General features: G+C 38.1%; 7 protein-coding genes across 15 annotated transcripts in view; 5 read left to right on the top strand and 2 right to left on the bottom strand.

The window, feature by feature from the left end:
• Window positions 1-7666, top strand: part of LOC108508879 (prostatic acid phosphatase-like) — a 20287-nt gene extending 12621 nt beyond the window's left edge. For both annotated transcript variants that reach the window (XM_017838022.1, XM_017838021.1), the window contains 6 exons: window positions 623-727; window positions 1746-1878; window positions 3279-3361; window positions 5103-5209; window positions 5794-5963; window positions 6847-7666. In XM_017838022.1, the coding sequence (XP_017693511.1) occupies window positions 623-727; window positions 1746-1878; window positions 3279-3361; window positions 5103-5209; window positions 5794-5963; window positions 6847-6965 (717 nt within the window). In that variant the 3' untranslated portion in view covers window positions 6966-7666. The remainder of the gene's footprint in view (window positions 1-622; window positions 728-1745; window positions 1879-3278; window positions 3362-5102; window positions 5210-5793; window positions 5964-6846) is intronic.
• Window positions 7667-26401: 18735 nt separating this feature from the next.
• DNAJC13 (DnaJ heat shock protein family (Hsp40) member C13) lies at window positions 26402-82564 on the top strand. Of its 4 annotated transcripts, XM_017838024.1 has the most exons (58): window positions 26402-26574; window positions 32430-32616; window positions 33800-33880; window positions 38132-38207; window positions 38697-38846; window positions 39187-39228; window positions 40322-40522; window positions 41587-41793; window positions 41878-41973; window positions 42119-42210; window positions 43016-43182; window positions 43282-43361; window positions 43442-43611; window positions 44445-44544; window positions 44774-44881; window positions 45410-45565; window positions 46321-46377; window positions 47653-47774; window positions 48938-49013; window positions 50078-50173; window positions 50320-50463; window positions 51618-51632; window positions 52139-52221; window positions 53439-53592; window positions 55394-55497; window positions 55574-55733; window positions 56668-56730; window positions 57069-57170; window positions 57317-57421; window positions 57825-58027; window positions 58482-58566; window positions 59041-59195; window positions 60152-60197; window positions 60375-60529; window positions 61146-61347; window positions 62006-62121; window positions 62975-63053; window positions 63613-63748; window positions 64902-65086; window positions 66554-66628; window positions 66832-66951; window positions 67868-68047; window positions 68803-68970; window positions 69587-69700; window positions 70041-70157; window positions 70695-70872; window positions 71917-72008; window positions 72394-72493; window positions 72958-73032; window positions 73152-73264; window positions 73698-73867; window positions 74237-74279; window positions 75175-75348; window positions 76378-76557; window positions 76798-76938; window positions 77449-77592; window positions 78380-78479; window positions 81721-82564. In XM_017838024.1, exons 2-58 carry the CDS (start codon window positions 32612-32614, stop codon window positions 81816-81818), a joined length of 6756 nt encoding a protein of 2251 aa, XP_017693513.1. In that variant the 5' UTR covers window positions 26402-26574; window positions 32430-32611; the 3' UTR covers window positions 81819-82564. The 4 variants fall into 4 exon arrangements, with proteins under 4 accessions (XP_017693513.1, XP_017693515.1, XP_017693514.1 ...); XM_017838026.1 differs by lacking the exon at window positions 32430-32616; XM_017838025.1 differs by lacking the exon at window positions 51618-51632 and having other exon boundaries at window positions 81721-82552.
• A 1391-nt stretch (window positions 82565-83955) lies between these two features.
• Window positions 83956-114358, bottom strand: ACAD11 (acyl-CoA dehydrogenase family member 11). The gene is made up of 20 exons (XM_017838029.1): window positions 114210-114358; window positions 111891-111990; window positions 111556-111681; window positions 109877-110038; window positions 109252-109416; window positions 107484-107631; window positions 106803-106924; window positions 106254-106360; window positions 105988-106108; window positions 104190-104267; window positions 103656-103794; window positions 103436-103543; window positions 102156-102254; window positions 90178-90244; window positions 88594-88679; window positions 88329-88400; window positions 87335-87489; window positions 85331-85447; window positions 84796-84905; window positions 83956-84317 (listed from the first exon to the last, which is right to left on the bottom strand). Exons 1-20 carry the CDS (start codon window positions 114344-114346, stop codon window positions 84203-84205), a joined length of 2334 nt encoding a protein of 777 aa, XP_017693518.1. The 5' UTR covers window positions 114347-114358; the 3' UTR covers window positions 83956-84202.
• Window positions 94975-101230, top strand: ACKR4 (atypical chemokine receptor 4). Its single transcript, XM_017838030.1, is given in 2 exon segments — window positions 94975-95359; window positions 98201-101230. Coding segments are annotated over 2 exon segments (1161 nt in total). The 5' UTR covers window positions 94975-95279; the 3' UTR covers window positions 99282-101230.
• Window positions 114359-114643: 285 nt separating the features above from the next.
• On the top strand, window positions 114644-123339 carry UBA5 (ubiquitin like modifier activating enzyme 5). Of its 2 annotated transcripts, XM_017838039.1 has the most exons (12): window positions 114644-114805; window positions 115838-115883; window positions 115977-116066; window positions 117214-117323; window positions 117732-117818; window positions 118363-118447; window positions 119280-119384; window positions 119562-119689; window positions 120857-120992; window positions 121458-121533; window positions 122315-122421; window positions 122987-123339. In XM_017838039.1, exons 1-12 carry the CDS (start codon window positions 114660-114662, stop codon window positions 123068-123070), a joined length of 1200 nt encoding a protein of 399 aa, XP_017693528.1. In that variant the 5' UTR covers window positions 114644-114659; the 3' UTR covers window positions 123071-123339. The 2 variants fall into 2 exon arrangements, with proteins under 2 accessions (XP_017693528.1, XP_017693529.1); XM_017838040.1 differs by lacking the exons at window positions 114644-114805; window positions 115838-115883 and having other exon boundaries at window positions 115995-116061.
• Window positions 123340-125357: 2018 nt separating this feature from the next.
• On the bottom strand, window positions 125358-152295 carry NPHP3 (nephronophthisis 3 (adolescent)). The gene is made up of 27 exons (XM_017838031.1): window positions 151945-152295; window positions 151176-151301; window positions 149804-149954; window positions 147623-147775; window positions 146201-146334; window positions 145792-145952; window positions 143771-143918; window positions 143158-143232; window positions 142429-142608; window positions 141051-141154; window positions 140272-140386; window positions 139105-139248; window positions 138503-138600; window positions 137922-138024; window positions 137242-137324; window positions 136077-136215; window positions 135102-135266; window positions 134530-134627; window positions 133651-133773; window positions 133113-133302; window positions 132729-132970; window positions 132256-132331; window positions 130991-131118; window positions 129933-130173; window positions 128477-128602; window positions 127772-127887; window positions 125358-127600 (listed from the first exon to the last, which is right to left on the bottom strand). Exons 1-27 carry the CDS (start codon window positions 152293-152295, stop codon window positions 127420-127422), a joined length of 3951 nt encoding a protein of 1316 aa, XP_017693520.1. The 3' UTR covers window positions 125358-127419.
• An 82809-nt stretch (window positions 152296-235104) lies between these two features.
• TMEM108 (transmembrane protein 108) overlaps window positions 235105-269335 on the top strand; it is a 163730-nt gene continuing 129499 nt past the window's right edge. For 2 of the 4 annotated variants that reach the window (XM_017838035.1, XM_017838032.1), the window contains exons 1-2: window positions 235105-235148; window positions 243778-243907. The gene's annotated coding sequence lies outside the window, so the exon portion shown is untranslated. Of the gene's footprint in view, window positions 235149-239206; window positions 239225-240042; window positions 240062-243777; window positions 243908-269335 lie in introns of those variants that run through there. The other 2 variants (XM_017838033.1, XM_017838034.1) reach the window with 2 other exon arrangements.

Below are 269335 nucleotides of genomic sequence, written 5' to 3'. Positions count from 1 at the left end.
ACTCTGGTCAGCCTCGCTCATCTACTCTGGTCAGCCTCACTCACCTGCAATGGGTGGTGAACTATGACTTCATAACTATCCTCTATCTCAGCTAACAGTATGAACAGATAACATGGGAATAAGGGATATTAAGGTATCCCTTTATTCTTCTGTGGTAGCACATAAAAAGAATCCCTATGGGAATTGTTGTCGAACTATTAGATATTCAACTCCCCTTCAATGGCAGAAGTAAAACCTACTTTCCTTTCCAGTTTCTTTTCTCCACATCTTTTTTCTCATGTTCCTTTTCCCTTAGTACCTTCCTCTTCCTTATATCTGAAGGCTTGAGGTGACTGAGGTAGCTTCTTGGAGCAGTCAGAAGAGGGAGAGAAGTGTGACAGAGTGGAGGGAAGAGTGTGACACCAAACTTATCCATAGCAGGGACAAGAAAAACAGCGTCTGAAACAGAGACCAGTACCTTGAGAAGTTACAAAATGAAAACTATAACCAGAATCTTCTGCTACAGGGGTTTCACTTGTGAAAAATTAAACATTATTGTGATGCCAGGTGTTAATGGATCTATATGCATATATGTTCCATATGTATTGAATATTTGTTGTATACTCTTCATTCTTCCCCCCAGGATTTTATACAAAAAATGGCTGTTAACACAGGACTTGAACTAAACAATCTTAAAATACTGGATAATTTCCAACTCTGGAATACATATGATACTCTACATTGTGAGGTAATAATAAGTCAATAAATGCTGGGGAAGAATATAACTTTAATGTTGGGTTTCAATTACACTATGACAAAGTGTTTTCACAGGAATGAGTTGCCTTCTCTTCTGGATCTGCTCTTTTGTTTTTGTTTTTATATATATATTTGAATATAAGTTATAATTTAGTACTTTGGTATCAGATAACCCAAAAACATGGTTTACAGCTTGGGAAACTGTTCTTTCCATTTCATGTTTTATCCTGAAGAACAGATATCAAAATTCATTCCCATTATTCCCTTTTTTCCTTCCCAATATCATGCAAGAGAATTATTTGAGCATGCTGCCTATGATATATTTGTGATTTTTAACAGAGAAATGAAATTATCAGCCTTAACCTAGCAACAGGAAAACATAAAAAACTTAGATTTTGAACATGAGAGATAAGATCAAGATCTATCAGTTGAAAATTTTTGAGGTGATGATTGCTACCAGTGAAAAAAATCAGACTGATCATAAGAATGGATTCCATTCAGCCCCAGTCATTGCCAGCAGCACATGAAGCCTTTTGAACACATCCTCCACACATTGAGGCTATTAAACGAAATAAGACACTGTCACTCTTACCTGACTGGAGAGTGACACTTGTCTGTAATTAGTCAGTGACAGAACTGGTATCTGGACAACTGTATGGAAAGGCAGAAAAAATTGGAGATGTATAACCTGAAGACCCAGAGGAAAGGAAGAGGACAAGATATACGCCTGCGCTATTTCCCACCAAAAACATATATCTCTATAGCAAGAAGACATTATACCTACAAAGAATCCCCTTCACACAGGTTCTTCTACTTTTCCTATACACCCGCTTCAGGTTGATCTCCATCCCCACAAAGTGCGTTTCAGTGCATGCTGGGGAGTAAAACCACACTGGGCAAAGAATTGCAGGACAGCCTCAGAGAGTCTAAACTTAGCAGTGTGAACCTAGGTAACAGGATGATGGAAACCAGTGAATTATAAACATTATTTTGTTTTCCTTTATCACTAGGGTATTCACAATTACACTCTCCCTGTATGGGCCACCAAAGATGTAATTGACAAGATGGAAAAACTGGCAGAATTGTCCTTATTATCACTATTTGGGCTTTATAAAACAGAAGAGAAATCACGACTACAAGGAGGTAAATAAAAAAATGCATAGTTCTCAGAAAGGAGGAGACAATGCTTATAATAAAAGGCAACATCCTGTCACTCATGCAAAATTATTCACACAGAACCTTCATTTGAAACTATGGAGATTGGATGCCATATTAAGCATTAAAATATGTGCTGAACACTGGCACTTACGTGGATGAGATATTGCAACAAGTTGTAAAAACTTCTCTCTTTTGTTATTCCAGATTTTTTAAGGGATTAGAATTTTAAGAAATACTATAGAAATATAAAGGAAAAAAATCAGGCCCTCATGGGTAAAACCATTACTCATCTTATAGTAGGTTAGATTAAGTTCTCCTTCTCCAACATTTATTCTAATTGTTTCCAGTTCTTTGTTTTTTCCTTTGATGTGCTGGTTATATATTGTGCCAAAACCTTGGCAACACATTGGTAGCCCTCGGAGTGACTGATATAAAGCTGCTCCAAAACAATCTGATCAGCAGAGAAGATGAGAGACTCCAGTTATGTCTATACTGCAAGAACTGCGACAACTGCTTAGCTCCAAAATAGGGGTGCATAGGCTATGCATATTCTGACACTGCTTCAGGAAACAATTCAGGAATTTGTCACATGATCCCCAGGTGTCCATGAGCAGGAAATGCAAACAACAGAGCTTGAATATCTGCAGGCTGGAACATTTGGGGCTAGGCTTTCTAATACATGTACTGTGCAGTCTAGCTCTAGGTAAAGAATTATTAGCAGACTCATTGTCCAGGCATATATAGATCTCTGGGTCCAGCCATACAATAATTACAGGCTCGAACTGGCATTAAAGCCCACTAGCTGGCAGATGACCATATAATCTGCTCAGGACTATTTATCTAGTATTCACATGTATGCCAGTTATGTCCACTTTCCTATAATGATATAAATTGTGTTACAGGGAATTTCTGCTGCCCTTATCCCTTTGGCTTTATGATGTCTCTGGTCCGGAGAGGGACTACAAAAGAGCTTTGGAAAAAAATGAGAATCGATACTGTGTAACTTGTTGGAAACAAATAGTTAAAATATTTCTTCAGAATGTAGAGAGGAAGAGACTAGCACAGTTCTCATTATTGCAACACTAGAAACAGATAGAAAAGGATGGAGAGGAGATCTCAGCATAACAGAACTGGAAGTGTCATTAGCCCCAGTTCTTAGGATAGTTCTAGATGATTTTCTGTGAATCCTGTGTCTTTCCTTGACCTCGATGAAGAATCATCTATTTTACCTCTGTAATACCTTCTCTCTAGTTATGAAATTGTAGTAAGCTAAAAAAATAAGTATGGGGCCTGAGTAGATGTCATATTTGAACCTCATAACCTTTCACTTTTTTTGTTTCTAAGCAAATGTTATACCTTCATTTTCCTCTTCCTATCTTTTTAAGGTGTCCTTGTGAATATTATTTTAAATAGTATTAAACAAGCTGCCAATTCTTCAAAACCGAGAAAAATGGAGGTCTACTCTGCAGTGAGTATTTTCATCTTTAATAAATCTTGCTTTGATTTTACCAGTAAAAGACCCTTAAAGAGAATAATCAGTGTTTCCCTGTAAGTTAAGTGAAAGAATAATATAATACAGTTTAATTCAGCTAATAAGCTGAACACCACTCAGTACAAGAACACAGCATAAGCACGGCTCTCATCTCAGTTTAAGTCAAACTATACTTGGCAAAGAAAACTATGCATTTTATCATTCAGTTTTCCTACGACTTAATGGTTCATTTTTCCTTAAGTGCTCTAGAGGTAGTGGCATATTGCAGAACTTCAGCTGTACCTCCAAACCTCTCCTCTGTGTTTTGTTGTTCTTTTTTTTTTTTAAAATTGTTATTATTTTACTTATTTTAGAGGGTTAAAAGAGCCACTTGGGTCAGAGCAAGATCCACTTAGCTCATTCATTAATCTGTCTTTAACAAGGGCCAAAGGCACGGATGAATGTGAAAATAATGCCAGCACAGAGTGATAAAGGGCTCCAGGCAATCTGTGGCTTAGGGACTGCCTGAGGTAGAATCTGTGTCTCTGTGTTTAATAGCTCTTGACAGACTTTCTTCTATCAACTTATATAATCACTTTTTAAATGCATTTATACTCTTGGCCTCTGCAACATCCTGTGACAATGACTTGTGTGTTAAAGTAAAAAAGTACTGATTTAGGTCCTTCCTAGCATTTATATGTTGAGAAACAAGAAAAACTCAATCTTTATTCACTTTTTCTGGGTCACTCATGAATTTAATATTTTCTGTCACACCTCTTCCATCTTTCCTTTTCTGAGACGGAGTCTTACTCTATTCAATCTTTCCTCATATAGAAACCATTTGATACCTTAAATCTTTCTTCTTGTCCTTTCTACATGATTTCCAGCAATACTACACTCTTTTTGAAAAGGAAAAAGAAATGTATCCAGAGTTTGCACTTCTGCTTTAATATCTTGAGTACAAGTAGACTTTTATTTTTAAAATTGATCATTCTAAAAAGTTCCAGAACCTGAAAAATAATTAAAACATAGATGCTAGACCATAATATAAATAGGCCTAGCAGATATGTATATAAAGATGCTTACAACATTTATGCATCAAAGTGTTGGGACTTCCTTCCTTCAGCTCCTGCTCCTGCTAGCCCTTCAAGAGGAGAGATAATGGGGAGAGGAAGAGACTACAGGTGGATGGGTAATTGGCTCATAAAAGTAGAAGCCAACTGAGATTTTATTGTATGAATCCAAACAGAAGGAACAACAACTAAAAAAATTCTGAAGTGGAAGCGAGAACAATTTGCATGCAACTATTTGTCTGGTGTACTATCTAAAGAAAAGAACTTGTATCTTTACTTGAAATGCTGTAGGATATATTACTTTACACTGATTTCATCTGACCTGGGAGCAAAAAACTCTACTGGAGGAAGGAGTAGCAAAATGCACTGAAAAATTAGATTTATTACTGAGACCACATCTTGCTTTCCCTCAGTATCCCTGTCTCCAAAATACTGCCTGATGGTGTAAGACACATACTGCAGTAACTCTTTGGAAATGTCTCCTGCTGTCTGTAGAACCCACGTTTTTCCCAATGGTGAATATACTGAATACAGTTTTATGGTCGAATTATACAGTGTTTCCTTTATCTTGATTTCCACTCTCTTTCTATTCTTGTCTAATTACTCTGCATAAATGCTAGTTGACTTTACTGGCTTTCAAGGATGGATTTTTTCCCCCCCGATAGCATGACACCACAGTTGGGGCTCTCCAGATTGCTCTCAATATTTTCAACGGAAAACTGCCACCATATGCTGCTTGCCAGTTTTTTGAACTCTACCAAGAAAGCAACGGGCAAGTATCTTCTTATCTATGCAAGAAAAAGAAGTGTTTAGAATTTGTTTCCCCCTTCCCCAAAATCGTTTTCCTCTCAAATATTGTGAGGAGATACAATTTTGATTTAAACGGATACTTCAGTGAGCAGTCCATAGGCACAAAGTTATACTAAAACTAAGAAAAAACACATTTGCTGGATGTGCATGTATGTTTGTGCTTTGAAAAACAGGAAGAAGAGGAAAACAAGCCTTATCAGATAGAAGTAAATGATAAAATAAATTTTCCTGATTCTTCAAATGATAGCAAGAACATTTCCAAGACTTTTCATAAATCCCAAGGCAAACCAATTGGCTTAGAAGAACCTGGTGCTGTTGCCATTCAAGAAGCCTTCTGAAGGACATTTTCAGCTGACTGGTGATCTGTGCAGCAATATAACCAGCTACAGCAAAGTGGGCTTTGCAGATGTCTTTCACAAAGCCTCCATTCTTGAAGAACAGGTTCTAGAGTAGGATGTTAGAGCCTATTTTCAGCATGCTGTCTCCAAATAGGAAATCTTCTATTTAAGAATATTTTTTAAAAAACTTTTCAATGTTGTTAATCAGGCGATATAGCATCGAAATGCATTATAGGAATGACACTTCAAAGGATCCTTACCTGCTCACTTTGCCAGGATGCACCTCTTCTTGTCCACTTGAGAAGTTTGCTGAACTAGTTTCTCCTGTGATAACAGAAAATTGGTCAAAAGAATGTGGGAAGAAAGACAATGTGAAAGGTAGTGTAACAGTTCTGTATTTTCCACATAAAAGATGGAGGCAGAAATTGTATCAACGGTTTCAAACTTTGTACCTTTCACACAATAGACAGATTTCCCTTTAACAAATGAGGGCCAGATTTACTATGGACAAGGAAGGTCAACAGAAATTAAATTTCTCTAAAAATGTGAAGAGTAGACTTGCCTACCAGTGTGAAGGCAGTGCTGTTTTGAACATACTCATGTAAGGAGCTGCCTAAAGGCCACGGTCTAAACTAGAGCTCTGCTTGTTGAAAATGTCCAAGAGAATTATGGGTGTGGGTGCTATGTAAGGGTCTCATGTATCTTGGATGCATCAGACCTTCTGTAGATGCAAAGCAAAACTGGCTTGCAAATGCACAGAGTGGTGCATCTGTATTTCTGGCACACATACTATGTATTGACAATAACTTAACCTCAGCTGTATGGAGTGCAGCTAATCCATGCAAATACAGTGGCTATTTGCCTCAGCCAACAGCTGAGAGCTGATAATCTCTTCCCACCCAAATACTATTGTCTGGAAAAATGAGAAGACTTTTCCATAGTCACAGTATTTCCTCCTTCCTCTGTATATTCATTATTTTGCTGATCCCTGATGAAATTCTTTTTTTTTCCCCTCTTACCCTGTGGAAACCTAGAATTAAGATTTGCCCATGTGCAGGAAGCTATCTATGTATTTCTAGGATTGAAGTACATGTTCTTATGTTGCATGTGTCAGAAAATGTGATGTTGCCAGAAATACGAACAAAACATACTATATTTCCATTGCACATATTTGTAATTAGACTGTTATGTCCGCATCTAAAATGATATACATATATGTCTTTCATTAACTCCCTTTTCCTTTGTTGTTTGTCCTTCACAGATATTTTTATCGGATTTGATGTTGCTGTTGGCTTGTTGTTCATTTTTAACCTTGTACTGCTCTACCTCCTATATCATTATGGACGCTGCAGGCGCAGAAGCAATTATCAAGACATTTAAAGGGGAGGTAAAGAAACAAAAGAGAGAGCAGCTAGACACTGAACAATACTTGAAGTTGCTGATATCCATCAGTTTGCTCCGGTCCAATTAATCTCCAAAGCATATTCAATAAATTTGAAGAGCTGAGGTATCTGTGGCCTAGCTCCTAAAATTCTAAACAACTTCAGTGAGAAATACTGTACTAATATGTAATTGTTAAGAATTACTGGATGGATGGAATCACTTTAATTTATATCTTTAGGTTTTCTACTACTATTAATCAATCTTATATCAATGGGTAGGGTGAAGGGATGCTATTGCCTATACTTTTTTTAATATTGTCTATTACCACTTAGCCCTTTGCTGCTTAACAAGTCTTTCTTCAAAATGGCAGTCTGTAATATTTTCTTTACTTCTTATAAATGAATATTTTGTTGATACACACGAAAATGTTTTTAGTCAGCAGAAGCTGCAATCACTGTATGAAAAAAATTCATACCAGCACATGGACATACTATTTCTGCATTTATTCACGCAAGTCTATTAATGAGATTTGACCTTGGCCTTCAGCTAATAAAAGTCTTCAGCCTGCTTTTTAGAGGAGTTACTCTACTATAGCTCTCACTGAAATTAGTAGAAACTGGAATAATCTCTGACACACATCCAGGCATCAAGTAAAAAGCTTAGTGCAACAGCATCTTGGTCAGCGTCCACAACTTCAGTAATACGGATAAGTAAATACATTAAAATCTATTTTCTGCCACTACACTGATTTCCTGCTTTTCTGAGCTCTAAGTAATTAATGATTCTTTGCCCTGCAACTTTTCTACAATGTCTCTGTTCTCTGTCCTGCTTCACGTCCTGTCCATAATTTTATTCTTTTGAGCCACTCTTACAATAACTCCTCAAGCTATCACACTTGTTATCATCTTTAATTTTAATCTACAATAATTCGTTTAACTCTCTGCTCTGTTTAAAATCCTGTATATTAGCAAGACATGCACTGAAGTAAGAAAACAATGATTCTGCTTTTTGTATTCTGTGCAATATATTTTGTTTATATTATAAGCTCCTAATGGCAGGGAATGTTTCCATAACTGCTCTCTAGTATCATAAGTATAATAAGCACTAATATTGCTGTATAAAATCCTGCTTATCATCATATGTTTCAAGGGCTGAATCAAGACTTTTATATCCTGTAGTCCTGAAGATGATGCTGTGAATTCCATTACCACAGAGAAGTCTTTTCAAAAGTCAAGACAACTATACAAACAGGTGCCAACAGCAGGTTCAGCCCAACAGATACGAGTTCAAGCTAATGTGCCCAAGCTAATGTGTCCTGTTGAGATGCACAGGTCTAGAGAAAGCTGAGAGATGGAGCTGTTTGGCTCAGGCAAAGCATCACAGCAATGTGAATACATTGCATCTGGACTGATGTTCACTCACATTCTGTGGGTTGTAACTTGGAGCCCCGAAGCCTGGGTTAGCTACCACTGATCAGACCTCAATATTACAGCTGTAGACATGTCTAAAATGTGAAGTAGTTATATGTAGTGATATTAAATAGCATAAATCAGACAGAATAACAAAGGCTTGTGGGAACATAGCACTTCCCAAACATTGCATTTTCCTGTGGTAACTTTGGCTACTGAAACACTATTTCCCACTCAGTAAAAAGCTTTCAGTAGTATCCATGACATTTCTATTTTATTTATTTTTGGAAATACCATAATCAACTGATGGATTTGATTCTTACATGGTCAGGATGTATAACAATCTGGGGCAAAGCTGTGAAAAAGATGAAAGGCTGTCCCTAAATCAGATGGTTTAGATGTACAAGCTTCAACTTATAACTAGTAGTTCTGATTCTCATGCAAAAACTTAAAGGACTGTCCATATTGCAGTCAAAAGTATTACAGGTGCTCTAGGAAACATGCCCAAGCCAGCTTCATTACTATTAGCACTGTACTCACAGTAGGGAAAAGTTTGGAACAAACTGCAAAACCCATCCTGGCTCCAGAATATGTGTGTGTGTGCGTGTGTGTGTGTGTGTGTGTGGTTACCTGGTGCTGAGCTCTGTATTACCGTGGCCACAATGCTGCTGGTACCCAGTTGAGGATAGATTATGTCTTTTATTAGAGGCAGTCAAATGCTTGAAGAGTGAAGATGTACCATTGACTGATAACAGGCAGTCAGAACTGGTTTTGAGATATCAGAAACTCAGTCAGTTGCACTCCACAAGAATCAGAATGAGGCATGTTTTTTCCAAGATTACTTCTTACAAAAAGAAGTACATTCAGACAGAAAGTAAAATGTGAAGTGTCTGAAACACATTTTGTGGTTTATATTACTCAAGCCTGAGCTGTAACACAGAGTTTCAGAAGATGAGGCAATTCTAGTTGCTCAGGAGCTGTCATGAAGGAATTTTGTTGTAGGGACACAACAAATTTTGTTAACAGATAGTCGTACTTGAAAATGTCCCTGCACTTTTAGAAAGGATTCAGTGAACACAAGTTACACCAAATGTAATGGACAGGTTTAGATGATGTGACTTCAGAATAAATGAAGGTACATTAAAGAAGTAATACATTAGTAAAGTAGGTCCTAAATCTCACTTGTAGTAAAGGCATTTTGTCTTGCTGTGATTAAATAAAGTAAAATTTCTCCAGTGGAGTAAAAGGTTGTATATGCCAAACAAGCTTCTTGCTTTTCTAATTTTTCAGCCATATTTACAATTTGCTTAGTATAATCTGCAGACTGGTTGGGATTAGAAAATATCTTGTGTCCAAGCAACTTGTAGCACTGCAATAAAGTACATTAAAGAAATTATTTGCAATTGTATTTGGCTAAAAAACAATGGAGCTTTCAGCATATCTAGAGTTTCCAAACAAAAGTGAATGTTCAGGTTTGTTGCTTCTGTAAGAACAGATTTTTAGAGCACTGTTGTTTTGACATGAATAATGCTAACTTTGATGACATCAAGCTCTTCAGTTTGCCCTCTAGCAGTGACATCATCCGTCTCTACAATAACTACAGTAACAACTAGAAGCTCTGCAGCAGGGTTTTCTGGTGCATATGGTAGACAGTAGTGCACACGGAGCACTTTTCAGCTCAGTCAGCAACTACCTCCTCTTACTGAGTTGATTTTGTTCTGGAACTTATTTATTCACAGGCCTGAATATTGCACACATTGGGTTAGCACAGTATAGCCATCTGACTTCCAGAATAACATTGGCTCACCCTGGAGCACTTATAGTCATTTGTACCTGTAATGTAATTTGATCCAAATGATAATATTTCTTCTCACTTAAATACATTTTCTTAGATGTGGTAAGATACAGAAAGCAGAATAACATATGCACTGTATTTGGGGGAAAAAAAAAGAAAATCTATTTAGTTCAAAAATTCTTAAGTTTGTATTAAACTCCAAAAGACAACAGTTACATTTCTAAATTTTTCTCCACAAATAAAAAATGCTAAAACTTCTACTCTACGAAGAATAATAATGATTTACCATGCTGGAATTTGAAATGGATGAGTAGAGGCTGGCCCATACAAATCCATGTTGAGGTGCTGTCAGCAATATTGCTTAGGATTGTATAGCATTTCTTACAAAGATGGGGATGAAAGATGGAAATTTACCTATTAACAGCTAACTTTATTAATTTAGACAATAATGCTTGTTCATCAGAAGTTTCCAAGTATTAAACCTCAAATAAATAAACATGAGTTGCTATTGAAATAACAGCACATCACTTGAACTATTACATTACATGGTCTCTTCTATGACTAGGCAACTTCACCTCCAAAAGCATTATAGCACTGGCAAGACCTGCAAGACCATGTCTAGGAGATCAGGTGCAATTGGAAAGACAGTTAAAAAGACCAAGTACTGTTGTGCTAATTTCTGTAATTTCTCTTAGTAGAATGACACTACTTCCTCTCCTGAGACTAATAGTACATTGTCAAATTTTTCCATTGGCAGACTGACTTTCCAGTACCTTTTAAAGTATCTGTAGAGAGATGAAAGATACAATTTATCAGTTCAAAGTAGATACAGGCAAACCAAAATTGTCCTGGCTCCATCTCTCTATATATTTAGCTGGAATCATATCCATGTCAAAAAAGGTAATTTCTCTGTGCTTTGTTTACAGCAGCTAAATCTCTTGCTCTGTTCCTATAGGCAGCCCTTGATTTCAGAGGAGATAGAAATTCTGCTAGCTCATCTACCCTATAAACTATGGAAAGAAAAGTTGTAAAATGTAGAATGATCATAAAGTTTTATCCTTAGGAAGATGAGAATAAAAATGATATATGAACTGAAAAACCTGTAACTCAAGGCCAAAATAAGTAAGCATATGTCCTCCATTCTCTAAAATACGAGTTGTGACAGCATTTGGATAAATAATTACAGGAAGACTAGCAAAATCCTGTAATCCCCACAACTATTGAGCTGTCTGAGGTAATTTCCAGTAATTCTTGGAAGTGGAGCTCCTTCAATTCTTTCCACTCCAAAGTATTCTCAAAGCATCTCCTGTCTGCTCTTCAGAAAGCAGCAAGAGCTGAAGCAGATCTGAAGGCAGATTCTTGTTCAGAATCTTTGAACCACAGGCACTCAAGATTAAAATGGATGTGATTAGTAAATTACTGCTTGTTGTACAACACTTTCTTCACTTGTTTAATTAGAATACATATAGAGAAGTACTTTTACAGAATGGGCCACCTCCTCCAGGGCAGTCAAATGAACAATTCAGACATAGCATGTTACACTTGTATATAGATGAGACCATTTGCCACTGGTATAAGCAGCCCTTCATGAGAATCTTGTGTATCCTCTGTAATGTTCTGATGGAAGAGAGCCTTATCAATCCAGTTATGCACAACAGACTCTTCTTTTCTTAGAAAAGGAAGATGTGGATCGAAAAACACTGTAGTCTCAAAGACTCTTCAAATAAGCATACGGAAATCTCCTTTTAAAAAATGTAGGCCTAACTTTCAATTCACTCAGTTCACTTGACTCTTTGGAAAGAAGAAGTTGGCAAAGAAGGGTACTATTAAGCCATACCATGTGTAGTTAGCCTACCCCCAGCATAATTATTGAGTTGTCTTCTCTTGTATTTGCTCTCACCTCTAAACTACTGGTAGGATGGAGGTGAAGGACAATAAAGATACTAAACTACAGTGAGTGGTATAAGCTTACTTTTACATATTTTAACCACCGAAGATATTTGGCCACAGATGTGAACAAAATGAGTCTTTAATCCCCTCAACTCTTCATTTTAATCACCATACTCAACTTCAGTGTTCAAAGTAAATTCTAAGAAAACTGGAAATGCTATAGGAACGGTCATAGAATAGTACGGTTTGGGGAGGTTTCTAATAATAAAATCTAACAATTTTGAAAATGAGCTCTTCTGTCAAGAAATGGTTGAGATGGTCCTGAAGCTGTTCTTTCTCTTCTTCTTGGAGATGCTTTTGTCTCCCATCATGTGCTTACATGTTCATTAAGCCCTAGTAAATGTTACTGTGACAGGACTGCTCATGATTTTCCCTAAGTCTGAATGAGTGTATATGAGGGAGGAAGAAGGGGAACTGTGCATAGCTGGGCAATATCCCATTCTCAAAGCAATTCTCAAAGCAGTCTTTCATTTATATGCTAAGCAGTTGATGTAAAACTGACAGCAAGTTAACACGGCAAACAGAAAAGACACACTGAGATCCATTCTTTTGACAAAGCCTTTTTTTTTCCTTTTTTTTTCTTGAGAAAGGACAATCTATATGTTTCATTATGTGTAATTTGTAAAGTAATTCCATCATGTTTTAAGGAAGATAGAAGCAAGAGAAAGCATCTTAAAGACTGATGGCATAATGTTAGTCTAACCAAAGCATGCAGTAGAAATGTTAAATAGCCTGAGCAGGAAAGAAAAACCAAAAGAACTATGCTTCTGCATACTCATGTGATGTCCCACTAACCACTAGCAGAGCCTAAAGGATCAGCCTCAAAAGTTATCTTAAATACAGAAGCAGTTAAAATAAGCATAATCTTAATAAAAATGTAAATTCCATAATGTTTGGTTATTTGGTACTTTTACGACGCTTTTTCTATCATGAAAATCTATGTATATAGATTCTTTTGCTTTTAAATCTTCTCTGGTGACAAAACCAGGTTTAGATGATCTGGTGAATGCTAAGCATATCATTCCATAAATCAAATCCAATATTTTTGCATAGTGGATGGGCAGCTCCACCAAGTGTTTACAAACCATTGTATTGTGTGGCTTTTTGATACAAGAACCTAGTCCTAGGTGAGAAGGAAATGTCTTGGTACACACTAGATAGAGTATTTGGCAGCAAAATAGTGGCATGAGAAACAAGTGCAATGTGAAAAACAGTTTATGTGAGCACCACAAGCTTCTCTTGCAAGGAAACATAAGAGACAAAAGCTAAGGGACAAAGTATTTCCTTACGTGCATTAATTATTAGCAGCAGGGCATTGGGGAAACTCCTCAAGATGAATTTAAATTTGAAATACAATCTGCTATAAAGACAGGAGTAGATTTCTTCCAGGTTAGCATCATCTAGGGAAAGCAAGCACCAAAACAAAGAAAGAAAAAAGAAAAGAAAAAAACAAAAAGGCCTTGTCAAAAGACTGGAGAGCTTTTTGGGTACTGTAGAGAAGCTATTTTGTGTATGCAGAGATCATTGGAAGCCTTGGTGTATCTATAGACATCCTCAAACATATAATTCCATGTGCTAAACTCTATTTTGGTTAAAAAACTTCTTGAGGTATCTGGAGTTAAGAGGGATTTCTGAGTAGCGACAAACCTACAGGCATAATGATTTGTGGAGATGTCAAAGCCATAAGAGTGCTAACTCAGTATCAACAGTGGCAAATCTTTCAAAACAAGACCAAGGTCACCCAGCTGCTGCAGGGCAGGGTAAACTGCCACAGTTACTTTAGGAACTGATAATACAGGGCGTGTAGAAGCAACATCGCCTCTCCTGGCAACTGCTGACCGGAGAATCCCCGGCATGTTCTATGAAAGCAGGTAGATTTCTTGAACCCTAGGAATCTCTCCATCTTTACATCTCTCTTCACATCACCTTAAGCTACAGCCCGGTCGGCACTAAGAAAGGCTGAGTCACAACTTCCTGCAGATTACTGGGAGCAGTCTGCCACCTACTGCCTAGACAAGCTCTCCGTGTTTGCAGCTTCCCACCTAAATCACACGAAAACTTGTTTTAAATGAGATCCACCCCGCTTTGATGCTTCCGAATCTGGAGCCAAATTCATCTTGGATGTTAAGAGGCCAGTTCTGCCCTTCCAGAACTAACTTCTTTTTTAAAGGAGTAGAAAAGATATAATTAACAATTTTCTTCTAGATAACATGCAGGAAGTTGATAGGTAAGTTAGTGTCAAAAGAAGAGATCTTGCTGCCTCAGAAAATAGCAGACTTCACTACACTTGGCTCAGGGATTAACCAGTGATTTTTTTTTTCACAGACAAGAACTTCAGTCATGTTCAATGGCAAAACATCAGAGGATGATTATGTTTTTCTGACCTCCTCTTAACCTGTGTTCATTTTAATCTGTGCTTAACTCCTGTAGTCAGCTAGTACAACAGAACCCACAAATGGAAAAACAGAGAAAAAACATCTTTGATCAGTGTAGCTGTTGATTCCAAGTTTATCTGTGCTATATTAAATTTCCATGCTGACTAGACTTTCCACCAGCATTTTCTCACTTCTTGGTGATTACAATGACTGATCTAACCCATCATATCTGACCACTCAGTCTGGCTGCACGAATTTCAGCTGGGGATTTTTCAACGCTTTGTCATCTGAAGTCAGATGCTGTTGCCACACACAGTCAGAAATCAATGAAGAACATACTTATTCTAGAAACAGCTGTTTCAGGCCCAGCAAGCTTGAAACTTTGTAGTTTTCTAATTTTGGGAAAATCTAGAACATAAAAATTCTAAACCCTCAAGCTGTTAATGGATATGACTGTAGCAACTTGAGAAATGACTCATGGCAAGGAAATTCCCACCTCCAAATTCTCCTTTGAGATCTTGTACTAGTGTAACTGCTGAAAATTATGATACAATAAAAGCCAGTTTATTGTTGCAATAAATTTATACTGCTTTTAATAGTAGTAATCACACTAAAAAAGGCACTTCTTGAGGTAGCTGAAGTTAATGATCAGAAACTGGTTACTGACTTTGTGTTGCCTTCTGTAGTACAGAGCAATGCGGCTTGAAGTACACTCAACACATGAAGAACAGACAAAAAAAGTACATACAAGATCAAAAATAGTGAAAAGAATGTGAAGACATGCAATATACTTGCAGCCACCTCCTGGAAATCCTCACCTGTGTGCTTCCTCATCACACATGCAGAGTTCCACTGACTGATCACTCACACCAAGAGCACTTGAATAAGCAAAGGCTTGCAGAGGTAGGTCTGCCTAGATAGTAAGGACATGAGCAGTGAAACATGGTAAGCTGCAAATATCTCAAATTTTGGGCAGGGCTATTAAGTCTCTCTAGGACCTTGAGAGGAAGAAATAAATCCTCCTAGGGGAAAAAAACCTAAAACCAATCCACAATGAAACAGTAATATATATTTATATTTATATATATATGTATAAGGATGCCCGAAGCCAGTAGCTATCTCAGGACCTGAAAATAAATGGAAACAGAATCCTATGTGATGAGCTTGTTACAATTTGCAACATTGTCAAACACAGCTTCAGGGTTTTTTTAGTTTTTCTTTTAATCAGCAAAGTCCATGCTGTGCCTCTGTTTACTGGTTGAACTAAAATAAATTTAGGGCCAAACTGAACAGTTTGTCTTTTATCTGCCATGTGCTGAGTCATCACTTTGTGCTTCTGTCAAAAGCTATATTAGTGTTCCTAAGAAACTGAGTGCACCAGATCTCTAAGCACTGGTCAGAGAGAAAAACAAGTTTTATTCAAAGACATTATTGCTAGCCACTTTTAAATAAGAAAAGAACAGAAGATAAATAAATAAAATACTACATTTTCTCTCAAGGACTACCAAAATGCTTAGTTTATTCAAATACAATAGTTTTAGGCTATTTCTATATAAAATATGCTGTATGCCTTATTGACTTCAATCTTATTTCTGCATAGAAACATTTTCTTGTAAGGGTCAGGTCACTTCAGATCATAAGATGCACATTGAAGTAATTAAGCAGCATATCTGGTGTTATGCTAATAATTACTTCTTCATAAAAGATTCAGTTTGAACATGTTCAGTTCAAAAAAGGCTTAGTGCCTTTTTTGCTAACAAATCACTTTTTTTTGCAGATTGTGAGGGGAAAGTATTGGTGAAAAGCTTGAACAATTATGAAATTGGTTTATATATGCATGAATTTTATTCTTGACACTCTAATGGTGGGAGATATTACTCTTTTCAAAATGGAATTTGGACTAAAAGCAGAAACAAAAGAATTCTGAGCTTGTAGGATAGAGAATATAGTCCTTTTCATTGCCACTATAACATCAACTCAATTGAGGGACAGTTCAAGCATTTTTAAACTTAGTGTACCCTCCTCTCAAGAGGATAGCACTTACTTGCTAACCCACTAATTAAATAAGCACACTAGCTAATTTCAGTTCACTGTTAAGTAATTTCTCAAACAACTGATTAATTCATATAATCCAAACAGTTTTATTAGTATAATACAATAATAACTTCTTATTTTCCATAAATTAAGAGGTGTAAATAAGGATATATTCAAGTTTCTTTTCTTACATGCCTCTCTGCCATCCACTAAAAATGGGACAGCAGAAGTTCAGGGAAATTTGGCTAAAAAACAAACTAGCACTAAATATGGTTACATAAGTATCCATATGCTTATGCTTAAAAACTACAGCATATGCCTCATATACCATTTGATGGTCACGATCTATGTCAAAGCAAAGCAAAAAGTGTGGGAAGATAATATGGATAATATACTGCCTGAAATGGATGTTAGAGGGAGTGTTAACTTGCTGCATGTATTTCTGCCTTGCTTCTTGTGCTTGCTCAGATTCATCTACTTCTGTTTTCCATTAATTCAGCCAAATGACCCAGTGATCTGGATATTAAAGATGAAATACCCTTTCATCATAGGAAGCTGAAATACCAGTATCTCTGCGATACTGAGAAATAGGTAAGGGAATCCTCGATTCCGTCATATTGAGAAAAACGAAACCAGTAACAGCATGAGGAAAATGAAGGTGAAACTGTAAAGACCAAAGAAAAAATATCTACCAACTCAAAAGAAAACAGAAATTTCCAAATCACTGCTTCTGCTTATTACAGGAAACAGGAAAGAGCCTGAAAACCATGCTGACCAATGCTCTTTTTATGACTCACTGTGTCCAGAATTCTTACACTGTAGATGTCATTCAATAACAAGGGAAAGGCAAACTATTAGCTTCTCTATGTCCCATGTTTGCAATGCTGTTTAGCATTATTGCAGTATAATGCTACATTCTCCTTCTGTTGTTAACATGGATGTAATCTGATTACCACTGTAAATAACTCATCACCCCAGCTTCATAAGCATCTGTGCCCATCTCTTCAAAGCCTTCTTCCAAGGAGAGGGTGTGTTGCCTAGTAATATGCCCCACCCTCATTCAGACCAGCACTAGTGATCACTAGTATTGCACAGAGAATTTAATACATTTCTCACATAAATGACCAAACTTCTTGCCTGTGAACAATGAGGGTGAGAATATGCCTATAGGGAATACCAGTGAGCCCACTTACGTGGGTTCAGTCATTTTATTTTTCTCCATGGGCTCCGCCATGTCATTATTTGCAGGTGCACCAACAATGATTCACATGCCAAAGACAGTGTCTTAATCTGCTGCCTTTTCCTACCAAGATGAATGATCAGGTCCAAGGTTCAGCAAAAAGCCTCCTCAGTGCACTCCCCAAATGTCAGCAGCCACTCACCTCTGTTTGTCTGGATGCTGCTTGCTCCGGGTCTCCTTGGTGCTACAGGGACAAGGAGGTCAGTGACTTGTGTGCCAGCTGAAGCTTGTTGGCCCTGAAGTACCAAGGAGACTTGGTGGCTGCCTGCCCTGACCTACAGGTTCTGATCCGTCCAACAGTCTGAGATGGCAGGAGGCTTTAATGTTTAAATACCAGAATTACTTATTTGTAGATATTTGACATTACACTGGATACTTATTTAGAAGAGTGATGCAGCATTATGCTGAAATCACAACACAAACATGACACAATGATTGTCAAGGACTCTAGTATTTCACTGAAATCAAGTCCTGAAAGTTGTCAGAGGGAAAAGGAGAGCCTGCATTATGTTGGTTGCTATTTGGAGATTCAGAGTCAAGGACTGGGTAGGGTAATTTTGCGTGACCTTTCAGATCTGAGATCTGTCTGCATCGAGGGGAGGTACAGCTTCCAGGATCAAGGCTTTTTCTGTCTCTATCAGGAGTTTCAGGTTTAAATACCAATTAAATCAGATGCACCTTTTGCCATCAGTGTGTGACATGCCAGCTCTGCCATGCAGGGACAACCAGGGCTTTGTGTGCCATTCTTTGCAGTAGGAAGTTACACCAAGATGTAAAGCTACACATAGAAATATAGTCTAAAATACCATTGCTGATGATTTTTAGGCGTTCTGACTGAAGTGAGGTGAAAGCAAAATCACTACAGTTAATTTTCAGTTTTCCATGGCAAAAAGGGACAGGGGTAGGGAGAGAGCAGCTTAAGTTAAGTTGTGTATAGTAAGATGTGTATACTGCAAATCACATATACACAAGGCTATACTAACCTTTGAAATAGTTGTAAACACTTTCTGCGAAGAGCAGGGGTAGATATTGAGCAGCAGCATCCAAAATGTGCAAAGCAGCAGGTGTTGGGCAGCCCATTTTCTGTGCCATGGTGCTGGAGCCAGGGGTATCTGGTGAAATCTCATAACGAAACAACTGAAAGTTTTGAGAAGTTGAACACAGCTCAGCGAAATAGCTTTTGAACTGATGTGGACTTCCTGACTGCCAGTAAATAGATAATTACATTCTTTGTTTTATTATTAAATGATGTTGTTTAATTGAACTTTTATAAAACCAAGATACATTTTTTTAAAATCCATCATGAAAATGTGTTCTGCTTGTGGATCCTGCATATAGGGAATTAAGCTATTGTTGGTAGTGGGGGTCTCTCACCAGTACACAGATAATGCTTGAGATTAAATTGTTATAAAAACAATACAACTTCCACATATTATAAAAAATTGATCTTTCAGCCAGAAGCCTTTTCATTGCTGCTGCTGTTATTAGTAGTGATCTATTCACAGAAGAATTAGAGTTGGGGAATATTATTAGGCCACAAAATGTTCTTTTCGCTTTTGCAAAACCACCTTGCAGATGTATCATTCATAAATGGTTAGTCTGCATTTCTCAGCTACCAGAGTCATTCTAAATGGTAAAAAGCATACCACTGGACTATGGGAAGGTTTTTAAAATAAAAAAAAAAAGAAAAATGAAAGAAAGAATCCTTCTGATTCACATTTTTTCTCACATGGCTATGATTTCAAAGGCTTGGCCTTCAAGTTATGTCATTATAATCTCCTCTGTTCTTCTCTGTGTTTCACGGACAATTTTTGATGGTAGAAAGACTGGATATTCTCAAGAACATTCTTACTCTCTGAAAATAGTAAGACTTTTCTGACTCTGAGGCACTGTGGGCAAGATAAAGAATTCCTTTGTTGCTTTGTCCACAATTATTTCTGTTGGGCATTGTAATCTCACTCATTTCTAATTCTGGGATTTGTCCCCAGGCTAGGGAATCAGAGAATTAATACTTACTTTTCCTGTACATGCTGTACAGGTTGCAGTGGGGAGTCAAGAATATATAAGTGACTTCATAACTCTTGCTGATGAAAACTGTATTGCATAAGGAGAGAACCTGTTGTTTGGTTTTCAGAGGTCCTTTTGATTTAGATGACCAAACTTAAATACCTGGAAGGCACTGCAGCTATAGATACATTCAAGGAATAACACTGTGATTCTGAGTAGTTCTACCAAAACATTCCTATGACTGAATTTTCCTACTGTCCCACTAATTCACTCTGCTCCTGAAATATTTCAGTGTTCAGAATTACTTTTTTTGGATTTTTTTTTCTTTTTTGTTACACTAATTGCTGAACATAAATCTTGGCCACTCTGTCAGTGTCCAGTTTCTCAAATTAGTAGCATTCCTAGTCCTGAGCTAGCATTTGAATTTAACTTAGCCCTTTCAATAAGCATCAAACTGTAACAAATAAATTGACAAAGAAGTTGACAATTCCATGTCTTAAATATGGGAATTTCATAAGATTGGAGCAGTTTTTAAATATGTAAGACATGTAAAACATGGCATGACACACTGTCACATAGATCAAGAAGTTAAAGAAGCCTGCAAGGTACCCTGTCATCTGTTTTGGTTCTCCTGTCCATAAAAAGAGACAGGGAGAGATCAATTTTGCTGCCTTTTTTTTTAGAGGAGAAGCGTGCTTTTGTTAAAAAAATGCATATTTTTTAAAGGTTGTGCTGGGATATTTGGACATTATACACAAGACTATACAGAAAAAGAAACATTAATGTACTTTCAACTAGTCAAATATTAGAAGCAGAAGAATGTTGTGAAAATAAATTAATTCATGCTCCTAGAGCACTCAGTGTACTGAAGAATGCCACAGAAATGTCAATATGGAAATGAGTAAATCTGAGGCTTGAATAATAGAGTTGGCATAGTATACACTAAATAAATCTTGGGCCAGCAAACTGAGCAATGTGAATAGAAAACAGTATAGCATGAATGTGTATTCAATGAGTCCTTTCATATTCTGGAGAAGATAAGGCAAAGTTCCCATGGAAAAATATAGTACATAAGCAAGCAACTGTTTGCAAAGGTAATCCTAATCTTTCGGAATTTTTTAACTCTTAAATACTTTTGGTTTTACAATGACAATATTGCATAGTTGTTTATGTGTGTAAATGCATAATTCTCCGGGTTTATTTGAAGATTCTACATAATTATGATGTGGGATTATATCATATATCACATCTAGATCTGCAACACAGATCTCTGACAAGAATATTAACAGTAACTAAAACCAGAATTAAGTTGGCATCCACTAAAGGGATATTAAATACCTATGGGCAATAGTTTTCTCAGCCTGAGTTATCCTGCAGAAATTGTGGGTCCTAGTTTAGCTGACTATTGTGTGCTGCCTCTTTTGTCCTGTCTTTTTCAGCCTGTTGCTCTGCTAAACCCTTTCTCCTGCACCTTTCTTCTACATTTGATTCTTCCTAGCACCCTATGTTGATTCAGCTTCTATTCCTCAGTTCAGTCCCTGTCTCCTTCACATTCCCAGTCCTTCTTCTCAGCTACTTGTATATAATATAATAATGGCCAGTCTTCGCAGCGAAGATTTGGGAAAGGTCATTAACCCTTCGAGCCTGCACAGTGGATTTTTTTTTTTAGGTGAGACCCAGCGTGCGCTGAACTGAGCCCACCCTTTAATCCTGAGGTTCATCTGCCGGGGCCGAGCAAGCTTGGACAGTGGCAGTGAGGTCCCCAGGACCTGGCAAGCTTGGACAGTGGCAGTAGTGAGGTCCCCAGGACGTCGGTTTGTTTAGAGTGACCTTCTCTTAGATGGATTGCCTTACAGGGCTAATGAGCTCCATCTGCCCGGGGGGCTGGGAATCGAACCCGGGTCGCAGCGGTGAAAGTGCTGCACCCTAACCACTAGACCACCAGGGGCGCCACAGCTACTTGTATCATTAACAGTGTTTCCCTATCCCAGGTCTAGGTATTTCGAGGTATTTCCTTACTCTTCTTTTGTTTTCCCTCTTCTGTCAGTTGTCTGTATCAGTCTTCTGGAGAAGAAGTCCTCTTCTCCCTACATAGGCACTTGTTCTGTTAATAGTAGAATTTTCCAAAATCGTAGCCTCACAGTGCTTCCTATCTTCCCAGTTCTCAGGTCTAACCTGTCAGCTGACTGATCACCACTTTTCTCTCTCAGCTGTTCAAGATCTTTGTCCATCCCATGATTCCCAAATGCAAAACCCACTCCTACCACATCAGCCTCAGCTAGCACCTGCTCTCCAGTTCTGGCCCTCTTTTCCTACGTTCCAACTTTTATTTTGCCTTGGCCCCTTGTCTTTCTCACAGTCTACTCCTTCTTGAATGCCTCTGCGTGTTTCAGACCATGCCACTGCATGGGCTAGGGGTCAACAGTGGAAAGAAATATTGACTGGGACATCTGCAGTACCTTCTGTCACAAACTGGTCCCCAAGAGCCAGATATTTCAAAGAGCAGTTTACCTTAAGCAGGTTTAGGTAAGCTTACCTAAGCTGAAGTGTCCCCATGATGAACCAAGTATATGGAAATTTTCACTGTCATATTTTATCAAGGTTTCCACTGAAAATATGTGTACAGAGTTTTTTCAGATGCATACAACCTGGCTAAATGCAATGAAAAAGAAGGTAGTTAAAGACTTGCTCTATGAAATAGTTGCTGTTTTCTTTCACATGCAACAAACAATACATTTCTCCTTTACTTTTTCCTTTGAAAAAATATAACCACACTTTTTAAATATATTGTCATTCTCTTAGTAGCTGTTACATCATTGTGAATTGTTATTTAGTTCCATGAAAAGACTCATTTTACCATGAATGACATCTGAGATATTAAGTAAATCTGTTATATTCACTTTTCTTACACTGGATGCACCCACATAAACTACTAACACTGCATTGCAACTAATATTGGAACCTACCTATTGGAAGGCAAAAGAGTTAAAAGATAATCTGTAGGTTATCTTTCAAAGACACACCAAAAAGACCAGGTTACACAGGCCTATAGGTGGATGAAGAGATCAAAAGTTGTTATGGGAGTATTTACTGCTCATATGTTCATGCCAAAATTAAAGCATTATCCAAACAAGAGTTATTGTAGTCAAAAGGAAAGCTATGAATATGAATACAGATTGGCATGAATCACTTTATTGAGGGTTATTATTAGTAATTCAACAAAATTTATCATGAAGCTAATTAGCTTAGGCTACAGGTATTATCAAGCTATTAGCGGAGATAACGAGTTATCATTAGATGAGTCTACCAGGAAATTTAGGATTATTAAAAGCAAGCATCCAGAAGTTAGCTTTTAATTAATAGCACAGAGAAGATAAATTATCAATACTATCTGCATGTATTTTTAGACAAAATATGTCAAGATACATAAAAATTTGATGTGAGCTTTGAACTGCTGGCAAATTGTCAGCATAGTCTTAATGCATCTTTGGGATAACAAAGAGTAGAAGACTGATGCAGTAATGTGGGTCTGATTTTCCTGAAGGCCCTCTGTGTAACCTGCATTTTGCCATCTGCAACAAATCAGGAGTAAAAGTGACGAGATTCAGGACAGAGGTTTTCAAAAGCATGCTATTCAATTAGTTTCAGGTGGGACTTGTACATTTCCCTCCCCCTTGTCCCCTTCAAAATCTTTCTGTTACCCTCTCTCAGTCAAGTCCTATGATTTAGTCATCAAAGGATATTGTTATTGTTATTTGGTCATCTAAAAACTACAATTAGTAAGTATATTTCCTCTTAATTATCCTAAATTTATACTAAGCTGTGGTGTACCACTTAGATCCACTCTTTAAGAAGGCTGGACAGATCCTCACTATTTCATGGTAGAAAAACAGTAGTCGATCTCAAAGTGGATGGTCCTGCACTCTCCAAATATATTGTAAATAAAGAGGTGATGTAACTATTTCCAGTTCTAATAGGAACTTATTTTCTTGTAAGACAAGGAAGGGTGGAAGAATCTCTCCTTTCTCCAAGCAGATGACACAAAATTCTGCCCCATCATTCGAGACAGTATTAGGAAAGGAAGTTAATTCGTCCTTTGCTTGATGCTTGCAGGCTATGTAGAAACTTGTTCTTTGTTATTGCTATAAACCACAATATATCTGCTCTAAAAATATTAGGATCTCTGCTATTATAGGTTGTATTTACAATCATTGTATTTACTGTTGCTGCAGAGAATCCTAGCACTGGCTCTCTCCTGTATCCATACTGTAGTGTGCTTGAAGAATTCAGCCATCCTAAACCAGTCTGTCAGAACAGGTGCTGATCACCAAAATAGCTGGTGGAGTATTAATTATTTAGTAGTGGACCAGAACTCTTCCTTCCTTCCAGATTTCAATAATAGGATGGTAAGAGAGACCTTGCTCTCCAGATTGGAGATAGCCCGAACTCTTTTGGAAATTAAAGTATTTGAACAGACAAGGTCAGATTGACATTTGCAGTACTTCAGATGAAAGATTTAGAAGAAAGAAATATGGATTTGCTTCTCTAAAGCAATTTAACATTTTATATTTCAAGAAGGCATCAAAACTGTGTTTTGTTATTCTTATTTTAATAATGATAATTGCTCTAATATGATTCCTGACTCTGTAAGTGACTGGGAAAACCAAGGGCAAAACACTACCTGTGTCAGACACAGCTAATAATAAATCTACCATTGGCATTAATGGAGTGAGGATTTTGTTCACTTTCTTTTTTATAGCTTTTTAAAATAAAATCATAAACTTTTATATTGGAAGAAGGTGTTAAACCCACAACTTTTGTATTCCAGATTTCCACAAACCTTAAGGTAAACAGAAAAATGAGACCCTATCTCTAAAAATATAGAGTAGTATCATATCCTAAGAAAAAAACAAGCAAACTAGAATGCTGTTGTCTGCATATAGTGTAATTTCACACCTGCTTTACAATTAAACAGTTATGAAATCCTGGTCTACTTTAATCTCTGAAAGATATTATACCATGTTGTACAATATAATTTCCATTACTGCCTGTCTGACCTGCTAAACACACATTTCTTGTTTTATTTTTCTCTGAATAATAGTTTCAAAATTATTATTTCACTTTCTCTCATATTTTCTCAATCTTAATCTGTGTCCTCCTTTCCTTTTATCAATCATTCACATTACAAAGTTAACATCACTACTTACACAAAAGCATGTTCAAAAATAGAGGAAAACACATAGTTACTGAAATACTAGCTTGAGCTGAATAAATATACTGAAATATAATCTGTGCTGTCTGATTAAAATCTATTAAAATATTGATTACTACTTTGTTACACGGTTATGCAAATGTTATTCTTTGTTCTCAAGTAATAAAAATCTAACAAGCCACTGCTTTACTTGATGTGTTTTACCTACCTATATTAAAAACGCACAAAAAAGTACTAAGGCAAAATATAATCCCCCTGAACAAAAAAATACTCTGAGCCAACTAATCAACAAAACCATAAATTGCTCCAAGCCTGTCCAAAAACTTTTCCATGTACTCAGCCAAAGAAACTCTTCTGAGTCATACGACCTCCCTCTGAAGTTAGATTTCTGCAATTCCTAGTACATTAATAAAACATTAAATCTTTTTTTCCCTTTTAGGTCCGTAAGCAAAAGCAATTTATCAGCTTCCGAAAAGTAATGTTATTTTCCCATTAGCGTTATTTTACCATGGTGTCCCAGATTCAGAGAACTAGAGTTATCAAAAGAATGACTTACTAGTATTTAAATGTCTTACATAAAATATAAGACACAAAGAATAGTTTATATGATGATGAAAAGGATATTAAAAAGTAGCAATTAACCATGATTTTGATCTTTTTTTCTCCAAAATAATTAGTTCCAGCTACAATTTGTTCCTCATTTCTCCCTTCATCTGTAGACTTTAATAACACTATCTTAAAGGAAAGGCTTTTTTTAAAGGTAAGATCCTATCTTCCAATGACAGTCATATTTCAAAATGTTCAAATATTGAAAATATTCACGCCAATCATTAGGAATTTTAAGGAGATGTTACAATGCTGCCACAGATTTGCAAAATTTTGGGGAAATCTTACATATGGTACGGACCGTGGGGAAGTTGACGGGGAGCCCAAGAGTCCCGAAAGAACTCTCCAGGATGGTTAGCTAACTACGTAAATCAGTGATTCAGCTTCAGCAACGTTAACGTGGCATTTAACACTACTTTTAAAACAGCACAAATAATAAGGATAATAATTAAAAAGCATGTTTTTGATTGTTCGACGTGCCTTTCACAGCTTGACGCCGCACACGCTCGGCCGCCAGACCGAGGGTCAGCGACACTCCTCAGGCGATGAGCGAGGGCGGAATTTGCACCCGGCGCCTCGGCGCGTGCGCAGGGAACCGCCCCGCTTCCCGGCAGAACAGAACAGGGCAGGGCAGGGCAAGGGTGGGAAGGAAGGCAGGCAGGAGGGCGGGCGAGCGAGCGAGCGAGGCGGTGGCGGCGGGAAGGGGAAGGCAGAGGCAGAGCCCGTCAGGTGACCGCGTCCCGTGACGGCCCCGGGCGGGACGGCGGCTGCGCCGAGGGGGCGGTGTCGCTGCCCGAGCTAAGATGGCGGCCTCCAGCGCCAGGCTCTGAGACAGCGGGAGCGGTGTAGCGGCTGCTGCCCGCCCGGCCGGCTGGGGGCTGAGGGGCGACGGCTCCGCTCAGCGCCCCTTCGCCCTGATCGCTGGGAAAGCGCAGTGCTGGTGGGGGCAGGTCCGGGCAGCGCGGGCTCCCCGGCCAGGTAAATCCCATCGGCGGGGGAGGTGAGGGGGCGGCGGCGGCCCCCGCCTCCTTGCACAGCTCCGGGCGCTGCTCGGGGCCGGGTGGCCGGGCGGGGCGGTGTGGGGAATGTGGGCAGGGCTGGAGGCAGCGCTCGCTCTGGCCATGGGGGCTGATGCTGCCCCGGCGCAGCCCTGGTCGCTGCCCCAGCCGTGAGGGGCCGGGGCGGTGAGCGGGTGTCCCTCGTCCCCAGCACAGTGGTACCTGTGTTATCACAAGCCGCTCTCAAGCCCTTCGCTTCCTGTATCCGAGCACAGGAGCGCGCTGGGGTTTTTTCCAGTCTCAGCCTGCCCGGTCCTTCCCTCGGAGTGCCCTGCACCTGATGCGGCTTCTGTAGCCGCCGGGCAGAATTTGTCCTCTTTCTTGGATGAATACTGGCGTGTCCATTTAGAAAATATACGTTATTTACCTCCTCCTAGCCTCAGATAAAAATATACCCATCATGACATGCTTTGGGAAATAATTTATGAAGGGCGAGTGAGATGTGGAGGAGATTTGTGCTCACAGAGATGAGATTTTATTTCTTTTTTGAGTGCTAACAGTATTCATCATGAGCATGAGCAGAACTAAATGCATCTTTCAGAAATCTGCCCTTAATGCGCTTATCTTTCCCAGAGTGTTTGAATTTCTCCCGTGGATGCTTTTCACTTGCTTTTTGTTTTCTGGAAGTCTAAACAAGTAGGCATACTGAATGGTTTTCTCTGTGCAGTGAGCTGCCAGCAGTGTTTCGGACAGGTCGGGTGGAATGGAGCTTGCACCTTGATAGATGTGTCTCTGCTGAGGGCCAAGCTCTGGACCGTAAAAAATGTTGTCTTAGCGCTTCAGTTTGGATGGGAGGGTTTTTTTCCTCTTTTCAGCTTGGTGCTCTGAAGCTGAGGGAATGTTTGAGCATTCTGCTTGAAGGGAAAAATAGGCATATAAGCTTACTTTGGGACTTCCTGTTAATGCACCTAATCTCTGCTGTGTGGCTGCTTTTGAAGTTAATGTAATCTGAAATGTATTTTCCCTCTGCTCTTTCACAAATACATCCATGATGGTCTGAGAAGATGAAGTTGAGTAGATAACTGCTTTGTTTCCTGTTACTTGGCGCTGATTAAATAATACTAGATTTCAGAAAATATTCTGTGTTTGAGAACTTAAGTTCTTTGAAGTCTTTTCTTGATTATTATACAATTGTCTATATAGGCAACTTGCATGTTGTGAGAAAAGGAGGGAAGCTGTTGAAGGGACTGCTACTGACTCAAGTTTCATTTTAAGATTGCATTAGGAAGATGGTTTTCAAACAGTCTGCCATGAATAAGCTCTAAATAACAGGGCCATTATTATAGGTGTAAAAACTATGCTTGGCTCCAGCCTGCTTCAGTTCATAGATATGCAGCTTTGTCTAATTCCTGCCTGCTGTGGGCAGCCAAGTGACAGAACAGTGAACTAGAAACTACTGTCTCCTTTCCATTATAACTGATGGTTTTTTCCACTTGCAACAAATATCTGAGTGTTTGGAGACTCGGAGCTGCGTTTCTGTCCCTGTGTGGTATAGACTTTCCAGGAACTTTACCCTTGAATTTTAACTTTGTTGGAATACATTTCTAAAAAAGATTTATTTCATATGTATTGCTCGATCCTCTGTGTGTCATGTGGCATTTTTCATAGTTTCCAAATACATATTTGTCCTGAGGGACTGAATCACTGTGTGTTTCCAGATTTTAAGTGTTATGCTGGGGATTGGTCTTGAGGCCCAGATCTGTGTTTCAGACTGAGGAGGTGACTTTGCTTTTAACTTCGTTTTGAAGCTCAGCAAGTTAAACTTACTGACTTAATAATTCTTCAGCTGACATTCAACCGTATCTTGAGGTGTTAACTTTCAACTGTTCAGCTTCTTGATTTGCTTCTGTCAAAAAAATTAACAACTGTCTTGCCTCACTAATAAAACAGAACAATATTCTGAAGAAATATGACAAGATGGCTAAACTATGACTGAAAGGAGCACTTGTCTTACTTGCCCCCATTAGTGACTAGACCCTTTTATTCTGATACTCACCTGTCTAGCTGGTGAATCAGATGGGTTCACGGATCCAGCAGAATGCTAATGTAAATAGAAAAGAAAAGCAGAATCTTTCACACTTGTTTTTGTCCTTAACGTGGGTTCTCAGTGAGGAAATGGGAGCAGTCAGCTGGAGGAGGGACACTAATATTGTCCCTGTCATTTTGGGTAGTATTAAGATTAAAATTCTCAGCCTGTTTATGTCTTGGATCGCGGGAGGTGGGATTGCTGCTATCACTGAGGCAGGCTGCACTTAGCCTCTTCTAAGGATCTTGTGGGCCTTATCTCTTTCTCCTCTTACAAAAAGGACTGAGAGTTCCTGCACAACAGATTAAGAAATGTGAGTTTCCACAGCTAATTAGACTGTAGTACTTTAAGAGAAGAGTACTGTCTGGGAAGTAAAAAAAGTTTACTGCTTGTAAAAAGCATCTGTGTGAAGATAAAACTCTGCAAGTTAGTGCACACAGCAGTGAAAGAGGCAGATGAAACCTAGACAACTAAAACATTTTAGTGCAGAAAAACTCATTTATTTCAATAATGCCTTTAAAGCTACAGAGGTGTAGATGACTGGAAATCAGACTCCAGACCTCTAAGCTAGGAGGTAGATATGTAGATCCACAGATTAACAGAACCTTGGGGATTTTTTTTCGGTGTTTTGTTCTCATTTTTTTCCTAGTTGATCCCTTATTTTATGTTCATAGTACATCTCTCTCTCAGAAAAGTCACACTTGAACTTGCTATGAGTATCTGTCCCTGTGTAGTCAAGACTTTCCAGGAATTCTAACTTGTATTTAGCAATGCTGGAATAAATTTTTGAAAAGAAATCTCAGTTTCCTATCAGCATTTCTCTTCCTCTTTCCCCCAAGAAATCTCAGTTTCTTATCAGCATTTCTCTTCCTCTTTCCCCCAAGAAATCTCAGTTTCTTATCAGCATTTCTCTTTCTCCTCCCCCCAGTGGAACAGAATAATAATCATGTCTGAGGCTCTGAATCCTACCTTAGCATTGGTTAAACCTTAATTTAAGAAAGATCTGCAAGTTTTGTAATAGTAGAGGAATAATTTGATCAGGAAAAAAGTCAATCTCAGTTCTGCACTAAACTTTGGACCCGTGTTCAAACTTCTGGCTTTATTTAAACTGAAGGACACTTATGTATAATTACAGCCGTGCCTGTCGCTTTGATGGTTGCAAGGTCACAGCTTTGTTTCTAGCTCTACAAGTGCTACTTGGAGACTAACTTTTCTCCATTTCCTGAAATAGATTGTTTTCCCAGATGGTAGTTTTGTCTGAAGAATGGGAAATCCTGGAAAAGTGGAAAGTGCATGCAAGTTTAACACAGCTTGTGTAATATACCTACTTGTGTAAAAGGTCCCTTTGAACTAAAACTACTCTATGATTCTGTATAGCTTGAACTCTGAGGCAGGGGGAGTCCTGGAAGCAGTTCAGGCCCCTTAGTTCAAGGGGTTGCTATTTCTGGTACATGAGGCATGCAAAAATGTGGTTTCAGCTCTTCCCCCAAAGCTGTTTCACTGCTATTTACAGTACTAAAAGGACCAAATAGGAAAGTATTGCTGAACTTTTGTTCTGCGAAAAAGCTGATTAAAATGTCCAGGGCATGTTAGGGGAAGTGCTTTAGTGAGGCTTCTAAAAGAAGTTCTAAGTCATAGAGAATATTTTGCACGCAGGAACCTCAGATTATCTGACCAGACTGCACTCAGCATGGCTGAACTCTCTCAACCAAACAAAACGTGTTTATAAAACGTTATATACTTTCAAAGTACTCGTTGCCTCTGCTCCAGTGGAAATGGAACAACTGAACTAGGTGTTTCTCTGGTTTCAAACCTTTGAGAATCATGAGTATGGGATATGGAATGGCTGTGCTGCAAAGTGTTCAAAATAACCCTTGAAGTTTTGATTTTTTCGACTACTGGATACCAAAGGACACTTAAGATAATTATTAAAATTGGGGCTTTATTGTCATGGATGCTTTTATGAGTTAAATAACAAATTTAACTCAATTTTTGTGTTGTCAGTCAGCTTTTTGAAGGTCTCTTGAATACAGGAAGAAGAGGTAAAGGTAACAAGAATGTTCTCTTAGTTTAGGAAATTAATGTGATAAATCTAAGCAGGCCACTGTAGCTTACACTGGCAATATGGCTAAATTTGATTAATGATAAATCCTGATGTGTTCTGCAAAGTGAATGGTTATATCGTCTTAGGTGCTCAAATTACATTGTATCACATTGTTGATAGCAAGAATGATGCCACACTGGTTCTGTCAGAATGAGTGAAGGAAGAAAACTTGGTTTCTTCTAAAATGTCTGTCTTTGGCATGAACTGTTTTTTTATCTTTTTGCTTATCTATTTTTGCTCTTCCTGTGGAACTAAAGACAACTGAAAAATGATTGCCGGACTTCAACGTACAGCTCAGAACAGTAGGCTATTGTTAGCCTTTCTCTCTGTTAAACTGCTGGAAAATGTGTGCAAGAAATAATTGTTACTAGATTTTGGCATATATTGCCTCTGTAGTAGTCTTCTCAGTGGGAGGGATAGTGACAATCACTGTCCAGAAGCACAGTGAGTAAAGCATCAAAACTTAATGATTTTAGTAGCTTTGATCTAAAAAAAAAGTCTAGTGAATTTGTCACTTCCACTTCATGTACAATACTTCATGTATCAGTATCCTGAATCCAGTTAGATGTTAAAATTACTGGAAGCTGCTGGTAGTTCATAAAGGAGTGTTTCTCAGTTCTGTATTATTAAGAGTAGATGTTTGCAACAGGAGAACATCTTGCTTTAAATACCCTAAAGCAAGTGGTGTTCAGGTTTGGGAGACTTAATAGAGCTGGTCAGAGGAGTCTGGTATTGGTGAAACTGGAATTACAGATAAATAGATCTTTTAATCCTGTACTTAGTGGAACTAGTCTTGTTATAAGCCTCTTATTTTATTTTTACTAATACATTAGTCAATGTCAAGAAAATGGCTTTGAAAGAAGGGTATGAAGATCGAGTGACTGGCACTTTGTTCTGAAAGATAACTTTAAAACACAAAATGATCAGACCCAAAGTGTGCTGCTGTACAGTAAGCAGTTTGGATAGAGTGTACTGTGTTTATTCCAATCCATGGCAATAATAATACAATATAGTTCTTAAACCGGGTGAAAAAAAGAATTTGAGGAATAATCATAGAATGCTTTGGGATGGAAGGGACCTCAAAGAACATCTCATTCCAACCCCCCTGCCGTGGTTGAGGACACCTTCCAGTAGACTAAGTTGTTCAAAGCTGAATCCAGCCCGGCCTTGAGCAATTTCAGGGATGGGCCAGTGGGGCATCCAGAGCTTCTGTGGGTAACCAGCTGAGCGTCCACTGTCCACGTCACTGACAAAGATGTTAAAACAGTGCCAGTCTGAATACTGACGTCTGAGGAATGCCACTTGTCACTGTTATCCACTTGGACATTGGGCTGTTGACTGCAACTCCTTGAGTGCAACCGTCCAGCGAATTCCCTATCCACTGAGTGGTCCATCTGGCAAATCCATGTCTCTTCAGTTTAGAGGCAAGAATGTCATGTGGGACAGTGTCAAATGCTTTACCCAAGTCCAGGTAGGTGTAAGCAATCAGTAGTAATAATGCTGTTGAATATCTTGCCCCTCATAAAACTTTTTTTCCAAAAACTAAATTTAGAGAATTTAACTTGCCACTGGTCATTGGAGTATTAACTCTGAAAATTCGACTCAAAGATTGAAATATGTAAATACTGCTTTTCTCTCTTTCCAGAGGCAGTACCTCAAGTTCTCTTCAGTAGGTAGTGATGATTGTGCTGCTTCTTCACCTGAGGGAAGGAATTCTCAAGTTCATTTCAATCAGGCTATCCATTCTTCATGTTTATGACTCCATAACTGCTGCAGTCTTTGCTCAGAAAGAAAATAGCCTGGAGTTGTAGAGGGTAGAAATTAGCGATGAGGTAATGTTACAGGTCATCCATCTCAAAGTAAGAAATCTTCCTTTGCCAAATCAAGTAGAGTTAGCTGAATGTAAAAAGATAACTGGGGTTGTAATGTAACTTTGAGTCAGTGGGGTAGTGACTGGGACTGGGTTGCCTTAGAGTTGCTTTGGGCAACCTCTCTGAGTTCTTGCAGACTAGCATAAGTGCCTGGTGTTTTTGGGGATACCACCACATTAATGGTGTGAACCTCAGAGTAGTACCAGTCATTAATCAGTAACAGGGAAGCTTGTTTTGACACATTTGAAAATAAAACTAATGCTGTAGATGAAACTGAGAGTGACAGCTTCACTTCTGTACTTAAGCAGACATTCCCTGATTAAGTGCCTTACCTATGGCATTGTGAAGTAAAAAGGAAGTTAATTTCCTAAGTACTGAACATGCATCTGTTTCAGTCATGGAAGATAGCGTTCAGAAGCATTCCTTAGAACTTAGCAGCTCCTAAAGCAATGATCCACTCAAGCTGTTGTGGACAAGTTTAACTAAATCCTGAGTGTGTGTTTGGGGAACAGATATTCTTATGTGAAATAAGTGTGTGGGGATGTTAGTGGTGAGATTGCTTAAACTTTTACAGCACAGGAGGGGTACTTAGCTCTTTAAACACAATGCTTAGCTAATAAGTTTCTCAACTTCAGATTCTGTTCCAGACTGGAAAACAAGCTGATATCCAGATATCTCCTTACTGTTTATTTCAGAATTGCAATAGGAGTTTGGCTTAGCTGGAGTTACGGTTATAGGGTTCTCAAATAATTTTGATACTAAACACTTTTCAGAAGTAAAGCATTCTGGAGGTGATATAAAATACACTTGAATGTGAATCTGCAAAGGTGCAGTGAAAGTAGAGTGATTGTAATAGGGCAAACAAGACATAAATTGCTGGAACCTGATACTGTTAAAGAGTAGCTAGTGTAACAAATTCAGTGGAGAAACTAATAATTCATGTGCAGCTCCATGTGCAACTTAGTCCATGCACTGTTTGATAAACTTAAGTATTCCTATTTTTTTTTTGTGTGTGGAATTGACAAAACAGTGACTTGAATGTTTAAAACCCCAGTCTTTTTGTTTTGAAGCATATTGATGATTAGTGAACTTTGGTTTTAAATAAAAATCCTTAGTACTAACAGGATGTCTCCTTTGTTTTCAGGTCTTGGCACAGAATGAATATAATTAGAGAAAACAGAGATCTTGCTTGTTTCTACACAACAAAACATTCATGGAGGGGAAAGTAAGTAGTTTGAAGTTTGTTAATTTTGGGGGGGTTTTTTAATGTTTTGTGTGACACTTCTCCCTGTTACTGGATTTAAGTGCATCCAACTGATGGGTGAAATCTGAACTACAGGTTCCTGCTGCTCAGTCTCTGAACTGACTGTATTTTCACTAGAATCAGTTTGAATTTTAAATATTGCATTATAGCCTTCCTCTGCACATGTTCCCATGCTTCAGTGTAGCTATGAAATGGACCACCTGACTTACTCACCTTCTGAGTCTCTTGAACTTACTATGTAAAGTACTAATTCGAAAGTGGAAATGCTTCTTAGAACAGGTTTGGAGAGGAGTAATGTCTTATGTACTTCAATAGATGAGGGTCACTAGTCCACACATGTACTTAACATGTTGTGTAATAGATTATCTATTAAACTACTAAATGACATCATTTGAAGAATTCTGTTAATAGAAATAAACTTCATCCCTTTGATCTAAAAATGAATTTCAGTGATGCTGCAAAAGCTGGGGAACCTCTAATAAAAGTATCTATTAAATTATCATAACTGGTATCTGTTATGCTGTGTCTGAAGTCAGCTGTTATGTATACTTTTTGAAGTGTCATAGGACTTTCTTTGGTATCCTTACCCTTTGTTGCTTTTCACATACATTGTGGAACTGGGGGTTTTCCTTGCTATCAACAACATAACAAAGAGGGTGGGTTATCTGCACCCTGGAAGCATGAGTACTGCTTGATTCCAATGGTCATACAAAGAGGTCATTTCTAAATCTGTTGATTGACCAGTAAGTTGAAACTGGATATTTTTGGCTGTCTGCCAAATTCATCCTATCAAAGATTGGGAATACTGGGAAGGAAAGGAGGATGGGATATAAGGAGCAGCAGCCACAGGTCTTTCAATTGTGGTTTGAAGAACCATGGGTTGGGCTTCAGTGTCTAATGTAAAAAGCTCCCTACCTTTTTGTCGGCAAAAATTAAAGCCCTGGGTAGTTCAGAGTCCAGACTAGACTGAGCAGTGTTCTCAGGGCAGAATCTTTCCCCTGCTAGGACAGATTCTTGATTGACTTGAAATAAATAGTTTAATATTTCAATTTACTTTGACAGAATTCTATCCAATACTTGTGTAAATTGGGTCTTACCTAAGTTATGATCCATGCATTTGGAATTGTGTGGGCATGGAGGAATAAACTGTTTCCTCTAGTAATAATAAGATACTGTGTTGGGGTCGAACATCAGAACAGTTTGTCCCTCCTAATCTTTCTGTTGCCCAGCAGAAAATGTCTGATTTCTCCCTCAGAATTTTCTGTGGCATATGTGCAAATTTATTGTGTGAGATTTGAGCCACTTGTTTAAAAGTAAATACATTAAACCCAGATTTCTTCTTTTGTCAAATACATTTCATTAAAGAGCCTGATGCAAGCTGTTGAACTTAAGAGTAGAATGATCTTGAACTTTGATGGTAGCATTCTGATAAACTATGAAGTCTTATAGAACTTCAGGCTAAGTCTAAAGTCTAAAACAGGTTTAGTTTAAAAGTTCAATGGTGTGTTACTTCTCTCGTAATGAAGGGGAAAGGAGTATTTAGTGAGTAATTACCTCTTGTTACATTGCAGCAGAAGCTGATATGGCTTTTAGTAGTTTTATATTTGAATTCTTCAGTCTACTCATAGTGGACTTTATACTTCTGCATTCTCAGTATAATCTATGGATAATATTAAAGGAAGCAATGTGTGGTGCTAAATGAGCCTGAACCATTTTGACTATTCATAGGATTTGTCACTTTGAGTATGGGCTATGTGTGTGTCAGTTGAAGTATTTTCTAGTAGTACAGATGATGATGCTCCAGTGTTAATCTGTAGTTCTCTAAAACTAGGGAACACTTTCTATTGAGTGTGGTGCTATACAATTTGTCTACCAGGTTCATCCTGGTTGAAAAAAGGCTTCTACGGTGCTTTGAGGAAACTAGTGAATAGGCAATAGCCTTTTTACTGAGAAGAGGATACTTGCTTCAGCTTTTCTCAAAACATCCTGGCATTAGATACACTGCAGAGTAGTTTGAGAGATAATTAATAGTAAACTCTTAAAGGCATACAAGTATAAATACCTTCCTTGCATATTTAAAGGTGAAGTTCTGGACAAGAGTATGTTTAGGCTACATGTAAGAACTGACTTCTAAATCTCCTCTGTTCATACAACAAGACTTGGGTCTCCTGAATTTACGTAGGGAGAGGAGACAAAGGAAATGGTAACTCAGCAAATCTGCTGTTTTGTCTTATGTTCCTTGTCACATCACATATTTAGAATGCTGGATAATAAATATGCTTTCTAGATATTGAAATGCAGGCTTGAGTGTGAGGGCAGAAAAGGAAGGGACTGTAATGTTTGAAAGCTGGTCTTCAGTTATGTGTGATCATTGCAGATCCTTATTCTGCCACAAAGCACTGTGAAGCTCTTAGTACATTAAGTGAGTAACAAAACCTTGAGCAAATAATAAACAGCTTTATTGCTTGTGATGTGCTGTTCTAAAGAACTTAAACAAACCTTGTTTATAAGACACATAAAAGACCTACCTAAATCGTGAAACAAGAGGAGAGGGAACAGTTGGTATATTCAAGGGATTTTCTTATAAACTAAGCACTGGAGCATTCTTTGACAGACTGAATATAGTGGAATTATCAGCAGCTAGAGTAGCTTTAAATGTTCTGCTTCATTAGAACAACTTCTCTTGACCTGCATCTAAAATAAGGAAAAGTCAACTATGTGGAGAAACAAATAGGCTTTTCAAGTAGATTAAACATCTTTAAGGTGGCAGATTGCTTCAATATAGATTTTTCTAAGCTTTGAAGAAAATAAGCACTTGCTTTAATTCCTAGAGATAAACTCCTCTGGGTCAGTAATGGCTTCAACTTGCAGCAGTTTGTTTGAATAGTAGGGGAAAATGGAAGGGTATGAATTTTGTGAGATTGACTGTCAGATACTCTTGACCTTCCTATTATGAGAGAAGGGATATGAGGGAGCTCCTCTGAATATATCTGAAGCCCATGCAAAGTTTGACCTTATACAGAAATGATGGCTTGTGCTGCAGACCTGTCAAATGAGAGAGAAGAAAGGACTGCAGCTCAAGAATGCAGAAAGGGATGGAAGAAACGACTTGCTGCTTCTTCATGCAGTGTCTAATATGGCACAGATTCAGATGAGTTAGTCAGTCATCTTGTTGATTGTATCTTTCTGAAGCAAACCTACAGTTTACTCAGAGCTGGAACTTAAATTCCTACATGGATTCAGTTTTAATATGGACAACTAGCCAAAGTATTTTTATTTGGTTCAAGAAAGGCATCTGTGTTCAGATCCTGTTACTTTAGTCAGAGAATACTTCCTAATACTGGCTCTGGTTCAGGCTCCCAGATAGACGACTTCCAGATAGAAGTACCCTATAATTTGTGCAAGTAATAAAGTACTATTAAGAATCTACTATTTCAAACTCTGATTAGTTTTGTTGCAAAACTTTCAGATTGAGAAATATGTAAGAGTGTCTATTGGTTCAGGGTATATTTGGAAGATTGTCTGGGAAATGAAACCACAGTAAGGCTGCCACTTTCCACTTAATGCAACTAAATTTCTTAGCTTTAGCTCATTGCTGCTTGTTTCTGATACTTCTGAAACACAGGCAACCAACTGTGCTGCAGGTGTTCTTTAAGCACTGGGGCAGTTAACATACTTGTGATACAGTGACTAGCTGCATAGAGAACTATAGCTCCAGTGGTCTGAGACTTATGAGTTCACTAGCCTTGGTTTTCCTCAAGGTGAAGAAAATTAGGCTTGGCCATAGTGACACTTGGACTTGTTACAATACTGTGACCAGGTGTGTAAACTGGATTATTTCATGTTACAACTCTTGTCTGAGACAGCTTCAGACAGGTGCTTTAGACTATTGCAGGAATGTTTTCTTTTTTTTCCCCCCTATATATATGGTCTTTTTCAAATTTACTCTGTTCTGGTACTGCCTTTCAGTGCAAGTTCTGAGAGTCTTTGATCCTGACTTAGCCATTAACGTAGGAAAACATATGTATAAGTAAATATATTTAATAGTATTTAACTTGTATTTATTAGGGTAAACTGCAAACCATCAACAAAGAAAATACTATATGCATTTCCTAACAATGACTTGCATATAGCTTCTTAACATAATTTTTGCAGTTCAGGAGGGGTTTTTCTGTGACTTCTGGAGAAAGTTAATATTCTTTTGTATTCTAGGTATAAGCGAGTCTTTTCAGTTGGAACCCATGCCATCACCACATACAACCCCAACACACTAGAAATTACTAATCAGGTAAATACGATTTTTTAAGTTGATTTCTGACTCATGTTCATTACCCAGAGGAAATAGTGGCATTCAGGCTTTAGAAGCTGTCCAGTCTCACAAGATCTCAGAAAAAACAGGAGATATCGTAGATGCTACAAAAGCACACCTAACAGAAATCCAGTGTCACCTTCACTAACTCCACAAGTACCCAGTAGGTTTTGTACTTTTAGGCAGTTTGTCTTAATTGGCCAACAGTAGTAGTTTGCCTTTGGCTGTGCTGTTCCAAAGGAACTGGGATAAGTTTGATTACTGTAAAGCTATGTCCCTGAAGGGAGTCAGGACACTTACTCACTTTGCACACTATCAGAGGAAGCTCAGGCTCATGCTGTCACGTAGCATGCTAGCTGTCATCTTATTACAGCCAGTCCCTTGTTATAGGTGCTAAGGGGTTTTGAATGGAGGAGATGTAGCTTTAAAAGTACTAACAGTATAATTTAATTACTTTCAATTGTCTAGTGGCCTTATGGAGATATCTGCAGTATTTCTCCTGTTGGAAAAGGACAAGGAACAGAATTTAGTCTCACTTTTCGCAAAGGGAGTGGAAGGAAGTCTGAGACACTTAAGTTTTCCACAGAGCACAGAACAGAACTCCTTACAGAGGCACTGGTAAGATTTTAATTTTTTTTTTTAAGTAAGCAGTAAGTACTTGGTTACCATTACCATTTGAGATAGCTTACTATGCTTTCTTTCCTTGCATAAAACATAGGAAAGCAAGTTTTTGAGGTGTTATGTTAATGAATTTGATCTAGTGTCAGTTGCAGCAACTACTGCATGATTTGTAAACCGTCAGTAAAGCGACAAATACTGAATATGTTAAACTGCAATGGAATGGTGAGCCTTTTGAGGAGGCTTAGTATGAGTCCCATAAAATAGCTTAAATGTAGACTTTCTGGATAGATTGGCTCTCATATTTGCATTCATTCATGGTTAACTTTTTTAAAAACAGAGATTCAGGACAGACTTCTCGGAAGGAAAAATCACAGGACGGGTAAGTATCTGGCTTGTCTGGATCATGTGCAGTAAAGACTTAAACTTCTACTTTGTTAATGTATATTATGCTTGTGCTATGGGCAGTACCTAAAATAGCTTATGTAAGTTTGGATCTGAAGTCTTTGAGAAGATTGAGAGTTTGTTCAAAAGCAGAAGGAACCTTTTTAACAGTAAAATATTTGAGCTCTCTTCACTTGGCGTGAGCCTTATGGTGGTGCATGGGCTCTGACTGTTACTGCCAGAATACAGAGGTGTGCCATATGGAGCTCTTACTTGGAGAGAAAGGAGAAGAAAAAATAAGCTTTTATTCATTAGTCAATGTTTAGTACTTAGAGCACTTCACTTCCTAACTCTAAATATTTTTCTGCATAACATCCTGAACACTCGATGTAAGAATATTGTTTCCTTGGTGGATTTCTATAAGTCAGATTACAGGCAGGATTGGTGTTTACTGAATCTTGGTAGTACAGTAATAAACCAGACAGTATACAGAGCTGGACTTTATATTTTTCTTCTGGTCATAGAAGTGCTTAAAGTTGCTTTAAATAACTTAAAATATTGCATAGAAAAATCCTCAGTCATGAACATAGTAACACTGCTGGATTATGGGGGTCTCCTTTGTCTTGTTACAATACTGTGTAACAGTAGACCTGTTAGAGCAGACCTCTAACTTTTGCTGTTTTAAGTCTGTATTTGTAAGGGAGTGTGACTGCAGGAGATGAAAAATTTGCACTACAGTGATAAGCTTACCTTAATTTGACTAGCTGAATAACAGCATGTGGTGCAAAAGCTATTTCCTTGTCAAATCATAGTGATCATGGTCTGTGAATAGACCACCTTCTGTAATAAGAGAAGCTTATGCCCTTTTGGAGTGGCTGTTTTGGGGTTGCTGTTCTTTCTTCACAAAGCATTGTTTAAGCTTGACATCCTTGTCAGTTGACAGCTATCTTCCTTTGATTCATAGTGTTCTTGATATAGATAAGAGCATTAAGGGAAATTATATAATTTTTTGAACTTACTAGATAGGAAAAGAACTGTTACTGTATAGTAAAGAAGTGTGTGTAGAGGTCTAAAAGTAGCTCTCTCTGCAGAGGTATAACTGCTATAAACATCACTGGAGTGATACGAGGAAACCTGTGATTCTGGAAGTGACTCCTGGAGGTATTGACCAAATTGATCCTGCAACAAATAAAGTCCTGTGCTCCTATGACTACAGAAACATTGAAGGCTTTGTTGATATTACTGGCTATCAGGGAGGCTTCTGTATCCTCTATGGAGGATTTAGTAGATTGGTGAGTATTAAAACAAAATACTTTGGTATGGTTCTTAGGATGTTTATAGCTGCATGTTTAATAATGAAGGTTCAACATAGTTTGAGCGTACAAGTGCATCTTTGGGACCCTGCTGGGGAGCCTCAAGGCTTATGGACAGATTTCAAAAGGCAATTAGTTAAAATATTTGAAAACTATGTGTGAGTTGGGTTTTGTTGTTTTTTTTTGTTTTGTTTTGTTTGTTTAAGAACTGCAGAGCATAAAATAAATAGTTTTTTAGGGTAATGAATTTGTATGTAATGTGGACATTGGAGTTTCCTGTCATTTCTCAAAGTTACAGAAGTGACAGGCAGTGTGTCACTAATCTACCTAACCGATGGAGGGATTCTATTCAGAAATAGATTAATCAGTGGTGCTGTTGCCTCTTTGGACTTGTGATCTCATAATCAGAGCTTTATTTGGGAAATACTGCAGTGTAACGTTGGTTTTAAAATCTTTAAAGGGTTTCTGTGTACTGTACTGCAAGCAGCTGAAAAGGATCTTTACATTAGTAACCATGAATTATTTCCTAAATATAGCTACCTCAGTCACTACTAACAAAATAGGACTACTGTCTAGATCAGAGTTTCCATGTCTTTTGTACTGCAGCATGCTTTTCTCATGCATAAAACTAGCAATATATACTTGATCCTCTAGAGCTGCTCTAACCTTTCCTAGCAAGGGTGGATAGCAGTCCTTGCAGATAGCAGCTGGGGCTACCACTGTGGTTCTCCTGCTCCTCGCTCTTGCCAGACTGTCAGGGTCTATTGCCAAGGGTGGACAGGTGGGTCATACCAACTTTCACTGTAATGGCTTGCTAATGTGTAGCAGGGTATCCTTTAGGAATAGCTGCTATAGATTTTTTTCCTTAAAGGCAAATGTAAACCTAATAATGGATCTTCTGTGTAATAAATACCTCTATACAATGCACTTAGCAAAGGCAAGCCAAGCTGCTGTGAACATTCTCCACTGTTAGATATATAGTGGAGAATTATTTACAGAACTCTGATTTCTTGTCACTTTTTTTTTCTTGTCGAAATTTGCAGCACCTGTTTGCATCTGAGCAGAGGGAGGAAATTATCAAGAGTGCAATAGAGCATGCTGGCAACTTCATAGGTATCTCTCTGCGAATAAGGAAAGATTCCCTAGAATTTGAGCAGTACTTGAATCTTCGCTTTGGAAAATACAGCAATGATGAATCTATAACATCTTTAGCAGAGTTTGTTGTTCAAAAAATAACACCTAGACACTTGGTAAGGGCATCAGACTTGAACGTATTTGGTTCCTCTAAGATGCTAAGTATTCTCTTTCCTAACATGCCTCTTTTGTTTTATAAGGAACCTGTGAAAAGGGTGCTAGCTCTTACGGAAGCTTGCTTAGTTGAGCGGGATCCAGCTACCTATAACATTGCGACTTTGAAACCTTTAGGCGAGGTAAGAGGCATCCTTTTGCAATGCCACTTCTTCAAATAGAAGCACTAAAAGATAAGCATTTGTTAGTATATGTAAGACAGACTTAATTTGTAGACTCGCTAAATAACAGTGCTTCATGAATGTGATTCTTGTCCCGTATTTTCAGGTATTTGCAATAGTATGTGACTGTGAAAACCCACAGCTTTTCACCATTGAATTTATCAAAGGACAAATTCGGAAGTACTCTTCAACAGAAAGGTAACTGGAGCTCCTGTGGGTTATAAATTCAAATGGAAGTTGCCACTGTAGTGCTTCTAGTTTCTCAGCTTCCATGAACTCTGACCCTTGGAGGTGTTAACTCAAAGCCTTCCTATTCTAGCAGTCTGCCACTTACAAATGAAGATTTGTTACAGGAACTAAATCTCTCCCATTTACCTTCCTTCCAACTTTGAGCAAATCTGTCCAGAAGTTTTCTGATAAACATGGAAGGGTGTTGGATGGTTAGATACAGCCTGTTTCTCCTAAGCAGTATTGTTCTGTGTATGCTGTACTTGGATAAGGAGTATATCTGAGACAAGGAAAGAAAGCACAGTTCAAGTGATACAGAAATGTGAAGGCTGTGAACCCTTTGAGCTCTCTGTTTGAGACAGTCTTAGTTGATTCTATTTAAAACAACCAACAGCATAGTCCCTGAATGCACTTGCAGTTGTAATACAGTCTAATCCTGCTAAGTGAGGTTTTGCAGAAAGCACAGGGATGAATTGGCTCACAACATGTGTAACTCATTAACAGATAATCTAGAATTGATCCCATTAGTGAAAGGCTGCAGCTGGCTATACTGGATGCAAGTCAGCTCTCTTCTTACAGTGAATAAAGGAACACTTGAAAGTTAGTGGCTTCTTCCACAGGTGTAGCTGTTGGCACTAGTGTTAGTAAGAGATTCCAAGTATTGCTGCCTTTCATTCTATGTTTGAATATTTTTTTCCCATTTTTCCTATAACTTGGTTCTTTGGCATCATTTCTCTGATATAAATTGTATTTGTGTGTCTTTGTCCCAACCCAGAGATTCTCTCCTGGCTAGCTTGTTGGATGGAGTGAGAGCTTCTGGTAATAGAGATGTCTGTGTGAAAATGACCTCCACACACAAAGGCCAGCGTTGGGGATTACTCAGTATGCCTGTAGACGAAGAAGTAGAAAGCCTTCATCTGAGGTTTTTGGCTGCTCCTCCAAGTAAGCTAATGCTTCTTATATGGGTTTATAGTGCTCTTTAAAGCATCCAGATATTTAGTCAGGTACTGTGCACTTAACTGTTGTTATGTCTTCTTACAGATGGTAACTTTGCAGATGCTGTATTCAGGTTCAATGCTAACATTTCCTACAGTGGGGTGCTACATGCAGTTACACAAGATGTAAGAATAAATCCTCTACTCATCATTTTAAGATGTTGTTAATGCATAAAGAAATAAATGATTGTTATTTTTTTAACCAGGGTCTGTTCTCAGAAAACAAGGAGAAACTCATTAATAATGCCATAACAGCATTGCTCTCCCAAGAAGGAGATATTGCAGCATCTAATGCAGAGCTTGAAAGCCAATTCCAAGCAGTAAGACGACTAGTGGCTTCAAAAGCAGGCTTCCTTGCCTTTACTCAGCTTCCAAAGTAAGTGATAAGTCTCTTCAAGCTTGGAAGTAGTAGGTGAAAAGTTCTTGAGCTTTTGTTAATAACTTATCTCTAAAACTGAGAAATGGAGTTAGGACTCACTTCTGAAAAAGACTGTAAGACTCTGTACACAATTGCATTCAGTAGTGCGAGTCTGTCACCAGGCTTTAATGCAAATTGAGAATCCCAAGTAATCATTAGCAAGTAAAACTGATTCTTCCTTTGATGAATACTCTGTCTTGAGTCAAATATGGTTTAATGTTTTTCCGAGTGGTAAAACTTCTAAAATGTACCTTCATCTGTCCTTGAAATAGGCAGTTCTTAGTTCTTGAAGTATGTTGATGTTATTGCTATCCTCAGTTCAACACAAGCTAAGATGGTGTTAGGAAGCTGTTTGCTTCTGCAGTAAGTACAGGCTGCTTGGAGCTTGTGTCTTAATTAAATAGCATAAGAAAGCAGAAAAACTGTCTGTTCTGAAAATGAAAAATTCTTGGAAATATTTTTGACTAGGGACTATGGAACAACTGAATGATGTGAAGAGTACAAAAGCACTTAGTGTGAGACCTTTATTAAGTTCTGTTTCTCTGTAAATAGTATCCTGTAACTACAGAAATATGTCTCTATTTTGGTGAAAGTGCTTGGCATATTGTTAATACTGTAGTAACTACTAAAGTTTTCCTATCAAGGAATCTCAAATTTATGAAAATACAAAGGTACTGACTTGCTGAATGCAATGGGAATAGGCCCCTTTTGGTCACCGACTACACTTTTTATCTAAAATTAAGATTGCTATTTCCTTTCTAATCTTGGTGGTTTTTCTTTTCTCTCAAAAGATTTCGAGAACGATTAGGAGTGAAGGTTGTGAAAGCCCTCAAAAGGAACAATGATGGTGTAACCCACGCTGCTATTGACATGCTTTGTGCTCTTATGTGTGTAAGTATTAAATTTCAGATTCTTTCACTTCAGGCTACTGAAAGATGTAGAAATAGGGACTGCCCTTCAACCTCCAGCGTGTTCAGACACGAAGTAACTTGTTGTACAGTGGTTTCCTGCTGAACTTGAAGTAGGATGTGCTTTTTATGTTCAGAGGTGGCTTTTGGATTACAGCTGTTAAAAACTGAGGGTTGAAATGTGACTGCATATAAATAATTTTTTTTTATAGCCCATGCATGATGACTATGACTTGAGGCAGGAGCAGTTGAACAAAGCTTCCCTTCTTTCTTCAAAGAAGTTCCTAGAAAATCTACTAGAGAAATTCAATTCCCATGTGGTAAGTCAAATATTGAATACAGGTAGCTTCTTAAAGTGCTTTTTCTAATTACTATGAAAATGTTTTTGTCGTACTTGGATGTATCTTTGAATGCATTTGCACCTGCAGTTGAAGTGCAGAAAATACAGATGTGTCTGGCTCTGAAGTTTGTATCTAATTATGTTTGGATCTTGACAGGTTAGAATGTAGCTGTCTGTGCTGCAGAACTTTAATGTCCTGCAACAAATGTTTGCATGTTTAGTATGGAAGCTGGTTGTTTCTTTTAATTAAAAGGATAGTGTAAACTCAGATTTGTGGGATTCAACTAGAAAAAGTAGTTTGTAGCACACCATTATACGAGTCATGAGTGTCTGACATGCTATACCAGGGTATTGCCATACTCAGAGTAATGGAATATTCTAAACTTGTAGTTTTTGTTTGCAGCCTATTTCATAGTACAACAGGGAAGAGCATCTTCAGCATCATGAATACTCTTGGACAGGGGAGAAATGCTGTATCTGTATTACATACCTGTCTTCCTAATTTCAGGATCATGGGACAGGTGCCCTAGTAATTAGTTCACTTCTGGACTTCCTGACATTTGCCCTATGTGCTCCATATAGTGAGACTACTGAGGGGCAGCAGTTTGACATGTTGTTGGAAATGGTGGCATCTAATGGAAGAACACTATTTAAGCTCTTTCAGGTAAGACTTTTTTACTATTATTATAAACTTTAGGTAGTCAGTGAACGCAAAGTTTTTCTTGTTCTTCCGAAAGACGGATTTGTTTACTGTTCAGCGGGTTAATGTCCCTAAACCTTTTCTACCTTGGCAAATTTTTTAATGACGTATTGCTGCCTTCAGATATCAGATTGGGGTGGTTATTTTATAGTAAATGATATGCCAAATCATTGTAGAATAGACTGTCTAAGACTGGTTTCTAAAAACACTTTAAAATACCAGTTAAACATTAAGCTAATTCAGCAGACGCACAGATCTTCCTCTCTTTGGAGTATCTTCTGCCATTTTGTTTTTCTCTCAGTAAATGAGTTAAGAGTTAAAAAACAAGACTAACATCCTCTTCAGTAGTAAACCTGTAAGAATTCTAGGATTATTAGCTAAAATGTCATGCCTTTTTGCTGTAAAAGCAGTATGCTCTTCTGCTTTTTGGTTAGTGTCAGCTTGTGTCAGACAGTTTCCTCAGTGTTATTGCAGCTTCTGTGATATATACTACTGTTCAGTTCTGCAAAATCTGTCTGGGAGTTGCATGAGAGATTCTTGTTTAAAGGTTTAGGGTAGGAGCTCTTCTTGAGGCAAGCTTTTACAAAACTGAAAAACTAACTTTTATCCAGAATTGGAGGTAGACCAGCCATGTAGATGAGTGAAGGAAACTGAATCACGGATGATCTAATCTTCCGTTTTTGCGCTTGAATAATTATTTTGTCAACATTCTGTTTTAGCACCCTTCCATGGCAATTGTGAAAGGAGCAGGTTTGGTAATGAAGGCAATAATAGAGGTGAGATTTTATCAATGTTAGCTGGGATAGCATGCTAAATATGTATTGTCTATTTTGGAAGTGCAATTGCTTACCAGTAAAAGTTGGTTATATTAGCTTGTCAAGATAGGGAGTGGGGAGGGGGAAGTGGGAAATCAAGAAACAGAACACCTGTTTAATTGTGAGTGGTTTAATATAGCAACTTGCTTTATGTTACGTTTGGGGTTTGGAAAGCATGTGAGTTGGGTCATAAGGTGTAGTGCCTTGCATGTTTTCATACTGCAGTCGAGATTTGGCTGTTAATGTTGTATTAGCTCACATACCTCAGAGCCACCAGACTTGTCCTGCATGTTAGAGGGTGTCTCCAGGAGGAGAGGCCATATTTTCTGGGATGCATTGCCAGATGGAATGGGACTGGGATTAGCAGGCAGTAGTGTCCCAGAGCAGACTAGTGGTGTCAGCCTCTGTTCTTGCTTCGGCTTTGTTAATTTCCATACCACATAATGTATGGACCCAGTCCATACTTCTGAAGGGCTGCTCGTGATTGTTGCAGGGTGACCTTGCTAACTGACTCTTGACACTTCCTGTGTTGAAATTCAGGGCTTAAGTTAGTGCCTCATTGTATCACAATGGCTTATGCATCTGAAATCCATCTAATACTTTCTTGGAATGGAAGTGAATGAACACTTGACATAGAGGTATTATAAATCTGCAAGTTTCCATTGATATGCCTGACAACGATAGCTAAAAGTTGCTCTGCTGTTTATTGAAAGTCCTATCACTTGAATTATAGTGGGACTTAGACAAATAAAAATGCTGCAAAAGGTTTTTCTTATTCATTGCAACTAATGTGTCTTGACTGAGTGACAGTCTTATCCAGGTGGCTGTCTAAACTGAACAGCACCCATTAATCTTAAATGGTTACTGTTGACAAGAGTCAAGCAACAAGCAATTATATGTGGCTCTTACTTTCTGTTTAACCCTAATTTACTATTGCAGTGTGGAAATGTTACTTGTACTACCAACCTCCTGATCTATGACGGGAAACATGCATCTTACCCTTTTCAGTGACTGTCCTCATAGATGTATCTATCAATTATCTGGTCCATGGCTTTACTACAGCTTTGAGCAGTTGCTATGGAGAACTTCCACTTAAAAAAATCATACTCTAGCTTCTGTTTTTTTGATATTAGTTGGTATAATTGATGGTCAAGAAGGCCTTGGAACTGTAGACTAGGATAAAAGCAGCTTAACAAAGGTTCTTTCTTTAGTAATCATCTTGCCCTGTTTCCAAAGGAAGGAGACAAAGAGATTGCTACCAAAATGCAAGATCTTGCCCTCAGTGAAGGTGCCTTACCTCGTCACTTGCACACTGCTATGTTTACAATAAGCACAGATCAGAGGATGCTTACAAATAGGTATGTCTGTCTCACTTGATATATTATGTTTTAAAAAAACTAAGTAATGGCCTAGCTAACATTAGAAGCACTGGGAGGCGAGGGAAGAAAACTTTCAGGTTTTTAGGAGAGTATTTTCCTCAGAATCTGGTTATGTTTAGAGCAAGCTTCAGCTGAGACTGCAGCTACTTAATAAACCCTTGATTATTTTTTGGCCAAAGTGGACTTGGGTTGGTTACTCGTTAAAGGTTCAAGTTTTGATTTATTTTTTACTTTTTTTAAATGAAGAGATTCAGGGAAAGAAAAGACAAGTAGAATGTTTGGAACTTCTAAAAAGTTTCAGCTTTATAAAAGCTGGTGTGCACATCTCAGACATCTTGCATGCAGGTAGGGTTACCCATCCTATCTGGGAGAGAAGTCTCCTCAGGGAAATCATTCCCTGAATCAAACAGTCAGTAGAACTTCTGAGCATGAGCTCTGAGAGTATGCTAGGGAGGATGAGTGATGATTTAATTGTTTCCACCCAAATACAAGATTACTGAAGCTTTAGCAGTGCATTCCTGACATGCTTAGAGTTGCTAGGGAATGTAGGGACAAGTGGAACTTAATGCCACTGTATGTCAGGCAGGAAAGAGTGAAACCATCTGTCTTACTAGTCCTGTTTGGTGCAACTGCTTACGGTTTGCTCATAAGCAATGCTTTGGTTCAGTGCAATAGAACCCTAGTGACAAATGTTGGCAGAAAGTGCCATTTGGCATAGAAGGCAGGCTCCCAGAAAGGCTCTTCTAGCCAATAACTGGTATTAAGAACTTTAGGTAGAGCAAGTAGTGGTTCTTGATGGTTTCTAGACTCTTAACTTTAGCTGTAACTTAAGGTTGGCTGGATAAATTTACACTTGATTATTAGATGTTTCTGCTCTATTGCTCAAGTGTTCTTTGAGGTCTAGATCAGAAAGCATGTGCTGCTACTGTTCCACTAACTTCACTGAAACTTCTAAAGGCCACACTTTAAAAGCATGCCAAGCATATACTTGAACAATATAATGCTTTGTACTCTTACTCACTCAAGAGCACGAAGCTCTTCCTCATCTTCATTTCATCAGCATGGTAAGGGTGACAGTTTAGTGGTTTAAAAATCTGTTAAAATACTAACTTGCAGCTTCTTAATTTCAATGGCTTTTTCAGGCAGTTAAGTAGACATTTGGTTGGCCTCTGGACAGCTGAGAACAAAACTGCTATGAACTTGTTGAAACGTATTTTGGTGAGTAAAAATGGGATATGGAGTAATGAAAGAATAAAATCTGAGAGCCAGTGGTATCAAAAAACTTAGGGCAGTCTATATAGTAAGCAGATCCCCTTTCCCCTTCAAGGGGGTAGTCTTACGGGGGAGACCAGCAGTCTGGCATCTGATATGTAAAGGATATTGATGTCTAGTTCAAAGCATATCGGACTCTAAAAGTCTTCTGTTACTTTCTTGCTGCTTTTTAAAATAGTGTATGACACAAAACTTAAAAATAAGGTGTCTGACTTCTTTTTCTTTATTAAAAGTACAAAAATGTGGGAGACATTGTAAACATATCTCTAATGCATATAGTGTTAATAATAAATTAAGGCAAGAGTTCTGTTTATGCTTTCGTGCCTGTCCAACTTTGTTTACTTGTAACATGGATAAATTTGTTTTTTGGTAGTTATGTTCTTAAACCTTTACAGCCTCCTAAAAGGTTCTTGCTAAAATTACTTCAGTAAGTACTTAAGTTACTTCTGCCTCTTACTACTCTTCATCTTAGGCTAGAAATGGGTTCCAGGGAGAACATAAAGTATGCAAAGTGAAGTTAGTTCAAAGAATAGTGTTGTAATCTGGGAAATTACTAACTTTTAGTTTCAAAATAGCAGTTCCTTCATTTTTGGCAGTGCAAACTGTCCTGATCTTGGTTACTCTCTTAGGGAAAGGTTAGTCAAATAGGACTGTCTCATCTCTAATGTTACATATAACATTTAGTCCATATTAGAGGATATGGATGGATTCTACTGTTATTCATTCCCCTCAGTATTGCTGTGGGATCAATTCTTCTTCCTGCATTCTTTAGCTGCATTTAGTGCTGCTTTAAGAAACAGGATGTAGGCCTCTGTTGAATGATTCTGTTGAGGATGGTGACATATTACTAATAAGAGCAAAAAAATGCTGTAGATTTACATACTTGCTTCAGAGTAGTATATAAATTCTGTTTTGAAATCTTTAATTTAAAGAAATAATCTTGTTGCCTAATGCGATGATTGCTGTTCATTAGCCACATGTGTGTTTACACTGTTTTTAAATGTTTTTAGCCACCAGGTTTGCTGGCGTACCTTGACAGCGCTGATCCTGTTCCTGAAAAAGATGCTGATAGGATGCATGTTAGAGATAACTTAAAAATTGCAACTGTAAGTAAATGTAGTTGTCTTACCTATGCCATATGTAGATTACAGTCTTAGTGACTCTAATACAGACACTTTGACTGTTGCATTGACCTGCATCAAAGATGTTGATAAACCCACAGCTGTAAGTAATTAATTGTTTTATTCTGCAGGATCAGTACGGCAAGTTTAATAAAGTGCCAGAGTGGCAGAGACTGGCTGGAAAAGCTGCAAAGGAAGTTGAAAAATTTGCCAAAGAGAAAGTGGATCTAGTCTTGATGCACTGGAGGGATCGAATGGGCATAGCTCAGAAAGAGGTAAAAGTATTTGAAACTATTTGTTACAGTAACTTGATTGAGTGTGGAGAGGAACACACACTCAGCTGGTGAACAAAACTCTCTGCCTCATTACTCTTCATCTTAGGTTAGAAATGGGTTCCAGGGAGAACATAAAGCATGCAAATTGATTCCTTCAGGATATGTATTAAGCTTTAGCTAACCTTATCAAACTAAAATGCAGCCTATGTGCATTTCTTCTAAGATAACTATACAGAAGAGGAAATTCCTTGAAACGTGGCAAAATTGTACATTTAAAAGAAACTCTGAATATTCTTTGCATTCAGAATTATGTACTTTGTTACTGATATTTTAATTACGGAACCTGCTTAAAGAATCATAAACTCGTAGAATGGCCTGGCTTGGAAAAGACCTTAAGAATCGTCTAGTTCCAACCCTCCTCCTGTGGAAAGGGACACCAGGTTAGGATTCCCTTGGCTATAGGTATCACAGTGCTTAAATGGCAACACAAGACTGTACGTAAAGTCACAGTTAAGACAGAAGTGATAAGTAACTGTTTTGATCTGATATTATAAGAGGAGAGCTTATAACTGCTTGACTTCTTACTGTTGGTCTTCTTTTTCCTTGAGTTTTATTGCTGTGTTCTATATGACAAACTGTGAATTATGAGATATTTCCCTTAACTTTCTTTATTATCTTGATTAAGCTTGTTTTTATGCATTCTGGAAATGAAATAATCTATTGTATATGCAAGGAAGGCTGAAAAGCACAATGCCTGTCTTTTGTATATAATCTGATGTAACAATAAGCTTTAAGTTAGGGAAACCTTAACTTGGTAAAATCTAGCTGAAGTTTGATGCAGACTGTGGTGCACAATTTTGACAGGTAATATTTATGGAATAATGCTGAACTAGGTTCAAAACAGGAGAAATGGAGAAATGTGAAAAACAGTGGTGAAAGATCAAATTACGCTTTGAACATCTTGTCTAGATACTGAGTTTAAACAATCGTTTTTCTATGTGTAGTTCTGAGTTGTATCATTTCAAGTTAAACATGGGCAAGTGTAGCTTGGAAAAGGTAGCAGCAAGTTTGATGTTACCACTTTAAATTACTTTAGTGGCTGTGGCTTGTTAAATGTACTTTTTCTTTTTCTTCCAACTTTTCATCACAATCAGGACAGAAACAATATGGTGAGTCTGTATGTCTCTGCCACTTGTGTGGATTCTGTTGCTTGGACCTTCTACTTGCATGTGGTACCTCATGTAGAGTATAACATTGATTTCATGCTTCATCAAAATAGGGAACCTGACCAAGTCAGGTTTGCATTTTATTTCTGTGACTTGCTCTAGTTACTTCCTTTCAAGAGCAAAACATTCTTCTTGTGAGTTTTCCTTTCAATCAGCTTTGGAGCTGATGAATGCTTACGGTGATGAGAACTAAGCTTTTCTCAGGGATAACTTGCTTCTAAACAAATGATTTGTTAAACAGCTGAAAGTTTCTCTGGCATGACTTAACCTGGTGTAAATAACACTTGTGAAAGTCTGTTGCTACTACTTATTAGAAAAGGAGACATTATTAATGAGGATTAACTTAGTGTGGCTTTTGAAGGAGTGTAAAAAACCCAGCTTTCTATTTTAAAAGAGGAAAATGTGGAGTATGTGCTTCTACTAACTTGTTAAATTTGGTTCTTTTGCAGAACATGATTCAAAAGCCAGTGATATTAAGGAAACGACGCCAGAGAATAAAAATAGAGGCAAACTGGGATCTCTTCTATTACAGGTGAAAATACTCAAGTTAATATGATGGTCTCAGGTACAAGTTATTAGCTGGCTGGATATTTTTGTTAGTATCTTCTAAGTTGCTGTGACTTTCCCAATATCTGCCTTCCTTGAAGCAGTGCAAGTGTTTTGTAACAGCTACTTATTAAAAAAAAAAAAAATCCTAAGCTATACTTAAGGATTTAGCTTCTGTTTAGGAAAGAGAGGAATTTAGAAAGCTTTTCAAATGTTATCAAACTACATCATTTTTTCCCTTGAGCCAAAAGGTAGAGTAAATAACAAAGTGCAGGTGTGGATCTAAATGATGTTGAAAGCCAAGCAAAATAGCACTGGAAAGCATTGTAGTTTGTTGGTGCTTCAACCTGTAAGCTACTCAAGATGTTTTAACTTTAATTGGAACAAAGATGAGTTTAAGGCAGGGAAAGAGAAAGCAGCACATGGATACTGAATTTCAAATAGTGCCACAGGTCCTAAATGCAGCTTGCTTACCTGTGAGCTCGTACAGGTGTCAGAGTTTACAAGGGAGGGGCTTCCATCTGAAAAGATATATCACTTTGGCTAGGGATGTTGTGTTTTTTAAGTGTGCTAATAAATCTTGACTGTTCAACAAACTATGAAAGCAAGCTTGGGGAAATTCCATAAACTTAACTATTCCATTCAGTGAATGATGTTTCTAAATGTCAAATATAGTGTTGCATGAAAGAACTTGGGTATTAAGTTCTCCTAAACCTTGGGTATTAAAGTGCTATTCTCAGTCTCTGGTTCCAAAAGCTGTTCTGTAACTGCTACTGAAGAATGTCTACTGATTATCTTGTGACACTTGAGGCATCGACTTCTATTTGCTTATATGAACTACTTGGTTTTTGTTGGTTTAAAATGCAATTGGTATGTGCATCTCTGCTGCCCTGTTCACTTGTAGCCCTTACTGACAGATATGGTCGATAGCTGACATGTCTCCTGGTCAGCAACTATATGCAGATAACAAACTGAGCCCAAAGAGATGACACAGGTGTGCTTCAGTCTAGACTGGCCTATGTGACCATGAAAACACTCTAGAAGTGAGTGACCATAATTACTGTAACAAACCTGAGACCACTGCTCTGTGCCTTGTAATTAAGGTCCATAGATGCTAGTGATCTTCCCTGCCCTGCTGACTGAGTCTTTTCTACCTTTCAGATGATGTTTTTAGGGGTTTAAACTATGTAACTTCTTTTTTAGATTTCTTCAGGATCATGCTAGATCAAACTTGATCTGGAACTTCAAAACACGGGAAGAACTGAGAGATACTCTTGAGTCTGAGATGAGAGCATTTAATATTGACAGAGAACTTGGTAGTGCTAATGTTATCTCATGGAACCATCAGGAGTTTGAGGTATATGATCTACTGTAGGACAAACTGCGTATGTAAAATATGTCTACTTAAAATGTCACTTCTCTATCTAATTACATGAGTGAATCTTGTATTGATGATCCCTGACTGCAAGCTAGGATTCTTTTGGGGTTATGGAATAAACTGCTAAGTCTTGAGTCTGTGAACAGGTACTGTTGTCCAGTACACTCTGCAAAACTGAAACCTCTTCAGACTGACAAGTGATACTGTAGAGATGAAACATTGATCAGAACCCTCAATGTAGTCCTGCATTAAGAGAAGAGTTGGTGTTACATTGTTGTCCAGATAAGTCATACTTGGTTTTGAATGTGCTCCATCAGACTTGTTTTGGGTAGTTTCAGAAATCACTTCTTCCTGATGGCAAGTTTCTTGTCTATATTTCCTTCATGTCTCAGTGAACTGAAGTCTGTTAAATACTGTGTTGCCAAATCATGAATAGGTTATGGGACTAAAACCATGCTGCACTGTAAATTATAGATTAAGGGTACTCTGCTCACATTCTGGGAACAGCAGTATCTGAAGTCAAAATAAAAAATAGTTCTATCATACAACTACAGGTTCCTTCTTACCTTGATGCAGTAAATAGCAAAGTACAGGTTTGGATTGGTATTTCATGCACTGGCTTTTATCTTTTAAAGTTTCCATCAGGTATAGGTCAGGCACAGGACTTCTGGGTGTCACAGTGTTTGCTATCCCAAATCTTTAGCAGTGTTAACTGGGGCAGAATTGAAAGTATAGATTTAAAACTTAGTAATACAGACTTCCCACCTGCACTCTGCACTCCTGTGTGGCTTATGCTACTGGAATGTATCACTAGCATTCTTGCAGCTACAGCCCAGGACACTTTGGTGTTGGATTTAAGGGGCTTCTGTAACATGATCTTTGAACAGCTGCTGTCTCAGAGATTTGCTTTTAAATGTTTTAAATGAATACTTTATTGGGCTATGCTGTAAGTATTTGAACTGCATAGTGGTGAAAAGGGGTTCCCTATCAGCTGTGGAACCTGTCACTTTGCCAAGGGGGGATGGTGGCTTGAGACTGCTCTGAAAGTGTACTAGTTAGCAGGATATCTTTATATCACATGCTGTGGTCAAATCTGTAGATAACTTTGTGGCCTCATGACAGTAGCCTGCAAACTATAGATAAGAAAAACTGCTGTAGAGAGTGGCTTTTGTGGCATGTTAGAGGTACCTCTAATTGAAGTGCTTACCTAATGCTTTAAACCACTGAGCATTGAGGCATATGATTAAATTTAATGTAGTTGCTCTGAAGTTAGTGATGGCTCTGATTGTGCAATTTTTCTTCAGCTTCTTGATGTGTGTTCTGATGCCTCTAGGCTTTTATTAGCCAGCACAATAGCAAGTATAACTAATAATTAGGTCATGCTTGTGTTTCATACTTGTAGTAACATGGAGTGAAATACCTTGCAATGGAATAACTACTTATTAAAACTTGAGTCACTGAAATGTATCATGTATTATCCAAGTTTAGTTAATAAAGCCAACTGATACTAGAAGCAAGTTACTTAGAGGCTGGAAACTGGGACTTCAGTAAGATGAGAAACTTCATTTATTCTGGGGAGTAGCATATTTGATAGGTGGCTTATATTTCATAGGTGTGTGTTTAACAGCAAACTAGCAGATTTCAGTTTTCCTCAGACTTAGGAGGGGTTGCTAACCTTGTTGAGTTTTTGGATGCAATCAAGTACAGTGTTGTTATGCAAGAAAAGCTTAATGAAGGAGAAATAATATGTATTGTTAAGTAATGTGTTCTGTGTTTACAGGTAAAATATGAGTGCCTTTCTGAGGAAATAAAAATAGGGGATTATTATTTAAGATTGCTACTGGAAGAAGATGAAACTGAAGAGAGTGGAGCAATCAAAAAATCGTGAGACATTATTAAAATCTTATTTAATTTCCAAGGTCTGTTTGTTTTCTTTACTAAAATCTCATCTCTTCTTTAGATACGAATTCTTCAATGAACTCTACCATCGCTTCTTGCTTACCCCGAAAGTGAATATGAAGTGCTTATGCCTGCAAGCATTGGCCATTGTCTATGGAAGATGTCATGAAGAAATAGGACCATTTTCTGATACTAAGTACATTGTTGGGATGTTAGAAAGGGTAAGAGTTATTTTAAATTACTGGATACAGTAGTTAACACACAGCTAGTCCAACATATGTTCAGATCCTTCAAGTTACTGTGAAACCTGAGTTTTGGGTTTACAGAATGTGAAACTGAGGCATGAATACTGTTTTCCATCCTGTCACCAGCTGTTCCTAGTATCTCCCCTTGTTTCAGTTGAAGTTTCACTTAAAAAACCTGCTGATCATAGAGCTATTTCTAACTAGTCTCTTCAGGGCCAACAAAATGCAGATATAACTTTGGCTTGCTTTTGAAAAATGCAGAAGCTTTTTAAGAGGAGAACATTGTTCCATGTCACATTGTTTCAAAGTACTGACTTTGAGTAGTAGCAACAGCCCCAGACCTAATGAAACTGTAGCCTTAGATGGGCACACATGATGGATTAGATTTTTAGTCTACTTTGCCTCTTAAATGTTTGTTATGTCTGACCACTGATTTGGCTTGCAAAAATACATTTCCATGCAGTCTACAGGAGTTCTTTGCTAGCATCAGTATGGGTTTTGGATATGGCTGTTGCAAGTGAAACTGAACTCTTGCTATTTTGCCTTGAGCCTTGATAACCTCACCAGGGATGTAATATCAAAGACCCTTTCTGTCTGCTGGCTGAAAGCATTCTCTTTTTCTTATTTTTGTTTTAACTGGCTCACTGGGAATCCAAACACTACCCGTTAGAACGCTTAGGTTTAACAGAATAGTGGGTTTGATCCAGAGCAACAACAGGGTTGGAGGGCAAGAAGGCCTTTGCTCCTCAGTGGCAGAAAGCTACATTTATTAGCTGTGCATGAAACTGGGCACTTTAAAGTCAGCAGTTTCATTCCAGGCATAAAAAAGAAATGTGGCTGTGCAGGTGCAACTGTGTTTGCTTTTCTAGTTTGTTCTGTGATACTGAATTGTTTTCTTCTGCTGCAACAGTGCACTGACAAGCTTGAGCGGGACAGACTGATACTGTTTCTCAACAAGCTGATCCTCAATAAGGTAAGGTGGACATGTACACTTAACAGTAGTTTATTGGTCTGTCAGCTGTATCAAGTGGTCTGAACTAGTCTTTCGGGGTTAACTTGAACAAAAATTCAAGTATTGAGGAAGCTTTAAAACAATTTTTATACAGCTTTCTGGGATGTGATAGTTGTTATTTACTGGTGAGAAAGCCAAAGGAAATGTGTAGATATTGTGGTAATTGTACCATTCTGGTCACTTTAGAGAATGATTTGAACTTTTCTCATGTTCACTTCTTACTTGAATAAAACTGTTCAGTACTTATAACAACTCTTATGTAGAAAATGCTTGTGGTAACTCAGTTCATTCATTAACAGAAAAATGTGAAGGACCTTATGGATTCAAATGGAATCAGAATCCTTGTGGATCTGCTTACTCTGGCACATCTTCATACAAGCAGAGCTACAGTCCCTTTGCAGGTATGTGGCCTTTGTTTCTTACTACTCATACGCTACTCTACTAAAAGGACAATTCTAAAAAAATAATGGTACTTCTCGCATTTACTGTAGAAATGTGATATTTACACTGTGAAGCTAATGCTATTCTTTTAAACATCATCTTTTAGAGCAATGTGATTGAGGCAGCACCTGATGCGAAGAGGGAGAGCGAGAAAGAATGGTACTTCGGCAATGCTGACAAGGAAAGGAGCGGGCCTTACAGCTTTCAAGAGGTACCTGTCAGCTTCAAACTCTCGACCTGACAAATTATTTCCATCCTGATGACTGGGTGTGTGTTTCAAACAGTGAGAGGGAGAACCATAAACAATCCTAAAGAAAATACTCCAAGTAACTCTTTGAGTAAGGATTGAAGCTAGATAAAAGGCTTGATGTTGTGCCAAGAATCACAGCCTGTTTGGTAAGGCTGCCTACGCTTCCATGCCTCAGTAATGTTGCAGCTAATCTGACAACTTTTACTTCATGATTCCATGACAGAGTTATAAACTCACTGGAATTTCATGCAACCACAGTAGCCTGCCATACAACAGCTGAAAGCTTGCCTTGAGTGTGAGTGTCTAGGAGCAAAGGTACCTCTGAATGCTGAATCAACTGAATTCATCTCTAATCTTGCAATAGATGCAGGAACTATGGAACAATGGAAAGCTGACTTCAAAAACACGGTGCTGGGCTCAAGGTATGGATGGCTGGCGACCATTACAGGTCATCCCTCAACTGAAGTGGTGCTTGCTTGCCAGTGGCCAGCCTGTGTTGAATGAGACTGACCTTGCCACACTTGTCCTCAACATGCTAATCACCATGTGTGGATATTTTCCCAGCAGGTAAACAGTAATTTTCAGCAGAAGTGGTTAACTTTATCTGGCAGATGTATGAATTCATAAATTTTATCTTTAAGCTTTTCTTAGAAAGTAGTACATTAAGGAACTGTATTAAAGAGCCTTTTACATAGTAGTGATTCTGTAGGCAAATAGAGAGTATGTAAATGAGACAGTATTAATATTGTGAAAGGGACTGCAAGAATGAATACAGAAGCTATGTGTATTTCTAATGCTCAGTGATGTACTCTTACAGACAAGCTCTCTTTTAACCTAAATGCATCTGCTTCGATGCAGGACACTAAACTTACCAAGTCTAACAACAGACTTTGAAGTTAACAATAAAAGACAATGAGTATGGTCTCAACAGCCTGATACTTATTCTTAATAAAATTGTTCATTCTTGAAAGAGAAAAGGCACATGTGTGCTTACTGCTGTACTACTTGATTTTTTTTTTAGGGATCAAGACAATGCTATCATAAGACCTCTGCCTAGAGTGAAAAGGCTGTTGTCAGATAGTACTTGCCTTCCTCATATCACTCAGGTAAGTAACTCTTCAGAAGTGTCCCTAAATGATCTAAAGTTTTACTTATGCTACCATCTTTGCTGTGTGAATACTGTAAGTGGGGGAAACACGTTAAGTCATGTCCTGCAGATCTCTGAAGAAGCAGCTGATTTCACAGGGTTTTGTTAGAAATTTCATGCCATTTCAGCCAATGTTTCATTAGGAAATATTTCCATCCTTGGAGATACTCAAAAGCCACCTGGACCTGGCCTTTGTCAACAAGCAACAGATGACCATGCTTTTGAGCAGAGGGGTTTGACAAGATGACCTCTAGAGGTCCCTCCCAACTTTAAATATTCTTTAATTCAAACTTCTTATTTTTAGGCTGAAGTATTCTTTAACTGAAATTCCTGCAGGTGGGTTGTCCCAGTACTGAATTAGTTAAAATTTCAGTTTTGGCTAAGTAACTTGCACTAGTTGCAGCTAATGTAAATGCTTGTGTTTTGATTTCAGCTATTACTGACTTTTGATCCTATCCTTGTGGAAAAAGTTGCTGTATTGTTGTTTCATGTCATGCAAGATAACCCTCAGTTACCTCGTTTTTATCTGAGTGGAGTGTTCTTCTTCATAATGATGTACACGGGTTCCAATGTACTTCCTATTGCAAGGTGAGGAAAAAGCATAACCAAAAGTACCTCTTGACCAGTTATGCTCAGAAGGACTGCTGCTCTACATCTCTGTATGCTCAGGGGAGTGTGGCTTGCTAGAACCAACATGAAATTCTTCTTCTAGAAGAATTGCCTCCCCATGATCTAGTCACTCCCTAGAAAAGTGATTTGCTTATGATTCTTCCGGGGAGGGAATGAGAACAGGTCTGATCATACAGTTCTAGCAGTACAACTGGCCATGGCATATTGTAGAAGAATAATTCATTGCAAGCACTAAAGAGCAGTGACACAGCCTATCTATATGCAAATGTAGCTTTTGGCAGTAGGCTGCTATTGAAAGTGGTGGAAAATCTAAAAGCCTGTTTCAGTATTGAAGCTTAAGCAGTTAAATCAGTCTGTACTGCCTGACAGATGCACTGCACATGCAGGTGGCTGTTGCAGTTCATTCCACTACTCTTCCTCTAAATGCAGTAGTTCGTAAAAAGCTGTCATACAATTCCAGTGAAGTCTCTTGTACAGCAAAATGCATTGGGAAATCATTGCATGCTTCCATGATGAGTCTCATGAGATAGGACTGTCAGCAGTCAGTCTAAGATCACCCTCTTTCATTGCTGCAATGATGATCTTAACAGTACGGGGAGAGGTTTGGAGGGAAAGGTTGTCGGTGTCTCTATCAGCATCTTTTTTGTTTGTCTGGGGAGAAAACAAGCTTTCAGGAACAAGACTTTCAAACTGAAATGATAAACATAAGGCAACACTTATAACATGGGGGTGCTTAGCTTTGTGGAGTTCCCAAACATTTAATGGACTTTGTACAGAAATTCGTACAACTGTTGCTGTTACTCTTTTATCTCAAAGTAAGTGTATGAGATTTGCCAGCTGGACTATGGTGGTCTGCTTATTATTCAAGGGTACTTTAAGTATCAAACAGAAAATAACTGCTGTTTCTCTTCTAGGTTTTTGAAATACACACATACAAAACAAGCTTTCAAGTCTGAAGAAGTGAGTAATTGCAAAAGTAACTACCTTTGTTTCCAAATAGTTTTGCAGACCACCTGTAGTTGTTTTAACTGAAATTTAAGAACTATAAGGGAAAAGGGGAAGAGTTTTTTAGATCTCAAGTTAGTTAGCAACACTGAATTTAATTACCTTTGAATTAACATGTGATCTCTTCTGCAGCCAAAAGGTCAAGATATAGTTCAAAGAAGTATACTCGGACATATTCTTCCTGAAGCAATGGTGTGTTATTTAGAAAACTATGAACCAGAAAAATTTTCTGAGATATTCCTTGGAGAATTTGACACTCCAGAAGCAATTTGGAGCAATGAAATGAGGTAACTGTTTTCTGTCAGATGGACGAATAATTCTGAACTACAGCTTATGTCGAAGAGGTCCTGTTTTTCAGAAAAGCTGAAAATACCTGGATTGCATTGTTTCTTTACTTCCTCTGTTTGCCTTCTGCAAGAGCAATGTCCTGCATTGCCCTTTTCTCCAATCAAAGATAACGAGTGTAAGGGGGAGCAGAATTGGCAGCAGGAAGAGAAATATTTCCCTGAACATCTGACAAACATGTTTTACATCTTGATTAAGTTCCTTTTGTAAGTGAAGACTTCACTGTGGGTGTGGAGTGCTTTATACTTACTCATTTATAAGTACTTTGTTATTACCAGCACCTATTTCTGAGATGTACCTCTTATATTCCAATACATTGGAATATTAGGGTCTTCCAGAAAGTAAAGAGGTATTGAGGAGGGCAAACTGTCACTTTACATTGTTTTTAATAAACTAATTTTCATGGCATTTCAGTAGCTTTGTAATAGAGTAGGACAGAATCCTATTCTGAAACTACTAAGGAAAATCTTTTCAGAAGAAATCATAGAACACACCTGTACAGTGAGTGAGGACTGAGGATTGCTTGGCAGGTGTTAAACTGAACTTTGTAACTTTTAGGCGTCTTATGATAGAGAAGATTGCTGCTCATCTTGCTGACTTCACCCCTCGTCTTCAGAGCAATACAAGAGCACTCTACCAATACTGTCCCATCCCAGTTATCAACTATCCACAACTGGAAAATGAGCTGTTCTGTAATATTTATTACCTCAAGCATCTTTGTGATACACTCAGATTTCCAGACTGGCCAATTAAAGATCCAGTAAGTAAGAAGTGTTTTAGGGTTCATTTAGTTCTTGATCCTTCAGAGTCCTAAAAGTGGGATTTGTAACAAATGTTAAGGAAATCAAATGCTAGGCTTTTTGCAAGTAACTGCTTTATCCTCAATTTTGGTCCACAAGCAAACACATTAAACACTACTTTATCTTAAAGCAGCATAGTATTCTTTCCATATAACAACAGTATAAATATATCGTTCTTGTGGTGGATACTTCAAAGGCAAAATAAAGCATTCAAAAAACTTCAGATAGTGTTTCAGTGAACCTCAACTGATTGGGGGGTGGGGAGGAAATATCACTTTTGGGTTCTTATTTGCCCATGCTGCAGAAGAAACTGAGCTAACATGGGATCAGTGCATTAACTGAATTGATGAGATCTTTTTGGTACAAGTCTGTGGACTAGGTCCGCCTAAGGACCTTTATTCATGCAGCTTTGTTGCAGTTTTTTATGGTATCAAGATGTGAACTGCATGTTATTTAAGTGATTCTCCACCTTCTAATGTGACTCTTACATAGTCATTTTCATTTTAACATACTTTTATCTTGAATAAAATTTAGGGTTTATTAATAAAGTAGCATTTTTTTAAAAATTATATACTGGTGTCAGCATAAATGAAACACTACTAAATTCTAATTATTTAGATTAAACTGCTGAAAGATACACTAGAAGCTTGGAAGAAGGAGGTAGAGAAGAAGCCACCTACCATGTCAATAGATGATGCTTATGAAGTTCTTAACCTACCCAAAGGACAAAGCCAGTAAGTTGTTTTCAGTATTTAAAGTTGTATAACTACTTTTATATAAGCTCTATGCCCTGAACAAACTGAAGTTTCTTATCTTGGTACTGGAAATCATTAGGGATACCAGTTTAGTTACATGTAGCACTTTCTTTCACAGCGGAAGATGACTTTGCTAAAAAGAAGCAAAGCTTGGAAATACAATTCCAGTGTTTGAGAGAATAATTTTAAAAGTGTTTAGATGAACTGAAACTAGGGAAAAAAGTACTTTGAGCTCTGCTGTTTTAAAGGACAAGCATTAGACTCAACTATAGTGAGCAAAAAATATGGCAGAACTTGAATATGTTGAAAGTGGAACTTATTTCTCTAATCATCCTTCTCTCTCCAATGTATTGTCCTTTTTCATGGTGATTATATTCTTAGAATTTTTAACCTCCTGTCTTGCCATTGATTTCTGACTTCAGACCTTTAGAAGAGAACCAATAACACTTTTTGTATTTATCCTTCAAGAACAGTGCACTTACTATAAATCATGAAATACTAACTTTGATCACTGGCAGCTCATTTAGATTCTTCATTTAAAATACTCAGGGACTTTCAGCACCTTCCGGTTGGTATAGTAGGTACAAGAGGTATTTTAAAATACTTTGTTTCAAAAATTTCATTCTATTCTGTGGTCACATGATGACCCCTCATTCAGTGTAAGCTGGTAAAGCAGGGTTTTCAAATGGAAATAAGAAGTTTTGTAATTTTCACTCAACTGCAGTTACTGTTAGTTACTGTTAGTACTGTTGTCAGAATCCAGGCTGGTTTTGCTGTGGTTGGCTTTTTTGTATGTTACTCAATGTAATGGATGGAACTTGTTTTCTTGTAGAAATGATGAAAGCAAGATCAGGAAAGCTTATTTCAGGTTGGCTCAAAAATATCACCCAGACAAGAATCCAGAAGGCAGGGTATGTACAGCACAAATTTCTGGTGTTAATAAAATGGGGACAAATTTGACTGTTAGGTGTATTAAGAATTCTGAAATGCACACTTGAATTTTCTTTCTTCCTTTTAAAAGCTATGCCCTAGATGAATACTAAAATACAGATTAGTGCTACTAATGAGTAATTTAACTTATGTCATTCAAAGAATGTTCGGATTTCTACAGTAAACTGATTTAGTCTGATCAGACCCACATATCAGAAAGCATCTTTAGAGAGTTACACCGGACCTAAATAAGATATTTGCTCCCTTTCAAAGGTGGATTATATTCTCTACCCATTCTCACTATCAAGCTTTCATCATAGTATGATTGATTAAGTGTCTTGCCTATGGCAGAGTTTAGGAGACAAAAGAAAACTGATATGTGAACTAGTGTTTGGAGTATTTTCTGAAGTGTAGTGAGGCAATAAAACTAGTGTTGTGGCTTATAATCCTAAATACTTTATTTTACCTGTGTTTAAACTGATGCTTCAGTAATCTAGAGGGTTCTTTATACCTCTTATGACTATTCCTCTTTATTTGCAGGATATGTTTGAAAAAGTTAATAAAGCATATGAGTTTCTATGCACAAAATCTGCTAAGGTGATAGATGGACCAGATCCAGAAAACATAATTTTGATCTTGAAAACTCAAAGCATCCTCTTCAACAGGCATAAGGAAGGTAAGCATGCTGCCTCTGAAGAGGGTTTTGTCTTCATTTCTTTAGTGGTCATTTCAGTAAGTTTTAATCTCCTCTGTTCCTGAGACTGTGCTTTGTTGGTCTGGTTTCTGACTTGCCACAGCATTATGTAGCTACTGTAAAGGGCTTCAAAGTAGGACATTTTCTTTCATGAAGTCAATTCATCTGCAGTAAAACTTAATTCAAAAAAGCATGAATAGCTCTTTGAAGTTCTCTGCTCTAGGGCTAATCGGTTTTAATATTCCTTCATACTTAGAATTCTGTCAAGGCAGAAAAGTCCTCACTAGTACTCAGTCACCCAGATGGCAGATTCTGGTTATGAGATAGTCTTATATTTAATAGCCAGATGGCTGTATTCTTGCAGGAATTCTGACCAGTGTTAGAGTCCTCTGGTGAGCTGTGCTACAACATTACCTCTTTCACTGCCCGACTGGGAAAGAGGGTTAGCTAGAATACCCTTACACTTAACTCTAGCTACAGTCCCAGGCTGGGAGCTACTGGCATGTCCAAGTCTTGCAGAGGCAATAGTGTTTTGCTGTGTAAGTGTTGTATTATAATGGTAAATGAAGAACCTCATATGCAATCATAACTCTGTCAGTTGTGTGGAGGTAGTGACAGCATTGGTATAGACTTACATGGGTTGGCTTGCAGTTGGATCCATATGCAAAATGAAATTGTTCTTTAGCATGACTGAACCCCAAAGCAATGAAAAATATAATTATTTAAAATATATGATTGTTGTGCCAAACTGGGTAAGGTCCTTATAGGGTTATTGTTAGTCAATCCTGGCCTAAGACAGACAGAGCTATACTTCTGTTTCTCTGGAGACAGACAAGTGTCATTGGGAAGGCTCTTGAGTTTGGAGGCTTAATGAGCTGAAGGCTCCATTTAAGTCTTTTTGGTCTTAAGTGAGTTCTTTCTATGAAGCTCTGTCAGCTTCTAGCATGAGCAGTTTTATGTGACAAGGAGTCAGGTTGTGTGAGCTGCTCAGTGTTGCTCCAGTTTTCCCAGATGTTGGCTTTTTTTCACTCCTACTCCTTACATATCTGATATATCTTCAGCTGATAGTTTTGTGGTGGTTTAAATTGCTTAGGCTGTGCCTACATGTAAGCTTTGACTTTTTTTTGTCTTTCAGATTTGAAACCTTACAAGTATGCAGGCTATCCTATGCTGATAAAAACTATTACCATTGAAACATCAGATGACCTTTTATTTTCCAAAGAATCTCCTCTGTTGCCTGCTGCTACAGAACTTGCTTACCATACTGTCAGTTGTTCAGCATTAAATGCAGAAGAACTGAGGAGAGAAAATGGAATTGAGGTAAATGCAAAGAAACATGTTGAAATGCTTTTTTTTTTTCTCTTTAGTTTAACTTTTCCACAGCTAAAAATCCTAGATCCTCAATGCATAGGACATCAGGTGCAATTGAGAATCACTTCTGGTCTTGAGACCTTTGTCCATTCTTATTATCTCTATTCTGGATCCAATAGGAGAAGCATCTAGCAGAATATACCCCTTTCTGAACCTAGGCTTGTCTGTTGAACTGTGGATAAGCAAGCTACATATGATGTTTCTCTACGCCTTCACAAAACACTTCTGAGAGCTGCTGCATTCTGTATGTGAAAGAATTGATAAATGTGAGCAAGTCACTCAAGCAGAAGGGCTTTTCATTGCACATATTACAGTATTAGAACCATTTAGGTTGGAAAAGACCTTTAAGATAATTGAGTCCAACTGTTAGTCCCAACACTGCCAGGTCCCACTAAATCATGTTGCTAAGTGCCATGTATGTCTACGTGTCTATTTAAATACCTTCAGGGATGGTGACTCGCTCACTTCCCTGTGCAGCCTGTCCCAATGCTTGACAACCCTTTTGGTGAAGAAATTTTTCCTAATAGCTAAGCTAAACCTCCCCTGGTGCAACTGGAGGCCATTTCCTCTTGTCCTATCTCTTGTTACTTGGGAAAAGAGACCAGCCCCTACCCCTTGCTACAACCTTCTTTCAGGTACTTGTAGAGAGTGATAAGGTCCCCCTGAACTTCGCTTTCTTCAAGCTAAACAAACCGAGCTCCTCTTTATCAGACTTGTGCTCCAGACCCTTCACCAGCTTCGTTGCCCTTCTCTGGGCGTGCTTCAATGCCCTTCTTCTGTGAGGGGCCCAGAACTGGACACAATACTTGAGGTGCAGCGTCACCAGTGCCAAGTACAGGGTGGTAATCACTTCTAGTCCTGCTTCCAACTCTGTTTTTTGATACAGGCCAGGATGCCATTGGCCTTCTTGGCCACTGGGGCACACTGCTGGCTCACATTCAGCCAGCTGTTGACCAGCACCCCCAGGTCCTTTTCTACCTGGCTGCTTTTCAGCCAGTCTTCCCCAAGGCTGTAGCATTGAATGGGGTGGTGGTGACCCAAGTGCAGGACCCGGTACTTGGCCTTGTTGAACTGCATACTATTGGCCTTGGCCTGTTGATCCAGCCTGTCCAGATCCCTCTGTGGAGCCTTTTTACCCTCCAGCAGATCAACAGTCCTGCACAACTTAGTATCATCTGCAAACTGACTGAGGTATTAGCTCACATGTGAGAAGGCTGTCAACTCTAAAGAACCAGAGGTTAATACCAGCACTTGCAAGGAATTTTGCCCCTACAAACCATTTGAGCAAGCAGCAGATTTTTGTCGAATGTTTCCCTTCAGCCATTAAAAATGAGTTTACTTACTAATGTTTTATTTCTGCCAGCTTTTATCTCCTTTTTTTTGTGACTCAACTTATGCATCATCCAATCCTCACAGGTATTGCAAGAAGCATTTAATCGTTGTGTAGCAGTCTTGACACGGTCTAGTAAACCAGATGATATGTCTGTACAGGTAAGTTGCAGCAGTTGTAACTGATTGTATAGTCTTCTGAGAAGCTGATACATTATACTATATGTATAAAATGATAATAAATATAAGTGTGTGTATATATACATAATATAAAATATTGATATAGTAGTATATATATATTGACAATGGGATTGTAAACTTGCATTTTCCTCTACTTGTAACCAATAAAATGCTGCTTTTTGTAGGTATGTGGATACATTAGTAAGTGTTACAGTGTAGCAGCTCAGTTTGAGGACTGCAGAGAGAAGATTACAGAAATGCCTAACATAATTAAGGACCTCTGTAGACTTCTGTATTATGGCAAGGTAAGCGCTCCTTTCTTTTACCTAAATGGGTGTTGAACTGTCAAATGTTTAGGGGAATATTCTGCTTTTAAAGGAGATAAGACAATCATAGAATGACCTGAGTTCTAAGGGACCTTAAAGATCATGTAATTCCACCCCCGCTGCCATGGGCAGGGACACTTTTCACTAGACTAGGTTGTTCAGAGCTCTATCCAGCCTGGCCTTGAACAGGGATGGGGCATCCACAGCTTCTCAGGGAAACCTGTCCCAGTGCCTCACCACCCTCACAGTAAAGAATTTCTTCCTAATATCTAATGTAAACCTATTCTCTTTCAGTTTGAATCCATTCCCCGTTGTCCTGTCACTACATGTCCTTGTAAATAGTCTCTCCGTCTTTCTTCATAGGCTCTGTTCAGGTACTGGGAGGCTGCAATTAGGTCACTCCAAAGCCTTCTCCTTTCCAGGCCGAACAAACCCAGTTCTCTCAGCCTTTCCTCGTAGTTGCACTGACCAATCAACCCTTCTGTAAGATCCCAACCAATCATGAGGAGATACAGAACTCCACTGCCTTGTTCTCAGCGCTTGCATTGGAATCTATTTAGTGGGCTTAAAATGCAATCACTGTAAAGATTCAGCCTTTTAACTGACACATCTAGCTGCTTGGTTTACTGTGCTAAATCAGGAGATAATGCTCATTTCTAATAATGTGAAATAACTATTTGAGTACTCTTCCCTTTGAAAGATGCTGACTAATTAGCCATGTTGGTGGTTACCAGACACTTCAACTGCAGATGTTACCTGTACTTCAGTTTTCTTCTCTCTGCTGCCTAGATAGTACTCTAGGATCAGCTAGTTTTGGCTTTAAATCTTTGGTAAGGGAAGCAGTTGGCACTCTTTGGTTACAAGTACTAAGGCAAACTTCTTTTTTCTCCCTCAGACCATACCACGAGTAGCTGCTTTAGGAGTAGAGTGCGTTAGCTCCTTTGCCTTAGATTACTGGCTACAAACACACTTATTTCAAGCTGGTGTTCTCTGGTACTTACTGGGTTACCTCTTCAACTATGACTATACACTGGAAGAGAGTGGGATTCAGAAAAGTGAAGATTCAAACCACCAGGTAATGTTCCCAAGATGCATGCTATCAGACACAAGTGGTTGTTGCTTGCCAACTCTTACAAATAGACTTAAGTGTATTCAAATACTTATTAGGATCATTGAATTGCATGAACAGCAATAACAAAGCAGTTTGGGAATGGGATTTTTGTGTAGCGGTGTAAATACTTCTTGGGTGTTGTTTTTTGGGGGTTTTGGGGTTTTTTTAAAGAGTTCAAATATTAAAGCTGCCAAAGCCTGCGGTTTCTAATGGACTTAGTGCAAGAGATTTTTTACCAATAGCTAACAGTAGAAATGTACATTTTTGTTATTAGTCTTTTGAGGCTCAGCTGAAAGGGTTGTCTAGTGATACTGAGAACTTATGGAAAATATCTGCTTTTTCCTCAAATGGTGACCCTCTGAGTATGACATTTCTTCCTCAGCTACTGGATGAGATGAGCTTTGAACACTCTATTGTAGCTAGAAAGTCTTGTATCACTCTCATAAAGATTTGTTATGCTGATATTTGACTGTGTGAGCAGGAATTGTTGTCTGGTCAGAAACCAATACATTAAATAGCTTCTGTAGCTTTCAGCTCATCTTCCTGCCCCAGGTTTTCCTGCTTATCAGTGCTTATGTCTTACTGCACTTATTAAGCCAAGATAAATAGAGAATATCAGTGCTGTTCGTTCTGGTGCAGAAATGTTGAACAACCCTTTTGGTTATTCTGATAATTCTTCAATAAGCTCTAGGTTTTCTCTAACTGTCTGTCTTTTTCAGGAGGTAGCAAATAGCCTTGCTAAGCTCAGTCTCCAGGCCTTGAGTCGCCTTGGAGGGTATCTTTCTGATGATCAAGCTACCCCTGAAAACCCAACAATCAGGAAAAGCTTGGCTGGAATGTTGACACCCTATATTGCCAGAAAACTCGCTGTGGTCAGTCCTACTGAGGTAAGTGTCTGTTGGCCAAAACTTTCTCTAGCGATTTATGGAAGGAGTACCTGGTTCCTTCTAAAACACTGAACTCTCTTAGACCAACTGGATACTGAGAACAGCAGTGTGATTTTTCTTTGCAGTTGGAGTAACTGCGGGGAAAAGAAACTGCTTTGACGTCGAACACTATAGACAGGAGCAGTGCTCTATAGAATAATATTTGCAAAACAAATATAGGGACAAAGTTGAGTTAATTGTTGAAGGCTTAGGTGATGGAGAGTAAAGGCTAAACTTATCTCTTTAAAGTGGTACCAAGGAAGTCATCTATAAAGAGATACTGCAGATAGTTGCTGTTCACTACCAAAAATAGATGGAGAATCTGAAGTAAATGTGGCTCAAAGCACAATAAAGAAAAACCTGTAATATAGATTGTACTAGACCAAATAACTTGTACATACTGTTTTTCTAGTATACTTTTCCAGTATGGGAAACTTCACACTTTCAATTTGGTTTTGTAATTTGTCTCATTGCTAATGAGATTGGATTAACTAACATTGTGAAACATGCTGATTACTATGCGTAACAATCGAAAACTGTTGTAAATGTTACATCATGTAAATTCCTTATTTCTTAGACTCTGAAGATGCTTAACAGTAACACAGAGAACCCCTATTTGATCTGGAACAATGGGACAAGAGCTGAACTACTTGAGTTTTTGGAATCTCAACAAGAAAGCATGATTAAGAGAGTAAGATACTTCTTAATTCTTCTTAATCCCACTACTGTTTTTTTTAAACTGTTTTGTGTTTTGGTACATCCCCCTGTGATGCAGTGTTATAGTTAATACAAATTTCCATTGTTGACTACTCTTAAGTCACTTTCTTCATTCAGCAGTTTTTAAAAGAAAACAAAAAACCCTAAGAGTTTGCTTGTTTATTTCTTGTTACGTTTCAATCTGAGCTCCTGACTTTTGCTGAAGCATTAAGTTTTCTGCTCAAGTATTGCCTATTTCATTATCGGTTTATAGCTTTACACTTTCTACAAGATGATTTTCTGTCTGAGCTTTTGCTGCTTATCTCTGCTTAAAGGGTGATTGTGACAAGAGCTATGGATCTGACTTTGTCTTCAGTGACCATGCAAAGGAACTTATTGTGGGAGAGATTTTTGTTAGAGTCTACAATGAGGTCCCTACCTTCCAACTAGAGGTGAGATGTAGCTAAAACCTTCCTGTTGAAACTAGTGTTTGGAATGCTGCTAATTCCTGTTTATCTGCCAGTACAGAATGGAGAAAATACAAAATCTGATGGAAATTTTCTTCAAGACCAGTATGTTATGAGACATGCCTCTACTGGAGCAGAAGAAATTAAAAGAACTAGTCTGCACTAAGATGTGCTGCTTCAGATGTCTTAATGACTTTTCTCTACAAGCTTGTTCTGCAGACACTCGAGTTGCTTCAGTAGTTCCAGGCAATGGTGATTGTGCCTAGTGGCTTTGCAGTCCATCTATATCTATGGGCAAACATATACCTGTTGAAGTAGTGGCAGCCTCTTAAGGGTATGTTTAGATAGAAATAGGATTAATGTCTTCCAGATGTTGTGGTGATTAAAGAGAAGTGTTTTCTGTCTGCCTGTCTAGAGATAGGGAATATGTGAATTGTAGGACAAGTTATTTGGATACATTTTCTTCTACTGGGAATACTGTTGCATCACAGAGCTAAAAATGCTCTCATCTCTACTTTAAAGCTTCCTAAAGCGTTTGCTGCGAGCCTTTTGGATTACGTAGGCTCACAAGCACAGTACCTTCATACGCTAATGGCAATAACACAGACTGGGAAAGTAGAGTCCAATCAACATGGAGATCGGTTACGGAGAGTTGAAATGGCCCTGGAGGCTCTGAGAAACGTGATAAAACACAACCCAGGTAGGCTTAAAATGGAACTTCATATACCCTTTTGTGGACAACCTTAAAAATTGTGGACCTCTGTAGTCTTTGTCTTCTGCTGAGAAGGAAGCTTGTTTTGCTGGTTAACAGAGTTTAACACTGTTGATAAGCCATAAAGGCTTGCTTATTTTTTCCTCACCTGGAAAACGTAATCAGTAGATGTGTTAAAGTTTTGTGTGAAATTCAAGCCTTATCTATTTTCATCTCTGAATCGCTAGGTTTTAACTCTATTTTGAGCCTGCTGTTGCCAGGAACACTTAAGCCTCCTGGATGAAACTTCCTGTAATCCTTCGAAGAATCTTTAACTGATTTTTTTTTTTTAAACTTCCTTGCATCAAAAAGAACTTCTTTGAACAGAGTACTGCATGTTAGTAAACACCTAAATGTCATTAGTGTTGAGGCCTTACTAAAGCAGGAGGAGAAGATGCTTTTGACAGTGGGCAGCTAATATCAGCAAAAGTTTATGAGCACATACCAACATACGAACTGGAAAAGCCTAAACCAAATGATTAGGACACTCTCCAGTTCTAAAAGGAAATCATGCTACTATTGTAGCTTCTAATAATAGGTGGTTAAATTGTTCTCAGACTGGATATTCTGTGTTTACAGTTATAACCCTGAAGGCAGCTGTTACTGCTGCATATAGCAACCCTGCTCTGAGCTGGGACATTCTGAAAGGGCAAGTGAATTTGAAGACAAGCACTGATGATCAAGGATTAGTAAAATGATGCAATTTATTACTTGCATTCTTACAAGAACTAGCTCAGTTACTTTGGAAGTATCCTCTGCTTTTGGAATATCGTTGATCTGAGACTCTGTGGAAGGTAGATTAATAGAGAGGAGTTTAAAGTTTTCTAACTCTTTAGCAGATGCTGTCCTGTACGAGCTGTTACAACTGTTGTGGCAGACTGTATAAAGCCATGTAGTCTTTAACACCTCTCTGTAGACCAAAATGTGGGCTTGGGATGGCCTTCAGTGAGTGCTTTGGCTAACATGAAGAATAACTTATTTTGTATCTTGCAGGTTCTGAATGTGAATGCATAGGTCACTTTAAGTTGATATTCTCCCTTCTGCGTGTTCATGGAGCTGGCCTGGTGCAGCAGTTGGCTCTGGAGGTAAAAACTAAACCAACCAACCAACAAAAAACAAATAAAACCACAACAAAACCAAAAGTACCCTAAACCACTAAACCTGTCTAGATGTTCTACACAATAACCATAAACAAACCTGATGGTGTAACTGTTACAGTAGCATCTAAAAAATATCAAGATTGGAGTTCTAAGGTGTCAGTTACTCCTCTGAGAAACAGGTGATAGCTTCTTGCCTGAGTCTTTGCTCCCTTTTTCCCTGAGGAGACAAGACAATTTGGTGGCAGGAATAAATGTTGTAAATATCAACTCTATTTGCCAGTGAAGTGACCGACTTCACCACACACTGCATTTTCTGGACAGCATCTTAAAAGCTGGAATATAATCAAGTGTTGTTTCTGATCTTTTACAGGTAGTGAACATTGTAACAAGTAACCAAGAATGTGTTAACAACATTGCTGAGTCAATGGTTCTCTCTAACCTACTGGCACTCCTGCATTCCTTACCTTCAAGTATGTATTATATGATTCTTAAGTCTTGCAAGGTAAAGGGTTTCCAACTCAGAAATTAATTAGAATGCAGCTGGTTGAGCTTACCACTTGGGTTTTAGGTTAAAACCCTAATCCTCTTTCAGGGAGGATGATTTAAAAAAATGTTCTGCATAACCGATTTCTTGTCTTAAATGCGTGAGCTGAAACATCAGGTATTCTGATTGGGTTTGAATTGTGTAGTGTTCCATTGACTAATTATTTTAGGGAATTTAGGTAGTAAACATCTACTTATGAAGCTATGCTGTACTGGAATGTATGATTGATTTTTGACATTCCTTAACTAATTGGGTTTAGCCAGAGTAAGCTTGCAATTGTCATAAGCTTTGTTGTTTTGATACAGCTTTCTGTTAAGATCAGTTATGTTCATCTTTTATTAGTTCATAATCTATATGACACAAAGTTTTTATTGCTTTCTATTTTGACAGGTCGGCAGCTTGTCCTTGAAACGTTGTATGCTTTGACATCTAGCACAAAAATAATTAAAGAGGCCATGGCAAAAGGTACAGTACTACACTGAAAGCAAATGTTTCTGCAGCACTGGATGTAAAGTAGATACTCTTTCTTCCTACTACTTGTGAGTAGAAAAAAATTTGAATGTTTTTCTAACTCTTTGTTACAGGTGCTTTAATCTATTTACTAGATATGTTTTGCAACTCCACACATCCGCAGGTCCGAGCTCAGACAGCAGAGCTCTTTGCCAAAATGACTGCAGATAAGCTGGTGGGTCCAAAGGTAAGGATAGTAACAGCTCATGTTGGAACTCTCTTTAAAGACAAGCAAAAAAACACTCTTCTCTGTCTAAAATGTTCATGTGAAGAGCAATCTGGCTTTTTCAAGTAGTTAACCCTTAACCTGTGAGCAGACTTCTAGACGTTGTTGTATTTACTGTAACTACTATAAGCAGTTTGATTTCTATTTGTATTGACTTCAGCATTAGATACCTAGATTTCAGACCTGTCATTGGTTATTGCTATTTGAAATGATGGCACTATTTTATTTTGTAGTGTTCTGTTCTAGCAGTTGGCAATTATAGTACTACAGATAATTGGACTTCCTGGAGTTCTCTGTGTTTCTGTCAGTTAGTTTGTCCTGTCATTTAGTTTGTCTTATGATATACTAAATGTCATATGATATACTAAATGTCAATTCTGTTTATCCTTTCTAGGTTAGAATTACACTAATGAAATTTTTACCTGGAGTTTTCATGGATGCCATGAGAGACAACCCTGAAGCTGCTGTTCATATCTTTGAGGGAACTCATGAAAATCCAGAATTAATTTGGAATGACAGTTCCAGGGAGAGAGTATCAACAACAGTTCGAGAAATGATGCTTGAGTATGTGAAGACCTACTGACACAGTATATCCTTAACTGAAACATTCTTAGTGGCAATAAACCAGAATTGCTGTAGAACTGTCAGACAAAACTCTGCCTGTAAAAAGCAGAATCATTGCAAGCCAGGCTTCAGTGAAAAGAAACTTGTTCACTGTTTGTGTATTGTACCTGTAACTCAGTGATGCAAGAGCAGTCTGTGCTTAATCCAGGTATTTGCTCACTGCTGTAAGAATTGGAGGGGGTTGCAATGGGAAGAAAATGGGGTTTAGAAGCTGGGATGGCTTCACAATGATGGAGGGAGACTGAGGTGTCAAGTAGGGAAGACAACTGCTTCTTTTACTGCTTGTTAAAACTTATTTTCTCTTTAAAGGCACTTTAAACTTCAGAGGGACAACCCTGACACCAACTGGAAGGTAAAAGTATACTGTTTCTGCTTTGAGTCTGTCCAGGGAGACTATAAGCCAGCTGATAATAATGCATGACAGGCTCTCCTGTTTAAGTACCAACAGGAATTCACTGCTGTGCTATGAACATAACTGTTCGTAACTGAAAACATAGCTGGTTTGATGTTTTCATTACTAGTTGTACCTTGAAATTAGACACTTACTGGCAAAACCACTGCCAACATACTCTGAACTTTCAGATCATTCAAATCATTCTAAAATGCATCAAAAGTCAGCAACAAAGAATACCGGTTTGCTGGAAAAAGTCCTGTCACTACATAGCTGTAGAAAACTTGCTCTTGGTAAATGTTCATAACTTTAAGTCACCAAGTCTCAAAATATACTGTCCTTTGCATCAGGTCAATAAGTGAGGTGTTTCAGTTTGTAGTATTTCCCAATAACTGTGAAAGGCCAGACATGACTCCCTCCCAACAGTGCTCTAGTTCAACATTAAACCAATTTCTAAACACATGCAGGGTAGCTATTTTGATCCAGGTGAGAACTGGAAACTTCCCTAGGGTGATGGTGAGAAACCTTCCCCTGAAGTGGGCAAGAAAGGAAGGAAAGGGCTGTTGTATCATCAGCCTTGCTGTTGGCACTTCTCTTGAACTAGGGTTTACCACTGATGCAGTCGTAGGTTCACTTACATCTTTTGAAAGAAAAGTTCACTGTAGTAGTACTGCCTGAACTGTTCCTTCTAATGTCATTTCTTACCTCATGTTCCTTCAAAATGAAGTGTTTATTGGTCTTGCCCAGCTCTGTTTCAGAAAATACAGTTAGTTAGTGACCCTGACCATGTAGAGAAGCAGTTGCTGCTCTCACAAATACCCTCGCCAATAACTCCTTGTACTTTGCAATTCAACAGCTGCCTGAAGACTTTGCTGTGGTGTATGGTGAGGCAGAAGGTGAACTTTCAGTGGGGGGAGTCTTCCTAAGGATTTTTATTGCCCAGCCGGCCTGGGTTTTACGGAAACCAAGAGAATTTCTCATTGCACTGTTGGAAAAGTTTACTGAACTACTGGAGAAAAATAACCCCCATGTAAGATGATTTTTCTGATTCTACTCTTTGAATTTGTTTAACAGTTTTAATCTACTAGTCTTTTAGTGTCTAACAGATTCTCACACTTTCTTCCCAACATGAATGGGTTTTTTTGTCTGCTTTCTGATTCTTTATAAAAGCACATTGTTGGTATATTGAGGCTACTTTTGAACATGAGTCAGTGCTTTTAAAGTCCCTGAAGCCCCAGAATTAGCTTAAGTTATGTCTTAGAGGCTTATTTTGCACTAGAGATGAGGCTTAACAAATTAAGTATCTTTTAATTATTTCATGACTGGCTGACTTAAGAAAATGGCACTTGTTCTACAATGCCTAAAAATTTTCAGCTCTTGACACTTCTGTTGTCCTTCTGCAAAACTGACTTCCCACTCTAGTGTAACTTAGGTGACCTACAGAAGGCTGCCACCTAACGATTAGTGTAATGGGTAGAGCAAATGTGTTACAGTTTGAATGAGAACAATGTTTAAAATTCAGTTTTTAGTCATATCATTGACTTGTCATTACTTGAACAGTGTTCAGACAGATTTTTGGTGAGGCTTGCAGGGCAGAAATTAACTTGCATGTTGAATAAAATGGACATCCTTATTGCAAAGATGTGATAGCTGTTTGTAGGGGCATGTGGAATACACCCAGGTGGGGTGAGTGCTGCTGCACAGGCTGCAGATGTTCAGGTGGTCAGTCTGAACATCCATGCTATCATACTTCCACCAGGCAAGTTAGCACATGGATGCATGCAGAGGCTGCAGCCAGACATTGGATTCCCTAGATGCTGGAAATACTGCTTAGGAATTCCCATGTGGTCTGTGTTCATGGAACTAATGAATGTCTGCCACTACTGGAGCTGATAATCATGTTCTTAACTTCTTGTTTTAATAGTTTGAGAGCCAAGTGACATAAAAGCATTAGGGGAAAAATCTACAATGCACAGTAAGGGAGAAATGTTGTTATTATGATGATGATACATAAGGCTTTACTGAGCTATCCTTTGTGTTGATTTTTGATTTTCTGCAGGGGGAAACTTTAGAAACCATTACCACAGCAACTGTGTGCCTGTTCAGTGCCCAGCCTCAGCTAGCTGATCAAGTTCCTCCACTTGGTCATCTTCACAAGATAATCCAGGCTATGAATCACAAGAACAATGCCATTCCCAAAAGTGCCATTCGTGTCATGCACATACTGTCTGACAATGAGGTACTGAATCATTTAAGTGCTTGAGGGGAGAGAAAGCAAACCTGGAGTTATTTGTATTGTTGAAAAGGCATTATTCTAACTATAAATATTGTGTAACAGATGAGCAGGGACTTATAGCTAATTAATGGGGAATTGGTAGATTAAAGACTGAGAAATTCATGGTCTTGGCTGACCATATCTGCAGTAACCATTAATCTTGGCACAAAATAAAGTATTCTGGATGTTTCTGTCTCTCTATAGCTTTGTGTTCGAGCAATGGCATCACTAGAGACCATCAGCCCTCTCATGAATGGAATGAAAAAGAGATCGGACATAGTTGGCGTAGCCTGTGAAACACTGAATCGAATGTTTCAGAAGGAACAAACTGACTTAGTAGCCCAAGTAAGTAGTGCATTCTGAGACTGTAAAAATGTGGTATTTTTACATTTAGATACATCTAAACTGTTCAGAAGAACAGAGGTACTGTTCAATTTAGATAGCATCTGGGAAGCCTCCTAGAACTTAACTAATGTGCTTTTCTTGTTGGAGAAGTCAGTTCTTTATCTAAAATGCGGACCTATTTGAGGATGTTACCCGAGTATTGAAGCTTAATGCGTAGGGTAGTGTCGACTGGTGTCTGCTGAGAAAGTGTAGTGTAGGAATGCCAGCTAACTCAACTGTGTTTACACCTGGACAGAGCAGAATTGCTGGACAGGATCTTTGCTTTCTCTTGTATTCGTATTCAATACATACTCATGTATTCACACAGCTCAGGAAAAATGGATGAGCCTTGGCTTTAGCGTATTAGTGATAGCTGTTGGCACTTCTCATTCACACTAATGCTAGTAATGTAAACATCTATATGGAACTTCCTAGTCCATGTTAAGACAACTCATTTGGGTATGTTTGCAGGCTTTGAAAGCAGATTTGGTCCCTTATCTTCTAAAGCTGCTTGAAGGTGTTGGTCTTGAGAACCTGGAAAGTCCATCTGCAACAAAAGCTCAGATTGTTAAAGCTCTGAAATCCATGTCTCGCAGCCTGCAGTATGGGGAACAGGTAGGTACTGATAAGTCTTCATCTGGGCTTTGACACTTGAAGATCAAACTCTGACCATCACTTGTTTAATTTTTTCCTGTCATATGCATCATTCCACCTAAAATGTTCACATCCTGTAACTACAAAATCATTACATCATCATCTATTTATTAGAAGTCATTGGTTCAATGCATGTGAAGAGCACTAACAAGACAAATTCCAAGTACAGAAATGTTCTATAAGCTAGCTGGCTTCTACTGACAACTCTTCAGAACTTGTTATAAATGTAAATTGCTTTTTTGTTTCCCAAATAAATAGACAACTGCAGCAGCTTTATGGGTGTATATTCAAGGTAAAATTGGCCCCAGTAACTGTGCAAGTCCTTGGTGCCTTTCACTTACCCTTGTGTTGAAAGCTTTCTGAAACAGAGGGAAACTGGGGATAGGTCCTTCTTCCAAGTTGTCCCTATCTTGCTACAGTACAGGAGAAGTCCTATTCTGCCTCAGCTGTAGGTGTGTGGCAAGTGGCTGCTTGCACGGTTGCTTTTCATTGTCACTTAACTGGGGAATGAGAGACAAAGTCAAGCTACTAAATGACTTTTTTTGAGTATTATGTGTTCAGCTGCACAGTTAACATGGAAAAGCAAGTCTCCTTGGAAATGTGTGTGAATTCCATATCACAGCCTGAACTACTGCCATGCTCTTTGGTAATTCCTTTGGAATGGTTTGGTTTTAGAAAATGAGTTTATTCACCTAGAACATGACAAATGTCACTTGCTCACTGTGTTTAATCTTTTCAATTACTGTAGGTAAATGAAATTCTGTCTCGTTCTTCTGTGTGGAGTGCCTTCAAGGATCAGAAACACGACTTGTTCATTTCTGATACGCAAACAGCAGGATACCTCACAGGTTAGCAACTCTTTCCTGTTTATGCCGAGTCATACTGAACAGTTATTTAATTGTCAGACTGGACTCTGGAAATACTGTTTATCCCCAGGATCTAGTGCCATCCCATGGTCTGAACATTCAATGCTGTAAAAATACAGTAAGTTTTTAAAACATTCATCAAAAGCCAAACTTCTTGTTGATTGAGAATGTATTTCTCTGGGTAGTCTTTGCTGTACCTACTTCTAAAATATCAGAGCAATGGAATCTGGACACTGGCAAGACTTGAAAGTACTCTGTGGTGATAAAACAGAGATGTAATTGGAACTAATGAATGTGACAGTAGCTTTCTTGCTTTCTCAGGATCAGTCTTTTTCAGTCCTAGAACACATGGTTTTCTAAGGTTGGAGGGAGGAACAAACTGTCTTCAAAATCAGTTAGACTGCCTGTATTAATTGGCCATGTGAATTACACGGCTTAGTGTTAGGCAGGTAGTAGTAGTATTGGAAAAGTTGGAATGTTAATAGCTTGGAGTTTGAGGCTGTATTCCAGGCAGACTCAGTGCACTGGCAAGATGGCCTCGTGCTTGTGTATGTGGAGCTGGTGGCGTACACTTGACTGCAGCAGTGGTGCACCCTGGGTGAGTCCCCTGCTGGTGCCACCAAGATCAAAATGGCACCCCAGGGGTGCTGCCTCAGTGCCACTGGCAGCGTAGAAGAGCATTTTAGCTGTGTGTGCTGCACACACAAAGGATAGCAACTGATGAGAACCTTGTTGCTGTTAATGGCATGGTGCAGACACAATCCTAGAACAGTTACATCACAGCAGGTTCTTCCTTCACTCCTGTGCAGCACTTGATAGACACAGTATCACAGTCCAAAACTTCCTATCACATATTTTCAGATATAGCAAGTAATGACATTGTAGCAAACTTTATCTAAAGCAACACATGATGTAAACTTCTGAGTCCTCAGTAGCCATCAGCTGAACAATCATTTGGTTTTAAGAGCTTTACCTCCCAGGTGATGTTTTAAGGCCCTTTGTGACAAGCCAGTGTGAACACATCCATGTGCCACATGGAACTTTCTCACCTAACCCACTATAGGAGTCTTGGTAAAGCTTTTGAGCATAACTGAACTAGTGAGGTATAAATCAGATGACTAAAGTTTTTCTTGCAAGATACTAACATGTATTTTAAGAAAATGAAGCAAGAGCCTTTCAGGTCCAGAATTACATGGTCTAGAAGCAGATGCTTAGAGTTTGAGAGTAGGTATATTACAACACTTGATGCATTTTTCCACACAGGAAAGACTCTGTGCTTTAGCTCTGAACAGGAGTTTTCTGTTTATTGTACCATTTAATGCCACTTTGACAAAGAATACCTGAACACCTGATTCAGTTGGTACTGAATTTCCTTGGTATTTTGTTAATACAGTAAATATAGAAATATGAAGAAAATGTTGGGTGATTACTGGCCAAGAATTGTCACTATACCAGATGTGGTCAGGCTTGAGACTGGGGACAATATAGCTTTCCAATTGCCTTAAGGCCTGTGCTGCTTTTAAATTGCCTAATGTTTAAGTGCTTGCCAATGTAGAATGAAGATGCTGTACAAATGCAAAGTGTAGATGGAAATCAAACTAAAAGCTTTATTTTTAACCTCTCTTATCTTGTATTCTGCCTTATGTCTTGCTTCAAATTGCTTTGCTATTTGCACTTCCCTTGAAACTTCCCTTGCTTGTTTCTCTTCCCTCAGGTGTCTCTTCTCCTTCCCTTCTAACTGGCAGCAGTCCCCTTCACCTGAGAAGTGGGCTTTAGATCTGCTCTGTCAGGCAGCTTGCTAACTTCTGTGTAGCTCTCTAAAGCAGGTAGATACCATCTCATAGAACGCACACTGCACTTGCTGCATTCCAAGCAACAGATGCATGTCATAGAGCTGTGAGAAATGTGTGGTCCCAAAGTGCCAAACACTGATAAACTTGCCTTCTTCGAGCACACAGGAGCACAACACTGATAACTGCAGTGGCTGGTACTTGCTGGTACTACACAGGAACTGAACTTCTGAACTATGTTAGGAATCCTCCATAGTGGAAAAGTTTGAGGCACAAGATAACGACGGGGAATTTTTGCACTAGTAACAGTGGGTGTGGCTTTTGGCAGGTGCCACCGCTGAGCTGGCAAAGAGAGGTCCCCTCCTGAAGGCAGAGCGCTTTTAAATACCAAAGGCACTGCTTGCTTTGCTCTCTTCCTCACAGTAGTAGCGTAGGACTGTTCACAAGGAGACAAACCACGCTCTGATGTTCTGGCTCTGGGGTGTAGTTGAGGAGGAGGGTGGGACAGGAAGGGATAGTAAATTTGTGAGAACTCAGTGAGGATGATTTAAGTGGGGAGAGTACAGGACCCAATAGAATTCACTATGTTGAATGTTGGCAGTGTAGGCTGGAGGTCTAATACCAAGTTGATCACTGTATCGGTGCAGGAACATGCTGTGGATGGGGAGTATACTACAGTCATTAGTTACTGTTGAAACACCTCTTGCTGCAATGTGAGTTTTTATTGCATTTGTTGAAAGTTTCTATATGACTAAATTTTTAAGTCCAAACTTTTAGGGAGAGGGGCTTTGCCTGCAGTGCAAAACTAACTGCCCCATAGTAATCAAAATGGAGATTTACTAATTTTAAGGAGCTCTGCATCTCCAGTATGTAGTTTGTGTATTCTAAGAATGCTGTTACCTTTTCCTAACTGAAAGCACAAAATGCTGCCTAGACAAGCTTTAGGCAGTTCTGCTCCTTCATGGGGCAGCCCACTGAGGTTCCTTGGAATATGCAGCTGGAAAAAACCTTTACAACCCTGAACGCATACATGAGGAGCCCAGTAGTGAAACACATGCCTGAACTTACTTCACTTCCATGGCAGGGCCTTTCCATAGCAAAGGAAGGCCACCCCCTCTTTACTGCTGCTTCCGTGGCAGAAGGTGAGATGGGTACTGCTAGTGGTTGGGGTTCTTTTGTAACTTATTTGGCACATCAGAACAAAAAACACTGAGAAAGTCCAAGAATGGCCTCCCCAAGCTACTCCACTTAGTGGACTAATAAGCCTTAGTTCCTAGTGTTCCTAGATTTCAAGGAATCTTAACAAAAACTCCTAAATGTTCTTGTGTAAGGTGTCTGGTTGACTTAGATGATGTGTTACCAGAGGGAATAAAGCTGTTCAATCAGCCCATAGAATGAAAACTAATTGCCAGTATTTGTTTCCTTCCCGAAAGGCCCTGGAGTTGCTGGTTACCTTACTGCAGGGACAACGTCATCTGTAATGCCCAACGTACCACCCCCAGTAGACAACGACGTGGGAGATGTCAGTTAAGGACTGGAAATCCTTGTGAAAGAGACAAAGGCAGACTGGCCAGTGATGAGGAACTGCACTTTCCTCCAGTACATTGAAGTGAACTTACTGCCTTTCTGGGTGTTTATGACAGTGTTATTCCTTTTTTCTATGACTTTTTTTTTCTAGGAAAAAGTCAGTGATTCTAACTACCACACTGTAACACAAGAAAGCACTCTGTGGATCAGCTGAAATGGGTACACAAGAATTTTTTCTTGTTGTACATAAGCACATTTTGTTCCTTTATATTTGTTTACAAGACTGTGAATCAAACTTTCCTAGTTTTTATATTTTATGAATTAGCATGACTGGAGTTGAGCTACAGTCTAGAGGAATTGGGCTAAAATAACTTTGACCTCACCGACCCCCACTAAATGGGCATCCCTTCTTTTCTCAGTCTGATGTGATCACTCCCATTGAACATGACCTGCAAAGGGTTTTGTCTCTGCACCAGTTCACTCATGTCCTTAATCATTAACATTATTATCTTCTTCCTCAGATCAAACAGCATTAGACATTCGTATGTATAACTGGCTTGACCAAATTGACAAAGCTTCAGCAAAAAAACCTTAAAGTTGACATGTTATGTAAGAAATTAGTGTAATTGTGAAATGTTCTATACATTATCCAGTATATAAAAACTTTCTATATTGAGTGTACATTATACAGATCATTCATATGTACATAAAATTTTAAAATAAAGGGAATTAAGAGCCTTGTTAATGAGATAAAGGTGTTGTTCTTGTGTAGCTGTTCTTTGAAGGTGTAGGAAATGAGGGTGGTCAGAGATCCTAATTGGAACATGGCTAAATATGGTCCCCGGACATTCTTCATTGGAAAAACACATTGTGCAGGTTTTGACAGCCTGGAGCACAACTCCTGAACCCCATACAGTGCATTTCAGCCACTGACTTAGTAACACTCTCAGCTTCCTAGGAAACATTCTTGGCAGGAAGCAAGAGGAAAAAGTAAGCTGGATGGAAATGTAAACAAGAATTACTGTTTTCCCAAAAGACATTATAATCTTGTTTTTAAGTATAATGAATCAATATGAGGTAAGAAACTTTGTGGAATGCCTCCAGCTCCAGGTACTCTGTATGTGTACCACCTTGTGTGACTCCTGCAGGTATAGCTGGACATCCTTCAGGCTGCGTGCTCAAGGACAGAAGTGGCCGCAGCCTCGCCCTGAAGACTGAGCCAAGCAGAGTGTGTTCTCTCCAAGCTCCAGCAGGGAGGAACTTGGAGGGGGGGCTTGTTTGTTCGCACAAACAGTAAACACTTGTACCCTTAAGTTAAAAGTTGATCAGTCCTGTATAAGTTGAAAAGTGATTATCCTAACTTTACAGGAAGTAGGGCTACCAATGGCACAATATGCTGGGATCTGCCTGTTTCTGTTCCTGCAGGGGCAAGTTCTCTTGTAAGTAACTAATGTCAAAGAGGATTATTACAGGAGCAGAGCTGAGGAACTATGACCTTTGAGAACTTCATAAAGGTGTATTGGGTATAAATGGCAGAGCCTGTTTCGGTAGCAGAGGAGGCCATAAACTGCCCCATGTCCGTCACTGCTGGTGCCAGCTAAAACTTCAGCTCCTTGGAGAGGGAAGGTGCCACCTGTGCTTAGACATATTTAAGGGTGGGAGTAGCTTGGACCAGGAGACAGGAGGAGGCTTGTGAGGGTGCACAAATGGAGAGAGAAGTAAAGATGCAAGGGAAGACAAAAGGTACACCAATAAGAAAAAGTGTGAGGAGATCCATTTGGAGAAACGCAGCAAAGGAGTAAGAAGCAAGGAGTAGCAGACAAACTGACCTAGCTACACGCTGACTCAAGTCTCCTGTGCTGCCCTGAGCTTCACGTGAGGGGGAGCTGGGGGAAGGACTGTATGTAGCCTTAGGACTAGAAGAGCAGCTGAGAGCAGGAACTGAGGAGGAGAGAGAGTTGGAGTACAGCTGAACTTTGGAAAAAGGAAAGAAAGGCATTACCTTCAATGTTTGTCATTTAATCAAAAACTAAAACTTCAGCCTAGCTTGCAGTAAACTAAATTGTGTGAGACTCCTGACTCAGAACTGCTTTGCCTACAATGAAAGGATAAAGGGCTTTGGCTCAGAACAAAGAAAGCAGTTTAGGCCTGCTAGAAAACAGATTTTATTTAGTGTTACAAAGAACCCAGATAAGTTGTTATTTAGATGCCATTCTGCTAATTCTTAAAAGCAAACCCATGATTCTAAAGTGTAATGATTGTAAGTAAAGAGTGAGAGAAGAATTGCTTCGAGTTTTTGTATTCATTCAATTTTACCTTAAACAACTGGAAAAAACCCCTTTCCTAAATTTTCCATTCCATTCCATTTGAGAAGGCTCTATGCTGCCATTAGATTTTTGCGGTGAGCTTCTTCGACTGGTCAAGCAGTTCCCACCTTGCAATTGTTGAGAGATGAACTTCATCAGGCCCATCTGCCAGGCGCAAGGTCCGGATATAAGCAAACCTGTGTGGGGAGAGCTGAATTAGGGGCAGGTTTCTGACCCTTGCCACAGCAGCCAGAGGGTCTGACAGTGGGAGCTTTCAGCACTGGTTTTGCTACAAAATCCTTCTGACACTGGTTTCTTGGAAAAACGCTATCACACAGGAGATACTGCAACACAATCTTCCTGGCAAGATTGAGATGGGTGGGCTGGGAATTCAGAAGTTTTGCTTCTCCTGAAGGCCATAAGGGATAAGATTAATCTTTAAACGCAGATCCTCTTTGCTGCTGATAAGAACTATTTTAGATCAAGTGCTGAGGTTTTCTGGTAAGGGTAAGTGCACTAACATTAAACTCTAAAAACAATTGGTTTAAGTTTTATAGCTTAAAGGCATATGGACTATTATTTCAAGCTACCTGAGGTGAAACAGCATGTACTGGTGTTATAAAATGATCTTAAAGGGAATACTTAGAATCTACAGGTAAGTCTCCCTTTACTCACATAAAAGCCAAAGGAAAATCCTGAGAAACTCCAGCTCCACCGCACACTTGAACTGCACAGTCAATCACTTTAAGCACAGCTCGTGGAACAACCACTTTGGTCATGGCTACCTGTAATTAGAAGAGAACTCACAATATCAGTAGTACTTTCATAAGCAAGTGAGAATATTTACCTAACAGCTCTACTGAAGATTAGTATCTCACAGTACATTCCTTCCTCTCAGGCTTGGATGAGGGCTCTGCTGTTCCTATTCCCTGGGTATGGTAAAACTGTTTCCAGTCACCCCAAACTATCCTACTGTGTTGAAACAAGCAAGCAGTGCTTGAACAGATTCATCTTGAAGTTTCTGAGCTCACTCCCCAATCCTCTGACAATTAAAAGCATATCTTCAGGCTCTCTGTTTTCAACATGAAGTCATACTCTACAATTAGAATAATAATGTTTAACAATATGTTTTAGTTTGTCTTTCAACCAGTTGAATGCACAGATTTTGCATTCCCCATGTACTAGCTGCAAAAAAAAAGTAGAAATTCACCTCTTTTCTTGCTTTTCTGTTGCCCAACATGTCAATCTTCCTGGCTGTTTTCAGTGTGAGCAGACGAGCCTGTTCTATGCTGAGGCGGCATTCGGCAATCCAGTGGGCAACAACTTCCTGCAGAAACCAAAGCCAGAAAGGGGAACGTCAGTTAATACCTCTGAGCACACCCTAAAGTGCATCTGCTCCTCAGCAGGTGCACGCTCTGTCAACTTAGAGACACTCATGTGCAAATTTAAGGTAGTTTGATGCACGTCATCTAATAGGAAAAATAATAAAGAAAACACTAAAAAATACTCAAGATAGAACAATTCTTTTCCTGGCAGGAAAGAATTAAAAGGGAAAACCTGCAGATTCTGGCACACTTTTGAAGTCCTGGTCAGACACATTGCATGCTGGCCATTTTCCTGAAGTCCTTCAAAGCCTGGTTTTTACTCTCTGCTTTCCTTTACCCACTAACTGCACTCACAGCCCTCTTGCCCTGTAACAAGCCCCAGTATAAAACAGTGGGGAGAAAGGGGAGAGGAATTCCTTCTACTTTGCTTAAACTGCTGGTGGTGGTGTGTGACAGACAGAGCCAGAACACCTGCAGGGTGGTGCCTGCTGCATCTGCCTGATGATAAATTAGAAGCTCTCTTGATCCAATATGAAGTTAACAGTCTTGGCAGCCCTTCCCGGCTCCTCTTGGCTAATTTCCCCCTGCAGCTAACATACCACTGTAGAAAAAATGTGTGATGCTTGTCAGTGCAAAAGCTGTTTGGAGCCTAAGCCAGCCTCAGTGACACACTTCTCCTGGGGCTCTGGATTTGTAGCCTTGGCAGGCACAGGACATACAAGCAAATGTACAGCACTTGCTTCAGTGCGAAGTCTGGAGGCTCAGCTTAGCTTGTGCCAACAAAGACGGTCAGAACCAGGGTGGGTGTGTTCACACGTGCTCTTCTGCCTGCAGCTCCCAGGGTCTGACTGCCCCATGGGTGGTGGTGACAGGCAGCCTGTTACTCAAAGCAGCTGCCAACCTCACCTTTTCCTTAGTTATCCTCAAGCTGTGCAGAACCTACTCTGGCTCTGCAGCTGCCTCCACATCATGCCTGTGGCTTCATCAAACATCATTGTTAATGTAACAGATTTCTGAGAAAACAGAATGTGCCTCACGCAGCTCTGAATAATTCTAGGTTATGCTGGTGAATGGAAGTTTGGCAAGGATGTGACTGGAAAACAGATATGTAAGGTTGTTCCTTCTGGATCTGTACAAACAATTTGCTACACTCTGCGCCAGATATTAATACAGTTTCCTTTTTCCATTGCTTTTACTTGTTTTTTCCAATAAAGTCATCCCAGCTGCTGGGAAAACTGAGGAACACTTGAAATGTGAGAGGCCAACTACCAAATGCTGATGGTTCCTCCTACAGAAGGCAGACTGTCATATTTTTATTATTTTAGCAAGCAGTTGCCCATGAAACAGTATTTCAATTCCAGAGCAAAATAAGAGCAAAAATCGCAACATGCCCTTAGTTTGGTCTGTACTTTCATAAGTAACTACAAATAACTGATTGAAGAAATAAAATTTTCAGTCAGATTTAGACCCCTGAGTGTTTCCAGTGATTGCGAATGGAGACATTCAGGTGACAAACTGTATACATAAAAATGGTGAATTTATACTGTAACTATAGAAACATAAGCTGTATACCTGAAAAAATACCTGTCCAAATAGATCAGTGAAAGCAGAGAAAAACATGCAGTGACAAAATCTGTATTCAAATCCAGGAAAGGATATCCAATTCATTGCAAAGGAGAAAAAGAAAAAAAGATCCCATAGGTTATAGCAAAAAATGGTAGCCTTGTGATGTGATTTTTTTCCTTTGAGATCCAAAGGCTTATGAGTAGGAATTCAAGGTTAGGGCACATCTACTTCTGTGTCCCTTATCAGAATCACAAGGTTGAGTGCGCGGGCAAAACAAAGGTCACTGCCTGGAGCACGTGAATTGAGACAGGGAACGTGCTTACGTGCTGATACAGCTTCTTCCCAAAAGTCTCCCTCTGTGCAGAGCGCTGGCACATTATCTCTAAAGCAGTTTCAGCTGCACCGAGGGACCTCATGCAGTGGTGAATGCGGCCAGGCCCGAGCCGACCTTGAGCTATCTCAAACCCCCTGCCCTCACCTGGTTGGAAAGAAAAACAGGCACATGAAGACTCCATGACTCTCTCTTGAAATGATCCGTGGCTCCAAGTAGAAGTGTGCTCATAGCACCAGAGGTAAAGGCGAGCTGCTTAAAAGTTTATTTTGCAGAACTCTTGCTTGTTTACTCCAATCAGATCTATATTGACACACTATTAATAATACTTATATCACAAAGCACACTCCAAGATGGTTTTTGAGAAGGTTTGATTTAGCTGATTGAAATTAAATTTTGTTAATCTTCCATGGAAAAATACATCTATAAGATTTGGAATGAGTATCTGAGGGAAGACTTCGAGGTTTCCAGGTCCTAGGGCTACTCAAGAGAGAAAGCTCTTTGAGCAAAATAAAAGAAGCAGAGAGGAAATAGAAGAAATCAGGATTTATATTAAGTAAGAGAAGTAGAACAGAGTTCTCCCTGCAAAGGGTCACAGTGCTGCTTATTCTTTCTTTTTTTCACTACTTCTAAGAACTGGCCATAGAATACAGCAGGACATTCTTTCAAAAAGTCTGTGAAGTCTATGAGAACTAGTTTTGGGGAAAGAATGCCACTGACAGATTTTGCTTTGTTCTACTTCAGGGCAGTATATTTGAATGACAGCCACAGTTGCCCTGCTTCCTCCTGCTCTAAACAAGGTACGTTCAAGCAGCAGATAGGCTGCTAAAGGAAGATTGGGCTCCCTCTTACACGAGTTTGAGACCCTGGCTCAACTGACCCCAGCTGTTTACAATTACTTCTGATGATTCATTAAATAAACCACTGTTTCATAAAGCTTGGTTCATTGCTATATGTATTAGAAATGAATAAGTGCTGAAACTCACCCAGGATTATGTTGGAGACAGGCACTCGCACATCATTGAAGTGTATCTCAAAATGTCCTCCATGGATCTCATCTACAGGGACAGAAAACACAACAGCAGAGTAAAACAAAGGAAGATAAAAACATAGCCTTCAATTCCTTCCAACCCTTTTTCTATATATGCATTTTACTGATTTATTTCATATACAATATTTATTAACATTACAGCAGCTTCTGAGACTGCTAACAAATTAACACACATATATCTGATAAATATGATCACCTACCCAGATAGCCAAACACCGAGAGGGGTCTTATCAGCTTCAGCCCTGGAGTGTCCATGGGAACAATAATCATACTGTGCTGCTTGTACCTGATCAAGACAAAATGCACCTGTTACATTTAACTCTGAGTCTGCCTTCTGTCCCCTTCCTCTGCTTTTTTTTATCTTCTATCCTCAGTTTAGCACTCGCATAAAGCCAGTGCTGAGATTTACCTGTAGCGCCTGCACCATCCTGCCCACACACAGTGGGGCTTCAACACTCCTTGAACCACCAGTCAACAAGTGAAAATACATTACTGGCACATAATGCACCAAACTCCTACTGCTGGACCTTCTGTGCACATACTTCTGTATCACCCAGTCAATTCTCCTAGCCCTGCCTTTCTGTTTTGTCCTCAAAACAACATTATCAGAATCATCATCTTGGCTTGCCTATAGTTTAGGGGAAAAAATCCCTATGTTTACATTCCTTACGAATATTTAAGGTCAGTTATTAGTCACACAGAACTGGAGGTGATGCCCTAGGTCCTCGAATTCAGCCTCCAGTTCTAGCAAGTGGAGTGTCACGTTGTCCCCTCCAAGAATTTCTCTTCAGCTTCCAAGAGCTCAACAGATGCCACCATCTGTACAGCCGCCGGGCAAACCATCCTGTGTGCTGTAGGCAACTTACTGTTTGCTTCTCAATGAAACCTAGCCAAAGCCAAAAACTTCAGATAATCCATGGGATTTGGCCTAAAATCCAACTTAGAGATATAAATGTTCCAATTCTTTTGCATTAAACGCCATGTGATTTTAATAGAACCAAACATGGAGCATTTAATTCATCACTTGCGTAAGTTTTTGCAAAAGGTAATTTTAGTTTGGTAATAAGTTGAACAACATGTTTATTTTAAAGAAGAAGAGGTAAGTATTATGTTTACACATACAAGAGTGGAATGAGTAAGTCTGATTAAAGATCTGCAATGCTCTCTGCTTACACAGCTTCACATAACCAACATCTCATGGTACAAACTTAACTTTCTATACCTACAGATTACTTTGTGAAAAACTTAGTAGATAAATTCAGGTCTCTGGTGTGCCACTTATAACCATTCTGTTCAGGGAAGCTCTGAAAAGTTTTGGATTTATTATTTAAACAAGCAATTCTACCTTATGTTAACTGCTTTATATACTACACTTACAAAATAAATTGTAAGCCAGAGATAGTTGTTGGTTAAACAATCGATGCAGACTAAAAGTTATGTGACCAAGATAAAGTTAGTTGAACCCCCCTCAAAATTTCCTATCCAATTCATCACACAGCTGCACAAACACTAGAGCTGGTGCAATGGATGGGGGTGGAAAGCATGCCAATGCAAGATGATAACAGTAGAAAGGTTGGGAGGTTTCAGTCATCACCAGCTGATGGCAAAACAGGAGCTTGGGCAGCAACAGACACATGCAGAGGTTTAAACTCCTCTCTAATTCACGAGCACATCCAACTGATCAAGGCAATTAATGGCATTTCACTCAATAAAGTCTTCTCAAGCACTGACTCCTCCAGGGAACAAGTTTTAGGTAACTCCTTGAATCTCTTAGGAATCCTTACCTGGATGCTGAGGAGTTTTTGGTTTTGCCCATTACAATTGCAACTTTGCAATTTGGGTTTCCAGCACCTTAAAAAAAGTGAAAAATACAAAATTAGTTTTCAATTTAAAAATCTCAGTGTAGAATCAAATGAAGCTTCATAACAAGAAATCTTACTGCCTTCCTTTCCTGATACAGGAGATACAATCTACTGCTGTGTTTACACTCTGAGTAATTAGGCTGAAACAAAATACATCTTACTAACTCAACATGTAAAAGGGAGTTGACTTGTGGGAAGGGGAATATGAAAATCCAAACATCCAAACCCTCCAGGATCCAGCTCCATTATCTATTCTGAGGAAAAGGGAACAAGAAGATACTTGAAACGGAATCTAATTACTTTTGTCTCCATTACAGCTGAGCAAGTAAGTGTGATGCAAAAACACATCTCTCAAAGTGAGATGCTGCTATTTCAAAAGGAAAACTTCTTTAAAAACATCTTTAAAGACTGGAGGGTCTATGTGGGAATGGAACGCCAATGGGATTATAACTAAATTATGCAAATAAGACTATCAAAGGTTTACCCTGATGACTTTGCTACTACGTCAGCATAACTTCCCTGGAATGCAGGTTTTTTCAAAAATGATTTTAGATTGCACTTCAAAGAAGGCTCTAAGTGGAAATTTTTACCTGAAAATAGTCTGCTAGCATTTCAAACCATTGATAACATTATTTGAAATGTTTGTTATACAGACATATTTATTATACCTTTGTAGCACAAAGCCAGCATTTTAATTTACAAGTCCTAAAGAAGACTCTACCATTGATTAAAATTTCTATGAACCTTAATCCTTACTGTCTTTTTCTTTTAAGATTTCCTGGTACCAAAGCATGCTCTCATTCCTTTCAAAGCCTCACAAAGGTAGGGAAAATACCTGATGGATGTAACAATCAGTAACTTTTTTATTACATCTCAATGCAGATGACAAGCTTTGCAGAGATTTAATTCAAGGTTTGATCTATACCAACTCGGTTTGTTTTGAGGTCAGAAACAAAGATGACTTTTTATCTTTGGCAGCTGTTAGAACAAGGTTTGGGAGCCTGTGGTCTAGACAATACAACCACCTGGCTTTGAGCTGAGCTATTTCCTCCTACAAACAGCCACTGTGATGGTCAGGAAGCAGGAGAGAGGTTTATTTCATTCTGATAAACACTGCCTGTTTTGAGGGCCAGACTGCCGGCTGTTTACTTTCCTCTCTTGTAATATGATATTCATCCATTGTTTCCAGAGTGGGGTTATTTTTGTGGCCCATGAGCTGTACAATGCTAACGAGCTACAAATCTGAGTGAAAAGCTTTGGCAGGGAGGATAAATCAGCTTGGTAAAAAAAAAAGAAGGTAGATCCCAAACTACCCTGCGCAGAGAAACGCTGCCTCTCTGTGTAAGGGGCATTTGATTCTTCTCCTTTTCCACAGAGGGTAAAGAATTGCCTGAGATCAATTTTCTAAACCAAATCTACCTTGAAGTGAGGTTTAAAACAATATATATTTTGATTTTCTGGAATCTCTTTAAAAACTGTTCTGTAAATAATCCTCAAGTCACATCCCTGCTTCAAAAAAAGGCAAATTTCACCATGTTGTATGAAAAAGAACCCAACCAGAGAAAGCTTTCATCTTGAACTCAGTGAGAAGTTCACTGAGAGCTAAACATCTGATTAGATTCCCTAAATAATTTGTACAAATTTCTGGAAGGCAAATGAATACCTCCATTTCATCTGTTCTTATTCCTATCTGAGCACAGCAAAGGAAGGCAGATTCCTGGCTTTTCCACTCCTTAGAGTCTGAAGTCTGGGAAACCTAAAACAAATTTTATGTGACTTTGACCTATAAAAGCCAGAAAGAAGTTCTGATCTAATGCAAGACACTTAAAGACTTCAATGCTTTGGAAGGAATGCCGACAGCCTGGATGGAATAAATCCCTCATTTATAAATGGCATTTTTACATTACTTACAGAATTCAAAGAAGCTGCTGAAGGATGAGGGGAAGAGTCACAGAAGCCTGTTATGTGGTAGGAGTTAGAAGTAATTTTGCAAGAAACTCACAATTGAACAAATAGATATTTTAGAAGGTCAGTTTTAACCATATTTTCATATTGATAAGCTTTTCAGTAAAGTTTTCCATATATGACTCTACAATCTGTACAAAACTTTTAAACAACAATGCTGCTACACTGGGAAACATCTTAAGTTTAACTAACTTGTTATACTTTCTAACTCTTCATGGCACTCAGATAGGCAAAGATAACGGTATTTTAAAATGTGCTTAGAGGGTTGGCCACAATCCTACTAGAAGCCTAGTCTTTGTTATCTGGAGCATAACATGCTTAAGATTACTGATCTTCACACAATCAATTTATATTTCTGGTAGAAAGGGTACTAAATGTGGCACAGACATAGAAGTACAACCTGTACTTGAAGAAGCTGCCATATAGCCTGCTTTCAGAAGCCACTAGCACTTTAATTCTTGTAATCTAGTTACCTATTTTTCAGCATTCGATCTTCAATTTTTTTGAGTCTAAGATGACTAAGGCAGGATAAACTACTTACCTGAATGCCTATAATACCTATGATTCTTGCCATGTTGGCTGCTGCACTGTCAGCTCAGTGGGTTACTTCTCTCTGCTAAAGATAAGGGGGCTGTGGTGACATTATACACTTGTCAGATTCCTAGACGGGTACTGATAAACACATTCTGCACCCTCCTACAAGAAGAAACTGGACCAAGTAGGGTGGACGGCACTGCAGTACTGATCGAGATGTGGGGATCTCCTAATGAAGAAAAGGGACTCCCCACACAACCTTCCCAAGAGCCTGCAGTAATTCCTATCCACTAGCATATTGTATTCTACAGTTTTATCTCATCTTCTCCAGATAACCCTGCAGGCATCTGACTCATGTATGGTAAATATTATAATGTAGCTGCAATCAAACAGTGAAGACAGAGGCAATGCTGGGGTTCTGCAGCTGCAAGGGCTATGCAAGTCCTGCCACTGCATGTGGCTGCTGGTCATTCCCAGCTGGAGCTCACAGGCTCAGATGGTGCCAGTGAGAGCAGCTGCTGAGCTTAGGAACGTTTTTTCCCCTCAACCTTCATGCCACTTTTCCACAGTCACAAGTGCTTTTAGTTAAATAAGATCCATTTTGCATTCACTCTTACTTATTAAAAAAATGTTGTTATTTTTGAGCCCACAGAGTCCTCCTGAAACACACACATGACAGTATTATTTCTGTACTCTGACTAGAAGGTTCTGTTCTCTCTGCACTCTGCAAAGTTACAAGGAGCTTAGGCATTGGAATAAACAGTGCAGGAATTACACAAGCTACCTTCCTACAGTCTGCACAAAGAACCTCTTGGGGACTTCTGCAGGCAATACACAATTCCCTGGGAGCATTCTCAGTTCTAGAATGATTATTCTATCTTGTTGGGGACCATATTGAGACCAAGCCTATTTAGATCCGAGAGGTTCATTTATTTTAAAGAGATATAGCTCAGGGCTCTAAGCCATGACATGACTTGCAAGGACATAAGCTGGAAGCAACCCAAATGTCTTATCTGACCCTGTGAAGAATAACACTGAAGTACTGTGATAAATGAAGATGAAAAAATTGCAGAAATATGCACAAATATTGTGGCACTCTTTCTCTAGACTCCAATTCTTCTCCCAAGCCATTTTACCTTCTCGTTCTGAATGAAAATGAAGTATTTGGAAAACATCTGCCCATTACATTCTTAACTGACCATTTATAAGAACCTTTCCTTTCACATATTTCAAAATAACTGAAGCACACGCAGATGGCTAACCCAGCTGTGGCAGGTGCATCAGAGTGCCAGAAAAACCAAAATCTGACCTCTGGTCTGCTCAATATCTCTCTCTGTTGTTTGGCTTCAATACTGCATTTACTGAAACTCACTAGACTGCTACAGGATAACTCAGACAAAGCTGGATTTCACAGACTTCACAGAATATTCTTAGTTGGAAGGGACACACAAGGATCATCGAGTCTAGCTCTAAGTGAATGGCCCGTGTGGGGATCAAACCCACAGCCTCAGTGTTACCAGCACCATTCTCTAACCAAACAGATCACAGAAGGTTCCTGACACTCTGCACAAGGTACTCTTGCACAAGACAACAATTTGAAGGTGTAGAGACTATAAATTTAAGCAAAATCAATCATTTTAGGAATTCTTAGCAGAGGCAAGTCCACACCTCAGTGCAGAAATACTAGTATCTGCATGTAAAGTGCAGATTGTCTCCATGTACCCTTTCCTATAAAAGTTTTGACTCTCTACAATGTAGACAGCACACTGCAAGTGGAAGAAACCCCATGGATGTAATAGCATCTTTCTAGTTTTCTTCTACAGTATCTGTCTGGCTTGCAGTTTCTGTAGAAATGTTACCAAATTAATTTGATTCCAGGTCTGACTGGCAACATTAAGTCCCTGAACTCTCCCACAGGATGCAGGATTATCTGCTTTATCTGCTTTATAGTCTGGTTGACAATTTACCACTTGCCTTCACATATTTTTCTTACCATCTTTCTGGTTTCACATACTGAAGGAACCACCTCCCCCTTCTCAGAAAAAACAAACTCATTTTTCTATTGTACCCCCTAAAAAGTTACTTAAAGGAGTGGATACAAGGATCCCTTAAAACCTTATGTAGGCAGCCATCGAAAGCAAAGTAGTGCCCCGAGGAAGGAAAATAGTGACTCCCTATGGACTCTGGGGCAGTAACTCAGCTCCAGATGGACTTACCCCTCTTTCTCTCCTTTTTACCTTTTAAATGTGTGGTTTGCTAAAAGCCTTTTGATGATGTAAAAAAAAATTCGGACTTGCAGGAATAAAACAACCAACAGCACAGTGAAATAGTAAGAGAGTCCTGACCTTCCAAAGAACACTCACATTCAGTTGGAAGAGGGAGGAACGTAGGAAGTGTACGTGTTCAACATGAGAAGTGTTTCCAGGAAAGCATAATTTTTAAATTTTTTTTTTTTTAACTGGCAAGTCATAATGAAAGTGCAACTGACTTCCAGATGAGGGTGTGGTGCTTGAAGACAAAATGCAATGTGTCAGACCAATTCAGACCACTCCACTGAAGCACATCTCAATTGCAGTACCTGCTACTCATCTGCTAACAAAATAAGGTTAGTTTTGTTTTAATATTTACTGCTCTGTATATTGTGTGATATACTTAGCTTATTTACATACATTTACTCTTAGTTAAGTTGGCTTTACAGAGAGACATCATTTCACTACAGCACACGCTCATTTCCAGTATCAAAATTGAGTTGAGTAGGACAGAATTTTGCTTAATTCATTAGAGAAAAAAAATCTTTCTGTTTAAACTGGGGATATTAACTTCATTCAACATGCACTCATACAATCCCATGTCAAGTTTAAACACACTGAATTTGTATTTGACTGGAAGGCTGGAATAATTCCGCAAGAAAACATGCAGTTGCAGAGTTAATACCTCTATGAATATACCTCCTAGAAAACAGTATTTGAAAACTCAGCAGAGCTTCTGAGCTGTTTGGGTTCTTGTGGGCAGTTTGTACATGATAAGATTTCTTTCCGTCATAACATCCTGAGAAACCTCCAGCTGCAAGATGCAGTGTACTCGTAGCAATCTGCTTCTGTACGAGATTCCACGTGGGCATGGCTCTCTGTGGGGGATGGAGACTAAACTAAGCTTGTTCCACCAGTGTTCAATACCCAACTCAGAAGGGGCTAATCTGCTTTTTGTAGCGGGCACATATACGTGTGCCTGAGAAACAACAGTAACAGGAATCACAAATACGAATAGGTATGTTAGCCAAAACAGAAATGTGTTTTTAAGGGAGAAATATCAACTGCTGCATTTTAGGTAACTTTGTTTCTGTCAAAAGCTCAGGTCAGGCAAAAGCCCATCAGGCAGCGAAGCACAGAGGGACAGCCAAAGTGCTTTGTCATACAGACTTCTTGCAGTTTGCGCGGAAATGTTTACGGCTTTGCTTTCAAGCAAATTCGCTAGTGATCCAATTTGATTAAGCATTCCCAGCTGGATTCTGTAATTAAGTGCTTTAAGACCACAACTAAATCTTTTCAGTTTAACTTCTCATTTTCTTCAAATCTCAGCTAAGTGGATTAAACCCTCCTTGCAGCAGTTTCTCTTCTACTAAAAAAGATTCACTTGCTGCTGATAACTAAATCCCTCCTCAAAGTACCATAAAGCTGCAAAAGATTACTGCTGCTGGAGAATCCTGCTAACAGAGCTTGTTAGGCATAGAACATCCCTTGCCAAAGTACTAAATAGAATGATTGTACTTTTCCATTCTGCATATCTCATTCAGGCAACAATAAATGGCAAATTATAAGACTTAAAATAAGAGTGATCACCTGTTTAAAGTTTAATGGGGAGTGTTTTGAAATGCTAACAGAATAATCCAACAAAGTCACTAAGGATGAAGCCAAATCAAACAGTTAATTTCAAACTAATATACTTCTTAAAATATTTGGCTATCAGAATCACTAAAAAAAAAATAATCAAACAAACACAGAAATTATTAATTTCTCTCTATTTAGTTGGTCTGCATCCCTTATTATGAGATCAATCAGTAACTTATTTTTTCCTGGTAGACAAAACACATTAAAAAAATTTAAAGAGATACTGTTTATAATAAAGATTTGGCAGCCTTTCATTTCAACCATTGTCTAAAAACCAGAAATTATATTTGGGGTTTTTTACAAGCTTGAAAAAGCTGAATTGTAGCTCTGGGGCAGAATATCAGATAACAATCTGCTCTCAGCAACACTGACCTCATATTCTGAAACACTGCAGATGATGAGAAAGGGGGCATATGTTTTTTGTTCTCAGCTAGTTTTTGCTACTGCAGTTAAGAAACCTTAATCCCATTTATTTCAAGAAAACAGGGCACTGCAGGACTGCAGTTTACAATAGAAAGAATTTCAGCACATTAGTCAATGAACACAATTATAGGAAAAGAAGAGAATACTGTAGGACACAACTTGCTTAAGATACAATCTGAAGAAAGGAACTTCAACCCCAAGCTGGCAGTGAAAACACAGCCTTAGTGTTTAGGGAGTAAATTTGTCATGAGATTGTACTGGAAAAAACAGCAGAGCTTCTGAGCTGTTTGGGTACTTGTGGGCAGTTTGTATGAGATAAAATTCCTTTCTGTCATAACATCTTGAGAAGCCTCCAGCTGTGTACCCGCAGCTATCTGCTTCTGTAAGAAATTCCGTGTGGGCAAAGCTGGCTTTGGGGGATAGAGACTAAACTAAGTTTGTCCTACTGCTGGTTCAGCAACAGACTCCACTGCTGTACTTTATGCAGTGGGCATGTATATGTGTGCCTGAGAAACAAAAACACTCTCCTTATATTATCCTCTTATCTGAAATGTGTCAGAATTTATGACAGCAGGCACTAAATACTACTGTTTGTCTCTCAATTTTAATCTGCTCGTGTTATGCATTTGATTGTAACAGCATTCACAGCCTTCAACCAGTACTCCTTGCTTTGCAGAGGCTGTAGAGAGAAAGGTGTAATTCCAACCCTATAAAGGTACAGACAAAGTTATGTTGCAATGGAATATTGTCAAACATAACTGAGACAGAGCAGCTAAAGCAATGATGGCTCCTTGACTGAAATGTGGAAATCAGTGAGGGGCACTCCAAGCATCTTGCAATCTCAAATGCCAACGTTAATGAAAGCATTTCTGTTGAATCCATTTAACATTATATTGCACACATAGATGTTGTCAGTTACTCTATTCCATGTGAGAATTTGAGACGGTCTCTTATGCCTCCATTACCATTTAGCTCTACTTTGATTATTCACAAATGTATTCTCAATATCCAAATTCTTTAAATTTGAGATGTATAAGCAACCCTGAAGGAGGGGTTTATTTGCAACAGGAATTTTACAGCTTAAACTCAGTATCCCCTTTGGTATCCCCTTTTCTCCCTTTTTTTGTGTCTTGTAGCTTTGCCACAGGCTGAGATATGAATAACTCAACTGATTACTGGACTGGGGATGAGGAGGATGATCTCAACCATGTTATAGATTACACTTCCTATGAACTTCTCTGTGAAAAAAGCGATGTGAGAAATTTCACCAAATTATTCCTTCCTGTGTTCTATGCACTGGCTTTCACCGTGGGAGTCGCTGGAAATTCATTAGTGGTTGCAATTTATGCCTATTGCAAGAAATCGAAGACTAAGACAGATGTGTACATCATGCATCTCGCCATTGCCGATTTGCTCCTGCTCTTCACCCTCCCTTTTTGGGCTGCAAATGCAGTGCAGGGATGGGAACTTGGAAACTCACTGTGCAAGCTCACTTCTTCTCTGTACACCATGAATTTCAGCTCCAGCATGCTGTTCCTGGCCTGTATCAGTGTTGATAGATATAGGGCCACTTCTGAATCCCGGGGCCATAGAAGAATTGGCAAACACTGCAGTGTTACCTGCATCTGTGTCTGGCTGTCTGCCATTTTCCTCAGTATCCCTGAACTAGTATTTAATCAAGTCAAAAAACACAATGACAGGAATGAATGCCTTCCTGTATTTCCAATGAACATGGAAACACTCTTAAAATCAACCATTCAAATCCTGGAAATTATCCTAGAATTTCTGCTTCCTTTCCTAGTAATGCTGATCTGCTATTCTGCTACTGCTCGGGCAATCTTTAGATCTGCAAATGTTAAAAAGTCTAGACCTTTCATGGTTCTGCTGGCAGTAGTGGCTACTTTCATAATCACTCAGCTACCTTACAACATTGTGAAGTTCTGGCGAGCCATAGATATCATCTATATGTTGATCACTGACTGCGATGCAAGTAAAACCATAGATGTTGCACTCCAGGTCACCAAGAGCATAGCTTTGTTTCACACCTGCCTGAACCCTATTCTCTATGCCTTTCTGGGTGCTTCTTTCAAAATGCATATTATGAAAATTGCAAAAAATTATGGGTACTGGAGAAGACAGCAGCAGAATGGAAGACCTGAAGAAATTTCTATGAATTACGACGATCAGACAGAAGAAACAATTAGTTTCACTATATAGACTCTCCATTACTCTCATCATCTTATATAACCAAGGGAATTGTTCACTAATTCTAGGGGGGTATTGTTTCAGCAGCTGTTTCTCTGCAGGTTAACTTTCAGATGAATTTTTGAACCTGTACACTAGCCAATACACTACAGAGCAGTTCAAAGTGGAACATGTTTATCAGAATTAAGCATCATGCAAGAACTAGACACTGAAATTTTGAGAAACAATAGAGATATTTACTACACAACAACAAAAACTCAAACAAACCCCACTACAACACAACCCAGACACCTAAAAAAGCCAAGATTGAAATTTTAACATGTACTAGGCAATTAAATAGCTGTGTAATGAACAATCTGTACAACTCTAAACATCTAATTAAAACAGAGAAAGAAACTATCATCAATAAAACAGCAGTACAGGAACTTTTGTACCAAAAGTTAATACTCTTGTGTTTCTCCAACTATTTTGTAAAACTTTAGAACATCTGCCTAATAACTGAGTTCCATTTTTCAACTCAGCTATCATTCCATATCATTCCTTGCAGCTTGAAATGATATGTAAGTTTGTGGCTGAGAGTTGAGAGGGACAGAGGGGGAGAAAAAGCCATTCTCTATGTGTTTCCACATATGTATAGCAACAACAACAGCCTCCAGAAAAAGCAGCAAGTCCTTCTCCACAACTACGGAGACCTTTCACCTCTCCTTTTCTGCTTACTCTAAACTTCAACAAGGCCAGTCCTCTATGGGAGGCAGGTTCTAGATCTCTGTAAATGTAAGAAAAAGTTACGTTAAGTTAATCTCCAGATACAGGGCTTGGAATTTCTATTCAGAATTTTTAAAATTCATCAAGCACTGCAATAACTGTATTTGCTAAAATATATGGAGATTCAATAAAGTCAAAGAACAAAAAAATGCACTTGCTTTTGTTTATTCATACTTTATGTTTGGTTTGTTTTGTTTTAGTAGGTACTGACATCTCTCATCATCATAGGCATTTACCAACCAGCAAAGCGTAGAGGCCTTGCTTGACAAATCAGAGAGGCTCTGTCTCTATCCTGAGCTCATGGATTTACAGTTTTTACACAGAGAGGTACCAAAGCTGTCTCCTGCCACAGCATTGGCAGGAATTCCAGGAAAACAGCAGTTTTCTGTGAGTCACTGGAAGTATTTCAAATATGCTGACATATTAGCTTAGCTTTCAAAATGAAAATGGGGTGTTACAGCATATTGTCCTTGTCTTCAAACGTCCCGTGGGCTCTCACAAAATGCCTGATCTACGCCTTATGAAAGCCAACAAGAATCATTTTTAGACACTGTTCCAAGTTACACAACTATGGACTGGAAGAAAAAGCTCCTAAACGACAGACAACAGGAGCACAAGCAAGACATGAGCTGCTTCTCCCTGTTTGGATGACAAAAGCTCACAGAATTTCTGCCCATCGTTTTGAGAAATACTAGGGCGTGAACGGGTAAGTCAGAAGTGCTTGACAGAAGGTCTACAAATACACCATAAATCTGACATATTTAAGCCATACTGGATTTACTGTACACAAGCAGAACACCCATGCAGAGTATGGAAAGAAACTCCAGTTCTTCCACAAAGTAACTGTCTCCTTGCATGTGTGATTTACAGCTTGTCTTCACAAACACAGAGCGGCTGCTCACAGAGTGACGTTCTGACCAGGCTGTCAGGCTTCTGGAATTTCCAAACATCCAATGTCCTAAAGTCCCGCTCAGAGTAAAAAGGAAAAAAAAACCCAAACAACCAAACACAAAAGAACCCAAACAAATGAAACAAAAATCTCCAAAACAAACAAAAAAAATCCCAGCCAGGCAGAAAGGGAGACTGACTAAGACAAAGTCAAATGAACATTGTTTCTCAAACTTCTTGAAATTGCAGAGCCTTTCATGCCTCTATCTTTATGCAAATCTGACTGTCCTAATTGTTTTTATCAGAATTAAAACAAACCAAATCATGCTTACTTTAAGTTAACTCTCCCTTTTATAATTCACATAACTAATTTTATGAATATTATTTTGCACGTATGACCTCCTACAAACTTTCCCATTACTTCCTCAGGGACTGCAATGCACAGCTGGGAAACACTGACCCAAAGCAAAGGTAGCAGACAGCAGTTAACTGACACTCTTGGGTCAGGGGACAAGATACCGTGCCTCCTGTTTTACAGGAGAAGAAAGGAGAGAGAGATCTATCTTCTGGTGAGTCTCGGTATTGCACAAGCACGTATCAGTAGGTAGCTGACACACGCCTGTAGTTTAACAACTCGGTTTATTTACTTGGCTTCCAAACTCCCACAGAACGATGACTTTCAAGTTGCTGTCACACATGTTTTGGCAAAAATGTAACAGTACTACAATATCAGGGACATTTACCACTTATAGTACAATCCATTGATTTTACCGGAAATTATCATAAAAGCAAATGTCCTGAAATACTCAGTCCAAGAGCATCACAGGCTACTTTAAAAAACAGCCACATTTTACTGTAACTCCACAGTATACTCAAACCTCACATCCAAACTGCTGAAGACAGCTTCATAAAAACAAAGTTTAAAGGGTATGAACATAAATGTGTGAGTTACCTGACAGAAAGAAGTAACGCATAGAGAACAATAGTGGCATACATTCTGTGAACAAAATTCAGAGGTTCCAAAAAGCATCCAAGCCTCCAAATTGAATTTGAGTCTTGGACTTTGATTCATAGAACAAAAGCTCAATTCAGCTCTTTCTGTTGTTTTAAATTCTATTGCCTTTACTCAAGAAATGACAAATTTCCATCTCAGAAATGAAGCATAAATATTTTTAAGAGTTGTTGGAAAAAAACTTAGGCTTAGCCATTCTCATTTAGGATTTCCACACTTACCACTGCTCCACCACTTCTTGCCATTGATCACATAACTGTTTCCATCTCGCTCAATGCTGCATTGCATATTGGTGGCATCACTTGAAGCCACATCAGGTTCTGTGTTAAAGGTAAAAACAAAACCAAACCACTGGGTTAAATGAAGAGGTAGTACTACCTCCACAAATACAGGGCTGTAGATATACTCTAATAATAACACAGTTTTGCTCCCAGTAGAAAAGTTGTTTTCAGAACCTCACTGCTAGTGGTCGAAAGACTTTCTATCTTCCAACAACCTGCTATTCATAGCCAGTTTAAATGGACTTGTTCTTGGGCTCAGATTATCCAATACAATCAACAGCCTTCTTCCTTTCCTGATCTTTTCAAATCTTTTATCCTTCCAGTGTAATTAGAGAAAACATTCATGTCTCTCCTCAGACTTTTTCTTCCCCTGGGCTCTTCTCAAGTGAAAATGAAGAGATTGAAACTAATTTTATGATAGTACGTGAAATACACTATACAAAGCTGTCAGCAAAACGTCATCAATGATTATTTGGAACAGCAAAGATTCTTCCTCTCTCCTTTCACCATTACTTTTTTTTTAATAGGCAAATGTTTTTGCTTTAAAGTAAAAGCATCTCTTTCCTCTTGGGGAACACAGTGAAACAGAATTTGCAAAATAAGGGTTCAGCTCTGCAAGGCTGAGTTCTCTTGACTCCTTCTGACATAGGAAGATCAAGATTTTGACATCAGATGTTCCAAAGCTACCTTCCTACAGCAAGAGCCAGACTTTCCAAAGATGTTGAATGCCCCAAGCTTTCAAGAGCAAAAATTATTACAATGCTGAGCTATGGACATAAAGCAAGCTACCTCCAGGTTCTATCTTAAAACCTCTACCTATGACATACTGCAAAACTACACAACTTAATCACAGTAATCATACTTGTACCTAATTGTATGTTTCTAAAGAATCCCAAAGCATATTATAAAAAAGGGTGAGCTCTATTGTAAATCTGTTTGGTACTATAAAATGTATTTTACTAGTACTAAAAATAAACTGAAGATATATAGAAAGCAAATAGTATTGTAATCATGAAAAATGGTAACTACTGGGGAAGGGCAGCAAGGGTGCTTCACTCTGCATTCACATCTCATAGATTTTATATTCAAACACATTCACAGATACAATGGAAATTTTTGTATTAATTCATTAACACACAATTTGATGTTTCCTACTTTTTGCATATACCATTTAAAGTTTTTGCCAATTGCCTCTAACTTTCTTCCGGAGAAAAATTTACCTGTCATGCAGAAGCAAGAACTAATCTTCCCTTCTAGGAGAGGCTCCAGCCACTCTTTCTTTTGCTCTTCAGTCCCATACATGTGGAGGACCTCCATGTTTCCAGTGTCTGTAAGAAATCAGAAGTCATGTTTACTTCTTGAGACACACAACTCATAAGGTGCAAGACGACCAACTTTTAAATGTTCTCAGTGCTGTAGTTATGGGACAGGGTTGCTAACCTGGTGCATGACAGTTAAAAACCTCAGGAGCAATGAGGCATTTCCCTGTCTCCTCAGCTATTAGGGCGTAGTCAAGCTGGCTGAGACCACTGACATCTGGAAGAAAAAGGTTCCACAGACCTTCTGCTTTTGCCATTTCCTGTTGCAAGAATCAACAGAGAAAAATACCATATAATAATACCAAAAATACCAATAAATCTTAAAAAACAGAAAAATAAATTCTGGCTTGCTAGACACTTCCTTCCTTCCTGCTGTCTAATATATCTCATGCCCTTTTTCAATAGCTATTTTGAAATAATAGGTACAATCTTTGATTGAAAATTCAGACACATCCCTCACAGAACTCACTTTGTTTTACTCCTCTCTCATTTCTCCCACCTTTTGCACACTTCTCTCTTCCTTTCCTTCCACTATTCCTCACACTGTTTCTTTCCATACAGAGTAACTTCTCCAGCATGATATGCCAAACACTCTTCTGCTCTATATCTGTGCTCTTTTACTGCTAGAATGCTAAGAATATTTACTGTCCCATACCTTCAGTTTCTCAAGAAGTGGTGGTTTCTTCCATTTTTCCTCAGTATTTCCGTGTTCACTATAGTATTTTATTATTTCCTTAGAGAAACAATTGAAAAGATGCTGTTTAAATTAAGAACACACGTAACACAGAAATAATAATATGATGTCTTTTCCAGTCCTGTGCACCAAGAAACCAATTAAAGAAATATTCATTATAGGTTTTCATTATACAGTGAGTTGTATTATAAAATTAAATATATAATTGAAAACCGAACTGCAACCTATTCGTTTTGCAAGACGTGAAATGCATCACAGAGATGACCCCAATCAGTACCTTATTTCATACAATTATTTGGGTTCGTTTAAAGTATGTGGTGATGATGCTAGAAGGTCAGTATTTTCTGATGATAAAAGTACCTGTTACCAACAGTACACACAGGAGGCATGAAACCAAAAGTAAAAGCACAAATGAACACCTGACATAATGACACTAAAGATTCAGGTTTCCTGTCACAACATTCAAATATATAAGCCAGTTAATCTTTTGTTAACAGAGAAAAACCCCACAAAGAATAACATTTTCTCTTCCTGTCAAAATAATTCCTTAACAGATTATGTCAGTAGTCATTCTGAGCATCAGTGATTATTAGTAAAACTATATATTCAGTAATCCTAGTATTTCCACAAGTATGTTTTAGTGAGGTACAGCACTTCAAACCTCGCCAAGAACTAGTTAAAGAATGAATAAAAGTAGTTCCCTCTTCTGAAAATGACACAATAAGACAAATGCCCAAGTAAAATTTAGAAGTCCTGATTCACAATTCTTGTTATCAGAAATAACTTACAAGCACAACACTACTCATCTGCAAAAATTGTGGTCCATTTATTTTTAAAGCAAGTACTTTGATTATTGCAAGGTTTCCTTGGACAGTCCTAAACTACAATCCAAAACCAGTCACAGACAGACTTCTAAGAAACTTTGCATATCAAGAGTTACTGCCCTTAACCCCTCCTTGTGATAGGCAGATGCATTCATAAATCTTTTAGATTAATATGTTCTCTGCATTTCTGCCTGACTGCCAAAACCAATCAACCAACCAACCAAACAACAACAAAAAAGCCCAAAACAGAAAGCCAAAGAAATCAGTTCTGAAACAGAAGTCATCTGTGCTTCCACAAGGCTAAAAGCTGAACCAACTTTCTACGTGGAAAATTTCTAATCTCTCTAGGATAAGAAGTAAAATGGTTTGTCTCATTTTCCCTTCCACTGATTATTGACTTCTGTGGGTATTTCATTATCTGATTTCAAACCTTTACTGGTATTAAATATATTCAGGAATGAGGCTACATTGCTACATTACGCGATCCCATTTTTTGTCAGAAAAGTCACAGCTTAAAGAGAAAGCAAGAAACAGAAACACTCAGCTTCATATGGTTTAAAACAGCAATTCCCAACTTTAAATTAGCATCTTTCCATTTATTACGTAAGAGTTCTAGGTTTTTGTTAATGTATTTTAGCAAATTCCTTTAGAAAGTAACTCTTACTAAAAAGAGAAATTTTTACACTTCAAAAAGTTTAAAAAGTAACTCAGCTTTCATTAACAATGCATACAACATCTTAATCCTGGAAAAAAAAATAGACAATAATGATTTCTGCTAATATTTCTCAATGCCATAAATATCACTACATGAAAATAAGGCTGTTTCAGAAAAAAAAACAAAACAAGAAGATATGACTTCTATGCATAGTTTTACATTTTTATAAAGTCTAGTCTGAAAATGTTCCCTTAAAAATAGGTTAACTAAAAGCTTTTACCTTCTCAGCTGGATAAATGTGCTGCTTCATGAACTGCTTGACCTTCAGCAAAATCTCTTGGCCTTTCCTACTTTGATGGAAGAGCTCTCCAGAAATGTGCTGTGTGCTGCTGAAAGATGACCTAGGGAAGAACACTCAATGGAATAACAAGTAAGACCAGATTTTCCCTCATAATAACATAAGCTGCCTTACACAGGCGTTCAAATAAATGAAGATGTTGTAAAAGCTTTGCCTTACTGTTGACCAGTAGTTTAGATCACTCTTACCTTTTTGAGAGCTCTAACCCTCTCTCTGCCAAAGGCTTCACAATCTTAGCAAATTCATGACTATTCTCTGCAGAAGCATTTCCAATGAGGTATCTAGCATATACACCCTAAAACCAAAAGAGAGGCATATATGGTATAATTATGCATTTAAAATTGTCTCTTTAACACACCGGTGATTTCTTCAACTATGAAAGCAACACTTAAATGCACATATTCTTAAAAGGAAAAACTTACCACCCAGACAATTTTACTGGGACATGCTAATATTGGTTTTGGTTCATCTCTGATATAATGGAGATACTTGCTGCACAAGAGTTAAAAAAATACCCCAGCTAAACCAACCTAAAGGCAAACCCCCAAAAGTCATGGATGAAAACAAAAAAATAAAAAAGAAAAGATAAATGTCTGCACATGATACTGCAAGCAAGCCCAGCCTGTCCTTCAAGCCAACTGACAACAGTATAGATATATGACTATTATCCATGACTAAATTAACTACCCATATACACACAAAAATATGTGATATTTCAGCAAATGTGAGTGTATTACCTGGGCTATTGCTGCCAATTTAAAATATGACAAAGCAAGAAAAAAGTTGAAGTTGGATAAAGTAGTGTTAATATGCCGGCAGCGGCAGTAAATGGAAACCAGTTCTTCAAACGAAGGAGTTTCTAAAAAAAAAAAATACAACCATTTTTTAGAATACTCAAAGCTTTCTATGATTTTTTTCAGCTTATTCTTCAACAGTTTTTCATCTTTATGAGATATTTCATTTACATAGTAAACAGCATGATTTGTAATTTCTCATGCTGTAACTGTGATATGGGAAACAAAAGGAAAAAGGATTTGCCAGAATTTCAAGTAACTGTGACAATTCCTACCACCCTTCACCTCCACTCCAGTCAGGAAACTAATTTCAGCAAGAGGGTAGGATTTTTTTTTTAAATAAAACTTATATTTACATTTAAATTTCTGTTCTCTTCTATTATCTCTAAGAAAGGTTCAAACTAAACTTTTTCCAAAGTAGCATATTGTAGCTAAGACATAGCTTGTTAAAACAGAACTACCTAAAACCTCTCTATCAGCATGCTTCTGACAATGGAAGAGTTATTTTCAAGTGCAAAATTATATGTTTGTAGATTTACCATTTAATTCCTGTTTATAAGGGTAACATTTCAAATAAAAATCAACCCTAGAATTTGTTTCAACAAAAAGATTACATTTTCATACCTATGGTGCCTTTGAAACCCAAGACAGATCCTTGACCTAAGACCTTAATAGATGTAGGCCAAAAGTAGAATTGAGTGGCATATGCTAAATCTGCTAAAGGATGACCAGCAGTAGAAAGTTCCCAGTCCAGCACTGCCAAAACACGAGCCTTAAATAAAAACAAAAACCTCGAGTGAGTGCTAGAAGACAAATCCTCTCCATCCACAAATGCACCACCCACTTAATATCCACGAGTTTTATTTGGTTACTATATATTTAAAATTAAAAACATGCACTGTAGCTGTCTACAACAAAAAGAGTTCCTTTTGGCCCTATCTAAGGATCTGTAGAAAATTAAAATTCACATAAGGGCAGAAAGCTAGGCATTTTTCCACAGAAAATCCGATTTAAATCTACATTTTTGAGTAGTGTTCTTCCTGTCAGAAACTTGTAAATTCTTCTAGTCAAAATATGGTTGAATTAAAATATCCTAAAGAACAGTAGTACTGACAGTTGCTGTGTTTTCCCCAGTGTTGTTGCATGGTCCTTTAGCACAGAAACTCAGACCATGCACCAAACCCCCTAATTTATCACAATATTATGTATAGATTAACACTTAGATGGGGAACTGAATTTCTTAAACAGGAAGTCAATCATTGCCCAGACTGTGACACAAGCTTCTGCTGCAAGCATCCTTGCAACGGTGTCTTCAGCTGGGTGTGCTGAGACTCCCCAGTCTGTCATTCTGATAAATTCTTATAATCCAGCTTGTCTGTCAATCTGAACGATTGCTCCAGCCTACTCACGATCCATGGCTACTTGAACTATGTGCAAAGTCTTTCCTACATGGTAACTCCCGCCTGTACAGGAGAAGTTTCTAAAGATTACTTGAAATTACCTACGTACAGCTCGATCAATTCCTTCAACTGCATCAGGAACAGCTGGGAGAGTTCCCGAGACTGCCAAATCTCGGTCAAATCAGCTCTCGGGGTCAAATCAGCACATTTAAGCCTACAACTAATGTGTCTATCAACTAATCCATGCACAACAATGGGACCCGTTGCTTTGCTGTGAAGTAGGCATTGCAGAGTCTTGGTGGCAAATCCCAGGCATATCTTCTGGTCACAACACAGCAAATAGCATGGAAAAAAATAATGAAAACGCAACTGTGTCGATAGATAGGTAACACATATTTATTTCCAAAACCAGAAAAAAAATCTCTTTCTTTTCCCTTTCAGGGTCTCTGTGATCTATGTGTACTCCATAACTAAGCAGTTTTGGAAGATTTTTCTTTGCTTCCACTAGTATCATGTATCATGCATTCAGATCCTATTCCAAAAGCCATTGTTAATTGAAGCCATATCACAGTCAAATGGGCTTTGGATCAGATGCTTATGTAGTTTAATGAAGTGAGACTTGAGTTGCACTGAATTCAACAGGATTTATGCATACACAATGTTTTGTTCCTGGACTTTGAAGTAGGGACTAGAACTAATGAATAAATTGAGTATCCTTCAAGGTCAGGCCCCTGAGCAACCTCGTCTAGTGAAATGTGTCCCTGCCCATGGCCAAGGAACTAGATGATTTTAAGGTCTCTTCCAACCCAAATCATTCTATGATTCTATCAATTCTGTCTAGCTCCTGCAATGAAAACCAGGACTGTATTAGGTACCTAAATACCATACACAGTATGGAGAAGAGTTAATTTCTCTCCTATTGTTTTCAAAGACGTATCACACACTAAAATAATCCACAGAAGTGTTCCATTACATGGAAGTGTTTCAAATACCTCTGTTGGATGGAAGATGATGTTATCTATCCTCATGTCCCCATGAATCAGGCTTTCTTCATTATCATCAGGTGGCAAGTTGTTTGCTAACCAGTCAGCCAGTTTGTTCATGGCAGGAATATCTGTATGAGCAGCTGCATCATACTGTTTTTTCCAAGTTGACACCTAAAGAAATACAAACACTCCAACAGATTTTCCAACTGATTCCCAAGTTTTTAAAGAGCACAAAATTCTGAAGCATGTGCTTCTGGTTTTTCACTATTATCATGTTACAGGAGAATTCAGTAAAACCCAGTAACTCTGCATTTGCAAATGTGAACTATGACATCAAAAGATGCAATGAGGACTACCTCTAATTTCTTTTTCAATCCTATTTATGTAGCCCAAATCTAGTATTATTCCAAAAACAAATTAGTATCATTCCCTGAGCATAGCATTACAGAATCAATCTGAATGTAACAGTGGCTTTACATGGTGCACAAAATAATTGAACTAAGTGAAGGTGTTTAATAGCTAAAATATGATGGTTAGTTTTACATGTTTTTAGTAATTAATAATTTAGCTTGCAAATCAAATAAATATTCAAAGACCTGACAAGACAAGAGAATTTTTTTAAGAGTTTTACCTGTCTTTTGCAGTATCCTGGTCCTCTACCATATCCTTGGAGGCCCAATGAGTGTAATTCAAAGGAGTGCAACAGGGCCAAAGTTTCTATCATTGCAATATACAAAGCAGAACGCTCTGCTGGGCCCACTTCAGGCAATGAGATGTCTCGGAAAATGCGACCCTAAAAACACCATAAATCAGACATTTGGTGGGATGTACACACCAGATGAAAAGAAGTAAAGCTATACATTTAATGACCAAAACCAAATGTAGTGAATCAACACCTCTATGCAAACAAAAATTCCTTCCTCATTTATTTTATTCCTCGCCCGGGGGAAATGAAGGGATTCACAGTAATCTCAGATCATTAGTATATGGAAGGTAACTAAAGTAACAGATATATTCAGTAGATGAAAGTCTGAATTAGAGCACTCAATCCAGATATCATGAAGCTTGAAAGTACCAGGAAAAATAATGTTGCATTGCCTCTAACAACTAACTTGCAGAAAAAATATCAGTGAAGACCTGAGGGAGGTGGGGTGGGGGGCACAGACAGGGAGAGAAGGGAAATAGGTGGGTTCCACATGCTGAGCCAAACAACCCAAAGAAATTCACTTGTGTTCTCCTTAAAGGCAGTTTAATATATCTAAAAGATGGGTGTGGTTTTCCATGTCATCCTTTAATTCTGACCCTGCCAGTAACAGATTGGAAGAGAAAAAACAGATTCCTATCTCCTCTGAGCTCCTCAATTTCACTATTTTGCGTGATGGCTTCAATATATTCACACAGATAAAGTAGCAAGAGAATTTTTTTTACTAAAAGGTTCTTCATAACACATCTCAAAATCAGGTTTTGTACTGTGCAATAGTTTATTCAACAGAATAAATATATGGTTGTTTTCTAAATATACAATGTATTTGTTAAAAACAGTGAGTGTTGTCCATCTTAGAATGGACAGACTGTACATTTCCATACTTAGAAATGCAGCAAGGTTTCTTCTTAAGGAATCACTTTCTTGTAGCCAAAACCAGAAAAATTCTCCATCTTTAATGTAAGAAATCCATTTCAAATTTTTCAGAGCTCTTATATTTTATTATTCTTGATTCATGGGTTTTGTAGGAAAGTTAACTTAATCTCCGGAAACTGTCCCACAAACTCTTATATTTCTAATTTCCCAGTTAACCTGATGACAGAGTAGGATGCAATGAAAGGAAAGAGGCCTGAATTCAAATCCTCCTCCAGTTTCTTTCCGAAACTATTCTTTCTGTTTGAACTGAAATTCTGCTTGGTTTTCAAGAAAAGGTGATTGTATGTCAATTCCTATCTTCAGTACTAAACAGGTTGCAGGATATCCAAAGATTCAGTATAACTTCATCAACTGACTGTTTTCCCTCTGACTTGTGTATGCTTTTCACAGAAGAAATATTGCCTTATTGCAAGACATCCTTCTGAGAACTCAAAACAAGAACAAGAGGTAAAATACTGAGCTGAATATTTCAACAAAGTGGGAAATAAGCCTTGGAGAAGCTGAAATCTGTGAGAATCACTGATAGCTACCATTTCTTAAAATTATCAAAAGATTATCTATGTTCATATCAGAAAACCTAGTGACTGCTGAGTAAGGCTCTAACAGAAAGGCAATTTAAAAGCATCTTGCAGTAGGGAGAAGGAAAGAATCTCTCACATTGGAGGACCAACCTGCACATGCTGCATTACATAAAACTCTGTTCCAATGACAGAAACGTCACTGCAATACAACAGGGGCTCAGGCACCGGAAAACCAGCCGAAAATAAGGCTTTCTGCACATGATATTCTCTATCGACCTGAAGACGACACAGAAATTTAGGTTCAGTTAAAACCTCCCAAACATAAATGAGCACAGTAAATGACAATGTTTAGTTCACAGAACACAGTTCACTGATCTAGCAGTTCACTGCATTTCTGGACCCACTCAACAATGTGCTGGGTAATGTATGGGACTTAATCACTTGCAATACGAAGTGTTTGGAGCTTGATGAGGAACATTACTTACCTTGTGTGCTCTGGGTAAAAGGGGGCCATGGGGCTTCTTCCTGAGCACATAAGCCTGACCACCCTTCTGAAGGTAAAAGGTCGGATTTGACTGGCCAGAGCTACAAAGAGAGAGATTAAAAGTACAAATTCAAGTACTTACAAATTTGTAAACTTTTAACAGAAATTATGCAAAATACACTTCAATTTGGCCTGAACAAAATGGCAGGATAGAGGAAAGAGTTCTTCTCAGGAGTTGTTTTGGGTTGTGGGTTTTTCTTCAAATCCAGTCTTACAAGGAAGCAAGTGATAGCCTACAGAATCAAAAGTCAGAGGTTCTATTCCTACTTATAAGAAAGATGTCTTCTTTCACTGTGGACAGATCACAGCCAAATTGTTCTCCTGTAGCATTTACTTCTCCTCCATGAAGAGACATCATTAACTTATTCAAGGCATGCAGTAGATACTAACTTCAAAGCTGATTTGGAGGAATTAAAGAGAGCAGAATTCTCACTAGCTCATAATTGTATTTGTCCTTTGGTGAGCTGTATTTTGAACAATGTAAGCACAAAGAAAGCTCTCCAAATTGGAGGGGAACTTTTTACAAGAGCATGCAGTGACAGGACAATGGGGAATGGATTCAAACTGAAAGAGAGTAGGTTTAGATTAGATATTAGAAAAAAAGTCTTTACTGTGAGAGTGGTGAGGCTCTGGAATGGGTTGCCCAGAGAAATTGTGGATGCCCCATCCCTGGAAGTGTTCAAGGCTGGGCTGGATGGGCTCTGAACAATCTGGCCTAGAGAATGGTGTCCCTGCCTGTGGCAAGGAGTTGGAAACATGATCTTTAAGGTCCCTCCCAACCCAACCCATTCTCTGATTCTACTCTATGACTAAATTACTGATTATTCTAGTACAAAGCTCCACTGTATGCCAGCCTGATCATGATATCCATATGCTATGCTTAAGGGACAGCCTATAGGAAAATTTTAAAGACTAAATGTTGAAGTGACAAAGAAAATAAGACATTTCAATCACATACATGTATAAAAGAAAAGGGTAACCTAGTTAAACCCTTCATAACGCTTTTTCCATCATTTTCCAACCAAGATCATTGACCTTTATTTTCCTCAAGGCTCTGTGCTTCCCTGCATGCCTTTCTCTCCTCATTCTGGATAATTTTAAGATGCATTTTGACTTAGTCCAATAAAAGACTGGACAACTAATGGAAAATAAAAATCAAGCGAACTTTTGCCCTCACGCTTCCCATTACATTTCCATTCTCCCTGAAGCAGTTAGGGCATAGTTTGTAACACAATTTAACAAGTATACTGCACTGACAAATGCTCTGCCTAGCACAAAAGAAATTTACACCAGCTGAAGCCTTGAACTGCAACTACAAGACAAGCAAACTAGTAAAAGCACAAATACTGACAGTATTTTAGCAGATTTTACTATTAGCTACTCTCCTAAGGTCCTTCCTAAAGTCTCCTCAATTGAGGTACATACGAGGATTAGGGTACAGCTGAGGATTCAATGGATGTTTTATATTTGCAACAGAAGTCAATGAGAAATTGTTTACTGTTTCTTAGTGGTCTGCAGATAAAGTAGTCTAGGTCATGTTTAGAGAGGAACTAATACATATTTTTAGAATACCTTCTAATAATTAGCTCCCGATGTGAAGTCACGCAGCCACAACACTAATTTGCTGAATGCAAACGAACCCACCGTTCTATGGGATAGTGGCTTTGGAGCCTGGGTGTGGCATCCCACTGGCGCAAGGCATTGCTCTCAGGGCGTTAATGGGAATTTCAACACATCCTTGCCCTGTTCTCATGGATTTGCTTAACCCCCCATAGCCTAACGCTTCTACATTTGAATTCTTAAGCCGTGTATGTGCTTCTGAACATTACTATTTGCTGTGTAATCAAAGATGGAGCAAATAAATTGAGAGGCAATAAAAGAATCATGTGAGTACTCTGAGGACAGCGGGAAGTCCACCCAACACACAGCCCGCCCGTAGACGGCTGGCTGCGGCCACACAGTGTCCGTGACAAAGGTCACCTTCGCCGCCACTGCAAACTTTGACTTCTCCAGCCGGCCAGGGGATGAGCTGTTCCCTCGGTGGCTGCTGTCCGCCATCCCCAGGACATCTCTACCGCTGGCCACCTTCCCTGCCAGGCAGCAGCGAGCAGAGCGGCCCCTCTTCTCGCCTCACAGTGCGGGCTCACAGCCCATGTCCGGGCCACGGAGGCGGCTCTGGCCCCTCCCGGGAGCGCTAGAGCAGAAGAGCGGCGGCTCCCCCGTCACCTGTGTCACCTATGTCACCTGTGCCGCCAGTTACCTGTACTGCCTGACAGCCAGCGCGCCCGCGGGCTCCCGAGGGAAGCCGCGCAGGTGGCTGCTCAGGTACCGCTCCAAGCTGCCCTGGTCGAAGCGGTGCTGCCGCCGCACCTCGCTGGTGCCCGGCTCCGCCGCCATCCCGGGAGGCTCCGCCGCTGCCCGCCCCGCCCCGCCCCGCCCCGTCCCGCCCCGCCCCGTCCCGTTCGCCGCCGCCCGGAGGCGCCTCGGTCCGCCAAGGAAAGCGCTGCCCGCCCCCGGGGCTGCCGGGGCTGGGTGGCTTCTCCTGGGAGACAGCAATCCCGGGAGACAGGTACCGCCTCGGCGAACACCCGCCCCCAGCCCCCGCCGGATCCCGCCTGCTCCCGCTGCCGGGTGTCGGGAGGCGGTCCCGGGATGGGAACGCCCCGGCGCTTCCCGGAAGCTCCCGCGGCCGGGCAGACGTGTCGCTGCCATGGCGGATCCCGGTCGGCTGGAGCGGCTGGAGCGGCGGGTGCGGGAGCTAGAGGAGGAGCTGGCCCGGGAGCGGGGCGGGCGGCGGCCGGCGCGGACCCGCATCGACACCATGAGCCCGGAGGTGACGGACTCCAACCCCTACAGGTGCGGCTGGGCCAGAAGCCGTCCGGGAAGCGGAGGATTCCGTCGGGATAAAGAGGATGGGCAAGAGGGAGGGCCGTAGGTTGGAACTGCGGGTCTGGGGGAAGGGGAAGAGGCATGTGGAGGGGGGCTCGGGCGGGTGCGGGTCTAAAGGCTTGGCCTGGGTTTGCCGAGGAGGGTGTCAGGACAAGGCTGAAGGCAGGTGCTCTGTGGGGAGCAGGGGAGGGATGCTCTCGGATTTCCCACCTGCCTGGGCTGACAGGGGTGTATGTCAGAGCTACGTTGTATTATCTTGTTTTACAGTACGAGAGAGAGAGAGAGAAAACCTTGTGAGTTTTTCAGCTAGGTTGCTAATAAATGGACAGGTGTTGGTATAACACGAGGTCTTATTCCTCATAACTTACCTATTTTAGAGTTTGATTTATAGAATTACTGAGCACCAGGGACCCCTTCTCTTCTGGAAATCTGATGCCTTTTTTTTTTCCTTAATACAAGTCGATATCTGTACTTTCGTTGATACTTTCAATGTAAAAATGCAATAACAGGATAAAATGTTACTTTAAAATCCTTTCATTTATCCTTAAAACCTGATAGTGTCAATTTTTAATTTTTTTAATGTTATATTGGAGTTAATATAATCAAATTGATCAGAAGACAGTGCAAGTCTTCCCTAGTTTGCTGCCATATGGTTCATTACCGAAAAAAGTGTCATCTTTCATTCTGTAAATCTGGGATCAATTTACAAAAATAGCTATGTGTCCTCCTGATTTCATTGACGTTACTCATACCAGCTGAATAAGAAAATGAGTTTCTGCAGGGTTAGTACTCTGTTGCTAATAGGAAAGCATCTACTCTCTCATTCAGACTGTACCTAGCTGGCAATCACAACTGCAGTGAAAGCAGCAGGCTTGAGTTTGGTGCTTGGAGGGGTTATTTTTAAATCAAAAGTGATTTTAAATACCTGAAAAGCAAAATTGCTATTAGAAACATAGAGAGCATTTTCTGTGTAATGTTGCTTTTTTTTTTTATTCGTAGTCGCTTGATGGCATTAAAAAGAATGGGAATTGTCAAAGACTATGAGGTAGGATTCTATCTGTAATGAAACGTTACTTGCATTCTTTCCCTGGGAGGACCACTTTTGATATCTTTGTCTCTATTTTATTTCTTTCTACAGAAAATCCGTACCTTTACAGTTGCAGTAGTAGGTGTAGGTGGAGTTGGCAGTGTGACTGCTGAAATGTTGACAAGGTGTGGCATTGGTAAGGTAATGAGAGTTTTTTTTTCTTCTACTTCTTTACAGTAGAGGGACCAGTCCTCTTTATGAAGAGTTTGATTTGATTTCATTCAGTTGGTTTTACCCAAATAAAAAAGCTGTTGTGAAGAAAGCACTGAAGAGTCCGTATTTTTCTTAACACTAGTAAAATTGATTTACTTCGGGCTAAATCTTGTATGATGTGGATGATCCTTGTTTGGATTCTGGTCATCTCCGTACTCCTATACGAGCCCATCTGTCTAACCTTCATACTGGATTATTGCAAAAGGAGAACAAAACAAAGAAAAAGGAGGGGATAGCTTGCATAGAAGATTAAGTCTTATAATAAGAAGTTTATATTCATGAATTTGAAACGTGGTGAATATCAAACAGATATTTTTATCACAAATGGTAGTTTGTCATGTGGCAGACTTAGAGCTAAAAATTTAGCAGCAGTTAAAAATAATTTGGTGTGTGTGTAGTGTGTATAGGATTTTTCTCTAAAGGAGGAATTCGGAGAATGGCTCAAATGTTTGTATTTCCAGACAAAGCCTGACTATTTACTCTTAAAACTCTGGAAAGTTTTTAAATATAGAAGTGATGCAATTTTTTATTGCGAAGTTTATTCTTCTGAAGGAGCATTTCCAGAAGACTGGCATCTTAGGCATAGCAAAGAACATCAGTTGATTCAGGATTTATAATAAACAACACGTTCATGTACTATGCAGGTATTTTAAGAGAATTGTTTTTGAAGAACTGCATCCCAAGACAAGTGAAATAAATCACACATTTTTAGTTAATGACATAATAGCAAGTAGGAATGTGATAACAGAGATGATAGTGTTCATGTAGATTAATCTGCTAAATAATCTTTGTTTAGATCAAATGAACAGATTACTTATTATTAAGAGTAGTTTTCAGGATTTAACAAATTGGTTCCTCCTGAATGGCAGTTAGAATTCAGTCTTTCATGCTTACAAAATTGGCACCTTTTATATGTGAATTGAATGGCACTGCAGGGGTAGAGGGATGTTAGCTTGGGGTGGCTTTTTGTTGGTTTTTTTTTAGAATTAGTTTTGTTGTTTAAAATACCTTGCCATCGGACTCTAATTGCTGTGTCTTTGGAGATTCACACATGTTAATACAATCTTTATTGTAGCTGCTTCTGTTTGACTATGACAAAGTGGAACTGGCAAACATGAACAGACTCTTCTTCCAACCTCATCAAGCTGGATTAAGTAAAGTGCAAGCAGCAGAGCATACTTTGAGGTATAGCTTAGAGAAGTGGGTATTAAAATGTATTTGCCTAGGATGCTGCTCCAGAAAACCAATGTTTCGCTCTTAATTACTTGCAAAGGAGCATGATCTAATTGGGGAATTTGAGTATAAAATATTTGTGGGAATGATTGATACTTTAAAGACATATTGGCCAAAACCTCTATGTGAGTCTACTTTTTAAGTAAAGCTAGTTTTGCTCAGAAGTTTGGTATAAACTATGCCAATTCAATATATTGTGGGTTTTTTTCTCATCTAATCTGTGAATTTTGGAGAAATATGGGTGTATTCTTGAGTTCAGGCTGGAAACTTAAGACTACAGTAACACTTGAGAAGTTAGGGAGTAGAATGCAAATTATCATTGCATTTGTGACTATTGACTTATATTATTTCCTCCATAAGGGATATTAATCCTGATGTTCAGTTTGAAGTACATAACTACAACATCACAACACTGGACAACTTTGAACACTTCATGGACAGAATAAGGTAAAATCTCTCAAGAAAAGCATGTTGCCAACTTCTGCTGATGTGTGGTTCTATACAGCCTCACGTTTTTATATTGATGCATCTTTAGATTTCCAGCCAAAGCTGTAGGACTTAGAGACTTTTCCCATTATAGAAAACAGATCAGATCATATTTTCACTGCTCTAAAGTGGTTTCAGTTATGCTTTATAGAACGAAGAAAGAAAATAGTTATTAGTGGATTTCACAGAGGAGGTCTGAAATAACTATTGCCATTTGCAGTTCTGTTGTACCAAGGTACAATTCTCCAATACTTTGTACTGTGAGTGTTTTCTATATAAAACTTCTTTGAGTCTAAAATGCCCATATATTAAATCCCAGCTTCAGCTGTTGTTTCTTCTGTAGATCACAGATGCTGTTTGTACGCTATTCTGCATTTGCACAAGTCTTGTTACAAATTCACTTCCCCTGGGCTTCTGTACTCTAGAAGCAGGCATGTTGCTTGCCATGTTGGTGGTATTTTGTTCTGCCAGCAATTTCATGCAAACTTTGTGATGCTTATTTCAGTAATGGTGCACTGGAGGAAGGGAAACCTGTTGACCTTGTTCTAAGCTGTGTAGACAACTTTGAAGCTCGCATGGCGATTAACACGGTAAGGCCATAGAAGGCATGAGCTTGTGGAAGTCAATTTTCTCCTGTAACAATGTTAGGAACTGTGGGGACTGTAGAAAAGACAGGAATTTAAAAAGAATCTTCTAAGAAATGTTTCCTTGGTTTATGGAAACTGAATCTGAGCTTTTACCCAGTTCTTATAAAACCCAAATATAACTGTAGACTTTTAAGTTACTAGCAGCTAATGGTTTGTAAAAGAGTTAAGTGTCATAAACTCTCTCTGTCTTTCCAGATTATCTTGTTTATGTAAAGGTATTTTTAAAGGCTGGTATGTTAAATCTTACAAACTTTTTAAAGACTGTCTATAGCTAATAGTATACTACATATGACTTTCTGTATACTAAAAATGACTTAATGCTGTGTACCTAATCAAATTGTTTTTCTTTATAGTAGCAGCCAACGTAGGGTACATGCCAAATGTATGTTTTCTGTTATCCTCCAGCTGACTGGATCCATAAATTGCAGGCAGGGAAGGTACACAGATTACTGTATCCAAGCCTGTAAAAGTAGATTGTGCGATTAGATTCTGTAGTGTGCTGTAACTGGATCACTAATGTCTGTATTTGTTAAAAAATCTCAGGTCCTCAGGAAAGCACAATGGGCTAGCTTTCTGAGGTCAACTTTAATTTGCCTTTTGATTTGTCCTTTGACTCTGATAAATAATTTCTATCTCTTCATGCCCCTTTTTTCTGATCATAGCCTTTTTGTCTTAAAGCAGGGAGATGGATGTGTTTAATCCATCCATTGTTTGGGTTTCTTTTCTTTTCATTAAACTTTTGCAGTGCTGATGTGTGTGTTTCTGTGTTTATAAGGCCTGCAATGAACTTGGTCAAATCTGGATGGAATCTGGAGTCAGTGAAAATGCAGTGTCGGGACACATACAGCTGATCATACCTGGTGAATCCGCTTGTTTCGCGGTATGCAGCGCTCTGCTGAATTGCTCATTTTCCTTTTAAAGCAGGACTGGGAATATGGAGATTAGCTGGCTAGTGAGAGTGATCCTGGCACAGCTGATTCAGTAGCTTAAGATTTTGCGTGATCTGTGGGATTTCTTTAAAACTTCTTTTAAACTCAGTTTCTTTATTTCCCTTCAGTGTGCTCCTCCACTTGTAGTTGCTGCAAATATTGATGAGAAGACATTGAAACGAGAGGGAGTTTGTGCAGCCAGTCTTCCTACAACTATGGGTGTTGTGGCAGGAATGCTGGTACAAAATGTTCTGAAGTAAGTGACTGAGTTGTTGCTATTCGATTTACAGCCCAATAAGAGAAGAAAAACCTGAAAGAACTTTTCATAATGACGGGTCTGGTTCTTTTTAAACGTCTGTGGCCTGTTTCCTGATGGTATTGGCATGATTGGACAGTGCTGAATTATACACTGCTTGAAACATTGCTGTGTTTGCTTTGGAACTGCTACTTTAAATAGCAGTAGGGTAAGAAACAGTTTCAGGGTTTTCTGAAGAATTTCTTTTACTGCATACACAGATGCACATTTTTTTCTTACTTCTGCATTAAAACATGCTCTGATTTGACATCGTTAAGTTATACACAAAAAATGCTACAGTGCTGACTTGTCTTTGAAATTTTGTACATGGACAAAGAATAAATTATTTCCCTTACAGTGTTTGTAAAAATCTGTTATAAAGCAATATGACTTATCTTAGTATTTTCAAAAAGTAATGTCGCATGACTCCAACTGCTAAAAGAATTGCATGTATCGGCAAGGAAAATGTTTGAAGAACTTTGTGCTTATTTTCAAAATGACACGGAGTGTTTTACAAGCATCTTTGAGAATAAGATTGTATTTAGCCTGCTTTTAGCCTTAGCTTGGTTTTGTCCATTACCCAAAAATTTCTAGTTACAAGGAATAAAAGTACTGTTTGCAGGTGTGCCTATAAACAACAAAGCTCTATTTTCAATTGTCCAGAGAGATGTTTTTCTTGAATGAAGAATGCAAACATTGCAGCTTAATTTGAATCTTTATTTTGATTGCAAATTGGACCCTACAATAAAGATTATTAAACTGGTTCTGATCAGGTGTTTAAAACTTCCACATTGTAATACAGGGAACCTCAGTGTTTCAAGTAATGGTTTAAGGCACAGGAGGAAACTGCTTACATGCTACTCTAAACATACTTCTGAGTGTAGCTGATGTGTTCTCACACACTTAGACCAGAAGAGAATTGGATTCTATATTGATCCAATTATGCTGTTGTTAGGTGACTACAGCTTATTTAAGACAATTACAGTAACTCTTTACAACTGCAGTAGTGTGAGTATATTCTAAAAGTTCTATGAGGGAAAATTATTCCTTGAGCAACTGAAGTTTTAGGTTTGCATAAATATAATATGAATTGCTGTATGTAAGCTCCTTCTTTCTCTGTGTTTCTAGATACCTGTTAAATTTCGGTACTGTGAGTTATTATCTTGGTTACAATGCAATGCAGGATTTCTTCCCAACTATGTCTATGAAGCCAAACCCACAATGTAGCGACCACAATTGCAGAAAACAGCAAGAAAATTATAAGGTAAAAATGATTTGGGTTTTCTTTTTTTCCCTTTCTTAAAATCTTAAGAACACTGCAAGATACAAATCTGTAGTAAAAGAAAACGTTAATTGCTACTCGCAGTTTTCAGCAGCCTTGTCCTGAGATGGTTGCACATGTTTCTAAATATACAGTATGTAGAGTTATCTTAAAGCAAAGGGTAGGAAGAAGGGCTTGCATTCAGTTAAGTAATATTTTCTTGGACATAATTGCTCAACCTTTCTGGCAGTCCTGTGTTTCTGAGTGATAAGCAGCAGGTATTCTGCTTTTTTTTAAGCAGCAGGTATTCTGCCTTTTTTATGGCTAACAAAGTTCTAAACTGTGGCTGCTTATCTTAAATATTGAAAGAAACATGAATATTAGATTTGATCTTCTTTGCTGTTGTTGGAAATTTGACTATTACATTTTGCTTATTATGGTTTTTATCTTTTTGTGGTTTTCCTTCAGAAAAAAGAAGCTGCACAACCAAAACAAGAAGTAATTGAAAAGGAAGATGAAATAGTACACGAAGACAATGACTGGGGTAAGTCATCAACTGGAGACTAAATGATGTTCCCAGTACCAAGATTCAATTTGGGTGAACATACTGTAGGGTACGTAGAATTCTTACAGTTCCTATTTTTTGTAACTTATACTGCGCAATTACTGCTGGCTTTTCACAGGTTTTGACAATAATTTTACCACAACCTGATGATGTGTTTTTGATGCAGTGTGAAGGTTTTAGGCTCAAAATGTAACTGCTGCTTGAGTAAAAGACTTTCTTAAAAGATGGTCTGAAGATGAGAGAGATGTGAGAAAATGTATTAATTGTGTATGCCTTTTAAATATACTGAAGAGAATTTGTCATTTCCATAACCACTGTGCTGAGGCATCCTGTGGAATTTTATATTCCTTTGAGGGTTTTAAATTAGAAGGAATTGTCTTAAGGAATGGTAAATGTGTTTTATATAACTGTCTCAAGAACAGGGGTATACATTCTGTTTATTATATGATCTAAAAAATAATCTTATGTTACCATTGGCAGAGGTGTCCACATAGTAAGATTTAAATAGTAAGGACAAAGAAGAGGTGCCATTCTTGTCCATAAGTTACATATATAGAACTGTTTCACATATTGTAAAGGGAAGATATTTTGTATTGATAGTGGAAGGAAGTGGTTGAAATCAAAGGTCTTTCTGCTTTTAATTTTTCTCTGTTTTGGAAAAGAAGCTGCAGCTTACCTCTTACTTACTGTGATAGCTTGGTTATTAAAGAACTTTTTCTTCTACCTTTTAATGGAGTTCTTGTTTGCTTTTAATGCAAAGGCATCGAATTAGTATCAGAAACTTCAGTAGATGAGCTGAAGGCTGCGTCTGGCCCGGTACCCGACCTTCCTGAGGGAATTACTGTAGCATATACTATCCCAGAAAAGGTAATATATTTGTTCTTTATGAATTTTGAAATACATGTTGTAGATTAACTTTATACTACCAGCTAGTTTGGTAGTCTTTAAACCTAAAATAAAATTCCATCTTGAACAGTTTCAGTGAAACTGGACCTCAGTACATCTGATTAGTGCAGATGATTTTGTGTTTCTATGAAATATATTCCTTTAAGTATGGAAGCTGGTGTGAATGTAGTTTTGAGGTGATAAGAATAAATGCTTTTCGGGGCTGGTAGAAGGAAAACAAATGTGAATTTCTCAGTTGCTTTTTGGTGACTAATTAATTTTTACCATATTTATCTTTTAAAACTGTATGTAGTCAAAGAGCAATTAGTATACCTGGGAAACATAGAATCTGTATGTCTTGCGGCCAGAACATTCTAACTCCAAAGCGAAATAGTTTACAGTTTAAGCGTATAATCACTTAGGCCTAATCTTGTAATCAAGTGCCTGGTTCTAGGAAAATGGTGTGGTGTAAAGGCAGTAAAGCTAATTTGTGTGGGGATTGTTGTTTGCTATTTTTTTGCCAACTTTTTCTTCCTGTTCCTAACAGGAAGAGAATTCGATAATGAAGGAAACGGTAGCAGAGTCTGAAGAAAGCCTGGAAGAACTCATGGCCAAAATGAGAAACATGTAGAAAAATAAATATTAAGTACAACTTCAGATCAACATGGATTTTGAGAAGACCAGTCTTCTTACTTTTTTTCTTTACCTCCAGTGAAGCTTACCTTTACCTTTCTAAAGAAGTGGAACTGTTACATGGGCAGGAAGGACACAGATTTACATTGTTCATATTCTGTTGTCTAGTCACTCTTTACCATACAGAGTTGTGCTACTGTAAATTTTAGTTTCTCAGCATTGCTAGTGTCCAGATATTCAGTAGAAAATAAAAAGACATGACTTTCATGGCTGGGCTTTGTGAATGAAGATTTGGGAAAGGTCTCTACCCACATTTGTCAAAAGCGCGCTGGTGGCTAAAAAGGCCAATACGAGATAGGCACGTCCGGTTGCAACAGGCACAGCAGAAAGACTCCTTAGATGGTATATTCTGCAAGGCACGATTCTTTCTGCATTGTCTTTTCTCTTCAAGGATGATCCTGTGTGCGTTCTCAAAGGCATCAGCAGCGTTATAGATGGTGTGTCTCCAGACCTCCCGGTTGGAGGCCAGAGTAGACCAGTTATGTTGATCAATATGGCCAAGGCTGAGATGAACAAACTAACAAAAGCAGGCATAGGACATTATATGCCCTATCATGTGATGAGAATAGTACCTAGTATAGGACAAGGGAAAGATGAAATCTGCTGGAGTGGACTGAGAAGGCGTAGGGCAGATGATAGTACCTCACTCATGTTGCTGCTCCTGATTTTTCCCGGCACTTGTCCTTGGTTGTTGTTCACTGGTCTAAATTCTTTGCATGGATCGTGGTGTGGCTTCTTTTTCTGAGTAATCAGAACGTTTAAACCTTTTCATCTGCCTTAAATATCTCTGGGATGGTATTTTTTTTAAACTTTCTTACTTTTATCAATGTCTTACTACTGCTTGTCCTCAAATAGCTCCTATAGGATAATGTTTTGAGAATATTGTAAGAAGGTGAAGTCTTTTTGTTAGTATTATATTAGCAGACTATATTAGCATGCCACTATTTCAGCTGGCAGATGCTTTTCATAAACAAAATTACGGGCAACATTGGAAAGAACAGGAGAATTTGTCTCTCTCTTCTAAATCTAAATAATATATTTTTGTTGGTTATTGAAAGTTTAGCTATAATTCTGATCCCTTCCCATCATATGGGCTATATGAAGGAATTACCACATGTTAAACTACATCCTATAGTGCCAGTACCCTGCAGAACTGGAAGGATCAATTTAAAATATTTTAACTACTGTGGCCGTCTGATCCAGAACTTGATCATTACTTCAGTTTGGCTTAGAAGGTAAATTTCAGAAATTACCTTAGAAGGTAATTCTCAGTATACTACAGGTATTTCCAAGTTGGGCTCTTCAAAAAACTTTTCCACAGCACGATGCAGCCAACACAGAACCAGCTAGCGATGGCAGTAGCAGTATGGGAGCAATGTGTAAAGAGAGCGCAGTATTGTGGCGGTGCTTCTGCTGCTTAGGGCAGCTGAATGAATACTTAGTGAAAAAATGTTTCACTTCTTTAGCAATGGTTACAGACTTCAAAATCTGTTTTCTCCACAGCTGACATCAGGTTATATTATACACATAAAAATCATCTCTGAAGGTACTGAGGGAGGCTTTAGGTGGGTTTTGAGTGGGTTGCATTATACTGTAAAATGGAAGAGGGTTTTTTGTTTGGTTGGTTTGGTTTTTTTAACTGAGTTCAATTTTGGAGAAACCAGATCTCAGAATGAACTGTAAAGAGGGATGAGAAATAGAAAAATGAGACCATTAGAAAGGTTCATACTTGAATCTGTGTTACCAAGTCTGTGTTAGGTTCATCCAAGTGTCATTTTAAGCGTTACTGACATTTCTATGTGACTTCACCTTTTTGTTGGGAACAATAACAGTGAGGCATGCACCTGGCTCTGGAGATCCTGAGGCAAATGGCTGAACTCATTTCTACAACAGCTCAGCTCATCTTGACTCTTAACTGTTTGGCTGACATGACTGCTATCACATGATTGACAGCTTTACAAGAGGCAACTTCACATACACTTTTATGAGCAAATTAATATACTTTTGTAGGTCCAATTACAGAGTAAACAAAATGGTTCTCATGTTACTTTCAGACTTTCAACTTGTATATACACAAAAAATTTGAAATAAACAGAAAATACATTAAGATGATTGTATGTGCCAATGGTTAAATTATTTAAAAATAAACAGCATCAGAAAAACTAAATTTTAAGGATTCTTTTTTTAATTAAAAAGACATTTACAAGTATAATCTACTCCAACTGTAAAATACAATAGAAAATTTATTACTTCCTTTGTTACGAACTAACAAATTAAAGCACATTGCCATGGTTAAATCCAGCTTTATCTGGCAGTCTTATAAAAGAAGTTTTCAGTTTTTACAGTGTCGCATGAATGTTGACGAATAAAATCTTGATATTCTGACTGTGTAATTAAATCTCCCTTGAAGCTGGTGACCCTCAGTTTTGAGGAGGAATTATCCTACACAGAATTATTACCTGGCATACATCATATATATAAATTACTTTTCCTTACTGTCCATGAGGTGCAACTACAGGGACAGCTGTCTTGTGAGCACGCAGTGGCTACGGCTGACACGCGGCCATAGGATTCTTAGTCCTACGTGATCCTGCTTTACTTTCTGTAGTAAAGTCTAATGTAACACTGAAGATCTAGAAAGTTGCTTCTTATTTAAATCAGAAACATTAAGGAAAACTATTCAGGAGAGCAAGATACATCATTTTACATGTTAAAATCAGAACAGAGGTGACAGACGAGATATCTGGTAATTTTTTAGAGAAGGGATTTACCAGATATAGGAACAGCAGGCAACAGAAACACACACAAACTAAGTATGTTGAGGGTTTTTGGCTGGTGTTTGTTTTCCCTTTTGCCCCTCTCCTTAGTTGGTAACAATCCTGCAAAGAAACTTTCCCATTTTCAAAACTCTTCAAGGTGGCTGGAATACAGTGGTCAAATTCCTGCTTTGATTAAAAACCCACTTTCTGAATAAGAGGAAAATATCCAGAGAGCTATTAGGAAGTGCCAACTCTTGTTGCTGTATCATAATATCTTCAAGAGCTATTTTTGATTTTTTTTTTCAAACTAAATCTTCATCTTAAAAATCAAATTTGAGCTGTATATTTGTGCTGTCAGTTTCATATACTGTTTCTTTTGCCAAGTTAGAGCCTTATTAAAATATTAAATTCCTCCTAACTAGAATAAGGGCTGAAATGGGTTATATTTAATTATGTTCCAAAAGAGGGAAAACACGGGGTGCAAGGTAAGTACCCCTTGGAGCTGAAGACCATTTGCATTTTTCAAACTGGATCAAATAAGTCTTTACATTAGTTGCCTCTGAAACGTTATAGTGAGGTTTCAATTAATTTTCCACTTATATTCATTTTTTAATAAAAAGTATGTATTTAAATTGATTCATGGATTTGTGCACTGTATGAGAACAGACTTCAAACTGATTCTTCCACATGACTACGGTGTTAAGAAATACAAGAGGCAGGTAGATTGGTTTATCATCTCTTTATCTGATGGCAAACTATTTTGAATCACTAGGTTTTCCCAGCAAATACATTGTTGTATTTTAAGGGATTCAGTGAGATTAAATAGTGAAAGTATCACTAAAGGTTTAACAACAGGGAATTGGGTCATAATCATTCCAATTCCTCACTGGAAATATTTTTACTGAACAGAGTGGAATCTGACAACAGCTTTAACTGTAGATGATGATATATTTAGATACGTTAGCTTCCCAAGGAAAGCAATTAATTTTGCACAAGTCCCTTGAATGCAAGTTTGCTTAAAGCTGAAATAACCCTGCAGGCAAAACTTTTGGTGGAACTGTATTTTCAAAAATTTTTCAAAATTACCATCTCTTCAGAAACAACTTTAAAGGCTTCTGAAAAGGGAGAAAGGATTGATGAAGCAAAAATACACAAATCCTCTAAGCCATGCTATTACAGCACAGAAATAAGAACTACCCCATAGAGTTTATACAAGGGGTTCAGCTTAACTTGTTATAATCCTGGCACTTAGGCTAAGAGGTAGCAAGTCCATGTTCTTGGTATTACCTATAACTTGAGCTAGCAACTAATATGTGCACCTATATACAATGAAAGCAGCTCACTTCGTACCACACAGCCTGCAAAGTTGGAGGATTTCAAGCTGAAACATTTGTTTCCCTGTCATTCAGGAAGACAGGTGTCAGTACCAAAACAGTATGTAATCCTTGGAAAAATGGATTTGTCTTGCAAATTTTCTGTCTGCTTTAAAATACCAACAGAGACTGCATTTTCTTGGAGCAGGTTCATATCACCTTTGTCCGTGTTCCAGGAAAATATTTGGTGATAATGCACTTTTTAAGCTGAATGTGTCTCCACTCGATGAATGTCGAGAAGTTGCTTTACCACCTATCAACAAAGTCTCTGCTTCTTTTATTTCCATAGCCCTCTTGTAAAGTTCAGCTGCCTTCTCAAAGTCTCCCCTTTCATAGCTTTGGAAAAGAGTAAAACACAGTTGAAAAAAAAGTCTCTCAAATCATTTAAATTGAAATACACACCATAGAGTACTTAAGGCTCTCTACTTTCCTAGCAAGTACACAAGCCCAGGATGTTTTGTTTCATGCAGTAATTTGCTTTTATAGGGTTGAAGCGTATAATCTTACCTTAGCACTGCCAAGTTTTTCAGTGTTTCCCCTACACGAGGATGCATGTGGCCAAAGCTGTCTTCATAAATCTTTAATGCACGTTCATAAAGAGGCAAAGCTTCAATCTGCTTTTTCTTTGGGTAGTAGAGAGGTTTTTTTGTTACAGATGTGTGTTACATTTGCTTTTCTGTTTTTGCCAACACAGTATCAAAGCATTCTAGATGCAATGTCATGCATATTTAACCAGCGAGGTGTTTTGAGTTCTCAATACTATTGACACATGCGGATGATCATTGAGATTGTCAAAGCAATTGGCTTGCACTTGCAAATGCAATTCCCACTAATTCTAATTAGGGTTTGGACTTCCCGTGCAGTTCTGAAAATCTCAGTCCTGAAAGATTTACCAGATGCTCTTTGATTTTACCTAAGGCAGCTTTAATCCCTGTTTAAAAATCAGATATACAGATTGCAGAAATCCAGGAAACAAGAAAATAAACTTCCTCCTATTGATGCTAAGGAATTCGACAAGTGGATTGCATCTCCATTGAATCTCATATTACTTGCAGGCTAGAAAGTCTACAGCCTTCTCAGGTTTTTAGTTATGCAAGTCTTGTAAGGAATTTCCCTTTTAAACGCAATCAAGTTTCTTTGGTTTCATTTAGGTACAAATCGTAAAAAAGTCTAGGACAGGAAAAATAAACATGTTAGGCATGAAAAACTTACCATCTGACAATACAGGACAGCCAGATTTACCAGAGCAGTTGCTACACTAGGGTGTTTTGGGCCAAATGACTTCTGTCGAATTTCAACTGCTAGCTCATACAGAGGAACAGCCTTGTCAAGTTTTCCCTAGAAATAACAGGGAAAAAAATTATTCATTTCTCTTGTATTAAGATAGTAACAGTAAAACCTATTTTAAACAAAAGCCTTGGAGAAGATGTAACTGTTTCTAGAATAAGGGGTTAACTTTGGTTAATTAATAGTTATATTTTGCACAGATTGTTTATCATTAATATTTATTATGACCTAATTTTCCAAAATACTGAGCATATTGAACTCCCAGTTAACATGTTTCTTATCTATGTCTATTTCTTCCTTTCTTAATTTAATTTTTCCCGACAAGTGTCTCATTGAGAAAGCTCTTAAAAAGAATTTTCAGTTGTACTTTAATCAAAATAATTTTCTCCACTGGATTTTAATTTGTGCTTCTTCAAACTGGCAGAGTTTTTTGATGCAAATATTTAGTGTTTTCACAGTTTCTAGCAGCATGAAATTTAGAAGCTGAAGTGAGCAGAGAATATGTGACCCCAAACCATTTAATGCACAGAACAGCAGATAATAATTATTTAGCAAAAACACAGGCACATTTGATCCAAGGGATTATCTTCAAGATCTTTTTTCTCTTTGAAGAACAGTAAAATAATAAAATGTTTGTCATCCACTGAACTTGACCTTGGTTCAAGAGTTGGAAATTGTATATCACTATTACACTGATAATATCAAATAGTTAGAACAACCATCTACAAACACAAATATTCATAAAACATTTTAAAATTATAAAATGCAGTTTGTACTGCATTAACACGTGTTATTCCCCACAGTGCATTTTACAGGGGAGTAACCCTCATCTTTCGCTAGGTCAACATAAGCTAAAGATGGCTCAGCCAGACAGTTTATCTGTAAAGTAGCATCTCCCTCATAAGCCTTCAAGTTACCCTCAATTGGACTGTAATGTTCAAGGTCATTGTGTAAAAAGAACTATTTGTATACCCTTAAACATGATTTTTCCATTAGGGCATAATTGACCAAACTCTTGTATGTGGATGTCACATAGCAGGCAGTGGAGAACTCAAATACAGCTAGGAAGAGCTTCCCTCACTTGCAGCTAAAACATTCACTACACTAAACCAGAAATTCTTCGTGGTGAATACTGAGCATGCAGGACACTGAGGACATTAATCAGAAATAGCTTTTCTTTAAATAAGGTGTGTTTTGAAAGTGCTACTGGGCTCTTTGGAAGCATAATGAGGCCATTTTACTACATATTTTATGCATGTATTTAGAACACCAATAGCTGACAGAATTCCCATGCTCCACTCTTTTTGGATTGAAGACGGCAACAATGGAAGGCATTACAGTTCATTCACACGCTAAGAAAAGGTAACAGGCTTGTGCTCACCATCTTTTTGTACAGCACCGCCAGGTGTTTCACAGTGTAAGCCAAGGAGGGATGATCTGGAGCCAACGCTCTCCTCCTGATGTCCAAAGCTTTCTCATAGAGTTCCTCAGCCTTGTCATAGTGCTTCTTCTCATTGTACAAGGCTGCCAGATTGTTCAGAGACTGTGCACAGTCTGGATGGTCGGATCCCAGGACTCTCTCTCTCATTTCCAAGGAGCGCTTCAGGAAAAGCTCCGCTGTCCTACAGAACATATTTGTTCAGCAATATTTTAACATTATTGTAATATCTCTACAGGCTGAAGTTTGAAACAGAACAAACTCAGGCTTGGAAGCTTCACAGGTGCTGCCAGCTGGTAATGGACTTTCCTCGAAATAAGCAAATGCCAAATCAGCAATTCTTTTATGCAGTGTGGAACTATACATCCTGCTAGGATGGATGTAGACAGAGAGATAGTTAATGTATTTCTGTGCAAACATGGATCCCCCCATTAAGGACTGAAAAGCCCATCTAACAGATTATACGCCCCCATAGCTATTCTCTTCTTTAATTCAACCTCCATCTTCAAAACGTTCTTCAGACTTCTGGGCAATTCCTCATAGTAATCAAGTACTTCCATGGATAAAGCAATCGTGACGTATGAGGTGAAGGTTTAGGACACACGACACATTTCTCAAGTAACTTTAAAGACTGTAAAACATGTTAAAGCGTTCAACAGACAGCTTTCATGCCAATGGGGGAGAGATTGGAATGGATTTTATATACATCACGAGCTAGATTCTCACAGCAGAATCTGTGAGAACTGTCAAAGTAGAAAGACTGCGTAATGCTACCACTCAAGCAAAGGGCATATTTTATCTCACTGCAGTTGTGTATTACTATTCCATTACAGCAGCTCCTCTGCCAAAACAATGGGTGATTGATTCCCCCATAAGACTGACAGCATCCATTATAACTAGGCAGTTCCTCATCCTGACATTTAATGCTAGTTCTCCATGCTTTGTCTCCATTTAGACCTCTGAGACCACTCAGTGGAGGTGTCACAATTACTACAACTTACTCAAGATTATTCTGCAGGTAGTAGAGGACTCCAAGCTCATTAAGGGTTCGAGCATTATCTGGTGTATCCTTGCCCAATGTGAGCTCTTCTAGTTGCAGGGCTCTTTGACGCAGGAGAGCAAAGCCACACTAGGCAAAGAACAAAGCAGTGTAAGCCAATCACCATTACTTTTAAAGTTTAACACTCAAGACAGAAAATCAAAAGCAGCACAATAATCCTACTTAAGTTCTTTTTTCGAGCTACATGGCACATGCTTATTTATAATGTAACTAAAATGTGAAAGTTTGGTGAAAATTCCTAGGCAATTCAAGTTACTGTGCTGTCACATGAACCGTTTTCCCTGCATCAAACATGCTAATTTGCATAAACTTCACAGCTCAAACAACCAATTCAGACCAAATTCTTAGGTTTATAAGCTCAAAACTTCAAATCAATATAATCTCCAACACCAAACACCATATACAAATGCTTTTACAGTACTACTCAAGGCATCACATGGATCTTTGTAAAATGGGCTGCCAAGTTAATGCTTACATGCAAAATGAATCACAAGTAAAAAGTGTGGCCGTTGTTACGCGCTCTGCCTATTTTTGATCTTTGAATTCTTAATAAAAATATTTGTGCAGCAGAACTCATTACAGAAATGGACCAAATATTTATGAACCAAATTCATTTGTATTTAAGCACTGTGGAAATAGCAATATTTTTATGGTTTTTTACTACTTTCATTAGAGCTACAACTAGAGCTCTGGAGTTATTAGCTGAACTCTTACAGTACAGGCATTACATGACAAACCCTTAGCTCAAGAATGACAAGAGGAACCCTGGAGCTGGAAAACAACACAGAAACAAAAAACAGATAAAAACTCAGTATGTTACCTAATATCATTAGTGGGATTTTCCATTGCAGTAAGCACTGTATTCACTGGTAGGATAAATGCCTCAGCTATTCTGGAGAACACCTTTTTCCCTTGCCACTTTGACAGACAATGGTATCAGCAGTACTTCTGCACCCCTGAAACACATATATCCACTTCTTTCTTTTCCATCTCTCTCAACTCTATTCCAGTCGTACTGATACATCTCCACTTCCAGTAGAGTTGAAAGGGCAGTTACCAAAGCTGCTGCTAAGCTACTTCACTACCTATGCCCACAATTATCAAAAGCCCTGGAGCTTTGTCAGCTCTGCAGACAAATTTTATCATCTCTTTAGCAGAGTCGCAACATGCCCTGCACTTCTTTTTAAATATCACACATTTCCTTACCAAACTGCCTTTCTGCCTTGCTGCTTTTTGGCGTATTTTGAAGGACTTTTTCCTCAGTTGCTCAGCTTGTTCATATCTGAAAATAGTTATTTGCAGTGTTAGAAGGATGTCAAATGTAGCATCAGTGAGTATGCTGGAAAGCTTCTAAGTTACTTGAGGGTACAGATTTGAGAATTTAGGAATCTTGAACACAATCACACTTTTTGTCACAGATAAAAACACCCAAACTGCCAAGGGCCAGACAATACTAGTCCTTTATCTCTACAAGTTTTTTGTTAAACTAAACACAAAAGTAGGCCCCTCCTAGGTGGCCTGCTACAAGAATAGAGAGGGGATGCTCATGTTTGCATTAGAACACATTAACCCAAAAAAAGAACCAAAGAAAAGTTCTGGCTTCAGGAAGAAAATATGTCCTGTTACTTTTCTTGTACTATCTCCACATAAAAGAAAAACAGCAGTGTATTTAAGCTTACTTGTTCTGCTTTTGGTACAAGGTCGCAAGTGCATCAAGTTCACGGGCTACCCGTGGGTGTTCAGCTCCATATGCATTTTCAGAGATTTCCAGTGCCTGTTTATACAACTGCTCAGCATTTCCAAACTTCTTCCACTGAACATACACTCCTGCTAGCTGGTGAAGTGACTGTGCCACCCTTGGGTGGTCTGGATCCAGCGCAGTCTCTCGAATCTCCAGAGACCGCTGCAGAGGAGCTACAGCCTGTAACAACCAAGTTCAGAGTATGATGGCAGCAGGCAGCATCATATATGCTACAATAATTTATCAACTGCAATAGAAAGTACACACTGAGCTCTGCTTAATTTGCCTTTTTGCTGTTACAACAATCTCTGAACGTACTTACCTGACTGAGAAGACCTAGGTCCTTAAGAAACCGTCCCAGGGTCTCATAAAGATCAGCCAGGCAGATCATACTTTCCTCTCCCTCACAGTTTTTTTCATATTCTTTCAGAGAGTCAAAATACTCAGCTGCCATAGAGCTCTTATCTTTCCCAACCAGCTGCCAGTAACTCAGCAATTCTGCAAAATGTCCCCTGTTTTAACAAGGAAATAAGAATCTCATCTTATCTTTGATACCCCTCTATTCAGACTGACACTAGCTTAGAAAAAAAAGGGCCATATGCACAAACGTTGTCTTTATGCTACAGAATCTACAGAGACAAGTCATGGAGACTAATGCTATTCAACAGCAATATTATCCCTTTACCAACCCCCAGGTGTAACAGAATAGAAAAAATAGATTATTTACATGAAAACAGCATTTAGAACTTCAGCCTCTGTTACTTAAGTACTTTTAATCTCCATCTGTCACTTTTTGATTTATACTGACAAAAATTACTTTGAAATGTTTATAATCCCCAAAGCAGTGGCTACCTTTGTACCTTTTGTAAAGGTTTTGGGATACAAAGAGATTCAAAAGACACTTGTGTAGCTTTTGCTTATCACTCTGCTGTTGGAAGAGCCAGGGAAGTTCATCTGCGCTTCTCCAAGTCACCCGGTCTCGACTATTGAAAGAATAACAAATTAAAATTAAAACCCCAAGAGGCCTAAAAGAACTTGTCAATTTGACATGAAAACTAGGCAAGCATACAATTGCCATACATGAATGTCTAAACAGACAGATTACTACAAGGCCTGGGTACTCCATTTTCTTACATATTCATTTTAATTTCACCTCAGAAGGCATTGGAACCCCCAGGCACTCCACAGGAAGCTGCTTCTCCATCCCATATGGGCTATTGTGTGCCTGCCAGCAGGACTGCAGCCCGCCAGCAGCCCAGTGCCCCTTTGTGCCCCCTCTGTCTGCCATGCTGTGGCTCTCTTGGCTTTCTACTACCCAACAATGGATGTTCAGAGGAGCAGTAAGCAGCAGCCCACAGCTGGGACACACTAACTCAGGATGTAAATGCAAAGCAGTTTGCAAGCTGGACATGAACTTCAAGTTCCAAGCTACCTCAAATTTCCTAGCATTCACTGGGAGTTAAAAATCCACATGGGGTCAGGTACAAAATAACTGATATGGTATAAATTCATGCCCTATGTTCTCACCTGATAACTCTATTGTTATCATAGCCCATTCCCCTTCGCAGTCCTCATTCTATTCCAAGATTAAAAAGCAACATATCAATAAAACTTCTAAACTGACAACTAGGGTTTTGCGGAGTTATTTTGCCATAACAATTATTAAACTCAGCCAAAGAAGGAATATGAAGAAAACAAAAATGAGGCAATTTAGCACTTCTTGAGGAATTCTGACCTACCTTAACTGCAAGGTGAAATACTCCACTAGTTTTTGTCTATAGGCAGAAATAACATTTTCACCTTCTTCCATATACTCTAGTTTCACCATCTCCCAAGCCTGAAAGTAAGGATAATTAAAAAAAAGGGAATGCATTTAATTTGCTTAAGTGCCGATGATACACAGAGTGTTATGCAAGATGAAATGCATTTTATTTTATAGAATGAAAATCTCTCAATGACACAGGCACTGCAAACAGATTGTATTATATTAGACCAAAGCTCTGGTTATTCAGGCAATATTCCCTTCTCCTTCAATTCTTCTTGGGTTTTTTTGTGGAATCATTTTTTCTAGGACACAAAGAGTTAATAACTAATAGATCAGAAATTTATGAAGATCTGAAAGATCAGATTTTCAACAATACTGGTATCACAGCTCTAGTAGTTTTCAACGTGATTCTAAATCAAATCAGATGTTAAGGAGAATGGATGAGCAAACATCAAGGCCTACCTAGTTAACAACAGAACTTATCTAAAAACAGAGGTTGGCATTGGCGGGGGGTGAGGAGTTTCACTTGCACATGTTCAGAACTACCTGGAGGTGTTGGAACTTCAGCAAACCACAGCCATATGTCAGCAAACACATTTTGTGCAGGCTGTGAAGGAGTGAGGCTAAGACTGCAGAAGTCAGCTCAGGATAAAGCTCCATCAGCTCTGACTCACTCATGCCGTTGTGGCTGACACCAATGACACACAGTATCTACAGAGAGCAGAAAACATATTTTATGGTTAGCAATATTTGCTGCAGAGCTTAGTTACACTGAAATGTCAAGAAAAATATAGTTTATTGCTTTGATAACTTTATAGCCAAAGGAAAAAATATCCTGCCTACACAAGCCCTTTCCCTCTTCTCTTCTCAAAGAAGAGACCTCAGTGCTAATGGATTAATATTCTAATAGATGAAGCACCAAATAGGACACTGGGATAAACAAATGGCTCCTTAGACTTTCCTCTAAAACACTGGGGAAAAATAACTTATCATGAGGAACTTCCATCTCAGTAAAATATGATGAAGGTTGTTATGCTGCTATTACCAAAGAAGTAGCAATTATTGAGTATCTTGTCTTAATAAGAAAAAATGTTTCACACAAGAGGGAAATTCTGTAAAGGTAGGAAGAGAAGTCAAAAATGTAATAAGCAGTGCCCTGTATTCACAAGATACTATGTTTTGACTGCATTTACTATGCTCAATGTAGTTAATCACCAGATCAGGGTAGTGATCAGCAAGGAAGTGCTAACTCTGTATCACATCATACTGAAAAAACTCTGATTTATTTTGTAAGACAACAGCTCAGTCTATATTTAACACAAAGCAGTCATATGTTCTATAGTTATGGAACAGAAATAATTAGATTAATGAAATTGTCCCTTCTATGCTAATAATACACACTAATCTCTGAATCATACATATGAACCAATAAAAACTTACATTTACTTTTAAGTTAAGAAAATCTCTTTATAGTAAAGACTATACATTACCTGTAGAAATAGTGGTGCATTCTCTGCTTACCTCTCTCAAAAGACCTTTCTCTTTTTCACTCTGCAATGATTCTTGAATTGATCTCAGAACAAGCCTGTACAGTGACACTGTGTCTTGACATTGGCAACACTGTTGAAGGATTTCATCAATATTTCCTGTATTTCCAACACTGAGCAGGAGGACAAAAAGGGCGAGGTTTAGCATATTAAATTTGGCTGAGTAAGCTGGAATTGAAACTACTGAAGAGCTCTATCTCTGGATTCCTACTGGCTTCAAAAGGTGCACAGCACCTGATGAGATTAAACACAGAAGAGGTGACTTCCAGAACCCACTTTCTGTCATATTGTCTGATTTTTCTAAACAGCTGCAACATTTTATTGTACAAAAAAGTAAATTGCAGTGTTCTTTCCTCCAGCAGGAGTATAAAATAAGAACATCAGGTTGGATAAAGATAAAACCATACGCTGCTGTTTCATTTAATGCATTTACGAAGTATGTTTTCAGGAGCAATTAAGCCTTCTAGAACATAAAACAGAAACAAAAATAATGAAAATCAGTCACCTGGAGTAAATTATCAATTAGTGTATCATCTTCTGGGAGTCTCTTAACTAAAAATGCATCTTTCTCAACAAGATGAAGTCTAGGTTAATAATAAGCCAATGCACTTATTAAGTATTCTCTTGCACAAGAGGGAAGATTAATTTTCTCCACAGCAGGAATTATAAGGCTAAGTACCATATGCAGGATGTTAAACTAAACGGTTGTTGAACTTCCTTTTAGCCTTAAAAATCTATGAGGCAAGCTATCTGGTACATCAACAAACACAACACACCTGAATTTAACTGTTTAACAAAACAATATCAACACTCTCCAAACACCTTTAAAAAGCACTGGAGCAACTGACATACCCAGGAAGAAGAACAACATTAAAAAAAATAAATAAAGAGAAGAGCTGAAAAAAGATACAACTATTTGGATTCACTTATTATCAAAATGGTGACTGTATACTCTCTGATTTCTCTTCCTATTGCATTCGCAGTCAGTGAATGGTGAAAACTTTGAATACTTCTCCACTGTGTTTCCTTAACAAGATTCATTCCAGGTTAAATGAAAGTATTTCAAAAGGCTAACAAACCCACTTTAAGTCTTCTAATCTAGTGATGAGCATAATAAGTTCCAGAACATCTCCACTTACCAAGCAATGGTTTTGCCCAAGAGAGTGACATACAAAGCATTGCAAGTTGTGGCAGAACGACAATGTCTCTCAAGCTTCTTCTCCTACAACATTTTAAATAAAATCTGTGAACTGATGAAATTCACCAAACAAATAAAATATTCACTGTTTGACAAGAAAATAAAAGTTCTAGATATTCTTCTATCTGCAACATCTGAACACTAAGACATGGTAACTACTGCACAAAATACTGCATATTTTTCTAGCTATAGGAGCATATGAGTGAAAGTTTCCTTTTGAATTTAAGATGAGGAGTAAGGATCTAACATTATATCCCAACATGGGGCTTATCTTACAGAATCAGTCCCCATGACAAAGGTAACATACTGTTTTCCCCATTCGGCCAATCATTGCTACATTATTATGCAATAATAATTAATTAAAAATAACTAAACCTTCTAGTATGCTAAAATAAAATAACACATTTACAGCAACATGTGCAACTGCACTGTTTATGTGTTAAAAATTTATGCTGCTCCATATGCGTTTCAGTGCTAGGAGCCACTGCTATCTTGAGCAATAGTATTTAGTTAGCTAAATATAATACTTTCTCTTGGCAGCTGGGCTTATGTCATTTTTCCATGTTTTCATTAAAAGTTATAGCAAAGTAAGGTACTTTAGAAAAACTACAACAGACATACCTGCTCTTTAGTCAATTTAACATTTGCAGAGCTACATTCTGCATTAATGAGAGATTTAACATCTTTGAAATTCAGTGGATCAAGATGAAGAGTGGGCCATAACCTTTGGTAAGAGAGAACAAAGTCATATTCGAACCTTATTAAATAGCACACAAAAGGAAATAAAAGGCATCACAGCTCCAGAGCTTTTTAAAGATTTATATCAAAGCAGTAATTGAAGCTGTTCCCTGCTACTATGAAATTCTAGTTCTCTCAAGTCAAATTTCCACTTTTAACCTTATCCTGAATCTACATCCTGGTACTGCGGTTCTTGATGCGCATCTGACTGCATTTAATATCATCTTTCATACAGTTGTGTGGATAGATCCATCACAGTAAAGCAGAAATCTGATTGTCCAACAGCTAAAATCTGTCATTGTGACTACAATAGAGAAGGTCTCATTTGTCTCACAGGTTGCAAAATCATACCCTATTAAATCTCCACATCTTGACAAATCTGTCTGCTCTTCAATGAGTAACTGTAATTTAAAGTAATAATTCTAACCCAGGCTACTTTGAAACATCTCAGAAATATAACATACCTCCAAGCCTGTGGACACGTTTCTACATTCACTGACACAATCACTCTCACGTTCACTGGCAGTGGATCTATCAACCACTTCATATGCTTCTCAGCTTGCTTAAAAACAAATTGCGGTTGCTTAATATAAAGATTGTTCAAAACAATGTTAGAAGTTAATACATTTCATTAACTGCACAACTCAATGCAAGGAGTCTTAGTTCTTGAGACAGTACTAAATGATCCAATTATAAGTATCAGCACGACTATATACTACATAAAGCAGATAGAATACTATTGCTGAAATGTTCACCTCCTAAAAATAAGGCTATTTACAAGCCCCATAAGTCAGCTCACAGCCTTGAATCTTTCGATAAGTAATGTAACCAAACTGCTCAAAAATTAAACTGTTAAGATAAATTTAGAAGAAAAAAACCCAAACAACCCAACATAAAATTTATCTACAAAAATAACTCCACTGCACTTTTTACAAAACTATTTTCTATATGTTCTCTTTAGAGCAAAACAAACACTAATATTTTTGTTACGTAGCTATGGCTGAACCTATTACAGTAGTCAAGATTTCCTTTAGATGGACAAATGGCAAATACTTTGAAAACATACCTGTATTTGGTCAATAGAATCAATAATTATAATAATGCTGCCATGATGGCGTGCAGAAAGTTTTTCCAGCCAACGGGGAAATTCTTCCAGAAGTTTAGCTGGATCAAAAGTCAGAGGTGACACTAACCAAGAGTGTTGCATAAGCTGCAGAATTATAAACAGATACAAGAAATTCTACCTTAAAAATCACATAGGATAGTTGAAAGAAGTCCTAAGAGGAGAAAAACAACAAGAACAAACAAACAAAAAAACCCATCTGATTTTGGGGCAATTTCTCTAGTCAAGTTCACATACAAATCATTCCTTTCAGTATATGCAGAACAAAGAATATTTATTCAACTCAGCATGTAAATTCTAGAGAGATTACCTGAGTTTACACAATGGACAAGAAATTTGGAGACTTAAAAGACTTAAAGTTGTACAGGTTAAATAGGCAAACTTCTAAAATACTAAAAAATTCTAAAATTCTAAAATTGCAAAGATAGCACAACCGATCTCATTTTTCTAAAGGTTTTAGTCCTGTAAGGTCCTTAGTGCCACCCTGTGATGGAAAAAGAAAGCTCAGACCCTGGCACAAAAAGACTCCTCACTTATTCCCCACATATTTAGTACACAATTAAAAATAAATTAACATAGGAGAGAGACTAGTCTAGGAAAAATATGGTGCCAACTGGTCCAATACAGCCTCAGGTTCCTAAAGACATAGATAGAAGAGGTACCACCTGCCTCTCCCACTGGCCAGATGGCAAGGAATTTTGGAAGGAGCTTATATGGTTTTATAAGCCATCAATATAGGTCACCAGAAAGGAAACTGCTAATGTCAATCTATTATGAATATCCCAGAGATGCTATTTAATTTATCTATATTCAGTGTATGGGATCAGATTCCCCCCATTTTATAACGCCTTACATTTCATAGACTCACAGAACAGTCTGGATTGGAAGGGAACTTTAAAGATCACCTAGTCCAAAACCCTTCAATAAGCAGGGACATCTTCAATTAGATCAGGTTGCTCAGAGCCCTGTCCAATCTGAATTTGAATGTTTTTCTATTACATTTGTATTACTTTTCACTGATGTAGAAAAATCTGTAGAAAATTTTATCTTTTGACATGCAGTGGCACTTTCCAAAGCAAGAAGCGATGCAGGGTATGTAATACATCATACCTTCAAAGTAAGGCGTTTAATTATCAATGCAGATTCTGAACTAGTAGACATGGGCCTCCCAACAAAGTGATAAAGAATCAACGTGTTTGGTGAATGCTTCTGTTGTAATTGAATCCTAATGACAGAAGAGAAGGAAAAAAACAGACTCTGAAAAGAGTGTAATTTTGCAAATATATCCCAAACAAAAACCATCAGTTTTGCCAAAGGAGATACAGTATCTTAGCTAGAGGTGTTCCATGTTTATCTTACAAAATAGGATAGACATTTCCTGACTATAATTAAATTTTTAATATCAGATTCTGTTTTTGCTCTCCCCGGTACCAACAGCAATTAACAAATGCCCTTCCTTGCACTGGATAGTAACTCTTAAGACGCAATGACATCATCAATTTATTTTCATGACAGCAAATTTTGTCACAGCTTACAGGTGACCACAAAATACATTTCTATGGTAAATTATTTGGATTTTTCCTTTATTTAGGTTAAAAAGACTCCAGAGAACTCCTCTTGTGTATCAGAAAAGGGCAACATTATTGAGCTACCAAAACCACATAGCAATGCTGTGCAAAGACAGTTGTAAGGTGTTGCAGCTGGAGTCAGGTAGATGTTAAAGGCAGTCCAGATGGAATTTGCTACTCAAATATTACAAACCTTTCCAGGATGTTTCAGTAACTACAGTGCATTGTAAATGCCCTGGATTTACCTCTAATTAGACTGATACAATATTTGAAATGTAATGCTTTTTTCTTAAATTTCATTCATATAAAAAAAAAAAATACCATTTTGACAGAAGGAGAGATTTCCCAGAGCCTGGTCCTCCTGATACAAGCAGCGGTGGAATTGGTGCTGGTGCTGCTACTAGGTCATTTAGACGTTCAAAATACTATAAAAAAGAAACAAATCATTTTTAATATTCCACTGTTTAAGGCAGAAATACAGTATCTGGGATTGTGAACCATGTAGATTCAAAATGCATGTACTGATTTATTAAGGTAAAGGAATAACTACTGAAATGCAATACAAATGAAATACAAATGGAGAAAATGTTGTCAGGAAACACTTAAACCACAAAATTTACTACCATTTTTTTAAAAAGTGTAAAATAAATAAAATAAATAAATCTCATTTAAAATGGAACCTTCAGTGTTAATAAACGGGGTTAGTGTTACTATATTAAAGCAACAGGGTACAATGTTTGTTCAGGCTTCCCTGCCCCCTGTTTCCCCAAACTACTCCACTGCACTGGATATGATTGCCAGGACAAAGCCTTCGAAGTTGGCATCTGCCATAAATGATATTTTGAGACACTAAGCACACAAAAGAAGGCCTTCCTTCACCACTCACTTGAACTCACTTGGACGTCCAAGAATGTTGTAGCAGGTGACGAAAAAACCCCAAACCACACCCATCATCTGCTTGGGAGAAATATTTTGTCTTCAAAATTGAGATATAGATTGGTATTTTTTCCTTAATGTTCTAATATTTTATTGCTCTAGAATGTAGTAAAGATGGCACAGTCCTCCAAACCATCACCAGTATAAGAATAGTGAAGTAAAAGAACATATTATGCTAGTAAATAGGGGCACTAAGAATTTAAATACAATAATACAGAAACTGCGAGCTTATGTTACATTATAACATCAAGGAAGGTTGCCCAATAAGCTGTTGCACCACATTCTGTGACAACATTAATGTTTATCTTCCTACATTCATTATACCTTCCCTGTTCCTGACACTCACAACTTGAAATGTTTTAAAAACTTGATTTCCAGATGGGATTTTCTTGGAGAAAAAGAAAATAAAAGAAGAGAAAAAATTAAAAAAAAAGAAGAAAGACATTCAGTCTTTTCTTTTGACAAGCAAAGTCCTGAAGTTTAGGAGGACAAAGTGCCTTTGGCACACCATTATAGCACTTTTCCCCAGTGCAGGAACAACTACTTCTTCATCAATGCCATTCAACAACACACAAACTGGCATCTCTCCCAGAAAAGAAATGTGCCATCTATATAAGAAATAGGGTTTCCTCTAGCATAAGGAGTAATAGCCTCAAGGATGCTTTCAGACACAGATTCTTCTATAGAAGTACATCCTGCCTAGCAAGGGATGGAAATGAATGATAACTTTTTCTTCATGAATATACCTTTCCAATGTACTTACTTTTTCAAATCCCAGTTCACATGTTGAATTAGAGGCCTGCTGAAAAGCTTCCATCTGCTCTTGTTCATCGTGTGCATCCCACAACACATCACCAAAAACTTCTTCTTCAGGAGCAGTGGAGTCTTCCTTGTTACCTAAATCCTTGCCTTCTGGTTCTGTCATTTCACACCCCAATATATCCTAAGTAAAAAGAAAATTACATGGAGAAAACTACAATTACAATTCTTAACAGTGCAGGCATTTTTGCTGTTAGTCTCAGTATGAGTGCAACTCTACTAACACCAAGATGCTCATTTCCTTTTAGGGTAGAAGAGAACATAAATAAATAAGCAATTAGATTAAACCAAGTTAACTCTGAATGCACAGGTCTCAAGACATTGATTTTAGTCATCTCATAGAGGGAGCAACTTACCACAAGGAAGAATAAGGACAGAATGGACTACGCAGTCTTTCCTTATTCTATGATGTGGATAAAGAGAAAATAAAAGCTAATTTAGGCCATGAATAGATCCCTTTCCCCTGGTGTTTCTTCTTCTGTCCATAAAACCACTGCTCAGTTTGGGGGTTTATTTTCCACTTGCAAATTTCTTTGCTTGCCAGATATTAATGATAAAATAAAAAAGATACTTTGAATTACATCTAAGTAGTATATAGTAATCACACTGACTTAATTTAAGATCACAAATCAGAGTAGGAACAGAAAAAGCTAAAATGCATCATATACTCTACCTGCTTAATTATTTTTTCCACACAACTATAGATTTCATATGCTCCTTCCTCCACACCTCCAACATGGTCAATAATCTGAAAAAGTAAATGGCAAAGCATGATGCAAATCTGAATCCAATTGAGAACAGTATTTAGGACTTCATACAAAAACATTCTGGAACACATTTAAATTCCATTCTGTTGCCTTCCTTATGTAAGATTCATTTTGCCTAAGATCTTTAAAGTTGGGCATCTAGTTTCAACTGTTGTCAACAGTTCTCCCTGTAGAGTTAAAAAAATGGCAACTGATCTATTTTCAGACAGGAGAAATCTCTCTGGAGGTACACGTCTTTCTCTTCAGTGGCTGCAGAGGCACTCAGATAAATAACTCTGCCATTTAAGTGCCTAAACACAGGTAAGAAATTCTATCCTTATAACATAGATTTTTTTTTAGTGAAAAAAGAAGTTGCTTTTTTTCTCCTCTGCTAATGAAAATTTTGCAACATTCATAAATTACAGCTTCATCGATCTGCTTTCATTAGAGCATCCAGAGCAATGAGCGTAATGCCATTTCTCCTAAAATCTGGGCCTACTAGCACTCAATGTTGTTTAAAACAATTTTTAAATGCCATACCTTTGCTTTGTTCACGTAAGAAATTTGCTCAATTAACTGTTGCACCGAGACTGAACTGACTCTGTCATCCTCCTTTCTGTGGTAAATTAACCGGGGTTTTTCTTCTGGATTTCTCAAGAAGGCTTCTTCACAGTCCTCCAACAAACAACTAGATTGGAAATCAGCATTCTTGTGCTATATTACACTGCTGTAGTAAACAGTTCAATCAACACAAGCTCCAAAGATGGGTTTCACTACAAAATCTATTTACAGCAAAAGGCAAGCAAATACTTCAAAAGAGAATTTAAGAACAACTCTGAAGCAAGGAAAAGCTAAGGGAAAATTTATGCTACTTGTACCAAAACCGTTAAAACCATTTATTCATTTTTATGATTATTGATTTGTAAATTAAAAGCTGATATTCCTGTCATACCAATTTGCAGAGTGAAAGGTAATTGCCTTGTATGGAAAGAATATGGTTTCATATATGATTAATGAGCACCCTATACATGCTCTGTCATCAGTTTTCTGAAGGCTCTGTTGTATTCCTTGATCTTTATAGGAAAAGTCCTTTAGTATCTGTCAGATACAGGACAGTCTTTCAATTTACACTAGTTAAAGAGGAGAACTACACATGTCCCAATTCAAAAGCATTTTGTATTTGAATATGTGAATAAAATCCATACATATCATTCACATTCCTGTTCTACAGAAGGAACTATATGACTTGGGATTGCTGACAATAGCAAAGGGGATCTCTCAAATATTTAGTTCCATATACAAGCACTACAGTTTTCATCAGAGTTTCTCTAAGAGAAATTCTCTAAATTAATACTATTGGCAGGAACAATCTTTCACTTGTTTTTTTTTCCTTGCCTATTTTCTCCTTAAACACTTGTGCCCTACATACATAAAACTGGGTTATTTGGCAACAGCAACCCCTCAGAGCCAACATATCCTCAGCAGCCGACATTGTCTTCCTAAGAGTATAAATGTATGGCAGCTCTAGTCCAGTTCCTCTATAAAAACAAATTACCATCATCCATGGCACTTAGTTGTTTCCTAAAGCACTCTATTGTTGTAAATTTTAGCTACTAATGTCTTAAACTAGCCTTTATTTCTCTGTGGACCAATTTTTTTATTTACAGAAACAGGTGGTCTAGTTAACACAAGAGCTCTAATAACACAACAGTATTTGAAATCCCTAGAGTTCAAAACCTACCTCTAAAATTAAATTTAATGCATACTGGTATCTTCAGATTTTTGCATTCACACAGATGTTTTGGAATATTCACTCTGTGATTCTTAATATTATCTTTTCTAATCTTTTTTTTTCTCTTCTTCAGCAAAAGGACACCCCTCTCTCCCGCACACATCAAAACTATGCTCCACCCAAAATTTTCAAATGGATAACAAATACTTCTAACACAATACTGAAAGTATCCCTAGGTTGGTGTTTTTCATTTAGTAAATCATGTTTCTTCTTCTAGAAGGTTAGGAAATTACTCACTGAGCAAACAGAACACATTGCATCACTATTTGTCATAAAACATCATGACTTCAGTAAATCAAACTGTCAAAAGCTAGCATAAGGTAACAAACAGGGGTGCCATGAAATTAATCCAAAAGACAGCCAAAAGCAGAAACTAATATGTGATAGAATAAACCCAAAACACTACAGACAGGTGTAAGGCTAGATAAGCAAATGAAAACCACTGAGGATATTTGCACCAGCCATCTTGAATTCCTAAGACACAGTTGTATGGACAACAGAGAGCTGCTCTTGGAAAGCAAAACATTTCTGTATTATGAAGACATCTTTCAAGCTGTATTTTAAGAGAATCTGTAGCTACAAGAAAAAGGAAATGCTACAAAGCTGATACATCCTTTCAAGTCTCTGCACTAGCAAACCTAAAGTTTGAAGGAGTATCACTTTGAAGATATTAGCTTAGGAAATGTACTGAGCAAAACATTTTAATAAGCTATGTGCTCTGCATAAATTACCAGTTTCCATTTGTTTTACCAGTCTGGAAAATCCTCACCTTGGCAAAGTTAAATGCAGGAGCAAAATGACTAATGAACTTTTTTCAATTTCCCATTTTCTTACATCCTGAAGAGGCCTTTCATTTTCTGATGAAAAATTAACAACTTGAAAGAAGTATCCCATTGTTTCACAGACTCTTTGAAGTTTTGGAGAGTAGTTCTGTAAGCAAATTTGAATAATAGTGCTTTATTATTAAACGTGCATAGTACTAAAGACCTACTAACCAAATCTGTTTCTTTTCTCTAGGCAGTTTCTCCCCCTGAAGTCCTTGAAAATATTTCACTGTTTTTTTTGAAATCAGACTACATCTACTAAAACTTTCAAGAAATATTAGACCAATTTCTGAATCAGTATCACATTGGAAACAAAACAGCATAAAAGTGAGCATAAGTTTGTGAGGTACTTACTCTAATTAGGATGTTCATTTCCGGTTGAGTCTCATCAGTACTAATAATATAACATCTTACTGTGTTACTCCACAGAGAATGGGAAAACAGAGGAGTGACCTGTAATAAACTGGCAACAGCAGCATCCCAATCATCTGTCAATGAAAAAAAAAAACAAAATGAAGTCTAGAGATCTTCACATCTCATTGCGCTGCATAAAAGACAAGTCATCACCTGTTAATATTAAGAATAATACATCTTATCTAAAATAGTAGTAACATTTCAGTCAATTATTTAAACTTTATAAATTTTAATTTAGAGAACCCATATAATCTGATAATGTCATACAATTTGATAATGTGGCAATACAAGAGTGTTAAGTATATTTATATTATCATTACAATATTTCCTTTAAAAAGAACTGATGACATGTTTCCACAAAATCAAACTGATAGTTGTAAAGTAAGTAATAATATGCAGGAGTAATAAATTCACTCATAACCATTTTTTTCCTCCAGATCTACATGCATTTCAATTACACCATGTAAATAAATGACAGCAAAAAACTACGGGAACTTTCTTTTCTAGAGAAAAAGTCCATTGCTTTCTATAGCAGTATATGTTTATTCCCTATAGAAGCAATGACTTTTAAAACCGTCTTCATTTTGTGGCTGGTCATTCTTTCAAGATAGCAATAGGTTCTCCTTTCAGTACCACAAGGTACTGACCATCACAGGGTAGACCCTCCCCTCCCACTTTGCAGGCACAGACTTCTGAATCACAGACTGAAGGACTGAAGAAAAAAGGGAGAAACTGCCAGTGAAGTCAGCTATATGCAGGAGAGGTTCCAGAGCCAGGACAACAGTGAAGGAAACCAAAGTACCAGAAGCCAATTTACAAGAGACATTTGGGAAAGTTCGAAAGCAACAATTATTGACAAGAAAGTATCTAGCACTGATTTACATAACAAAACATACATCCTGGTCTTGCAATTAGATTTCCATAAATGGCCCCCTAGGCAGAGTCAAACCCCACGGAAATCCAATGAAAAAAACAATACAAATGTCATGTTAATACTCAGAAAATATAGAATCTGAATACAAACAGAAAATAGAACACCAGCAGATACTGAAAGAAAGGTCACCATCTTCCATCGTCAATTTAAGCAACAAAATGGCATTTGGTTTACTCACAACAAAGCACCAGTCACTGATGTTTGCTAAAATCACTGCTGCACATGCCATAATCACCACATATATTAAACTTAGTGCATACAGCTACATTTCCTTTCATTTTTACAAAGAAGAATTCCAAACAACCCTTTAGTCAAATTACCCACGAACGGACACAAAAGCAGCTAAGAAAGAACAGAATTACTTAAGAATGGATAGCAAAATTACACGGACAACTATAATCCCAGCAAAACAAACTACCATTACTTACCTCTGTTTATATTTGCAAATGGTCCCTCGACATCTATGGAGCTATGAGCAAATTCAGGCCCTCTGAAAGACTGCTGAAGTTGCATCATACTACCCATGGATGGCTCACTTCCCAACGCTCCTCCATTCCAGTATTCAGATTGTGCCCCAGTAGCTAAAAATTGGAAAACAAAAAAAACCCTTTTCATTGTCACTAAACAAGTGACAGCAAAAACTGTCACTTAATACTCCAGTCCTTAATACTCCAACTGAAACTTACAGCCACGTGCCACTGACCAATTTTTCTCTCCTTCAGCAGATTTGCTCACACCTTTATGTGCTGTAGTTCTAAATGGGCGCTTGTTCAAAGGTAATGCAAATCCATGATGTTAAGGATGAGGTTATTTGCTGTGTAATATTTGCTATTACACAGATTGCTCACATCTGTTAGTTCAAATACTGACTTGCATTACAAATCAGGAAAACAGTTCACAGTATTGCTACAGTCATTTGCGCCCACCACAAAACTGACAACTTTTGTTCAGGAATTGCTCCAGCACTGAAAAAGCATAGAGGGGCTGTAGGTCAGGATTGAAATCTGGGCTGTTTGAGACAGCTTTGACAGCACCTCTTCATAATATGTTTGGATTACACTTCTGCCCACCAATATACAACATTCAAGACACTAAATAAACCTTCCATGGAGAAAATCAGGAAACTGAAAAAGACTTAGAATGAGGTAAGAAGGGAAGTATGAGTTGAAAAGTTAATTTAATACAAAAGGAGAAAGAAAAAATATATAAAGGAAAACTACTTTCTATACCATTAAAGTTCATCAAATCATAGAATCACAGAATGGGTTACGTTGGAAGGGACCTTAAAGATCACCTCTTTCCAACCCCCCTGCCATGAGCAGGGACACCTTTCACCAGGTTGCTCAATACCAGACCCAGTCTGTCCTTGAAAACTTCCAGGGATGGGGCATCCACAGCTTCTTTGGGCAACCTGTTCCAGTGCTTCACCAACCTTACAGTAGAGAATTTCTTCCTAATATCTAATCTAAACCTACTCTCTTTCAGTTTGATGCCTTTCTACCTTCTCCTGTCACTAGATGCTCTTGTAAATAGTCTCTCTCCATTTCTCTTGGAGGCTCACTTCAGGTACTGGAAGGCTGCCATTAGGTCACCTCAAAGCCTGCTCTTCTTCAGGCTCAGCAAACCCAGTTCTCTCAGCCTTTCCTCCTAGGAGAGGTGCTCCACCTCTCTGATCACCTTGGCAGCCCCCTCTGGACTTGCTCCAACAGGTCCATGTCTTCCCTGTGCTGGAGATCCCAGAGCTGGATGCAGCACTCCAGTGGGGTCTCACCAGAGTGAATAGAGGAGCAGAATTGCCCCCCTCGACCTGCTGCCACACTGCTTTTGATGCAGCCCAAGATACTGCACAGGTACTATGCAAAAAAAATCACTGTATTTTGAAACATTTCCACTTCTAAATACTCCTGCCAAGATGTGATGGTTGACATATCTCAATAAGCAAAACAAAGGTTAAGCAACAGCATTTGCACACAGCTTTTCCTCAGTAACCCCTTATAGTGCAAGAATTAATGGTCATCCTGAGGAGTGTTAAGTCTGCTATAATTACTGCTCTATTTTGAATGAGATACGAAGTCAGTGGACTGATCACAAACCCATCTGAACACTTCCCATGATATCAAATACTTCATACAGCATAAACAAGATTTTGTATATACTTCACCTTTGTAAATATCTAACTCTGCTACTCTGAAAAGTGCAGCAGCTGAGACTGGTATATGTCATCATCCAAAGTGTCTAAGATTGCCTCTAGTTTCAGGTGTGATTTTTGGATCCTTTGGAGCATGATCTCTCAGATCCAGGATCAGAAAACTCAGAAAAGACTAGAAAACTCAGAATTGTTCATGGAACAATTTTCAAAAAACATTCAAGTCACTGTATCTAGACAGTACTTGGTCTTCATCATCTATTCATGTGTAAGACTAGAAATGTGGGGTTCTCACAATCTAAAACAAGTTTGCAAAGTCCATTGCTTTTATCTCTTAAACCACTTTAAGCTGCTTTTCATCTGGATTAATAAAACTCTTTTTCGCAAGAACATAAATATCTGTCTTGTGCTTTACTGAGACTTCAGTCATGTTCCAACATAATATTGGGGATAAAATTCTCACCTGTAACATCTGTACAATTATCATCAGAATCAGACTCTTCAGGATCAAACACTTGGATTCCTTGGGCCTGGAGTCTCTGGAGTTTTGCTTCTAGCTCTCGTTTGGCCCTCAGTAAGTCCTGAATTTCATTTTCTTTAGTTTCTCTAAAAATCTACGAGCAGGTAATAATTAAAAAAATTTAAAATTCAGTATCAGTTCCTGAACTCATGTTATCTACTGTCAATTGGAAAAATAAGCTTCTAGCATTCATTTAGCAGGCAAAAGCATGAAAATGTGAACACAAAGCCATCAGTAGTCTAAGAATGAGCAGGAAAACATATTTTAAAATTATCTATTTTTAAAATGTTACCATTTTAAACCTTAGCATACCATTCTGAAAGTTAGAAGCCTGCACTAGTATGTTCATTAAAAATGGCAAATAAATCTCTTCACTTTTTAAAGTTTATTGTCTTCTAAAATCACTACATGTAATATTTTTTTCAAAGGTTCCCTTTTATTATTCTATGTAATTTTTTTACAATTACATATAATCTTGTATTTACTTATTATTGTTGCAGAAATTTAAATTTCCTATGATAGAAAGTGATCAAGCATCTCCAGATGTCCTGTTTGTAAAATATTACTGTCATGTGGGGAAAAAAACACAAACCTAGATTTACATTTAAAAAAATGAAATATTTCTCAAGTTTCGTTTTTTTAAGTAAGGTCAAAACCAATCCTCTTTTTATATATCTGCCAAACATTAACACCAGTCACAATTAAGGATAAGAAGAATCCTGAAAACAGTACAAAACAAGGACCTGTTTTGGGTGGTAGAAGCGTCATCTGCAGCAAAGGAACAGCAGAAGTATCGGCCCTTTCAAGTCATTCCTCCAGAAAGTGCAATTCGTCTTTAACTGGCTATCATATTTTGGCAGTCAAAAGAGATGCACCAGTACACATTTTTCTTTAATGTAAGCTAGAGGTGTTAAACCTTACAATGCAATATATAAAATTTATTCAGAACCAATGGAACTCTGTGTTTATACATTCTTTCAGCACATGTCAGTTTGCAGCCCATGTTTTCTTGTCACTCTCAAAAATTAATATACTCCCATGTTCGAATAACATAGGAATTTAGTTTAATGTGCCTCACTGCATATTCTTCTTTTAATATTTAAAAATTTATTTTCTATTTTTTTTCCTCATAGTTTCACAGAGAGGTTTTGGCAGGATTATCTTAACGGAAATAGGCTACGACACTTCAAGGTTTTTTTAAGAAGGAGAGGTCTTCATGAAAGATATTGGAGAAGCATTTAGGGAACATGAACAAGTGACATCCATCTTTTTTTTTTTTGGTCATTTTCCCACAAAAAGAAAAGTCAAGCCATACCTTGAATTGCCTTTTGACCTTGTCTCGATCATGTTCAAAGGTAGCAGCTCTCTCCATTGCTTGGTATTTAGCTTCTAAGGCACTTTCTTTCTCCCTAAGTATTTTCTGGTAAGTTTTCTGAAGTGCCTGAAAACATTTAATATAGCATTTTTTTCTGAGTTTTATCACCGATAAAAGGGTTTAGATTACTTTTCATTACTTTTCTGTCTACGATGTTATTGCAGCACCCTACATCTCTCCTTACTGCAGGGCAGATAGAATCACAGAATCACAGAATATTTTGAGTTGGAAAGGACCCAAAAGGATCCCACAGGAATCGAGTCCATCTCCTGGCCCTGCACAGGTCACCGTAAGAATCGCACCACGTGCCTGAGAGCATCGTCCAAACGCTTCTTGAACTCTTGTCAAGCTTGGTGCTACGACTACTTCCCTGGGCAGCCTGTTCCACTGCCCAACCACTCTCCGGGGGAAGAATCTTTTCCTAATATCCAACCTAAACCTCCCCTGACACAACTTCAGGCCATTCCCACGGGTTCTATCACTGGTCACCACAGTGACCGCAGGGCGCGGTCCCCATTCCCAGACGCACACCTTGAAGGCATCCCTATGGCTCACCAGGATAGCACCGGGGCACGCACCATTCCCTCAGTACCTTGCCTTCCCTCGCACCCGCCGCCTCCCTGACAGCTTTCCCAGGGAAGCGGGACTAGTCCTTCGCAGCCCCAGCTTTGCTGCTCAGTCCCCTGACCCGAGGGGCAGCGGGCGCTACCTGTAGCTCGGCGCGCAGCCGCTTATTCTCCCTGTCCAGCTTGGCCTCCTTCTTCACCATGGAGGCCACCTCGTTGTTCTTGCTGACGCGGAAGATCTCGTACTCCTTCCTCAGGCGCTCGTACTCGGCCACGCACTCCAGCTCCTGCACCGAGGCCGTGGACTTGAAGCTGGCGCCGATGAGCCCGCCGGGCCGGGAGCCGCCAACGCGCCGCAGGGACCCGCGCAGCAGCCGCGCCTTGGGCTTCACCTCCACCGGGATCTCGCAGGCCTCGCCGCCGCCGCCGTACGTGTCCTCGATCACCTCCCCGACCACGCCCGCCGGGCTCACCAGGGACGACGCCGTCCCCATGGCCCCGCTCCCGCGGCCGGGCGCGGCTCTAACCCCGGGCCATGCGGCCGGAGCCTCCGGCGGGTCCTGGCGGCGGGGACGTGCCCGGGGCGGAGCGTTGCCGGCTGCGGCTGCGGGACATGGTCCGCTCCATGCGCCGGCCGGACGGGGAAGGGAGAGCGGGAGGAAGCGGCCCCGCGGGCCGCCTCTCTCCCTCCTTCCCTTCCTCTCCCGCTCCCGCCCCGTCCCACGGAGGCTCCCTGCTTGGGAACGCTGCTGGAGCAGCCCGGGAGGGGGAGCGCGAGCCGTCCCTCCAGGCTGGGGAAAGGCGGAGGGAATCTGCTCCTTTCAGGAAAAGTGACGAGGGTTTAAGTTTTTGCTGTTGAAAACGAGCAAATGTGAGGTCCCGGCAAACTTTCCCGCTGGCACCATCTCAGGCTCGCCGGTGAACCCTCAGCCCCGCCGGGCAGCGCTAGCAAAAAAAAAAAAAAATACAACAACAACAACAAAAAAAAAAAAAAAAAAAAAAAAAAAAAAAAAAAAAAAACGCAACCAAACACACACACGAAAAAAACCCCACACGCACACACAAAAAACCCCAAAGTGTCCGTTTTCTCCTTGCTGTGTCCATTTCTCCTCTCTCGGTAACCCGGCCGGAGCCCTCAGGCTGCAGCGGCACACCGTGGGCTGGTCTACACGCTTACATCGCCCAGTTCTCGACCGAACAGGGAGGTGCACACAGGTTGTGCCGCAAGCTTTTGCGTTGTAGAGACCTTGAGGGTGAATTATCTCTCACCACCAAGAAATTGTGACTTTCAGAGCAGCTGGCACTCACCAAGGAAGATCTGAGTGAGCGGATAGTGGGTCCACCAAAAGGTGAGTGTTGGGTACGTCACACCCAAGTTCAGTGCTGGCACCTCGCCCTGCCTCTGGGCCTCACGTAAAACTCGTGAATTCTCTGAACATCTTCCCTTTCAGGAATAAGGCAATTGTGGATTAGCTGCCCCTTAAATTATCCTAATGTCATTTTCCCTCTCTATCTCTCCAAAACCCCTGTTTGGTTCCTTCACCCAGCCTAGGGATTTCAGCAGAACAGATCCCCGTGGCTGAGGAGAACGTCCATTTGTTCCCAAGTTTCAGAACCTGGCCTACCTTTGGCATAAATAGCAAAAATGTCACTACTTTAAAATAGATTTTACCTCACTTATTACCAAGGGAATAATTTCCTCTTAACAAAGGAAAAAAATCTTAGAAATGTCTCTCCAATGAGACATCTCTGAGTTTCAAAATCTATTGGAAGGGGAAATTACTTTTGTGTACAGTAGGAGAAATAAAAAATGTTGGTTTACTTCCCTGAATAAAAACTTGGGTTTTGGGAATATGTCCTGTTTGCCCTGATTTTCCCCCTTTGTTTTCATGCAGAAAAAATAATTTCTTGAATGAATATCATTTACTGATAACTCATATCTGTGATCTAGTCCACTTAAACCCTGCTTCTGTAAGAAAGACAGATACAGAATATGTGACAACTGTGGGAAGAGGAAGGGTGCCACTGTGTTTTCTCTAATATTGACACTAGCATAGCCTCTTCAGTATTAGATGATTCAGCAAATAAGCCTGTAATTCTGTAACAAAGCAAAGGCTCTTGGTTTCTTCATTTGCACGTTGACACCAGTCTGTTTCTCCACTTCACTTCCGTTTGAGCTCTGGGAATAATTAAAAATACGTTCATGCTGGTGCTTGGACTGATTTATTCTTATATTCTGAGTTCACGAATGTCAAAATCTCCAAATTTTAAACCTCAAATGAAAACTGCAGTATTTTAAGAGCTCCTGAATTCCTTCTAATAATCCACTTGACATTAACAAATAGATTGGAAGAACTAGAAATGCTGTTTCTCTAATGATGCCTCTGGGTGCATTATGAAATTTTTATGGTTAGTGAAAACCATATTAGCACAATCCTTTCTAAACAGAAAAATTACACTGCTTCCCTGTTGCTTCATGGATTGGTTTTTCCTAATGTTTAGAGATTAGAATAGCTTGTTTCAATATCTAATTTGCAAATTAACAAAGATTGCTTTAGATCACCGATTAGGACAATTCAGAAAGGAATCCAACTGTTCATTGCACAAATGTCGGAAACAATGTCTCAGAATGTCTGAGGATAAGCTTAAAGAGAGAAAGTCTTAACTTTCAGAAATTAATTGACCTAGAAAATCATTCACTGAAGAAAACACCATAACAAGTTCTTTAAAAATTTCTTTGTACTGTTATGTTATTTTTTTAAGCTTCAATTAGAGCATCCCAATCCTTAGTCATTTGAAGACGTTGACTGGGTGACTGTGCCAAGTAGTTCTTTACCAGTCAGTGAAGATATCTGAGATACTTGAGCAGCTTCACGTTTACCATTTCTATTATTTACTTAATTTAGACAGTTTATTAAAATATTCCATGTGTGAGATATGCTGGGTGCAACTGAGCACACACCACTCACTCATTTACTACTCCAACCTAGTGGGATGGGGAAGAGAATTAGAGGAGCAAAAGTAAGAAAAACTTTTGGGTCAAGATAAAGACAATTACTGGAGGAAAGAGAGAGAGAGAGAAAAAAAGAAAGCGAAACAACCAACCAAGTGATTCAGAGGTGGTCACTCACCACCTCTCACCAGCAGACCAATGTCCAACCAGTCTCTAGGGAACAGCTTCTTTGGAAAGGTGAACTGCAAGCTTTATTACTGAGCATCATGGTATATGGCATGGAATATGCCTTTGCCTAGTCTGGGTCAGCTGTTCTGGCTATGTCCCCTCCCAACCTTTTTCCCACCCTCAGTCTTCACACTGGTGGGCAGAGTGAGTAGCAGAGAGGGACTTGATGCTCTCCACTTCTTACTGGGACAGTTCTGCAACAGCTGAAAGATCAGTGTGTTATCAACACTGTTTTAGTCACAAATCTAAAAGACAGCACCTTGTGACTGCAGGCTGCTATGAGGAAAACTAGATCTATCTCAGCCAGACGTGGTACAGAGGTATCTGTCAGATGAGCACTTGTACTTTGTAATGCTCCTTCATTACTTCAGCTGTAACAGAAGCAGTCTGCTTTCCATCCCTTAATCCACATAATGAGAAATACAGTACATTGGCTGATCCTCTGACAAATTTACTCTTCTGTCTACCCCTTCAGCATCAGTATGTAATCAGTACTCCTGATCCACAATGGAACACCTGCTCTGCCGATGCTCTCCCCCTACTGAGACTGTGGTTGGGGGGTTTTTTTTAAAGTGTGCATTACTTAGAAGCCCACAGACTTTCGTGCTTTATGTCATAAGCAATTTTGTGCAAACATTCTAAATATTTTATTTGATGTTACTTAAAATCTTCTGGGCTACAGTTTAAAAATATTTATATGGAGTCTGCAGGGGTATTGCTTTTATTACTACATGATGTATCATTGAAGTTTCTTACTCTTTATTTCATTTTAGGAGTCATTGGTGACTGTTAACAAACAAAATCTATAGATCTAAGGGTCTGTCCCATAGAGAAAAGTACAACTGCAAGAATTAGACCTGTGAAAGAAGATTGGGTTTTTTACATGTATTATTAAGTTCAGCTGCAAGTTAGCAGATACTCATTTTATAAAATAATATATCTGATATGTTATTACTTAACCATTCGAGTAAAATTTAATGTACAAGGTCAGGATACAGCAAGATAAGAGGAAGCTCATGAAGATTTGAAGATGATAGTTTGCCACAGATTGACTACCCAGTAAAAATAAAAGTTGCTATGATTAGAATGAATGTTGATAATGACCTGAAAGCAGAAGATGCTTTAAATGAAAGGCAAGTGACCAAACTTCTGCACAACATCCTTTTTGTTAATTCAGATGCTGGAGTGACCTTTAAGGCTATATACCACAAGCATAAGCAAAGTGTGTTAGAAATCCTTCATAAATCACTGTTAAAATGTTTGTACCTGCACTGAATGAAGTTGATAGTATTTTATTATTTCACTCTTTATTAAAAAATATCCGTGTCTGATGGAACATGATTAAGAGATTTCTATTGAGGACATGCAGTGAAAAGATATAGAATGGTAATTCGTGAAATATTGCTTTTGTCCTGAATTATATAGACTTTTTGCAAGGCTATGTGGTGATAGCACAAGGGGAAATGACTTTAAACTTAAAGAGGGTAGATTTAGATTAGCTATTGGGAAAAAATATTGTGAGGGTGGTGAGGCACTGGAACAATTTGCTCAGAGAAGCTGTGGGTGTCCCATCCCTGGAAATGTTCCATGCCATGCTGGATGGGGCTTTGAGCAACTTGGTCTAGTGGAAGATCTCCTGGCCCATGGCCCATGGCACTAGATGATTTTTAAGGACACTTCTAACCCAAGCCCTTCTATGAGTCTATGATTCTGTGTTATAAGGTTCTATTTTAGTGATAATAAAGACCTCTATCTAAAAGGATGCTTGCTATTGGGCTATTCTTTATTAACTTGTTGGCTTTCCCCAGTACTCTACATTATGCACAAAGTGCAAGTCTGAATGAGCCAAATTACTGATCTACTTACTCAGCTTTGCATCTGGTACACTACTTGTTCCATAAAGGCCTGAAACTGCCATATCTTAGCCCTGAGCATCAGAATTACTTTGTCCTCTCTGCCCTGGTGTGAAACCTGCATTTTGTTCATCTGCATGGAAGACATCTGCCTCTTCCCTCCTCTGAGACCTTCCTGCTAAGTAAGCATCAGCAGTTCCGTGATTCACCAGACACAGTGACTGGTGTGTAGGGTTCTGTGACTGGTATGTGGGGTGTCTGCAGATGAAGTGATGACTGCTAGATGATGGAGAGGTAGATGTCTTCTTCCCTTTTCCATGTGACCCAGCATGGCTTTGGCTATATCCATCATTAGGACTGGCTACACCTTGCACACACCTTTCTGTGACCTGACATGAAATTGAGGTGTTGTGAGTGTAGGTGACAGAGTAACTAAGAAACTGATTACAGTTCATCATTAGCTCAACAAGTCAGAAATTTACATTCATAAGCAAGACTTAGTCATAAATTTAAATTTTAGAAGTAGGACTGTAAAATTGAAGTCAGAAGAAATGTGCTGAAAATCCCATAAAAAGTCTTGATATAATTTATTTCTATAGGCACGTTTATGAGAGTCTCTAGTACATCTGCTTTTTCTTTTCAAGCTAGAATTAATACAACATACTGGTGGTTAATTGTAAACTGCCTAACAAATTCAACCTTGGGGCATAGTTCTAAGTTCAGACAGCTGCTGAACTTGCTGTGTTTCACTCAGTAACTTTATTACAGGGTGTCAAGTTGAAATCATCAGCTTCTTTCCAGAATCCATTTGCTGAGAGACTTGAAAATTACCTGGAGCAGTGATGATGAAAATCGTAATGAAGGGGAGGACATCTGCTTTCAAATCCTCCTCTAACTTTATATGGCCCTTTGCCACTAGAGGACAGCAAGACCTCAGGAAAATGGGGTTGTGCGAGGAGGTGGGAGAAAAGGAGAGAAATTGCTTACACAAGAATTAAGAAAGCATTAGGTCAGAAGTTATATGCTTCTAGCTATAATCCAGCTTCTTAAAGAATTGAGTCATTTTGGGAAGATGTTTCAGGACAAAATACAGAGGAGGCACTTAGATAAATAAAAGCTGAAGTTTTAATGTAGTGCTTTGTCTATCATTCGTAGATAATGTTATTTGAAAAGTACAATACTAATTAGCTTTGAGAGCTGTATGCTATTTCCATTAAATTTTGTATTGATTTCAGTCAAAATAGGGCTTTGCTTTGCAATCTTATGTAACTGGTAGGTGTTCTGATTTTTGATAAAGGACTGGATACCCTTATGTAGGGAGGTTGTTACAGTAGGTTATTTAGAATAGAAACAATAGGCTGAAAACACTGAAAAGGAATCTGCTGCCTCCAAACCTCTCTATTACTTAAACCATATTTATGTTTGTAACTTCTAATGCAAGAACTAATTAAATGTTTCAACATAACCTATAGGAAGTGTATTCAGAACAGTGCAATTCTTAATGGTTTCAGGATGACAGACAAGAAAAACTTATTTAATCTTCATGGCAAGTCACTTGGTGATATTTCTCCACTAAAAGTTCAAAAGAAGCTTTGAAGTGACCTTAGTTTGTCATAAATCTGAATTGAGCGTTAACAGAAAATTGCGCAGTGCGTTATAATCCTAGCAAGAAGAGAGCTCTTGAACATCTATTTTATCATCACTGAATCATCACTGAACTGAGAAGGACATCTCAGATTTTGCAGTCTCATGGTCATTTTATTCCAGATCAATTGGATTAATGTGTGTGGTCACACTTCTGAGGAACACTAATCTTATTCACCAGAAAACTGGAGTGAAAGTGAAGGAAATGTCCAAATAAACAGCAAAACAGAGTTATATTAATTACAAGCAACTGCTGTTGCCATGCCCTTTATTGCTTCTGCATAGAGTCAGAAAACTACAATTGTGCTTAGCAGGGGATGAATACAGAAGAAATATGCTGAAGATTGCACCTAATAATTTGGAAGTTCATTTAAGAGTGGTCTTTACAAAACCTTCTTGTGCTAGTGGGAATATGAAATTCAATAGGACCCAAGTAAAATTTCACAAGTACTTTCATGCTGCATTGTTCATCCCCAGAACATATGCCTTTTTGGCAGAGGCAAGTGTCCCAATAGCTTATCCTGTTCCAGATTTACAAATTAGGCATCCTAAATCTGAACAAAATTTTCTTCAAAAACATGTGGAAATGGTACTGCCACCCAATAGGAAGGGTTGGTACCTGAATGAGTTCACTGGCTTCTTTAGCCTGCAGCAATTAGGTCTCGCATCTTTTGTTTCCCAGAAGGGTGCCCCTGACCAAGGGGCTGTAGGGAAGACTGGGCTCAGATCTTCTGCAGCTCTCTGGGGAGAATTAATATGTCATACATCAGAAAGTGCATGTTTTATGGGACCAAAAAGAACTATAAGAATCATTGTTCTCTAATTCAGTGATTAGGATTACTCCACTCTTTCAGCAAGCTAAAAAAAACGTGTTCTGTCTCCAGATGTACTCAGTGATACCCAAATGAGGTTGAAATGAACTCCTACTTCATTCTAGGTGTCTAATTCTGGGAAGAACCTGAGATCTCAAGAGTGATCAGGTATAAACCATAGTCATTCTTCTTCATCATTCCTTCAGGTAACTATTGTCTCTGCCATTCAGTATTCTGTCTGTGATCAAGTGTGGTTCACCCCCTGTAGCGTCTAGAGAAGTCAGACATTTAAAGTCACAAACTGCACTGTCAGGGCAAGAGGCTTAAGATTTTGGTGTGACAGGACTAGCAGATGCCATACCTAAGTGTCTTTCTAGAGCAGTCTTTATTTAATGATGCAAATAGTAGCAGTTCACTAAGGTACCAGTTTAGCAATGTCCTTAATCATGCCTAATCTGTAATCATGTGAGTATTTACTTCGAAATCCAAGGGGCTAATTCCTTCCTGCCATTTCTTTCTTGCAGTTGATGTCACCCTAATCTTCAAGCACAAGCAATTTTGGTTTTAGGTGTTATAAGTCAGTCATATGGATTTTTTTTTCTGATTTTATCAAATGTAGAAGAACTTATGTTGAAATCCCATGAGAAGAAGTTTGTTCCAAAATCCCCACATTGGTAGATTAGTGGTAGAAGTGCCAAGAGAGGCATAACGTGGGATATTGAATCCCAGCTTTAAGAATATAAATACTAGAAAGCTTCCCAGAAGTTCTTAGCCTGTGCATTTGAAACTCTGATTTCAGCTCTGAATGGGTCCTATCAAAGGATTAGATGCCCTGAACCCCTGACTTTTCTAGCTGAAAATTAAATATTAAGTTCCTTTAGTTTTTTCATTGATCCTCCAGTTTTAATTGTGTAGCTTGAAGTGCTCATTGTTGAGGGGTGCTGCTATATTTTATTATTTGTACTGCTGAATAGGATATAATTTCAAGGAATTAATCTGGATAGTGTGGAAATTGCTGAAATGAATGAAGACTCAGGTATTTGGAATTCATGTTAATAGATAGAGAACATAGTTACTTGTGTGCTACATTAGTTCTGCATATATGAGCTGAAACTGATAACCAAATGCTGTAGAATTTTATCTCTAAACAATTATGTGGCATATTTTTGAGTCAGTATATGCACTTTCCTAATAAATTTCTTGTGCTATTGGGCTAGCAGGTTTTTTTAGCACTTCATTGTCTGTTGTGTTTAAATTCTATGAGACATGTATTGAAACCAAATTATGTTTCTCTTTTTATAACTGTAGCAGATTCTGGATATCCTGAGGCTATCACTTACTGGCACACTGAAAGATTAGATAACCATTGCATTGTAGGAATGGCTGGGGAACAGTGGAGCTGCATATACTCTTTTAAACCTCTTTTAAAAAATGTGACTCAAATGAAGAAAGGCTTTGGGGTCGCATATATTTTAAATTAAGTTACAGGTTATTTAAACACCCTGAACCTATGCTGTAGCTGTGCTGAAATTAGACCAATCAGCTATAATATGACAAATTGTTTAGTTAATTTTTCTCTGAAACTTGAGTCATGACATTCCAGTAACTCTTCTGGGAGTACTTTAGATTGAAGGTGTAAAGCTCTGTGATTACATTCCAGGTTCATGCCACAAGTCATATTATTTCAGGAGTTTTGTACCAATGTGACCTGAGAGAATGGAAAGAAGGAAAAAAAAGACTTATCTGTAGTGAATACTGTAGAAATGTACACTTGTGGAGACTTTTGTGGTATATTAATTGGTATCTTTTGCCTGCACATTTGGAGTGGCTTTATTTTATGAGTTGTGAGTATCTGTATGTATCTTGAAGCAGAGTATATTCATTATTGGATAGGAAATGTTGTGGTGATCTTGTGAACTTCTGGAAGTCTGGGATCAAGGAGTATCTCCACAGTGTCAAGTGGTACAAGTTCTTGTCAGGTGGGTCGGATTGGTTGTTTTATAGTGAGACATGCTGAAGATCGCGCACTGTGGACATGCTGATCAGCTCTGCTGTGCCTGCGCACTAATTTTGATGTAGGAAAGGTCAACTCAACATACTTACGTTGTACAGATTGTCTGTTTTGGGCCCCTCACTACAAGAAAGACATTGCGATGCTGCAGTGTGTCCAAAGAGCAACGAAGCAGGTGAAGGGTCTAGAGCAAAAGTCTTATGAGGAGCAGCTGAGACAGCTGGAGTTGTTTAGTCTGGAGGAAAGGAGGCTCAGGGTAGACCTTATTGCTCTCTACAACTACCTAAAAGGAGGCTGTAGTGAGGTGGGTGTTGGCCTCTTTTCCCAAGAAACAAGTCATAGGGCAAGAGGAAATGGCTTCAAATTATGTCGGAGAGCTTTGGATTAGACGTTAGGGAAAGTTTCTTCACTGAAAGGGTTGTCAAGCATTGGAACAGACTGTCCGGGGAAGCAGTTGAGTCACCATCCCTGGATGTGTAGACGTGGTGCTTAAGGACATGGTTTAGTGGTGGACTTGGCAGTGTTAGGTTTACAGTTGGACTAAAGGATTTTAAGGGTCTTTTCCAAACTAAATGATTCTATAATTCTATGTGGTCAAGTGCAGTAGATCCGATCCATATTTGATACACTGGATTTACAGAGCATGCTCTACAAACTGTGTGTCCATAGTACTTGTATCTGGGAAACAGATCAACTCCATTTTTACACAGCAATTTTATTTGTATGTGCTCTGTACTTGGACCCACGGGTTCTCTGCAACACACACAGAAGCGTTTCACAACTGCTTAAGATATAAATATTTTGAAGACTTCAAAAGAAGGGTCATACTGCATAACTATTACCTAATTTCTAAAAAGCTGTTTGCCCTGTTGTACTTTTCCTTCCACAAACTCATTTTTTCTCTCTCCCAGTCTTCATTCCCATCCCATGTCACCTTTCACCATCTTTCAGTACATGCCAAAGGAATAGCAAGACAACCAGATAGCCGCTACCAGGGCCTCTTCACTCCTGCCACTGAAGTACGAGTGTTGCGACAGCTCGAATTTTCTCTGCATTTTTTTAGATATTGCTCCATGCCATAAGTGCTCCATGCTGCTGTCTGTGCTTCATCCCATCAGCTCCTATTTTAATCTTCTGTCTCTTTTTTTTAAAAAAACCAAAAAACAAACCAACAAATGTGCTGTCTGAAGAGATGTCACATGTGATAAAGGAAGGGGAAAAAGACAAGAGATCTCTTTTTGCCTTGGGGTCAACATAGATGAAAGTGTCTTCTGGCAACTGGAAGACTGCAGTCTCCCTCATTAACTTCTCTGTGATAGGAAGCAGAGCACAGGTGTTTCAAATCATGGGGAAAAGACAATGTGCTTGGTGTGAGGTAAAATCTTTAATACCTGCTGGTTTCTCAAGTACATTAGAAAACTGTCTTTGCAGTCACGAGGGCTAAACTTCTTTTAGAAAGCTTCCACTCTGCACAAAGGAAACAAGTGGCAATGAAAAGAGAGACCTAACTCCCCAGAGCAGTGTCTAAGAAAAAACAAAGTCTTTTCTGCATTTTCCTGCTTGTGTTTTAAAGACCTTTTGTAATGACTTCAACAGGAAACTAGGCTATAAAACATTTTTCGATGTAGTAATAAACAGAAAATTATCACTTTAGTCTTAAACAAAGTTAATAAAGCCATGAAATGCATAGCTCAGACCTGTCAAAAACATACTGCCTTTGAATCAAAAGAAATATTTCACACTACATCTTCAAAACAGTTTTAGAATTCTGTCTGGCAATGAGAATAGTCTTCAAAACAGTAACCCTACCTAGCTTTAAATTGTTAAATGTCAGAGCTGGGCTTATGTTCACAATGGAACTAAATGATGAACAGCACCAATTGAATGACCTTTATTGAGTAAACAATTTGTTGCAGTCTCTGGTGAAGCCTTTCCATTGACATGACTTTAGATTAGATACGTTAGAATAAACACTACTGATATCTAAAAGTAAAGGAAACATAAAAAATATTACTTTATTTCCCCGTCCTCCCTAAAGCCTGTAACTTCATTCTTATGCATCTGCTAAAGAAATGCCCAAGGCTACTTGAAACATTCAGAGGTTTCTTTGAAAATTAATCTGCATGGAAGAGAAGTTGAGAACATACTACACTTTGTGTACACAAGTGATGGAAGAAAATAACTGTAGTTTCTGGGTTAAAGGCCAGCTTGTATCAGGAAGTCAGGTAGCAATGAGCTTTTCTTTCCCCTCACCCAATACCTGAATAGCTTGCAAACGAACTGGGCAGAAGTGAAGTACCTTTGCTTTGGGGTATATGACAGTGCTTCCTCAGTGTATCAGGAGCACTGAGGTGGATATTCATATCTCATAAACAGCAAACTCATGTGCTTAGTTTAAGAAACAAATGTCTGAAACTCCTATTGGCAATGTGGCAACACCTCTTTGGAATTGCATTCCAGGGTCCATTTGCTGCAGAATGTGCTAAGGAAATGAGGCTGTGTCTCTGTCCTCTTCTTGTTGCGGTTTAGGGCATGGCATTGACAGAGTAACTTGCTACCCTAGAGAGGATACTGCAGTGTTTGGATACATCTTTTCAAAGGCCAACCTGCCTTCATATTTTCAGCCTGCAAAATAGAATGGTTTTTAAATGGTAGGGTTTGTTTCTCTGAGCACAGGAGATTGTAAGTTCCATATGAAGTGTCTCCTTAGGCGCTTTCAGAAGGGTGTGAAAGCAGAATAGCAGCCTAAGAATGCAGCTCACAGACAAATGTTGAGAGTACAGATGGATTGCAGTGGCTGAAGCCCACAGGGAATGAGCAACAGAATTGAGCATGCATTTTCTTTGTTGATGGTTGGGTAGAAACTCTGTTTGGTAGCGAGTTCTGATTTTGTATTTCAGTGCAGTCATGAATTTTCATGAGGTTTGAGGAGCTACCCATTTAGTTAGTCACACCTTAGGGAAATTTTCATATGCTAAATGTTTGAGTATCTTGCTTTCTTGTAGCATGTTTCAATTGTCATTGAGAGAGAAAAACTGGAGTCTTCTTTTGTCAGTTATTTAAAACAAACTGGTGAAAACCAGGTGTAGTAAGCAATCAATGTGTGCTAAAAAGTTCTCCTCTCCAATTCCATGCTAATGAATGAGAATTTACTTATATCCATGACAAGTTCAGCTGAGAAAGTAATCAGCCATTCTGTGTGGTATATAAACTCTTTGTCAACTTGGAACCTATCAATAAGTTTATCAGGTAAAGATAATTGGTTTAGACATGTTCATACTTGTGATATTAGCCCAGCTGTTTAATTCCTTTTATAGGTTTTCTCCTCATTAGTTGTCATAATTTATGATCTAGTTTTTCAAACCATACAATTTTGCACATTGTGCCCCATCTACCTTCCTTTAAAGCTTTGCTACGGAAAACCTTAAAACTAAGAGGATCAAATCACACTGAGTGAGTGAAAAAAAGGAGTATATATCCCTGCAAACTTATAATCTCTTTGCGGGATTCCAGCTGTATGGAAAGGACATGAAATAGTTAAATTTTTCTAGTAAGTGGTGCATGTACATTTGGTTACCTGAGATATCTGATGTTCATTTAAAACAAGCTGTGCAAGATTTGGTATGTTTGGTAGGATGCTTGTCAGTGTTGAAGGTCAGGTGGCTGGGTGACCTGCAGGAGCTCTTGGACAGCTGGGGTATCACAAGAGGACAAAAGGATGGTGAAAGTAGGAGGCTGCAGGGGAGCAAAGGTGAAAGTAGGAACCTGCCCCGGGGCAACACGTTTGGATGTCAGTGAGGAGGTGAGAAATGGATATTAACAGAGCTTCATGCAGCTACACTTCCATATGGTTAAACAGCTGTGTGCTTGCTCCTCTCGAAAACATGTTTTCCTGTTATAGCTTGGAGCTGATTCATTCAGAGATGCATTCCAGGCCATAGCATAATGAAGCAGAGCCTTGCTTTCTATTTGGGTTATGATATTTTAATTAAGCACCAGGTAAAACATTAAAAAAGTGCTAGGTGACCTATAAATCTAACTTACTGTTTCATCAGATTTCTTAGAACAATATTGAATTGGTTTTAAACTCTATTTGAACTAGTGTAAAAATGGGACCTAAATACCTGTATCTAATATGTAGCCACAATTATTTATTTTAAACAATCTTTGTGTTTGTCAGGAAAGATAGAAAATGAGAGATATTATTGCTACACTCTTCTGTTAAATCACTCAAGTTGGCTTGTGAAGATGAAGACTAAGCAGTAGTATTGGCAGAAGAGAATAGGAATTCCACTAAAAGTGTAAAGGAGAAACCAAAGGTGAAAGATACTGAGTGCCCTGAAGAATTATTTCTCTTAATACATGATTCTTTCCTAGACCCATAACACCAATGAGCAGATTATTCTATTCTTCATTTTTGTATCTTAAAAGTCTACATGATAATTTGCGCTACTCAGATTGCAGAACCTTACCTTTTAAATCTTCACTAATGTCCGTTGTAAATATTGTGTTCGTGTTGACGAAAGAAATAATTTTGGGGGGAGTTAATATTTCTCTTTAGTCCCTCTTGCTTAACTTTGCTATAGTCCTTTAGATAAACATTTTAAAATAATACATATTAAAGAGATTTGAAATTGAAATATGGAATAAATTTGGAAGATTTTAGGAACATAGCAAAATCTTAAATATGGTTAAGAGAGGTTGGCTGACATGCGTTTATTGGGTGACAAAATATACTGGACAACAATTTTACAAAGAAGGATGAGGCTACATAATATTTGGATTTGAGTTGCTCTTCTGGGCTTTTGGTCCTAGATAAAATACATCCACTTCAGATGTAGTTTCAACAGCTCTTCTTTTTCTCCATTTGTATCTAGTGCTGAACATTACTGAAGCATCTGTGTACAGACGTAGGTAAGAGTCATTCATCCATGTCTTTTCTGCAAAGCTGGTACAGTTAACAGTGCTGGCAATCCATAGCCTTCACTCATTAGGCCTTCCTTCTTCGTGTAGAAGTTATTCCTGCAGATCTGAATTAGCCTGAAATCTGTGAAGACAGAACTGAACCCAAACAGTTCTAGAAATGACATCTCACCTTGATATGTGGCTGTGACAGGAAAAGACTTTCTACTGTTTATGTTTCTACTTTCGCAGGGAAAAGCTCAGCCTGGATGCAAATAACTCCTCTACATATTCTGGAGGAGGGATGTATATTGTAGTATAGTATCACACATGGCACGATTTTCATCACATTTCAGAATTCTGTAGAAAACCAACCACTTCATTTATCCACTTCTTTCAAGAAAAACTGTGTTAAAATACTTAAATTATGATAAAAGCAGAGCTCGATGTCCATTTTGCTTGCTCATATTTTGACTGAAAAAACCTGAACTTTGTGGAAAAATGTGTACTGCATACTATTTTTAAATCCACTATTCATACACTGTATGGATTATAACCAAAAGGAGTTGAGTCTTAAAGAAGTGACTCCTAAATGTTCCACTAAGATACACACTCACTTTGCAACAAAATGTGTGTTTCATATCAAGGTAGATTAAAACAATAAAAGTACTTGTGAAGAATTAGAATCTTTTGCAAAACTATAGAGAACCACTAGCAACATCACTGAATATAATAAAAGATGTAAACAGAGAACTGCTTTACTTTGAAAACAGAAGTAAAAAATTGTCTCCTATAAAAATCCTAAAAAAGAAAACGTAGGATTATTTCAATTCACAAATTTTCTAGAAAAAGTGTAATCCTGTGTTAATGCAGCTTCTTTAACTTGACTGTACAAGGTTTGGTTTGAACCCAAAAACCTCTTTTGGAGTTTTAATGTGTCTCTGAATAAGCTCTGGAAAAAAAAAGGCAAGATTTTTCAAAGGAGACTTTGCACCAGTTATTTTAAGCCTTCCAAAAAGAGATTTTGCAAGTTTCATAAGTCAGGGGTTTTTGTGCTTGCAGAAGCCTAGACTTGTGAGTATATTTTTCTTTTTTTCACCACTTTGAGCATATATGCTTATAAATATCTTTTAGTGACTAATGATAAACTTGGACCCTATTCCTGTAAACAGGAATGTAAATACATCAGAACTCTATTTTCTAGGATGGCAAACTCTGCGTCACTCAAAATTTTTCAATCAGCATTAGATTTCTTTTAATCACTGAATTTCTTTCAACCACAATGTTGGGCTAGATTCAAGGACTGCTCTGTAATACCTAGGAGAATTCTTTTAATCTTAGTGTCAAGTTACATGATTTTTAGTTCTTTTCAGATCTTGAAATGTTTCATTGTTCTCTTCATGGATACTGGATCTTGAAAAAGGGGGAGGGGATCGGGGAGGCGAAGTGGGCATGGAAGTTAAAACCCACTAATGAAGGCAGAATGGCATGAAAGGAGTAAAATTTAAAATAAATGAGATAAAGGAGGACACGGATGAGCATGCAGTTTCAGAAAGCCAGAGTAATGTATCTGACAGACCACAATAGCACGTGCAAGGCGCAGAACTCATAGAAAAATAATTTGCTACATTGCATGTTTTTGCCAGAACCAAGCTCTGCACTTAGTTGCACAAGCCTTCAACTTCTCAGGTATACTGGTTCCATCAAATGTAGCTGGACTGATCCCATCTTTCTTTTGCCTGGTAACAATCAAAAGACAAGAAAATGAAGAAATTTCTAGAGACCAGCAAACTATGAAATGCATTTTGAATAATGCAGGTATTTCTACAATACCAAATGAAATTTATCAGCTTAGTTACTGTGCCAAGGAGCCATAAATAGATCTTGTCATTAGATAACATACAGCTATATATTTGATATGATTTATTTTGCTTCTTCTGATGGCAAACTGCTACATCTTAGTGCCAGATTGATTTTTATAAGGGGATTTCTATCTGATACAAAATGTCTTTATTCCACTGACTTAAAACCAGCCAAGTTTCAGTTTAAGTTGGGTGTTCAGCAAGTGTTTGGTAGCTGGTACCAAGAAGAGTAACAGTAATGCAGTAAAAAAAAAGAGTGAGTGATGAGTGATCTTCATTTTACAAAACACTCACCTGATTTCTGGGTGAAAAAGTTATGAAATGATAGGTTCAAGCTCCCATCTTATTGAGAAGCTCATTTTCTTTTATGTATGCTGACCACTGAGTCCTGTAAAGATAACATATGACTGCATACCTTAATTCTACTGAGGGAAAAATCTTTCACTCTTTTGTTTTGCTTTATGTCAAGGAATGGCAATGAATTTAATTGTCCAGTGGATGAGAACAACCATCTGCTGCCTTGTTTTGTAGTATTGATAACTTCACAATGACAACAAAATATTTCAATTCCTCTTTCCCAGCCTATATTGCTAGAGTTGTATTAATTTGAGATACATTATTTGAACTTATGATTTTGAATCCATATCAACTCCTGTTTTTTCCCAAAGTTTCCAGCAAACTGGAATTTGACATTTGCATGATTTCTAGATAGTATTGAAAAGCTATTTGATGCTATGTGTAGCACTTAGTTATGAATTTCTACTTATGAATTTCTCCAGATATTTCTGTGTTTTGAATCAAATCCGTCTGGGATAGGACCTATGAAAAATCACTGATTATTCAAGAAATAACAGCCTGCAATGAGTTAAAGTTGTATCAGCCCTAGAATGAGTACCCGAAGATGAAGAGAGCGTCATAAAATTACTCCTTAAAGACTGGCAAGAAAGAAAGAGAAGCTACTATGCTGCTGCTTCTTTAAGGGGCAGATAAACCAGCCCACGAACTCTTTCTCAGGTGACTAAGGAGTAAGTTTCTCATGTGTATACCTGTCCTACTAATTTCTAGGGAGTCAAGGACTGGAAGTCATGTGAGGATATAGACCATCATTCCAATCCAGATAAGACCATGTCAGCAGCTCCACTCTTGTGCAATAATTTCTATCAGTGTTCACTACAGAGTAAGCAACTTAACTTAACTGCATGGGATAATTGACACCAAATAACTGGTTAATACATTGGTTAAGAAGAATGGCTACAGGTCCTAAAATTGCTTGACTACTGAGAGCTTTTCTTTGTTGATGAAGTAGATAAAAATGAAGTTTCCAGATTTGCGTCGACTTTAAAAATTAATGATAGTCCTACAGACCCAACCACCGACATAAAGAAAAAAATCATAGATTTTAGCATCTTATTTTTCTTATTTTTAAATATAAGATTGATTGTATTTGACCACAATCAGGGACAGCGTGATTTTCAAACTTTTGTAGTTTTACTTTCAGAAATATTGAAGTACTTCCATATATTCTTCAATACACACAGCACAGGAGAAAGAAAAAAAGCCCTTTTCAGTGCCCTTCCAGTAAGGCAAGTGCTGTTAATGCGAAGTTTGTTCAGCATCCCTGTGGAATTACAACAGTGAGACCTCGACCCTTGACTGGTATATGATAGCTCAGAACCCTGTATCCATGAAGAATCCTTTTTAAGTCACACCTAAGTGCTTTTCTCTCACAGTTTATTATCTGGTCCACTTGTTTTAGAAGATCACAAGTATCTAACTGAATAAAACTTGTCTTAATGCAATTCAGAAAAATAGGGCAGGCCAAAGAAAAGGTCGATATCACAGAAACAACCCTTTTAACAAAATAAGGTCAGTGTGAAACAGAGTTTTTAATCTTGTTTCAAGCAATAATGAAATGAAAACAATGCTGTGCTTGATTTCAGGTTCACCATTCATACACTGCTTTTTCTCCTCGCAGAGAGAGAGAAGTGATCATTCTTATAACATTCTCTCTTCATCATGTTAAGTAGGCAATTGCACCTGCAGGCAGATGAGATCTACCATCTGTAACTAAGATCAGAATTGCACCTCTCCTCTTTGAAGAAAGACACATTGAGCACTTTGCCATATGCCTACAAAAATGGTTTATTTTGGCTTTACTGTGTTCCAGCAGCTCAGCCACATAGTTGTGTAATTTATCTACCCTTGTCTTTCATGTCCTTATGAAAAAGGTCTTCAAATAGCATAAGTAAAATGTACTCAGCAGTAAGTTACAACACGTAAGCTTAGAGAAACACAGAATTACCTTTGTTTAAAACCATAGCTTCTACAGAAGAGTGTAATTATTTGTTTGCAAGGGGGAGATGGAGAGTCAGCAGCTTACCCATTTACAAAGGAGCATTTAGGAATTCATTGGTCTTATGTTTGTTGTGTTACATTAAATGCTAAGAAAATGAACTGTAGATTTTTCAGATCCACATCCTCAAACATATATAGATATATATATATGTTTGAAAAGCCAGGGACTAATAGCAAGAATGTTTTTATACCATGGGTCCCATTTTGTTAAGAACTGTGCACACAGAAAAAAAAATGTGCTTTTATCCTACAAATTTAATCTTAAATACAAGTCCATGTATTGAAAAATGGATGTAAATGAAGACCAAAAAGGGACAACAAGGATTCAGTAGGCTGAGTCTGGTCAATCTGATAGTCTTTTGTGCTAACACACCAGCACTTTAACCAGCCTTGCAATTCTCTGAATGGTGCCTAAGCAAAGATAGATGTAAGGAGAATAATGAGGCAGCTATGCAGATGTTAAAGTTGACATATGGCCAAAGTATCAGGAACAAGAGGAAAGGAAGCACAAATTATGTTACAGTTTGCTTGCTTGCCTATTCATTTAATAAGCCTAAAATGAGTACAGCAGTGGCAGATCACCATGTCAGTAAGTATTGTTTGATAGGGTAGAGATACATGTGCACATTCTGAAAATGCATACCAGTCTTTTCTGATTTCTTATAATAGGAGAGGCAGAGAGTGGAAGGATGCAAAGAGACAACTGTTGCAATATGAACTTGAAAAATTACTTTTTCGGCAGCTTTCTGGATATGTATGAGCAGACCCAGCTTGCACTGATCAGGACCAATAGAAAGGAGGTTACAGTATTGTGAGGTAATGAGATCCAGACCCTGTGGTTAGATAGCATGCACACAGTCTTTGAGGCAGAGTGGAACTTTCTAACTTGATTGTGATTTAGGTGTAATGTGGATGTGAAGATTTTAGAGGGAAGTCAAACTCAAAAGTAGTGATCAGCTGCTGTATATGAATACTGATGAGAGAGATTTGGTGATGGGTAAAGGAAACAGAAGGGATCAAAAGAAAATCTGTTATCTTAATTTTAGTCATATTAATGAATCTATGAGGTGGAAGGAGACAGATGAGTCACTCAGTTTAACTTCTATTAGTGAATATTACTGGGTGAGTACATGGTTGTCCAATGTATTCTTTAACAGTTTTCAATGTTGAAGCTTCTGCAACTTATCTACTTGTCATTTTTTATTGATTCACTCTCTTTATCTTTAAAATATTGTTTATAATGCCTAACCTGAATTGGTTTTGCTGCAGCTTGAGTGTCTCCTTCAATGTTTTTCTTTTAAATATTGTTGCCATATTAGCTACCTTTCAATCTTCTCATGAAAAAATAATATAGTCACCTCAGTTAACAGTTCAATCACTGATGGAGGTAGGATTTTGAGCTAGGTATACGTTGGTTTGGTTCTTAAGTTGCTGAGGTTCAGTTTCAGTGCATATTCACATTTCTTTCTCCTTTCCTTTCTGAAGATTGAGAATACTGCCATTTCACAAGGGATCATAGAATCCAGGAAGTGCTAAAGCTTGGATGGAACTTTTGGATGGTCCCCTGGTTCAAACCCCAGTTCAAAGTAATGTCAACCTAGATTAAGTTGCTAACAGCCTTATCCAGTCATTACTATCTCCAAGAAGGGAGATGTTGCAGCCTCTTTGAGCAACCTCTTATAGTATTTGACTGCCTTCATGGGGACAACTTTTTTCTCTATATCCTCCTATGAAGTTATTGAAGACCAAAGTACTTTCTACTTCAGTCACCTCCAGCTGCTGCTTCCTATTATTAGAAACAAATATCAAGGGATATTTATTCATAGTTCTCTTTGACCAATGCATTTCAAGAGGTGACTTATACAAAACATGTTCCTTCCCCAAGAGATACCTGAACAACTAACATCCCTCATTCCCATCACTCAGTTCATTTTAAATGATTTTGCAAAAGGCCTGCAGCAATCTTGATTTATCTGGTTTTAATGATTTGGTTTCATGGGTAACCTTTCCAGAAGAGCTCCCCCTTCTTTTTTCCCCTTTTAATTCTTATACTTTCAGTAGGTTCATCCACGTTCCAGGCTTCAGAGCAAATCCTTTATGTGCAAACTAACATCACTTTCTGTCTTATCTCTCTTCTGTCTTTCTGAAACAAACTAAATTAAATGAGAGGCAACTAAATGAATTATACAATTAGATCTCTTATTTTACAGCCCTGATCACATGCTGCTTTCTACCACATCTTGGTTTTTTCCTTAGTATGCAGACATCTAAGTTGATCAGTGATTTGCAACATTTTCTCCTTTTGTCCTTCTCATTTCATCTTCAGCCATTTACTCTGACAGTATTTCTTCTGCCCATAATGTTGGATAACTCTTAGTAAAACTGGATTGCCATACAATTTTTAAAATATCAAGTTATGAAACAAACAAACACATTTCTCACAATAATGTGTAGAAAACAAACTGTTTCCATGGAGTGGGTTTTATTCTGAAGTGACCTATAAGCATTGCAAATGCTAAGTCTGTAATGTAAAGAAAGACTACAAAAGAAGTTAAGTGTAAGTGCACTGAAAGTTATGGTGAGAATTGGTATCTCATGTTCTGAAAGAATGATCACTATTCTGAAAGAATAGTGCTTTTGAGCATTTATTACTCTATAATCTACACCCTGAATTTTAAATGAAGGGCTATAATCCTGTGAGATTGCAACATACAGGATGGATAAATTGAATTTATATAATAGTTATTTCCAAACATCACATAAGCAATAAAACAGCTAACATGTACCATGCAATAAGAATTGCACTAGCATTTTTATTACATAGTAAAGGGAAAAACATGTCAAAGGAAGGAAAATATCATAATTCTTAAGTTTAAAATTATGTCTATCAGTAGGGGAAGTAGTTTAAAATAAAAAATACTTCCAAAAGTATTTTTGTCTGTGAATGCTAAATGTGAAGGTCAACTGATTCGGTGGCCTCAGCTTTTGTTTAGTAGTGTAGTGTGTGTATTGTTGGCTCTGATATACAAGGTTCGTGTGATCAGAAAACATAATTATAGAAAAACAGTATTTGAGCATTGAAGGTTAATGACCTTAGTGTATTCAATTTCTTGCTATACACAAGACAATTACATTGAGTTTGTCATAAGGTTATTTTTAATATCTGCTGGATATTTTCCATTTGAGAGAGCACTTCCAGTAATTACAGAGCATGAGGAGCCTAAACAGCTTAAAGAAATTTAACCCATTTTATCCAATCTAAGTGTTGTCTGGGTTCATTGCTGTTGAAATCGTCTGACTCCTAGTTGTCAAAGTTAGGTGATCACAGTGCACGGGGTGCTGAGCTGTCTCTCCTCTGACTGAAGTCCAGCAGGAGCAGAAAGATTGGACAATTTGGTAAGTCTGCTTCAGGCTTTGTTCTTGACTAAGCAACTCTGGACAAAGAATTTAGTGACTATTTTTAGGTTATTACAGTACAAGGTGTCTGCTTTCTCACTCACCTTTGCTTCTGAAAGTACTCTCCAACCTTTGCTTCTGAAAGTACTCTCCAGAAAAGAATTCATATTAACCTTCATTTTCTCTTCAATTCAAAACTAATAACAGTATTATAGATAAATAACGTCCCTGTAGCTAATGTTATTGAGTATATTACATCTTCATCAAGGAACCTTGATGGAGACTAATTGGATGGCTCAAAGCAACTGTCTAATAACTGACAAGGATAACTCCATCCTTGTCACTCCCCTTGACCTTCACATTCTGAACGCTTTCTTCTGAATGGTCTTCTACTGACTTTGACTATCCTATATTCCTGTACAAGATAACTTATATATAGGTAATATATATACCTAATTAGGCTTCAAAGGGGAAAGTATTTTCTTCTAGTAATAGTTTAAGTAAGAAAGAAAATTTATTCTGCTTTGATTGCAGAAGTAGTCCCTTTACTTCTAGCTTCTTATTTGACTTTCTAGAAATATTTTATTAGCTGTTGTAGAGTAATCAATAATCTTTCTTTTAGGTACCAATACCCATTAATCACAGATATATGAATCTTCTGATTTAGATGTGAAAAGGCTGCTGTAGTCTGATGTCTAGCTGTTCAGAATGTCTTGTAAAGAGCATTACTCCCTTACAATCAGTCCTTCGGGCACTCTGATGTTGTTTCTTTCCACAAGCTTAGGGATGAATAGAATTCTGCATCAGCAGATAAGCATTTTTGGAAGAATTCAGTGGATTACTAGAATCAAATCTTAATATAATCCTACAATATTTCTTATAAGGAAGCTTTCCATGTCTTTCAATGTCTTCAACATATGCCAGATATTCTTTTTGTCATATCTTACATACTGTCTGTTTTCATCTGACATCCTGATTGCTTGTTTATACTTTAACTGACAGTAAATTTTAGCAGATACAAAAAAATTGAGTTCTGTACTTGGTATGTCATTACCTTGTTTGTGTGCAGTAAATCTCTCTTTACTTACTTATTACATATTTTTTCCTCTGTGTATTTATAGATATGGAGATGTAGTTCAAAAGTTTTAGAGAAAAAGCAAATGGATTAGAAATTTACTGTGATGTACCTGTGCTATAAAAGGATAAGTTTATTAATTTTGAAAAGCATTTACTTGTTTTTTGTCATTCCAGTATATTCTTAGGTATTAACTGATGGAATAAAGGAAATATCAACTTTGTATCATTGCTTGAATTTTTGGAGTGTTTTATTTTTCAGCCTTTTATTTTCATTCTCCCTCTTCCCCACTCTGCTTTCCAGTTAGGGGAACTGTTTCGTCCTTGTGGCCTAAGACAGTATATTATTTGAAAGATTTTATCTATAAGGCAGTAGCTTGGAAGGATTCAGTTCCTCACATACCATCCATCTATCATACATATGTTAACACATGGTCATGCCTTTATATTTCCTGTGAGCAAGGGAACGAACTGCTCTGTTCCTAGTTGCAAAATTATATTGGTGGGAGACGGGAGAGTTTTTCCTGTTCCTGTAAACTGTCAGGAAATAATTTGTGCAGTCATTTCAGTTTTACTACAAAATGAGTCATTCGATATAAAATGCTTCACTCTTCTTGTAAATTACTGTAATTGGATTATAAGTAAGAGACTGTAACTGTGTTGACTTGGGAAGTTGCATTGCCAGTGACACTGCCCCCATTCTGACAGTGATCCATAAGTGCGGTGTGCTGAATTATTTGCAGCAAATTTTCTTTGTAAGGTCAGTTGTTACATTTAGTCCTCAGTTTAATGCTAGTCCTTACAAGGGCCATTTTTAAAATGTCACTGACTGTTTACAGACTGGTAGAACTATAGACTTGCTTTAATTGTCTAATGGAATGGCAGTTTTCACTTACACACTAACACTTTTGGCAGTTTGAAGTTTTGCAAATGCGGTGGATGTAAGGCTTCATTTTTCAGGGAGTGTGACAAATCATCATCAGATTTTAACTTAATGATGAGCAGAACCATCAACATCTTAGCTGCTTTGCTAGTTGCCAGTCTACAACAACAATGTAGTGGCAGAATTCAGAGCAATAATGGCAACAGTTAAATTAAAACAGATAATTAATTAAAATAGAAGAAACCCTCAACTTTGTTAATTTTTCGTGTGGGGTGAAGTGGTCAATAGCACTTTGAAGTTATTAGACTTCTTTCTAGCATGGAAAAATGAATCCTCTATGTCACTTTGGTTTATATGCTATATTTCTAGGCTGACTGCTATATACCCCTTAAGATATTGTAAGTGCGAACCCATTATTGCTTTGTTTCTGCAACTATGTTCATCACCATTTTGGTTTTTGGGAGGAAGAAGATGCAAAAGTAATTTTCTAGACTCTTGCAACTTTAACACTTTGAGATTTGACACTCAAATCTCTCACAAGGAAAACAGAAAAGGAAAATTTCTTTGATACTTTCCCATGATAAGTGCTCTAAAAGAGACTTCATTATTGAGAACTAAACCCGAAATTGTCTGGTTGTAGTCTGAATAAATAAGCTATTCTTTTAAGCAAGAACATATTTTGGAAGACAGTGCAACTTTCAAGTCAATGGAGACAAATTCAGTAAAACAAATTCTGAGCACCTGTCCTTGGCAGGTGAGATGAGAAAAATGACGATGTATGTTTCATAAGTGACTTTAGCAATATAGTTGTCTGCGTATGGACTTCAGCTATGGCTCAAGTATTACATTTCAAAATGTAAGACATTAACATGAACTAAAACTTAAATTCAGAATTTGGCCTTCATCCATAATATACTTTATAACTGCAGCAATTCGTTTACAGTATAAATTAAACTTATAATTTTTCTGATGATCTTTAGATAAGTCTTTGCAATTCTCCCAGTTTATGGAAATAAATCACTTCTGACAAACCATGGGATGAAATGTAAAATGCTTTTTGTCTTCTCATCTGTATGTAGATGTTAGGCAAGGCAGCAACAGGTAATAATAACCTTACTTTCAGCAGTATTTTGGCTTGTCTAGTTTTTGATAAGTGAGTTAAAAGCCTTAGCTGTGTATGGATCTAAGAAGCAATTATTTCTTACCTACATTGATTCAGTATTAACTGTAAGATTCTTCTTTACTTGAAGAAATGCTTAATGCAAAAGAAACTGTCATGAGTAAAATTAAATGGCATAATGGAGCATTTATTTTGGTATTTTCAAATCAATTGGGACACGTAGAGGCTTCCACAATACAAATAATGGGGAATGTAGAAATTATTACTTCCACTTGCCTTTAACTGAGAAAATTATTAGATTTGCATTTAGAAATGTCTTTGCAATATTTTTATAAAGTAATGGCTGTTAAAAAGAACTGAGACTTAAAAGTGTGAGATAAATCTAGTCACCATGTAATTACTTCACAATTAGATTAGCAATAAAGACTTCATTAAAATGTTTGTAGCATAAACCCACACAAAATATTTAGATATTTAAAAGCTCAGTCACTAAGACTATCTAGATCTCAATTATAAGATTAGAGCCTTTAGTTTCTCTTTCTTAACAGTTAAACTCTTCTTCAGTCTATGTGAAATAAATCCCAGTGAGATGGCTATCTTGAAATTATTCTGTGTTGGAACTTGCTTGAATGCCATTCAAATATATAGAGGATAATTTTCTTTTTATCCCACTCACTTGTACCAGTAACTGTAATTTTAAATTGTGATTCCACTCTGTCTCCTAGTGCGGACATTTCTTTACTTTATGTGAAACATTATCTTGCATACTTATTCTGTTTATTCTGTATACTCAGTGTTGATACAGGAAATAGTGTTAACACAGGAAATTAGTGTGTATTAGCTATTGAATTTCAAATTCACCTCTTAACTTCCTGATCTAAACAAGGCTATAGATGAACAAAGCACGCACATTCACACATTCAGGTGCATTTTAAAATAGAATTTTAAAGTCAAAAGAGTCTTGCATCTCCTTCCTGTTACTCCATCAATTTTCGGAAATAAAGGCAAGAATGGATACTCTCCTTTAACTCGTTTATCCATGCAAATGCCATAATTACAAAAACTCTGACCATTTTCACATACATTACATACCAACATTATGTACCAACACCATATTTATAGGGCATGCAAATGTGCATCTATATACTTTTTATATGTACCTAAGATATTATCTATATCAAGAAAATATAATTTAAATTTTAAACGTTTCCTTGTGAATCTCAAGATGTTAAAAGAACTTCTGCCTTTTCATTAGAATGAAATTAATTTTGATGTACATGCATACATACCAGTTACCAAATTTTAGCCATGTTTTTAGTTCAAAATTAGCTCCAGCTTTCTTTATTCTCTCGCAAAGGCAGTTAGAAGAACAGTCTGATCTAAACTACCCAAGTCTGGCTGTTTGAAAATCTAGGAGAATCATACATCTCCAATCTAATATCGATTCTAGTGTGATCTGGGCTACAGTTTTTAGTAATCCAGAATAAATTCTTCTCCAGGAATGTTTATTCATTTGATAGGAGACAAATTGAAAGTCTCTCATAAACATGTGGCTCTCTTGTACTCACTTGAAATCGTTACTGGAAGAATTTCGTATTTTAAAGTAAAAGCTGTGGGGTTTATGGTCTTTTTTTACTAACGTACTGAATACCTAGGGCATAAAAATGACAATCTATGTTATGTATATTCTGTACAATATACAAGCTATTTTTTCCCCTTCAACTGTATGCTTTTTATTTCTGTTACAAAAACGATCAACAGTGATATAACATGAAATGGTTATATGTGAATATAGTATGAAATGGTATAAAACAGTTGCAGTCCGTTCATCACTGTTACGGGTTTGGTTCTGATAATTCAAATACTCTTTCAGAAAGGACAAAAAGCAAGAATAAAACTTTTTGCTTCGTCTGCTTTTAGGGAAGAGAATGTTTGTATCTGTTTGCAACAAAGACAAAGAAAGGAGGATTGGTTATTGCTTGCAGCTTCTGCAACTGCTTCAGGTTGGGGTGACAGGGGGGCTCACAGAGAATAATGATGGTGACATGAAGTTTAGTGGGGATTTGGATTACTGTTTCAGAGGGGAAGCAGTAGCCCACACTGAGAGTGTGTGCCATGTGCACTCACAAACATCAGAAATAAACTGCAGGGATATGTGACATTCTCTTAAGGCTGTAACTCCTTCTATTCATCCAGCCCATTATTTTAATTTGTAAAACTGTCCTAGGAGCAATGTCAGGAGTTAATAAATGCAGCTCTATTCAGAAAACAAAATGCAGTTTTTAGCTGTATTTACCTGAGCACAATGGCAGATCACAAGTATATTTTAGGAAGATCTGTGAAAGAAATAGTTGTTTGTACACCAAATTAAGCAGGTCATGGCATACCAAGCTGCTTTGTTTCAAAGCAGGACAATAAAAGATCTGCCTGTATTCATGTTGTCCTTGTGTACGTTGCCACTTAGCTATTTATCATTCATTTCCCTAGTTCAGAGGTAGTATTAAAATATAAAAGGACAGCATAGAAAAGGAGAATATGTTCTAAACATAGTTATAACAGGAGGAAGCCTGGCACATAAACTCCCTTCCAGTAATTAATTGAAAATAAATAGTAAATGCCTTAGGCAAGGAGAGACCCTGAATTTCTCCTGGAAAAGAAGGAAATTATGTTGTTCTGTTTTATTCCACTCCTCTGAAACCTATATAGAACTTGAGAGATCTCCTGAAAATAAAATGCACCATTTGGAGTCTAAATGATTCAATATTAAACTTGAGAACCATGAATTTATGTGGTCCTTAGTGAATACCAATAGGTACAGATACAATTAGAAAATAACATATTCAATGCATATGAAAGGCACAATATGTAATATATAACTCAGCAACCTTTAAGGAAATTGTAAGCACGGAATTAGCAGTGTGATTTAAGCTCTTAGCTGGATTCTCTTTATTCAAACAAAAGGAAATCTTGGAAGCTTGGGAGGAGGGTGAGATACACCTCTTTCCATGTGTCTGTGGAAACCATGTACAAATTTTTTGCATGAGTCACTAGTACTAATCTCTGTGCTTCTGAGTTCCTTGAGGGATATCTTCCTTTCAGTCACACCCTTAGTCCTGTGGCTTCATGGAATCTTCACCACCTATTTGCGCTGGACTTGCAGCTACATGAGAAAAGGACCTGGATGGAAGAACTGTGCTTATTATACTGAAAATAGACATCATCATAGCTATAGCTGTAAAAGAGCACATGACCATCCTTAAGGGCCTGGACTCTGGGGAAAATGTGAAAGGGTGGTACCATGGTCAGTATCTGTAGCAGAGACATTCTAGAGTCATGGTTATTGCCACCTGCTCTTCAAAATTGGCAGAGCATTTACATGTTCTGATGTTATGCTAGAAGGAATGTGTTAGACGTTTTCTGGGGCAGCTAAGCTAGTATATTAAAAATAGAAGTTACAAACTTGACATGATGTCAACTGTTCAGAATTTCCTTAATGGGTATCAAAGTATTTAAAAGAGATGGCTAATTTTATATCGAGATTTTAGACAAAATGACAACCAAAGCACAAAAAAATTACTTTGGAATTGGAGAGAAAATTATATTGTCAAATAGGAGTTTTGACCCAGGAAGAACTGTGATTCCGTGCCCAAGCAGTTAAATAAATAGTTTTTTCTTTATTTCCTTCAGTTCTGAAATTTTAACACGCAGAGAAGGCCAGTGTAATGCTTTTGAAAGTAATTGTACTTCAGACCAGAAGTATTTTTCTGTGGTCTTCTTCTCTGAAAAACTGAAAAGCTGAGGATTAAAATAATTTAACTGAGAACAACCTAGGCCTTGTGATGGGTGACGAGTAGGGGGAGAATATTTTGCAGATTTCTTCCTTGCCTGGAATGATGAGGGGCTGGTAAACATGGTATTGAAGATGGAATGATAGAAAAAAGTACCAAAGGTTATAATATAACAGGTCTGAGTGGAAAAACAAAATTTAGGAGTGTGAAGTGATTCTGTTAGAGATGTTTTGTTCATTTTTGAAAGACAGAGGATAAGAGGGGTTGCAGGGCAGATAGGGAGGTTGTGTGTGATCCATGCACCCAGAACTCTTAAAAAATTGAGCAATTCAAAATAGAAGCAATTAAAAAATCCTACCTAAAAAATAAATAATCTACATTGAGTATAATCTGTTTAGTGGGGTATGAATCCATGACCCTCAGGGAATATAATAAATCTGAATGGTGTCCATGAAACCTGATGTTGCATCTAAATCCCAGTCTAACTGACAGATATGTAAAATCTCACAAAGACAGACAGCTCCCCACTGGCTCCGCATCTGAGGAAGGTTCCTGTGCAATGTTTTAATTAAGGTTATTTATTTCTTTATTATGATGATTGCATTTTAATTGCTCATGAAGCACCCCAGGGGTGGAGGTGGAGGTGCCTTATAAATATTATATGACAGCAAGTAAAGGGAAAATGTTGCCATTTTGGAAAATAAACTAGCAGCTCTATATTTCTGATGAAATCTAAGAATAAAAGCAGAAATGCTTCTTTAAACTCTCTCACAGCCTTTGAAGTAAATAACGTTGTGTTATCAGTCTTTTCCATTTAACACAGGTGACTGGCAGTGTAACTCATAGTCCACGTCACAACCACATGAAAGCTTCTGATGTGCATCACCACTTACAGAACTCAGTGGGGCCTTCTGTATAAGGTCAGGGTAGGCATTTCCACTTCTAGTGGAAGCACTGCCTGAATAAATCTCTGCTAGGGGAGTAGGATGGGGAAAACAGCAAAATAAGGAAAAAAATCCTGCCTTATGACAAATTATCCCTCTGTTGCTTCTTTTTCAGGTGTTGCTCAGGTCCGTGTTCTGTAAGTGGACAAGGTATAGATAGCTGGAGGTTAAATCCACATTGTAAAAAGGTATGCTCGGTTTGTATGGCTTTATAGAAGTCTTAGGCTTTCTGTTTCTCATCTGAGGAATGGTTTTGAGACCAGCAAGAGCAACTGCTTGTTTATATTTCTATATCCCTCTCTTCACATGCACAGATTCTTGCAGTTACAAATTCTTGTTTGTGGCAGAAACTTGTGTTATGATACATTGCAAGTATTGGCATCCAGGTAAAGAGGTACTCTAGAAGTTGGGTGTTGTTTTTTTTAAATAGCCATTTTTGTGATTTAAATCTTGAATCATAAAAGGTTCTTGTACACAGAACTATTTCTTTTCTTTCTCCCTCAGCTTAATTTTCATCACTTAATTTATTAATTTAGAAAGTGATTTTTTCATGATGCTTTTGATTTGGCCAAATTGAGCTTTTTGGTTTGCTTGCAACACAGAAAATTTTTCCCTACAGAAAAAAAAAAACCAAACCCGAACCATTTCAGCAATCTTGAATAATTTGATATTATACAATAGTTAGAAATTTATTTGAGAATTTCATGTTTAAATATGCCCTTTAATTAGGAAGAGATTTCACTTTTTTTCACACAAAGACTTAAAGAGATATCTCATTGGGTTTAAAAATTTTAGCACTGTCTATCAGGGGATGCTTTTATTCAGCTGTAAACATAAGACTGTATGTCTAGCTCTCATTTTCTCCATCCCATACAATAAGGCACTGGGGCCTGATTTACAAATTGCAGTTTGTGTACTGTGGCAATAGAGCCTGAAGAGTACTGGTGCTTGTTACACCCCATCAGCCACCTAGAAAGTTCATTTAAGCAGTGGTATGGTCAGGAATTAGGTAGTTTTGCATCATCTTGTGGTGGCATAGTTCCATGTAGTTTCTGTACAGATCGATATACTTTGGATTGATATTAATCCCCTTAGAAACTGGCTGCTTTATAGCTTTTTCTTTTTTCAGAGCTAATTTCTTTCTCTCAGATAATATAGAATTCTGCATGAGAAAAAGTCCAGTTGGATCCTTGCTACTAAAATAGTATCACTATTCATATGGCCACAGCTTGCTGTACATACATGGGTGGTCTTCATGTGCAGAAATTGAAACTACAGCTTCCAAAACATTCTTTATACCTACTCTGTATTTATTTTATCTGCCTCTGCTTTATTTTGCTGGCAGTGCATCAGAAAGGATGTTCTACTCACCCTTTGAGAGTAAGGAATCTTCTCAGCCTCTAAAGAAAGTAAAAATACAGTGGTGAGGTATATTTTATTTGCTCTTTGTTGCACCTATGTGCCAAAAATCCATGCTAATTATTCAGTTGCCAGAAGTGCATACACTGATGTCTTTTTCTTGGCCACTCACCATTACATGAAGTTGTAGAGCCAGCTCTTCACCATTGGAAGTTCCTTTCTGTGTAGGTTCTGTACTTTGAAGGTTATAGGCTCAGGGTAGCAGAGACTTTGTAAATAATTTTTCTGTAACGCTGTGGCTATTCAGTCACTGCACGTAAATAATTGGGGTATGAATTCTGACAAAAATTGTTCAGTTATTCCCCCTTTGTTTTCTTTGATGTGTCTTATCTGCTTCCCTTTTGTCTTTATAGCCCCTCTGTTTCTTTCTGCCTCTTCCTCTGGTCTCTCTCCATCTTCCATTTCCTCCTACCAGTTCCATTTCCATTCCAAGCCAGTGATGTCCTATGCAGTGCCTGCAGTACTCAGCACAGAGACATATATGAGCTAGCTTCAGACTACCTCATTTGGGCACAGTTTCTAATTTTGTCTAAAAGCCTAAATAGGTACCCAGCTCCTCACCAAATACTGCACAGGCAGTCACTGTGCTACTGTTGGTGTCTGAGCCTGTTCCTGGATGTGCAGGCACATTCACTGCATTTTAGATCCACCTTGAGTGCAATGCAGCAAAGGTTCAATATGTTCACTGCCTGTACTTTTCAGATGCTTAGTTATTGCTTACAGTAAAAATGGCAGCCAACTTATTAAGGAGCCAGTGGCTTTAATCAGTTACTTAGATGCAAGACCTGTTTACTCTGCAGGAAGCTCGTCTTAAACTCTGCAGGAATCATGGCATCTTCAAGGAAGGCCCTGACTATGTTTTTCTCAGTTTTCTGAGTAGTTAAATTGTGTTGGAAGCATTGAAAGGGTACAACTAGAGAAAAATTTTAGGTATTTGAGTTTTTTATTGATTGATAATTTATGGAAATGGTTTCCGAGCTTGAAAAAAATTAATTCACTAATTATTTTATATTTATGAGAGATTTAATTTTTTTCATCATCACCTCCCTTGCATCTCAAACTGAGCTTGATATTAAAGTATCTTTATTCGATTTATTGGTTTGTGTGCCTGCATCATCAAAAGTTTCAACATCTCTTTGAGAAGAGTGTTCACTGACATTCAGTCTTTGCTGAATAGACAAGGAGAAGACATTGCTTAGCAGTGGTCAAATCTACAGCAGACTGCATTACTTTTAGTGGGAGTGGATGATGTGAGTGAAAAAGTCAACTAGTTAACCACTTTACTAATCTGAAATAAACTGACTCAAAGCAGTCAAGTACAGAGGTGATGCTTAAATGAATTTGTGCAATTAGTTTAGGTGATGGTGGCATCAACACAATATCCAGAGCACTGGCTTTACTCATGACTCTAGATGAAGAGTGCAAGATGCTCAGGGAAAAAAGCCTCAGTATTTTGGTAGGTCAGGACATTTCCCTTTACTCATGTTTACCCTTTTGCAGCAGTACACTGCATATACAGCAGTATGACAGTCCCTTGCTTATTAGCAAATTAGCAACCAAGGATGGCTTAGTTATGTTGAGAAACACATTTATTTCCCTTCCTGATCTCCCTGTTTCTACAGTATTGGAATAACTTAGGAATTTGGAGCAGGCGGGGGATATGGCAGCATAACAAATATATTGATTGCTGAGTAACTGATAGTTTTTTTCCCAGGGAGACAGTTTTCCCAAGGAGACAGTTTTTCCCAAGGAAGATTAGGTTTGTGTGATCTTAAGCTCTGTAGCAGACTGGGACACTGCCAAGTTCCCTAACACTGGTACCATTCGTTTGCTAGATGTGCCTGTCTCTGCTTTGATGGAAGTGCTCTCTCTCTTTTGGCTTAGCCACTGTCCCGCTCAGGTTTTTCTGCAGCAGAGTCAGGATATTATACAACTATATTTTTGTTAATTGCTGTAATGACTTCATTACACTGGTAGTAGATCTATTTCATATTGGAATTCAAGTAAAATGTCTTGTAATGTATTAGAAATGCCATGGTAAATTTTATATGCTCCAAGTGCATTTAGCAAATGATGATACCATCCGACTTTAATTAGAAAGACCTTGAAGGGTCAGGTGCATAAGACATATATATATGCTCAAGGTGGAAATTCTTTTAAAAAACAAATTTAACTCACTCTAACAGCAGGTCAGCTCAGAAGGAATAGAAAAGGCATATTCTGTATGTAGAATGAGTGTAGAACATATCTGATTCTTTGTTCTTCTTTGAGATTTTTTAAAATCCATCTGCAGCCATCCACTGAGTGCTCTGAGCACTCTATGTGATGGATTAAGAATTACAATATACGCTTTGACAAAACTTATTATACATGTGTCTCCATTTTCAGACAACTTTGTGGAAAGCTACAGAAAAGAAGGAGAAAAATACAGCTGGGAGAAAATTGGTCCATTTAGTGTCTAGGAAGTAACTAACTCCTCAGAGCTACCATGATCCTGTTGAAATAGGGCCACCATTATAACTGAAATACTCATGAAGTAAGGTCAAGGCCTGTGTATGTTTTGAGGGAAAAGGATTGTTGCAAACAGATTAAATAGAAAAAAAATTCAGAAAATGCTCAGTATAATTTGGTGTCTGTCTGGCAGACTTTTTTTTTAAAGATCGTCTGCGGCCTGATAGACTATTAGGTTTAAGTTTTTCCATAAGTTACACTGAATTACCTACTTCATGTGTACCTACTACACTTTCAAATGTATCTTTAAGCTGAGAAATCTTTGTTCTTGATTTTCGATCATAATACTTGAAACATTAGGAAATACTTTAAATCTTTATAGATACAAATACCTAGTCTTCAGCTTTCACACTTCAAACATAGGATGACTGTTAATAGAAACAAATTTTGCAAGTGCCAGAACAGCTTTATGTCTTGGACACACATTTCACTTCCTTCAATTAAGTGCTACATTTAAATCCTCTAAAGTCCATTTTCTTTCATCCATTTTTGTAGCATGCGAACATGATTTTTTTAAAAAATAAACAGAATCTATTTTAGTTCAATATATCAAGGTTATTTTGGGCTAGCCTTCCTTTTGTCTAGTTTTTCTTTGTGTGTGCTTGCCATTGTCCTATTTTTGTAATGTCTCTACAAAAGGCACTATTCTGTTTATACAGTCTTTCAAGTCTCTGCACTGATATAAGTGATATAAGCCTTCTCTTACTTAGATTCTAGCTCCCAAAGCTACAAGTTTTTCATTCTCTGCATCTTTTGTGCTGAAAATTCAGCCATATATATGATACACATATTAAAGTGAGATGGGGGGAAGAAAGAGTTTGTACTCATTAATAATGGTACTTGATGATCTGAAACGTCTTTTCCAGCCTAAATTATTCTATGATTCTACTCAGAAGTTTTTATTCCAGGGTTCATGGAGATCTATTTGCTAATCAAGGATTGTTTATGACACAATTCATATTACACAAAAAACGTATGAGTCTGCCAGGATCCAGATGTGTTCATTTCTAAACATTTGATAAGTAGATGCCACACATACCCAAGTCATAATGAAGTAATGCCAGTCGGTAGGATTAACAGTGACTGAAGAATGCCAGCTACTCATTAACTCTCAAGCACTCTGTAGAAAACCAGACATGAATATGTTTCCATAACAGTGTTCATTTCTTCACACTGTGCTGTTTCTCCAAATAGAAAAACATTTCTTGGCTGGAAAAATGAGATAATTTTGAGTTTTCCCATTCTTCGTTCCAGAGAAGTCAAATACTTAAAATATCTTGTGCATCATCTTGTCATCTATATTTTCATAAACCTGAATGTATAATTTTATTTCCAGATGAATTTGGCTGTAATTCTCTTTCAGTGTTTCACAAGTATTTTATTTAGCAGGCTTTGCTGCAAAACACCGTCAGTGAAAAAAAACCTGCGTATCTTTATTTAGCCTTTTTTTAGATGAGGTCACATTTCACTAATTAAACTAAAGACTGCCAACTGAAGATCTAGTTGAGATTTCTTGAAAGGTATGACAGTGAAGCTTGTTTGAGGTCTTGTCTTTTCCAGCACTCCTTGCTTCTGCATTGCAATTTCCTTTGGGGAAACCAGATTTCTTTGAGACAGATGGGTTGTTTTTTCTTATTGTGCAGTTGGCTTGGGGGTATTTTCAGTTTCTGTCTGTAAACCCAGCTGTGTGAGACTGTCATTTTCATTTTCTGATGTTGGACTAATCTGGAGGAGTTTTGCTTATTATGATTTGTGTTGAATCCTCCCAGTATCTGTGTTCCAAAAATAAAATTTCTGAAAGTAAACTTATGGTTACTATATACTTAGACCTGCTATAACAGACTGTGGAAGTTCTTTACTTGATTTCTACTGTTCTCACTTGCTTTCAAATACAGAGATTTCATCTAAAACACTGAAAAGTAAAGTAACTGTTGTAATTGAGATATATTGTCTTTCTGAGACATGATAAAGTGGTAGAAATATACTTAAAGTTACTGATTTATATTAGCCATCACAGAATTGATATTTAATAACAAAACTGTATCTCCTTGAATGCTGAAAACATTAGCTATATTTTTAATTGTGAAACAATAGTTCAATATTTGCCTGCTTTTTGAATTCAATGTAACTTGGCCACATGGTTATATATTCTTCCAAAAAGCAAAGATACAGCTATAGATACATGTCTTCATGGAAGTTTAGAAATGTAGTCACATGTATGGCACACTAAGTGTTAACAATTCTTTTAAATTTCTATAAGCAGCCCTGAAGATTTAGGCCTATATTTTCTATAATATTTATTAGTGTCACTATTTTAAAAGTAATATATGACTATATTCAGAACACAGTCTTTTTCTATCTTTGTAATGAGAAAAGTACAATCTCTGTATCTGAAATAACAGCAGCTTTGCCTCCCATAACTATGGGTAAGAAGATGACATTGAAGATTGTAATAATTTTGGCAGAAGCTATTCTGTTGAGCAACATCACAGTGTATGGAAATGCTACATGCTGTTATGTGGTGGTGTTAATTGGCATATAACAGTGAATGCATTATAAACCTCTTACATTCTTTTTAAGTACAGTCATGCTATGTGTTTAGTGGTGGATGTATTCAGAAGTTTAAATAGACAAGCTTTGACAAAGTTCAAAGTGGTTTTGGTTTGAACCACATCTAACAATGATGTGTAATTTACCTGAATTAAATTAGCAACGAAGAAAATAGCTTTTTATCCTGCCTTCATTGAAAATCCTATTAGAATTATTTTTGTAGCATTTGTACAGGGTTGTTTTGGGAGAAAGAGAGAAGCATGCTGACTAGTAAAGATGATTATTTTGTTGTTCATTTCTACATATTGCTTTTTGGAGTCATATTGGTGTTGACACTTTTCATTCTTTGTGGCTCTTCTGCCACGTAGGGTTGGTCTTCATATTGTGCCGAATGGATCACAGTGTGACCTCATACTTGTATGTTGCTCTGTAGATTGACTTTTCACAACTCTGCTTTTTATTACAGAAAAGTATTGTTAGTAGAAGCCATGTGTCCTGCATAGCTTTACTTTATTGTTATACAGCATGCTAATGCTAGAAGCAAGGCCTTGGTGGAATCACTATAAATAAGACCTTATGCTTATACAGGCATTTCTGAAGTTCCAGTGGTGGGGACTGCTTAATTCCATCAGTCATCAATCAGTTTCAAAATCTATTATGTGCAAAATATATGTAATGAAGGATTCTAAAAAAAAAAACTTTACAGGAAGTCTGTGTGTGTGTAAAGAAGTAATTCTTGTTACAGTTTGTTGTATACAGCAGTTCTCCTTCCATTCAGTGTAAATGAAGGAGCAGTTAATTCCATTTTGTTCAGCCGTAGCAAAAACAGTAGAAGCTGAACACAGGCCTGTGTAAGAATGAGCAGAAACCATTTAGGATAAAGCCTTTTCTTGGGAAATGATAAAACATATGAAGGAACTAGGGCTGACTGGAGAAAGAAGAGAATGAAAAAGAAATGCAGAGGAAGCAAAAGCAAGGAAGCCAAAGTCACAATGGCCTTTGAAAAATTAAGGGAGAGGCAGTCCTTGGTTGAGTACTGACTGCAGTAAGGCAGGGAATTACTAGGGTTCAGGGAAACAGGAGTTTGTACTCCTGTTGTATATAAATGAGGTTAACACTAAAGGCACTTGTGCTTCCATTATCAGGTTTTCCTCTCCAAGGAACTAATTTCAAATCTGCCAATTGCTGGTGACCAGGTAGGTATTCCAAGACAGTCTTCTACTAGTAGATCAGCTGATCTGGTCATGAAGAATAGTAAGGTATAAGAAGGCATTCAAAAATTACATGCAAAGATATATCGGAAATATGTGTAATTCTTTGGCTTGCTTCCAGGATTTGCTGCTTAGACTGGGGAGTCAAAAGGATCATTTGGATGATCTAACTGTTCCTACTGCAGAGCTCAGATAATAAATCTGCAATTAGTAATTCACTCACTAAGTCCATTTAGGAGACCAGCTATTTTGTAGTTGAAACTTGTAATGGCAGGGAATTTTCCATACTCTCTAGGCTTCTCTTCACCTAATCAGTAAGTGAGGGGTGGGGAAAACAACCCAGTCTTTATTTTCTAGCCTCATTTTTCAGCTGTCAGAACAAGCTACAGTTTTCTCTTATAAACTAAAAAATGCTGACAGTATAAATGGATGGATCAGATTTGCTACTCTTGTAAATGCAAGCAATTCCATTGAAATTAATACAGAGCCATCAAAATTGCCTGGAAGTATAATTACAGACCCAAGGTTTTGGTATGCAATTTGGAAATATGATATTACCATTGGGTTCATGTAGATGATCAATTTTATTTGCAACTCTTCCAACTCTTTGCCACCTCATTCCTGTAATTGCAACTGAATCTCTCTATAAAATATTTATATGGTTAAGAAGGTAATTTACCAGCTTGTGGAAAGCTTATTGTAGGAAAACTAGCCAAAGTTGAGGGAAGTCTTTATTTTTCATCCTACCCTAGTCAACATTCAGAATTATAATAACTCAAAAAAATAATGATACTAGAAGAAGTCTGAGACAATCTATGATTGATAGTAAAAACATGGTTACAGTAGTATCAGTTTCTCACAGAAACATACTGAAAATATGTTCCAGCCTAGCCTTTCAAGTCAGCTTTCCTGTCATCCACACAGATAACTTGACTGTTTTCCTTCTGAGTTCATCCTGACATTTTTTTCCCCAGCAAACAGAGTAGTAAAGCTACTGAAAGTTCTCTTTGGCCTCATACAGATCAAATTTACTCTGTAAGTTTTAACATAATAGAAGTTCAGGAGACCATTCTTTTCCAGTGTTATACTAGCCTAGAGGAAAGCACAAACACTTTGGCTAGCCAGGTTGCTAGCTAAGCAAATGAGTATTGAGACGCCTCTTGGGAAATCTTAAAGCTGTAATATCGAAGACGAAGAGGCTGACTTGTCAAAATAAACGGGACATATAAATCAAATAATGAAGACATAAACAAAAATTCAAACTGTGCTTCAGTAATGTGGTGTTTTCACTTCTCCCCAAACTACTACTTTACTTTTTCGCCTCTTCAAGTTACCATTTCAGAAATACTTGAGATAAAATAATCTGACAAAAGATGCCTAGAAGCAAATGCTTGCAAAGAAGAAAGAAATCAACAGGTATTGCTTATGTGGCATCTATGACTTTCAGAGGCAGCTTCCCGTAGATGCTGTTTCTGCCCTAACAATAGAATAAGGACAGTTTCATCACAGTGACTACTGTCTTTGTTTACAGTCCCTTTTGTTCATATGAACTTCAGTTCTTATGTTTACTATTTTGTTCATATTTGCTCCAGGGAAGTAAATCCTTTTGATTAGCGTAGAAGTGAATAGAGCCCTCAGCTGTAAATTGTCAGAAATCCATAATTGCAACAGATGAGACTTTGTGCATAATCTGTCCAACAAACTTTTCTTATTGTAATTTTTATGTTTGGGGATTTTTAAAATCCAATATTGATAAAATTAGCATGAGTCTGACACTTGTTGCTTATTTTTCCTCATAAAACAGATCAACCACCCATACGTCTACATAAGAGAGAAATATTGTATGAACTGTGAGCCTGTATCCAGACAGGAAAATAAGCATTTATTTTCATCTTCAGTGTGTGCAAACATGTCTGGAGTTGAAACAGACACAGAAGAAAAGAGACAGTGACTAAGTAATTCCTGTCTTTCTATTGTTACAATTTAGACAGCTTGGTCAGCAGTCAAGACAAATAAATTCCAGAAGGGAATTACAATCAAGACACTGATGTTCTCGCATTCAGCCCAAAACAACATGAAACACTTACTTCCAAGATATATGTCCAGAAATTATGGGTAATAGGAAACAAGAACCTTAGTGAAAAAGGCGACATGAGAATAACTAGCCTCGTCAACTTTTATTTTCAAAAGTTAATTTTATTTAAGGACTGCACTGGTTGTGATCTGATGCAATTCAGTTGTTTTCTTTGGAAGGAATTAAGTAGAAATTTTTTTACAGCTTTCTTTAGGTGATATGAAAATATTTCCTGAGAGAAAATGACCTATTTTTAGTTAACTTAGTCTTCTGAGGCTTTACTCTCTGGTGGTGTAGTTTCTTAAGGGTACCTCAAAAAGTGACTAAAGAAAATTTCACACTTGGGTGGAAGTTTTTTACTGACTTAGAAACATGCTACAGTGCACACTGAAACATGTTTTATTTCCTATCGTGTGTTGCTGTGCCTAGAAAAAAGATGCCAATTGCATGAGAAGTGGCTTGTGGGACAGGATGTGCTGACCAAGGTAATACAGAAATTGCAGTTCCTGATTATTTACTGGTTAAACATGGTTAGTTTTTAAAGTTTTGCCAGACTATGCTTTTATAATGTCTTGTAGCACTCGTTAGTTTTGTGTGTATATAAATAAAGTATTTAAAATATTGGTAAGTGCATGCTGCTTGTTCTGACATTGTGGGGCATACTAATTGGGCCTTTTTTGAACACTTGATAACTTAATATACTGCTTTTGGAAGAATTATGTCTGAATGTCATGGTTTTTGACTATCCAAACAGGTGACCTTACCCAAATATCCAAAGGTGTTAGATTCTGCAGAACTAGGAGCGAACATGAAATAAAGACTTTCATTCTAAGGTCTGAGGAATGGACTCCATATTTTTTGATGTCTAGGGCCTGAGAGATAACCTGGAAGATCTGATGAAATTCCTTCTTGTCTTCTTTTCTGTTTTTCTGGCATAGACTTTTATTTTTCTCTACCTCTATTTTTATTTTCCATTGAGGTTCTTATTGTTAAAAAAGGTTCTGGGACAGTCTCTACCTGTCTCCGAGACATAGTCATATTTTTTCTTTATTCTATTTCTACTGTACTGTTTTTTGGGGGAATGAAAAAATACACTTATGTGTAATATTGAAAGTGCCGATGCACTAGTGATATAGATACTAATGTTATAGCTTTAATAGTATTCTGTATTTCCTTCTTAATGCAACTTATATGTTACTATGATTTTTAGGTACTGGCTGAATATTGAGCTAATGTTTTTATTCAGTTCTCCTTGATGACTCCTTCATTTTTTTTTCTTTCTCCACTGGGATCTTATAACTAATTCAGAAGTTATCAGTGCATATGAGTAGTTTAAATTGTTCTTTTCAATGTGCACTACCTTGCACTTTTCTGCATTCAATTTAATATGATCGTCATAACATCCAATTGCTCTGTTATAATAGGTCCTTGTGGGGCTCTTCAGAATCACTAGCTCAAAGGTTCCTGAGCATTTTATCCTGCTGCCTGTTCTGTCAATAGAGTAAAATGCAACACTTTAGCAGGAGTTAGGAGATCAATATGCAACCCCAACGGGAAAGTCTTATGCAAGCTGATAGAAATAAAATCAGTTGGTCTCCACATACATTATTATTATGAAAAGAACATTTCTCTTATTAAAAGATGACCTTTTTTCCTATGGGTTTTTAAATTATGCCTAATATAACCCTTTATTTTTAGATGAACTTTAGTTGACAATTCAGAAGGATAAGACACTAAGGAAAACTGATATTTTTCTAAATGACATTGTAAAAATCTCTTCCATAAGAGTATAGTCACAATCAGCATTAGAATATAATGATGTATTTGAATAACAATATGTACTCTCAAGGAGAAAATAAATGAGAAAATGTTCATGAATTTTAGAAAAAGCCTTTTAATAGGCCCTATAAATAGAAACACATACAAAATATTTCTAGAATATCATAGTATTTAATGATTTCTGGCTTGATGGATGCCATTTCAATCTTGATTCATTTGGATTATATGTGTACCCCTGTATTTGAAACATCTTGAGTACAATATCAAATGTCTTATTGCTCCGGGCCTTTGTTGGTTTTCTAACTATAGTTAGAAAAGATGACCTTTTAAAATTTTACTTACTTGCACTTATTTGGCAGTGTTTCTGCTCTCACTAAGCTTTTAATTAATGATACAAAAATACTCTGTTTTGAATTAAACAATTTTCCAAGGTGTTTGGGTTTTTTTCCCCAGGCAAATGTTTGGTTTCCATTCTAAATTGAATCTGTTCTCTTTTTGTTTCCTTTTTTTGTTCTTGCTTATCCCACGTTCCAATTGTTTGTTGATTGATTCAGGAGAATCTTGAAAACTTTTTAAACAATTCCTTTATGAAATACCAGTTTTAAGCTAAGATTCCAGTCAATTTACTTCTTCCCATGCAAGGCTATCTATAGTTTAACAAGTTATCATCAGTAAACCACTTGGCATTAATGGACTTGGGGTCACAGGGAGCTACATGTGTCAGCAAGGCTGTTGGTACTCTTTCCCTACTTGTGCATCCAGGATTAGATTAGTAATTAAATTTTATACTTGAATTTAGTAATATTTTCATGACTTAATTATACATAAAATCAAATCTCAAAGGTTTTTTGTCTATGAAGTCATGAACCTCCCATCACATCCATATTTATCACTTGCACAAGAAGATTAGGTTCAAATGCTTGTGTGGTACGTGTCGCATATGTAAAAAGGAATAGGAGAAGCTAGAAATTAAATCAAAATGGTGTTAATTGCTAATAAATGCAGGATGCACAGCTGGAATGAAATTTTGTCGTTGTAGGTAGAGCCAAGATTCATGGGTTTTAGATGTTTAAGAGTATCTGCAAATTTGGTTGCCTTTGTATATTCTTTCTAATGTCAGTGTTTCAAAATGTGGAGTAAGAAAACAAGAAATTCAGATTGATGCCCTATCCTCCCTACCCTCACTCTGGAGACAGCAATAACATGAAGCTATTGCAGAATACAGCATTAGACAGAATCTTGCTGTTCATATAAGCTATTCATTTGCTTCAAATATATGCCAGGAATTTTACTTGGAAAGATTCTTTCTTACTCCAAATGCTGGCTATTCCCTTACAAATAATATCAAGATGCAGACTGAGAACAATATCACATTTCAGGCTCTCAGAAATACAAGGATTTCACAGAGCACAAATACACTCTCAAAAATCCATGCAAGATGCTAGTCACTTCTTTCAGTAAAATAACTGTCTGCTTTCCCATTGTAAACAAAGCACCAAGCCATATTTCACAAGTGCAAAATAGATGGAAATATTTTTCTTTACTATTTTAAATAAAAGCCCCATGAGAGCTCCATTCTGTCTTTCATGATTAAAACATTTCTACAGAGGGAGTTAGAGATTGAAATCTATTCATTATGGAAACTATTTTCATGTTGTTGGAGCTTTTATGAAAGATTCCAAGTTTCCACACCATTTATTAGGCAATAACCTCACAAGAGAGAAACCCCAGGAATATTTTAGATTAGAGGAAATCTAATAAGGACTTTCAGAACTGGGGTGAACAGAGTTTGAAAATATTTTTTAAAAATCTAATCATGGCTTTAGAAACAGGAAATAATCCCCCTGCTCCACCCTCCCATACTATCCACTTGGACAAAAGTCGTATCTTTGCAATTAAATACAAATTATTATGAGTCATATGGTGCCTTTCCATTTGGTAACGGCAAACAACAAGGATGTTGGAGCAATAGTCATTAAAAGGATTCACTGAACTGGAAAATGCGTTTTTGACTATAAACTCCAAATCATTTAAAACCTATGGAGATATGATGATGGGCTTTGCTGGCTTTTTATGGAGAGACATCTAAAACTGTCATCTGTTTAGCAGTAGTTTTGCTGGAAAATACAGCAACTGAGCAATGTAAAAACATCCAAGGGGAAAAGGAGATAAAAGTGTGGCTTATTTTGCATTTAATTGCCCTGTAAAAAGGTCAAATGTAGACCTGTGACCCACTGGGCGAGAAGCCCACCTCCTTTTCTGGGGGAAAGGGACGAATTTTTCTTTCTGTTGCTAATGTACCAAAATCCAGAAAGGTAGCTGTGCTTTTCTTTTTCATTTTGTCAAGAAGTTTCTCACTCATTTTTGGGGGGTTTGGAGAGACAGTTGGGGGCTTATTTGTTTGTTTGCTTGTTTGAGGTTTTTTGTTGTGGGTTTCTGGCTTTTGGTTTTTTTATATACTGTGACTTTAAATCTTAGAGAAGAAAAGAACTGGAAACCTTTTGTGGCCAGAACCAATGCAGGATAGGACTACTATTTTGACCATTATAATGCCCTTTAGTCCAAGTCCTAGTGTGCTTGTGAAACCTGTCACCTGCAAGTGATTTTCTGGGGATAGACAGCTGTCTAGGTGAAGCTAGGAAAAGACAATGTAATTCCCTGAAATTGTTCAAGGTACTGCAGAGGGCAATACCCTTAATACATAGTTAATACACCATCCTCAGCTGTGTTAGTATAACTGCATTATGCAAGCAGGCACTACATTTCTTTCTTAATTTTATTTGTTCTGTTTACTCTGTTTTTCTAAATTATCACAATTTCCTTAAGCTCAGCAGTTGTTTTCTGAGAGAGCTACCACCAATAATTCTTAAATAGAATGCAAATCATACACACAGCATAGAAAAAATTGGCTCGAGTCTATGTCCCACATAGTTGTTTTTCTTTTTATTTCGTTTTATTAATATTTTATTCTGATAGGATCATAGAATATTCTGAATTGGAATGGATCCACAAAGATCATCATAGTCCAACTCCTAGCCCTGCACAGAACAGCTCCAAGATTCACACCATGTGCCTGAGAGCATTGTCTAAACACTTCTTGAACTCTGTCAGGCTTGGTGCTGTGACCACTTCCAAGGGGAGACTGTTCCAGTGCCCTAACACCCTCTGGGAGAAGAACCTTTCTCTAATATCCAACCTAAACCTCCCCTGACACAGCTTCAGGCCATTTGCCCAGGTCCTGTCACTGGTCACCAGACAGAAGAGATCAGTGCCTGCTTCTCTGCTTACCCTTGTGAGGATGTTGTAACTGCAGTGAGGTCTCCCCTGAGTCTCCTCCAGGCTGAACAGACCAAGTGATCTCAGCCACTCCTCATATGGCTTCCCCTCCAGACCTTTCACCATCTTTGTAGCCATCCTTTAGATGTTTTTTATTATTATTTTATTTTATTTTAATTTAATGTTATTTGAGACAGTTACAGTTTAAAGGCTTAGTATTTTCAAGTACTCGATAAGAAAGCTCAAGCACTTCTTGAATCTATTGCCGTTGGCTTTACCTCTTGGAGTTGCTAAGCTATATTCATTTGCCTTTATTTTTAGCATGTGGTCAGAAAAATCTCTGAAAAATAATTTTGAAAAGGTTAATGTGTACATGTGAGAGTGTATATGTTTTTGTGTGTGTGTGAGTATATGATGGATTATTATTAATCATACATTACAATTTCACTTCTGTGATATTTTTCAAAGCCTTTACAGACAGGAGCTTCTTTTCTGTTAGTATCCACCTGCTCTGGATGCTTTTATCCTTATTACAGTTTCCCATAAGCAATATATTTCAGAGTCATCTGAAAAATTTAATGTGTGGTAAAAAGATTCAGCATTTGCTGAGGCTTAGCTCCATGGCCAGAAGGCTGCAGCCACCCAGCATAAGGCAGCACTGTGCAGGGAGATCAAATACTAGAAATTATATAGCTGTGTTCACCTAAAGGAAGAGCTGTGCTAATTGCCATTGCTGAGACAACATCTACAGCATAAGATCAATAAAAATGTCAATTGAAACTCCTGGAAAATTAATCCAATCAGGAGCATGCCATTAGCAGCCAGAGTCCTGTAACCGGTACATCCCTGGAACTGATCAGTTATTAGGCAAATTGGCAATCTGTTTCTTCATAAGACATAACAGTGCAAGGCAGACTGAAAGACACTAAAGAAATCTATTCTTTCACTATGTATCAATGGGTGCCATAGAAATCATACTTCTTACTTCAGTATTTCCTAACACTATATTTTATAGCATTGTTTACTTGCCTCTCACCATGCTTTTTTTTCTTTCCCATTGCAAAAGCCTCAGACCTGTAGTAAAATTACTTACGCTTTGTTTTGAAAAATAATATAAATAATACTTCAGAAAAGGAGAATAATTTACTTTGAAGACTTTTTGATATTAATCAGGGGTGTATCAGCTACTTTGCCCCTTTCCAGACACAATTCCTTATCATATATAATGGCTGCAACTGGTGTTGCAACCATTTGAATTATATATTGCTTTTATTTTTTCCCTGGAAAAACTATACTCCATGCTCTGAACTGAAGGTATGTTCACTGCAGGGGACAGACATAGCTGGATGCACAACAGGATGGTCATTAATTTAAAGTATCAAATTAAGATTTGTGAAAGTATGATTTTGACTTGAATCTAGACCAATGTAAGTTCACTGAACTGAATGGAGTTACTAGATATTCATGACAATGAAGAAGAGAAAAAAAAAAACAGGAAAAGAAAGGGAAGAGAGAATGAACAAAGAAAGGATGAAAAAATAATAAAAAAAAGAGAGTAAGGGAGGACTGGAAGACTTTTAAAACAGATTTTGAAATTGTTAATAGGGCCTAGGTAGAGAGCATGCATAGACAAATTATAAGGAGGAGGTCATTAAACACAGTGGACTTCTAGGAATTTGTAAATGCAGAAATAAAAACCAAGCTAAATTGTAAAATGTATAACAAGTTTCACAGTGCTCCTTACTGTCAAATCTTTTTAGCCCGGGATATGACTCAGCTGCTTAGTTACTCAAATTACTCAAAATATTACTCAAAAGTTGGTAATATTACTCAATATTACTCAAAAGTTGGTAACAAGACTGAGAAAACGTAGTCACAAATAAATGGAAAGAAAAACCAGAGCTTAAAAAGAAGGTTTTGTTACTAAACCCTTTCATTCTGAAAGCTGTCAGGTGAGCTGGAAATAGCTCAAAATAATAAAAATTATGCTCTTCATAATTAAGAATTAAAACTTTGCAGCTTCTTCTTCAAGGAACACATAGAATGGTTCTAAATAGGTAATTTGTTTCACATTAAGTCAGCAAGCACCCTTCTGACCAGCGTTGTCCCCCTTGGCAACAGTGGGTGTAAAAATGAGGAGCCCTGATTGCAATTCCTTTGTAGATCCTGAGCTGCTTCCATGGTAAGTTTCCCTGAATGTTCTAAGTCGGAGACTGCTTCTTTCCTGAACCCCTGATTCTGCTCTTGCTCTTCCCAGTGGGGTATATAGAGATTTTTGTCAAGTCACTATGAATTTTCTAACAGGAACCAGATTCATAGCACACAGTGCAGTGCTTAAAAGGATGGAATATTTGATTCTTAGAATGGTGTGTTATTGAATAATTGCATTACTTGGGAACATCCATACTATACTTTTAAAGTCTCTAGTTTCCTAAGTCCTTCTGAAATGGGAACAATCTGTTTATAAGACATGGACTTCATCAAGAGAAATGACTCTTTGTGAAGTTGTTTCCTAGATATCAGCATCTTCCCTGCGGCAGCTTAATTACAGAATAGCATTCTTAGTTACAACTAATTTCTTATTTAAGAATGAGGACACAGAATAAAGCCACAACAAAGTAAAGACATCTGGCTCATTTTGTTCTCAAGGGACAAAAATTCACAGTTTAACTAATAAACTTTATTAGAATTTTCTATTCTCTTGCTAGAAAGAAGAAAGAACTTCAAATAACGAATTGGAAAGTAGTGTGTGTGCTGGTGAGTTGTTTCCATAGAACACATCACATTTAAATATATGGTCTTTCAACAAGATGAGGTCTCACTATGAGCTGCATTATAATGCCTTATGTGGTAGATGGACAGAAAAGCCAGAAGTTAAGTTAGAGTTTTCTCATGGAAGAGAAGAATTTGAAAATGTGCTCAGTGTCCTCATCCTCTAAACTCAAAACAGGTGAATACGTTCATGTCTTCCTGGAGATCTAGTCTGCACTCTGAGCTATGAATTCAGTTCCAGTTAGAAAACTGATAGTGACTTCTGAAAAATCTTTGTGTGCTCCACTGAGAAGAGGAAGAGCAGAATTAGTGGTTCAAGATGGAAGCAGTCTCTGACCTAGAACATTCAGGGAAATTTACCATGGAAACAGCTAAGGAACTACAAAGGAATTGCATTCAGGGCTCCTGGCTTTTACAGTATGTCCATCCCATGGTTAGTTACCTCTCTTTGGTAGGGTTAATCAGAGTCAGTTGTGATTTTCCATTGACATCTCTGAGTCTTCTCAGACACTTCAATTAATAGACTTTGTCCTCTTGATCATAATGGGCCTAAAGTCAGGTCCTTTGTTTTTCTGAATTTATGTTTTCAAGCAGCAGCCAGAGAGACAGATCTGTCATCATTAATCTGCATTAGATGGAGAACTTTCTATGTTCTATGAAGAACTTTTCCCTTCCCCTTTGGGTACCTTGTAATCATGGGTGATGCAGATCTCAGAATACTGGGTTATGGTAATTGATGTTTTAAGTCCCAGTTACAAAGTAGACACTAAAGAGGAATGATACTTAAGTGAAATTGGGCCAAAAATCCCAATAGAAAATAAGTGCACAGTAAAGGTTTCAAATGGATTACTTGCGATTACATATATAGGTTTTCTTCCATTTAATTATATAATTCTGAAATCCAAATATGTCCAAATGAACTCCAGACATATACTTTCAGGTACTGTAATTTAGGAATTCTGTATCTGAATTCTGCAGCAGAGCCCATTTCTAGAACTGAGCGTGATCACCTCTCTGTTGCCTTTCTGAGTGCTTAGAAACTTACCCTCCAGGCATTAATTGTTGATATTCTGAAGGTTTTTTATGCACCACTGTATCTAGTGGCACCACATATAATGGTATGCTATTTTCTGCCGGAACTTGGGTGGTCTTAAAATAGTAGAATCATATAATATTTTTTAGTTAAAAGAGCTCTGGGAGGGCATCTGGTCCAATATGTCCCACGCCAACAGTTTTCTTAAAGAGAGGGGTGACTTACTAACAGAAAAGGTCTTGTGTGGAAAACAGTTTATATACACAATTTGGGTACAGTCCTCAAGAAAAGAAGGTGCACAATATTTTATAACAGTGGATTTAGAATTGTTACAGAAAGTGAAATTTATTTCAAGTGAACATGTTCACGGTATCCTGAGAAAAGTGACTTTCTACTCCCATTCAAAATTTCATTGGTTTTTATCAATGTATGATACTGGATTTCAAGTGTTATAAAAATAACTAGTAAGTCTGGCAGACAAACCCATCTTGTGAGTATATATGAAAGAGATCCCTAATTTCGGTACTATTTTGCAGATCTAAAGATCACCTGGGGATATTGCATTTTATTCTAGGCGGGTTATGAGGTTTTTACCTTTCTATCCTGCCTGTCTAAATTACATATTAGGATAAGAAAGAAATTATCTCTTCCTTTTCTCCTCAGTAAAACCTATCATAAAATGAGTTTTGCATGTATGAAATGTTCTCACATGAATATTTTAAGCCTAAGAAAATTACTGTAAAACACTGGTTAAGCAACAGGGATTCAAAACGTGTTTGACTGTAATTTGTAATGATTGATTCATAAAAAAATTGACAAACATTTCTGAAAATTCCAGATATGGAATTTTCATTGATAATTTTTCTGTCTGAATTTGCAAAGTGTAATTTCTTTTAGAGTCTTTTCATGGAGAGGGGGAAGTGATTTCTGATATAATTTTAGGGGAATGATACCAGAAAGTCATTAACTAGCATTTAGAGCCTATGATTCAGACTACAACTCTATAATCTCAAAATTTAATATGGTTTTAATTAAGGTTTTAATTTCAGAACACAAATTATCCATTATTAGTGAATCATTCTTTAAATGGTATGCATTATAAATCCTGATTTTTGAGAACAGGTGATCTTGACTTTCTGGCTGCAAGCTTTTCACCCTCCATCATATTTGCTTATTCCTGTGGGATGCTGAGAACCCTCGGCTCCCTCTGTCTTTCACACAACTGAGCTCTGAGTGTACTTAGGTTCTTTGATTAAAAGTTTGTTCCTTCGTTTGCTTTGTGCTCCCAAAGGCCTTTCTTCCAGGCAGCTCACATTCATTAAAGACTCTGTGGAAAACACAAGGGACAAACTTAATTGAGCAGTGCCAGTCCAGAATAGCAATGCACGTTCAGTGAGAACAGGGTGCAAGACAGGAGGCATCTTGGGAATTGTAAACCATCACCAGGGCCCTCAGAGGCAGCTGCATTTGCTGGAGACAGCAGAGCCTATCAGGGGATATTGCACCTCTCTTTGTAGAAACAGTGATTTTAAAGGTTACTGTGTATCTTTACCCATTACAAAATATCACGCTACTCTTGAACTATATACGGTATACAGTGTAGTCTTCACTCCACTACTTATTTTAGATAGTTTGGGGTTTTTTCTGTTATAACCGAGATGGGCTTTGGTCCTGTTTCTATAGAGGTATACCAAGTTCTGCCATCCACTTAGGCAAAGGGAAAATTGGATTAAAAAATCCTTAACTGTGTACTCAATACATATACTGTACTGGGTAGTATATGTACTATCTAGTGCAATAACTACCTCATTGATAACTAGCAAGTATCTTTACATGTAAATTAGAAATGAAGTATAATGCAATTATTCATCTCTGATCTAAAATATTTACACTCTTAATTGAAATAGAACTACAAATGTGATTTGCAAAAACCTATCATAAATACTACTTAATTAAAAAAAGAAACCAAACACAAAAATAAGAAGATAAGCAGATATCCTAATAAGGTGATTCAGCAAAGAATGTTTGATCTTGGTGAAACAAATTCTGCATCTATTGCCCACGTGACTTTAAGGAACTACAGAATTAGGATATTTAGTTCTAAATGTAACTTTTATTAAAGTTCTCTATTTTTCCTTGAGGGCTGGAATTTCTTCTCTGTGGCAAAAAGCCATTGAATATGACATATATTATAAAAATACTTGTTCTAAGTAATTACAGTAGAAACTGCAAAGCTGTTTTTAATCAACATACAAATACCTTTAAAATATGCACAGTGTACATAAAATAGGAAATTAGACATCTATGCGTAGAAGCACCAGGTTTTGGTGCAGTTTTTCCATTTTTGCAGGGAAAGAGATTTTTGCAGCTTGTACAGGAGGCCAGACTCGTGAGGCAGCAAGTAGAACCCCAACTCAAAAAAAAGTCTGAAGACTCCTGAATGCAAAACACTCAATCTGATAACTACCAGTGCTGCTGGGGATGCAATCAGGTAACTTTTGTTTCATAGATTTTTTTTTTTACCTGTTTTCTGAAGAAAGATGGATTGAGACTGCTCTTTCTTCTTCCCATAGAAAGGAGAGGTGATGGAAAAAGTTGTTTTAAGCCATTTTTGAAAGAGAAGGAATTGGAATTTGGTGTGTTTTCGAATCAGAATAAATGAAGTATAAAGCTGAGACTCTTAGGGAGTCAAAAAGATCTTGTTTAATTTTTCATTTTTTGATATGTGTCTAACATTTTAAAAATATTCCTTTAATGGCACATCCCCAAATACATAAGCTGATCTCTGGAACTTCCAGAATCTACACTACAATGAGAATTTGCAATTAAAAGCCCAAATATCATATTATTTCTACTTCAGAAAGTTTTTCAATATCTATAGAAGCCATTTCTGCTCCCTATATTATTGAAGCAACCACTGATGTTTGGTGGGTTAGGCATATGCTAATGCTTCTGTCCTGCAGCCTTACTTGTAAAACTAGGAGTTGTTTGGAAGTCTATTCAATTTTTAACTGAATTTCAGAGACATTAAAGCATTTTTTTTATTTTTAATTGGAAGATTTATCACTGCTCTGGTGAGTTTAAGAACAGAAATAGCAAAAGCTTGGTTGAGTGGCAGTGTTTTTGAAGGATCCCAAACCAATATGTTGTGAAGGCAGTGCTGACTGAGTTTGATTACAGGTAATATTGACGAAGGCTGAATATACTGTTGAGCTTTCCACTTCTAACTCCTTATTCTACTACCAGGAGCCCAAAACCTCATAGGATTCGGTCACAGAAACTTTTTTATATGTTGTCAGTTAGAACTGCAACCAGCACTGTCTTGCAGGGATGATTGATATGGCCAGTTAAATCACAGCATGTTATATGCAGTTGACATTTTTGAAATATTTCTCCACAGTCTCACATTTGTCCTGTTCTCAAGAACAAACTTTTAACTCTCGTGCTCTTGGACATGATATAAATAAGAGGTGAGAGTGAGATTGTAGGGAGAGTTGAAAATAAACTGAATAAGTTTGCAAAGAATCCCGCATGGAAAAATTGTACAGAGTTCAAGACAGGTGAAGACAATACTATTCTTAGTATTTAACTGTTTCATTCATTTTTGAGTGGTGAATGACAGCCTTTGAATAAATGACAAGTGAACTTTTTTCTCAGATGCCAAGGCAAGAGTGTGATTTTTCATGAGTGAAACCCAAGAATCTTCAGACTTTACAGTTTATTCAAACAATTTGTGTACAATTTAAGATTATATTTTCATCAAAAGTACTCTTAGTGGCAAGGCAGAATAAGACTTAAGTACCATATAGCTCAAACATTTAATTGCCTTCTCAGAGCTATTATTTAATATTAAAGAAAGTATGCAAGGACTCCTAACAGGCTTTTTTTTTCTAAGTCATTGTTTTCTGTAGTTTATTTCATTCCTTTCAGAAATCACACATGGTTTTGCCATTCAATTATGTTCGATGATGAGAATTTACTGTGTTCTAAGGGCATAACTTGCCTAAGCTCAAGGTCCTGTTTCCATGCCAAGAAGATGATTTTTAATCATAGAATCACAGAATGCTTTGGGTTGAAAGAGACCTTGAAGATCATCTCTGATTTTGCTAAGCTACAATGTCATGATGTATTAGAGGTCAGTAGACCTCTAGCAGAAATCTGATGCTGAGTAAAGCTTATAAAAGCAATGCTAAGAAATGTTTCTTTCTGCAGCAGAAGTGTGCTGTTGGGTATTTCAATGACTGTGTCTAAAATTCATTCTGTTGAAAGTTTCAAAATGCAGTTAGGTTGTAACATCTACATTTGCTATTTTTTCGTTTCTTTCAGCATCTTGTCTGGTAGAAAAGCACTGTCTTCTCCAAAAGCATTGACTTCAGTCTCCCATGGCCGGTCATTTGATGAAACAGGTTTATTATGTAGGTTCTGAGTAAGAAACCAAAACAGTAACAAAAAGAAAGCAGATTGGCAGTTGCTATGGCAATGCCATCCTTTGTTAGGGCTTGATATAAGTCTTAGGAGCTAAGGGAAATGCTTGGAAATGGTAATTATTTTTTTTCAAGGGAATGTAATTTTCCATTGCGAACGGAGATTATGAAGTCAGCAATTTAACTGATGCAACTGGAATCTAAATTTTATGTTATCCATTTCTTAAGGGGGGGGCATATTTTCTGTAAAATAGTTGTATTGTTATCTGCAAATCCAATTATGTAGTGTCAAATTTTATTTCAGATTATTGACTTCCCAAGTGTATATTGGTGACAATTATTAATAATATTAGCTGAGCAAACACAAACCCAATAAAGTGTGTAATTTGTTGCAAGAGGTCCATTAATTTCAATATAAACCATGGTCCTAAAATAACTTAGCTTTTCCAAGAACCTGAGAGGAAATCATTAAGTGAGTTTTGGGACACAGCTTCGAGGTATGATCTCTGGGCATGTTCCTGAACATGAGATGAAGTTGCAACAATGTGGTATTTACCCGTACTGCAAATTCAGTAGATAGTCAAGGACTTCCAGACTAGAGGTTTGATACCAAGCCATTTTTTTCTGCAGAAGAAGATTCTGGTGACAATGTGCATACTACTGCTGCTAAGCTTACGAAACAAGGGTCTTGAGTAGACTAATGGAGTATGTGAGAATACTCTTCCCCATTTATTATTCCAATTACACTGGCTACAGTACAGACATCTAAAGACTCATTTATATATTGCTTTCTTATTCTGAGACTCTCCTCATATTAGGATTTATTAAGCATTTTCCAGTGAAGGATTTTTTTATATTTCTATGAATGGATATTGAATAGATTTTGGGGTTATTTGGGAAGTGTAATACTCAAAATTCTCTGTAGAAACTGCAGTACAACCACAGCACATCCGTTGTGTACAACTTGATATTTGCTTCCAGTAAAGTTGAATTTGTAGGAGATAATATTTGTTTTCATGAAGAACAGTAGATTCCTACCTTCTCTCTTAAAATCAGCACATTTATAAGAAAATTTAAATTTTTACCATTTGGGAATTGTTGCATTCAATACCCTGTATTTTCTAACACAGATGTAACATTGAGGAAGATAAAATGAAATGGCCTCACTGCTGTGGCTGTAAAGACAAAGGAAACATTCTAGGAAAATAAAATAAGAGTGGAGAAGACAGACATTTAAAAAAATACCAACAGAAAAAAAGACATGGGGTTTAGCTAACAGCTGAGTTACTGGACAGCTTGAAATGAGCCTGCAAATTCAACCAAATAATTGTCTGGCTTTCTTTTTTCTTCAGGTTCTCTGCAAGTAGATTTTACTTGAAAGTACATTGAAGAGGTAAGCTAATAGTAATTTTTAGAACCTCATTTTAATTAAAATATCTTTGCACTTTCGAAGGCATTTTTTTAAAATAAAAAACCCCATCAAATTTTGAATTATGCTTTTGTTTCATGCCAGAGTAGTATTCTAAATGGACCTTCAAAGGAGAAGGATACTATTTACCACTATCTTCCTATCTTGATCCAAGAGATTATGATTCACAAAAAAACAAACACGAACAAACCACAACACAAAAGGGAAGAAATTAATTAATTGCAAGAAGGAACACTTCAAAGGCTGAACACGATGTCCTTCTCTCATGTTAATACTAGTTCATTCTGATTCACACAATGAGACAAAAAGCAGCATTCTTGTGTGCTTCAGTTCTGAGGTACATAGGAGTATTGGACACCTGTGTGGAGAGAAGGCTCTTCATGCACGTGGATGCATTCTTCCTCTAAGGAAGTCTGTCTCCTCATTGTCACCGAATGTCTAAGAAACCTCAGCCCTTTAGCTAGATGGTTAAAAAAAGTGTAAATAACCTCCAGGTGCTGCACAGAGTCATATTTCTGAAATTAGGGGTTATTATCCTAAAATCCTCATATACTTGCAGTATACTGGGAGGTTTCCAGGGCCAACTAAACAGCACTCTTGGAACAACTAATACCCACTTTTTGTTTGTTATGGGATATTAATTAACCTCAGAGATGACCCAAAGATGTGCGTAACCTGCGTGCACAAGTTTTCATACCCTGGTCTGCTCTGTAGGGAATGCCCAGGCATGACTGTGGGCTGCACTTGCCCAGTAAGTGACCCCAAATGTAAAAGATCAGATGAGTCCCTGCCTGGGGACTGTGAGCTGGCAGCAACGGAGGTGTTAATAGCACTTTGCAGCTCTGAGAATCCATTAGGAGACCTCACAAAGAATACTTCTCTGAAAGAGATCATCTGACCGGGAGCCTGCAGCAGAGCTCATAGAGCTCCCAGGGAATTACATTGCATGATGATGTTTGTAGACTTTTTGAATAATTCGTGTTGTAGAGACGCACCTCCAAAATGAGTCTAGAGGAGTACTTTCTTAAGGGTCTGAGGAGGAAAAGATCTATTCAATTGTGTTGATTAGCATTTTATAAAGTTTTTGTTGTATTATCATCCAGGCAGTAATTTTTTATTGGTTATTTGCCATAATCCATTGAAACATCTTAGTACAGTGAAGCACACAAGTGCCAGTGTTGGTGGGAGCACTTTGTCCTCTGGCTGAATTACAGGTTCCTCACAAACTGGAAAATATATACAAGAATGCAGATTTTTCTTTCCCTGTCATGGTCACAGACTTGAATGTGCTGAACAGACAAGTTTGAAAGGGACTGCAATATTCAAGCCAGACACTGAAGGGCACCTTTAAGTCTATACAATTTCACCAGTTTTCTTTGCCATCTGTCTCACCTGAAGGTGCAGAGGTGAAGGAGGCCAGACAACTCTAACAAGGAGACTATAAAAGTAACTGTAACATTGGAGAGTGAGATTTCACCTCTGCAGTTCTACATAGGGGTGACCCTGTGCACTAATCCAGAGTAAGACCTGGTACTGAAGACTAGTCTAAACCTCTAAGAGACTGTGCTCTGCAGCAGTACTCAAGGTAGGGTTTTAAGGCTTATTTGAGTCTTCTCAGTCAAATGCAATTGGCTGCAGTGTGTAACAATTATTCCTATCGCAAACACGACACACACATTGTCATTTTTCCTAGCATCCTAAAATCTGGCAAAGCAATAGTCACGTTCATTGAGGGTGATCCTATGTGCCATGACAAGGGATGGAAACATTCTGAGCTGTAGCCTGCATAAGCAAGGAGGCTCAAACCCTTCTGGCATCATCTGTAATGGAAAAAGAGAAGAAAAAGTAAGGATGGAGCAAGTGAAAGAACCAATGAGTGGAAGAAAACAAAGCAGTGGGAGGTGTTTTGGAGCATCTAAATGTCTTGATGCAAGAGCACCAGGTCCATGACATTATCTTTCCTGCCTTGGATAGTGTAGGTTGCCAAAGTGAGACACGGATTCTAGCAGCTTTGGGAGAAAGAAAGCAGGAATAGGCAGGATTTCCCCGCAGACAGATACTTTCTGAGAAATTAAACCTCTTTAGTTCTGCAGGTTTCTCTGTGATAATGTAATTCTGATACAGTTTTACAATGTGATAAGCTTGGAGAGAGCAGGGATTTCACAGTAAATGGAGGTACAGTGAAAGTGCCTTGTAAGGTTCACAACCCATATATCAATGTATTTAAAAACCCAAGTAATTTTGGATGATATCTTACATTTTAATGTATTAGTTAAAATATGGTTCATGGTCTAAAATTAAACAGCCTAGAGTGATCATATGGCAGAGGATAAAATATTCATCTCGTTTTAATTACAGACCTTAAACATAAAAGATTTAAACCTAGTACTGTTGCATTTTGAAAAAATATTGTATTGTAATTCTGGAGGGCTATGTGAGTAACATCCACTCTAGGATTTAAAAATATTATTTCCTAGCCTTCACAAATGCATTTTGTGCTATATTCAACTTTTTCTTTCCTATGTAAAACAAGCAAACTAACAGTACACTTTTCACTGAGTGGTACAGAGAATCATGGTACAGAGAATTTCCATATTAAAATGTAAATTTGCAACAATACTACATAAGTAATGGAAGACAATGCTTCCCTCCCTGCAAAGTACATACTCACAGTAGAAAACCCCCTTGAAGTCCACACAAGGAAAATGTGAAAAATAGCCTAGAGAAGAGTAATCAGAGGTAAGGTAATACCAGTTTTCAAACAAGCACAAGGTTTTTTAAGAAGAGGCATTCTGGGTCCATCCACTCTGTTATTCTAAATGTAGCACCCCCAGAGGACATAAAAAAGCCTGTAATTTGTACGAAGCAACAGCAATCCACCTTCGTTATGTACTCCCTGCTCTGTTTATTGGACATCTTAGATACAGCAGTTCTAAATTATGGTGAGACTACATGGCTGGGAGCTATCATGGGAAAAACATTGTTATGAGAGAACTAGAAAACCTACTTAACTTGAAACAAGGACAGCTCCCACCCTACCTGTGATTTACTATTAACTGCAATGACATCAAGGTTTCCTGACTCAATAGCTTTTGAAGCACAAGTTTCTGGCCTCTCAATGGCCATAAAAAGCCGTAATAATATTATAATAGGATTTTAGATTAGAGAAAGGAATATAGGAAGCAAGTTCAAATACCACTGGGCAGGTTCATCATAAGAGAATATATGGCTGTAGAAAAAAATATCAAGAAATTAAAATATGTGTAAACATAAACTTAATGCTTGTAAAGGATAGGATGCAGTCAGATATGCATAAAGAAAGCTATTGCCAAACACCTCAGCCTTTTGCTACCTCTTTTCAAAGTCCAGAAGCGATGATTTAAGCATCAGGTCTAGCAGACAAATGAAAATGGTAAGGAGTGTTAGATGTAGATCCTTTTCCTCATTTTATCTTTTCATTATTGCAGAACGATGCTATTCACCTTGAGCATGCTTGTTTAATTTTGTTGCACTTATGGTGCTTCCTTTACATTTTTTTTGTCATGTGAGCAGCTTCTTTGTAATAGCATCAGCTTCTGGGTCTGTTTTATGCTCAACTTATATTCAATTCTGAACCTTTACAAAAGCTAAAATATGTTGGTTTCAACTGGCACTGAGTATTAGGCTCTGGTTCTGCAAAACTATGATGTTATATTATTCATACTTTAAATAAACCTGCAGAAAGTAATACACGAATATAACTTTTTTGTAAAAGCAATGTAAATCACAGTTCTGACTTGCGTTCTAATATGGGGAAGAGGAGAAGGGTACACTTTTGTTGGGTTTTTTAGTATTTGATCTTGGTTGTCAATCAGGTTGTCACCAAATGTAGTCAAACATGACCATCTTTCCTTCAGTCTTGTCATCAAAGCAGATGGCATTCTACTCTTCATTGTTTCTCTAGTTTTCTGTTCAAAATGCTATAAATTAAATGAAATTGAACATATTCCTTTTATCAAGACTCTTTTTTTTGGGGGGGGGGGTTAATTAGCTATTTGATAAGCCTCCAGCCACTTTGATTCTATTCTCCTTCCCCTCCTTGTGAAAATCAGCAAAATCAAATAGAAACCTACACTTGTGTCACAGGCTGGCATTGAAGATCCTAAGTTGTGCTTTTCTGGTGTCATGAAGAACAGGAGAGTTTGAGCAACCCTTTCCCTCCTACAGGAAATAAGAATTTCTCTAGCAATAGATTGCTTGCTAGGCAAGGATAAGTGAAAGTGTTCTGACCTGACTACCAGTTCATTTCATGCAACCCTTTGAACTACTTGCATTTTTAGAGTCAGGAAAATGTATTAGTCGTGCACACCCCAGGTGACAGAACAACTTGTGTGCAATGGATTTCTGGAGAAGATGTGCATGTGGCAGCATTCCTGCTTCCCTGCCTTCTCTGAAGCAGTTGAGGTAAAACTTGATCTTGCGTCCAGTTAAACACATCCAGCTGTTAATAATCAAAAATGGCAGTTCTGTGGGCTGCACCCAAAGCTGTAGTTGCAACCACTACAACAAGAGGGGAAAGACTGCACAATCTCTGTTTGTAGACAGTCCTTTGGCTTTTCCCCATTCGCATACCAAAGCAAGTAAGATGCTGTTAATCTTAACATCATCAATCTGAACTGGAAATTAGACCTTGTCCATTATTTATGAGGATGGGTGGAAAGTAAATAGTCTTTTTTAGCATTAAATTGTAAATTTGGAGAGAGATATGCTGGCTTTGGATGATATGGCACAGAGAAATAAATCTTACTGCTCTCCCAATTTAGCACATCGGATTCTGAAGACAAAAAAGTGGTTTTATTTCCTGCAACCCATTTGATTACTTCTGTCTTTTGGTCTTACTTGTTAATGCATTTAGTCTCCATTGTTTTGCAAGAGACCAAAGTAAAGCTTGAGTTTACTATCAAGATGGAATAAGGAAACTATAAGCCCTAAGCCTCCTTTCAATTATACCAGTGTAAAAGAAAAATTAAGTGAAATTACATTTCCCTGGTGTGAGACCTGCTGACAGCAATATGCCTTTGACTAAGAATCTAGTAAAGTTAAAGATAGTTGGTGGATTTGTTGTCCACTGTGGGCAATGGCAGCACCTGCTTTTCCATTGCCAATACCTAACCATTAGACCACTATAAAATCTGCTGCTAGTTAGTCTGTCATTGCAAGTCTGGTGCTTTGATATAAAGGAGAAAACCAAATGGGCCAATAAAGTGGTTGTTTGCTAGGCAAGTTTTAGGGAGTTCTTATTTAACAAGAAGAGACATTCTTTCTCCAGTCCTTCATGGTGTTTTTGTTCCCTCCTTCACCCAGTGTCACTTTTAAAGTCTTGTTTCCCGAGTGATGATGGAAAGATTTATCCTCTTGTAAAGAAATAAGGACAACTTCCCTTAACTGAGCTCCAGGCTGCTTTCCTTGTTGCCATCACCCTGCAACCACTCTGTATGAAATGGTCCATATTTACAATCCAGTATGATGCATTCGAAGCTATTGACCCTAGAAAAATAAGCTAGCATTTCCATTTAACCACTACCCTTGACGATTCTCACTTGCATCTTATGGTTCATTGTTCACACAGAAAATTGAGCTTAAAAAAAACCATGCAAAACGGCTGGATACAGAAGTGTAGAGCAAAAGAGTTTCTTGCATATCTCAGCATATCTCAAAGTGCTTTCTGGGGATGCTGACGTAAATTCAAACAGAAAGTCATTTTCTAAATGTCAGTGATGTAGCACAGTCCCAACTATGCCTTCAATTTTTCTAAGTAATGCTGGTTTTATTGTCTCTCCACCGCCCCCTTCCCACTGCCACCTCTCCTCCTCCCTTTCCATTCTGCCATGTTTAGTTTTGATCCACCAGCTTTTTAACTCAGTGTTCTCCATTTTTGCTTTCCTCAGGGAAGCTACACTCAGGAGTGTAGCCTGGAGTCATTTAGTTCCTTTTTGCAAGATGTTGCCTGTAAGAGTATATCAATATCAGAAAGATATTTTTCTATTCCATTGTGTGGTTTTCCCCACGCACTACTTCCATTATGGAAGAATTCATTAGCTGACTGACTCCTATCTCTTTCCTCACAGAGGCTGGTAATGTTATCTATCAGCATTTGGTTTAAATCCCGGTCCTACTCAATGTTGTGTGGTCATGAAGGAGCAGGCTAAGGCTATGTCTGCACTGAAGGATAGTGAGATCAAGCAGGAGGAAATTGGGTCTTTGTTCAGGAACTATGAATTCCTTATGTGCAGCACTATGTGCTTTTGAGAAAAGAAGTTAATAGTTTCCTCACACACACAGTAGGGCTTCTGGTAATGAAAGTGAACGTTGATTCACTGACATCACTGGAGCCATTTGGATCAAAACCAATTGAGGATCTGGCCCTGTAACTCTGCTTTTCCTTGCCTTTTCTCATGGAGAGGCTTCCAGTCAGAATACACTGGCAGCAGAGATGGTTTGTCATCACTGTTCAAAAAATAGAGATGTTGGTGAGAAGCACTGTGGAGCAGGGCATACCTGAGTTGCAGAGACCATCAATATGGGCTTGAACACCCTTGCTGCAGATGTCCACCAGCTTAAACACAGTTCAGAGCCGTATTGTGCTGATGTATGTTCTCAGAAGCCAATGGCTATCTCCACATGTGACTGGAGCATATGGAACTGTCATCTCAGTTAGAGCTGTTTTGGGAAGTGGTAAGGGTTACTTGGCTGAGATCTACCCTGCTGCTATCTAGCACTTACTGTGATGTAAGATTATGTATCAAGGAGGGAGTTATCTTTGCTGGTGTCATCGTACTGCTGCTCTGAAGCAGCAATGAAAACTCCTAAGAGGTTTGCTTAGGCAAACTGCATATACACTTCCCCAAAAATACAAAAGAATTCATTAGTCCTTCTAAGAGGTGAGAGTCAAAGGACTGACTAAAGAAAACGCATGCAGATTGCTTAGGGCTAAGCTTTTTCTTTATCCTTTGTAGTGTTCTGGTCTCTAAAGACGACTACAATTGCCATACAGAAGGGCAGAAGAGGTTCAGCCCAGCAGGAAGGTTTGACTCCATTCTAGTGGGTTTTTTGCCCTGTGGCTTGAGGCTCTTCACCAATAAAATCACTTAAGTTCCAGAAACATAATCAGCAGATTCATCTTTTATCCATTCTTTCAGGATCAATAAACCATTTGCATTTGAAATGTTAGTAAATTCTTAGTCCATCTGCTTAATTTCAGACTTGCTGCAAGGTTACCAACTGCAACCTTCGGTATGCACGTGGGCTTAAAACCTATGCTGTCAGGGTCATTCCTTCTCCAGATGTATGCAAGTTACTTTACTTCACTAGTTCCATCAATTTAATAATAAAAAACATGTTATGTGTGACTATTGTAGATTTCCAGCTGATGATATCAAGGATATTAGCTGAACTCTTGCTTCTATTTACTTCTTAGCAAATATATTTTGCTGTATATTGGAAATGTCCTTCTCCTAATGCCACCAGCACAGATATAGGCTGATAAACAAAGATGCTAAAAGGTCTTGAAATAAATTTGGACCCTGTATAAAATTATGTCATAACTATCACATATAAGGTGCCATATATACATTATTTACACAACTAGTTTATGTTTCATACTTACAAAGTCCTTTAGCTAGAAGTTTTGAAAGTGAGATCCTATGATCTGGCATTTACAGCTGTAATCAGACACATAAATAAAAGTGCGTGACTAAATTAATAAATAAAGGTAAATAGCTTGCTATTTCTTTTAGATTCACAGCTTACATCATGACTGCTGATTTTGCAAATAACATTTCTTACACAGAACAGCTACAGCAGGTCAGACAAGAAGGCGACCTTCCCTGGTATCTTTGGCAATGTCTAATAGGGGATGCTTTAGAGAGAATATTAAAAAATGACAAGCATACACTGGCACTACTATCAGTACATCCTCCCAGCTTCTGTCTGTTTAACACATTAGAGGCACCTCTTAGATTGGAGTTTGCATCTGTATTAATATTTGATAGCCATTTAAGGATTTTTCTTACATGAACTTATGTAGTAGTGTTTTGAATCTCTCCACAAATGTGTTCTTCTGTGGCCGTGAGTTCCACTGCTGAATTATTTATTGTGTTAAATTGTTCTTCTCTTTTGTTTCTTATTTAAGTCTCTACCTTTAAAAAAAGTAGTGTGGCAAGCTCGATCCCTCCTTTTCTCTAATTATTGCTTCAATATTTTAGGAATCATTTAAGAGTGCAATTTTCACTTGGGAAAAAACATGGGTCTCTTGTTTCTAGCATTCTCTAGTACTCACTAAGCTAAAGTTTCCTCTCATGTACTGTCTACTAGCTTCCAGAAGGCAGACAATGACGGTACCATATGTCAGTTTGTAATGTTCCCAGGTGGTAGGTGATTTCCAAACACAGGAACAGATTGGTGATGTTTTAGACTCCTTGGTCTCTAAGGAAAACCACTTCCAATAGAGCTCACTGTTGTAAAAGTAAGATAATTTCTTCAAATATTCTTAAAAAGCTGGTTCTCAAAATGCTAGAATTAGGACACCTGCAAACATTTCAGATAAATCAGAATAAAGAAATAAATCCTCAGTAGGAGAATGTGTTGTGGAACATCATAGATTTCTTCCCTTTCTAACTTCTGTTATACTGTCATTCATGGTTTTTAAAATTTATGTTTCTGACAAATAGGAACCCTCTGGAACCTATTAGAGAGATGTAAGCTGCCTCTTAAAATTAGGGTGTTGTTTGCAAATGGTACATCAGTACCTTTGAAAGTTTGCAAGGATTACCTGTCCAATCTGCACAGCAAATTTTGTCATTAGATGAGAAATACATTTGCTGCTGGCCTTAGGGTGCCAAACCTACTATTTATTTCTCTTTAATGCATTTCCTACAAATTTGTGTACTATTTCAAATTGCTTGTTAAGGAAAAGATTATTATGGCACCAATATGTCTTCAAATTCTGTCTTTTTGAGGAAGAAAGAGTAAAATAGAAATGTGCCGATTTTGATGGGAAAATATTAGGAGCTTTTTAGATTCAGGATATAGACTTCTGCAAAAGGGTCAATGAGAAGAAGAAAGATCTCACAGCAGCTAACAGCCACTAACCAAGACACTCATTTGGGTTAAAAACAGGTCTGGTTAAAACATCAGTATGTTGAATATGGAGCAAGGGCTCAAGCAAGTGCTGTCACATCTGATGAGTACCTTACACTGACATTCTTGGCTTTTCCAAGATGGATGTCTCTCAGACTCTCTGGATTCAGTTACTGTGCTTTACATAAGAATTCCACCTCTCTTGGCACCAGAGAAATGAATTCTTGTGATGGATGGTTAGATTTCTCTCCTGTCTGGAATATGGGAGACTCAAGTTGCTCTTTAACTCAGGATTGGTAGGACAGTGGAACTGTGCCTCTCACATGTAAGGTTTTGCCTTAGTTTAATAATCTGTATTCAGCATGTCTGTCATTATTCCTGAGAAAATATTGGCAACTCTTTTCAGAAAGAACTGTCAAAGACTGACTGAAAACTCAGAATTTTTCATGTATTTTGGTTTTCTGACCAGTTGTACAAAAGCATTCATTAAAGGGTCTAAATTGCCTCTTCTTTTGTAAGGGCAAGAGATTTTAGTTACACAGTACTTTCAAGAATATGAAAAACACTCCAGTTTGTAGGAGAACAAGACTGAGCATTGTCCTTATAGTTACTGTTGCACCTAGATAGAAATGCTTTGCTCCCCAAAAAAGTTTCTAAACAATGCAATGAATGTACAAAAATATTTTCTGTAATTTACGTGGCATATGCAATATGAAGCATGGCATAGATGTTCAAGCTGTTCAACATGGGGTGATACTTATGACTACAGCACTCCAGATTAACTAATGCATTCCATTATGATTTTTTTTAATCTTTTTCTTCAATCTCCTTTAAACAAAATATGAACTCAATACAGTTAGTCACATTTTCTGTCTATTTTATTATTGGGTAACAACTGTTCAGCACATATTCTGCTCCTTTCTCCATAACTTAAACTAATCCTTAAGGGAGATCCAGAGTGAACTTGTATCTTCAGTAGAATGCCAGTCATGTCTGCAGAATGATACAACAAGGAATTTAAAACAATGATACATAATCCTCTTGGCATTGCTCAGAATTAGCTGCTGACTGTTCAGATCTTATAATTTTTAGTGCGTACAGTAGTGGAGGTCATTGCGTTTTTCATTAGTGTCTTCATGACCATGAGATGAGAGAAGTGTGATTTGGCATCATTTAACGAGAAAGATGTCTGTTCTGGTTTACAGCTATTAATTCTGACCTGTGATACATTTTTTGAGCTTCAAAGTAATCAGATTTCACTTACTATGTAGACTAAGGTAAAACTGGCAACCTATAGGCAGTGCATGGAACACTGAGAAGGAAGTAAAAATCAATTCATTTTTTTCACTATTAGTCTGCAGATGGAACATTTATTTTTTGAAGTATTTCTGTGTAATAAAATTCTGACATTCTATTTGCTTCTTTATATTTCTTATTTTACTCATAATGCATGTGGGACTTGGTCTGTTTAGATAGTTAAAATAGAGAGGTAAATGAAATGAACTTTTTACCAGCCATGCCCTGTGATTTGGGCTGAGTTGAAAAATCTGAATCTGGTTTCACATTCAACTCTCCTGATGAATCAAGGACATATGATGGCATTGGAACAGCAAACTCTGTAAATAAAAGGCAAGTATGAATATGGAGGAAAAATATCAAATTTAGTTTCAGAATTTGGATCTGATAAGGTTAAACTTCCTTCATCTCTTTCAGCTTTCTGTTCAAAAAGGTAGGTATTGATAACTCTGTTGTTAGATTCCCAGAAACTAGGCAGTTCCTGCTAGCTGCATTCCACTTTTTCATGCTGTGCTTCCCATCATCGTTTTCAATAAATCTGCTACACAAACTAACCTTGATATTTAACGTAGGGATAAACTTGTCTATTGCTACTGAGATATTGAATTTAAAGCATGGGAAATTGCGTAGTCTCACTTCAGTGCCTTTTGCCATTGATGGTATCTCTCAGTTTACTCCTTAAATATTGGTGGTTGCTAAAAGATGGATCAGAACCTGCAGTCACTTCTCATTTTTCACCCTTACTTAGGCAACCTTCTCTGGAAATCAAATTGATTAAAACAAACAGGAACTTAAGCAATACTTAATAATTAGATCTGTTGAAAAAAGGAGTAATGTGTGGTATCAAAGGGCAGTACTGGTTTGTATTTCTCTTATCTGATCCTGGCAAAGCTACTCCAAGAGATGACATATCTCTGTTAGTCCCATTCTTGTGCAAAGTCAGTGGAGATGCTATATCTCGTATAAAGCCGTGAAGATAAAGATGAAAATAGAACTGTGAAATAAAGCAGTAGACCAGGTGCTAAGGAAATAGTCTGGGTTTACTCCATTTGTAGATAAAGCTGTGATTGACTTTAATAATTTCACTTGTACTAGGAATTAATTAGGACCTTAAGGTTTGACCAATACTGAATAATCACTCTAATAATCTAACGTGCAACCTAAATACGTCATGGAAGAGGCAGTAGTAATTACAAGTTATAACTAAGTTGGTAAACAAACCATGAAGACATAGACCTCTCATTGTGGTTTTATATGAAATCGGTACCTTCTGATCTTTTTCCCTTTGATTTCTTATTGAAGAAAAGATAATAATCTCACATTAATATATACCGCTTTTCACCTCAAAGGACATCAGAAGTATACACACATTGTAGCATGTGTCTGTAATGTCTATGAACTTGTCTCTTACATAAATATGAGGTGTTTTATTTAATAGGAAGTAGCAAGGAGATAGAAGCTTAGAGGACGAAGTGGGAAAAAAACCCCCAGATAACCATTTTAAATGTGTTGGGCATTTAAGTCCCTGGAATAGAATTATACAGGTTGGACTGGTTCAGAGAAAGGCACTTCCAAACTTATTATGCCATGCAGCATTCAGCATTTCAGGTTTATCAATGCAAAGTTACCATCTTCATGACAACATGTCTGAACGGTTTGGGCACAAATAACTTACTGTGACCTCCATGGTAATGGAAGCAATTTCATCAGAGTGATTGGGATTTTCAGTGATCTGCAAAGGCCAAAAGGATCAGTTTTGTTTCATCATCTGGATGACAATCACACCCATTGCCATGGTGGTGAGGAACTCTGTAGGTGCTGATTTGGTGAAGTAACTGTTCCCGGTCCTGTGGCTTTGGGCTGGTGCTCCCACTGTCAAGCACGGTGCTGGCCTGATCCTCCTGAACTGGTGGAAACCAAAGCCATAGCCCCAGGTCTTCTATAGGAGAGTAAGCTAGAGAATGAAGGAGCAGTAGTCCCTCCCTAGAGCTGGTTGCTGTGTGGCAGAGGACATAGCATTTAGGGATGTTTTTGTCATTCCCTACCTGCAATAAGCGCTACATGGGGCAACCAAAGTAAAGGTGCATCAGACAGCTCAGAAAGAATGGTCTGAGAGACATGGGTTAATGGACAGAAAAAACTAGCAGTTGTGTTCCTCACAGTCAGAATAGAAGTAACAGTGTATAATTACTCCAATAAACACACCAGAATATGGAAACTTTGTCATATATATTAGGTTTCCTTCCTAATTTTCTTTGTATATTAGAAATAAACAGAAAGGAGGATGCTGTGTGGAAAGGTTGCCAATGCATAGAGTTAGCAAATAAATTTAGGAATGGAAAATCGTAGAATCATAGAATCATAGATTGGTTTGGGTTGGGGGTTTGTGTTGGGAAGGGACATTAAAGATCATCTAGTTCCAAACCCCTACCATGGACTGGCACTTCCATTAGATCAGGTTGCTCAGGGTCTAATCCAGCCTGGCACTGAGCATTTTCAGGAATGGGTCATTCACAACTTCTCTGGGCAACTTGTTTAAGTGCCTCACCACTCACAGTAAAGAATTTCTTCCTAATATCTAATCCAAACCTGCCCTCTTTCAGTTTAAAGCCATTCCCCCTCGTCCTATCACTACACATCCTTTTAAAAAGTCCCTCTTCACCTCTCCTATAGGCCTCTTTAGGTACTGAAATGATACAATGAGGTCACCCTGGAGCTTTCTCTTCTTCAGGCTGAACAACCCGAACTCTCTCATCCATTCCTCATAGGAGAGATGTTCCATCCCTCTAATGGTCTTTGTGGTCCTCATAACATAGTAGAATCTTAGGCAGAAGGAGGAAGGCAGAGACTGAGTATGCTTGGGGAAGAAGGGAAGAAACACCTCTCAGGCTGTGCTGAGAGCCTTGCAGGAGTGAAAGGCTCACTGAAAGCAACACTGATGTGCATGGGAACATAGGCAGGGAGTTTACATTTTGATGAAATCTGTCCAAACTTTTCTTCCTCCTCTGGACTTCAAAGAAAACGTAATGTGTTACTCCAATGAGTAGTGGGGCTAGAAAGGTAAGCAGTAAATGGCATTTTCTATTGTCCCATCAAATAAATTATGCTTTACGTATCCTTTTAATCTTGGCTATGTCCACTGCATTATAGTGGTACGGTATAAACCCTGCCAATGTTAACCTTGGTTACAAAAAGCAATAATTTTCTCAGATGAGCCATTTTCTTTTGGAACAGCAGTAGCTGGGACAGACTGGCTTCCCCAGGGCCCAGAGGGACTGTTATCTTTGAACTACTTTTTCCAGTTGATAATTTGGCCTGATCCTATGATCACGATAAACAAGTTGTTTGGTGGTTTTGGTTGGTTTGGGGGAGGGGGTTTGTTTGCTTGTTAGTTTGGTTGGGTTTTTTTCCATTAGCAGCAAGAATACCTCCATCTTTTCTATAATATCATCAATGTGGGACCTACTCTGGAATAACCAGTTCAGTGGTCCAACAACCTAGTGGTCCATCATAGTCTTTTGCATACCAAGCAGCTTCTTCTTTTGGTAGAACCTCTGCTTTAATCTGCATGTTAAACATAAGATTGATATTGGACACACTCTGTCTCAAATTGACATAAAAAACACCTTCACTCTCTTGTCACCTACTTGGACAAGAAGTTCTTGATTTTACCAAGAAAAAACAATGGGCCTTCAGCAGTGACAACTTCTGTGATGACTGTCAGGGTAAGGAAAAAAAAAGAAAAATTTAATGAATTTTATGTCGTCAGAGTAAGAAATAAGGTGTATTTTGAGTTGGAGTTTGTAAAAAAATGTTTTAAATCTTACCTCTTGATGATAAAATGGCAGATGAGGGAGAACTTAGGAACTGTTATACATGAGGATCCAGATCCTAGTCAGGGCAAAAAACTGTGGGGAAATGTCGGCAGAGGGTATCTGTAGAGTTTATTTTTGTGATGTATCCTGAATACTTTACTTGTGTGACTTCATTCAGATGCAATAAGCTGCATTGAATTTTGTCTTTGCATAGTTCTATGCCTCTCTGTTTGGTGGTTGTTTGTGCTGGGTTTGTTTGTTTGTTTGTTTTTGGTTGGGTGTTTTTGTTCTGTCTTGCTTGGTTTTGGGTGGGGTATTTTGTGCATTACTCATTATTCAAATGTTGGCCTTATCATTTGTCTACAGAATGACTTACCTCTGGATCTACTCTTTAAAGCTGTAAAACCCATTCTGAGTACAATAATCAGATAGTCTTCCTACTGGCATTTCTACTTTTTTTTCTAGCTATGAGTACAGCACTTTTAGAGCAAGAAGTTGTAAAATAGGCCAGTGTCTATCATGGAATTAGATGTCCATCTCCTCCCTGCCTTGTTATCTCCAATATTTAGGAAATGCTTGTTTCTTGGCTTGATTTCTCCAGTGTATCACTTTTCTTTGTCAGAAAGAACCTTGATTTTTGTCCTCTCTTCACAGGTGTTTCCTTTTTCCAGACTAGTTCCTTAGCATTTCCAAAATTTCCCTTGCATTTCTCCCCAGATGTCACGCCATACCAATAAATTCATGTAGTAAACATCTCAAAAACAGAATAACCTGAGCGAATGTAAATCAGCACAGAGCAGTTCAAAATCTGTCATAATCCAAATTTATGAAGCCCAGAGGTCTATAGATTGGAACCTCAATCACAGTCATCTCACAAAGAAATTTGCAGCCAGTTGTGTGTACCAGTACCTACTCTATAATAATTTTCACAAGTAAAAAACTCTACTCTTCAGTTTCAGGAAAATTCAGTGTTCTCTCTTTTTTCTTACCTAGTACCCCCCTTCCCCTCCTTTTCCCTGACAAAACCTGGAAATGCCTTGCCAATAAACCCTCATTTGAAATTAATATGCAAGACACAAACAAGTACTTTGTGTGCATATGTGTGTGTGTGTGTGTCTGACAGAGAGACAAAGCTTATGAAGAATGGTATTAAACCAGCTAATACAGTTGGGACAAATAATTAGGCTCCAGATGATTGTGCCTGGAAACTTGTCCGTTTTTCCTAACTGTATAATTTGACCTAGTAAAAGGATGTGTCCATCCTACAAACCTTGCTTTATCAGAACTATAACAATACTTTTTTATGCATTGTCATTTCCTCAACTCATTACTTGCTAGCAAAGCAAACTCATACACAGTAATTAATCTGGCACTGCAATCCTGTCAGCTCAGGGTAAATTTGAATGACATGAAGGAGTGCACGTGAGAGACTGAACTCCGAAACATCCAAATGATTCACTGAAAACTAAATGAAGATTTAAGAATACACCTGTTCATCAACCCTGAGACAGCATTGAATAAATGTGTTTCAGTAATGATCCAAAGAAACAACAAGACAGTCCTCTATTACTAGGACTGACAGGAATAAGAGCATAGGGAAAAAAATGCAGTGAATTGCTTGCTGCCTGTGTTGGATTAACAAGTGAGTTCTCCAAACAAAGACGGAGAATATGAAGTCAACCGATATTTCTTTCTATGCCCAGTGGGGCAAAACCTACGTGCTTGACTTATGCTGAGCACAGTCTATTTATAACCATGCTCCTGCATGGTTATAAATGGTTCCGCCATAGCGGAATGGTTCCGCCATAGCGGAATTTTTCCTGTAATCAGATGTCCATTGTAACACCAATGAACCTTCAGTCAGGACCATGACACAGAAATAAGCTCAGTTGTTCAGAGCATGGTGTTAATAACACCAGGGTTGTGGGTTTGATCTCTCTGTGGGCCATTCACTTTAGAGTTGGACTTGATGATCCTTGTGGGTCCCTTCCAACTCAGAATATTCTGTGATTCATGCCTTTCTATTCTTCAGTAGAGCAACACCTGCAGATGGGTACTTGCAACGTGAATAAATGTGTCAGAATTGTCCTCTTTATTTTTAGCAAAGTAGATTAAAATTAGGAATTTGAGTTATAGCAACCTCTTTTTATCTGAAATATTGTGTGCAGTTGGAGGTCATTATAGTTGGTCTCTGATTTTATAAAGGTTTATGTAAATTCAAATTAGGATTACATCATTCTATGCATTGAAATCCACTACTATTGTTTTCATTCTGGAGAGCTGGCAAATAATAGCACTGTGTATGCAATAACTAATTCAGAATTGCTAACACAAGCAATGACTGATACAACTATCTTCCTTTTGAATATGAAATAGCCCAAAATTATTTTCCCTAAAAAAAATATATCTATTCTTCTTATAAAATAACTCATTCCCATTTCTCTATAGTATTACTAATTTTTTGCCCCAGATCTTTTAAAGATAAGACAAATAGGCAAATAGGCATTCTCAGAAACTTCCAAATCACGGAACCATTTAAATCCCTGCAGATCATTTCTGAGGGACAGTTTTTAAAACAAGGTAAACTAGGCAGAACTGGGAGGGCAGAATTGTGTTTTAATGACCAGCATATAGAAGCTGACAAAGTTAGAATGAGAGACAGGGAACCGAACTGCTTCTGGTTAGTAAGGCGAATGGTAACTCACCTGTACTTTTCTGTTAGATAAATGCATAAAAAATGCCTCACTTTATCAGCATTTTGCCACTATTTCCAGTGACATGTACTGTACATTTGGTTAGGCAGAACCTCACAATGAAACTCTGAGCCTCTAGGCTCCCCTGAGTTGTTTTGCTGTACTGCAACCTTTAAAATAAACCCTCACGCGTATCAACATTTGTAAATTTGTCTCCATGTTTTGAACAAACTTAGGTCTGTTTTTCAATTATGTCTTCCCTCACATTTTCCATTCAAACAAGAGTAGTGTGCAGAAAAATACAAGTGTACTCATTTATATTTTAGTGAACTTGGGCAGCTCTTTAAGTATGAAGAAGCAGAATTCTTCTTTTAGCAGAGACTACTTTGTTGAACAGGAAATCCCTCCCAGGTCATCCTCTTCAAAGGTCCTAATTACTAAAAAGAGTGGTGGTAAGACCAGGAAACTTTGTATGACCTGTGCCTTGTCTATTTACTTTGGTAGTCAGGGTGTCTGATGAAAATGGGTAAATATTGTTTGCTACGGCATACCTGAGGTATGTTTTCTTATGTACCCTCTTTTTTCATTGAATTGCCTATACACAAATTCATGTCTTTAATATTTCACAATCATTTGCTGCTTTACAAAACACTCTTGAAAATAAAATTTGATTTAAAGCAAAATGCAAGAAAAACTAATTCTGCAAGAGAAAGCTGTTTGCTTCAAAGCCAGTACCAAACACACAGGGTTTTTTTGCAAGGGCATAATGTCCTTCCAGGCAAAAAAAGTCAGATACTTTACAAAACATTTGGGAATTTGCACCTTCTGAAGGAATTATTCGTTACTCTTTCTGTACAACACAGCACTGTTGTTGGTCCCATGACTGACTGTCGCAGTTTCGTGCTATTTTTAGTATTTCCTTAGACCTTCATTGCTCAGTTCTTTTTAATTTTTTCATATTATGGACAAAAATATCCCCTGACTATTTGTATGTCTGCCATAAACTTATTAACCAGGCAAGCAGATCTAATTTGTTTCAGGTACACAGATCTAATTTCAAATGAGATGTAGGTTGTTACCCTCTCTGACTTATATTCCTTTTATTTCTTAAGTCTTCCTTGCCCTTAAGTCACAAAGTTGGCCGATCACAATTGCACTGCAAAGGAAACTGTTCCTAACAGGTTTGGATCTAATGCAAAAGATCAGTTTTCATTTCATTTCCCCTTGTATTCAGGGGCATTAGTTATTTATAACCAGGTAATTATTTTTAGTCATTCTACTGAACAAGATAGGAAGAAAGCAACAGGTAAAGAGAAGGTAAAACAACTTTTGAAGCTAATGGAGAATACATTGTTTCGAAAGCAAAATTCTGACTTGCATATAAAACAAAGTTCTTAATCCTTGGACTCGACAGCAGGGCTTATATTGATGTCAGCTGGACAGTGCCACTGCCAGAGGTCTTGTGATGCCACTGCAAATGTGCAAAGGGATAAGAGATTCAACAGATGCAATGGAAGTAGAAAAATACCCGTAGGTCAGTGTTATGTACACAATGACTGTGTCTTTAATTTTTAATTTGTTTTTTTCCTATAATTTCTGGTGTTGTTCAGACAGACATTTGACCAAGTTTGTCTCTTTAGACTATATTTTATTTTGCCTGGGTGTATTGTGTTTCCCATATAATCTTTCTCGTCTTGGCTAGGAGTATAGGAAATAAAACTCAGGAGGATGCAGGAGAATCAGTTCTAGTTTACATAGATGGAGTCAGAGCTGATATTAATACAAGTAATGTGAGAACACAAATATTTCCTGACAGTCAGACAGAGAAACTTTTGTGATTGGAAAAACCTGCAGTGAGTAATGAAAATATATGTATATGCATATATCTATGTGCATTCAGCTGACAAAGAAAAACAGGTTCCTTCACTCCTTACTTTGAGAAATGGAGAATTGCAACTCTCCATTAGGTGAAGCATTTCTTGGAGGAGATGAATAAGTAAGTGCCTGGCAAGCCATTGGTGAAGGTTGAATAGGGCTGAGATGAAGCAGGTGCCACAGTGAATGGCGTTATAAATCAAAAGGCACCAAATAAGTAAAACTGCTGGTTGGAAGAAGCTGATTATGAGTTGGCTAAAGTTTGACTTTAGTCTATGATGAGGGTGGAGGGCTAGAGGAAGAACGAGTTTAGAGATTTCCTGTTAAAGGATGATTAACTCCATGGATTTAGCTGTCTGACACAGGTGCTAAATAATTAAAGCTGTAAGTTGTCTAGGATAAAAATGGTTACATCAAAGCTGAAATGTGGTCAGTGTCTCCTAAAATAAATTCAGAAAGAGAAGGGAAAACTTAGACTTTTTAATTCAAACATGTGTTGCATGAGCGCTAAAATTCCATGGGCAAATTATATTAGTTTTACAAATGCCCTTTGTTTCCTGGTTATGTCTTCATTCTTTCCTTCAGTCATTCCAGCAGTAACTGCAGTGGGAAAAAACTACTCATGGTCTTCCTTTAAGAAAAAGCAAATTGAAAAAAGAATAGCACTAAAACAAATTCATTCTTTTCAATTGAATATAACACTGCCTTTACTTTTTCCTTAATTAATTTTATTTTTGAATGGCAGCATAGGAAAGATAAATTATATATGGAGGTACTACTCACAAAAGTGCAAAATTCAGGGAACTCTAAACAGTGTGAATCTGTTAAAATTTTGTCTGCTCCATTACATGTACATGACTTAAGTTGAAGCTCAGCATATTTAAAAACTCGGACATAATTGTTGAGTCCTGAGGGAGCAAGGCTTAATAAGTACTCAAGCTTCTTCCCACTTCGTTATTACTGGATTATTGCTTTCTTATTACACTATCTTAACTTACATGACTTGACTGTTCACACAGAAACTCATTGACTTCAAAATGAGCTACGTTAAGTTGGTTCTACAACTTTTGCCTTAGAGGATAATTTTTAATAATGTAAACCTCATGAAACCACAGACTTGCATAGGAAGAGAAAAGAATGAGGCAAGTATTTCCATTTTGTCTTCAAGAGAAAAAGGAGTAAGCAGGGGCATTGTATTGTTTTGTTTCTGTGTCTGCAGTTCTTAACCAAAAGCTTTAACATTTCTGGAGTCCTTATTCAAGCTAAATGATTGACTTAAAAGTCTCAGAATATGGCCATGGGCCTGTAAAACCATTAGGATAATCTTGGTTGATGTTGGACTGTGAATTGCTAGAGGGTTAATAACAAGGTTGAATTAAGCATTCAAAACAGAACCAACCATATAGATTGGAAACCCCTATTTTCCATGTACAGTAAGGAAGTTACAGGACAGATGGAAGAACTGTAAACTCTTCAATGGTCTAAGAAAAATCTTTTGCTTTCGAGCTGAAAAGCTTGACATTAACGCTGAAAAAATAGACTTGGGCACACTGATGAAAGAGGACCCAGATGCTATGTTGGAACTGAGCTGCAAATCACAACATTTATTTACTGCTGCATGTGTGCACATTCACACTCAGACACAGTTTGCTATCTATTCTGTGAATTCAAAGCATGGCATGACACCCTTAGGTAGGGATTCCCAAGTGTGTCTTGGGTTGGTTGTTTCAAGTGAAAGAAGCCCTACTGCTGTCAGTCCAGGCTCAGCATCTACCAGCCTGACTCCTTATACTTCTGCCACAAGGCTGGGTGAATCATTACTCCAAATTTCACAGTCTGAATACACTTATTTTCTTTCCAAGGATTGGCCTGTTGCCATCCCAATGCATTGGATACTGTTTATTTCAGAGTGTGACCAATGCTCAGCCAAACACCTCGAAGTATGACACGTTATGAACCAATTCACCCACCTTTAGAACATTCCTTTTTACTGGAGATAAATAAGCCAAAACATTTGCTATCTTTTCCAGGAAAATCCCTACATGACTCTCACAAATATCAGCAATTGTCCTAAATGCACTGAGTAACTTGTAATTGCTCTAAAATCAAGACAAGGTGGATGGTGTGCTTGCTTTCAGTATTGGATCTTCAGAGGCGATAGAGTTTGCTGATAGACTAAAGATCTGCTTACACGCATCTGCAAATCTGTCACCCTGCTGCTGCATCTGGTTAACAGTGGGAGGGTTATTATGAGACCCAGAGGACTGTCCTGACAGTGCATCACCTGAGTCCAGCACTCTCCCCAACATGAAATCAGGGAATGGCACTCTGTGAGACTCATTTCTCTGATCATAATGCAGTGTCTGGCAATTAATGTCAATGTTAATTAATATACATAATTCATACACATTACAAGATAAATATCCAAAGAATATAATCAGAACTGATAAAGCAAATGTAGGATTTGATGAAGATTTGTATTGCAGAGCTATAGAATCATAGAATCAACTGGGTTGGAAAAGACCTCCGAGATCATCAAGTCCAATCCTTGATCCAACGCTGCCATGGCTACTAGACCATGGCACTAAGTGCCACATCCAGTCTCATCTTAAAAACCTCCAGGGACAGTGAATCTGCCACCTCCCTGGGCAGCCCATTCCAATGTCTGATTACTCTCTCTGTAAACCTCCCCTGGCACAGTTTAAGACTGTGCCCTCTTGTCCTACTGCTGGTTGCCTGGGAGACTGGTAGACGGGTAGACTGGTTTTTCCAGAAGTTTGAAAGAGTCAGACACCTGAACCCTTAGGAAATTGATGGGCAGAGATTGTTTAGGAGGTTGGCCCTGTAAAAATGCCTGAGAACCTTTTGCAAGCAGGGATGAAAGCAAAAAATAGTAAAAATGGTAGGCAAAAGTAGGATGGCAAATGGATGGAAAACAAAGAGGGTTTTTTTAATCCCTTGAAGATACTAAAAGAAAGGAGAGCTCTTTCTGAAAATGATTTTATTTTTCCTACTTATTAAGTAAACAAAATGTAACACTGTGAATAAAAGCAATCAAAAGAAATCAATATACTAGAACATAATTCAACTGCCAGGTTTCAGATGTAATATGTACTTTTACTTTTTTATTTCCATAGAAAAAAAATCCATATTTTATTTGTTTTTTCAACATTCCACATTTATTTTTAATAATAAACAAAGGGCAGATACCTTGGCCGTATCTTTTATTTGGCAGCAATACTTCCACAATTTATTGGAAGTCATGTTTAGAAAAAAGACCTTCTTTTTCTTTTCCTTAACAAAGTGAGAAAAAATACTGTTGTAAGAACATGGAGGCCATTGTGGAACCCTTCTGGAAAGCTGCTTTGACTGGGGCATTTTCAGGAGTCACACCAGCAGAAAACTAATGCACTACTGAATCAAAATCCTACAGTACATTTTGCAACCAAATGCACTTGAAAAACTCTACAAAATGCTAATGATCACATGGCTGAATTAATAGCCCTTGAAAAAGACTTATAAAATTGTTTTGTTCATGCAGTCATTCAAATACATTCATCCAGCTATAAAGAAGACATCCAGTAGGCTCTAACTGGTTATATTTTCATAAAACCCAGAAATATCAGCGCCACGATGGCAGGGGGATAATTTTCTAATTGGATCAGGGACAGTGCAAACAATTTTAATCAGACATCTGTTTCTGAAGTCTCACTTCCTAGACTTGTAAGTTATGTGACAATTAATTTTCATTATATCCCAACCTTTGAGGCTGAAAACACAAATTCTCTATTCCTTCTTTATTCCTTCTCTTCCTGAAATGCACAGTTCAGAAGAAGACAAATAACACATCTTATTTCAGTTTTCTTAATTTGGAGACATATAATAATTAATTAATCCAACAAACTGGAACCCAATTGCAGCTTTAGAGATTTTTACATTTAGGAATAAGAGTTCCACCATCTTTTCAGAGGAACTTTTAGGTTAATATAACCCTTTGCAACTTACTGAAAGTCTCTGTTCACTGTATATATAATTTCTGCTTCTGAAAAGTTACTTTACAAATAAATGCATCCAACCAAAAACTTCTGTGTGATATTCTAAGTCTGGATAGAACAACTCCAAAGGAAAAGAGATATAATTTAGGAAGAAAAAGCAAGGAAAATTTTACTTTACCTGTGTTTACATGACAGATGGTGAGCAGAATCTTGGGTAATCTGTTAGCCCTTGTGAGCGAAATCAATTAAGTTTAGAAAAGCTATTTATTGCCAGGGAGATTAAAAAGTAATTAGCAATTATAAAGAAATCTGCAAAGGTCCTAATTATAATGAAGCAATGAATTTAGTTTCTGAACAGGAGAGAGGTTCTAAATACAAGGGAAGTTTGTATCTTATCTGTTGCTTATTAAGAATATATCAAGCCCTAGCTTTTTGCTGATTTGGTGATGATCCCTGGAAAGGCCTCCTGGATTTTTTATCACAATGCTGACACAATAATAAGAGCCTTAATATCAGTTTATTAAAACACAACTGCAGGATTAAGTACTTGGGTAAAAACATTTAGCAACATATGGGAAAATAATCTTAGATTTCTTTTCAATCTCATATTCTTTCATCTTTTCCTGCAGTTGATTTTAGTTTTATTTAGCCATCTACTTCTACCATTACAATCATATTGTTTTCTATTTCTAAGAGATGGGCATAAGAAGAATAATATAATTTACACATTAAGTTTCCATGAGATGTACATCCCAGACTAAATTCCACCTGTTTGAACCACACTTATTTTGATAAGTTTTTGTGGTAGAGCAAATCTTTTTCCCGTTTAAAAAGTTCATTGTTTCATTTATGTGGATTCTTTTTAATGAAAGAACTCAGGCAATTTGCTAGGTGATCACTAGGAACTGCTGAAAAGCATATATTTATATATGCCTATAGGTGATCATGGAACATTTCTGACAATTATACAGACATAAACTAGGGAAACACCTAGGTTGAAGGAAAAGTCAGCAGCATCAAATCCCTAGAGTTTACAGAACATGTGAAGATATGCCTTAGGCAAGCTATGAGAGGAGGTCTTCTCAGTCACTTGTGGTCCAGACTGCCTGAGTTTCTTCCCTGCTGTGCCACTGTTGTTATTCCTGAATCTGGTAGACATATGGTAAAATGGAAATGTAAGCCTTCACTGTTTTGGTGTGATGTGGTGACTTTTCAGGAAGACACCTCCCACCACTAGTGATTGCTCAAACATTACCAGGAATTCTTTGTGGGTGAGGGCTTTTTTAAACTAGATTTCTTTGTCAACACGTTTCAAGTGTTTTCAGAATAGCTTTTCTCCATGTAAACTACTACAATGTTACCAGTGATCATCATCATAAATGCATTTCATTAAGATATGGGTGAGGTATATGTATCTCCTCAGCACCTTTGGTTTTGAATAGTCTTTCCAGAGCATTTATAAGAGAAGCGTTCACATTTTGAATATGTAATATTGAGGCAGAACTAAAATAGTTGTGACAAGCACTGAAAATGTTATATTCTAGTTTACTCTTTTCAATGGTATGCTCCATGCTCTTCAGCAGAATACCTAAACAGCTGCAGTCTTCTCCAAGGACAAGAACTCTCAAAGTCTTTTGAATTCTTCTGTAAGGCTAAAGGTTTTTCTTCCCTCTATGAGAACTTTGAAAGATCTGGTAATTACCGTGTTTTGTTGAAGATTTTGTATTTTTAATATATTGCTTCTTTTCCACTTTGAGATATTAGTTGGTTAGCTAAACACTTAAAGACTTCTGTTATGTTCATGCAAGCAGCACAAGAACAACTTTCCCCTACTAACAGCTGTCTTTTTGAGAGCCCATCTTGATCAATATGCATCAAAACAAAATCTGCTAATGGTTTGCTTTCCTCAAACCGTCCAATACGTAAGCATGTCCTATCTGTAAATGACTGGCATTCATAGCTGATCATCTTTTGCTTCTTCGGTTCTTCCATTTCTCTTTACAAATTCCGGGGTGCCTTAATGTGCTTGTTTGAGCATCTCACAAGGAAAAGGTAGAAAATATGAAAGTTAAGGTTTTTGAAATCTGTAGACTTACTGTTAGATTTCCAAAATCGAGTATAGACATTTAAGTAAACAGTGCTCAGTCTTAGAGGTGCTAGGTATTTATACTTTCTGTGGTTGTCAGTAAAGCAGGTGAACTTTCAAGATGCCTGAAAAGCAGACTACTTTAATTAATTATTTTAACCATGGATTTGAGGACCCAATGTTAAGTATAAGCATCAATACAAAAGACAGTAGTAAAAGAACACTCAATTGCCTGCTGTTATCTGAACTCCCCATCAAAATCAGTCCTGTGGATCCAAAATTAGAAGCATTATTTTTAAAACTTTCTAAAATGGCTCAGACCAATGTTGTGGTCCAGAACGAATGGAAGTCCAATATTTGCCTTATTCTTCCCAGTATTATTATTGTTACTTTTATTGAATATTTGTGAGGTCCTTCCTTCTTTCATACTACCTTATTCTTCTTAGCACATGAATAATTTCATGACTTTGTAAAGACCTAGAGATGAATTAAATTTGAGATGAAAGGAAAAGAGATTAATAGTGAAAATGAAAAAGCTTTCTCCTTTTGTGACTTAAAAAAAGTGACAAATACTACTGTGAGTAGTATTCACTGTGAGTGCTTTTCTGAGAAGTATTTATGATCATAGATGTTTATAAGCCAACACATTTTTGTAAAAATCCCTACGTGTTTAAGGGATAGTTTTATGCAAGTAAGGAACATATCCTTAATGACTCATCTTCAGGTTTTATTTTTAGAACAGTGCCACAATATTTTAGTATAATTTATTAAAAATTTAATATGCTGTTAGCTCTGAAGTTGTAAATGAAGCATGTAGGAGGAAAGGGATTACTACTGTACAGCTTCTGAAACAGGGAATAATTATAGTCCTTCCAGAATAAGAAGGGGGTGGAAAAATACTGTGTAATAAGTTCTATATAGGTTTTCCTTTCAGTGACAGACTGATTCAGTTTTAAAAATTGCATATTTTTAAGCTCCTGCTGGATGTTTGCAACCAACCACATGACTAGTCTGTGGAGAGAAGGAATGGTTATAGTCTTAGAGGGCTCATCCATGGTTCCAGATGGCTCTAGCTCTGAGAGTTTGCAATAGAATCGCTCCTGCATTGTCTAAGAGAGCAGCCTTGAGGTGATATATTTTCAAAAGGACACTGAGAAATTTGGAATTATTTTGTTATTTTGCTGGCTCCAGCTCTGTAAATTGGGGGGGGTGGGTTTATTGTACCTACTATTCCTAGCTGAAATCGGGATTTTTTTTTTTAAGTCTGTGTGCTGTTTTTAAAGACTGTGTCTATCCCAGGCAGCTTAGAGACAACCTGGCCAAAGACAAGAGAGGAAAAAAAAAAGCTGGAGAAATGACCTGGCTTGTCAGAAAAGGCTCTGAAAAGGAAATATGTCTTCCCTGGCTCCCACATCAATGTCTTATTCACACTGGATCAGTGTTGCTTGCCCACCTCATCCTGATCCTTAGAAGTTGATGGGGATCTATCAGGCTTCAATTCTCTTGAGTGCTAAGAAGTACTTCAAGGATAAGAAGTTCATATATATACCCTTTACAGCTTCCATCTATTTTACTTTATATCTAAAACAGTTCAATTTGGATTCTCTATGCACTAAAAATTGACACTTATTTTGGTTTGGAACCCCCTTTTTTTTTATTTTCATTAGGTAAAGGATGAATAATGTCTTGTGCTTTTACAAATGCCGTAAGGATTTTGGAAATTTCTTATAACCAGTTATAATGTCAAGAATAACTTTGTTCCAGTGAGAAAAAAAAATCCAATCCTTTTAATTTGTCCTTCATAATTACTTATGACAGTGCCTCAAAGGAGCCAAGCTTGCTGGCTTTTGACCAGAGATAAGTCATAACTGCACTTCAAAGTGTAGATCTCTGAAGAGGTTGAACTTCAGTCTTCTTCAGAAAACATCTTTTAACCTGAGAATATCTATTGCTGGCTAGTTAAAACCAAACTCCTGAAGTGCCTTAAAGTGGTTAACCTCAGTATGTCAAACATAGACAGACAAGTGATTTCTCTGAAACATGGTTTTCATATGTGGTCTGTGTGAACCCTAGGATAATGTTTTCTCAGCAGCTGAAATTTTTTCCTGAACTGCACTAAGCGACTTCAGAAGAAAAAGCTTTTACAGAGCAATATTATTTTTGAAGTTCAGCAGAGTTAATAGACATTCTGCCAAACAAATCCCCTCTGTGTGAAGCATAGGGGTGCTTTTTAACTTCAGATTCTTCCCTTATTTTGATAGGGTGGCAGGAAGATTATTAGGCAAACTGATGCTCCTTTTCTCTTTGACTATGAACCAGAGTATCCACAAACTGGCAGACACAACCAAGGCTGCCAATCTGTGAAGATGTCCTCATATCTATTTGCTCATCATATAGGAGGCTGAGAATCTTACACTTCCCAGTCAGTAATGGGTTATTCTGCTACTACAGCTCAATTAGCACATTTATCCTAATTATTTAATACTTGTACTATGACTTGAAAACGTAACTAACTACAGACGTCAGTTGTTGGTGTATGACACGGACTCTCCCATTCATTTTGTTATCATTATGCAGCAACTTGAAGGAAATATTGGCCAAAAGAAGAAATGAGAAGGGAAACAAAGCAATGGTTGGTGCCTTTGCACTGACAGAGGAAAGCCTCATCAAATAATCCATAGTTTCAGTGTTGGTAATATTTTACCAGCAGCAAATCTTTCTTTAACTGGAAGGAAGACTGCAAAGATTGTAAAGCCTCTTGAATGAAATGCTGAGCAACAAGGCAACTGGGGAGACCTTATTTTGGCCTTTCAGTGCTTAAAAGGGGGCTTAGAAAGGTAAGAACAAACTTTTTAGTAGAGCCAGTTGTGATAGGACACTGAGTAGTGGTTTTAATCTCAAAGCAGGTAGGTTCAGGTTAGATTTAAGGAATATGTTCCTCACAATGAGGGTGGTAAATCACTGGCACAGGTTGCCCAGGGAGGTGATAGATGCCCTATCCCAGGGAACATTCAAGGTTAGGTTGGACAGGGCTCTGAGCAACCTCATCTAGTTGAAGATGTCCCTGATCACTGCAAGGCAATTGGACGAGAAGACCTTTAAAGGTCCTTTCAGTGCAAACTATTCTGTGATTCCTATGACCTTACCATGTAAATCTGAAGCTCTGTGTACCACTTTGCTCTCTTAAGTCCTGAATTCCTGACACACTCAACATTTCCACTGAAGTAATAAGAAATCAAAAGTAAGATAGCCAGCACTGTTAGAAGACAGATGTAGCAGGTTTGTATTGGCTGATAATAATAATACAGAAAACTGAAGCAAAAAAAAAGGTGAGTAAAAAAGGTAGGATTTTTCCCTCCATTGGTCAATATAGAAACATACCAACCCATAACGATTATGGCTAATGAGGGGAGAGGAAGGAAGGCTTAAAATTTTCAGCAAGCAGTAGTACCTTGGGTAAGGCATTTTACTGGAAGGGACCGGGGTTGGGAGCTGGCACTGTTTCTGGATCTGCATTTCCGAGGCTCAATTTCTCTTGGAGCAGCCACATCAACGTCCCTACAAACGTCCCTTTCCTACGGGATAAATCCTAACTCAGCAGTGGGGTCTCTTCCAGTCAGGTTCAAACCTGTAAGAGTTGCCCCGACAGCACACGAGCCCCGGTGTAAATGAGTGGTAAAACACCATCAGAATGTCAAACTGCAAAGGGACCGTGCGGCAGCCACCTGTGATTTCACTGTGACGCCGTATTCCTGCCAACAGCTGCTGCTGTGCATTTAACCTTCCCAGCCCGGCCCTCCTAAATCCCGGGTTTCCCCTCTCGGTGCAATCACTGCTAATTCCTCCACCCCACCCCAGCCAGCCCCGGTAAAACCCTGCCCCTCATGCCCTGACAGCCTCTCCCGCTGCCGCAGCCGCGGCTCCTCATTTACATTCGCCGCCTCTCCCGCTGCCGCCGCCGCCGCTCCGCGCCCCCGCGGCGGGGCCGCCGCCGCCTCCCCCCGCCCTGCCGCAGACAGGGACCCTTCCCGGGGAGGCCGGGCCGGCGGGAGCCCCGCCCGCGCCGCCGGGGGAGCAGCGAGGAGCGGCGGTGAGTGCCCGGCAGGCAGCAGCAGCGGCGCCGCTCGCTCCGCAGCGCGGCGGAGGGCAGGGCAGAGCAGGGCAGCGGTAAGCGGCGGCAGCGGCCGGATCCTGATTCCCGGGGCTCAGCCGCCGGGGCGGGGGCTGCGGGGCTCGGCCCGGCCGCACAAACCCCGGAGTAATGGGTGGGAGAGGGGGGAGGGATGGGGCTCCGCTTGCGAGACGCGTTTGCTTAGGTTTTCTCCTCGCTCTTATTTTGTGAGATACGATCCGGAGTGGCAGCTGCCTGGTGGTTTGCGCTGGTAGTTTAAGGAGCGTTGCGTTGTAACTGTCCTTCTGCAGCATAGTGGGCTCGGTTGTAATGTGAATAAGCAGTTTCAGGGGCAGGCACGTAGTGAAAATCGCGTGTGGGTTATTTCCACTCTTTTCGAATGGGTGGGAGCTGCGGGGAGAGGTGACATTAGTATCTATCACTGCATAAAAAGCATCATATCGCTGGCAGAAGGCAGGATTTTTATGTTTTTGCTTTTGAAGCAGGAACTACAAGGTGCTTGTCACGACCAGTTTGCCGAGATGTGTATTGGTAATGTACAGCCAAAGGCACGAGACTGCTCCATATCATAATGAACTGGGAGCCTGTGGCTGGCATGTTGTGTTTAAAGTAGAACAGTGCATGTAAGACAGTATCCTTTTTTAAACATGTCTTGAAGCGTAACCACTGAAGAAGCCTGTTGTAGTACTGTGATAGGCAGTACCTTTTATCTAGGCAGTTTACAAGAGATAGCCTTCATGGATTTCTCTCAAATAGTAGGAGGGGCCAGATGACTGTTTCGGGAAAATATTTTAAAGCATAGATTGAATAGATAGGTTGTAACAGAGATAAAACAACTATGGATAAGTAGTTAAGGATTGAATTTACTTAAACGGGAAAAATTGGAAAGGAAACTGAACTATGCTATGAATAAATGGCCATGCTTATGCAGCAGAACTATAAAATATACACTGTATCAGAGAAATTCACCTCTCAACTGCAGAAAGCAGTCAGGCATTCAAGGTCTGTGGAGGGAGTCCTTTATATGGAGAGGCTGCTGTGGAAAAAGCTGCTAATTAAAGCAAGTAGGATCAGTTCCTCTTTATCCTATTGACAATTTAATGTTTAAAAATGACCCCTTGACTGCCTCAGGAGGTAAATCAGCAATGGGAATGTGCTTCTGATGAATGAGGATGTCATTTTACAGATGGCCTTTTCTTTTGGGGGGGCAGGAGAGGGGAAGGTGTTCAAATTAGTAGATTAAGGAATACAATTCAAAAGAAACATTTTTTTTAAAGCTGTCATTTTCTCCTAATGCTTTGCAGCACTGCCTCTGGAAGGCAGATGGAACTGTTAAAATCTATATTAAGTTCTAACTCTTACATTTGCAGAGTGATTTTTAACCAGATAAATTGCAGGTATAGTTAACAGTGTAGTAATAGTCACAATACCTGTATCTGAAGATATTCTGGTGACTTAAAAGCTCCATTATTAGACCAAAATCTACACATGCAAGCAATTGGCTATTACCTACTGTGCTGTTGTCCCAGAGTGACCTATTCCCCTCTAGTTTCTGTGTCTGGCTTACTGTAAATCATAATCATAAAGTAATCTTTGATGCAGATGCAGCGAAATTATTATGCTAAATTTCTTACCAGCTATTCTGATTGTGGTGGACCACGCTAATCAACTGTGTGAACACCAGGTATGCCTTTAAAAAAAATAATTGTTGCTTTGAGGATTTGAAAACTGCAGAAACACCTTTAATCCTATTAGAACTGATGGAATATGCTCTACTCTTGTAAACTGATGTTCTCTAGACTAATGCCAGGTATGGAATGGTTTGAACTTTAGTCTTTCTTCTGGAGAGATTAAAGAAAGAGGGAAGGCAATTACAAGTGTTACAATGGTAGAGATGCAGTTATGGGATTGTGCCCAGGATCTGCAGTTACAGCAGCATAATGCAGAATAAAATAAAACTCAAGCTTATTATTGACCAAGTCTTTTATTTCTGCTAATAAAACTGATGTGCCAATATAATGCTGAAATATCTGCAAGAATGTGCATATATTAAAGACGTTTTATGTATTGACACTGCCTTTAAAAGTTTGAAAACACTGGGCAGCCTTTCCTCTCCTGGCAACAGGAGGCAATATTCCTAAGTGCTTTTGCTGAAGCATCTGCTCTGGTGCTGCCTTCCATTGGAGGTTTGGCCTTAACAGATAAGATGAATCAGCACAGATTACATTTCTTCACAGCCTGCAGCTCCCCATATCAAGAGTTCAGCTCAGCTGAATCCCTCAGTGGCCAGCAACAGACTTCACTTGCATCAACAACACCCAACCAACTCATGCTCCAGTCTAGCTCATTGGATTATAAGTAGGCCAGAGGTTTTGGCCGTGCTGTAAATTGGTTTAATCAACTGCCAAGTAGATAGAGACAATTAATATACACATAAATTCTAGTGTATGTATTTGCAAATTATTTATTTTTGTCAGAGTTAGTGGATCTATGTAAAAACTTTCCCTGAATTGTTTCATGACATCCTTGTTTGTGTAAAATATGAGCTGGTACTCCTGGCTCTATTAACTAAATAACTAAATAAATTAATAACCAACAAATGGTTTTTTAATGGATAGTTACTAAGTTTTTGCATCCAAACCTCAGCTAGAGGAGGAGGAGCACAACTAAAGACAATATGATCTGTCTACAACAGATCTCCTTTGAGTGATAGATAGAGCACAATTTTATGACTGTGGTGCTGAAGATGTTAAAGTTAGAATCAATAGAAAATTAAAGTGAACCAAAAACTATCATGTTATTCTCTGAAGTATTCCAAGGAAATCACTAGACAACACAGTTACTATGGGGTAACTGCAGATTACTCATTTGGAGGCACATGCTGGCTACAGTAAACATACAAAATAGGAAGAATCAGTCTCTGTTAATTTTCTAACTTAACATCTGCAAAAAGAAAACTTCATAGTTGACTCTCTTGTCTGACTGAAGACTGAGTTATTCTTCAAAAGAAACAAGAGTGAGCCCAGGTTGTAATTTTGGACCTACTTTGTAGTGGGTTGTAAATAAAGCTTTTCAAACTGAGTTTGAGATACTAGAATGTTGAGGTTAGAGGCGTTCCAAATGGATCATTAATGATCAGAATGTGGTAACTGTTGCAATAAGGAGCAATGGGTGTAGGAAAGAGTGACCCATCTGTTGCTCCTGACTGATGGAGGAAATGGATTATGCAGAACACTTAGCCACCTCTTTGAGCAAGAACGTGATGCATCTGTGCTTGATACTGGATAATCCTTGCCACTGATGACGATATATGTAATTCATAGGTAAGGCATTCACTGTGACCTTTGCTGGTAGCATTCCCTGAAAGAAGAGTATGAGCTGGCACAATTGCCAGCTTTCCTTTGTAAAGCTCTCTGGAGCACTGGGTAAGGGTCTGACTTGTTCTTTATTATGGCGATGAATGCTCTATGCTCTCACATCATTCTTTCTGCATCAGAAAGCAGGTTTTATCCAGTGTTCTAGGAGGCTGAGGAAAAGATTTGCTAACTAAAATTGCCTTGGCAGTCACCATTTGGGAGCGTGATATAAAGGGCAAGACATAATGTAATGCCACAAGTGGGCAATGCATTAAATGCTGAAAGTAGAAGTACTGATTTTTCTGCAAGCAGCAGTGACCACTGGAGCTTTTCTTCTAAGAAGAAAGGATCTTTATGATTCTTAGAGTAAGGATCATCTCTAACATCTAAGTGAATTTTCAAAGTAATTTTTTTGTCAGTCCATTCCATCTATGAAGTATGGAGACTTCAATTGAAATTCTTGTACTACTGTTCAGGGTAAGGTTTTTAACTTAGCCAAGTCAGTAACATACTATAGTCAATTTGTTTAAAAAAAAAAAGGTTAATTAGGGAACAGGGCTTTGTGTACAGGCTCATAAAATGGCTGAAGTTGCAGGGACCTCTGGAGGTTGTGTGGTTCAACTCTCTGCACAAAGCATCTAGAGCAGGTTGCACAGGACTGCGTGCAGCTGAGTTTTGAAATATCTCCAGTCTCCAGGGTTGGAGACTCCACTGCCTCTTTGGATCACCTTTAGCTGTGTTGGACCAATCTCACGGTGAGAGTTTTCTTCTGTTTAAATGGAATTGCTTTTATTTTTGTTTGTGCCTGTTTCGTCTTGTTCTTTCAATGAGCCCCTGAGAAGAGCCTGGCTTCACCTTCTTTACTGTCCCTTCTTTGTCACATGGGCATGCTTCTTGTCTATGGTCAACTTGTCCACTGAGGGCCCCAGGTCTTTCTCTGCAAAGCTGTTTTGCCAGCCAGTTGGCTTCCAACCTCTACTGGTACAAAAGGAGAGGGAGGGCTAAAGAAAGATGAGAAAATGACAAAGGGAAAAGGGTAGGAAATGTGATGACGAGTGGGTGGGTGAGAGTGTGCAGAGGAATGCAGGCATCTGGAGACATCATGCTGGTTGCAACAGGCTGGTTTACCTCAGCCTCATTACACTGCTATTGAGGGAAGACCACATATCAATCCGCAAGTGCTCCTGTGCCTGGTAGTTTAGGCAGGATTTAATGCATCCTGTAAACAGTGACATTAATACAAATCAAAAAGGGTATGTGAATTTCTTCTCTGAGATATATATGCTTCCAGGGCAGCAAGGATGTTTTCAACCGTCTTTGCAACGGCATAAGTTCTGGCAGTTTTGGTATGATTTAGTAAAAGGTTTGCCTGGGCAGCTTACTCTGCCTTAATAAGTGCTGTCTATTACGTCAGACTTTTCCAGGAAGGACTTTTAAGTAAAGCATCACAATGCATTAAAGGAACAAGCATAGTTTTATGACAAGACAGTAGTACAATATGTTAGTTGTGGAAGACATGGGGGAATCTGTGGTGCAAGAAGCCTTCTGTGGTCGCTTAAAGGATCACCTGACATTCCTATTGTAATCCAGTGGTAATTCTCTAGAACAGATGATGCAGAACTACATTTAGAAGTCATTTATGATGGTCCTAAAATGAGATAAGATTAATTCCAGCGTTCCATAACACACGTATGCGTGTACATTTGAGAATATAACTCCTTATGTTTGGAAATCACACAGGTGTATTGGGAATCTTTCATAGTTGAGAAGTGGCTGCAGCTATATCCTTATCATTGGTCCATCTCCACATCCGCTGTAAATAGGTCACTCAAAGTCAATGGAGCAGTACCTGTCTGCCCGCTGTACTTTTGTTTTCTCTACATAAAATACAGTTTTCCTTTTGAAAGACTTCAGAGCTATGATCCATGCTAAGATGTTAAAACAATGGTTTATAGCATATTGTGCAACTTCAGATTACAGAGGTAGAGGTAGAATACTCTCTGTATACAAGCACACACTGAAAAACTAAGATAAGCTTTTCACATGGTAAGATTTTAGAAGGTAGAGCTAAGTGGAGCTGAAAGCAATGCAACCACTTTTAAATATTGATAATGCTCCTTTGCTCGGTTTTAGCATTTTATACCAATGTAGATTAACAGTGTAACTGATCAGGACAGTAACTAATCATGATGTTATCTCTCAAACAACTCCCCTTGCTTCAGTTTCTGAGTAAATAGTTAAAGGTGTATCATGTAATCAAACACTTGAAGACACTCAAGCAGTTTGGTTAGTTAATCTGTACTTTTTGTAGTTCATATAATGTCTGTCATTATGTGGGAAAACACTGTGAGATAATGAGAATATTATATACAAAGGAATAGAACTAGTATACATCCAAAGTGTGAATACAAACTAGTATTGTAGCATTCTATTTATAGTGGTGGATTCAAGGGGATCTCCATTTCTGTTTCTATCAGCATTTGAGCAGAGACTCTGCATCATGAAGGTAATTAATCTCAGTAATCAACCAGGAAAAAAACCCCCAGTTTTAGATGTCTTTTCACTCTTCATCTTGCTTACTGCTGTTGGCTAATTCCTCTTTGTTATTTGATGTAGACTGCCTTGTATCTATCCCTGCAGTCACATAAATTACATGAGTGCATACAGAGAGTCCCAATTCCATAGGAATTTTACACATGACAACCAATTTTTCCACTTAACCGTAATCAGGTCTTCAGTAGTATTGTGGGAGTGGTATGCCATCAGAGTTCTCTTTACCTGCTTCCAGGCACATGTCAAAGCCTATGTCCCTTTTTATAACCTGCTGCCTCTTCCTGCCAAGTTGAGAGGCCCCGGTCCATGTTTCAGTGAAGTTCCTCTTTGACCCACCATTCAAAGGGCAGCAGCCACTCACCTCTGTCTGAACCTTGCTTGCTTAAGGTCTCCATGGTGCTACAGAGAAAAGGAGATTGATCCCCTTCTCACTGAGCTGGTTGGCTGTGTAGTGCCAAAAAACTTGCTGGCTGCCACTCCTGACCTACAGGCTCTGGTCATCCAACAGGTCTGAGATGGCAGGAGAGTTCAGTCTTTTAAGACCAGATTTACTTATGCGAGGATATTTGACTTATGTTGGATTTTGATTCTGCAGAGTGATACAGCATCATGCCAAAATCACAACCCAAGCATGGTATTGCAATTGTAATATACAGTGTTATTGCCATGCAAAATACTTCCCTGTGCCAGTCTCTGCATGCTCCACTGTCCGGAAGGAGGAGAGTTCGTCCTAATTAGAGAGGTCCAAAACCATGGATTGAATAAAAATATAGCCTGGAAATGTTCAGATAACCTGCATAGTGTGGCATTGTCAATATTGTTTCCTAGCAGTTTGTGTTGTGGTGCTTAATTTGGAAGAGTGTATGTTGTATTTTTTCCCATGTTAAACCATGACTCTCATTTTATCCAGTACTTCTGAATGACAAATCTTTTACTTCGCATAAATCAAGTCCTGACACTTGTTGGAAGTAAAAGAGGAGCCTGCATAATGTTGGTTTTTATTTGGAGATTGAGTCAAGGACTGCAGGTTAATTGTGCGTGACCTTTCACATCTGAGATATGTCTGCATGGAGGAGGAGGCACAGGTCCCTTGAAACGCCTCCCAGGATCAAGGCTTTTCCTAGCTCCATGGGGAGTTTGAGGTTTAAATAGCAATTAAATCAGATGTAGCCAGTGCGCCATCAGTGTGTGACCTGCCAGCTCTGCCGTGCGGTGTCTTTGTGTCCATCCTTCATGGCAGGGATTTACACCAGGATGTAAGCCTACAAGTGGTTAATGTAGTGTAAAGTGTTATCACTGTTGATTTTCAGGCATTCCAGCTGAAGCAAGTTAATTTTCAATTTTCCATAGTAAAAAAAAGAGAGGCAGGGAGCAGCCTACATAAGATGCTTATGCCACAAACTGCATATACACAAGGCTATATTAACCTTTGAAATACTTGTAAACAATTTCTGTGGAGAGCAGGGGCAACTTTTAAGCAGCAGGAGCCCAAATGTGGAAAGCAGCATATGTGCATCCCATTTGCTGTGCCATGGTGCTGGAGCCAGTGCTGTCGGGTGAAATCTCATAATGAAGCAGTTGTTTGAGCAGTTGAGTTCAGCTCAGCAAAGCAGCTCTTGAACTAATGTGGACTGCCTGTCTGCCAGTAAACAGATAATTACACACCATTGTTTAATGGAACTTTCATGAAAACTGAAATATGTTTTTGTAAAATCCACCATGAAAATGTGTTCTGCTTGTGGACCCTGCATATAGAGTTCAGGGTATTGGGGGTGGGGAGGGGTATCTGTCACGTACAGAGGTAATGCTCTATCTGCTGTACAATCTGCAGTGGGGAGTCAAACATACCCTGAGATTAGCTCAGTTGGTTAGAGCATCATGCTAATAATACCAAGGTCGTGGATTTGATCCCTGGATGTCTGTTCACTTAAGAGTTGGACTCGACCCTAGTGGGTCCCTTCCAACTCAGAATATTCTGTGATATATAAGTGACTCCCTCATAGCTTCCACAGAGGAAGCTATGCTTTTGCTTAAGCAGAGGACCTGTTGTTTGGTTTTCAGAGGTCCTTTTGATTTTGATGACCAAATTTAGATACCTGGAAGGCACTGCAGCTATAGATACACTTGAGGAATCTCACTGTGCTTCCCGGAATAGTTCTAAAAAAATAAGAATTTCTCTGACTGACTTTTCTTACTGTCCCACTAATTTACTCTGGTCCTGAAAACCTTTGAACAGTGGCCAAAGTCACTTTTTTGGAAGGCTTTTTCTTTTATGTTACCTTAATTGCTGAACATAAATCTTGGCCACTCTGTTAACCTCCAGTTTCTCAGATTTGTAGCATTCCTATTCCTGAAGTAGTATTTAAATTTAGCTTAGTCTCTTGCCACAAGAATCAACCTTTAACAGATAAATTGACAAAGAAGTTGTCAATTAAGAGATGCAAGTTATGCCATGCTTTTTTGTTAAGTGTTTGAATTTCACGAAATAGGAGCATGTTGTCAAATATATAAGATATACACACATGGAATGTGATAGTCTGAAAAGTCTACAAAGAGATTCTAAAGAGTCTTCTACTTATACTCCCAAAAATCAATAATCTGCAGAAACAATGTGGTCTGTAGTCCATTACACTGAAAGCTCTGGAGAACAATAGGAGCCACATGGAACAGAGCCATATGTATTTAAATTGAATGCCTTATAAAATTAGGTGAATAAATGTCTTGGAATAACACACACACTTTTGTAAATATACAGGTTGCACCACCTGGCACATTAAAAATAAGAAAACAAGAAGCTGGAAGAGTTGCTATTACCAGGAAGATCCGAACCAATGGACTGTATGGATATAGATATGTTTGAAGGCATCTGCTCTTCCCGTTACAAGGTAAGGCACAAAAGGATTTCTCTGCTGGTTTGCTTCTCTTCAGTGCAGTGCAGCTCTCTTTTGTGGCACTGCCCAAGTTGGTGATGGAGGTGTTCTCCAAAGCTTGTTCAGTCTAACTGTGGCCAGTTATTAATAACAGTGTATAAATGGATGATATGCACACCTCAAAAGGCGTCAAATTCCAAAAGCAAATGATAAATGTGGATCCTCGGAGCCTGTAAAATTCAAAATTTTGTTACGTGAAGTATCTGTTTAGATAGCTCTACAGGTTGTCTATTTTTAGTATGTGCTAATAGAAGACCTTCCAACTCACCTAAGATGTCCATTTTTTTTTAATATGCTTGTTAATTGCTGTACATTGAAGTAGACTTGAAACCTGTTCTTAATGTGACAGCTAGTCACGAGAAAAAGCCTCTAAACTGGATATCAGAAAATATCTCTAACTGGAGATGCAAGCTATGCCATTTTCTTTGTACAGTTTTAGTGTTCTTTCACTTTCAGGATTGTTATATGGTTTGTTTACAAAATGTGCTGCATTTTCCTTTTTTTTCTGTCAATAAAAATAATTACTTTTTGGTTTAAGCTGTAAGATGGTGGAGATCTTAATACGTTTTCTGGGCATCTTTTACCTGATGGCTGGATATACTGTCACTTGTTCTGAATGTTTCTTTTACTGAGTGTTTTCAGGGAAGGTACAAAACAGATTTTCAAGAAGTTACTTGAAACTGTAGAAATACTTGAGAAATACATGAACTGGTTTTAAAGTAAAATTTCTCATTTTCAAGATGATGTAGTTCTACATGGCTGGGGAATGGCTATGTGGGACTTCTTTGTATTTTAATAATTCTGATCAACACAAGTTTGCTACAGAGCAAATGCAAACCCATACCAGCTCTATGTTACCCAGAGGCTCAAATCAGGCAGCTGTACAGTTGCAAAAAGAGGCTGTTACAACTGGAACTTAACTGGTGTCTGCTTTAACCCAGAGAGGCTAAAGAGAGGACTTCCAGCAGAAGTCAGCATGACACTTCATTCCTCCATTTTCACCAGTCAGTGAAAATGATAAGGAAACAATCTTGTACAAGTGCACTACCGTTGCTTCTATTCTGAATGGAAATGCTGACCACCAGTGTTATCAGTCTGCCATTTTCACAAGCATGAGGCAACCACTCTTATTCTTCTTTTGTGGAAGAAATAAAATGAAGAGATCCTAAGCTGGGGAATGTAACAGACTATGGCACTGCATCCTGCAGAAATAGAAAGGGCTCCCTGGTATGCTGAAATAGCAGGAATGAAATGTGTGAAGTATTCAGAAAATACAAAGATAAGCAATAGCAAATACAACTTACAAGGAAAAACACGTTCAAACCCTTGAGTACTTGGAACATTCCAGTAATTTTCCATAATTGTTGTTATGAAGGAATGTACATAGAATCTGTATTGCCACCAGTTATGGCCAGCTTCCACAAGTGTAAGTACCTGCCTGGTCTGTGCTTTCTTGTTTGAACATCTTTATGAAAGGTGTTTGCTGGGGGGAGGGGAATGCCAGCTTTGGTTCTGCATATGTGAGATCACAATACCTTTTCCTGTTGCCACCTTGCCTGCTTTAATCACATCCTTCTCTGAATTGGAGCTTCTGAGTTTGTGCTTCTTGGCCCGGCAGGGAGCCCAGCCTTGGACAAGGGCCTCTGGCTGTTGCGTGGCAAGTAATCCTTCCAAATAGGATTTGCATTCTTGCAGCAGCCATTCTGGGGATAGAGAATGAATACATGGAGGCAAATTCTGCTTACACAGACATAGCTCAAGCCCAGCCATTCAGAACACAAGTTGATGACAGACAGAGTTGCACAAAAATTGAGTACTTTCTGAAAAGAACTGGTACTAGTGGCTAAGAAAAATGTTCAGGGTCACAGTGTTCTGCAGTGTCTTAGTTAACTGGATTTATAGGCACTGCTTCACAGCAGAAATGTTGTTAGAGCCCCAGAGTTGCTTTGTTAGTTTTCATTTGCCAAAGGCTGTTGTCCCTGTGGAGTTGCTGTGTGGAAATGTGAGCTTGCAACCCAGCTACTTCTGTGTATGGTCTTGGTCTTCATTTAAAACTTCATTGCTCTTTCAGTGCTGTGCTGTCTCTGCTTTAAAGCACCTGAGATGGTCTACTATAGTGGCTCTTGTATTTGGGATGGTAGCCTGAGACTGCAGGGTAGCATAAATAACTGGAGGTAATAGTGGCTTAAATCAAAGCCAGACTCTGAATCCCTGAGCTTTTATATTGCGTTTTATTTACGGGTATGATTCTTGATAGCCTTCTGGGTGTGTTTACCTTTTTTTGGCTGAGAAATGATTGAAACACCAAACAAAGCTTAGGAAGTGAAGGAACAAGCTACCTTCTGGTTTATACCCAACACAGTTATTCTGATATTAACAGAAGCTATGTGAGTTTCAGTTAATATTTTTCAGCAATCTGAGTTTTAAATGAAAGCCTTAAGAAGAAGTGCCTGAAGACCTCTGGGAAATCATGGATTAGAAAAGTTCAAAACTGAATAAAAATTTCCTTCAACTTATCCAAATGTTTTGTAGCTCATGTTTAGTTGTATGTGGGGGTTTTGTTGTTGTTTTTTTTTTTCTTGCTTTCACTGCAGAACATAGGGATGTGGTTTTTTCCTGTATTGAAGCACTGGTAATTTATAATTGAAACATTTATTTTCAAGCTGAAATCAAAATGAGTTGATTTTGCTAGAAGTTCACAGTTCAGTGGAAGATTTCCTTATAGTTAAATAAATAAATTTATTTTGCTTATGACTTAGTCCTGTCTTTCTCATATCCGGTGCATTGAATTTTATGTTCCTATTACTCACTTTTCTAGTAGTGCTAAGGGACCCCAGGCCTTGATGAGGCCTCAGTTGTGCTACGTACTGTGCTGGGTCCCCACATAAATTGCAAATGCATCCTTCTGCAAAGAACATATGATCAAAGAGGCAAAAAAGATTAGATGGGTATGACCCAGTAGCACAGGGACAGTGAGACATTTTTCATCAGCATGGGTAAGCAGTGGCTTCAAGAACCTGCAGGCAGCCATTTACATACACAACTCTATAGCCCTGAGGTGACTGTGTGCTAAGGTGGTGGAGAATCAAAGCGTTTCATCCATGCAAGTGGGGAAGGATCTGGAGAATTGCCCATCCCATCACTATAGTACTGCTTCTACACTGTTTTGATTTGAATAAGAGCAGTTTGATTTAAATCCACTTGGAAGTGGGAGCAGCTTCTTGGCAGTGGGGGGAAGCCTTTTCCTTTTGGAAGTGAATGTGACATACAGCTCGCCTGTCCTACTGTGTAATTTGTCCTGACATTTGCTGGCACAGTAAATTCTTACTAACTGCAGTGACACTTGCCCTGTGTGACATAATTCGGAAGACTTTTTTATAATACTTCCACTTGAACTGAAAGCAGCCAAACTGTCTTTTCTAATTTCAGCTCTCTTGATCCCTTGTCCCCGATGATAAGTTCTGCTTTGCAGTGTTTCCCAGCAGTGCCTGAAGTAAAAAGATGAGATAGCAGCTACCAATCCAAGGTTTTTCCCCTGTCACTACTCAAGAGCATGCTAGTAGTCATTGATCCTTTATGAGCTAAATCCTGAAGGAGTTAGCTTCAGAAGTTAGCCCTCCTAAAGCAGACGTTAAGATATAGAAGTAACAACAGAGCCACCTAGTAATAAGATGTTTGTTCTTGCCTCTATTTATTACTACTAACATTGGATGCTAGTCACAGAAGATTATATTCAAAACCCATCAAAAGGAAAAGGTTATGAAGCAAGATCAGAGTCTAAACAATCAAAAATAATGCATTTCTTCTAGTTTTGATGTGGGAATTATTACAACTTTATTTTTAATTTGTTTCTGCAAGGAGAGTATTCAGTATTCATCAGTAAAGAATACCTAAACACTTGTTGCTACTTAGTCATCTATTCAAGCAGCATGTGAGATGTGGCAATTATTTTTTGATGACTAGATGAAAAATACAGTTGTTTTGATAACATTTCATTCACGTTGATGCCACTGAATGTGCATAATTCACTCCACTTGATGATTTGGCCCTGACAAATTTGATTACTAACAGAAAACAATAACATATCTTTTGGGGTGGTAGGAGACTACCATGTATAGTGGGGGTGAAAATTTCTGTGGGTGCAGTTAAATGCTGTCAAGTGTGGTGGGGAATTCACCAGTAAGTGGAGGAAGTTTGGGAGTATGACCTCTTATTCAATATCTGGTATGAAAGTAAATTGGTATACTGTGTAAAATTAGAGTGGGAAATCTGATAAAAGGATAAACTTGCTATGAGACTCATCTAAGAGGGTCCATCAGTACTGGCAAAAAGAAAGAAGCAGGAACCTGGTCATACAGGATGTGTAGTGCTTCCTCTGGTTTCTCATCAAACATAGAAATGAAAACTGGGATACTTTTAGTTGTCTACTTGTTTAGCCTCAGGGTCCTCACAACCCATAAGGAACCTTAGTTTTGAGGACAACCTCCTGTCAGCTATGTGGGGTGGGGAAATGCCCTTATCCCACCGCCTCCCCCCTCCCCCCCATACAGATGGCCACTGAGATTAGCCCAGGATCACGCAAAGCAGAGATCTAAATTCCTCTTCTAAAACTAAGCACCAGACCTGGCTATTCACTCAATGCTCTTACATCCGTGGGCTGATCTTTCTGCAGAATGAGTGGGCCTATCCTCAGTTAGATTAAGGATCAGTCTGTTAAATTTCAGCTGTGCATTTCTAGGTCATATTTAAAGTGAGTAAAAAGGTCACACTTCAGTTCAACTATTTGCTCTTCAGGAAGAGGACCAAAAATAGTAAATGGAACACAGAGAACTACAGAAATTCAAGGGAGACTCAGTTTTGGAATTCAGCTTCCTGCAAGAAGGAGGCCAAACTGAACTTTTAAACTAATCTGTCTGCAAAGGTGAGGTTGCAGCTGAGACAGCATCATCTTGTTGTGCTAAAGAGGTCCCTGTAAATGAAGATCCTCATACAGGAAGTTAAGTCAGTACAGAAAATGTATACAATATGACTGGTGTACTTGTTTTTGTATCTGTGGTGTTAATTACATGTTAAATTACTAAAAGTGAATTTTTAAAGCTCTATTGGTGATATAACCTTTCTTTTTTGTTTCTGGTTTTGTTGGGGTCTTTTTGGTTTTTTTTTGTTTTTTTTTTTCTACTTACATGCATGTGCTAATTGCTTAGATTTAGTTAGTTGTAAAACTGCTTAAGAGCCAGCCTTTGTAAAAGCAAATGCAAAGTAACATTCTTTTAAAAAAACTGTCAGTCGGCATTTAGCACCCCAAGAGCAGTGCTAAGAAGTCAAAGGAGTGCCTGCAAGTAGGAAGGCAGAAGCACATCAAGCGAAGTTTCACAAGTGAAAGCCAGCATCCTCTTTTGCACATACTGGGGATGTTTAAAGCTGTGGAGATCTAGCGGACTACTGAGTTGTTGAATCTAAGTGCTTAGAAAGTGGGGAAAGATTTTGACTTTTAAATGTTCTGTAGAAGCCTATTTTCATGCGTTTCAGTGTAGGATTCAAACTTATTGTTGGCTTCTTTCTGAATGTGTATAGGTGTGGGAAACTGATACATATGATAGACTATAGGTCTAGTCAGAGGGAGGAACGGTTGTGTTTTTTTCTAGAAAGTGAGACAAGATCTGAGCATGGCCTTACCCACAGGATCTGGTTGGGGTTTTTTTGCATGCCTTTAACTAATTTCCTAATTCATCCACCTTAAATCTTTCCTTTGGTTAAATGGAGTAGTAGTTTCTTTTGACTTTGGGAATGAAATGCGGGAGGGAGGGAATATATGTGCAGTTGCTGAAGATCCAGATTGTTAAAAATGCAGACTACTGCTACTATATGACTTTGGTCTAGTTTGAACAACATAATCAGCAGGCAGCATTGTCTAAGCATCCTAGTGAACTGCCAAACAAGTATTTAATATACTAAATCCTCTTTTGTGTTGTCTTTTGTATGCATCAGTGTCATAACTCTTGTTCTCTTTTATAGCTATTCAGAGAAAAGATTGGTGCTTTTCTGAAAGCTGTATTCTTTGTCCTAGTTCTTTTTCTGAATACTCTGAAGAATAGTACTTCTTGCTCATTTAGCTGCATCTTCTGCTGGCTTTCCTTGCTCAGCTTAGTCAAATCTTGGAGGTAGGATATATTGTCTGTAAACTTTAGGTAGTTCAGCAGTTCTGCCTTTTATGCTGTATCTTTTTTTTCCCACACAATTCTCCAGAAGAACTTTCAAAGCTAAGAATGACTTCAGAGTCACCTTGATCTATTCTTCTTTCTGATTTGGTCTGTTAGCTGCTCTTGTGATAAAGATAACTGTTCACCAAAAATGGTGAAATGTAAAATCTTATTCTCAGAGTTTTTCTTTAAATTGAAGGGTGTTTTACCTATCACAATAGATATTTTAATTTGCAATTGTTGCTTTCCCTTTTGAGATGCCTTCTTCGTGTCTTTGAGAAGAATCTCTCAACATGATGTTGTCTTAGGTAGACATTGTTTACTTTATTTCCCGACTCTACCATACAACCTAATAGCTTTCAGAATGGAAGTTGTCAGGTACCAAGTGGCAGGAACCCTCACACTATTATTCTGCACTTTCTTTGGCAATTTAATAATACTGTATTCTTCAGTTTTCTGTTTCTTAGTAGTAATTGACATCTTTCTTCATCTTTCATGAAGGTAGGACCTTGATATTCCCCTTTTGGAGAGTGTGACATCTTCCACTCTTCCCCTTAGGCTCTTGAAATTATTCCTTCATCTTACTGCACCTTTCCAGGTTAATTTTAGTTGTCTGCTTACGGGTGATCAGTCTTGTTTTATCCAGCTTTACACTAAGTGGGATCTTCTTTGTGTTTCCCTCCTGGGACTGTCTCATCCTTGAACTTTTGCTCTGTGGAAAAGTAGAAATATTCTGCTTCTCAGCCACACAAAAAAATCAAACACATTTTCATGCTAGTAGGTAGCTTTTGTTTGTCTTATCTAATTTCATATCAAATAGATTTACATGGTGTCTCAACCTGCAAGGAAATCATGCTAGCATGCCTATAATCTTGTGCTAAACTTATCAGGCATCATCCCTCTCTCTTGCAGCATCAATTATGTGTATATATATGAAAATCATGCTTTGTGCTCTTCACACAATCGTGTATAACTTTCCAATGAATTTCCATTGGGTATCTCCTAAGAGTTTCCAGTCTTGTTCCATGCAGATTCTTTGCTAATTTAAAGTGTCTGCTCCCATGATTCAAGTTGAAGGACACCTGACTTTCGGACTTGGAGGACTGAAGGAAATTCAGAACTTGTTAAAGAAATTTTGGCAAGAAATAGAGGTGGTAATTTTCAATAACTCATACAATAGGTTAAGAAATCCTAAGGCCTGATTTCTCTCTGATATGTGACACCACATATTTTAAAGTAACCTCAGAAATAAAAGACCAAAATAGAGGAGTGATATGCTGCACATTTGGTAGATCAGAGCAAAGCAGTCCTAATGAAATCGCCCTTCTTTCTCTCTTCACATAAGCAGCTGCTGAGAAAGAAGTGTTGTGATTTTCTCTTGCACAAGTAGAAAAAGCACAGGAAGGTGATGTGATGAAACCTGTAAGGGACATGCTCCTTAAAAAATTCTCTAGCGTATGAAGACTCTCTATGCTGATCAGAAAAACTGTCCAGGTATAGAAGAAGCCATTATGCCTATTTTCCTGAAGATCTTTCCCCTCAAAACTGCAAAAAATAAGGTGTGCCTCTCTTTCAGTGGAGCAAAGAGAAATGTGGGAAAATGTGTTTTAAACAAATATAATTTGTATATAAATTCATGTTTGTATCAAAGATCCATTGTAATTCCTCATAGTGAAAGTAATAACTGCAGATGAGGAGAATGGTTCTGCTACTTCTGTCAAGGTTCCTGTGTGGCAAACTAGTAAATGAACAAATTTAAAAAGCTTTTAGAATCTTAAAAAACCCAAACACAGATTGTTTCTCAATGTAATTATTGGAAGGGCTAGACAGCTAGGCTTTACTGATTTAAGGCTACTATTAGAACCTATCCCCATATATATAAAATACAAAAATCTTAGACAAAATGGTGTATTTAACATGGAATGTGTGGTGTTGCAGCCCAGAGATATGTTTGGGAAATGTTTTGAGATTTGTAGATGAAAATTGTTATATAGGAAATATGCAAACTATTAGAATTTGAAAGGGGTAAAGGTTTATATCTACGATTAAATAATTGGCTACTTCCCAAAATATGTGTTTAGTTTTCAAGAACCATAGTGTAAAGAGTTAGAATTAGGTTTGGATACTAGGCTGCCAGCAGTGACTTTGTCTTACATTTTAGGTATCTGCAACTAATAGTACAAAACCAGTCTAGCACTCAGTCTGATAGCACAGCCGTTGAGGGTTGGTGCCGAGGCAGGAGCTTGGGAGAGAGAGTTGGGGAAGGTGTTGAGGGGGTGGGAAGATTTTCACGCTCTGCACTAGTAACATAAGCTCTGTGTTAAATCTAATATCCTGAAATCTGACATGGATAGCTATCCTCAGGGGATATTCATAGGCTAGTTGTAAGTTTTTATGTGAGGAGAGAATTCACTGAAACATTGCAGGATGGTAGCTGTGAAAATTTTTCCATAGACTTTTTTCAATGCTTTTTATCTCCAGTTTAACCTCATGTTGTGCTGAATGACCTTCATTTTCCCTGTCTCATATGAAATACATTAGTTGGTTGTGACAAATACTCAGATCTATTGCAACAATGGGATCATTCGCTGTTTTTCTTCAAAATTCCGCTATTAGTTCTCTGCAGCTGTGGCATGCTACCTTGAGGTGATGTAGTGACCTAGTCTCAGGCTTTCAAATTGTTTTGTGTGCATTAATTAAACTTCACGATACCCTTCTGAGGCACTATCTGACTTGTGTTAGGCAGTGCTCTGTGAGTAGTTAGACTGTAATTAGTACAGCTGTTTATGAGTGGAAGTATGGTGTTGGGTAAAATCATGGAAGTTAGCCCTGTCAGATGTCATATATCCTCCTCCCAAGTTCTTAATACTATGATAACAGGAATGCCAAAAGTAGAAATCATGGGTCTCAGCTCCTGGGAGAGTGATTTCATCGCTGGGTAGGGTTTCCTTCCTTAGGACCTTCTGTGTATTTGCCTTAACCCACCTTCTTTCTACCTGAGTTGCAGAGAAGCAGTCTGGCACTAAATCAAATTTTAAGTGAAGGGTAGTTCCAATTATACATCTCTTCCATAGGGCATTGGCACTGTCTTTCTTCTTAAGTTAGATATACAAGGAATCAGACTGAACTACTTGCTGTGTAATTGACAGTGCATGAAAATTGACAACATTCACCTTTTTTGAATAGAATGCCCTTACTGATGTGCAAGGCAATTTAGTTCTGTTGGTTTAGTTTGCTGAAAAGCAACCAAAACATAACCACCATTTTTTGTTTCTCTCATATCCCTGTGTCACAACCCCCAATTTTTTTTGTGTTAAAAGCTAAGATTGTCATTCTTTAGAGAGGCTCCACTTTAATATTATTTGTATTATCATGTGAAGTATAATAGAGGGGGGGTTATATTGTATAATAATTTTTGCATTATAACTGCTGCAAAACTTGCAAAATGTGATCACCAAAGGACTGCTAAAGCTGATTTCTTATCGCTGGAGCTTACCATCTGTAGCTGACAGCTGGATATACATGTAACTTGATAAAGGTCAGAAGTAATCCACTGCTTCGCATTCTGGCACTGCAGACCCTTTCTAAATACAGTAACTAGCTGCAGAGGTAGGTTCTGTTCAGATCTCCATCATACAGTGTGATGAGAAAAGTAGCTAATGAAAGCTTAGTTTTTTTTGTTTTGAGAGGGCTTGCCTTCTGATTTGCTGCAACATCGCCATCATCCAAAGTAACATGCTGATTACTCCAAAATAACACACTGACCACAAATATTGTTCAGTAACAGAAAAATTAGCTGTGTGGGTAGGGGCAAGAACTGTCACAGAGATACAGGATCTATGCATGTTTGTTCATTGGTTTTTGGGACCTGTCCTATAGCTGAATTTATTTGCCCTGTTTGCTTCTGTATTTTGAAGCGTGGTTTATTTATTTTTAAGTTGCCATTTGTTTGGGGCTTTGTTTGTGTTTTTTTGTTTGTGGTTTTTGTTTGTTTGTTTGTTTTGGGATTTTTTGTCTTTGACTGGTGTTGGAGGTATCACCTCAAGGGAATCTGCAGGGGCATTTTCTCCTATTTATGCAGCATTTTCTACTGGAAGGATAATCTGGTCACTACTTAGTATGAGGCAATCTTCAGTAATTTGTTTCTCTGTCTTGGCTGCAGAAAACAGACTACATCATATATATTTTTGAAAAAGCATGAGAGATCTGTAAGTGAAATTAAAAGTAAACTTTCTATTGACTTAATGGTTGAAATTGTGTTCGGTGTTTTTGTGCAGTTGTTTTCAATGATTTGGACAGGACTGATCACTGGAGAATGACAAAGATTTAATAGAAAGAAAATAGGGTTAATTAGAAACTGTGGGGTCTTGCAGTGACCTTGGAGATCACTGAAGTAGGCATGACTTGTTGGACATGATACTGGTTTCTTGTCTCCAAAACAGTGGTAACCCAAAGTATGGATAAGGTTGTTGTAAAATGCACTTATCCAGAAGGTGTCATTCATCAAGATAAAGCAGCTTTTTTTTGGTTTTGTTTTGGAACTATTTGAATAAACATGAATCAGATAATTCCTCTACTATTTACTCATGAGTTAATGAGAGATTCTGGTCCTGTGCTATTAATGATCATATTTTTACTTGCAATGTTTTTGTACAGTGTCTTTAGTTGGAATGCTTCTCTCAGAGGTTATATTATTTTTATTTTGCCCGAAGTCAGAATTTCTTCTGTTGTTTTTGCAGTACAACAAAATTGTTATGCTACCATATTTTTATAGTCTTCTGAAAAACTTTGTCCTTTGATTTCAGCATCACTTCTGTGTATTTAAAAGGCTGATGCAATATAGTCTCTTTCAGATCAGAAAAATCAGTTAACACTCCAGCATGTTCAGGATGAATGACAAGTACTAGTTTGTCCTCTCCACAGCTTTTATGTCTACTCCTTTGCCTTCATTGGAAGGAAAAATTCGACTATTAATATTTTTCTTCTCCTTTATTCAGTGAAGATACAATTCAAAATGTGATAGCTAACTGCAGAGTGCCATAGACATGTGATAAGATAATAAATTACCTTAAAAACCAGACAACTTTCTGTTACTTATTCTTGATTCAGGACCATGTAATTTCACAGCTATGTACTTAAGCCAGTGTCCTTTCAGATACTCTCTCACATTTATTATAGTAGGTCAGTTTTGGCCAGTTCACTATTTGGTATGAACAGAAGTACGAGAATCAGGTTTCAAAATAACTTATCTGTTCTGATCTGTGCAATGAAATACCAGTAGTTTCAGAGCTTTTTTTTTAATTAATATTTACAGTGTATTTATACTGTCTTTCAAGTCATATAATTCAACAGCAGACGATGAAAAAGAGGATAGATAACTTGACTCATTGCCATGCCAAAGCAGGATTGTTCCTGGTGTCATATTTTCCATTGCATTGCCTATTACCCTTTTTGGTAACTTCAAGGACAGATTGCCCATAATTTCTTCCTTCTCTCTTGGTAAGGTTCAGGTTCCTACATGAGTTTCAGTAAGAGGCTCATTCTTTATTTCAGGAAGCAGTTCATCAACGTAGAATGACATTGGCTGAGTTGATCAAGATGAACCTGTGTATTTCGTGTAATAATGGAGCAGTTTATAAACCTTAATGGCTGAGCAGTGAAATTGGAAAAGAAAGAATATGACCCCTTGACTTTTAAGGGCCAGAAAAGGTAGAGGTGTTTCTGCTTGAAGGTCAGCCGTGTAACCATGCAACTGCCTCTTGCTGCAGGAGAGCACAACCAGCCAAGTGGGTAAGTGTACACCACATGCCACTTAAACTAACAGAGCTTATAAAAGGAAAAGATGCACTTTGCTGGAAGACTTCTGCCTCAAGTCAGCACGACTTCCTATCTCAAGTTCTCACTCTTTATCCCTTTTATAGCTACACAGAGTCTTTTCAGGTGGTTTATTAAGTCATTGTTTTAAGGGCAGTAAACACTGGGCTTTGTCTTCCAACCTCCTGGGAAAATTCAGTGGTAGGTAGGTTGTCAGCCAGGAAAAATTGGGGATTCAGTCCCTTTTTAGAGAACTGGCAGTGTTCTGTAACCAGAATTACTAACCTTCTCATAATCTGGAGAGAGAGGCTGATCTGTAGTATGAGTCTTTTCCCATTTTATAATTCTTAATCTACATGAAAGAACTGGCAGTCCAGCCTACTCATATAAAGTCATCTTAACCCAAGTAAAACTTTTTATTTCTCCTCTCTTCTTTTCTGCAGTCTACCAGACTTACTCCTCAAGTAAACCTTTAATTGTATTTAAAGGATTACTTTTATAAAGTTTCCTTTACATTCTCAAAATTACTCTCGATTTCTTCCACAAATAATTTCTAACGTGTGTTTCAAGTGAGTTCTTTCTTCAAGTGGAAAGTTTTTGTACTCTCTTCTCTTATTTAATAAAGGAAAACATATTGAAGAAGTTATAAAACTTGAGTCTCTGTAGCTCTTATTGTCACTTAAACTGGCTGCCATAAGTGATGACTGAAGTATGTACAATCCAGCATTTATCTTGCTTGATTAGCAGATCCATCCTGAATTTTGTTCTTCCTGACCCTATAGAAGTGAAGCTGCTTGCCCATCCTTTTCAATTCTGGCAACCTAATTACCTCAGTAGGATTAAAAACAAACAAACTAAAAAAAAGGCAAATGGTTTATCCTTGGTTTTGAAACCAGATGCTAGATATTCAGTCCCATTTGTTGTCATCATTAAGGATTGTGCTGACAAAAGCACTTTATTCATGAAAAAAGAAGATGAAGGGGAAAGGGGAAGGCAAAATAAATAGGACTGAGGGATGTGCATGTGGCTTGGTAGACTTAGCAAGTGGAGAGGGTGGGGTCAGAGTTCCCAACTTCACAGCTGATTGACTGATTTTCTTGGTTTAACTGATTTGCTCTGTGACTCAAAGTACCTTTGCTCTTCAGTATGCCCATCCATAAGAAGGTTATGTTACCTGATTTAAAAAGGGTTCTGCAGATTATTTGTAAAATGCTTTGGGAAACTTGAATGAAAAGATTTCTATGTAGATAGGTACAGATGTAGAAATAAATGTAGACATGCATCTCAGCCTAGTGCTGTTACAGAGCACAGCATTACTGCCACCATGGAAAGGATGAAATCCCCTGGGAGCTGTTAAGTAATTCCTCAAGTATTTTCATACATTTACTATATGTTACTTTGGATTGGCAACAAATGTGGGGTCATATGCAGCTTAGTACATGGAAAGAGGGAGAAGTGTGGGGAGAAATGATCATTTGTTGAGGTTTTTTAATTCCTTTTGTGCTCTTGCCCTGTCATTAGAACCAAAATCCATTCTGTCTCTCCTCCGGAGCCCTAGCTATTTACTCAGTGTTAAGCCACTGGCATTTTAAAATGAAAGAATTTCCATACCCAGGAACTACATCCTGAGGGAAAATAGAAGGCTTTTTCAAGCATGCTGTTCCTTGAAGGTAAGCACTGGGTAGATGGTTCACTGGTCAGCTTCAGGATGTCAGGTTTTAGAGGATTATAGCAGCTCTTCTCTGAACACTTGCTTCTCCTATGGCTCATCAGTTCCATTTGCAAATCACTCAATTTTTAAACTATTTAATGACTCTGGCTTAAAAACTATTAAGTGATCGGCAAAAAATAACACCAACCTGCTCTTCCACAGCACTATAGGATTCATGCCCCTTGCTTTGTGTCTTGTGTGTTTTTCCTTTAGATTCCTTTTCCTTCTCTTTCCTCACTTTCAACTGTCCCTGTGGCAGTAGTGTTCAGATGGAGTAGAAGGCAAGAAGGGAACTAATTCCCTCAAATAGTTTTTGCTACACCATTGACAGAGAAGCCTATTGGTGTGTGTCAGCAGGGAGGCTGGAAAGAGGTAACAAGGCATGAAGGGAAAGCTAAAAAGCCATGAAGATACAAGGGAGCAGTTTGTCAGAGAAAGATAAGTAATGTTGTCAAAGTAATATGCAGTAAAAGAAAGACAGCTGGGGACCTAAGGCAAAGGTAGGTAGAACTTGAAAGTGGACTGAACACCAGCCTTCCCAGATAGAGCCTTCCCTCTGCTGAATGGCCCATGGTGAGCTGCTGACTACTGGGGAAAAACCTTTGGCCTCTTCACACTGAGCTAAAAGACCCAGGTTTCTAGATCAAAAAACACTCAGAACTCTTAAGTACTTTGATTCATGTTTGTTCTTGGATATTCAGGATGGAGCCACAAGGTGTCCTATGCCATTAGTACATGAGTACAAATTGAAAGAGAAGAAATTTAGGTTAGATATTAGGAAGAAATTCTTTACTGTGAGGGTGGTGAGGCATTGGAACAGGTTGCCCAGGCAGGTTGTGAATGCCCCATCCCTGGGAGTGTTCAAGGTCAGATTGGATAAGGCCTTGAGCAACCTGGTCTAGTGGGAGGTGCCCCTGACTGTGGTAGGAGGGGATTGAGACTAGATGATCTTTAAGGTCTCTTCCAATCCCCTAATTCTCTGATTTTGTGATTAGGCCATGTGGCAAGGGAGAAGCTACAGTGTTGCAACTAGAAGGTATTCATTTTGCCTAGCCAGTGTGGCTACATCAACACTAATAAATTAAAGTGGCTAGCATGCTGAGAGTCACCCTCAGGCCCTGAGCACAGCTAGCTACATGCAGCTCATCCCTATAAAATGAAAATTTTTTTAGTATGTAAACTACTTGCTTGGGGTGGTATTTGTATGTTGCTAACTCCCAAAGTTTGTCTGGGAATTATCAAAACCAGGACAGTGACCCTTTGAATAATTTAAAGCCTTGATGATTGCACGGTAAGATATACAAGTATCCCCAGAAATGCCAAGGCAGTGGATAGAATTCAAAAAGAGTTTATTTAGAAGGCCAGAACACAAAAACCCACAGTGTGGTTTGCACACTGAGCCTTGGTGAGTGAAAGGCAAGCTCCCACCCTCTCAGAGCCTTTTTTATCCTCTCTGTTTCTCCCCCGCCTTCCCAAGGCCTCAGTCTATGCCTTTTAGGGCTATATCTCTCTTCTCAGGTACCAGAGAGCGAGGCTGAGCACTTCCCTTCTATGCGCAGGGCTGGGGAGAGGGGAAGACATTGAAACTGCCTTTGAGAAAGAGTAACCATTTAGGCAGAAAGCCTTCCTAGTGAAACCCGAGTTCTAACTTTCCGTTACAAATTCTTCCAGAAATATAGCTATTCCTACATGATTGATATCAAGTGTTCAGGGTGCAACAGGTTGGCTTCTCTGAAGGGTATGGAAAGGGTTGGAAAGAGGACATTGCAATGATAATGAAAGGTTTAGACTTGGGCAGTGAGGATGCACAGTGAAACACATTGATCTTGACAGTTCTTGACACCCAAAGTATTTTGGTTTGACTTTACCCCACCTTCAGGAACCGAGAGAATGTTTTGAACAAATTTTGCTTCTGAATGTCTGCAGTTTGTTTGAGCATGAGGAGTCAGTTGGCAAAGTGAACAGGGACAGGTTTCAAGTTTCCCACAGAACTGCTTCAGTTTTTCACAACTCTCTGCACGAGGAAAACAAGATTATTAGGACTTTATTCCATGAAGACCAGCCATAAAACAAGGCTTAGAAGAGGCACTTTTCTGTTGACTGCACAAAGAATTGCACTTGGCAATACCATTATGTCAATGTGATCTTAATGCCTGTTTGCAGCAATGCTGAAGGCAGACTTAAACTATGGTTTATTTCTAACTAAAGTCTTACTTAGGAATGAGTAATTTTTACACGAGAATGATTTATTTATTTATTTGAAATCACGGAGACAGGCATTTCATACTGAGGTCTGCTGCCTCTGTAGTGCAACTTATTATCCCAAAAATGATCTGGGGTTGCTTCTCTCTGAATTCAAGCATCTGTGACGTTAATGTTACTGCATTTTATAATTGGTACTTGATAGTTTAAGTGGATAATCAGCTAAGACATAAATGCAGCTTACCAGGAAACAATTGAAAATTTAGGATAATAAGGCTGATTAGACACTGTGTTATGCCAGTCTCATGCTAAGATAATTCTACTGAGAGGGAGTTGTACAAATAATGCTGTGAAATACACAGTGGTCAGGGAGACCCTCTTCACATATGCTTGACTGCTTATCTTTGAGCTGACACAGTCTGAAAGGTAGTAGGCTGCTGCAAATGAGAAAGATTAAATGCACCTCAAGTCTAGGATTTTAGACATTGCTTTGCTGTGATCTTTGCTACTTCTCTCATAGAGAAGTTTGAAAACCAGTTAATAACATCTCAAAGCAGTCGTTGTTTCAAATACTTTTCTCTTGTTATCTAGGCTCTTATTTTAGATTAAAACATGAAGGGATAAGCGTCTTGCCCAGCACTACAAAAACCTAGTGGCTTTTAGCATTCATTTCGAATGCTTGTTTGCTGTTAAAGAAGGTGGTAATGCTCGCAGAGGAGGGAACTGCATGTGGGGTTTTTTGGTGGACGAGCATAAGATTGGCAGAACATAATGTTTTCAGGCTCTTAATTCAGGGCCCAAGCAATGGAAGGAACCATGTGGTCCACTTGAGTTGTTAGGTAAAGGTGCATAAATAAAGCTTTCAATTAACTTCATAACTCCAGGTGCAAGGCTTCATGGGGACCAGTTTAGTCTATGGCACAAAAGATATTGCTTGGGTATCAGAGAGAGGTGAGAAAGCCTGGTGTAAAAGACATTGTCGCTGGATATAGTTTCTCATGGTTTTATTTGTAGCACAGGAAGGAGATCACTTACTCTTTTGTCCCAAGGGCTCATTCTGGCCCTATTTCCCATGTATGGAGACAGAGAGCAAATGGAGAGAGTTCAGTGATGATAATACAAGTATTTTTTTTCCTAGTGCATGCTTCCCTCATACCAGAAAGTGATTCTACTAAGAAAACTGACCTGTCACTATCTTATGTTGTTCTGGGACTCACATAACCTGAAGCGTTTGGATCCATTTGGCAGATTCTTCTGTACTTATTAGGCTCGTGAAATCTTTGCACTCTGATGAACAGTTAATGCCCTCTCCAAAAGTGCTGGCCAGTCCTCCAAGTGCCTGTTTGGCACACCCTTGGGAACTTCGATGTCATAGGAACAGCAGCTGGAGCTGTATGTTCAGTGGCCATGTGATGGTTGGTTGAGGTGTGTTAGACATATGCTGTGTGTTCAGGGCTATTTAAAGGATTAATCTACATGAGCCATGCAGCTGAACTGAAGCTAGTGATCTTCAGTCTCTGCTCATTACTCTGCCATGCTTAAGCATGACAAACCATTCATCTTATTCCCAGTTTATTTTCCTCACAAAAATTCACTAGGGGAAAAAAAAACCCCTTTAAAAATAATATAACATCCTTCTTGACTGGTTGGAAGGGAAAGAATGAATTAATTTCCTTAGCTTGCATGTTCTAGGCTCAGTCTGGCAGAAGCCAGCTGGTCAGTCTGTCTGGCTCAGAGCTCCAAGTGAGCCACAGTACAGACTTCTCTTACCCAGGAAAGACATTGGAATGGGTGGGGAGCTTTTCTGAGATAAAGGTAGAGGGGAAAGAAAAGTACTGTTAGGAAACAGACTACCAGTGAAATTATTGCTTTTCTAAGCAATTTGGTGGAATGGCTGCTTTTTGAAGTAACATTCCCAATTTTCTTCCTTAGCTATTGATTGTACATCTGGTTATTCTTTAAACTCTTTACAACAGACTGTCTTTTCCATAATGGTACTTTTTTTTTCCTGTACAATGAAGGTCACTTCACTGTGTCCCCTCTTTTGTCCAAGTGTAGGAAGTTTCACTTTTTGTTTTCCTTTAACTTAATAGATTTACTTTGTGGTTCTTAAGCTAAGAATTATTTTTTTTATTATTTTACTTGTAGAAGTGTTGCAGAATTCCCAAAAACCATTGTCCAAAAAGAAATGGCTCCCATTTGAATTTTTGCTTTCATGCCAAAGTAATTTCTGCGAAGAAAGGGACAGGTCAGGCCTTTCTTCAGTGTTTTGTCATTGTGAACATATCTGAACTGATTTGAACAGTATCTGGTAAAATTGGCATCATCCTTAACCTGTGGAAAAATACACTTCACATGCTTGGCTTACTTCCTAAAAACAGTACAATACCATTTCTACCAAGGTTAGAAGATCCCAAAACGTGTGCTAGTAAATATCTAATTACAGCTGTGGCAGTGGATCAGCATGGCTTTGAGTCAGGAAGATTGAGATATTGATTTCTGTTCATTTTTTGGGGTACCAACTGTACATTGACCTGTCCTTCTATCAGGCTGCTATTGCTACCTGGGCTATACATTAACTTTCTAATAGACAGCTTTTTCCTTTTCCCCCGACATATTTCTCAAATGTTTGTACTATTTGTTTATGCATGTATTTATTAATTTATCATACATCCAGCAAGATGAATCTGTCTGAAGAGGAACTGAAAGCTGACTGTGATTCAGCCATGTCATCACATCAGATTTTTCCAAGGAGAAGTGGAAAATCCCACTATGACTGTCACAGCTCAGCTGTGCATCTTAAACCTTATTGCAGCTCTGAACAACTCAATTGTACAATTTAGATAATGAAGTGGATCTCAAATGTTTTTATTGCAACCAAACCAATAGACACACAATGAACATGGCCCTGCCACTGTTAACTGACATAAAACGTTAGGAAATGTCATATTTCATGGTGCAGTTAAAAACCCAACAGCCCTACCTTAGCAAGGGTGTCACATGTATATTGTAACAGTGTTTTATGATGGCCGTAACTCTTATTGATGACCCTTACTACCCATGTAAAACATGTTTTCTTCTAGCAACTGTATTATCAAACTGACATCACCCCCCTTCTCCTTCCTTTTCTTCTCCATATCTTTTCACAGTAAATTGATTCAGGCATTTCACCTGTTTAGCTATTTTTAAAAAAAACATCACTCATAGATTAAAATTGTAAGATGAAATTGCGACATTTCTTACAGTTCCCCTCACACAAGTGTATGTAGCACAGAATTTTATGGAAAGGAAATGTCAAATCCAAACCTTACATAACAAGAAAAACAAGCCAGTTTGTGCTAAAGAGGCTGATTTGGGTGATTTGGAAATGATCTCAGCTTTGGTAATGAACTGAAGACAAATCACTTGAAAAATCTGGGCCTTTACCTTGTTCCTTCAGAGGAATTACACTAGGCTTATTGTTAAGTAGCCATTTCCAATATGATCAGCCAAAGACAGTGTTAAAGGAAAGAAGTTTGGTTAAGTTCAGAGAAGCCAAATTGGCTCTCTCAAACAGTCAGTAGGAATAGGGTTTTTTGGATTAATTTGGTGCCTTTTACATCCTTATTCTTGCAAAATTGGAAATACTGTGTGAATAGGGTTCCTCTGGAAAAAAATAGTATTTTATTTGCAGCCTGGCAGGAATGGAGAGATCTGTATGCTGGTTAAAATGAAAGCCAAAGAAAATTGTCTGGGTTGGGTTGCTGCCTGAAGAAAGCTTGCTCTGAATGCTGGACTATGTATTACCTCATGTTAAAAATGCCCAAATTGTTGAAAATTTGTCTTAGCTAGTAGATTGAATTTATTTAGGGATGTCAGCTGAAGATGCATTCTATCATGGGATGGGAAATTATTTGTGTGTTTTGTGGAAGGAAGCCTCATTTTGTTAGGAAATTAATTATAAATCTTAGACATTCTCATGTCTGGAGCTTTGATGTGGTAACCTACTGAATTTACAGTCAGAATTTAGTCTGAGGTGGGATGAGAAATAGATCAGGCTAGATAATCTTTCTAGCTAGATGGATGAGCACTTTCTCTAGGAATAAACAACTGACTGACTTTTTTCCTTTTCAAAGTAGTTAGTGTTTTTTCAAGGTCTCTCCCTCAACCTTTACAAATGAAGTATAAACAATGAGGGATGAATCTTCAGTGCATCTGTTCCATGTCAGCCAGTAAGAAGTAGTGTGCCTCTGAAAGGAGGCCGAACCCTTAATGTACTGTGAGTCATTGCCTGCACACATCCAGCAGTTCTGCTTGCTTCTAGTCGTGTTCAACAGGTCTTGTACAGTTGGTATGGGCACCTACAGTTGTCAAATGCATTTTAGTTATGAGCTGGTCCTCTGACCAGGGCTGTTTAGTGTCCAGAAATTTCAGACAAAGAGTTGAATTGGGTTTTTTTTTCACTTTGCCTGTACAATTCCTCAAGCAGTGTAAACACGACATGAAAAGGAAAACAGAGTATTCCTAATTCAGGTCATCTGTTGTGATAGGCTTGGAATTCAAAGAAAGGCTGATAATCTTCAGGCTTTTGAGGTCCTTTACTGCAAAAAAATTGCTCAGTCACACTGGCTGCAGGCCAGTCCCTTTCCTTGTCCTCCTGCATGGGCTATGCAGTTCATAAATAGGATCATGCTCTCCATTGCTGACTTCTGTGCAAGCTTGGTATGAGTTCGCTGGGAAAACTGAAGACAAAAAACAGATGTAGAAAATAGAATTATGTGTTCTCACCTGTTTTGTCTGAGGAAAAGCAAGTTGTTTACTGACCTTTCCCTTGCTTTAATGATCTCTGTGTTCCAGCTCTTATTCCAGGAAGCTTTGCTTATCTGCTGGTACCAATAACTAGAGAGTATTATCCTGGACACCTGGTTGACAGAGAATTGTTTATTTACCATTTAAGCAGCTGCAGTGTTGTAGTGCATCCTTTGAGGATGAGAAGAGCACATGATGGACACTAATGAGAAGACTTAAACAACTGAGCAGTATCTGCCTTGAATTATAACCTTGTGCTGTGCTTCACACAAGATCTGTAAGATCAAGGCAGACAGTCTCACAGAGCTAGGACAGAGTTTCAGAGAATGCAAAAAAGAGTACTGGCAGACCTTGAAATGCCTCGCTTAGGGATGAGTGGTAGACGTGCCTCTCAACTGCATCTGCCTGAAAAAGAGGAAAAAGTTTTGATGTGCTATTGGGGAATTCTAAGCTGGGTTGTGTTAGTTCTGAATGAATTGTAGATCATTGTGAATTTAAGAAAGAGCTAAGCTTCAAGACCTGAACAGGCTGATTTTTCATTTCTGGAGTTCTGGAAAGACTGCTTTGTAGATAATTTTTTTACCTACCTGTGAACTTTACAAGCCATTGTACATAGATCAATGGGCAAAATGAAAACCAAAAAACAGAAGTACAGACAGTGAAAACATTTATGTCACCATGAGGTGTAAAAAGGGAACACCATCGAGGCTAGCAGCTTAGTAGAAAGATTTGACTTTTCCTCCTTGGTGCTTTTCTGGAGTTGCAAGAATGTGAGTAGGGTATTAGCAGAGGTAGAAGCCGAGCATCAATTTTAGTGGGACATTCATGACAGCAATGATTGTCACATGAGGGGAGACAGAGAGGAGGCAACAGCCTGATGGAGACTCACCTTGTCATTCTCTTAAGACAGCAGCATCTGAGATAGGGGAGCCAGAAGAAATGCCAGTTTTATATCACAAGGTACATTCTTGTTGTAGGGAGTAATGCATTGATTGACACTTTACAGTGCTGCCTGATGGCCAGACTTCTCTCAGGAACAGTGTGTTGGCTTGCAGCAGAGAAAAGGTTGCTGCATCTTGGTCGCTTTGAGCGATTTCTCCAGTAGGCGCCGGTTCGGTGACAAGATCCGGTGTTTTTTTTATGTGTCCCCTTGAAAGGACTCATTACCCCTGCCCTCCCTTTCCTTTTTAGATGTACAGGAGTCTGTGATGAAATACAAATTTAGACTATTGTTCTATGCCAAAAATCTGTTCAGTGTTTTTATAATGCAGCTAGAGTGATTTTAGGCATGTGTTTCTTTTCTCTAACCTACTTGCAAGTCATGTTTATGCCTTAAAGAGCACATTGTTCAGGGTACTGTTTGGCCATCTCTGTGAAACGCCTTTTCAATTGTAGTGTTGGTTTATGTCTGAAGACAAAAAGCTTTTTTGTCTTGCTCCTTCCCAGAGGCACCTTCAGTAAAAATACCCACTTGGTATATAAAGTACAAGGCTAGATGTAAGGAAAGAGTTGTTTGCTTGACTTCTTGCTCCATGTTATTTGGATAAAGTGGTTTTTACGTGGATGCAGCTAGTGCTGATTGCCCAGGTAGATGGGTTTTAGTGAGTGTATTCCCTTACAGGACTGTTTTGGGGATTTATTATAGCCCTTCATTGCTATGTGTGTCTCATCTCAGTATGAAATGTTGACCCAAAGCCTTGCTTGTGTTTCTCTTTGTATATGCTGGCAGCAGAGTAGCTGATGGTGCTGCTGCACAAGTAACAAAAGCCTCCAATTACCATCTGTCATGTCATACTTATAATTTTCAAGATCTAACCACAGCCCTCCTGGTGTGATTGACTTCGAATCACAATTGACGTTAATAGCTATTTTTAAAAGTCAGAAACTAGGCTTTATTTCTGACAAGATGAGCATGTTTGATTGATACTGAACTCATTACAATAATTCAGTCTAGTCCAGGAGTCCTGGTGCAGTGACATTTATGACAGCTTTGTTTCACATGCACATGTACAACTGTGTCCTGGTTGCATCGGGCTTGCTCCGATGCTTTGAATTTAATGCCATGTTTGGAGGGTGTCAAAGTAATATACAGTAAGTAGTTAGGAGAGATACAGGCAAAAACTTTCGATTCAACTTTGAAGGCAAGCTAGAAATAAAATGTTTTTGCCAAAAAGAAACAAAAAGTCAAACAGACTTGTGTGAACTAAGTTGGCAGAAGTAAATATTGCAGTAGCTTTAGTCGCATTGATTACAAGAAAAAGAAGAGACAGCTGTGAATGAAGTCCAAACAGCTGTGGTCTGAAAAATCAATATATTAGAATAAATTTTGTAAAACAGTGGCTGTAGTTGAAAAGCATGTTCCGTTGAGAAGATCTTTGGAAGTAGGTACTGCACTTCATAACTTTGCTCTTGTATTCGGTAATTTCTCTGCTTCTGTATATTTTTAATAATTTATGAAGAAACTAAAACGAAATTTTGAAGCATTTTTTTTGTGGCATATTTCTAGACTTCTCAGTACTCAAAGCACAGGACAACTTTAGGGTTAAGTGACAACAGAGTACCATCTAAGTCTGACACCAAAATTGGCCCTACTATTTCTGTGCAATGTTTAGGAGTTTTTGATGATTATGAGCGTGATTCTGGTCTGTATAATGAAGTTTTTAAATGTTTCCTTCCAGCTCTTTGTCTCATTTTTCAAGGCTGTGAGTTTGAAGGGCTGGGCTGTCACCAAATTAAACAGGGCTCTTATCTCTGCTCTGTGAGATATGGAATAAGTAATAATAAACAATAAAGACTAGATTATCTTAGAAATTCTGCATAAATAAATAACGGGATAAAAATTAAGTTTATGCAGTGTCAGGGCCAATTTTGACTTTAGGCCAAGTGTCAGAATTTTTAAAGAAACTCCTTACAAATATGTAAGTTTATGTAATGGTTTGTGAGAACAGCAAGCCATGAAAGGCATCAGTTCTTACAGGACTATGTAGCAACATGATACATGAGTAGCATCGATATATACTGACTATATCCAATGCAACTTCTAAAATAAGGCAAAACTTTAAATGAGTATTTGTCATTACAGCCCTCTGTCAAAAGATGGGACAGAAGATACTTATCCTGCAGTCCCTGGGAGAACCACTAGTATGTGGCTGACAAACACTAAAGGTTTTCTGGCAAAATTACGCTCATGGCTGCAAGAAAACAAACTCACATTTGAATAAATATGTGTGATTATGGTGCCTGCAAGCCGATAGCAGCCCTCAGGATGTGCAGCCAAGTGTTTGTTAGTGTATGTAAAAGATGTTTTGTTCTTGTAAGCAGTGCATGAACACCTTTCTAGGTAGTGAATGCTTGTGAAAACGGTGATCTTGCTGTTGATAGCCTGATGGACTGACATTGTATTTTCATTTTCATTAAATAAACTTGAATTGATTTTGCATAAATGTCACCAAAGAAAGAATGTAACCTATGTGCAGGCCTCTCAAATTTCATGCTTTTTATCTTTTCCTAGACTCTTCTTAGAAAAAAAGAAAACTTTTAACAATTAGAGTGTTTCTTGGCATGAACTTGAAGTGTCTTCTGAAGCAAACTTCCTATTTTGAGCTGACTTAGCAAAGTGCCCTGTCACTTCTGTAGCATTCATGCTCTGAACGCAAGTTTGAAATGGAAAGAAGGTGTCTGTTTAAATACCGCTGGCCAGGAGCAGTGAAAGGAGTGCAGTTCTTCTCACCTTCAAAATAATTCAGTGTTCCCAGTTCTTGAGGAGACACTACAGAAAGAAGAGTCCTCAGTTTGGAAATGACTAATGATTCGTCTTTGACTAGTTTTGATTTCAGATCCATGGCCAGGTGAGATACCTGCCCGGGATATAATGGGAGGATCATATTCGGAAGGGAAAAAAAAGAAGTAGAATTAGCTTGGGCAAAAGCTTTTAAGCATTTCTGTACATAATAGAGAATATTTTTTTGAAGTACATGAATGAATGTTTTCTGTGAAATTTGTCGTGACTGTTATGTTCTTTTTTTGTAATCATACATATTAAAAAGCTGAGATGTGAGATATACAGTAAGGCAGATAAATTTGATCAAAGTTGGTTTTCTTTTATTTCAAAAAAACCCAAAAACTAACTAAAAGGTATGAGACTTAATACTATCCTCAATAGCTGTAAGGTGTGTTGAGGAAGGCTTGTGTAATTGTTTCCACAAGAAAACAGAGTTCAGTTATTAGCTGAAGGTTCCCTACTCAAGAACATGCCCATGCCAGTAGGAGTAGGCTTATGGTGGCAGCACTGTAGTCATGGAGCTCACAGGCTGCAGATCCCTGGGTACCACTAAGCTACTTCCTAAATGTTCTATAGCAGAGATAAAAGTAAATTAAGTTTACATCAGGAGGCTTAAAACTGATTGAAACACAGACTCGTCTCCATTGGAAAACACCTGGGGGAGGTCTCCAAATGGAGAAAGATTGAAAATCACTAGACTACACAATTACATGTGTATGGTTATTATGAGGAGCTAGGGTAACTCCAGATAAAAGCTCTCAGTGTAGGTTGCTTTAACAATTGTCTTCCTTTATATTCCTTTATATATTCTTTCCTTTAGCACTGGAAAAGAAAGTGTTGTTCTTGTGATTTCTTCCAGTGAAGTACATTTAAGCATTAAAGAATGT

Source organism: Lepidothrix coronata, unplaced genomic scaffold, assembly GCF_001604755.1.
Source record: "Lepidothrix coronata isolate B3197 unplaced genomic scaffold, Lepidothrix_coronata-1.0 Scaffold321, whole genome shotgun sequence".
Lineage (NCBI taxonomy): Eukaryota > Metazoa > Chordata > Aves > Passeriformes > Pipridae > Lepidothrix > Lepidothrix coronata.
Note: the sequence above shows the minus strand (reverse complement) of the source record. Positions and strands in the feature narration are given on the sequence as shown.

Excerpts from the sequence above, each read along its gene's own strand:
- DNAJC13 (XM_017838024.1), top strand. Across the intron at positions 38,847-39,186 it reads AACTCCTTACAGAGGCACTG|AGATTCAGGACAGACTTCTC; the intron begins GTAAGATTTTAA and ends TTTTAAAAACAG. Across the intron at positions 66,629-66,831 it reads CAGATGATATGTCTGTACAG|GTATGTGGATACATTAGTAA; the intron begins GTAAGTTGCAGC and ends TGCTTTTTGTAG.
- ACAD11 (XM_017838029.1), bottom strand. The coding sequence starts at position 114,346 with ATGGCGGCGGAGCCGGGCACCAGCGAGGTGCGGCGGCAGCACCGCTTC. Across the intron at positions 111,682-111,890 it reads TTTTACCCAGAGCACACAAG|GTCGATAGAGAATATCATGT; the intron begins GTAAGTAATGTT and ends TGTCGTCTTCAG. Across the intron at positions 104,268-105,987 it reads ACATTTATCCAGCTGAGAAG|GAAATAATAAAATACTATAG; the intron begins GTAAAAGCTTTT and ends TGTTTCTCTAAG.
- UBA5 (XM_017838039.1), top strand. The coding sequence starts at position 114,660 with ATGGCGGATCCCGGTCGGCTGGAGCGGCTGGAGCGGCGGGTGCGGGAG. Across the intron at positions 114,806-115,837 it reads ACGGACTCCAACCCCTACAG|TCGCTTGATGGCATTAAAAA; the intron begins GTGCGGCTGGGC and ends TTTTATTCGTAG. Across the intron at positions 119,690-120,856 it reads CTGGTACAAAATGTTCTGAA|ATACCTGTTAAATTTCGGTA; the intron begins GTAAGTGACTGA and ends CTGTGTTTCTAG.
- NPHP3 (XM_017838031.1), bottom strand. The coding sequence starts at position 152,295 with ATGGGGACGGCGTCGTCCCTGGTGAGCCCGGCGGGCGTGGTCGGGGAG. Across the intron at positions 143,233-143,770 it reads CTTACGTGAACAAAGCAAAG|ATTATTGACCATGTTGGAGG; the intron begins GTATGGCATTTA and ends TTACTTTTTCAG. Across the intron at positions 140,387-141,050 it reads TCTCTCCTTCTGTCAAAATG|GATTCAATTACAACAGAAGC; the intron begins GTATTTTTTTTT and ends TTCTGTCATTAG.